Below are 288,358 nucleotides of genomic sequence, written 5' to 3' on the forward strand. Positions count from 1 at the left end.
CAAAACAGCCAGCTTTCCTTTAGGATAAAAATCACTTTCAGGGCGCCTGGGTGGCTCAGTCATTAAGCGTCTGCCTTCGGCTCAGGTCATGATCTCAGGGTCCTGGGATCGAGCCCCACATTGTGCTCCCTGCTCCGCGGGAGGCCTGCTTCTCTCTCCCCCACTCCCCCTGCTTGTGTTCCCTCTCTTGCTGTGTCTCTGTCAAGTAAATAAATAAAAGCTTTGAATTAAAAAAAAAAAAATCACTTCATTTTCCTCAACAAAATACATGTCCGTTCCTCATACCTTCTTTTACCAAAATCCCACATCCTTTCTTTGCACACTTTTCATTTATAGTTGTTTTCTTTCATGCTTATTGTTTCTAACAGTTGTATTCTTACATGTATTTAGAATTCTTAATCCTTAGAATCCTTAATTCCCAGCAAAAACTAAAATGTAAGCAACTGTGGACTGGCAAATTTATGAGCACATTTTATTATTTCTAGAGAAATATAATTATGAGAAAATTTTATCATTTCTAGAACCATGTGCTTTTCTCATAGAACATTTTATCAGCATGGCATGAAGTGTGTTCACTAATAGACCCAAGTACCTTTAGTTTCTCTGTAATAAGAAGCCAAAACTGGATAAATCTATGTTCAGTAATGTTTTAGGATTTTATCTTGTTTAAAAAATTATCCAGATATTCAATGAAATTCCATCATTTAATTTAACTCAGCAAAACTCTCAAGTTTGGAGTTACCAAAAAAGATCTGGGGAAGCTATTTTTAACCACACATGCCATAAAAACATAATTACTGCACTTAAAAACTCTTATCCCATTTTTGTTTATCTAGTCATCTTGTTCCCACCAATTATGTTTAGATCACTCACAAAAACTTCATGAGACATTAGACAATGCCAGCCATCATCTTAAGCAAATTTTCTTGCTGACGGATTTTGCAATAGAAACAGCATAAACTTTGACTAATAAACCCAGGTAGAATCAAAGTTGTATGTTTGCATTATAGTCAAATGTTGATAATTCTAAGACATGTCTGTTTTAATTAAACCAACAAACTAGCTTTTATTGATTATCCCAGAACATGTGAACCCAAAAAACATCTGGGTTAGTTTACTTAATTTATATGTGTACTTATTTTTCTTTAAGCCAATTAAACAGAGCTCTTTACAAATTAATTTTGGCAATACTACCTGTAAGTAGAAAAATACAGACATACGTAGACATACATAAACAAACACAGAGCTCTTAAGAGCTTTTGTTAAAACAAAACAAAACAAAACAAAACAACAGGGTACCTGGGTGGCTCAGTTGGTTGGGTGTCTGTCTTTGGCTCCGGTCATGATCCCAGAATCCCGGGATCAAGCCCCACATCAGGCTCCCTGCTCAGCGGGGAGTCTGCTTCTCCCTCTCCTGCTCCCCCTGCTTATGCTCTGTCAAATAAATAAAATCTTAAAAATAAAACTTAAAAAATAAAACAAAAACAAAAAACTTTAGCCATGTTTCAAGTACAAAACTCAAAAGAGTAACTGGATCCAAACTATGTTTCTGGAAGACAGATTAAGTTAAGGTTACCTGATGGCCAATGTTTGTTTTGTTTTTTAAGGAAAGATTTTTACTTGCATGCAGTTAAGGATCCTTTTTAGAGCTATTTTTAAATCATTTTGTCCTTTAGAAACTTCTGCCTACCAAAGAATGCACTCCATTGTCTCTGAGAGTGTTGGGATCCTCTCTTTTTAAGGGCGTCCCTTAAGGTGGATTTATTTAAATCAAAGTTTCCCCAGAATGGCCATTACAATTCCTAATTTCCCCAGAATGGCCATTACAATTCCAAATTATCCGTAAGTTTGCCTATTTTCTCACAAAGGCCAAGAAACTGGTCCAAGGACTAGGGCGAACCCATCTTGCCTTTAGATTCCCTAAAGTGTCTTAACTACAAGGGACCCTATTTTCTAACAGCTGTTCTGAAACACCGGGAATCATGTGTTTCCCCCTTTTTGAACAGGATAGGTCACTTACCAGGAAGGTGCAGCAAACAGAAACAGGACAAACAAAAACCAAAGAGTGCTTATCACTTCATAAAAACAAAAACAGACATCAAATAAAGTCAGAGAACTCAACCAAGGGAGGGAGCTCGAATCGGAGAGATTTACCAAATTAAAAAGAAACGGAAGAAAAAAAGACAAGTGAGGGAAGTGCAGAGCACAGGGCTCAAGTGGGTACTGCACATGGTTCTGAGGGTTGTTAGGTCCTCAGGGGTTCATCTCCTTCAGATCCCACTTCTGATCACCAAGTAATTAAACTTTAAAAATAAAACAGCAAGTTATTTTACCAGCAAAATGAGTTTATTCAGGAATAGCAGAGGAATGGCAATTCAGAACATGAAAGCTATAGCAAACCATAGGCAAAGTCTGCAGAACAAGGGAGAGGAATGTTCCTTTATAGAGAGAAAGGAGGAAGTTGGGAGGGGCTGCTTTGAACAAAGGTCTATTGGAGAAAAACAAGAATTTAGGGTGGTGATGGTTACTTACTGGCTGAACTGTGGCAGTTTCTCATTGGCTAGGCTGTTGCTGAGCTAGAAAATCTTCCTCCTGCTGGAGCAATAAAGTGAACTTTTTCTGGCATAGGAATGAAGTAAGCTGTGATGGAAAATTCATGTGTGGGAGCGCTCCCCCCTACAGGGCTTCCCAACTCTATTCTAAATAAAATTTCCCTTTATTAATTTTCACACATCCAACAGGAACAGAATACACATTCTTCTCAAGCATACACAGAACGTTCTCCAGGATATGTTAGGCCACAAAACAAGTCAAGAAATTTAAGAAGACTGAAATCATATCAACCACAATGGTATAAAACTAGAAATCAATTTTAAGAATAAAGCTGGAAAATACACAAATACATAGAAATTAAACATGTTCTTTTTTTTTAATGATTTTATTTATTTATCTGACAGAGAGACACAGTGAGAGAGGGAACACAAGCTGGGGGAGTGGGAGAGGGAGAAGCAGGTTTCCCGCGGAGCAAAGAACCCGATGCGGGGCTCGATCCCAGGACCCGGGATCATGACCTGAGCTGAAGGCAGAGGATTAACAACTGAGCCACCCAGGTGCCCCTAAACAACATGTTCTTGACCAACAAATGGGTCAAAGGGAAATAGAAAAACATCTTGAGACAAACGAAAAAGGAAACATACCAACACTTTCGGGATGCAGCAAACGCTCTTCTAAGAGGGAAGTTTATAGCGGTAAATGTCTACATTAAGAAACAAGAAAGAGCTCAAATACAAAACCTACCTTTACATCTCAAGGAACTACAAAAAGAAAAACTAAGCCCAAAACTAGCAGAAGGAAGGAAATACAAAGATTAGAGCAGAAATAAATGAACTAGAGACTAAAAAGACAATAGAAAGATCAATGCAACTAAGAGCTGGGTTTTCTGAAAAGATAAGCAAAACCCTTGGCTAGATTAACCAAGAAAAAAAAAAGACTCAAATAAAAGTATAAATAAAAGAAGAGACACACAACTGATACCACACAAGTATTATTATGAGCAATTATACCCCAACAAACTGGACGACCTAGAAGAAATGGATAAATTCCTACAAACCTACAACCTACCAAAATTGAACCATGAATAGAAAAATCTGAAGAGACTGGGGCGCCTGGGTGGTTCAGTCTGTTAAGCGTCTGCCTTCAGCTCAGGTCATGATCCTGGGGTCCTGGGATCGAGTCCCACATCTGGCTCCCTACTCAGTGAGAAGTCTACTTCTCCCTCTTTCCACACCCCCCCACCCCGCCTCGAGCTAGTGTGTGCTCTCTCTCTCTCAGACGAATAAAAGCTTAAAAAAAAAAAAAAAAGAAGAAGAAAAGAAAACCTGAAGAGGCCAATTACTAGTAAGGAGATGAAATCAGTAATCAAAACTTTCTCCACAAAAAAAAGGCCAGGACCAGATGGCTTCACTGGTGAATTCTACTGAACATTTCTTTTTTTTTTTTTTTTTTTAAAGATTTTATCTATTTGAGAAAGAGAGACAGCTAGAGAGGGAACACAAGCAGGGGGAGTGGGAGAGGGAGAAGCAGGCTCCCGGCTGAGCAAGGATCCCAATGCGGGGCTTGATCCCAGGACCCTGGGATCATGACCTGAGCTGAAGGCAGACGCCCAACGACTGAGCCACCCAGGCGCCCCTCTACTAAACATTTCCTAAAGAATTAATTCCAATTCTTCTCAAACTCTTCAAAAAAAAAAAAAAAAAGTGGGAACACTTCCAAACTCATTTTACAAAGGCAGCATTAACCTGATACAAAATTAGGTAAGGACTTTAAAAGAAAATAAAATTACAGGTCAACATCCCTAATGAACATAGATGCAAAAAATCCTCAACCAAATATTAGCAAACTGAATTCAACAGTACATTAGAAGGATTACACACCATGATCAAGTGGAATTTATTCTAAGGATTCAAGGATCTGGAAGTCAACCCATGTTCTACAACACATTAACATAATGAAGGATAAAAATCATATAATCATTCCATTAGATGCAGAAAAAGCATTTCACAAATTCAACATCCTTTCATGATAAAAACTCTCAACAAACTGAGTATAGAGGGAACATGCCTCAACACAATAAAGGCCATATACAACAAGCCCACAGCTAATATACTCAACAATGGAAAGCTGAAAGTTTCTCCTTTAAGATCAGGAACAAGACAAGAATGCTTACTCTTTTTTTTTTTTTTAAAGATTTTATTTATTTGACAGAGAGACACACAGAGAGAGCAGGAACACAAGCATGGGGAGTGGGAGAGGGAGAAACAGGCTTCCTGCGGAGTGGGAACCTGACATGGGTCTCTATCCCAGGACCCTGGGATCATGACCTGAGCCGAAGGCAGACGCTTAATGACTGAGCCACCCAGGCGCCCCAAGAATGCTTACTCTTGACACTTGACACGCCTGCTTCTCCCTCTCCTGCTCCCCCTGCTTGTGTTCCCTCTCTTGCTGTGTCTCTGTCAAATAAATAAAATCTTTAAAAAAAAAAAAAATGAAAAGGCAACCTGTCCAAGTGGAAGAAAGTATTTGCAAACCATGTATCTGATAAAGGGTTAATATCCAAAATATATAAAGAACTCATATGACTGAATAGCAAAAAACAATCCAATTTGAAAAATGGGCAGAGGAACTGAACTTTTTTTTTTTAAGATTTTACTTATTTAAGTAATCTCTAACACCCAATCTGGGGCTCGAACTTAAAACTCTGAGATCAAGAGTCACATGCTCCACCGACTGAGCTAGCCAGGCACCCCTGAACAGACATTTTTCCAAAGACAACATACAGGTACATGAAAAGGTGCTCAACCTCACTAATCATCAGGGAAATGCAAATCAAAACCACAATGAGACATGTCACACCAGTTAGGATGGTAACCATCAAAAAGAAAAGAGATAACAAGTGTTGGTGAGGTTGTGCACTGTTGGTGGGAATATAAATTGGTGCAGCCACTGTGGTTAATAGTATGGAGGTTCCTCAAAAAATTAAAAAACAGAAGTACCCTATGATCCAGAAATCCCACTTCTGGGTACTTATCCAAAGGAAATGAAAACAGGTTCTTGAAGAATTATCTGGACTGCCATGTTCACTGCAGTATTATTCACAATAGTCAAGCTCTGGAAACTTAAGTGACCATCAAGGAGGGATGGATTAGTAAAGATGATGTGGTGTATACAGTATATATACATGTATATACATACACACCATCTACACGATGGAATATTATTGAGCCATGAGAAAGAAGGCATCCTGCTCTTTGCAACAATACTTTGAGGGCATAATGCTAAGTGAAATAAGGCAGAGAAATACAAATACTGTATGTTCTCACTTACATGGGGAATCTTAAAAGGGTGAACTCCTAGAAACAGACTAAACTGGTGGTTACCAGGAGCTGGGGAGTGGGGAAGAGGTGTTGGTCAAAGAGCACACACTTCCAGTTACAAGAGAAGTAAATTCAGAAAATCTCATGTACAGCATAGTGATTACAGTGAATAATATTGTATCATATACTTGAAAGTTGCTAGGTTCTTACCCATAAATGGTGATTATGTGACATGATGCGGGTGTTTGCTAATGCTGTGGTGGTCATCATTTTGCAACATGTAAGTCCACCACATCAACACGTTCTATACCTTAAATGCACACAATGTTGTATGTCAATTTTATCTGAAAACTGGAAGAAAAAAAAAAGACGTTATGAGGTGGTGTTGAAAGAGAAGACGCCAAGTTCTTGGTGGCAAAAGGACTTGATGTTTGATATGGTGTGATAATGATGATGCCTAGACAATTTATTTCTTCAATGACTTTCAAAGGTATACTTCAATGAGAAACTCCTTAGAAGCCTAAGCAGTAACAAATACAAAAAAATCGCCTTCCCACTTTGTTAGAATTCAGTGACCTAGTATCACTGGCAAAACCAATTCAACCCAGTCTGTATTTGTACGGGGAAATGATCTCTGGGACCTCACTGAACAGACAGACCAGACAAACTCATCCCATGTTAGGAGCTGGGGGACCATGGGTTAGCACTTTCCAGGCATACTGGGTGGGTGGTCACCCTCAGGGCCGTTCTATGTGCACTTTTCGGTGACCATACTGGCAGTGTCATTAAAGAACTTTTCCAAGATGCTCCTACACACAAGACGCTGGACTGTGAGGTACAGGTGTGCAAAGATGAAGAAAGGGGAACAACAGCAAATGGGTTTCTTCCTCCCTTTCTGGAAGTTCTGCGGGTGCTGCACTGGAGTGCAATTATCCTATTTTTTCGCTGTGTGGTTTCTAAAGGTCACTCTGGAAAGGGATATGCAATGGGCGACCCACTGCAAGTTGTGGGATGTCTTCCACAGGAGCAGCTCCAGAACAGCCCAGCTTGGAGGCAGCACTGGTCTCCCGCCAGGGTATGTACATCCTGGCTCTGCAACTTGATGGCTATGAGACCCTGATCAAGTCACCAACCTCTCCGTGCCTCGCACTTCCTCATCTGTAAAATGTGGACAGTCATAGTACACACGCTTCATATGGATGATATAAGAATTAAGTGAGTTCATACACATAAAGGTTTAAAATTGTACCTGGTACACAGAAAGTGCTTAGTAAATGTTACCTTCTCTTTTTATCACCATCTAAGAAGGGGTTCTGTTCATTCTCAAGAAAAAGATGTGAAAAGTAAAGACCAGAGGGGATACTGTATTATTTCTAACACCTGGGATGGAAAGACCTATGTCCTTATTTTCAGGGACAGGTCAGACGGCGAGTGTCGGGGAAGATGGCCTCCTATCTGACAGGGGGTAGCCCAGCTCTGGAGAGGAAAGGACCATAGCTGAAACTTCCAATACGGAGGCCTGGAACTCAACTGACCAAGAAGTTTTCGAATAAATATAACCTCTGACAAAAACGGGGAGGAACAAAACTCATTCTAGTGTCACGCAAAGCCTGAAAAGGAGAAATTCTAAAGAGGTGTTACTTCACTAGATGATTTTTGGTTTATATACTATGATACCAAATAAAATTATGAAAAACAAAATCGCATGGGATTACACATAAAATTTTTATTGAGAATTTTGTCGTTACAGAGAATTCATAGGCCTTCAGTTACATTATATGGGTAAGATGCTGGACAGCAAACATGGTTACCAAAAGTCATCTGTTTCTTCATGAGAAAAGCCCGTGAAACTAAATTAGGGAAAGATAAAAAACAATTTTAATTTATTAAATACTTGTCAAGTTTATTCGGGGATCTTTATGATGTTCACATTCTTTCTCTGTGGGGTTTCTGCCCTTGCTTAAGCAATTTTACAAATTAAAAAATGCAACAGATTCTTTTTTTGAAGTCCCTAATTTTGACTGTTTCACTAATTTCTTACAGGGAGACTCAAATATCTGACCGTTTCCCTTGGCTAACACACCAGCAACTTAATGGTCTGTGTAGGAACACCATATTAAGGAAACCATACCTTTCGTCTTTGTCGCTCGATGGCACTGTGTCCACTTCTGAGGCTTCTCTGCCAACCTTTGAACTCTGATACAAAGAGGGAAAAAGAATCTTGAAATTACATTATGTATCAATTTTATTCAACACTTTGATTTCTCTAAGGACTAATTTGAGATACATATGCAACTTAAGAGTCTAAAAAAGAGGTGACTTTTCAACATGAAATTCAGCAAGCCCATCAAAATAAACTATCTGGTACCCATTCTCAACACCCACAGTGTGTGAGACTGAAGTAAAACGTCGATGTTTCAGACGGTACTAATGCATTCATTATTCATGAACAGACCTTTCGTTACATTTCTTTCTTGTTCTTAAAATGAGAGACATCCTAATTTTTATAAAATTTGACAAATCAAAACCTCTTCAATCTTTCCCCAAGCAAAGCGATGAAATTTTGTCAAGAGTGTCATGTATCAAAAAGACTCAGGGCTCTATCTGAATTGTGGATTTTCTATGCTTCTACCTTTTTGTCTCCAATGAGGAAGGCAGACTTGGGTCCTACAGCCTTCTAACAAACCAAAGCATCCCTCGGCAACCCCCTCCACAAAAGGCCGGTCCACAGCATCAGCACCTTATCTGCCGCCTCCTGGTCTTGATTCTGCTGAATAATTTTCATGTATTTCTCTAAAGGATTTTCACCACAAACAGATTTGTCTTTCATTTCTTCAACACTCATTTCTAATTCTTTTTCCATTTCAATCTTCAATGATTCTTCAATCATCCTCTGTGGAATAGACAGGTGCCAAAATAGGAAACATACAGATACATTAAAACAACTTGTAAGTGTTTAAAAAAGCATAGTAACATAATCCTGGTCCTTTAAGTACAACCTGCATGCCAAAGAACTGTTTCATTAATTGAAGTCATTGCTACCAAAGGGAGACAAACAGGTCATCTCAATGAAGGAAGGAATTAATTTGCCCCAAGGGGCCTGTGCTTTAAACCAAATTAACCAGGAGTCCAAGGAACATCCATATGGAAGATGAATTTCGGTAAGACTCAGCGGGTCCGTGAAGTGGCCAGAGTAACCCATGAGCCTAGGACCAGAATCAGGACCTAGAAGGCCAAAAGAGAACCAGAGGAAGGAGGGCAGGGGAGGCCCTGGAAGCCACTGCTGACCAGCAGTCACTTCCCCAGGGTTACTCTAGTCCCTGCTAGCTGACCTTGGAAGTCTTCTTTAAAGCCCATTTAAAAGGGCGCCTGGGTGGCTCAGTCGTTAAGCGTCTGCCTTCGGCACAGGTCATGATCCCCAGGGTCCTGGGATCGAGCCCCGCAGCGGGCTCCCTGCTCCACGGGAAGCCTGCTTCTCCCTCTCCCACTCCCCTTGTGTTCCCTCTCTGGCTGTGTCTCTGTCAAAAAATAAATAAAATCCTAATAAAAAGAAAAAGAACCCCATTTAAAAAGGGAAGACCTATAGCAAAGCAAAGCCCACCTCCTTTACAGCTTGTTTCCAGGACCAGATGAGAACACAAATGAGCTTGCAAAAGCTCCCCTTTGCTGCTAAACTCCTAAGGTATATGTTCTACATAGCCTTTCTCAGGGCTCTTAAGCAAAGAAGACTGGGATGCCTACAGCAGGTTTTTAATGCTAAACTCAGTAATACTAAAATGTGTATGGGACCTCAAAAGACCCAAAGAGCCAAAACAATCTTGAAAAAGAAGAACAAAGCTGAAGGTATCACAATGCCAGATTTCAAGATATACTACAAAGCTATAATAATCGAAACAGCATGGTACTGGCACAAAAAAAGACACACAGATCAATGGAACAGAATGGAGAGCCCAGAAGTAAACCCATGTTTATATGGTCAATTGATCTACGACAAAGGAGGCAAGAATATACAACAGGGAACAGACAGTCTCTTCAATAAGTGGTGCTGGGGAAACTGGGCCACTTTCTTAAACAAAAACAAGCTCAAAATGGATTCAAGACCTAAATGTGCAACCTGAAACCACAGGAATCCTAGCAGAGAGCACAAGCAGTCACTTCTCTGACATCTGCCTTAGCAACATTTTTCAAGATATGTCTTCTGAGACAAGGGCAACAAAAGCAAAGAACAACAACAAAAAACAAACAAAAAAAACCCAAAACCTATTGGGACTCCATCAAGATAAAAAGCTTCAGCACAGTGAAGGAAACCATCAACAAAACAAAAAAACAACATGTTGAATGGGAGAAGATATTTGCAAATGATATATGCAATGAGGGGTTAATATTCAAACATATAAAGAACTTACACAACACCAAAAAACCCAAACAATCCAATTAAAAATGGGCAGAGGACCTGAATAGAGAGTTCTCCAAAGACATTTAGATGGCTAACTGACACATGAAAAGATGCTCATCATCACTCACCATCGGGGAAATACAAATCAAAACTACAATGAGCTATCACTTCACACCTGTCAGAACGGCTAAAATCAAAAAGATAATCAACAACAAGTGTTGGCGAGGATGTGGAGAAAAAGGAACCCTGTGCACTGCTGGTGGAAATGCAAACTGGTGCAACCATTCTGGAGAACAGCATGGAGGTTCCTCAAAAAATTAAAAATAGAATTACCGTATGATCCAGTAATTCCACTACTGGGTATTTACCCAAAGAACACAAAAACACTAATTTGAAAAGATACACACCCCCCTATGTTTACTGCATTATTTACAATAGCCAAGATAGGAAGCAGCCCAAGTGTCCATCCACAGACGAATGGATAAAGAAGAGGTGGTGTATATACGCAACGGACTATTACGCAGCCATAAGAAGGATGAGATCTTGCCATCTGTGACAACACGATGGACCTAGAGGATATTATGCTAAGTGAAATAAGTCAAAGACAAATACCACATGATTTCACTTACATGTGGAATCTAGAGAACAAAACAAATGAACAAAGAAACAACAAACCCGAAACACCCAGACTCAAATATGGAGAACAAACTGGTGGTTGCCAGGGAGGAGGTGGGTAGGGAGACAGGGGAAGAGATAAAGGGGATTAAAAGGTACAAAGTTCCAGTCATAAAATAAGTAAGTTACAGCAATTTGAAGTACTGCATAGGGAATATAGTCAATAAGACTGTAATAATGTTGTATGGTAAAAAAAACAAAAAACAAAAAACAAAACCAAAGTTATCTGTCACTCCTATGACTTCAGGACACAGTCAGGACTCATGTCCCTGAGAACAAGGTACTTACAGCAGGTGTACCAAGGGGAAAGCAGCATAGGGAATTTGCGTGTACTTAGCATTACCTGCTCCTGATCCAATTTTTCTAGGTCTCTTCGTTCCCTTTCTAAAGCCTCTTGCCGCTCATTCTGCCTTCTTTCTTCTCTCTGCCTGCGTTCTTTCATGTGCTCTTCCCATATTTCTTCTTCTTCCTTCTGTTCTCCCATTTGTTTCTGATCTACGCCTAATGGGACAGAAAAGAAAAGGCACGTAGTTTCCAGCATCGGATTTTTCAAATATATGCATGAGTGCTTTGCAGGGGCCCTTGGCAAGACTCGGGAAGACTGCTTGGTTCTTAGAGGACTCTTGACCTGCTCCATCTTCAAGCCCCCAAACCCACTCCTAGCCCTGCGCCCTTTTACTTTGCTAAGATGAAGACAAGTCACCCTTAATACGATGACTTTAACTGCCTCTCACGACCCCCCAGTCACAGCTTCTTACGCTCTTGGCTCACCTCCGCCCTTCCCAAGGCAAACTCTGCATTTGGTTAGGAGGCTGCCCCTGGCTTTAGGACTCAGACTGAACCGTCAGTCCGTCTTCATTTACACAGCACTCTCCCAGCTCTTCCCCTTGCTCCTGTGCAGGCGCCCCAGTCTCTCCTGCCCCAGAGAGGACGCGCCCCCTGCCCCAGCTCTAGCCAGCTCGCTGCTGCTGCCCACCTCCTCCAGGCTGATCCCCGAGCCTTCCCATACCTCCTTCTCTACGCCCGACCTCTCTCCCTGTTTCCTCACTCCCTGGTTTCTAACAGGCTTCCTGCCATCAACACATGGAGACCCCAGAGCCCTGGCTTCATACCTGAACTCCTCATTCCTGTCCCTTTAATCATGCTCTTTCCATGCTATGTCCACTCGGCCACCAGGGCTTAGAGGTTCTTCTTCCTCCTGCTGCACTGAGGGTCCTTATCACCATTTACCTGGGTGGCTGCAAGCATCTAGTCAGTGTGCTCCAGGACACTCCTCTCTGCCTTCAAGCAACCCACCTTCACCCCCCGTGAGCACCAGTCACTTCCTGGATCTGCTCTGCACACTCTCTGCTCTGGGGGACTCCTAACCCACAGTGGTTTAGGCTGACAATGTGCCTTTTTCTTTCCAGACTGACCTCCTCTATCACCGTAACTTTCACATTCGAAACATTCCGTCTATAGAGCAACCCGCTGTTAGCTGAGCACAGCCGCATCGGCCTTGCGCCACACCCTTGCTTTCACGGCCTCCCTAACCTGACATGCTCCCTTCTTCCCCCACAACTTTACCACCTATGCAAGCCCTCACTTAAAAGCCACCTCCTCTGTGAGGTCCTCCTTATTCCTAAAGTGACAACTGGCCATTCCAGCACCTTCTTCACACAGTGCTTTGTACCTGCCTTGTCACAACCCATAGGCATCTGTCTCCCTACCTGTGTTCCTTCCGGCTAAGGACCATGTTTTAATCGTTTGTTCCCTAAGCTTGCAACACAGGTCCCCACGCCTCACATGCTGAATTCAATCTCAATTCCACAGATGACTGTGCTGACCTTTTTCTCCTCCAGCCCTGGCCTATAACCTCAACTTTCCCCAGCAATGCTAAGAAACAACAAATTCACAGGTTCACCACGGGATTTCAAAGCTCGTTGCCGTGCCCTGTCCTAAGTCACTAGCAAAAAGTTAGCTTTACTGACGGGACAGGAGCAACAGTCTTCTCTTAATCCTGGCCAGAAAATTCTAATACCACAGGAGGCGCTGACCATATCCACAGGCAGCGACGCAGCGTCCTGCCTGCTGGGGCAAGGAGGCTTACTCCTCGGTCTATCAGGCTCTCCCACGGAGGAGCAACCTCACAGTAAGAATGCAGTTTGGGAGCGAATTTAAACACATGAAAAGGGCTGCTTCTTCCCTGGGAGGTGTACTCTGTAGCCGAGTCTAGTGTACTCGGCAGAGGGGCATACCGAAACCGCCTTGGACATTAAGAACAAAGAAAAGAAGTGTTTCCACTGGCACAAAGGCATCAAGCCTGGACTTCTTCATTTCCCTTTGCACCCAGATGCAGAGCTGAAACAACAAATGTAAGAGACCTTCTCAAGGACCAAAAGGTAACCACACTATTTAAGACTCATTTAAAAGGCCATTTACCATAATCTATGTTACGTGTCAGAAACAGAACACCTGTCTGCTCAGTTGCTTTCCCTTATTCTATTACGTCATCACTCAGCGCTCTGCCGAACGGCTGCCCGTCAGATCTGCTCTCGGACACCACGGTCCCTATCGGTATCTATCCCACTGGAGGTCCTTGACGACAGCCTGCCGACTGTCCAATTCTCCTACTAGAAGCTCCATGAAGCAGGGGCCTGGGTTGGTACACTGCTGTATGCCCAGCCACGAGGAAAGTGCCCAGCAGAGAAAAGGCTCTTGATCAGGCCTCAATGAAGGAGTGCTTTCCAGAACGATTTACTTTGGAATCAGCAAAAATCAACCCTCTCAAATTCTCCTGCTTCTTTCAGGGATTGCTCATATTCCCAACTGTGCCTTAAACCAAGAAACTGTTTCTAAGAGGCTTTGCGTAGCTTTTAGGGATGATGTTCTCCCAATGTTTGGAAAGGACTAATAGCTGGTTTTACTTGAAGCATTTCCTTTCAACTTTGAGGCTTCAACACTTAGGTCCAAGAAGAAAAGGACCTGGCTGTTGGCTGAGCCCTGGGGCAAAGCTCCAATGTCCCCGCTACACCTTTCTTCCACCTGGGGGAGGGAAGTGGGTCATCTGGAGGAAGCAAAGGAAAGACAAGGTGAGCCCGCAAGACAAGTGTCATGACCAGTTTTCCTGCAATGTCACCAGCTTTTCTGAAGACTGAAATATATAAAGGTTTTGCTTATCTTACTTTCTTAAGGCATGGAGGAAGCAAATAGAAAACGAAATAAGATTCAATATTACTAATTCGTTAATCTATTTTGTTTACTAAAACACAGGAAAACTTACTCGGGTAGTGATAGGACATAGGTCTGGCGGCCGCAGCAGCATCCACGTGAGGCATGTCGCCAGCAGGATGGAGGCCGTGCGCTTCAAACTGCCTCGCTGCGCTCCCTGCATCTACACGAGGGGCAAAGAAGTGTCCTGTGAGTCCTCAGGAATGCGGGCAAGAGAAGGGAGTGCAGCGCAGTGTCGGGAGAACTCATGGTGAAGCACACGCATTTTGGCCAAAGCAACTGGGCCAGCTCTTTGTCTCGAGGACTCTAGAAGTCTGCATCGGAGCCGCCTGACCACGGTATTCACTTCTCCCAGTGTTCTTCTGCTTTCGAGAATTAGATGCCTTTACAAAATCTCATTGGTTACCCAAAGGGAAAAATCAATCGAGTGAAAGAATTCACCTGGCTTGCTGATAATCACTTGAATTCTATTTGAAATCAATGATTTAACAAACTTAGTCAAAAGGATTTTGAAAGATTTACTAACCCTTATCAGTGAAATGTTCAAAACATGATGCTTTCACACTCGCCATGAAGCTCACGAAGCAAAATGGCAGGTTACGTGCAAATATGAAGACCTCCAAGGTGGAAAGGGCTGCGGGGATGACCCTCGCTACAGCTCTATCTTGTACTTAAGCAGTGGGCTCTAGGCAGGGCCACAGCTGGACACCAGTCCTAGACTCACAAGCTTCTACTTTTTTACCTCCATTTTTTAACTTAAAAAATGGGCTTTCTAAATCTTAGGCAGTCAACGGAATCAGTATACTTCAAATAAAAATAAATGCATACTCCTGTTCCGTAAAAGGGAAAAGAGAATTTTTAAAAATCACTTATTTTAAATCTGAGGCAATCCCAAACTTGGTAAACTGAGTTAAGGATTCACTTATAGGCTCAGCTCCAAGTTTGAAATTGTGAGCTATCCTCAAATGCTTAATAAATGGAACTCAGAACACACCCCTGAAAATCTTCGTGATATAAAAATGAGGCAATGTATCTGTATTTGTGCTTCTATCACAAAATAAAAATGTCCTGGGGCCCCTGGGTGTCTCAGTCGTTAAGCATCTACCTTCGGCTCAGGTCATGGTCCCAGGGTCCTGGGATCAAGCCCCGCATCGGGCTCCCTGCTCGGCGGGAAGCCTGCTTCTCCCTCTCCCACTCCCCCTGCTTGTGTTCCCTCTCTCACTGTGTCTCTGTCAAATAAATAAAATCTTTTAAAAACAACAACAAAAGAAACAAAATAAAAATGTCCTAATCTGTAACTTCTTTGCTTTTCATGACAATATGTTTCACCAAAACTAAGCTTTCTACATTTTGAGCTTATAAAAACCAGTATTCATATTTGAACTTACATTCAAAAGATGATTCAAATTCCTCATTGTCCTTAAAAGGTAGCTTGCCTGGATTTGCAAATTCACTTTTTTCCTGAAGCTCCATTTGTCTTTGATAAAGACTGGATTGGAAGAATAAAATTCAAGAATGTCAAGTTGTAGGAATGTAAAACCCAAGAGCACAGGGCGATGAAAATCTTTTGGGACTCAAGAAAATGCTTTCGAAAAGCAGTTTCTCTTGGGCTCACGAAGAATAAGAGCTACACTGTAGGGGGCACTTTCCATGCACCAGGCATCCCTCTAAGCTGTTGGGGGGGGGTGACTCCTCATACCACCACATGCTGTGAGATAGCTACTACCATCATTCCCACATTGTTCCTAGGAGGAGCTGACTTTTTCAAGAACCAGAAAACATTTTTGAAAAAACCGAATTCTGGGGGCGCCTGGGTGGCTCAGTCATTAAGCGTCTGCCTTTGGCTCAGGTCACGATCCCAGGGTCCTGGGATTGAGCCCTGCATCGGGCTCCCTGCTCCGTGGGAAGCCTGCTTCTCCCTCTCCCACTCCCCTTGCTTGTGTTCCCTCTCTCGCTGTGTCTCTGTCAAATAAATAAATAAAATCTTTAAAAAAAAAAAAGAAAAGAAAAAAACGAATTCTGCACACCCCTCAGCACACTGTCAGCAGGAGAGGTTATACTACAAGCCCCATGTGCATCAAAGGGCCCTAACTCAGCACATGTGTCTTATCTTTCTTCCTGGCTTTATTACAACAAAGAATGATATAAAAAAACCATTACAGTCTTTAGGATCGTAACAGGCACATGTGGCAGTTTTCAACTCTGTATAGCATAATGGAATCAACATGCAGAACTAAGGGGTCAGAGTCTCCAGCCATGGGGACCAGGTACAAACAGTGGTCCCACATGTGACTCAAATCCCAGACTGGGCAACCCACTGAGCTCCTCAACACATCCACTCCCTCCTGCTTTAGCAATCATATCCCAGGACCCACTACCAATTTAGAATTTATTTCAATGATCTACAAATTGGAACCTTATAAGATCGGGAACAAGACAAGGATGTCCACTCTTGCCACTTTTATTCAACATAGTACTGGAAGTCTTAGCCACAGCAATCAGACAAGAAATAAAAGGCATCCATATTGGAAAAGAAGAAGTAAACTCTCCCTATCTGCAGATGACATGATCCTATACATAAAAAATCCTAGAGACTCCACCAAAAAACTACTAGAATAAATGGATTCAGGGAAGTCGCAGGATAGAAAATTCATACCCAGAAATCAGTTGCGTTTCTACACACTAATAATGAAGTAGCAGAAAGAGAAATTAAGAAAACAATTCCATTTACAGTTGCACCAAAAATGATACCTAGAAATAAATTTAACTAAGGAGCTACAAGACCTGTACTCTGAGAACTACAAAAACACTGATGAAAGAAACTGAAGATGACACAAATGGCAAGATATTCCATGCTCATGGATTGGAAGAAATAATATAATATTAATATGTCCCTGCTACCCAAAGCAGTTGACAGATTCAATGCAATCCCCATCAAAATACCAACAGCATTTTTCACAGAACAAGTAATACTTAAAATGTGTGTGGAACCACAAAAGACCCCCAAATAGCCAAAGCAATCTTGAGGAAGAAGAACAAAGCTGAAGTAGCACAATTCCAGATTTCAAGATATACGGCAAGGCTATAGAAATCAAAACGGTATGGTATTGGCACAATGGTACTGGCACAAAACCAGACATAAAGATCAGTGGAACAGAACTGAGAGCCAGAAAGAAACCCACACTGATATGGTCAATTAATCTACAACAAAGGAGGCAAGAATATACCCTGGGGAAAGGACAGTCTCTTCAACAAATGGTCTTGGGAAAACTGGACAGCTACATACAAAACAATGAAACTAGACCACTTCCTTACACCATACACAAGAATAAACTCAAAAGGGTTAAAGACCTAAATGTGAGACCTGAACGCACAGAAATCCTAGAAGAGAGCACAGGCAGTAATTTCTCTTACATCAGCCTTGGCAACATTTTCCTAGATAGGTCTCCTGATGCAAGAGAAACAAAACAAAATTAAACTATTGGGACTACATCAAAATAAAAAGCTTTTGCACAGCAAAAAGAAACCATCACAAAATGAAAAGGCAACCTACTGAATGGGAGAAGATATTTGTAAATGATATATCCCGTAAGAGGTTAAAATCTAAAATATGCAAAGAATTTATACAACTCAACACCAATAATATAAATAATCTGATTAAAATGGCCAGAGGGGGGTGCCTGGGTGGCTCAGTCGGTTAAGCGTCTGCCTTCAGCTCAGGTCATGATCCCAGGGTCCTGGGATCGAGCCCCACGTCGGGCTCCCTGCTTCCATGGGAAGCCTGCTTCTCCCTCTCCCTCTGCTGCTCCCCCTGCTTGTGCTCTCTCTCTTACTATCTCTCTCTGTCAAATAAATACAATCTTTAAAAAAATTAATAAAATGGCCAGAGAACCTGAATAGACATTTTTCCAAAGACCTACAGATGACCAAAAGACACATGAAAAGAGGCTCAACATCACTCATAAGGGAAATGCAAATTAAAGCCACAATGAGGTATCACCTGACACCTGTCAGAATGGCTATAACCAAAAAGACAAGAAGCAACAAGCGTTGGCGAGGATGTGGAGAAGGAACCTTCGTGCACTACTGGTGGGAATGCAAACTGGTGCAGCCAGTGTGGACAGTATGGCGGTTCCTCAAAAAATTAAAAACAGAAATACCGTATGATCCAGTAATTTCACTACTGGGAATTTATGCAAAGAAAATGAAAACAGGGCGCCTGGGTGGCTCAGTTGGTTAAGCGACTGCCTTCGGCTCAGGTCATGATCCTGGAGTCCCGGGATCGAGTCCCACATTGGGCTCCCTGCTGAGCAGGGAGTCTGCTTCTCCCTCTGAACCTCTTCCCTCTCATGCTCTCTCTCATTCTCTCTCTCTCAAATAAATAAAATCTTTAAAAAAAAAAAAAGAAAACACTAATTTAAAAAAAGATACATGCACCCTTATGTTTACAGCAACATTATTTAAAATAGCCTAGATATGGAAGCAACCCAAATGCCCATCAATTGGTAAATGGATAAAGAAAATGTGGCGCATATACATCTATACATAACGGGATATTACTCAGCCATAAAAAAGGATGAGATTTTTGCCACTTGCAACAACAGGGAGGGACCTAGAGAGTATTATGCTAAATGAAATAAATCAGACTGAGAAAGACAAATACCATGTAATTTCATTCACATGTGGAGTCTAAAAAACAAATGAACAAACAGAGGCCCCTGGATGGCTCAGTCAGTTAAGCATCCAACTCTTGATTTCGGCTCAGGCCATGATCTCACAGTTGTGAGATGGAGGCCTGCGTCGGGCTCCGCACTCAGCGCAGAGTCTGCTTGGGATTCTCTCGCCCTCTGCCCCTCCCCCACTCGTGTGCACTGTCTCTGAAATAAAATCTTAAAAAAAAAACAACAAATGAATAAACGAAGAAAAAGCAGAATCAGACCTATCAATACAAAAAGAACAAAGTGATGGTGGCCAGAGGGAAGGGGGCCGAGGGATGAGCAAAATGGGTAAAGGGGAGGGGGAGGTATAGGTTTCCACTTAGCCATGGGAATAAAAGGTACAGCATAGGGACTACAGTCAATGGCTGTACGACAGGGTTGTACGGTGACAGATGGGGGCTACAGTTGTGGGGAGCACAGCATGACGTATGGAGTCAAATCACTACGCTGTGTACATGAAACTAATCTAACATCATGTATCAACTATACTCAAGTACAAAAAAAAAGCTGGAACCTGTTTGTTTATATTTAAATGCCAAAATATTTTTATATGACTTTTCAGTGATGTGTGAAATTGTCTTAAGCTCAAACTGAATTTGTTTTCCCAGATTTTGGACAATTTGTTTTACCTTCGTTAACCGAGTCTATTTTTGAAGTACGAAGATGTTTACTGATAGCACAGTGTAGATTCTACACACCAAGTTTAGCAAAGAAGTAGAAACTACTTTGCTAAAAGGAATGTTCCTCTCCACCCCCGCTCCAGGTAATTTAGATGATTCTCAAAGATCACACATCATCTTACCATCTGATTACCAACTCTATACTGCCACAGAAACCCCAAACGAGTCCGGGCTGAGACCCCATGCAGCTCAGCGGACTGGGCTGAGGCCGAGCGGAAGGCGGTGTTACCTGGCCTGCTCTGGAGAGCTGGGCAGCGGGTGGACGGAAGGGCTGTGCCTGGACTCAGCGGGTGAAGGCCGGGGTGTTCTGTCGGGACAAGGACTGGGGCCAGCAGCGTGGGATCGGTCCAGACCTAAGGGGCAGAAGGCCTGACTATTAAAAATGGCAAGGAGAAGACAGCAACATGGTTTCTAAACAGTTCTATTACTCTGACAATGAATTCTATTATCCTTGTAAACAGCTGAGTATGATGCATAAATGATCTACAAAACGATTCAAGCCCCTCAATGAAACTGCAGTGGTAACAATCAAACATATACAACTGACCAGCAGTAAAGGGAAAACCACTGTCACTCTGCACCTGTCTGCGTGCCTAGGAAGTTGCTAGAACAGGACACTACCCCACCCCCTCAACATGGGGGAGACGCCACGGTTAACCGGGAAGGGCAGATCGAGAGAGAGGACCCAAGTGCCTGGGCTCAGGCGTTTCCGGGCTCAGTTCCCGCTCCTTCCTGCCGTCCAGGGCTGCACTCTTACTCGGGGAAGAGGCCCTCCCAGGACCAGACCCTTCCAAATCCAGAGCGTCCTGCAACCCTCTCGGCAGGAGCTCACCTTCCAGATACATTTCATGGTTGAAGCTCCTTTTTGCTTTGGGAACAGGAGTGGAGGAGAGGCGTCTGGAGGTGGTGCTCCTGCGTGGCCGCGAGGCGCTGCTCTTGTCCTCTTCGGGGGTGCCCACCAGAGGCTCAGAGACAACTCTGTCCTCGGCACAAGTGCGTCTTTGGGGCGAACTCGAAGTGATGCTTTTGAGCGTCCCTAGCAAGTGCAGGGGTGGCTGGCTGTTGGCTGCTAAGGGGCGTTTAGCGGGGAGCTGACTAACTCTTTGATGGTAATTTCGGAAAGCTTTCTCCAAACGTTCGGCCTCTTGCTCTAGCTCTCTCACCCTTGCTTTGGTATTGGCTACAAACTCAAGGTCAGAATCGGGGGAACTACTCTCCGTGCTTGCATTTGGATAATTTATGATCCTTGGTATAACCGCCATCAGCCTTTCCTGGTCGAGAGGATTTTTCAAGAAATCCCCGCTTATATCCCCATTATGAGGCACCACCGTCTTGCCATTCAGCAGTCCACTGATGGAACAATCGATCCCAGACTGCTTCAGGTTGCGGTACACTTCATTCTCGAGCGCTGCAGGTTACAAGAAGACCACATGAGAAATGACGGAAAAGGTGGAGAAGAGAGTTAAAATAGATCGAGATCACAATTTTTCAAAAATAAAAGGAAATATTAAGGCCAAACTTGCACATTAGTTTTTGAAGCTGCAGTCATGACGGTAATTATTAACATTTATCAAGAGGTTATATGTACCTTTCATAACGCATATTATTTCACAATCCATTATGCACAGTTGTACAATCTAAAAAGCTCTGAAAACCGAAAATATATTCCTAATTTATTTGGTGGCAAAGCCCAACCAGACCTCAACTCACTTGGTTGAAAAGTTTGACCCGAACCAATGGAAACCCATTTACAATCTTTACTTATTCCACCTAGCATGAATATTCATCCATTTGATTACAAAAAAATTAATTTGTTTCACTGCAGGATGCTGCCCAGAACCTCCAGGGCTGTGGCAAAATCCACAAACCACAGCACAGGGCCTGAGTTTCCGATAAGGGAAGAAGACACGCAGTCACAACACTGTGGGCTAAGAACGCGCACTGCTCCCATTTTACAGATGGGGGGGCTGAGATTACTGAGGCTGGCTCACGCAGTGAGCACGATGGGAGAGCCACTGGCATGTCCTAGGGCAAAGCCAGTACCTGGGACCACTACCTCACCTGATGGCGCTGCCAGACAGAGGCTCGCCGTGTGCAAAGCAGGGGTTCAAAAGGTTCCACCTTCTTGAACTACTGTTCATGATATGAGGTCACCAGAATTTCAGCTGTGGGCAGTCTGGCAAACAGATTTATTTAGAGAAAGTGAAGAGCAAACAAGAGTAGAAATGAGTAAAGGGAAAACTCGTGTGGGGAGATGCGAACAAGGGCCTGACCAGGGCAGAGTATAACTGGGCCTGAGGAGGGTTCAGAACCAAGAAGTGAGAAAGCATGTCAACTGCTAACACGGAGGAACTTGCTTTGCGCCTACAAGCAGCTAAAGAAGGTATGGAACCTTCAGCGTCCTTGTTATGAAGTAGGAAGGGGCAGACGTCGGCTTGGCAATGAAAACAGAGTACAAAAACGACAGCAGAAACCACCTCCTCGTGTTGTGTGTGTCCCAGGCACCGTACCGCTATCTGTCTTGCTTCATCTTCATCCATGTGGCCCAGCACCACTCCTAGCCCTATTACAGTGCGGACCCTGAGGCCCAAGGAAGTTCAACGGAGCGTGCCCAAGGCAAACAACGAACTTCACAACTGGGACCCGAAACAAAGAGTGTTTCCAGACTCCGCTAGCAGCAGGGCTCATTTTGCTGGCCGCCCTGCTTCTCGCACACATGTACACGTCTGTCCAGGGACATGTAAAACCACTGAACAGTCAACCGGTCTTAGCGGCGGGATAACAAACAAAAAAGCAAAGCCTAGGTTCCGGATGAATTTGGGGACTTCTGTGTCACTACCACACCTCTCCTGAGCCATGGGTCATCTGTGAAAGCAAGTCACTTTAGAGGATGACCTGGTGGGTAGTCCTGAAATAGAAGTTATACTTCTCAGGTGACACATATTTCTATAGCTCCTCCCCTACTATGAGAATTACTAAAACTCACTGAGTAATCATTACATTTTCACAATCTCACACACACACACACACACACAAACACACACATTAAAAACGTCTCCGACCTGTCTGGGTTTGTTTCAGTTGCAATTTCAAATCGGCAACCTGTAGAGTTAACCTCTTTATAGAGTTATCGTAATCAAGTATCTGGGCCTTCAGCTGTGCAGAATGTTCAATCTGAAAAGATTTAGGGAAGGAAAAGAAATGAAAGTAAAACAAATCAGTTTATTTCAAAAGAACAATTCTCTCACCTGGCTTATTCTCTTTCTCTTTTTTGCCAATTCTGAGCAGCTTTATACCTATGAAACAACAGAACACACTAACAAGTTCTCCAGCTCCTTCTTTACTCCTTTCATACAGCAGCTACTCCAGGACGGGAGGTTCACATGAGAAAGAGAGCATCAATACCGTTAAGTTGCGGGGTGAGAATCAAGAGATACTTTTAACAGTGGGCACCATCAAGACTTGGAAAACTGGGTGTTTAAGAGAGTTTACTTTCCTCTTGATTTTCTTACTATCATGAATATAATGTCACAATCACTCGAGAATTTTCTCAGATGAGAAAGAATACTGGGAAAGTAATTAGCATATGGGGGAATTTCTGATGTTAAAATAGATCTGATTTATGCTGGTATGACACATGCCAATTTTACACACCCACAAAGTGCACTGCCCTAACACTTGGATGAGCCAAGAGCAATACTCACTTCACTTTGCAGCTGTTTTTGCAGAGCCTGCCTGTGGCTTTCGAACTCCTTATGCTCAAATGCGATGGCATGTTCGGCTTTCTTTAGTTCTTTCTGAAAAACCACCAGCTCAGGAGATGGCTGAGCTATATCTATGAAGGTAAAAAAGCCTGGTCATTACCAACCTCAAGTTTTCTCATTTTACTTAACAAAAACAGTTTCTAAAGAGGCTTTAGATGGTTCTTCCCTTTCTTTGTATGCACGCAATTAATATCAGTTTTATTGAATGGACTAAGAGCAGTCCTGAATCACCAATTTCAGAACAAAAGAATTTAATGCACATAATTGCAAACTTTACCACTCTTCAGAGTTCTACTCCCAGTAGAATTCTTTCAAATCCTCAAATTAACGTGAATGCCCGCCTCTCCTCTACTACGCACAGAGGCACAGAAAGAATGCTCTGTCAAAGCCTGCCAGGGACTGCCCCTAGGTCCAATCCGACCTGTGAATCTGTCAGCGGCACGCAGGGTCCAGAAAGCAAGCAGATGGTGTCCCCATTTTGGGTCATCAGAAGACCCTTTAATAAAGAGAGACTTACACAGGGTACCGCAAAGGACGGTATAGTTCCCTGGGCTAGTACTGGGGCCAAGCTGTTACCAGTCCTCACGCCTGGAGGGTCAGGAAGGGAGGCATTCCCAGAGTTGGGGAGAGCGAGCAGGCACAGGGCGCTGATGAGGCGCCAGCCCCCAGGTACTGGGATCTTGCTTTCCTGAGGCCCAGGGCCAGCCCAGGGCTAGCCCAGGGCTACTCCGCAAGGAGGAGATGGAGAAGGGATCACAGTCACCTCGACCTCACTCTTCCCTCCCTCCAAGCGCTTGAGCAGGTCCCCACGGGCCAAGCACCACCAGGCCAGAGGAGTCAGAGGGCAAGGGGAGCCAGGTACCATCCAGAGGGACAGATTTATCCAGTTAATAAAGTTTTCTCCTTAGTGACACAATTACGCAGCAGGAAGCAAAAACAAAGTACCTTTGATTCAAGAATCTTAATTTTATAAAATCTTCCCGATTGAAGCTTCCCTTATAGGACAAAGCAGTTTCAGAGTACTAAGCTAATAGCAGTTACAAAGCCATGCCAATCAGAAAAAAACACCTACGGTTTAGGAGACGCAAGTTTTCATTTCTAGTCTCTTCCAGTTGTTGGTTAAGTAATTTATTTTGTGCCTGAAGCTCCAGTTTCCCTTCTTTCAGTAGCGAATAGTCACTCATCTCTTTCACCTTTTCATTCAGCAGATGGTTTTGCTTTGTTATTGCCAAAGACTGGGCTCTGACAGATTCTAACTCAAGCTGCAATTGAAACAGAAAAACTTGTATTTGAACAGTGACTTTACAGGACTGCTTAAGTGAAAGCTGTCAGGCTTTCACGCCCCGAGCTGGACATCATGACTGAATTAAGGCCCCATGACAGAAGTCTGGTTCTCTGCAACGAGACCCTAACTCCCGCAGTACAAGTCATCTTTTGCCCTTGATTTGGGGCAGGGGCAAGTTCATCCAACTGCTACTGTGTACAACCCTGTCCTGCAAAGCTAGTGCTTCTGACAATCACCCCATTTTCTGGATGCAACTAAGGGCCCAACAATGTAACCACAGATGGTGGCAATATATAAATACATATATATAGATAGATCTACACACACTTTTTTTTTTTTTTTTTGTAATAAAAAGGTAAGATATCCTAACATGCTGTGGGGTGATTTCTTTTTCTTAGTATAACAGAGCTCAAGTTTGCAGCCTGCAAAGCTCTCAAGTCCTTACAGCTACAAAAATATGTTCTGTGTATAAAATTTATTTTAAGTACCTAAAGTTCCAGTTCTGTCCTTCAGATAGCAAACACACAAAGTAATAGAAATAAAGTTAACAGTGGCACACGAAAAATGCATCTCATTTTGTTTTAAGCTGTAAGATCCCGACATCATGACAGGAATTTTTACCTGCTGCTGATGGGAAGGGAGAGGAGGCTGAGGTAGAAGCTAGTCTGTGTCAGCTGCGTGCTACGCACATCAATCCGCTCACTGAATTCCCTGCACAATCATGAAATGTAGGCAACATCCCAAAGTCTACAGGTAAGGAATCTGAGGTCAGAAAACTTGCCCAAAGGCACATAAGCAGAAAGGGAGAAAGACAGGATTCAGGCAGGACTCTGGGCCCCAAAAGACATCCTTTTATGCTTCCCTAGGAGACTAAGATTGAAGTGAAGAACTAGCGAATGAACAAAGTGCAGCCATCACCTTCTTAGTCATGGAATAAACAAACACATCAAGAGGATAACTGAAGATAAATTATGTATGACTAAAACGAAGTTTCATATATCGTCTTAACGTCTGTTTCAAAACAACAGGCTTAACAATTACCTCAAGCTCTTTGACACGATTTACTGAATGATTAAATTCTTCCTTTTTTGAATTAATAGCTGTGAGCTCCTCTTGCAAATGTATAGCTTTTTCTGAAAGAAAGAGCCAACCAATTATCATCATCATGTTTTCCTAGTGGATACAAAATCATTTAATAATTTATGGGCGCAGATCAGCCCTAATGACTATTATTTCATTATCTAAACAGCAGATGTCAGAGTCAAAAAAAATCAGCAGGCAAGTACAAAATGAGCCCTGTTACACAACAGGTGACGGACGGGACGTTAGTTTTAAGGGTTAAATATGTGGCGAACTTCCTCCTGCTACACACATCTTTACCACTTACACCATCTGCTCAGAGCACAGGGCCCTCATGCCAACAGGTCTGAATTTCCTCGAATGCAGAGATTTAGTTGTCTGTTGTGATTCTGTAGTTATTATTTTATCATTTTTACTTCATCTAACACAAGTCTATATAGATACCTCACCATATATACCTCATCGTGGATACTTTGCTGAATCCACGATGGTACGGATACCTATATAAGCATTCGCCTTCACAAGACAGTTGCGAAGGAGCAGGCCCACGATGGGCGACCTGGCTGGGCGGTATCAAGTACCTAGCCCTGGTGTCCTCCTAAGAGTCCATTTAAAATGGCCACTAAAAGTTTAACTTCTTGTCATCGACAAGTTCCTAGACATATATTAAAATGTAAAATATCTCAAAGAATGAAAAATTATCCAACTTTCCTAGTTTCTGGCTAATGTATACAAGAATTTAAGAGGTTATAGGTCAAGGGGAAATAGCATGAAGCATAAAAATACATTAGAAGTAAAAGAAATAAGAAACTAGATCACAGGGACGGAGAAGTTAAAATTTTCATTAGGAAAAAATGAAGTCTCTCACAGTTAAGAGTGATATTTACGGGATGGCAATAAGTTGCTGCCACCTTCTTGACAATCACATTTATCAAAATACATTGAAATAAAGTTGGATAAAAATCCTGCTGATAAATCACTAACCCTTGTGAATATACAAAAGGTTAAACACTAAGGTTCACAAAAATGTAGTAAGACAGTATTTTTTTATTTTGTAAAATTAAAATAACAAAAAACATGTAATTTTCGTAGTAACAAGGATGTGTATGCTATGTCTTTTTTAGAACACAGAACAGGCCCAACTAGGAAGCTAACAGCCTACATCAGTGCTGAAAAACACAGCTTGCCCCCAGAGTCACCTTTATTCTTCCTTTCATCTTCAATCAGCCTGTTCGTTCTGGTGATATAGTCATCCTTTAGTTCAAGTTGATACCTGCCAATCAGAAGAACCAAAAATGAGCTCCTTGTCGCTTTCCTGGACAGATTACCATCAATACATGAGCTTATCTGTGGCGCTGGGGCACCTAAGGGCACTGAAAGTGACAACATGTAAGCCTCAAGCTCTCTCAAGACAAAAGCCAGGGATATGAATTCTGAACATAAAAGGTCCATAACACCCTACTGTGATCCTGTCAATTTGGTCCCAAAACTCAGTCACACAAGATCAAGGGTCCTGTTGTTGTTGTGAGGTTAGAGAGAACAATTATTTCTCAGTTGGTCTCGACTGACACAAGGTAGTAAATTAAGGCCAACTTACAGTGTGCGTGACAGACTCTAAATCCCAAATGATAACCAAGTCAGTCACTTGCAATTCACCTATCCGTCTCCCCTCCCCAAGATAAGAACTTTTGCCCTTAAAGGCTGAGCACGGCATTGAGAGCCAACTGCCACCAGCATTAGACCTGAATTAGCAATACCCAAAGGCACATCTCTCGGGGCTTCAGCCATCTCCACCAGCTGCTACCAGCTGACTTTCTGGTTCAGAGGCCAGAAAAAGGAAGGAGAAGCAATCCTGTGATATCCTCCCAACTTCAACACTTGGCTAAAGACACAGAAGGACACCCAAAGCCGGACAAATGATACCAAACAGTTCACTATATCCATGGCTAGGTGAAGTTAACAAACTGTGAGGAATAAAGGAAGAAAAACGTGTTTAACAACTAGGGTTACTTCAGTGTTCACTAGTATGGTAGAGGAGCAGACATAAAATAGGTAGATCAAATCCATCATTTCAAAACTGATACAATGAAAAGATGCTACCTTTTTTGACAGAATTCTTTTAAAGAATAACTTCCAGAAACCTCAGTGCGTACTATGTAATGGAATACCAATGACAAATTATGAGCAAGGCAATAAAAATGAGGCCAATGACTAAGACCTGCCCAGAGGAGCTGAGCGGAGTCATCGCTTCACTACACATGCACTTAGTCAGTATTAACTGAGCACTTGCTATGTGCCAGATGGCGTGCCACGCATGGGAGGGAGTTACCATATGGGCTTAATGTCTTTGCACGAAGAGATTATTCACCAAGATACAAAACTCAGGCTATAGGAAAGCCCCAGGGACCACACTTATCCATATTCTCCTCTCCTATGCTGTGTTTTGCTTCCTATAGCTAATCCTTTTTCTGGATTCGGGCTTGGCAGAACCTTGAAGGAATACCAGGGCACACGTTCAGTGACGAACCCTGTCACCGATAAGACCACCACTGGAGAAACTGTGGCCTATCCCCATCTTCATGCCAGTATGAGGAGAGAAGGGAGGAAAGTGGTTGTACTTCTGACTTTTCAGCTGCTCAGCTGTGCAAACTGAGCAAGTCCTAAGGTGCCCTAAAAACTGAAGCAAACCATAAGCTCTCAGTGTCAGAGAAGCTATGAGTAAGAATGAGCAGAGGATGCTATTCTCTGCATCTTTTTAAACCCATCGTAAATATTCATGGGAAAGCCTTGACTACCAATGAAAACCTGTATTTTTTTTAAACACCAAATTTTGCCATAAATTGTCCATCTTATCCCCCCCCCCCCAAAAAAAACTGTCCGTCTTATCTATTTCATCAGTGTTGCTGTGCTTCTAGCAACTTAATGAAACACGGGATTCCTTTAGCAATGCCATGCAATTACTTGAGAAGTTCATTCTTGAGCTTCTGGTCATAGCTCTCCTCAATGCTCTTTATATTCAATTCCCGCTTCCTCAGTGTGTCAGTCAGGCTTTTATTTTTTTCCTCTTGCAGCCTCTGAGTCCTGAAATTAGCAAAAAGAGAGAAAGCAAATAAGAAAACCACAACATCTGAAGTAACAAATGTAGGGGGTAAAAAATAGCCCGTGTTTTAGTTCCTCCATCTATTTTATGAGCTGACTTAGTTCATCAACTAGCAGATGGAATTATCCGGTGGCACCTAAGGGGAGTGTGAATGTACCAAGACCAAAGTGGTCTCTTACAGAAGAGGATCCACACTCAAAAAAGGGTTACAGGGGATCAATGGCTATCATCAATTTAGGGATGAAAAAGTGATGTTTTTAGTTACAAAGCTACAAACCAAACTCTAGTGCACTTAAATGCTTGTTTCTTCTAGAGTATTACTTCTAATTGTGAGACTTAACTGATGAGCCCATAAGAATTATAGGTAGAAGATTCATTTTTGGCATTTAATAATCCATTGAATGCATGTTGAAAAGAGTGACGAGAGAGAGCAAACGATAGATGGGTCCTTCAGAACCTCCAAATCCGGAGAATGGAGTGCTTTTCATGGAGAGACACCCCCCCCCCAATCACCCACAAAACCAATTCTGGAGCCGGGAGTCAGGTTCACAAGTACTTAGACCAAACCGCAGTGAGGAGTGCTATGAACATGGTCTGTTACAAGCAAAGGATAAACGCTTTGTGTTAGAGCTCCCTCTGCTGGCTAATCTGTAAAGCAAAGGAGCATTAAATCCATTTATTTTAGTTTAATATAGTTAGACGGGAGGAGTCCGGGACGTGGAGGTAAGGAAGTGATTATATAATCATGATTATGTAACCGAGAATCTGCCCAAATTTTGCCCCTTTACTTTTCTCTATCAATGTGCCACTTCAGTATCACCAAAAGGAGAGTAAAGTAGGCAGAGAGAAGAAATCAAATGAATAGAGCCTACGAAAATGAAAAAACATTAATGAAGATGGAGACAAACTCTTAAATAAAATCGGATTCCTGGAGTATCTATGAATGTCAAGATCCCAAATGGGAAAGAAAGCTTATTCCACCAACTACAGACTGGTGAGCTTGGTATTAATCCCAGGTAAGATGTGAAGGTTGATACATCTGTGAGCACTTAGAAAAAGTAACACACACACCAAGAGAAATAGTTTCACCCAGTACAAGTCAAGTCAGAGCCACCATATTTCTTTTTTTTTTTTTTTTTTTTTTTACAGTAGAGCAAGTAAACATGGAAGGTCTGGGTATCTGGAGTTCAGTTGCTATGTGCATGTGAAACTATTAGATCTGAACGGAACGTAAATGAGAAACACAGGATTTGTCAAAGCATTATTAGCTTCTTCAAATCATCTATCTGGTCTTACTATAGCCCAATGATGGTGTCTCATTCTGCTTTTCACCCTAATGTCTAGTATTTCATAAATGAAACCCTAGTCTTTGTTTCTCTTAATCTGTGCCTTTTAAAACCAGGTGTTGTCACTTTAACAACTAAAAACTCTACTTGGCAATTAGCATCAGACTATTAAGACACCTATTTAGTTCTTTTAAATCTCATTCATTCTGAATATCTGAAACGAATACACATTACTCACAATTCAAAAGCTTCGATCCGTTGCTTCAGCTCGGCTTCTCTGCCTCTTAGCAAATCTATATCTTTTAGTAGAAGCTGCCTCTGAGCATAAATTTCTTTGGTTTCCATCTGTGTATGAAAGCTTTAATTTTTAGTAAGCAAGCTAAAGAAAATAAAATGGATCTGAACATACTGCTTCCTAAATTCCGGAAAACAAACTCCAGACACTTAGGGTTACAATTTCCCTTTCTCTTAAGAGGTTTCAATTCGAGGTATGCTTTTTTGCCTAATTCCTTACCCAAACACATGTTCCCTCCTTCAATGACTGTGAAGGAGTATTCCTAACATCCCTGGTCTATCTATTCTACGTAACATCTCTCAGACGCTTAAAATTTGGATGAGTGCTTCAGCAAGAAAAAAATGACAAAATGGGTGTTTAGCAATAAAACGTCAAAAGAATAGAATTCCCCTGCTGCTGTTGCTGCCGGCAAGTTTCAGTTCCCGTTCTGGCTCAGCAGCGGCAAGCTGAATGGGCCACACCTCCATTTGTGTGTCTGCCGAGCAAGGCTTCATGGAATGCCTAGCCTATGTCAAACAGCACACTCGGAGCTGGACAGAGAAGGATGCAGATACAGGTCTCACCTTTACAAAATTTGCAGTTCAGTCAGGGAGAGAGAAATAATCAGACTACGATGTGAGGATTTTATAACCAAAATACAGAAAGACTCCGTGGCAGGAGCGACAGGCGAATCAGTCTGTCAGTAGGAGCCCAGGGAAGGTATCACAAGGAGGTGACATTCCAGCTGGATTTTGAAGGCCAAGCGAGTTTCATCAGGGACGGAAGGAGAAGGGCATTCCAGGTGGTGGAAGAAAGACACGATGCTTTGCATGAGGAGGGCCCTCTTGTCCAGAGCCTTCAGAGAATCAGTTAACTAAATGAGTATTCTGGGGGCACCTGGGTGGCTCAGTTGGTTAAGCGACTGCCTTCGGCTCAGGTCATGATCCCGGAGTCCTGGGATTGAGTCCCACATCGGGCTCCCCCTGCTCTGTGGGGAGCCTGCTTCTCCCTCTGCCTCTGCCTGCCACTCCCCCTGCTTGTGCTCACTCTGTCTCTCTATGTCAAATAAATAAATAAAATCTTTAAAATAAATGAATGAATGAATGAATGAATGAATGAGTATTCTGGTCTGGTAACTGATTGGTCTGAATTAGTCACCGATCTTGAGGATGCAGTTGTTCATCTAAACATAATCCAATCATCTCAAAGACAGTGCTTCCCACATTTATTTTTACAGGAGCCCAATCACCAGAAATGGTAAACAAAACCGTACAGGGGACGCAACCAGCATGAAACGACTGGGTCTGACCGAGAAGTCCCGAGCAAGAGCTCCCGACGGCAGCAGCTCTGGCCGGACACGGGGAACAGTGGTCCCAATCCAGGCCGGTCAAAGATAGCCCCTTGGGAAAGGAACTGGATTCTCCTACAAGAGTGGACCCCACGCCTCCTGCCACGCCTCAACCTTTCCACCTCCCGTCCAGTCACCCTCCGTGAGAGAAGATCAGATGGCCACCTGACTGACTTCTGCAGGCCTGGACTCCGCTCCTCCGGGTACCTTGAACTTGACACAATGGCAGCACACTGCGTTTTGTTGCCGGTCTTCACGTGACACCTCCGCCTGCAACCCTATCCCGTTGGCCCATGCTTACCCTTCCACCTGTCGGTAGCCCCAGACCTAGTCCTCGAGGCCTCGGACTCTGCCACAGGGCCTTCCCTTCTCCCCTGGGCTAGTAGCCACCCGTCTTGCCCTCTGGCTTCCTTCACCACCCCACCGAGCCCCAGTGTCTTCAATTAAACAGGCTGCTTTTCTCAAGCCAAGTCAGCTCTAGAAAGCTCCGCTCCCCAGGTGCCTCCTTCTGCCCTGGCTAACCTTACAAAGCTTCCCAAGAACTGGAACAGAACAATCGCCTCCAAGCACCTGGTCTGGTCTACACCCGTCACAAGCTGCCCGTCTCAGCTGGGCCCTCGACACAGTGCCATCAGTCCTGTCTGTCTCAGAGCGTTCACTGCTCTGCCTCTCCCCCCACGCAACCGTTCCCCAACTGCTGATCCTCTTCTAGAAGCTGCCCCCCTGAACCTCAAATCTGCCCAAGAGGATGGAGCTTATTCAGCGTGAGTTTCTCACAATCCCCACACGGACGTTCGCACTCACAGCTCTTTCCTTCCAGCCGTTTCGGAGGAACGAAGCCTGCATATCCTTTTCAAGGCCGATGCTTCCATTTGCGCTCTTGACCCCAGTCCCTAGCGCTCCTGCAGCGCTCTGTCGTGTCTAGCCAACTGTCCCAACCCAGTCTCAGACCTTGAGCCAATCTACTAAGAGCTGCAGGAAACAGACACCCGGTAAATAACTGTAAAATGTTACCTCTTGGTGCTTTTGAATTCTCTCAAGAGCCATCTTTTCCCGAGAAATGAGGGCTTCAGATTTTGCTTGACGAGCTCGCTCCAATTCGTTCCGGAACTCAGCTAACTCCCTCTCAGCCTTTCTCTTCTCTTCCATTTTAACTTTTGCTATTTCGGTATCTTTAAAATACTTCAACTGCCAATTGAGTACAAATAACTATAAATACCAATAACTATACTAAAGAAATAACTTCTCTCTTGATGGCTAGGTTTAACACTAATGCTCTACTTAAATATATTTAGTTTAACTCATCTTTAGTTTCATCTCATTCACTGTACCTGTAGCATTCATTCAAAAGGCACAAAAAATGACATCAATTAGAAAGAAAAATCACATGTGCAATAGTTTATCACATTCATTAATAAAGTGTCTCCATTTTTTCCCCTTATACCTAACATTAAGGCATCAAAAGATAAGCACCAATATCACTCTTGCTAACAGCAACAAGATACAACTTACCTTTTGACACATTTCTGCCCGAAGCTGCTGTTCTATTTCTCTCTTATATTCATTTAACTTTATTTCTAAAGATTCTAACTTGGGACGCTGAGGGTAAGCATCCGCAAACTGATCATCAATGAGCTGAAGCTTTTCTGCTGTTAAAAAAAAAAAAAAAAAACAACAACACAGGAAGTTAGAACAGAGAAATGCGGTCAGGTGAGCAAGAGGCTAGAGGTCTGTTCAAAAGCAAAGAGTATACTTAGGGGAAAGTGTAGGGATCTCTGCAATTGACTTTGAAACATCAAAAAATTAAGATGGATTAATGGATGGGACAGACAAGTGCTTGAGCAAGTATCACACAAATTTGCTGGGAGTATCTAGGTATACAAGTGTTCAGTGTACAACTGTTTCAACCTTTTTGTATGTTAGAAAATTTTCATCCTCAAATGTCAGGGGCAAAGAAAGCAAAGCGTACAATAGAAGTCAGAAAACACTGGCATCTCTTTCTAGTCCCTAGATGCCAAGGCAGAACGAAGTGGCCTTTGGTTACCGGTGACTCACACGTTCAAAACACTGACTTTAAACTAAACCAAAGATCATGTATTTCAACTCCTCTGCTTTACAGGGAAGGAAAGTGGCCCCTACAGTTTGAGTCCTCGAGGGCTAAGCAACTATGTAATGGTGTAACTGGGACTGAGACCAGGTCCACTGACTATCTTGCATTCTAGTGCTGTCTCCAGTAGACCCACAGCCCTCAAACCAACTGTGGATCAGAATCAACCATGCAGCAACATGCAAATGTGTACCTAGAGGACAATCTCAGCCACGGAGAACACCAACACCCACCAAAAAGAATGCACATGAAAAAAGGCTGGCAGAAGTACTGGCAGTGTTCATCTCTTTAGAAAATTTTAGACATATTTTCCATTCACTTTTCTGTATTTTCCAAATGCTCTGTAATTGTGCTGTTCAATACAGGACTCTCTAGCCGCATGCGGCCACTGAGTAGATGAAATGTGATCATCTGAATTGAATGTGCTCTAAGTGTAAAAGACACACCAGATTTCAAGGACTGAACACAGAAATTTTATCTAAAATAATCTCATTCATGTTTTTTATACAGATTACATGTTGGAATATTTTGGTCATATTGGGTTAAATAAAATATATTAAAACAAATTCACCTGTGGGTTTTTTGTTGTTTTTTTACTATGGCCACTAGGCAGTTAAAAATTACGTATGTGGTGCATATTATTGGACAGCACTGTTCTAGAATAAGCATGTACCATGTTCCCAATGGAATAAAACCTATGCCAAAATAAATTAAAGGCCTAGTTATACAGTGTAGCTTTTACCAATTATAGGCTCATCTTAAAGGTTAAAAGCACCATTACTCCTAAAGACTTGGGAAGGGCCACAAAACCGATTAATCACATAATTTTAGAAAACTTGGACTCTACTATCAGTTCTGCCCCAGAATGTTTCCAAGTTGCTCTTCCTCTGGGGACCCCCAATTCCTCAACTATAAACTGAAATGATACACCACTGACTTGTCTAGTTCTCTGCAGTGCAACTCATCTAGGATTTTCTCACTTAGTGGCTGTAAAATAAAGTTAGATGAGACATAGGGAAGAACTTGCCGGTTAAGAGAGGTTGAATGCAACACACAAGGAAGAACGTGGGCCTTTGGATTCCCCCAAGATTTGGAAAGTGCAGCCTTAGCCGTCACGAGGGGAGGGAGCAGTACTGGAGAGCAGTTCTGGTCCCTTCCCACAGTGATTCCAGAGGAAATGAGCACCTCCGCCACCTGCAGGCTGCATCCCTCCCAGTCAAGAACAAGCATGTAATATAGTAAATCAGGTCATTTCTGTCATTTGAAAACAACAATTAAAATTCTGAAAAAAGGCTACAGTTACCAAGAGAGTCTTTGCTAGGAAACGCTGAACTTGTCTGAGTTTCCATATCACAGCTCATTTTGGACTGATGATATTCTGCCAATTCTCTTAAAAACTGCATGAGAAAACCTAAAAGACACAAAGTGTATAATACAGTTTCACTGCACAAATTTCTTTCATTTAACCATCGCTCAGTCACTGTTCATATAATCTTGGTTTTAAAACATTATCTTTTTTTACATTCTAGATCTTTTAAGAATAATATCTAAGGAAAGGCCTTTGCAAACATGACACAAAACCTAGAAGCAATAAGGATAAATATTTATCACTCTAACAATATAAAAATCAGAAACCTATATGGCATGAAATGAAGTCAAAAGACAAGTGATACACTGGAAAAAAAATATCTGCAGTAATATGGAAACAGAGGACTAATTTTGATAATATCAAAGAACTCTTACAATTCAGTAAGAAAAAAATGGAAAAATGGAACAAGACACGGACAAAATTTACACAAAAAAAGTTTAACTGTCAAACGTGAACAAAAGTATAAACAAATGCAAAATAATACAACAGAGAGACTGTATTTTTCCAGTAAGATTGCTAAGATTAAAAACACAGGCATATGGGACTTCTGGGAAGATGGCAGAATAGGAAGATTCTAAACTTACCTCCTCCCACGGACATACCTAGGTAACAGCCACAGCAGAGCAACTAACCCAGAAAACAAACCCAAAGACTGGCGGAACAGACATCCCACAGTTAATCGCAGAGGGGAGGCCACACTGAAAAGGGTAGGAGGGGCAGAGACACAGTTGAGAACCAAACTAACCACCAATTGGAGGGACACCACAAGCACAGAGAAGGGAGAAGAGCAGAACCCAGCCACACCAGGCACCCCAGACAGGGGTGACCTGCACTGAAAAGACGAGTCCCCATATCATTTGGCTTTAAAAACCGGGGGGGCTTAACTTTGTGAGTTTTTACAGTCAGCAGGGCTTCCCTCCAGGTACCTTAATAATCATTGCGCTTAGCTCTGGGAGAGCTGGAGGGCAAAAGGAAACGGAGTGTCCACTCTTAAAGAGCCAGCATAACAACCCCACACAGAAACAGCAAAGAAGCAGCAATTTGAAAAGCTCTTGGGGTATACCTGGAAGGAGATTTATTTACTAATCTTCGAACCTGTGCTGGAGGGGCAGAGATCTTCAGGAGACATCTCCAAAAACAAAAGAGCTGTCAGGAGCCATTTCTCCCCACACCCCCAAGTCTAGATAGCCAGACACTTCTGGGAACAGCATGAACACCACCCCCCACCACCACCTACCTTACTACCACCACCCAGCTCCCATGTTCTCCTGCAGATCTGGCCCATCCAATGCCCAAGTGGCAGGAGTCCCTCCAAAGCAGCTCCTGCCACGATACACCCCATAAGCCACCACTACAGAGTGACTCCTGCCCTGGAGATAGGACAGGATAACCACACACACCCGCTCAACTACAGCCCCAGCAAATGGACTCAGGGCAGACATCTGATCTGCCAGCCCCACCCGCCAACCACCTCTCAGCCCCAGGAAACAGGCTAAGAGCAGGGATCTGGTCTGACTGCTGACAACACCCAACTACAATCCCATGGCAACTCCAGACTGGCCCTTTAAACAGCTAAATGAAATGGAGAAAAGCAATATGCCTGATAAAGAATTCAAAGTAATGGGGACACCTGCGTGGCTCAGTTGGTTAAGTGTCTGACTCCTGATCTCAGGTCAGGTCTTGATCTCAGCGTCGTGAGTTGAGGCCCTGCGTTGGGGTCCATGCTAGGCATGGAGCCTACTTAAAAAAAAAAAAAAAAAAAAAAAGAATTCAAAGTAATGGTAATAAAGATACTTGATGGACTTGAGAAGAGTGCAGGATCTCAGTGAGACCATCATCAAAGAGAGAGAAAATATAAAAAAGAACCAATCACAGATGAAAGACTCAACAACTGAAATTAAAAATACACTAGAGGGAAATCAATAGCAGATTAGAGGAGACAGAAGAACGGATCGGTGAGCTGGAAGCCAGAGTAATGGAAAGTTCCCAAGATGAACACCAAAAAGAAAAAAGAATAATAAATAATGAGAATAGGTTAAGGGAACTCAGCAACACCATCAAGCATAATAACATTTGCATCATAGGGATCCCAGAAGGAGAAGAGAGAAAAAAGGGGACAAAAAATTTATTTGAAGACATAATAGCTGAAAACATCCTCCACCTGGGGAGGGAAACAGAAATCCAGATGCAGGAGGCACAGAGAGACCGCAACAAAATCAACCTAAGGAGGTCCACACCAAAACACATAATTAACATGGCAAAAAGTGGTGATAGAGAATTTTAAAAGCAGCAAACAGTTATATACAAAGGAAACCCCAAAAGGCTAGAAGCTGATTTTTCAGAAATTCTGCAGGCCACAAGGGCATGGCGACATACATTCAAAGTGCTGAAAGGAAAAAAAAAATCTGCAACCAAGCATACTCTACCCAGCAAGGCTATCATTCAGAATAGGAGAAGTGAAGAGTTTCCCAGACAAAAGTTAAAGGAGTTCATTACCACTAAACCAGCCCTACAAGAAATGTTAATGGGAGTTCTCTGAATTTTAAGAAAAGGCCATAATCAGGAATAAGAAAGTTAGGATAGGAAAAAATTTCACAGTTATATACAAACATAATAAAAGTAGATTAATCACTTATAAAACCAGCACGGAGATTAAAGTAAAGCAGTAAAATCAATTATATCTGTAAAAATCAGTCAGGAGATTCACAAAATAAAAGGATGTAAAGTATGACATCATAATACATAAAATGAATGGGGGAGATGAGTAAAAATTTAGTGCTTTTAGAATGGGTTCAAATTTAAGCAACCATCAACATATGCATACACAGATGTATGCATAAGATGTTAATATAAGCCTAAATATAACAAATCAAAACCACTGATACACCAAAAATAAGGAGAAAGAAATCTAAGTACATCACTAAAGAAAGCCAGCAAACTGTGATCATAGAGAGCAAGAAAGGAACAGAGAACATACAACATGTAACAAAATGGCAATAAGTACACACCTATCAATAATTACTTTCAATGTAAATGGACTAAATGCTCCACTCAAAAAACGTAGGGTGACTGAATGGACAAAAAAATAAGATCCATCTATGGGGCACCTGAGTGGCTCAGCTGGTTAAGTGTCTGACTCTTGGTTTTGGCTCAGGTCATGATTTCACGCATTATGGGATCGGGCCCCTCACCAGGCTCCTTGCTCAACAGGGAGTCTGCTTGAAGATGGCTCATTCTGCCCTTCCCTCCATTCGTATGTGGCTCTCTCTTGCTCTCTAAATAAATAAATCTTAATAAAAAAAAAAGCAAGACCCATCTATATGCTGCCTAAAGGAGAATCACTTCAGACCTAAACATACATGTAGACTGAAAGTGAAGGGATGAAAAAACATTTATCTGGCAAATGGTGGAGCATGCAACTCTTGATCCCTGGGTTGTGAGTTCAAGCTCCACGCTGGGTGTAGAGATTACTTAAAAATAAAATCTTAAAATAAAAAAAAAAAAAGAACAATGTAAATACTTATGCACCCAACACAATAGCACCCAAATATATAAAACAGCTAATAATAAACGCAAAGGAAGTAATTGATATAATATAATAGTAAGGGAGTATAACACTCTGCTTACATCAATGGACAGATCAGACAGACAGAAAATCAATAAGGAAATAGTGGCTTTGAAGGACATGCTGGACCAGATGGGGCTAACAGATATATTCAGAAGGTTCCATCTTAAAACAGCAGAATACACATTCTTTTCAAGTGCACATTAAACATTCTCCAAAACAGATCACGTTAGGCCAACAAGTCTCAAATTCAACAAGACTGAAGTCATATCATGTATCTTTTCCAACCACAACAGTATGCAACTAGAAATCAACCGTAAGAAAAAAATCTGGAAAGTACAAATACATGGAGAAACAAAGGAAAAAGAGACAGACTCTTAAAATCCATAGAATTGATAGTTGCCAGAGGGGAGGTAGGTGGGGCTATGAGTGAAATAGAGGATTAAGAGTATACTTGTTACGATTAGTACTGAGAAATATATAGAATTGTTGAATCATTATACTGTACACCTGAAACTAATATAACACTATATTATACTTGAGTAAAAAATAACCATATACTCACACAATGGAATACATAGCAATTAATATGAACAAACCAATGCTAAAATAGTATCAATCAATGTCATAATGCTGAGAGAAAGAAGCCACACTCAAGATATATTGTAGGGGGGCGCCTGGGTGGCTCAGTCATTAAGCGTCTGCCTTCGGCTCAGGTCATGGTCCCAGGGTCCTGGGATCGAGCCCCGCATCGGGTTCCCTGCTCGGCGGGGAGTCTGCTTTTCCCTCTGCCCCTCACCCCACTATGCTCTCTCTCTGTCCCTCTCTCAAATAAATAAAGTTTAAAAAAAAGATATATTGTAGGACTACATGCATATAAAGTGTAAAAACAGGCATTAATAATCTATGGTGCTAGATATCAGAATAGCAGTTAAGACTGGGTAATAGGGAAAGCATAGTGATTGGGAAGGATACAAGGGAGGCTTCTGGGATGCTGGCATTGTTCTATTTCTTGTGGTGGGAGGTATTTCCTGGGTACATTTATTTTTTGATGGTTTCACCAAGCTATATTTATAATTTCTGCATTTTGTATTATACAAATATTTTGATTGAAAATAGGTATACATACATATATATATATATATATATATAAAATGTTCATGACTGCATTGTCCATAATGCTACTGGATTCATCAGTTATGGCATTAAGTTAATCGGGACACATCCATTAAAAAAAAATACAGAAATACCTTAGTGATCCTGCAATTTCAGTTCCAGACCAGTGCAATACAGTATCACAATAAATCAAGTCTAATAAATGTTTCCCAGTACATATAAAAGTCATGTTTCCACTATACTCGAGCCTAAGTGTGCAATAACATTCACTATGTCTAAAACAGCAATGTACATATCTTAATTTAAAAATATTGCTAAAAATTGGGGCGCCTGGGTGGCTCAGTCATTAAGCATCTGCCTTCAGGCTCAGGTCATGGTCCCAGGGTCCTGGGATCGAGCCCCGCATCGAGCTCCCTGCTCTGCAGGAAGCCTGCTTCTCCCTCTCCCACTTCCCCTGCTTATGTTCCTCCTCTTGCTGTACCGCTGTCAATAAAATCTTTAAAAAATAATAAAAAATAAAAATAAAAATGCTAGCCATCATTTGGGCTTTCAACCAGTCATACTCTTGCTGGGGGAGGGTCTTGCCTTGGTGTTGATGGCTGATAACTGATCAGGGTGGTGGTTGGTGGAGGTGGGGTGGCTGTGGCCAACAGCAGGACAACAATGAAGTCAGCCACTCACCCTTCCTTTCACAAGTTCTCTGTAGCACATGATTTACTCAAAATAGAACCTCTTTCAAAATTGAAGTCACTCCGGGGCGCCTGAGTAGCTCAGTCAGTTAAGCATCTGCCTTCGGCTCAGGGCATGATCCCAGGGTCCTGGGATCGAGCCCCGCATCGGGCTCCCTGCTCGGCAAGAAGCCTGCTTCTCCCTCTCCCACTCCCCCTGCTTGTGTTCCCGCTCTCGCTGTGTCTCTGTCAAATAAATAAAAATCTTAAAAACAAACAAACAAAAAAAACAGTTGGAAGGATTTAGCTTCTGCACCAGCCAAGTTAAAGGCCTGTTTCTTTTTTCCGTTTTCTGAATATTTTAAAATCTACTGTTTCTCACTTCCTCTAACGTGACCTACACTCTGTTCTTTCATATCCATGGCTTGCAGTTCCTCTTTGGCTCATCCACTGATCTTCTCTTGACCTTCTCTCCCCCCAGGGTTCCTGTTCTCTCTCTCTCTCCCCTGTTATGCTCAGGTGTGTCTGCTTTGCCTTTACAGAAAAGGTAGACCTACTGCAGAAATTTTCTTCAAGATGCTGCAGTAGATAATCTTTCGAGATGTGCTCTTCCCCTCACTCATTCTAGGTGAATGGTCACCTTTTCCCAGTTCTGTAGTACTATTCACAGGCCCCTCATTAGTTCACTACTCCCTTCTCCCCTCCCCATATATACACCCCTCTAAGAAGGGATTCTCTAGTCTCATTTATTCAAGAATTTCTTTACACTGGTACGAACTCATGGGTATTTTATACATTCTATTTCAATTCCTATGTGATTATGTAATATTTTATATAATCCAATATTTTATTTTGTTGCTCCATGTGTTCTAGCTTTGGCCTTTGGAAGCTCTTTCACAGTGGATTTTTTTTTTTTTTTTAATTAAGGATTTCCTTTCATCTGGCACTGTAAAAGACTCCAGGCTCATCTTGTACATTCTCTGCCCCAGTCCTGGAATCAGCCATTGCTCCAGGCAGCCTTGGTTCCTATTATTATGGAATGGTACTGGAAACCAAATCTTAAGTGTTCCAAAGTGGGCACTAGGTGTGCTCATGGCTATTGGGGGGTCACTGCTTCTAGGCTCTCTCAGCCTGCAGAACAAGGAAATTTGAATATTCCACTAACCTGTGTAGAGACATATCTATAAATACTTCCATACATCCTCTGCATCTGTATTAAGCAACACTTGAGCTTATACTGAGGGCTCCAACAAATCCATTACCACATGGATCATTCTAGCCTCATCATCTTACTGATCTGTGAAATTGCACTCTAACAGTGAGAAACCCAGCTTTCACCCTCTACTATCCATTTAGTTAACTGTTCAGTTCCATCATACATGTACAATGGTTTCCAAATTGTTAACCAATACCTCCATGAGAAGTAACTGTCACTCCGAATATGGTGCCTATATACAGTTTCATTTGCTTTTAGCCTCACAGTATTCATTTCCAAAGTTGGTCAAGCTCAGTTATCTTTTTTCCCCATCCCCTCCAGTAAGGTTATTAGATGGTTTTGTCACATACTGCAGTCCATCCTGGGATCACCTGACCTCCTAAATTTGCTTACATTAAGGTTCACCCTTTGTACTATAAAGTTCTACAGGCTTTGACCAATATCTAGTGCTATATATCCTACCATTACAGTATCGTACAAAATACCTTCATGACCCTGAAGAATTCCTTATGCTTCACCTATTCAACCTCCTACACCCCTTCCCTCCAAATCCCTGGCAACCACCAATCCACTTACCAGCTCTATAGTTTTGCCTTTTTCTTTTTTTTGCAATTTTTTTTTTTAAGACTTTCATAGAGAGAGAGCACAGAGGAGAGGAGCAGAGGGAGAGGGAGAAACAGACTCCCTGCTGAGCAGGGAGCCTGATGCAGGGCTTGATCCCACAACCCTGACATCATGACCTGAGCCAAAACCAAGAGTTGGACGCTTAACCAACTGCACCACCCAGGCGCCCCAGATTTTATTTTTGCATGGATTCACAATTCATTACTTTCAGCCTAATAGTATTCCACTGTCTGGCTGTACCACAGCTTGTTTATCCATTCACCTACTCCAGGACATTTTGGTTGCTCCCAATTTCTGGCAATTGTGATAGAGTTGCTATATGTGGATGAAAGTTTTCTAATCAGCTGGGTAAATAGGAGCATCACTGTCAGATGGTATGGTAAGACTATGTTTAGCTTTGTGAGAAGCCAGCCATCTCCCCAAGTGGCTATACCATTTTGCATTCACACTATCAGTGAATGGGAGTTCCTGTTGCTCCACATCCTCACCAACATTTGGGGTTGTAAGTAGTCTGGATTTCTACCATTTTAACAGGGGTATGGGGAGATCTTTGTTGTTTTATTCGCCTTGCCCTAATAACAACTGCCATTGAACATCTTTTTGTAGCTTATTTGCCATCTCTGTATCTTCTTTGGTGACATGTCTGTTCAGATCCTTTACCCATTTTTTAACTGGGTTGTCTCTTTAAGAGTTCTTTGTGTATTTTTGATACAAGTCTTTTAGGAGATGTGCCTTTGCAAATATTTTCTCCCAGTCTGGGGCTCGTCTTTTCATTCTCAATGTCTTTCAGAGCAGATGTTTTTGATTTTAATGAAGTCTAACTGGTCAATTTTTTTCTTTCATATATATGCTTTTAGTGTTTTAGCTCCTCACCAAACCGAAGGTCACATACATGTTTTAATGTTTTCTTACATAAGTTTTATAGTTTCATATTTAAAATTAGATCTACAGTTTATTTTAATTCTTATGTAAGGTATAAGGTCTGTGGCTAGGTTCATTTTGGTGTATGAGTATCCAATTGTTCCAGTACCACATGTGGAAAAGACCATCCTTCCTCCCTTGAACTACCTTCACCCTTTATCAAAAATCAGTTGACTACACAGTTGACCCTTGAACAACAGGGCCTTTATATGGGGGATTTTTTTCAATCCATATAGGGCAGTACTGTTAACGTATTTTCTCTTTGTTTTGATTCTTAACAACACACTCTTCTCTAGCTTACTTTGAGAGTACAGTATATAATACACTTAACACACAAAATATGTGTTGACAGTTTATGTTATCAGTAAGGCTTCCAGTCAGCAGCTGGCTGTTAGTTTTGGGGCAGTCAACAATTCTATGTGGACTGGGACTGTGCAGCGGCCCCGGTGGGGAGGGTCAGAGCCCCTAGCCCCCGTGGTGTCCAAGGGTCAACTGTATTTGTGTAGACTGATTTCTGGGCTTGCTGTTCTATCCCACTGGTATATGTAGCTATTCTTTTACCCATCACAGGTAAGGATTTTAAGCTCCAGAAAACAAAGAGCCAATGTCCAAACTTTCTGCCCTCATCCAAATGCTCTGCACAGCTTTTTTTTCTCGGCATTATTATCTCTGAAAAGTTAGGGGCGGAAAGGATGGGTAAGTGTAATCTAGGAGAAAAGTACTATGGCCATTCAACAACCCAGAACCCTCAAATACAGAAAGAGTAAGATAAAACTATAGGTCTCTGTTAGGGCATAAACGGGCACAAAATATCTTCCTACATGTTTTCTGATGTTCTCAATTGGAAGACACGAATTTTTTCAAATTATTTCATTTTAACAATAGCTGTTTTAGTGTCAGCCAAGAGTTCTACCCAAATTTTGTCATGAGGATGCCTGACATGTCTGCTATGCATAGTTTTTCTGAATTTCAGAACTTACACTAGGATGCTGGGTGAAGCTGGTAAGAGCTGTTAACCACATGTCTTTCTGAACCAGAAGCATTTAAACAGTGTGTAAAGGTGAAAAACTATTTTTAAAGATAATGTGAAATACCTCTAATAAGTGGATTATTTCTTAATATCCCTTTAGGCCCCAAGTTTCCTTCTGAAAGAATAGTTAAGCTACAGATATCCACTATATACCTTAGATCTGTGCCCTGTCCAATGTCATAACCACTATTCACGTATGGCTATTTAAATTTAAGAGTCAGTTCAGTTACACTAGCCACATTTCAAATGTTTAATAGCCACACATGGCTAGTAGATACCATACCCGATAGCACAGACACAGACATCCCCATCATTACGGGAAATTTACATTAGACAGTACCGTCTTGGAATACTGAATATAGGATCACTTACCATACTGAAGTTCAGTATGGATGACCTACTTTACAGGCACTCCAGAATGTCTTGTGATCTGATTTACTCATCCTCTGCTAATATTACTCTCAAGAAACTAGGCAATTAAGCCACAGACTAATGGTTGGCAGAAACTAAGTACTCAAATATTTGCTGAATGCTAAGTTCTAAATGAATGCCCTACTGGGGATGGCAGCAATACTGGCAACAAACAAAATCCAGGAGCACACCAACACAAAAGGGCCACTACATAATGTTACAGATTACTTAAAATAGACCCAAAGAATATGCATTACAGGCAAGTTACCAGCTTAAGTTCATGCTACAAGGTCCATCGTCAAGTCTAGCCCATGGTCTGGCATGTTATGGACTCTATGAAGGTTATTATCAAAGCCAAGACGAAAGCAATTTATCAGGCTCATATAAACACTTAATAAAAAAATACATATGCAGCACTTATTACTGACCAGATACTTCAATTTTTTAAGCAAATATTAATGATCTATAAACTGTACTTGAGGGGGAGAGCTAGGCTACAAAGAAACCTAGCCTTAAAATTGTTAGTTTGTGTGTGCGGAAATGGTCTCAACAGTGGGAACAAAATGTAGCTTTCACATCATTTCTAGGGTTCTATCAACTTCTGTCTATAGCTTTTTGAGTATCTAAGAGCAATTAAGAAAGACTGAAATTTGGGGAAGTGATCTACATTTGTCAAAATGGATGAATTATTCCGTTTATTCAAAGGTAAGGTATTGGGGCGCCTGGCTGGCTCAGTCAGTGGAGCATGTGACTCCTAGATCTTAGGATCACGACTTCAAGCTCCACGTTGGGTGTAGAGATTACTTAAATAAAAGCTTCTTAAAAAATTAGATAAAAAGGTAAGGTACTGTCACAGCATGGAAACTCAAATTCATATTAAATTCCCTACTCATACCCCTCAGTATTATTACTTTCATAGTTTTACAGGAAAAAGTACATGACAAAAATGTTGCTATTTTCTACAAAGATGAAGGCTCCTACCTTTGTTTTCTTTATCAAATCCTGAAATCTGTTAAAAGAAAATATTTATCTTTATTCAACTGTTCAGTTACAATTAACAGACCAAAGCAGGTTATAAAAACTAAACAATCCTACCAGTGATTTGTAGAGACTGGATTCAGGGTTGATTTTAATGAGTTGTAATAGATCTTGCATAGTAAATACCTTAAGGAAAAGAAAAGTTAAAAAAAAAAAAAGAAAAATTAGACGTATTTTTTACATCAATGTTTAAAGGATAAACTAGGACATTTCTGAAGACTAAGAGTCATGCTTCAGATTAAATTACAAAATAAAACCATGCTAATATAAAATTGAAGCACTTTCTTATACTACTGATTGATAACAAACATATTAAAGTCACAAGGATAAAGTATTTTTCTTGATCACATAATTAACCTCCAAATATTTCACAATGAAGATAATTGGTCTAATAGGTCTAAATGGTTAATGCCTTATAGATTACAAACACTCAAATAGCTGATGAACCAGTGAAGACATGTCTGAATTCCAGAGTCTTTCAACTGCAATAGTTTTTAAAGTACTATTGCTTCAAAATATAAATGAACTGAAGGTTTACTGTCTTTACCACAACGAATAACTAAATCATACCTAAAATAGTCTTAAACATTTTCGGTGGCCTTTTTTTTTTTTTAAGATTTTATTTATTTATTAGAGAGAGCAAGCAGGGAAAGGGGCAGAGGGATAAGCAGACTCCCACTGAGCAGGGAGCCCGAATGGGGTGAGGGGGAATCCTGGGACTCCAGAATCATGACCTGAGCCGAAGGCAGATGCCTAACCAACTGAGCCACCCAGGCACCCCTTGGGCGGCTATTCTTATTTCTACTACAATATTTGTCATTTACTAGACCTACCCTGAGAACGTGGATAGGCTTTCAAGTGGTTTTCCTTTATAGAAAATATTCTGTACAGCATTTTAGAGTAGAAACCTTTAAGTATGTGAACTGTATTAACTACTGCTTTAACCACTATGTTATTGACTGTTACTCATCCAAAAAGTTAAATTATGAAACATGATTGGAAACTTCAGGGTATCTGGCTGGCTCAGTCAGTAGAACATGTGACTCTTGATCTTGAGGTCATGAGTTCAAGCCCACGTTGGGATTAGAGCTTACTTTAAACAAACAAACAACAACAACAACAAAATTTAAAGAGTGACGGACCAAACAAGAACTCCTAATGTTGATAAATAAAATTTGGTTGTTAATAAATACAGCATATTTGAATTTTTCAAATACTAACATTGTTCTTATTTTCTTAAAACATCTGAGTATGAAACTTTTAGTCAATCATAGACAAGATAAAGAATAAAAATAGAGAGGGGCGCCTGGGTGGCTCAGTTGGTTAAGCAACTGCCTTCGGCTCAGGTCATGATCTCAGGGTCCTGGGATCGAGCCCCGCATCAGGCTCCCTGCTCGGCGGGAAGCCTGCTTCTCCCTTTCCCACTCCCCCTGCTTGTGTTCCCTCTCTCACTGTCAAATAAATAAAATCTTTAAAAAAAAAAAAAAAGAATAAAAATAGAGAGACAACACCAAGAGTTAAAACTATGGACTTTAGGGGCACCTGGGTGGCTCAGGTGGTTAAGCAACTGCCTTCAGCTCAGGTCATGGTCCTGGGGGCCTGGGATCGAGCCCCATTTCGGGCTCTCTGCTGAGCAGGGAGTCTGCTTCTCCCCCTGCCCCTTTCCCTGTTCCTGCTCTCTCTCGCTCTCAAATAAATCTTTTAAAAAATAAATAAAAATAAACCACGGACTTCAGGTGATAAGATGGGACAATGTAGATTCTATGGCAAAAATGTATATAATAGGGGCACCTGGGTGGCTCAGTCAGTTAAGTGTCTGACTCTTGATTTTGGCTCCCAGGGCCGTGATATCAAGTCCTACTGTGGGCTCCACAATGGGCACGGAGCCTGCTAAAGATTCTCTCTTTTCCTCTTTCTGCCCCTCCCCGCCTCCCTCTTTCAAAAAAAAAAAAAAAAAAAAAAAGTCACGTACGTAACAAAAAATGTTGCTAGGAGGGGAGGCTGTGCATGTGTGGGAGCAGGGAGCATATGGGATATCCTCCTTTCTGCTCAATTTTGATCTGAACCTCAACTGCTCTAAAAAATTAAGTCTATTAAAAAAAATAGGCAAAGTCTGCTGTATCAGTCTTTAAAATAATCAAGTGTGACTAGATTTCTCCAACATTACTGTTAAACATAAATTAGAAAATTGGTAAAAACAGGTTTTAGTATTTGAGAATGTCATAGACTTTTAAAAACTATTGTATCCCTCACTTCTCTTGTGTAATCCTAAAGAATAGAAATCTCTGAAGAGACTTTAACATGGTAAGAACATATTTTAGAGATCTAGATTTACCGCCCTGCACTGATATTTACAAATCATGTGACCTTGAGCAAAGTACTTCACCTCTCCAGAGACTGGTTCCTCATCATCTGCAGTGTGCCTAATACAGTGACAATCTTACAATAGACATTCAACATAAAAGGCAACTGTGAGTCTTAGCAGACTACACAGAATGGGAGGATAATTCTAGCTCCAAAACAGTGATTCTACACATCACAATTTTACCAAAAACTAATCGAGAGTCCAAGGAATTGATAACAATAAACAATCAACTTCAGTACTTCCCCTTCGTTACGTGATAGAACATATGATGTGAATTCAAAGATGAATGAGAAACGGACCTCGCTAGCCAAGGAATACTCCACTATTATGCAGCACTTACTGTTATCTCAGAAAAAAGCTATTAATAGAAAATTCAAAAAGAGAAAAGGAAAGACTTTACCTTTTCTTTGGCCAAACCACTTTCTGGAAAGAAAACAGAGAGTGAATACTCGTAGCCACATCTTTGTAAGTGATCTGCCACTAGAGAGTTAGAAGCGCCTATTAAGAGGGCACTCCCTTCCACTGAAATGGACCGGGGCTGCAGTTCTCCACTCAACACAGGGTGCATCAATTCGTGAATCAGCTGGTTTCGGAGCTGTGTCTAGCTCAAAAACACAAACAAAAATAACCAAGAAAGAAAAAAAATTTCAGCAGGATTGTTTCACTGGAGATATACAGATTTGTCACATGAATTAGCATCCTTATTTCCAGAATGGTTCTGGATCCGTGACCAAAAGTTAGGAACCATTCCCTAGATAACCCTGTGACACAAGTAGCCTACTGAGTTTTGGAAAAAGAAACTCGTTTTCACCAACTTCCAAGTTAACTTGTGGATAGCCAGAATGCATGTATACTTTAACTTCACTTCCCCAGAAGCCCTTCAGCAGCTTTTCACCAGGGTATTGAGTGCAGGAGACAATTCTGCCCCCTGCTCACCTCTCTGTGGACTATTGAAGGATATGAAAATATTGGACATATTGATCAAAACAAAATTGGGTTCCCAAAAGGGAAATCACATATGCAAGAGAGAAATCGGTAAACCCAAAAACATATTAAGATGTACTTTTGCATACAGTATTTACATCTCAAGACATTGAAGTATAATAATTTTCTCACATTTTATAAGTGAGAAATTACAGTTCAAAGTGGGTCATTTTCTCAAGGTTATAACACTAGCATTATTCATCTGGGTCTTAACAAAATTCCCTAAATTACTCAGACTACCGGGTATTTGTTCTAGTCTATTTTGCATATCATCTGGAAACATACAACTGGGCTGAGCTTAAGACTGCACTGCCTAGATTCATGGGGTTCAGCAGTAAATGATATCTAATGAATTCATACTAATAGAATACAAGCAAGAGAAACAAATGGAGTTCTTGTTATACTTCTTTCTTCTATCCTTTAGCTCAACAGTAGAACAGTATAATTACCAGTATAGACCAGGCCTTAGTATATGTCTAAAGTCCCACAGTTAAAAAAAAAAAAAAAAAAAAAAAAAGACATTTACAAACAGAATACGCATGTCCTGCCTCATCTAGTACAGTTCAGTAACTGAAATAAAACAAGAGAAATTACAGCATTCTCCACCAGTAAAATTTAGAGATGATTTAATTAAATTTGTAACTACTAAAGAATATATTTAAATCCAGCTTAATAAAATGCCTTAGGGTATCTTGCAAACAAATACTGAAACAGGATAAGATTTAGAGGAGTGACAGAAGCAGGAAGGAAAATAAAGGTAGAAAAAAAAGCAAAGGACCTTACAGATGAATCCCCAGCTCGACAAACACAAAAAGCAAGCCATCCAGCACTTGCTGGAAGGAATGCCACAACTGGCTGGGGGCTCTGCAGCAGCCAATGTAAAAAAATAAGGGAAATCCATTCAGAATTAATGTTCCTAAAACAGAAATAAGTACAATTATTGTGGGTGGGGAGGGGAACTGGGAGAGAAGAGACTTGTGCATCCAAAGCACAACTCTCTCAGACATTAAGAGTAGACTCAACATAAGGAAAAAGACTTGATAAACTCCATTTAATAGATACCGGACTTTGTACTTCACCAGAAATTCTTTTCAAACACCCAAATAGAATGTTAATTAGGCCATTAAAAAAGTCAATGAATTTTAAAAATTAAAACTCACTCAGGCCATCGTCACTGAACTGAGAAAACAAAAATTATCTCCGACTTAGTAAGTAAAAATCTGTCTTGCCACTTAAGGCTGGAATAACAGAATTGAAGAGCCAGCCGCAAAAGGAACCAATATTTCTCTAGAAGATACACATTTGTAAAGTGAACAAAGCTAGCATAATCCTGATACCAAACCCAAACAAGGGCAGCTTAAGAAGGATAAGGATACATCAGTATCATTTGTGACTACAAATGAAACACTCTCAAATCTAATTCAGAAGACAGTAAAAGAAAATACGCCATGGCCAGGAATCCAAGGACCATTCCACATTAGAAAGCATATTAATGCATTATACACTACAATTAATTCCAAGCGGGTTAAAGAGTTAACTGTAAAAAAATAAGGCCTTTTTAAAACACAAAAAGTGAATACTTGTTCTCTTAAAGAACTGAGAATAATTAGCAAAAAAAACACCAAGAGATTTGACCCTATTAAAAATGTAGAGCAGTATTTTTAGAACCAAATTAAAACTGAACACCAAGATCAAGTATGGCTGCAAAATTGGAAAAGAAATTAAGTTTCTATTAAAAGAAATCTCATACATTAATAAAACACTGCTGGGTGGGAGGGGGAAATGGGCGAAGAACATAAACTGCCAATCCACAGAAAACATACAAATGGCCAGAAAATATGTACAACCCCATTAATAATCAAAGGAATAGTAAAGGGTTTTCCCATGTTTTAAAAAATGTCATAGTATCATTGGAGAGATAAGTATTATCAAATTGCTGGTGGAATATACACTATTACAATCTTGCTAGAACAAGACCCATATACTGAGAGCCTTGAAGCTTAGGCCTTGGGTGGCTCAGTCAGTTAAGCATCTGACTTCAGCCTGGGTCAGGATCTCAGGTTCCTGGGATGGAGCCCAATAGGGCTCCAAGCTCAGCGGGGAGAGTGCTTCTCCCACCCCCTCTGCCCCTCCCCCTGCTCGTGCTCTCTCTAATAAAATCTTTAAGGAATAAAAGCTCAGGCTTTTGGTTCAGTAATGTCACTTAACCCATCCCAGGCAAAAAGTGAGAGATGCAATTGAAGGAATGTGTAGACCTGGGTATAATCTGAATCTTCAACAGGGGACTGCTACATAAAATTACCCATACATTCAAAGACAAGCCCGGTGCCATTGAAAACGAGGATTTCAAGGAACTTTAAAGGACACAGGAAAATGCTGACCACATAATATCAGATTAAAAAGGAAGGGTGTCTGGCTGGCTCAGTCAGTGGAGTGTGGGACTCCGGGTCTCCAGGTTGTGGGTTCAAGCCCTGCAATGGGTATGGAGATAACTTAAAAAAAAAAAAAAAAAATACACTTATGCCAATTAGTGGCTGTATTAGCGATGTTTCTCCATGTTTTTCTAGATTTTTCAGATTAATCTCAAGGTTTAAGTTACCAAAACAATGGGAGAGGGAGGAAGAGGGAGAAGGAAAGACAGAATCTTAAGTAGGCCCCACCCCCAGCTGGTCAAGGGCTGAGTCCGCAACCCTGATCATGACCTGAGCTGAAACCAATAATTGGAGGCTCAAGGGACTGAGCCACCCAGGTGCCCCCTTAATTTAACATTTTAAATATAAAATAGACTTTTGAAATGTATACAGTAATGAAAACATGTGAGCTAATCCTACTCCTTCATATAATATGTACTAATATTTGCTGCCCAAATATTTATACACTTCAATACGTTTTAAGGAAGAAATTTCGCATTCCCCAAGTTATTCTATGGTAAGTAGTACACCTAATGTTTTCTATATGGTGTCAATTCCTTTCATTCCAAAAGCGCGTACTATTACGAAACCACTTACTAATTCAGGACTTGCAAGCCAGATTTATAAACCAAGTCCAACTTTATTAGAATGTGTTCACTTTATAGAGCTACCCACCACTACCTTAGTATCAGTCCAATAAACCTATTATTTGAATATGCTCTTTTAAGACCAAACTCCAAACCATTTAAGTCTTCCGTATTCCATTACAAAGAGTTACACAGGAACATAAAAATGTAACTTACCAACACAATCTACGTCATACTGTTTTTTAAAAGCCAAGACCTGGGTGTATTTAAATATGGACTGCCCGTTACAGGTTAACTTGTAAAAGTTATGTAAAAGATATGGCTAAAACGGATACCTTGAGCGTGTCCAGTATACCCCGATCCTTAAACGTCTGGTATAGCTTTTTTCGCAGTTCATCTTGACTCAACACGTCAGATTTGGGGGGCATAGTGGACTGGAAGAAAAAATGGTTACGGGTTACCCGGCGGGCACATGGACCATGAATTTCTGAAAACAGACCAGTGGCCTCCAGGGAAACCCGAAGAGGCTGGGCAGGGTTAAAGAAACTATAACGAAAACAAACAAGAGGTTACGTTTCCACGGGTCCCTGAGGAGGGGCCAGTGTATCTACCTGAGCCATCGGCTGTCAGCTTCCCCTGCCGCCGACTTCGCCCAGCCGGTCCTGCCTTGGCCCGAGTTAACACCCAGCCCGAGCTACAGGCTCAGGACAAAGGGGAATCCCGGCCTTCAGAGCCCCGTCTCTGCCTGGGGGCCAGTCGGGAAGAACAAGAGAGCTGAACACTGCTTCTCAACTAGGAACTCTAGCAGACTCGCATTGCCTTTCTCAACGGTTCTGATGGGTAGGCGGGGTCGTGGTCCACACGCGACTTTCCCACGCGGCTGGAGGGCGGGGACCGGTAGTGAGGCAACAAGAGAAAACGAGGTACGACCGGGAATTCGCCGGGCTGAGCGTTGATCCCGCCCTTCCCCGCCCGCCAAACCTAACCGCCCTGCTCGGGAGTACCAGGGCGCACGCGCTTGGCTGCGCAGTCCTCTGGCCGGAAGCTCCTCCCAGCTCTCGCGTGATCTCAACGGCGGATTCTCGCGAGGATTGCTCGGGGAGTTCTGACAGAGGCTGCCAAGCGCGGGTCTGCGGGGGGAAGTGACTGGCTGTTTCCACTGTCGGCCGCTCCCTGCAGGTAGGAGATGGAGTGAGTAGGGGGGCGGGAACTCCAGGGGACGTTCCGGGCCCCGCGTGACGCGGGTTTTGGCCCAGTCTCTCCAGCCGGCCCGGGGGCAGCCGGATCGGACCTGGCCAGTCCCTGTTCGGCTGATCTCATCCCAGGCCACTCGGCCAGTGCCCATCGCGTTTCATCCTGCAGACGTCGGCCAGCTCAGGACCTTTGCTTCATTTTGCCTTTCATAGGCCATTCGGGTAACTCGGGGTTTTTTTAAAGGGCCGTGCTGTTGTCATTTGGAGCTGGGTAATTCTTCGTGGGCCCTGTCCTGTGAGGGGAGGGGATTGGTCCTCTCACAGGCAGCCTGATAGTTTGTAACAAAGTGCTTGGTAACATTGTCTCGAATAAGTTTCCATGTAACCTCAAAGGAGCAGCCCTAAGCTTGTCCTCTGGGCGGCTTGGAATAAGTCTGTCTAGCCCAGAGTTAAATATTTGGGACCCACGTAGGTACTGCCCTTCGATCACAGCCATCTTTCCTGCTACAGATCTTTCTTGTCTCAGCCTTTATCAGCACCAGGTCCTGGCAGTCACTACCGCTGTTTAGAACTGGCTCACCAGCGATAACCCATTTGCCATCCCTAGTCAAATCCCTTTTCCATTAGACAGCATACATTATATTTGAAGGTAAGATCCTGCTGTATCTCACTCCCCACCCCCAGAAAGGTCTTCCCCAGTTTAAACATCCTCCGTTCCTTCAGTAGCTCTTCTTTCCAGAGCATTCCTTACAAACACACAGTTCCGAGTTATTGATCCTTTTAAAATGAGATTCCCAGAAGTATGTTCCCTGGAGATGTAATTAGTTAAAAGGACATGGTCTTAATGCAGCCTAAAATTGGCATTAGCTTTTTGGATTACTATATCAGACTACTGCCCCTAATTGAGCTTGTTGCAATAAATGTAAACTTTTGGGTCCTTGTAGATGAACTGCTCTTAACCTAGGTTTCTCTCCTATTGTACAGTTGTTTGGTTTTTGTTTTAAGTACGGGATTTTTTTTTTTTTTGCACGCTCTTAAATTCTGTCATTTCACTTCAATTCTCTTAACCTGGAGGGGGTTTTTGAATCCTTAGTGTTGCCTTCCAGTTTATTAGCTGCCTGAGCATGTTATCCTTGAATGTGATAAATTGTCCCGCTCTTAAGCATTCAAAATGTTGAGCTGGACTAGGTTAAGGTCACGCTCAGCGGTTCCCTAAAGACCCCATGCTGTCAACTGACTTGTAGAACTTGAAGTTCTTGGGGTATTGACATTCAAGTCAGGTAGGCGTGGTCCCTCACTCAACAAAACGAGTGTTTTAATCTATTCCAAAAGTACCCAGTTACAAAAGATAAGCGTTTGTTTCTGAAAATATTAACACTTACCTATCTCAGATGGTTTGACTCTTGTTCCTGAGATTTCCCATGTCACTGATTAGTATACAATCACATTTGTTAATTGAAGATATAAATTTGCTAAGACTTGAAGGCCTGTATTTATTGAGATGTCTTTTTTTAATATACCTGTCTTGAGGTTCACAGCCCACCTAATTTTGTCACACTTCCTATTAGAAAAATCATGCTGAGAAAACTGAAGTTCAGCAGATCTGCATCCTCTTATGTACCAGGTGACCTTTCTCCTTTTTCTTGGATTGTAGTCTAAGAAGGCTTTTAACTTAATTTCACACATTTCCATTCATTTTGTGCTTTTGCCCTTCTCATGCCAGCCTCACAGAGATGTGGTCTCATTTTTGTGTTCATTACTAGTTAGTGCCCTCTTTCAGTTCAAGGTAGTCCAGAGCTCCTGTATCACCCGTTGATTTCTTTAGTGGTCGCTCGCCTTCTCTCTCAAGCAGCTCAAATCACCTAGCCATCAGGGACAGCAGCTGTTTTCATCCCAGGTGAGAGTCCTGGCTCCCCTCCCTTCAGTCAACAATTCCAGTCTCTTCTTGTGGAGTTTCTTCATAAGCACCTAAACTCCACCTTCTCACAAAGGTGCTGTTAATCGTTTGCTCACAGACTTCATCAGTCAGGCCTCAGAGACCGTGAGGGCCTCAGCACTAGAACCTTCAGAAGGTTCTTTTCTGTGTTGAGGCTAATCCCAGCATGCCTCTCATTCCTGTGTTCCAGCTGCACCCGACCCTGTCCCAGCTATTGCCCCCCGCCCCCCCCCAGTTCCATTCCCCAAGCGTGGAGCACTTATTCTGTACTGGGCCTTAGGGAGGCATGCTGGGAAAGAAAAACGATTACCCGCAGGTAGCGTCCCCCTTCCCCTCCTTCCGGCCTTCTACAGTGCTCTGAAACTTGTCCCGTGCTAAGTGCACTCCTCTTGTCCTCAGTCGGCCTCCAGAACGCACCTACCTTCTGTGAGCACTCTGAGTGTTTCCTTTTTTCTCACTCCTGCAGCTTTTTCAGCTCTGACGTGTGTGTTGTCTGCTGCTCTAACAAAGTTGAGGGGCTTAAACAACACAAACGTATTACCTTACACGTCTGTGGCATAGACATTGTCACGGGTCTCACTGGGCCAGAATCCAGGTACCAGCAGGGCTGTGTTCCCTTCTGGAGGTTGTCAGGAAGAATCAGTTTCTTTGTACTTTCCAGCTTCTAGAGGCCACTCGGCTTCTGGTCCTTTCTTCCCTTTTCAACACTGGCCGTGCTGCATCTCCGTGACGCCCCCACCCCCTTCTGTCGTTGCACTTCCTTCTGACCTTTCTTGGGGGCCTCGCTCTTCCACTTTTAAAGACCTTTGTAATTATATTGGGCCCACCTGGCTAGTCCAGGCTTCTCTCCCTGTCGTAAGGTCAGCTGGTGAGAAACCTCAGTTCCATCTGCAGCTTTAATTCCCCTCAGCCAGGAAATTAACATTCACAGGTTTTCGAGATCAGGACGTGGACAGGGCGGGGCGTGCAATTCTGGCTACCACCGCATGTTCAAAATTGACGTGTTCATTTCATCCCTCTTTTTCCCCTTATTTCCTTTCTTGGTGAATAGACTCATCTTGATATTCTGCTTGATCACCTCAGTCAGGCATTTGGAAGCATCCTTGATTCTTCCCTCTTCCTCAGCTCCCCAGTTTAATCCATTGCCAAGTTCCGTGTAGCCATCTCCTCCACACCTGGAGACCTAGTCTTCTTAGGAGATGCTTGAAGGACCCCTATTTTAGGTAATGGGGAAATTGAGCAGACACACACACATGCTCAAGCTCACACAAACACCACGGTTGCTTCATTTGCATCACAGACCGGAGTACTAAGTAACACTGGCTTTGTGGATACAGGGAAGGTAGAAGAGGTTGCAGAACTTAAAAAGTTTCAAATCATTGTTACAGAGCCAATACAGTAGCCACTGTCCAATACAGTACTCTCCAATACAGTAGCCAGTAAGTACTCTCCAATACAGTAGCCAGTAAGCACATCTGGCTATGTAAATTTAACGAAAATAAAGTTAAAAATTCAGTTCTGCGGGCACAATAGCCACCAGTGGCTACTACATTGGACAGTGCAGATATAGAACGTTTCCCTCCCCACAGAAAGTTGAGTGTATCAGACAGCACAGAATTTTTTTTTTTAAGATTTTATTTATTTATTTGACAGGGAGAGACACAGTGAGAGAGGGAACACAAACAGGGGGAGTGGGGGAGGGAGAAGCAGGCCTCCCGCGAAGCAGGGAGCCCGATGCGGGCCTCGATCCCAGGGCCCTGGGATCACAACCTGAGCCGAAGGCAGATGCTTAATGCCACCCCCCCTTTTTTGAAAGATTTTATTTATTCATTTGACAGAGACACAGCGGGAGAGGAAACACAAGCAGGGGCGTGGGAGAGGGAGAAGCAGGCTTCCCGCTGAGCAGGGAGCCCCATGCAGGGCTCGATCCCAGCACCCTGGGATCATGACCCGAGCGGAAGGCAGACGCTTAACCGACTGAGCCACCCAGGTGCCCCCAGACAGCACAGAATTCTAAAGTGTGTCTCATCTTTGCCTACCACCTTGGCATAATAAACCTCAAATATTAAATGATTGTAGACATTCCCTTCCTGAGACCATGTGGTTGTATTCTCCCAAGATTTCCATTTCTTCCACTTCACCTTCCAGTTTTGCCTGTAGAATCGAATAGTAGAATTACTCCTTCAGCTGCTGTGAAATCAAATTATTGGCAGTTCAAGTTCTGTCCAGCTGTAGCGTCTGTGACCTAACCTTTATGTGGTGTTTCCTTGGTTCCCTTTCTGTTTATCCTCACCCTGTACTGACACTATGCAGGCACCGGAATGAGGGTTATCTTCCTTAGATGTGTATTGTTTTCTGCTGCTTCTTAAATGTTTTGTGCTGAAGAAATTAAACCCTTCCCTTGGCAAACTCCAGCTACAAACTCCTATTCCAATTAATGACGTCATTGTCGACTTTGTTCAAATTTAAAGTTCCCATCCCTCTGCCCCTTGAAAATTTCTTTCAATCTTGAGAATTGTTGCTAATTCTCCTAGTTTTGCAGAGCTTTCATAACATTCCTGCCTGTCTTGTTACCCAGTTTTACTATTTGGGCCTTTTCCCCCATCTTTCCCCTAAGACTTTCCTGTAAAGGATCAGATGGTCTCTGTCGCAGCTGCTCAACTCTGTCATTTTGGTGTCGGGCAAAGGCAGCCTTCAGCAACAATACAAGGATGGACAAGGCCAGATCTGGCCTGCAGGCTGCAGTGTGCCAACACCTGCCCCGAAGAACATTTTAAATTCTATTTACCTCATCATGCCAGAAGAACGTCCTATTTGCCTTTTTTCCAGTCATGGGCCTCCTAGTTCCAGAGTTCAAAATGCCAGCAGTGCCTTGATTTCCTTAACAACGAAGGTTGTATTCATTAGGAAACAATTTCGGATTTTCTGATGTTCAGTGTGATTCAGCAGAAGTCCCAGTGAGGCTTGATGAGCCCTGGGCTCTGACACACCTCACTCTACCTTCCCTGAGATGGTATACTCTCAGTGAACCAGGAGGCTGCCCCATGTGGAGGCCTTAAGAGTCAGCACATCTCCGTGTGCGTATGCTCCTCCATGTTGTTCGAGAGAACATGTGCTGAGCACCTCCTCTGAGCCAGGTACTGTGCCTGGTGCTTCACATGCATTAGGTTGTATAATCCTCAAGGTCCCTATAAGGGATCTATGATGGCTACCTCGATTTCACCGAGGAGGAAACTGACATTGGGAGTTTAAGGACCATGCCTGTGATCAGGTTACTAGTAAGTGGCAGGGCTAGACCTGAGCCTAGCTTTGTCTGATTCCAAAGACCCTGTGCTAAAAGTACATAAATACATACATAAATCCTTCCACCCATCCAGATTCTGTGCTAAAAGCCACAGAATCCCTGATCCCCTGCCCCAAGCCCTCCCACCCCAACACTTTCTCTTCATTTCTTTAGCAAACCTATGAACACCAGTTCTAAGACTTCTTAATGCCTCAAATGTCTTTCTTTTTGGATTATGATTTCTTCCATCTTTTCTAGAATACAAAATTGTGTCTTCCTTATTTTTTAAGATTTTATTTTTTTAAGTAATCTCTATATCCAACATGGGGCTTGAACTCACAATCCCAACATCAAGAGTCACACACGCCACCGACTGAGCCAGCCAGGAGCCCCATGTCTTCCTTATGAATGTTGTTTGAGGAGGCATGTCATAGGCTCTTGCATTTGCAGAGACTGAGATTTATAGCATACATTGTTCAGGTAGGAAGAAGACAAAATCAGCACCCTTTATTAATTTTTCCCAGTGTTAGTGCTAATAATGCTAACTGGCCCAGTCCAAGTTTGGCCCAGCTTACTCTGAATGTTCCAAATTTTCAGGTCATGAGAATGTTGTTTTAATGATTTTGTATTAGAGGTCTTCCAGTTTCCCTATGAAAATAAAGTACTGGATTCTACAGGACATATCACAGACATAATCTGTATAGTCCCAAAGCCGTTTGTCTATGGCAGTGTACTGGAAAACATGACAAGCTTAATGGTCTCCTTCTGCAATGTCAGGTTTAAGTAAAAAAATGAATTCTAGACTTCTTGTTAACCATTTCTCATTTTCAGTATGGTGTGCTAAAAATATGTTATTTTCATTTAATTAGGAGCTATATATTGAAGACAATGTCTGGAAGCTTCTACTTTGTAATTGTGGGCCACCATGATAATCCAGTTTTTGAAATGGAATTTTTGCCAGCTGGGAAAGCAGAATCCAAAGTGCGTATGGAACCTTAAAAAATTCTGTAAGAATTGTTATGCTGTTGTAATGATAATGGTGTGGCATGATTTTACAGCTGGAAGAGATCTGGACAGATGAGGTAACTGGAATCCACTGCAATTAAACGAGGCTTGCTCTGCAGTCCCACAGGTTGATAGAAGCCAGCCAGGGAACATCCTCTGAGTTGTTGACTCATCCTTTGATTCAGCTCACACTTGGCACATACTAGCAGGATGCTCTGGGTCTCTTCTCTGATATGTAGTTCACTGTGTCACCCATTCTGAAAAGCTGCTCCCTGAGTACATAGAAACATAGTCTACCTGTTGTGGGACCGGAAGAACAGTTGTTACTGGCTGGAGATGCCATGAGAGCCCATTCTGTCCAAGGGAATTACATTTTTCATCAGGCCATACATAGTAGGGCCATTTACACCTGGGAGGGTTAAAAGAGACCCTTGCTTCCGTGTCCCACTGCCCCTGAGACTGTAGCAGTTTTCAGTGACCTTCTGCACCACCTATCAGCTGGGCGGTGCCCTCATGCTGTTCTCCCCAGTGACACCACCCAACTTCCTTGTTGCCAGTAATGGTTCCAGAAAAACAAGCTTGGTTCAAGAACATACCACTCAGAGTAAACATATAGTCTTGAGATGAGAATACCTGGGGCCCTTCCATCTTTCTGTACTGGTCCATGTTGCTAATAAAAAGTTATGCTGTGTTTCTCCTAACTCCAAAATAAGCTTTAATGTCCCTTAAGAATTGATTTTTGAAATTAATTGTAGCGCATAATGTCCAGTGTGTGATGCTTTTCAACTATTTAAATCTTGCCACGAAAATAAGATAGAAATGTGGTTAAGGTATTATCTATCAGGTGGTGGTTACTACATTATTTTCCCACATTCCTATGAGCCCGCTGCTCATTAAAACTTTGTACCGAGCCATCTCCGTAGCAGTGGTTGCTTTGTGGTACAGGGCTACTTACATAGTTCCTGTGGACTTGTGGTAGGCAAAGCTGTGCACATAAAAACACTTTGTGGCGTGACTTGACCTTAGTTCTTTCTGCTGCTACCACTCACCTTAAAGCATTTCTACATTTTTCTTCTAATCTCATGATTGATCATCCATGTGAAGTGATGGAAAACACTGCTGTAAGCCAGACACAAAACACATCGATTTCGCTAGGGATTAAATTAGCTTCGTCATGATGATGTGAGTGGAGTAAACATGCTTGAGCTGTGCAAGGCCACTGGCAGCCTTCCTCCAGCCCTGTCACAGGAATAGCCTCCGCAGCAAGGAGGTCATATTAAGTTGCCTTTCCCAGGGCTGTCATAACAGAGCACCACAAACCAGGTGGCTTAGAGTAAAAGCAGCTCATTGTCTCACCGGCCTGGAGGCCAGAAGTCCAAGAACATGTCAGCAGGGCCAGGCCCCCTGTGAAGGTGCTAGGGGAAAATCTGTTCCAGGCCTCTCTCCTAGCTTCTGGTAGTTCCCTGGCTTGTGGCAGCAGAACTCCAGTCTTCATGTGGCATTCTCGCCGTGTGTGTGTCTGTCTCTAAATTCCCCTCTTTTATACATACACCAGTGATACTGGATTAGGGGCCATCCTCCTCTAGCGTGCTAACGACAGCTGCAACGACCCTCTTTCCAAAGAAGGCCACATTTGGAGGTCCTGGGCAGGGTCGGGGGTCGTTAGGACCTCAACACCAAGAATTCAGTTGAACCTGTAACAGAAGTGTTCTTTGAAAAGTTTATTTTGAAATAAAGAATTCTACAGGAGGAAGACTGTTCCAGGTTATGAATTCCCTCTCCACGTTATGGTGGGACAGTCCCACCTCCGGTTAAGCCCACGAAACGGACACTCAGCTCTGACAGGACTGTCTCCTGCTGCTGAGACAGGTGACTACTCACAGCTGGGGCTGAGTATGGCCTGCCACTCCCAGGTCCCCCTGTCACGTAAACTCCATTCACCTGAAAGAGGCCTACGCCAGGCCAGAGTGAGTGCCAGAAGAGTGCCACCTTCTCAGCTGTCTCCACTGCTCACCAAGTGTCACTGTGCCCCACGGCCTTCCCTGCCCTTTTCCCCTGCTGACCCTGAGACCCATGCCAACGTCACTTCTGTGTCGCTCTCCAGCCTACCTGAAGTGCTATCCATTAGCCATAACCACTTATGTATTTTTTCATGTCCTCCTCTAAAAAGATATGAGTGTCTTTAAAGCAGAATCTTTTTTTACCTACTGTTCTTTCTTCACACGCTTAAATGGTTGGTAACTTCCTTCTTGCAAAATTAAATAATCTATATAGTTTCTTGAACACATTTCACTTATTAATTGGCTGCTTCTATTTGTTGTTTTAGATAGCAAATTGAAAATATGATGTGAAAACACTTAAGATCTTTCCTAAGTCCCATGACAGTAATAAATGAAGTAAAAGCAGAAGATGCCCCCCCAACCCCCAAGAACACTACATATAGAATTTCCAGAATGAAATGTTGGTGTTCTTGATGCTGTCCAGAAATGTTAATCTGGTGCTACTCACATTGTCATCTAGGATGATCATCGTCATCTGAACCAGTTCATAGCTCATGCCGCTCTTGACCTCGTAGATGAGAACATGTGGCTGTCCAACAACATGTACTTGAAAACTGTGGACAAGTTCAATGAGTGGTTTGTTTCAGCGTTTGTTACTGCAGGTCATATCCTTATCTTTTAAATAAAGATCTCTAACTAAAAGTTGGGGTAACAGACTAGAACAACATGGGACATACATGCCAGACTGAGTCTGTGGACTTCAATGTGTCAGGTAAAAATTGCCATTTACAAGGCTACTTTCATTTTTTTTTTAGGGGAAAAAATTTTGTTTATTTTGCTTAACAGATAATTTTGTTTAACAGATACTTTTAGAACCAAGTCTCAAATAAAACTAAGTTTAATCTGAACCATTAGGTTGATTTCACTTTATTTTGTAGTAACTTTCTAACTTTAGAATGATTATGTCCTCTTTAAGATAAAAGTTACCTAACTTCAAACCCAGTTTATGTATGCAGCTTTTCCATCACAAAATATAATGCATGTGACTCATTTGAAGGATATCATATCACCTACTTTTCATTTTTCATTTCTATTAAGATTATACCTTAATTCTTTCACATATGAGATTTATTATGCTTCATGACATAAGGCAAGAAGATGGAATAAAGAACTTCTTTACTGATGTCTATGATTTATACATAAAGGTATGGTATGTTCCATAACTTTTTAAATCTGACTGTAAAAAGGGATTCCGACTTTGACAGGAAATTGGCCTGTTGCAGTAACTCCCTTGTACTGCAGTTTTCATCTTAGACCAGGCCCTCCCCAGTCAGACCGATCCCTGGAAACTCCCTCATCAGGCAAGTCTTCACTGCCAGGCTAACATGTATTTAGGACAGAACTCATGGTAGTTGTTTTTAAACTGGTTTCAGTTTCCCCCTTTTGGCGCACATATCGTTGATTTTATTAGGGAACCCTAAAAAGAGAAGGAAGCAGGCTACATAAGGGAAATTGCTTCATAATTTTAATCTAAAATATGCTCCATCTACTTTACGAGTTACAATGCAAACCAGTTTACCAGTGCAATGATTATAGATCATAAACTGTCAGGAAGTTTACCAAATGGTCCCTCAAGGAGAATGGTGCCACTCACATTTCTTGATATTTAGAAAAAATAAACTAGACATAGGATGTCTGTGGTTAAACTGCAGTGCTAACAGTATGTTCTTAATTAATTTTAAATGTTCTGTATTTAGACAAGATTTTTTGTCCATATCAGCACGGTTCATATTCCTGGTCAGAATTAGCAAATAAAAATATTATGTCTTTTTAAGATAGACAACATCAAGTAAATTAAGGTTTAAAAACTGGTTAACTCCTTTTTCTTATTAGTGATTCAATCTGACAGTTTTCTCACATATGTTATGATACACTCATTTTACTATTTAAGAACCTGATCACTCAGCCTGTGTTGTTAAAGGACAGTATTAAAAACCTGACTGTCAAAAAAATTACTACATAAGGGTCATTTAATATAGCAGCAACGGGGTATAACTTTACGAGCATATGGTGGATTTTTAGTTTTAGCCAAAGGGCCTTACAGATTACTCCATACATTTATAATTAACGTGAGTAGATTAGTATTTCACATAAAGGGTGAATCCTGAAAGTTCATTTAGCTTACATAAGCAACACTTATCATACCACCATTCGTTTTGCCACAGGTAGTTCTCAAAACTAAAACACTAAGACAAAAATCTCAAGGGGTCATTACTATTTAACAGTAGAACATTTTTGTTGAAACTTAAAAATGTGGTCTTCAGACTTTAGATGTCTTTGATGATTTTTAGAACTTTAAAATAATTTCCTTCTAGAGATCTATGATTTGTCAGTCTTTGTACTTTGACAAGCTTACTAATACCTTCTTCTTTCCTAGTTTGCAATGAATCCATTTTATGAACCCAATTCTCCTATTCGATCAAGCGCATTTGACAGAAAAGTTCAGTTTCTTGGGAAGAAACACCTTTTAAGTTGAATGTGGAAAAATTTGGAAATAAACAATGTCACTACAATGGGGTATTCTCAGGAATGTGTATGTTGTAAGTAACTTGACTAAATAGCCTGGAAAAGTTTTACTTGTAGTCTAAATTTATCTAAACCTAATGAAATTCCTTATTATTTCAAAACAGTATATTGAGTTTCTTATGATTATCAACAGATCAATATTTGCTTGTGAACAGTGTTATTTATAAACTCTCTAACCTTGGAAATATCTTTCTTCTCAAAATTTAAGAAAGAGCTTTTGACTTTACTCATTCAGATAGCTTGATCTTGTCACAATTCAGAACCAAATGTCATTGTCAAGATTTTGGTAGACAGATTGAAAACTGGAAGTTTCTGCAGTATGGACTGAAGTTGATAGCATGTACATGGGCTTCTGCACATCTAGAGATACTGTTATAAAACCATATAGGCAGTATACACAGCACTCCCCAAGAAGCCGGAGCAAACAGCGTTTGCAGTGCCAAATGCCACAGGCCTGCCTCTGTCAAAGTGATGCCGCTATAAATCCAGAATCCTGGATCCATGTTTGTAAAATGGGAGGCTGGGACCAAAGTGACAGGTTATGTTCTTATATTGCCTTTCCCTCTGACAGTAAACTAAAGTAAGTGAACCTGCTGGTAGTTATACCAGTAAAAAGTTGTAATTCTGGAATTGTAAACAAAGAAAAGTTTATATTACATTAGCATTTGCATTCTTAGCTTTTTTAGGCTGTACACCAAGGGGGTGGGGAGTGGTCTGTAACAAGTGGGATCTTACTGTAAACTAGTAAATGTCTGTTTAAAAACAAGTACTATAACCAGATATTTTCTGTGCTAATTGTGAGCATTTAATTTTGTTCTGTCCTGAATAACTTGAGCAAGTAGTTCTAAGTTTGGTCTCATACCCTTGTGTGAAGTTGCTACCATAATTTTTTAACCCTATCTATTTATTGGATTTCTTAAATAAAGATGTTTGTCCAAGATTGTGGAAGTTTAATCGAATTTTTGAAGTGTTGTGCTCACGCTGCTACCGCTACTGTCTCAGTCCTATTTCCCCTGTAGAGAGTCTACAAACTATTATCTTAACCCATTTTCTAGAACTCAGATCACCTCAAGCTAGGTGCCAGAGCTTTGGGAGCAGAGAGACAGTCCGCTAGACGTCTGGGAGTGGCTTTAGCCATGCTCACTGGAGAGACGCCGGTGTGCACTTGCCGTAGACCGTTTGCTTTGCCCCCAGTAAACACACGGTGCACAGAGGTGTGACACGGGCCGCCAGGGGCAGCAGGCTGTCTGCAGCAGGACGTGGGAGCGTGCCTTGCAAACCATGATCCTTTCCTCTAGGCTCGTGAGGGTGAGACGGCAACAAGCGACACAAGCCCTATGTGTGTTACTGTAGTTCAGGACAAACTGTGTGTGACTGCGTCTCTGAAGGAGCCTGAAGCAAGTCCGCTGACAAGCGTGGGGGTGGATGGGACGTCAGGCGTGAGCTGCACTGCAAGAGCATGTGGGCCACGAAGGTGTGGAGAAGAGCAGCACCAGGCATGTGGCTAGGACAACCAGAGCTGGTGTAAAGGGAAAAACCAGGGGCTGGCAGTTAAGCAAGCTCAAGAGCCGGCAAATCTTAGATCTGGTAGTAGGTGATTGTCATACAAGGTTCAGGAACACAATAGCAACAGGATGACATCATTAGCACCCTGGGCTGAGGCCCCACTGAGTGTACGTGTGTCAGCGCTAGGTCAGTGCTACTCTACGTTAGCACGCCCAAAGGGACCCAAAGAAAATGCACAGTTCTGATACTGTCCTCTTTCGTTCCCCAGATGCTTCACTGGTGCCCACGTTTCCCATGTATGTAGAGAGAGAGTGGATTTCTGCTCTGCCCGCGCTCCACCCGTGTTCTTTCACTTTTCAGTCATGTCAGCCCTTTCTGGTTGCCAGTCCACAGTGGTGGCTTCTCAGAATCCACGGACAGTACACAGGTCCACTTTTCTACTCCACTGCCCCACAAGCCACCGGTGTCCACGGTGTCATGATACTCAAGGGAAAGCTTACACACGTTTTTACAGGAATGTAAAACTCAAGGTTTTCTCTTAAGGGACATCTAGGATGTTTTCACTTCAACTAGGGAATGTTTCACAAGGTGACAAAGACATTACCCCACTGATGGAATTGTACTTTTCCATCTTCCACACTGCACACTATTTGCTACATGGGCTGCAAACGTACATCTGTCCGCTCTCCAAGTTCAGTCGTTTGCCTTGTTCTTACCACTGAGCTGTCTCGACGACCCTGCGCGAGTAGACCACAGAAGCTCACGTTGTCAGAGCTGGCCCGACGCCCTGTGGCGAGCACCAGCACTGGAACCCTGGGGCCTCTCCTCCCCAGACTGGGGGGCATGCACACCGTTCCTCCCTTCTGCCAGCTTCCTGGGGGCTCCGCAGCTACTTCCTTCCACCAACCCCGGCCGCCTCGGGCGCCAACTGCTTTCTTCCCCAACTCTTGTTTCTTCAAGATTTCTCATCTTTGTTTAGGTAACACCAGCCAATCAAAAGGCCTTTTACTCCCTAAAAACAAGTGTCAGACCTGCAGCTACCTTTTGCTGCTTGTTGAAGAGCTTTTCCCATCGGTTTGTTGTAGTCTCTTTGGGGGCCAGAGCTACTGCCAGGTTTTGTTCCTCCTTAGTGGTCACATTTCAGTACTGTGTTTGGTCAGCTAGCCCCTGTTCACTGGATCCCTTTGAGTCAACGGTGTTAAACTGGATTACTCTCCTTTCCCACCAGCCTGTCTTTACACACATGAAGATCTGTTCCCTTGACCATTTTTTGCTTCCCAGCTCTAGACCTCTTGAATATTTAGCTGAAAAAAAGGTTACTGAAAAGCTGCTTATAAGTTTTTTTTTAAAAACCAGCAAAGTATTAGTTAAATCTATACAGGAATCAAAATTACACATTAGGTAAATACCTACACATGTACATATGTATTATGGGCTGAATTGTGTCCCCCCAAAATCCATTATGTTGCAGCCCTAGTCCCCAGTCCCTCAGAATGTGACTGTATTTGGAGACAGGGCCTTTAAAGAGGTGATTAAGTCAAAACGAGCCCACTAGGGTGGGCCCTAATCCAATCTGACTGGTGTCCTTATGAGAGGAAGAAATTTGGACGCAGAGACATGGTGGCATGGTGGGGGGGGTGGTGCTGCACACAGGAAAGGTCATCTGCAAGTCACAGAGAGACCTTAGGAGAAACTAAACCTACCAACACCTTGATCTTGGACATACAGCCCCAGAACTGTGAGAAAAATTCCCACTGTTTAAGCCACCCAGTCTGCATTTTGCTGTGGCAGCCCTAGCAAACTAATATGCTTCCCTTACATACTAAGTATCTAGCTTGATACCCAAGAAACTGACACATGCTGCCTCCACGGACAGGAACTGGGTGGCAAGGGTATAGATATCTGCCTCTTAAGTCTTATGATTTTGAAACGTGACTCATCTATTTAAAAAATGAACAAAAAATTTACTCCTAATACCCACTGTTGAACAAGGTGTGGGAAACTGGCACTTTCAGATATTGCTGCTCGATGTGTCACTAGAGAACGGTTTGAATAAACTGGTAAACATCCGTACAGCTGATAAATGAGGTAGATATACCAAAATGGAAGTATGTCCACATATATGAAGAGGAAACAAGTCACAAAACAATGGGGACACTTTTGAGGAAAAAAAAAAAAGCAAATCCCCTAGAGAAAAAAGGAAGAATATGTAATATACACCAATTTGTTAATGGATTCCTATTTTGTTTTTTTGATGGAGGATTACAGTTTTGGGAGGGAGGACTGATAATAAATAATAAAAACAAAAACTGTCTCTAACCTGAGAATATGAAGAGATTTAATTTCCCCAAATTCAAAGTGTTAAAATGTTCCTCATATAGCCAAATGGTCTGTTCTGTTAGATTCTGTTCTCAAAAGCTTAGCTTACTGAATGATACTGCTATTCTTTTTCAGCGGCTCCCACTGAGCAGGGCATGATAACCCTGCCCCAGCATGTTCTGGTAACCCACAGTGGGTTGGTCTGCCTCTGTAGGATGGGATAGGCACACACGGCAGAGCATATGAACTTTACCCGCAAAAGACTACAATTCGCTTTATCAAATCTCCTTGAGAGCAAATCACTAAACAGTGTTCAATGACAAAGAAGGCATTACACATGTGACCGAACAAAGATGTCGTTTACCCTCACACAAAGTACAATCCTTAGTATTTCCTCCAAGAGTGATAAAGTTGGCTTCTGTTTTGCAGGTGGGGGCACACAGGTGAGTGATTACTAGTGAGAGCAATTCTGATACGGAGAATGAAAATGTGAACACTTAAATAATTTTAAAGAGAATGAAGAAGTAATCAAATAACTGCAATGCAAATGCATTAGGTTTTAATCTTTATTATTTAACATTATTGCTTTAGGGAATTTTTTTCCCCCTCAACCAGGAACTGAATGCTAATTACATAAAAATATACAGATATAAAAAGTAGTTCTCCATTTTCCCAGGAAAAACAAACAATAACTTCCAGAATATTCAAGTGTTTTGTTTTAATTATAATTAAAGTATTGATCATCTCATTTATTAGCTCTGTAACGTACATATTTAAATTAAATGTTATTAGACAACCATTACAATTTATAAATGTAAGGTGCCACTACTGAGTAAATTGATTCTTCCATGAGTGGATGTGTCCCTTCTCCCACCCACTAACAAAGCAGCAATATGGTTAGTTTAATTTTATGAGTAGATGGTCCATTGCTGCAAATGCTAATTCTCTTCTCCACCGTGTTTTGTTTCTGTGAATGTGTGTAAGTTGGTTAGATCGCACAGGCAACCTCTCTGACGATCAACAGCAAGATGAGCTAGGCTTGGGCTTTCGGTGCAGACTGACCGTGTCTGTCTGAATCAGGTGATCTGACCTATCCTCAGTAGCAAGCACTCTTCGAACTGCTTCCTCGAAGGCCGCTGCGACATTTGTGGCATCTTTTGCACTTGTTTCAAAGTAAGGATAGTCGCCGTTGTCCCTGCACCAGGCTTGGGCTTCTTCTGTAGACACCTGACGTTCACTTATGTCAATCTTGTTGCCCAAAATCACGAAAGGAAAACTTTCAGGCTCTTTCACATCTGCGTAATATATGAATTCTTTCTTCCAGTTACTCAAGTTCTGGAAGCTCTGAGAATCATCGACACTAAAAGTGAGCAGGCAACAGTCAGAACCTCTGTAAAATGGCGTCCTCAGGCTTCTGAATCGCTCTTGACCGGCCGTGTCCCAAATCTGCATGGTAACAAAATGTCCATCCACCTCCAAATCTTTATTTAAAAATTCCACACCTATTGTATGGAAGAGCTGGGTATCAAACTTATTGGTCACATATCTGTTCATTAGAGAGCTCTTCCCAACTCCACCATCTCCAAGGAGAATTACTTTAAAAAGTGAAGATTTTCCTGCCATTATTAATCTCACGATTTTGACTTTAGAACCCTGTAAAATAAAGAGGTACCATTACATTGCTTTAGACCTGTACATTTCTCTACATGATTCTATGAATATCAGTACGTAAGGGAAATAAAGCACAGAGTCCCCAGTCCTTTCTGTACAGAAAATGCCTAATGCAAGAGCTGTCACATGCTGAGCGCTCGACCACACAGCAGACACAACCCTACTGGTACTCCGTGACACAGCCAGTCAGGGCTCGCTCTTCCCCCAAGCTGACTGAAGCAGGCACTCAAAGCCAAGTCTCACCCCAAACACCTTGCTCTCAACCATTCCTCTCTACGCACAATAAGCCCTGCCCCCATTTGTTAGACATGCAGTAGGAGACCAAAGTAGGCAGGTTGTTTGTAACAACTTCAAACAACCCTTTGGTGGCACAGTGACAGTTTTACTGATGGCTTTCGTCTTGTGCCAAGGGTTTTCTCAATGACCTCCCCTTTCTCTCTTCCAACGCTATGACCATAGGAGCTGGTAACCAGGAAACCAGAGACAGAAGCTGACTGATTTGGCTGTGAACAAAAATAAGCAATGACTGAGTAAATGGACTCCATTCTCTTCATTAGGAACACGATTTGGACTTGCCTAAAATTAATGTCAGCAGCAATGGAATTTTTTAACAAAATATCATAATCTAGCACATTCTGCCCACAAGACTCATTTGGGCAGTTCTAACTCTTAATAAATGTGAACCTGGGCTGTCAACTTGTGTGTTTTCAGAGGGAATGAGACAAACCTTAAAAATGTGGTACTCTAGGGGCGCCTGGGTGGCTCAGTTGGTTAGGCGTCTGCCTTCAGCTCAGGTCATGACCCCAGGGTCCTGGGACGGAGCCCCACATCGGGCTCCCCACTCAGCAGAGTCTGCTTCTCCCTCTCCTTCTGCCACTACCCCCTGCTTGTGCTCTCTCTCAAATAAATAAATAAAACCTTAAAAAAAAGAATGCGGTACTCTATGTACCCTTTTGGGGAAGCCCCGGGGCAGGATTAAACATTTCCCTACACCCCAGGCACTAGCCTGTGTGGGGCAGAATTTCAGATGCCCATTTACAAATGGCTACTTTTTTTTTCTTTTAAGATTTTATTTATTTATTTACGAGAGAGAGAGAGAGAGAGAGAGAGAGAGAGAGAGAGAGAGAGAGAGAGAGAGCACGAGTACAAGCAGGGGGGCGGCAGGCAGAGGGAGAAGCAGGCTCCTCGCTGAGCAGGGAGCCCGATGCGGGACTCGATCCCAGGACCCTGGGCTCAGAGTCCCCAGATGGCTACTTTTAAGTGCCAACAGGAGCACTGTTCCTATTTAAGGTTTCTGTTTTTATTCTTTACCATGGAAAATTTCAAACATACACAAAATTTCTGAATAATGAGAATAATATAATGAAACCCCCATCCCTAACCTAGCTTCACCAATTATCAACTTATGGCAAATCCTGTTTCTTCCGTAACAACTCCCCATTCTCCCCAGTTATTTTGAATCAAATTATATCATTTAATCTGTAAATATTTCACTATTACATGGCTTTTAAGTACATTAAAATTTGTAAAAGGAGACAATCTTTGGAATAGCACTAACAAAATTTTCTGTAATGATGGAAATGTCCCCCATCTGCACTCTCCAATATGGCAGCCACTTGCCACATGACTACTGAGCATCTGACATGTGGCTGGAGGGAATGAGGAACTGAATTTTAAATTTTATTTAATCATAACTAATTTGAATGGCCACATTTAAAGAGGCAATAGCTGTAGTGGCCAGCACAGTTCTAGAGCAAAAATGGTTATTAACTTTAACATGAAACTGGATATATTGTGAATCCATCAATGGGAAGGTAATGAAGACATGAACAATAATTGTTAATCGACTAGGATGGATTTGGAAATTCACTGCAGTAAACAGTATCTGGCTCTCTCCTGGTTATAAGCAAATGTGACCGAGTATAATGGAATTAAATATTTCCTGTCATGTGTAAGAATTCTGCATTTCCAACTACATGATACACTATTCTGGTAAAACCTGTAGAACTTGTCCGTAACTCTTATTGGCTCTCTTAAGTTACTACTACAATAATTACTACTATAACTGATACAATTTAAAGTGGCCAACAAAACTGTGAGGCAATCAAAGTACTTACCTCTTGGAGACTTTTTTGACTTCAGTGGATTGCTCTGCTCAATGCCCAAACTACATTCATGTCAGAGAGGAAATCGAAACAATCCCAAACCCCTTAATCTCCTGACATAGGTAACAACTTGGTAAATCTGTTCCTTTAACTTTGCAATCTTGCTTAAACTATTTCAATTTATAGAAAAAAGAATAACAAAACCAAAATTGCATACCAGCTATTACGAGATGAGGAAAAAGCACTGGTCTAAGGGCCTATCCTTAACACTCTTCAGTGGTTCTCCAGATTTTCAGATCTAAGTCCAACTTCTAAGACAAGACACCTAGCCCTGCTCCCCATTTCTGGCTTCAGTCATTGACAAATGCACAGTCAGATGGAACTGAAATTCAATTCCACTTGCTCAGCTCCTTTGCTCTCCCTTGCCTGGGCCCTGGCACAGGCTGCTTCCTCTGCTGGTGATCCTACCCCACTTCACCTAACTAACAGCTGAGCCCTTGGAACCACTCAGCATGGTCATCACCAACACCTTCCCCAGCAGCCCCCATTCCAAGACTGTTCCTTTCACAAGATTTTCAAGATACATGAACACAAGAGTTCCCTTCTGTGTTCTAAGGATGTAAGAGATGTGTGTGAGTCTAGTATATCATTTATCTCAGTATTTGAGTAAGTCTCTAATTACCTTACCAGACACAAAGTTTTACTGCACAGCACTGAGTTGTTAGGATCTTCACATCAAATTATAAACCAGATTATGCAATCTAATAACCTCCCCCCAGATGACTGGTTGCATGTATCTACCAAATTCAGTCTTAGACATTCCTTGAGATTTGTCATTTATAATTTTATCAGGACACTTTGACACAGTCCTTTTCTTTTTTCATAATGATGTAGGATTTCCTAGTTGGTGCCATTATTCTGATTAAACAAATCTGGGGTATGCTAGACCCATACACCAGGAAGTGGGGTATGATTTTTTACAATTCCTATCTATAATTTGGGGCCTTGCAGATACCCTCTTTGCAAGGATGCTAGCATTTGCTAAAACAATATATATACAAACATTTCTTTGATTCTTACTGTAGAGTTGTATATAAACATACATGGCGATACAGATAATGATATAAACCATCTTATTTCCCACTGAATCCAACAAAAGCTAGCTTCAGGCAATCTATACATTAACATAACCATAACTGGCTTGGAAACATTAAAAATACTCCCTTTTTCTTTTCTAAAAATAGTAAAACCCTTTGAAACTTCAGCATAAGATGAATGAATAAAGGTATCCTGTTATGTTATTTTCAGAACTTACCTTAAAATATAATGGGAAGTCTTTTTTACTCCACAGTTCAGAACGATTGCCCACAAGCAACCTCACCAAGGTTAAAACATGACTTTAACAATTCAGCTAAATTTGATAAAGAATCCTGAATAAGAAAAGCATATTACATAGGTCATAAATGTTACCTTAATTGTTCAGCTCAAGCAGCATCATTATCTGCAAAGAAAAAATTAGAAAGTTCATCTTAGCAATGTACATTTAATTTGTTTTCATAGTTTTAAGAGTAAAAACAAAAATTAAAATGTGAATAAATATGAGGTCTATGAGCATCTGGATTCTTAATTTAAAAGGAAAACCAGAAAAAATAATAATAAAAATAAATGGAAAACCATACCTGAAAGCTGTCCATGACCTTCCTCAGCCAAAAAGAAATCCTAGAATCAAATACTACACTTTTGTTTTAAAGATTTTTATTTATTTATTTGTCAGAAAGAGAGCGCACACGCGCACATGCAAGTGCACAAGTAGGGGGAGCGGCAGGTAGAGGGAGAAGCAGACTTCCCATGGAGCAGGGAGCCCGATGCAGGACTCGATCCCAGGAACCCGGAATCATGACCTGAGCCGAAGGCAGACGCTTAACCAACTGAGCCAGCCAGGCGCCCCCAAATACTACACTTCAATCACTGCTTTTTCAAGAAGGTTTTTGCCTGCCCACCCTTCTTTTCTAAGTTTCACACTCAAACAAGTGCAAGATATTTTTAGGATAAAAATGTAAACTATGGGGGCGCCTGGGTGGCTGAGTCGGTTAAGCGTCTGCCTTCGGCTCAGGTCATGATCTCAGGTCCTGGGATTGAGCCCTGCGTTGGGTTCCCTGCTCAGCAGGGAGCCTGCTCCCCCCTGCTTGTGCTCTCTTGCCCTCTCTCTCTCGCCCTCTCTCGCTCTCAATATAATTTTTTAAAAACGTAAAATACGTCATTCTTCAAAATTTGCCCAAATTTTGAGTGGCTGAGAATAATCCTATTCCAAAGAATTAAATAAAGCTAACACAAACAAGAAAAAGGAAGAGTCACAAGAGAGGGAGGGGCACCAACGCAACAAAGGAAACGCTGGGCTAAGGCTAAGGCTAAGGCAGCGCTATGTCAGGAAGCTTCTGGGCAGCCAAGGCAGAGATGAAAACTTTCTTGTGACAGAACAGTAGCCCATTATCAGAAAGGAGAAGGGTTCTTGGTGCCAAAGGCCAAGAGCACACACCCCTGGGCGAGCTACCTGACATCCTACCTCCTAGGGCCCCTGGGAAGATTCACTGGGTCACGGACAGCAGGTAAAAGCGTTTCACTACAGTGCCAGGCTCATTATAGGAGTGCAAGAAGCTTCTGTGGGATGAACACGTGAAGAAGTCTTTACTGGCAGTTTTAAGGAAAGGTTTCTTTCATGACCATTTCTTAAGTCAAATTTCAGTAAGAGTCCTGGGCAGAACAGAGAAGAGGATTATGCAGGCAGACATGAGGAAGCCAGAGGATCCGAACCCTAGAGACCGAATTCACTGCGAAGGTTTCTGAGTGACGTATTATGCGGGAAGCTGGACTGAAGCACTAGCGCTCTCTTAGTCTAAACCGAAGGTTTTATCCCCGACACACACCTTTTTTAAGCAAAGGGCATTTCTGTGAAACTTACATACGGCAGCCCTTAACTTATAAATTCAATCAACGAATAAATGAAGACTCTTCAAAATTTTGACATTTGGGGTTAAAGATGAAATAGCAACAGTAACAACAGCTGTTAACAGCGAACACTGACTAAGCCCTATAAGCCCTTTCCTCCGCTTCAATGCATCCACTCCTCTCAACTGTGTCCCTATCCCTCCACTACAGATATGGATCCTGACTCAGAGAGGTCTACTACCTTACTTGAGGTCACACAGCTAGGAAAAGATGGAGAGAGGGAGATCTCAGGGCAGCTGACTGTTCCAAGGCCTGCCACTTACCCTATTAGGCTCAGCTGCCTTTGCATTTATTTCTGAGGGTCTTCCTGTTGACTGCCGAATGAACATAAGCAGCTGCGATGCTCAGTGTCTTTCAACTGCGGGCTTTATTTCAAGAACTGCACAAGAACAAGGTAACCTGACAGAACTAGTAGTGTTCAATCCACTGACATGTACTATAAATAAAGCACATCTAGGGGCACCTGGGTGGCTCAGTCGTTAAGCGTCTGCCTTCGGCTCAGGTCATAATCCCAGGGTCCTGGGATCGAGCCCCACATCGGGCTCCCTGCTCAGCGGGGAGCCTGCTTCTCCCTCTCCTGCTTCCCCTGCTTGTGTTCCATCTCTCACTGTCTCTCTCTGTCAAATAAATAAATAAAATCTTAAAAAAAAAAATAAAGCACACGTAACGGTGATAAGTTTGTTTTTTTTTTTTTTTTTTTTTTAAGATTTATTTGAGACCGGGGTGGGGGGGGGGAGGGGGGAGCAGACTCCCTGCAGAGTGCAGAGCCCAACGCAGGTCTTGATCCCAGGATCCTGGGATCACAACCTGAACCGAAGGCAGTCACTTAACCAACTGAGCCACCCAGGTGCCCCAAGTGCCAAAGTTTTAATAGAATTTCAATAGTTTAAACATTCTTTTTTAAGATTTTATTTATTTTACAGGGAGAGAAAGAGAGGGAGGGAGCGCACGCAAAAGGGAGGAGGAGCAGAGGGAGAGGGATGAGCAGATTCCATGCTGAGCATGGAGCCTGACGTGCGGCTCGATCTCACAACCCTGAGATCATGACCTGAACTGAAATCAAGAGACGCTTACCCAACTGAGCCACCCAGGTGCCCCTAAACATGTTTTAAATGAAATGTGCATCAAATATTGGCAGAACTCTGAAGCATCTCCCCCAGAGGCCTAGTGTTCCACGGAGTAGGTGGCAAAGCAGTTTTTAAACAAGTGCTTAGTGCAGCCTCCTGTGTGCCAGACACTGTGGATGCAGCCACACCCACCCGGTCCCTGCCACATGCAGCTTGTAGTTGGGTTAAGTGACAATCTGCACACAAACCCATGTGCGTTACAACTACGGCAAGACCTACAAATGAGGCACTTGATAGAGAGTGCAAGTATTCATGCTGAACCAGAAACCAAACAACTTAAATAGCGCAGGGGATTCTGCCCAACATCTCCCTCGGTGAGTGAGAGATGCAGTGTGTAAACCTGTGGCTCTCTCAGTCACACCCAGGCCCCACATGTGAGTATTTCATGGAGTCAACTGTGATTCCAGACCTCAGGGGGACTTAATTTTCATACACTACGACCCTGTAACTCAGCCAGCTACTTCACGGGCTGCTCAGTTAAAAAGGTGGTAACTTCCAAGGCCAGAGGGAAACTGGGCTGTGTTCAAGTGTGTTAGTGAAAGACTACACACCAGTTTCCAGTGCGGGCTCTTCCAAAGCAATGCCTCAATGATCATTTTAGTTGCATGCTGTCCATAGAGAGCAGCCTCATTAAGGTCTGATTCCACTGTAGGGGGATTTGACCCAGGGTAAGTGGGTCTGATCACAGGCTAAGCCCAGTAGCAGGAAGCTCAGCAATAGGGGGAGGAGAAAACCCCAAGAAAAGCAGAGGGAGCCGGAGTGAGGAAGTGGCGAAGGAAGAGGCCAAGGCAGAGGAAGAACCCAAGATAGGCCTGAGCACCTGGAGCCCAGAGAGAGAGGAGAGTGCTATACACAGGGGACTGAAACAGGCAGGGCCTGAGACACGTGGGAAGGATTTCCATCTACACCCCTGAAATGATGAGAGCACTTTAAGAGCTTCAGCAGCAGGCAACCTGATCAGATGTGGAATCCAGAAAGGTAACTGGCTGAGGTGAGGGAAAGAGGAGGGCCTCGGGTAGAGCTTCAGTGGATGCCCTTATGATCCCTTTTAACTACCAATGGCATCAGCTGGCTTTGGGATTGAAAATGGTGGGTTTTCTGCCTTGTAGGTGGATCCTGCAGTAAGATGTTCACTCTGTGGCTTTATACCTCACCTCCCTTTCATCTTTTCCTCTTGCCACCCCTTGCTAACTCCTGCTCACCCCTGTAGATGCAGCTAGACCTCATCTCCCACTGAAGTCCCTCCCCCCCCCATTCCTAATGCACCCTGAACATGCCTCTAAGTGCAGACGTAATAATAATGAAATTGGCATACCTACTATGTCTAATAAAAATGAAACATGCCTGGGGCATCTGGCTGGCTCAGTTGGTAGAGGATGCAACAACTCTTGATCTCGGTGTTGGTTCGAGCCCCATTACTTAGAAAAACAAAATAAAATGTTTAAAAAAAAAAAAAAGCTCTCTAAAAAGATTGTTTCATGGAAACACATTATACCATTAAAAAATGCCCACACTTTTCCCCGAGTTACCAATTTTCTAAAGTATAGCAGGGGCGCCTGGGTGGCTCATATGGTTAAGCGTCTGCCTTCGGCTCAGGTCATGATCCCAGGGTTCTGGGATCGAGCCCCACGTCTGGTTCCTGGCTTGGCTGGGAGCCTGCTTCTCCCTCTCCCTCTGCCTCTCCCCTGCTCATGCTCTCTATCTCTCTGTCTCAAATGAATAAATAAAATCTTTAAAAAAATAAATAAAGTATAACAAAAAATACATCCCCATACTATTCTAAAATCATCTCAAAAAGAAAAAAAAAGAAATTTTGCAAAAATGTCAACAGTAGGGCAAATGCAAATGCCCTAAATGCCTAACTGGGGATGTTTTGCACTCCCTCAGGAAACATGGAAAGGTGGGACTGTAGAAATATGCTGTTGCTGAATGATAAAACTACATGCATACCGTGATCACAGCACAGGAAACCTTACAGGTTTATATTAAAGCCTGCAAGAGGGGCACCAGGGTGGCTCAGCAGGGTGAGCGTCAGACTCTTGGTTTCAGCTCAGGTCATGATCTCAGGGTTATGAGATTGAGACCCATGCCAGGCTCCAAGCTCAGTGTGGAGTCTGTTTCAGATTTTCTCTCCCTCTCCCTCTGCCCCTCCCACTTGTGCACTCTGTCTCTCTCAAATAAAGTCTTTAAAAAAAAAGATTTATTTTTTTATTATTTATTTGAGAGAGACAGAGAGCAAGATAGAGAGCACAAGTGGGGGTAGGGGCAGAGGGAGAAGCAGACTCCTTGCTGAGCAGGGAGCCCGACAAAGGGCTCAATCCCAGGACCCTGAGATCATGACCTGAGCCAAAGGCAGACACTTAACTGACTGAGCCACCCAAGTGCCCCTAAATAAATAAATCTTACAAAAAAAAAAAAAAAAACAAGTAACCCAATTTAAAAACGGGCATAAATGGTCAACATCATTAGGGAAATGTAAATCAAAACTACAATGAGATACCACTTCATATCACTAGGATGGCTAGAATCAAAAAAGACAAGACAATAAACAAGTGTTGATGAAGATATGGAGAAACTGGAACTCTCATACACTGCTAGTGGGAATGTAAAATGGTGCAGGGATAGTGGAAAATAGCCTGGTGATTCCCCAAAAAGTTAAACATAAACTTTCCATATGACCCAGCAATTCTTCTCTTAAGAGAAATGAAAACATACTCCATACAAAAATTGTATGTGAATGTTCATAACAGCATTATTCATAATAGCCAAAAAGTGGAAACCACTCAAATGTCCCAACAACTGAATTGTTAATAATATTACATGTGGCCTCCCATTTATATGTAATGTTCAGAATAGGCAAACCCATAGATAGAAAGTAGATTCGTGGTACCAGGAAAACGGGTGGGGAAAGGTAAATGGGGAGTGATTGCTAATGGGTACAGGGATTCTTTGTGTGTGTGTGGGGGGGGGGTGATGAAAATATTCTGGAATTAGATAGTGGGTGATGGCTGCACAACTCTGTGAATATACTAAAAGCCAATGAATTGTATACATTAACGGTGAATCTTATGGTATGTGAGTTATATCTAAAGAATACAGGTGTACATTTATAGATGCACACATTCACACAAATATGTACGCGGCCTAAGAATTGTCAAAGACGACCCTAAAATTAGATTTATGCAAAGCACGAATGATCTCCTTGTCGCTTCATCAGTGTCCTTTTGAATGAACTGTGACACACACAGTAGATAGCTTCGGATTACAATACACGTGCTGGCACCACCACATGCTGTCTACAGCACACACTAATCTGCATGGGAAAATGGATAAGTAGGTCACGGGCAGCAAAGAAAATGAACTACGTTTTCAGCACATACCTCAAAACTGAAGACAAAAAGCACTGCATGTCCACCCTTTACTTTTTACAACACTATTTTTCCAACTTTTCTATTGTATACTTTTATCTTAACTATCAATTGTTTACAGATAGTTTATTAGCAGTACCCTTTTCTCTGGCTTTCCCCAACCCCTTGCTGGTTTCCAAAGCCATTATACTACAGTAAACCAAGAGGGAGTCAGATCCAAGCAGAAAAAATATAAATCTCTAATAGGAATGTTTCTAGGGATTAAAGGCAGACATTTTTTATTTATAGATCCAACTGCCTCCATTCTTAACAGATAACTAACCCCATTTATTTCTTCATTATTTTCATTATATATAAAGGTTTAGAGCACGGCATTCCAAGGGCCATCCAACCTCACAAACCTGTCCCAATTATAACACTACAACTCACCGTCCCCACACCTATCACAGGAATTTACAGCCCAGTCTTTGTTCAGGCCCTTATCTTGGACTGGGATTTCCCTCCCAACACCTAGACAGCTAGGAAAATCCTAGTCATTCAAAGGCCTCACCTCATCCAAGAAGCTTGCCATGGCCACCCCCAGAAACCTAATCGTCCTCTTTTCTTTGCTCTCATCATCATTTCCACCTGATTACAGCTCTCACTCACTCGTGCTCCAACCATTGTCAGTTGTGTACACGTCTCTTCCTAATTACAATGTCAACTCCCGAGGAGGGACACACCACACCTAATTCTATCCATTCATTTGTCCTTTTTTTGGTTCTGCGAGGTATCAAATAAATGCAAAATTAAGAACAAAGAGTAAATAACTTTCTCCTTTATTCTATTCTTATTTTTCTATTGTACTTTCCGTGCTTACAATTCTTTGTTCAATCAGTTCTTCCCCCATTCTATTTTTGAAGTCTATTAAAATGTGTGGGAAGGGACAAAAAAACTGATTCTTTCTTGCAAGTCTAATGAAAACGCCACTTTTAAGTACTACTGGCTCCAACAGAGAGCTGGTGAACATTAAAAACGACAATATTCCTCTAATAAGCTGCTGAAGGGAGAGTAGGCTGGGTTTGTAAACTGCTCTGCTCAAAATTTCAGATTTGAAACACACATTCTGTAACCCCTTGACTAGTCCTTACTTCCAAACACTTAAATTGAATTTATCACTCTTGTTTTAAATTTAGGAACAGATTTTTTTTCTCAAAATCACACATTCCTTTTGCATTTACCCTGAATGTCCTAGTTTAGAGGCATACCACTTATTCTGAGGTTCAAAGAAACTAACCAAGGGACGAAACACGATAATCTCTGAATTATTTCTATTTTCGCTTAGAGCTGGATTCATTCCTTGAATCTTAGTATCAGTGTCTCTCACTTAACAGCCTAATTAGTTCCACTCTGTTTCCAGTCTTCTTGATTGTCTTGCTGAAATGCATGAGCAAGAAGCAAGTCAAGAAGTCACCAAGTCTAATGGGTGCTTTATCTCTACAGCAAGAGGTCAACACACACAACACACAACACACAACACACAACACACACACACACACACACACACACACACACACAAAGACTTAAGCAAAATACCATAGGAAGAGACCAACTTGAAGCCACAACTTTTTTTTTAGAGGCACAACTTACCAGATGAAATAAATCATCTAGTCGACCACTGAACATTACCTCACAGAGATAGCAAGAGAAGGGAAAAACTGTAAATCAAACTACACTATCACAATGCAAGAGCAGAACACCCTATTTGAAGAACTCATTTCAAAACTTTAAGATTTTATTTATTTATTTTAGAGAGAGAGAGCATGAGTTGGGGGGGAGCCTAGGGGGAGGAAGGAGGGGGAAAAAATCTCAAGCAGACGCTGTGCTGAGAGTGAAGCCTGATATGGGGCTCGATCTCACGACCCTGAGACCATGACCTGAGCAAAAACCAATCTTAACTGAATGAGCCACCCAAGGGACCCAATAAGTACTCTTTTTTGAAGATAAGTCACCTAATTAAACTTTTAAGAAATACATACTCACAATTTTGCTTAAAACACAAGGCACCTCTGTAGTTAGGTATACGAACTAATCATTAACAGTGGTGGAGAGAGTGGAAGGAAAAGAGAGGTTAAGGAACTAAGTCTTCCTAAACCATCTTGAAAATATAGAGCACCATGATCAGACAGAACCTTCTGCAATAATGGAAATATTCTACTCCCACACTATCTAGTACGGTGTCATTAAGCACACATGGCTTTGAGCACTTGAAATGTGACTGATCTGAGGAACTGAACTTTTAATTTTATTTAATTTTAATTAGTTTAAATTTAAATTGCTACATGAGTACTGGACAGTTTGGGTAGAGAGTGTGCTTAATTGGGGAGTCCATGAAGGAGCTGCAGGGGGGAAAACACACCTCCTAGAATGACAGGTGAAACAAGGATGAATGTACAGATGCAAGTGTGTGCTTCAGCTTTTCTCCGGAAAGAGTACAAAGGGTTTCATCTGATTCTTAAAAGGATCTGTAATGATCAATACACGTCCACATCATTTGGGTGTGTATGTATACATTTTTTTTAAGGTAAACTCTACCCCCAACATGAGGCTCAAACTCACAACTCCGAGATCGAGTCGCCTGCTCTACCGGACTGAGCCAGCCAGGCGCCCCTACATCATTTGTATATGATGTGTGATCCATTTGTGTTACTCATAATACCCTCCAGACTTTCATCTTTACTTGGCATCACTATTTCCCCATTCTCTCCCTCACCTGTGAGACTTTATTAATATTACATTTTGACCATGAACTGTGACAGGTCAGTGAACAGACTTACTCATGAGAAACTGCTAATCCTGGAAGTGAGGATAACATTTTATTCTGTTTAATGAGGTCCTTAAAAGAACACCCATAAATCTACCTATAAGACATTTACCTGCAAAAGACACTTAAACTGCTTAACAATAAAGACAAGAGGTTTTTTTTAGTTTAAGGTTGTTTAAGATACTTTAAGGTTGCACTGTGAGCGACACAATTCAAAGACAAAGAAATGGATAAAGGTCACAAGATAGGACTATTGGAAATTCCGGCTAGGTTTCAGGAAGAAGACTGCATTGTGAAAGAAATGAATTTAAATATGCATGTTAAAAAATGCATTAAAGCAGCAAAACACAAATTAAATATGATCTAAAATGATCTGCTGTGACTTAAGGGAACATTGATTCTGACTCAAGTCAGATAAGAAACCAGGTGTCTTTAATTTGGAGCAGAAAAGGGTAAGGTCTGGAGAACTTCCATAAAAACCCAGGGAGGAGTTAGTACACAAACACGACCCCTAAGGCATGAAGCCACAGCAAAGTAGAACTTCTTGGCTGTTAAGAAATTAAGTAAGAGGAGTGGGGATTTCCCAAGATGTACTGCAAGAGGACAGCTATTATGTCTAGCATCTAGGACTCAAGTGGATTAGAGGAGCCCATTCTGCAGGGAAGTTGCTACCAGGTCAAAATGAGAAGACACAGAAGAGCACTGCAGCTGGCTTACAGGAAAGTTCACTTCATCCCACTTCTCCATCAACGATGCCCAGTTTGCTCCAACCAAGGTACTGGAGCTGATTTTGCTTACAAAAAGCTTCCCAAGTCACCAGAGAGCTCCTAAAGGCCAATCCAGGGGCTTCTCCTCAGTCCTCATCTAAATGCCCTAAGGGACACAAAGCCCTAAACCAAATAAAGAGAAAAATGCTTCTCTTAGGACTTCCGCTGTGTCTCCTTCCAGAAAACAGCTCCACAGTTGACCACCTGGTACAGTGAATTCTCTCAGATGTAGCCATTTGTCTGGATGTACATGACATAAAAACTCAAAGGGTACTCAAGGCATTTTTCTTAAACAAATAAAGGAATGGAGGCCCAACTGGGAAAGGATCTTATGAAATACTGTATCTCTAGCTGGAGGCATAGGTGGGACCTCTAAGTGTGAGCCGGGACCCAGCCATCATTACTGTCTCTATTAGGTCTAAAGAGCCTGGCAGTGACCTTGAAAATGCTTTCTATTTAATGGTCCTTAAAACTCCCCTTAGCTGGGGCACCTGGGTGGCTCAGTCGGTTAAGCATCTGCCTTCGGCTCAGGTCATGATCCCAGGGTTTGGGGATCGAGCCCCGCATCGGGCTCCCTGCTCAGTGGGAAGCCTGCTTCTCCCTCTCCCACTCCCCCTGCTTGTGTTCCCCCTCTCACTTTGTCTCTGTCTGTCAAATAAATAAAAATCTTTAAAAATATACATATAGGGGCGCCTGGGTGGCTCAGTCGTTAAGCGTCTGCCTTCAGCTCAGGTCAGGATCCCAGGGTCCTGGGATCGAGCCCTGCATCGGACTCCCTGCTCAGCGGGAAGCCCGCTTCTCCCTCTCCTACTCCCCCTGCTTGTGTTCCTGTTCTCGCTCTCTCTCTCTGCCAAATAAAATCTTTAAATATAAAAATATACATATATACACACACACACAAACCCAAAAAGGAGAAGAAGAGGGAACTGTAGATGAGAGACAGCAACGAAACTGAGATGGACAGCAAATGTCCTCGTCATGACAAACGGCAGAGATGAGGACCGCTAACCCGGGGAGAAGCAGCTAACGATGAGAAAGCTGATTCCCAGGGCAGGCCTGAAGAGGCACACTGGCACTTCTTGACACTTCTTGAGACAGGCTGGCCAGGCTGAAAGCACAAGGGTTTCTCCTGAAAGGCCACAGACCCCATGACCATCCCCTCTGCACCTAGAGGCCCCCTTTCGCCACCGGCAAATCTACTCCCTAAAGAAGTGTGTAGAGCAGAAAATGGGGATGAAACCCTACGGAAAACAAGGGAGAGAGGATCAAGGGTCAGTCTGCACAGGCAACAGAGGCAGGGCAGACTCTTCTAAATTTCTGAGGGAGCCACAGAGGTAGCAGACATCTGTAAGACACCAGGCAAGCTGGCGCTCAAGGGAGTTCATGGTTTCAACATGAGACTGTACCACATTCCTTTCCATGACATTGTTATCTTCGCAAAGCTAGGTTTTCCAGGGCTGCTGTGATAAAAATCAAGTACTACACAAATGTTAATGAGGAACAGGATATGAGGTAGCAGCTGTTTGCTCCAAAACAACTATTTATGAAATTTTTTAAGATTAGAGGAACTCAGGGTGCCTGGAGCTCAGCAGTTGTCTGCCTTCGCTCTGGTCATGATCTCGGGATCCTGGGACAGAGCCCCACATCAGGGCTCCCTGCTCCGTGGGGAGTCTGCTTCTCCCTCTTGCCTCTGTGCGCACGCTCTCTCTCAAATAAATAAATAAATAAAATCTGAAAAAAAAAGTACTGGAACTCCTTCAGAGAATGTTCTGCATTCACCAACGTGTGGTCCTCAAGCAGTTCTTCTGTTGTTCTGTTCTGACTTCCAACTAAACCATGTATGTATTTTCAGGTATGTTTATCTAATCACTGCTCTGATTAAATACACAAGCGAGAAACTGCACCAACTAGAGCAGGTGCCTAGCTACACACCATAGCCAAGTGACTTCTAACTTTTGAACCTTGTTAAATCAAAACACTCCTCTGAGGGCACCTGGGTGGCTCAGTCGGGTTTAAGGCTTCTGCCTTTGGCTCAGGTCATGATCCCAGGGTCCCTGGGGGATCGAGTGCCGCGTGGGGCTCCCTGCTCAGCAAGGAGGCTGCGTTCTCCCTCTCCCTCTGCTCCTCCCCGTTCATGCTGCTCGCTCTCTCTCTCTCAAAAAAAAAACAAGAACACCTTAATAAATAAACACTCCTCTAAGTTTCTACATAGCAAGTTCTAGAAAAGAAATCTGTAAGGCTTTTTTCAGGCTTCTCTAACACTGGCAACGCAACCACTCATATGAAAACTACCTTGGCCTCTGTACCCAAAAACCTAGTCCAATTCACAAGAACTGGAATTAAAATAGTTCAGTTTAGGGGCGCCTGGGTGGCTCAGTCATTGTCTGCCTTCGGCTCAGGTCATGATCCCAGGGTCCTGGGATCGAGCCCCGCATCGGGCTCCCTGCCCAGTGGGGAGCCTGCTTCTCCCTCTCCCTCTGCCCCTGCCTGTGTTCCCTCTCTCGCTCTGTTTCTCTGTCAAATGAATAAAATCTTTAAAAAAATAAAATAAAATAAAAAATAAAATAGTTCAGTTTACATTGAACTAACAGTTCAGTTTGTTAGTTTACACTGCTCTGCTAGCCTTCACACTTGGATAATGAATGTGGCCACGGAATGAGTATATCCAGTTGCTCCATACTGTTTCTCCGTCCCCTTATCAAACAATAGCATAGATGTGTAAGGCATCAGACCTTGGACAGAAGTACGTCTGTCTGGACAGTCTGCGTCCAGATTTCCCACCATGAAGTGAGCTGGGTTCAGTGAGGGCAGAATGTAAAGCCTGACTGCCTGCTTCATTTCTGTATTTCTTTCAAAATACATGCCCGTTTTCCCTACCCTGTGCTGATCCAGCGGTCAGCTTACTTTCATTCATTTACTTCTAGCTGTCCTCTCTGTGTTCATGATAAGCAACAGCATTCTAAACCCTGTATCCACCTTCGTCAAAAATTAACAAAAAGTAATGGAAGAATACAGAATGTGGAAATACGCAGAGCTCCACTTTCACAACATGTACAATATCAAGATTCACTCTGGAAAATAGAGATTTCTCCTCCAAGGTATCTAACAAGCCTAGACACCCCAGGCTCCCTGGCAAGCACAGGCCTAGGACTACCTCCAGCCTTACCTCCTCAACACAAGGAGAGGCCAGGCCTCCTCCACCTGCTTATACACCGGGGTCCCCCAGGCCTCCTCCCTCAGGTATCCAGAATGTGCCTCTGCATCACAGCTTTCCCAACTCTGTGAGGCATTTTATGAGTTCATCGCCGCCCCCCCCCCCCCCCGGCCCAATCCTTAATAAATGTTCTCTGTTGATGACCTACTTAGTCACAAGCCCTGTTTTCTGGTCCCTGGCTTTGACCAACAAATTTATTACCTAGCTAGCTTTCAAGTGAGACGCGTTTCTCAAACACACAGGCACACTTCTATCTGACTTATTCCCTCCTGCTGCTTAACCAGCATGTTGCCTGGAGCGTAACTACTTGGAAGCCAATAATATGATGTCTCTACTTGGTGTCATATACTCTCATAGAGATTGTAAGGTACAACCATCTCATTTTACAAAGAAAGAAATGTGGTGACCTAACTTGGCCAGAGCAGCAAGCCAACTATACATCGAGCAAGACTCCTCTGAGGCCAGTGCATGTTCTTCCTGCACCAATTCCTCTTGACCCTTCCCAGAATGAAACCCTTCGAATCAGGAAAGAACATATATATCCCTTTGCTAGATCCCATATGATAGCAGTCATTTCTGGGTGTACAATTTAGCATCCCCTTTACCCCACAGGAGATAACTCCTGATAAGAGACAGAGAAATCTTTAAGTAACAAAGAACATGCTGTCCATCAGCATAAGTCAAAAGCAAAGCTACCCACGAAAGAGCCATCCCAGCTGCATGAATAACACTTTCACAGTGATTCCTAAACAGATAGCCAAACCGTTTTGACTCCTCCTCTCAATCACTGACCCCCAAAGTTCGCCTAATAGTTACATCCACCACCACAATGAAGTAGTACATATACTGAAGGGCCTAGTCTTAGACAGGTATGGGGAAAATGGCTGCAAAACAACAGAAAGAAAAGAAAATGATACAAAAGTCATTTTTAAAAATTTCATCATTTATTTCTTGATTTCCACGGTAAAATGCATGCATAACTACTGCCTACTGAGGCTAAATGTAAGGAAAATTTTATGCTCAACAAGAATGGCTCCTTGTAAATATTGATTCTTGTAAATATTCAGATGTGGTCAACCTAAAAAGCTATCAGAAACACATCAGGGGCGCCTGGGTGGCTCAGTCATGATCTCAGGGTCCTGGGATTGAGCCCTGCATCGGACTCCTTGCTCAGCGGGGAGTCTGCTTCTCCCTCTCCCTGCCTCTCTGCCTACTCGTGATCTCTATCAAATAAATAAATAAAATCTTAAAAAAACAAAATAAAACACATCAACTGTTCCCCATTTCACCTAAGTCCACCCATAGTAAACGCCCTTACAGGTACCTGTGTGTGGGTATAACAGCTATTTTGTTTCTTAATGACACCTAGCCCCTGACCTTGAGTAGCCCAGGCAATAATTTTGTTCCAGGACAGAGTCAGAATCTGATCTTACGATTATGATTAGACAGACTATAAGCTTCGCAGAGTTGGCAACTCCCTATTGCCCTTCATATCACCAGCACTTTCATATCAGTGCCTAACTGACTGCCTAGTGTTTATTGACAACTGGAATAATACAGAAACCAAACCCCTAAGTCTATTTCAACAGCTCTGAATGGCTCTCAAGTTCTTTTTGACACTTTTGCCTTTAAAAAAAAAAAAAAAAGATTCTGGGGGCGCCTGGGTAGCTCAGTCAGTTGAGCATCTGACTCTTGGTTTCAGCTCAGGTCATGATCTCATGGTTGTGGGATCAAGCCCGGCGGCCGGCTCTGTGCTCAGCGCAGTCTGCTTGGGCTTCTCTCTCCCTCTCCCTCTGCCCTTCCCCTGCTTGCATGCTCTCTCTCTAAAATGAAAGAAAAAATCTTAAAAAAAAATAAATAAATAAAAGATTCTGGGGGCACCTGGATGGCTCCAGTCAGTTGAGTGTCCGACTCTTGATTTCAGCTCAGGTCATAATCTCAGGGTCCTGGGATCGAGCCCTGCATGAGGCTCCCCCACTCAGTGGGGAATCTGCTTGAGGATTTTCTCTCCCTCTCCTTCCACCCCTTCCCTTGTTCACGTACATGCACACTCTCTAAAATAAATAATCTTTAAAAAAAAAAAAAGATTCTGTTATCAGAAATTATTTGCTCACTCCTTAGTCTTTCAAATGAATGAATATGCCTCTTGGTCAAGGGAAATCTCTTTAAGTTCTCAAACTTTCCCCACTGTTCTTTCTTAAAATGATTAAGAGGTATCCTAAATAGGAAAATGACATTGCATTTGAAGAACTACAGAAGCGCTGAAACGTGAGCCTCTGAGTTAGACTGCTATAAAGCAGGGTTTCTCAACCCTGGCACTAGTGACATTTTGGGCCAGACAACTCTTTGTTGTGGAGGGCTATGCTGTGCACCGTAGGATGCTGGGCAGCATCCACAGCCTCCACCCACTAGATGCCAGCCAGCAGCCCTCCCTCTCAGGTGAGAACCAAAATCACCTGCAGGCATTGTCAAATGTCCCCACGGTGAGAACTACCGCTCTAAACTTACAAAAGGGGGCACCTGGGTGGCTCCGTTGGTTAAGCGTCTGCCTTCGGCTCAGGTCATAATCTCGGGGCCCTCGGATGGTGACGCGCATCAGGCTCCCTGCTCAGCGGTGAGTCTGCTTCTCCCCCTCCCTCTATGATCGCTCTCACTCTCACTCCATCTCAAATAAATACATTTAAAAATCTTAAAAAGAAAAGAAAAGAAAGCAAAACTCACAAAGGCTTACCCCGAATCCTGCCTCTGCCCTCTTCCCTACTTGTGACCTGGGAAACAGACCTAACCTTCCTATGTCCCCAGCAAATTCCTCACGAGTAAAATGGAGCTAATACCAGAGAACTGTTGTGAGAATCAAATGAAATGATGTACGAACAGGATTTATATGCACATAACATCCAGTGCCAGAGTGACTGCCCAAGAACTGGTAAGAAATGAGGGGAGGCTAAAAATTAACTTCTAGAACCAAAGGAACTTAGCTTCAGGCCTCCAGAGTACTGTAGTCTACACGGAAGGAGTGGTAAGGACAGGAAGAAACGAAAAGACACGAGAGGATGGAAAGGAGGAAGAGCACTAAGGTATTTCCCCAACCTCCAAGACAGTCAACAAGGCCAATGATGTTCTTAGTTTTCGTTGGTCTGCTATATAACCTCACAAACGATAAACCAAAAACATCCCCAAATCAGAAAACTCTCCAAAATAAGTCACCAAACCAGAAACTTTTTAGTATAAGCAAGAGGAATTTAACTACAACGACTACACAAAAATACTGAAAGCACCCGGATCACACCATCGTCTTAGATTTGGGGATCTAAGTAAGATACTGAGAGTTATGGACAAGTAGTGCTTATAATTTCGACATAAGCTCCTGAAAGAGAAACTAAGCACAGCCTTCCTAAAAGGCTGGGGAAAAAAAAAACCGAAGAGTTCTGGGTTTCCTTCATCTCTCTCGTTTTGCTCCACGAACCAGTTTCTGAGATTACAGGCAGTTTAGGGATTTTCCAGTACAGTGGTATCAGAAAGACAAACATGTAAAAATTTTTCTTTAATTTAAAAAAGCAATCAAATTCTACTGGTTTTATCAGGTTGCTGAAATCTTATAAAAAGACTGTGATGACATGACATTTTGGAAACCAGGCAGAAAAGTCATTCCTCAAAAGAACCACGGGTCACGGGATGTATCATCACTTAAAAAGAAAAACAACAACAAAAAGACAACTAACACCGCCACAGCTATTTGGTCAGCACTTTAAACTCTCACCTTGCCTCTTGACAAACTAAGTTGGAAGAAAGGAACACGATTCTGAAACCTTAGCCACAGTCTCACTCAGATAATGCCCCAAACTGCCGCCAGCCCCTAGAATTGGCTCCACACTCCAAACTCCTTAACCGAGTGGTCATTAACACGTTGGCAAACGTTCACCCGGGCAGCCTGACAGAGGTCGCCAAAATCAAACCCTGTGACCGCCTTTGCTTCCTCTCCGTTAATCATTCGGGGGTATGGTTTGGTCCGGGCGGGCTGGGGCGTGTGGATGTGTGTGTGTCCCCGAATGGTTGGGGGTAAAGGGTGTTGTACCTGTGTGTCCCCGACCGACTGCGTGTCTTTGTGTGCGTGTGTTTCCCGCGGGGTTTGTGTCCCCCCCCCCCCACTCCCCGAGAACGCACGTACGTGTCGCTCTCCCCCGGCGCTTGAGTCCGTGTGCGCCCCAGGTGTTTGCGGATCTCTCTTTCCCCGGGTGTTTGCGTGTGTCTTCCAGATGTCTGGCGTCCCTCCATGTGTCCCCGCGTGTCTGGGTGTGTGTCCCTCTCCTCGGGTTACGTGGCTGTGGGAACTCGTCTTTTCTCCTGCGTCAGTCAGCAGGAGTCAGGAGGCAACAAGCCGTCCCCCGTCCCGAGACGGACGATTGCCCCGCGGCCCCGCGCAGCCCCCGCCCCGGCCGCCGCAGGGCCAGGCCGCACTCGGGGCCCACGAGCCCCCCCAGACCCTGACGCTGGCGCGCCCGGCCCCGACCCCCGCCCGGCCCCGAGGGGCGTCCGCGCTCCACTCACCTCGTGGCCACACAGAGGACGCCCGGGAGCTCGCGGCTGGCCGGTCCAGCTCCTCTCCGAGGAGAGTAGGTCGGGGCGCCGCGGGCAGGAGCGCGTAGCGCTGCGGGGGTCCAGCTCCAGCTACTCACGTCCAGCGCCCAGGGAACAACATGGCGGCGGGCCGGGGCGGGGCCCGCGGAGGCGGGGCCTCGAGGCCGCGGCACGGCCCGCCCTCACCTTCTCTCCCGGACGCCTGTCCTCTCGCTAGATCGCCGTTTTTTCCCGGGGTCGGCTACTCCTCGTGTCCTCAGCTGCGTTCCGGCGAGAGGGAGCACGAAATAATAGTTATCTTTAAAAGTTCACCTAAAGTGGAAATAAACAGATCGCATCAGCACAATCACAGGTTTTTGTGATTTCCATAAGAAAACGAATATGCAAATGGTAGATGAAAAATGCAAACAGCTGTGATATTGTGGCATTAACAGGAATTTTTATGAAAGTAAATGGAAACCTTTTCCGTCATCTTGTTAAAATACCGCCTCTGTTATCTCTAAATATAAAGCAGTAGTGGAGAAAGACTACTGGAAAACCTCTTCTTAATTCCTCACTTCAATATATGGAGTTGAGCGCATGGTTCTTACGACACAGGTTCCTGGAGGGACTTTGACTGACCTCTCACTATATTTTGTGGGGTAGATTTAGTTTGTTTGTATTGCAAGAGGAGGACCTCACTTTTATGATTTGCTGGGCTCACAATCATTAAATAACCTCCGGCTCTTTAGGGAGTCATTTTCAGGTAAAGAATCTAATGTAGTCTTTTCATTCAGCACTAGAAAAAGTGTATTTTAGTAGAGTTTCTCACAAGTATTAAAGACAATTTTAGAATACTTATGACAATGAGGCCTGTAATAAAGACTGAGTTCTAGTTTGAGCTTAAATGAATTTTTCTTTATAAAGAAATCTATTTTTTATCCATGTAGGGTATTTCCCCCCAAGGAAATATGAGTAAAGGTTTATAAAATATAAATCTATTGCAAATAGGGAGGGGAAAGATATTATCTTATTTTAAAATACAAAATAATTAAAACCACACAATAAAACATATAAGAACATTAGAATTAATTTTCCCAAAGAAGAACTATATAGTGTCATGTACGGTGAACTAAGCTGCAACAAGCAACCCACAGGATCACTAAGGAAAGGCTGCCTGAAAACTGTATATCATAATCATAGTCAGAGAGTGATGCACTTTATCTTCCGCAACTGCTAATACCAAGCAGCTATTAACAAGAGCTCCTACGGAATTATTGAATATAACATCTGAGTATAGATTATCGTCAGCACCTGAAAAAGAATAAGGAGTTACTTTTTCTGAAATAACTATTACTGAGACACTATACAACTGACACTTAAGAATATTCATATATTCAGGTATACATTCCTTTCTTTGCCTAACTGATTTGACAGTGCAAGAATAGAGTGGGTCAAAAAATTTTCCCTGAAGGGCAAGTTTGGGGGATTTTTGTTGTCGGATGTGTGTGGTTGGCAAGCTGACACAAGTTAGATGGTCTCTTGTCTCTCTTGCTCCATGATCTTGCTTACTGACGACAAACATTTAAAAATTGACCTCATTTGACTCACTTCATCTAATTAAGACTTTTGTCTTTATATTCTGTAAACATCCATTGCATCACTCATGGAGGAAAAAGAGGTCAAGGTTGCTAAGCATTAATGTTTTCTTTCATTAAATGACACCTACTTATTACTGTGAGCCCTGGGAGTTAATACTCCATTTCCAGCTGGAGTCTGAAAGATATCATCTCTGGTATCTCTGATGAAAAATTACAAATAAGTGGGCCCCAGACTCAGGTATCATAAATACTGATCTAGTTAAATTGATTATACTTTTCACCTACAAGGAAAAACATAGAACTCAATGGTAGGCAACTTGACCATTAAATGACATATCTAAATAATCAGAAATTTGATAATTTCCCTAAATCATTGACCAAAATAAGAGATTTGTTCTCAATATTACATAGATGTACTCGCATAGCTGTACTGAGGGAGAAAAGCATAAAAAGTAATTCGAAATCCATTATATTTGGCTTTAAAGTCAGAGTGAAAATATGTAACAACATACAATAAGTGAAAAAGAACGTTATCAATAGTGTATGAAGGCAAAAAATCCCAGTTCGGTGGAGGAAACCTTTTTTTCTAAGATTTTATGTATTTGAGAGAGAGCAGGTGAGAGAGAGAGAGAGAGAGAGAGCGGGATCTGAGGGGGAGGGGCAGAGGAAGAGGGAGAAGCCGATTCCCTGCTGAGCAGGGAGCTTGATGCAGGACTCAATCCCAGGACCCTGGGATCATGACCTGAGCTGAAGGCAGACGCTTAACTGACTGAGCCACCCAGGCGCCCCAGAAACATTTCTTATATAAATAAATACTGAATAATTTTCAATATTGAATAAATAAATATTCAATAAATATAGAAATATTTCAATAAATATTAATATTATCTATATTTATCTATAGTATATATTTATTCATTTATTTAATTCATATATTCCTTTATATATTCATATATTTATATAATATATACATTTTCAGTATTTCAAACAATGTCACACCCTTCCAGTTTGGCTAGAAACTAAATTCAGCATGTTTCCTACACTAGTACTAACTTTTTATCCTGATCCTGAAGTCAGATAAAATTTCAATATGAGAAAATATCAGAAATCTGATTTCTTCACTCCTTAGCTTAAAAAGGAGTAGTGAATCAAAAAATGAATAGGAGCATCATCCTTAATCTATATATCGCCAGTAAGAAAATTTCAGGATTTGCGATCTTCAGGTTGATACAATCAAATGGAAAGTCTGACTTGCCACCATGATAGAACATATATTCTTTCATGGGTCCCATGAGCTCTGTACAGTGGCTGATGTTGAATGGCTACCTGGGAATCAAAAGCCACCGACACGCTTCCTCCACCAGCCTGCCCACTGTCAGAAGAGAGGGGGCATGGGAGTCAGAAGCCACTGCAACTGGCACTTCCCAAGTTTGCGGGTAACCACCACACCAGCCCAAACCCTTCCAATGCCTGTAGTATAGAAACACATCTACCCTCTTCCCTTGGGTGGTTTTAAGATTTTTCAGGAAATGAAAAGTCATTTCATGTTAGTATTTATTCAACAAATATATAGTGAGTGCCCACACTGTGCCAGGTACTGCGAATACAGTGGTAGACAAGATGCAGGAGAAATTCAAGGGGTGTCCCCAAGCACCCTCCCTGAATTTTTGCTCCCATCTACCAACTGTGTTTATATCATATGATCTTACCTTGGTGAATAAAATAGATTCAATCCCTTTCTCAGGACGGCCCAGAAGAGTGAGGGAGACATTCAGTAAGCAACTAAACACACAGTGCAGTTACCAATTGGATTAAGGGCCTTGAAGGAAATAAACAAGGTGCAGTCTGTGGGAGTACAGGGGGATGGTACCACAGTAGGCATGAATCAGGGGACTTATGCTGAGCCCTCAAGATGAGCAAGCAGCAGTGGGAAGAGCTGTGGAAGGGGGGGGGGGGGGGCGGTACCAGTTGAGAAAAGAGCAGTTCACTAAGAACCTAGCACATAGTAGCACTCAAAAAAATTCTAAATAAAGATGCAAACTTTTAGAAAGATTTAGAAAATCTTCATAACTGATGGAAAAACCAAAATTATGATTGTTTCTTCAGCCATAACTAGCTCTAATGTATTCTCTTAAAAATATTAAGGGCATTTTGAAGAGTGATGCTCTTTCCCTACCACACTCTAAACATAGCTTAACTCAGGTAATTACAGATGGCAGAACGGAACAGGCATTACAATTCAGGAATGAAGTGAGGAATCTGATCCCTTTGCTGACTTCCTAATGAATGTGAGTCATAAACTGAACTTCACCTTTAGAGGCAGTAGAAGGAAAATTCCAGGCACACCATGGTTACATTATAGAAAAAGTATATTTGTGTGTGTGTGTGTGTGGGTGGGTGGGTGTTTCTGCATAAGAGTTTTTATTTAAAAAAGAATGGAGGGGCGCCTGGGTGGCTCAGTTGGTTAAGCAACTGCCTTCGGCTCAGGTCATGATCCTGGAGTCCCGGGATCGAGTCCCGCGTCGGGCTCCCTGCTCAGCAGGGAGTCTGCTTCTCCCTCTGACCCTCTTCCCTCTCGTGCTCTCTCTCTCTCATTCTCTCTCTCTCAAATAAATAAATAAAATCCTTAAAAAAATAAAATAAAAAAGAATGGAAAGCAGCAAGGAAAATCAAAATAGTTGAATTGTTAGGGCAGCAGGATTCTGGGGAATTTTTATTTAAAATTTGAATTCCATGTTATAGTATTTTTTTTGAGCAATAAGTAGAAATTTTTTAACAAAGGAATTTTAAGCACCCTACTTTCTATGGCATCCAAATGTCATCTTTGCCTTAGGCTATAGTAGTTAGGGAAGACAAAAATTCAGTTACCTTAGCCACTTTTTCCTTTAAACAGAAGCCCTCCGAAATCCACAGACACATCCAGAACTTCATATTGCTCTTAGAACTCAGGACAGGAATGTTAGTGCCCCTCTTCCCACCCCCCCAATGCCATATGTCTCAGTACCCAATGCCCACCAGCAGCTTTCTTGACCCTTTTGGTTTAAAACCTGAGACCACTATTGCCCTCACATCACCAACTTCTCATTCTCTCATCTCCTCTCCCCATGGCCATCCCAGTAGCCACAATAATCCAAGCTTGTGCGAGCTCCTGGCCATTGCTGTAGCCAGGCTCAGCCTAAACCCAATCTCTGACTGGATTAAAGTGATAGATCTCTCACCCTATCTGCCTAATAGAGGACAGAGGGAACCCTCAGTGGTGGAAGATATCATCTAGAGCATTTATGCTGCATTTACACACAATGTCCGGCATTCAACAAAAAATACTGACATGCAAAGAGGCAGCAAAAAGTGAATAATAATCAAGAGAAAAGAAGACAATATAATTTAATGTCTTGACAATGTGGGTGTATCTCAGGGATGCAAGGATAGTTTAACATTAACAGCTCAGGGGCACCTGGGTGGCTCGGTTAAGGGTCTGACTCTTGACTTCGGTGCAGATCCTGACCTCATGGCTGTGAGACTGAGCCCTGCTTCAGTTCTGTACTGGGTGTGGAGCCTGCTTAAGATTCTCTCTCTCCTCTCCCTCTGCCCCACCCCACCCCTGCTCGTGCATGCGTGTGCGCTCTCTCTCAAAACAAAAATATTAATAGCTTAAAGGGAAAAGAAAACATACAATCAACTCCATAGGTGAAGAAAAGAATGCATTCAACAAAATTCAACACCCATTCGTGATGAATAATTTCAGCAAACCAGGAATAGAAGGGAAATTCCTTAACCTCACAAAGAGTATCTGCTAAAAACCCACACCAAATATCATTCTTAATAGTTAAAATCTGTAAGTATGCCCCCCCCTTTCTTCTAGAGACGGGGAGGGGCAGAGGGAGAGAGAGAGAGAATCCCAAGTGGGCTCCACGCTCAGCCTGGAGCCCGTTGTGGGGCTCAGTCTCACAACCCCAAGATCATGACCTGAGCCAAAATCAAGACTCAGATGCTTAACTGGCTGAGTGACCCAGGTGCCCTATAAAGTGTGCCCTTTAAAACAAGAAAAAGAGAAGTGTGTCTGCAGCAAGCACTCTATTTATCATTGCACTCGAGGTCACAGCACACAGAAATAAAAGAAAGAACAAATATGAGGATTGCAAAGGGAGCAACAAAACTATATTCAGCACAGACAATATGCTTGGAAATTCAAAAGGACTCTATAGAAAACTTATTATTGAAAGAGTTCAACAAGGCAGCTTACTGTAGACTAGATGTTTGTGTCCCCTTAAAATCCAGGGGTTGAAATCCTAACCCCCAATGTAATGGTATCAGGAGGTGGGCCCTTTGGGAGGTGATTAGGTCATGAGGGTGGGGCTTTCACCATGAGATCAGTGCCCTTATAAAAAAACACCCCACAGAGCTGCCTCATCCCTTCCACCATCTGAGGACACTGTGAAAATAGGGCCATTGATGAACCTGAAAGTGGGCTCTCAACAGACACCGAGTCTGCTGGAAGATCTTGGTCTTCCAGCCTCCAGAACTGTGAGAAATATATTTCTGTGGTTGATAAGCCACCCAGTCGATGGTATTTTGTAATAGCAGCCCAAATGGACCAAGATAGTGGCTAGATAAAAAATGTTTAACAAAAATAAATTCCATTTATATAACCGACAAACACGGGAAATATAAATTTAAAAAAGATACCAATTTCAGGAGCAAAATTATAAAACATTTAGAAATAAATATAACAGAAAACGTGAAGAACTTAGTGGAGAAAAGTAGGTGTGGTGCCTAAAGGTACTAGAAATATGCTGTCTAGCCACTAGCTATAGGCGTTACTTACATTGAAATATAAATCAATTAAAATTAAATGGCATTCAATATTCAGTTCCTTAGTCATATTACCTCATTTCCAGGACTCAATAGCCACATGTGGTGAGTGGCCAGCCCACTGGACAGTGTAGATAGAATATTTCCACCAACACAGAAAATTCTACTGAACTGGACTAGAATATGTCCATTCGCCTCATAAATTTTCAGTTACAGTATAGTCATTTATACCGCACTGCTTATGTTATACCCCCATAAAGGGAAGCCTGACTTAGTAAGAAATACACATTAGGAGTTGTAAAGTTTTCTTACCTTCTGAGAGTTTCGGGGGGTTGGGGAGAAGGGGTTTTGCTTAGCACCTGAAGGCCCTTCTGTTAGGGAGCCAACTATTTTGTGAGTCTTTTCATTATAACAGCTCTAAAGGCCAGCTACTTAGATACTTGCTCTTCCAGAACCCCCACAACAAGGATACAGGGCATGAGACCCAAGAATGGCCAATCAGATACCCTCTCTGAAGATCTGAACCTTAGGCAAGGAACACAGAGATGCTGGAATAGTTCAAAGTTCATTCTGGCATGTGTAGTGGTGGCCTCTGGTGTCCAGAGACCACAGACAGTGCCAGTGGTCACGATGCCAGTGGCAGTACCTAGTGCCTAGCAGTGACAGCATCTTAATCAGGCCATTCATGGTGTGGATTCTCATTGTTCCTGTCCACTGTCCAAACTCAATACTCCAGCCTTGCCTCCAAGAACTACTCAACATCTCCCTAAGAAATGCCTTCTCTAAGTTAGAAGGAGTTGATGTCTTTATTTGAAACTACAGTTGATACTTGAACAAAGTGGGGGTTACAGGCACTGACTCTCATACAGTCAAAAATCCGCATGTCGCTTTTGACTCCCCCAAAACTTAACTACTAATAGCCTACTGTTGACCAGAGAGGCCTTACCAATAATATAAACAGTTGATTAACACATATTTTGTATGTTATATGTATTATATACTGTATTCTTACCATAAAGTAAGCTAGAGAAAAGAAAATGTTAAGAAAATCATAAGAGAATATATTTACAATACTGTACTGTATTTATAAAAAAAAAAAAAAAAATCCACGTATAAATGGACCTGAGCAGTTCAAACCTGTGTTGTTCAAGGGTCAACTGTACAAACTCTGGAATGGTACAAAGTTAGAATATATCATATAGATCATCTAGTGCAAACTTATTGTGATTCATAATATAAATTCAGGTAATTGGAATTATACCTCTCTTAACACTTTTTTATCAATCAGTCTAGGCTTAGCCATGCTGTGGTAAAAAAAAAAAAAAGAAAAAAGAAAAAAATGACCCCCGCCCCAAACCCCCGCCAAATCTCAGCAGCTTATAAAAACAAAGATTTGTTTCTCATCTTAATGTCTATCACAGGTCAGCTGTGGTTCCATTCCATGTCACGTTCCCTCTGGGCCCAAGCTGATGAACCTGAGCTAATGGAGAAGCCCGTCTGATATGCTGCAGTTCTCATTGGTTGGTTGGCTCTTAAAGCTTCTACCTGGAAGTGACATGCATCATTTCTACCCATATGTCCTTGGCCAAAGCGAGTTACACATTAGGATGTGCAATCCTTCTAAAGGGAGGGGCAGTGCAAGTCACATGGCAAAGCTGATCTAAGTGGTATGGTATTCTAGAATTGTCTCACTGGGAAGGTCATCAAATACTTGAGCAATAATACAATCTAACACAACCCTTATGACTCAGGGCTCTCTTTCATTAATTTGGTAAGTTTCAAATGCCATAACATGAATGAAATAAACTTATTTTGAATAAATTACTTTTTGGGGGGAGTGGGTTTGAAACATTAACAATCATAATATTTGATCCAGTTTTATTAAAGTTAGATGCAGTGTTTCCAAAGTATGGGGTGGCAGATGTAGAACAGAAACACATATGAACTCATTGAAATTCCACTCTAAGTAAAAACCTATTTTACAAAATTGCATTAAGCATCTACCATGCCCAGAGTTAATCTTGGGGTTTTGAGGGATACAAACATAACTAAGATGTGCACAGGGAACTTAATGGACAATTAAAGGGAAGAAACATGTCCACAAATAACATGAAGCAGTGATAAAATAGAGGAGAGACAGAACGGAGAAAATTCATAGGATGAGCTAAGTGTGAAATCTCTCAGCCTAGAGATAAAATGGAATTATGTGAGGAACTGACTACTTTAAAACAAGCCATATAATTCTTTTTTTTTTTTCCAAGCCATATAATTCAAAGGCACAATAATTTTATACCACACTGTATTGTGTGTTTGGAAGAAGACATGCAGGGGAGGAAAAACCGAGCCAACGTGTTGCTAAGAATTTCTGACTTTGGTCCTTACTAAATAATGGCTACAAGTCTTTACTGAAACAGTGGTTATAGTGATGAAATCTGATTGAACTCTACTTAGCCAACTAAAATAAGTAGGGGGAAATATCCATATTTCCCTTTTCTTAAAGAAAAAAATTTGTGACCTTTATTTTGTAGATGAGTGGGGGTTTTTTGTCTTTCAAAATGTCAAGTTTTAACATGTGATTACTAAAAATTATTGACATAAAAATTTGAAGAAGTGCAATTATGACAGATGTAAATGTTAAATTATTTATGTGAATTCAATTAAAGCTGCACTTTAAATAAAGGCCAGCACAGTCCCTTTGGTTAGTAAAATATGCTTTACTTCTCAAGTTAAAAAAAAAAACAAAACCCATGCGAAAGAAGCGGGACACGAAAGGCCACATATTACATGATTCCATTGATATGAAATGTCCAGGGTAGGCAAATCCCTAGAGACAGAAAACAGGTTAGTGGTTCCCAGGGACTCCAGGGAGGGAAGAATGGGAAGTGACTGCTAATGGTGTTTTGGGGGGGTGGTGATGGAAATGTTCTGGAATTAGATGATGGTGATGGTTGTACAACTTGGTGAATATACTAAAAACCACTTAAAAAAAAAACCTCATAAGTTGCAAATAATGTTTATATATGTGATTTGGGGATGATTATTTTCAAAGAGGCACTTTTAGAATTACTGACATACAGCCAAGCACAATATGTAATACATAGAAAAACTCAACAGCAGCAACATCACCAAACAACTCTTTCAACTATGTTCCTTACCTAAGATTTATAGGGCCTTCTGGAAAGTAAAACAATGAACAGATAGAATTTTATTTATTTATTTATTCTTAAGGATTTTATTTGAGAGAGAGAAAGGGAGAGAGAGCATGAGCGGGGGAGGGCCAGAGGGCGAAGTAGACTCCCTGCTGAGCAGGGAACCCAATGTGGGGCTCGATCCTAGGACCCAGGGATCATGACCTGACCTTTTTTTTTTTTTTTAAGAGAGAGAGGGAGGGGTAGAGGGAAAGAGAGAATCTTAAGTAGGCTCCACGCCCAGCATGAAGCCCTACGCCAGGCTCTCCCTCACAACTCTGAGATCATGACCTGGGCCAAAATCAAGAGTCAGACGCCTAACTGACTGGGCCACCCAGGTGCCCCAATCTTCTGTCCATTTTTAAGTTGGGCTTCTTAATCTTTGAAATAGAGCCAACAGGATTTGTTGATTGATTGGAAGTTTGAAGGAAGGGAAAAAAAGGACTTGATCATACCTCCAAGGTTTTTAGCTTAAGTTATCCAACTATGGAGTTGCTATTAAGTGGAGAAGTAGCGTTGGAGAGAAGATCAGAAGCTTGATTTTACACATACGAAGTTTGACATGCTTGTCAGACATTCAAGTAGAGTTCTCAAGCAGGCTGTTAGATTTCGGGGCCTGGAATTCAGAGGAGAGATGCAAGCCTGAAGATAAAGAGGGGGAGTCATCAGCATATAGATGGTATAGAAAGCCATGGAACTAGATACACCAACAAAGGAGTGAGTGTAGATACAGAAGGTGTCCGAGGACTAAATTCTGGACACTCCAAAGTTAAGAGGTCAGGAAAATAATGAGGAAGCAGCAATAATATTGAGACAGAGTGGCCAGTAAGAGGGAAAACCAGAGAGAGTACAATCGACTGCAAACCACATGAAGAGTGTTCCCAAGGAGGCCAGCGTGTCAAATGCTGCTGACAGGTTTCAGGGCTGAGAACTGTCCCTTGGATTTAGTAGTGTGGAGAGTGGAGGTGGTTGGTGACCAAGACAAGTGGAGAGATCCCTGTTAGCTAGAAACTCAGGCATTTCATCCAAAAGCATAAGAGGGAAGGCAGAGTTCACAGGCCCGGTTGCTGTGGACAAGAGAGCATTCACAAACTGATTGCGTTGTGAGGAATCACTGAGGGCTTTGTGAAAACATACATTCAGATTCAACCGGTCTGAGATGGGGCGGGGCGGGGGGTGCATTTTTGTATTCGCTCCCAGGTCTGGCTCATGCCGCTGATGTCAGGGCCTCATTCTGAGGTAGTGAATTTATCTGCAGTTTCTTTTCAAAGTACAGATCTAACCAGGGATGTAAATGGCAACTGCTCTGGGTTGACTCTAGATTTTCTATGCTCTAGGGGGCTTGATGTCATTCATAGTACAGCTCAAGTCTGTGGCTTGAGAAACGGGTTAGAAACACAAGGAGCGATCATTGTGGGAGGAAGCTTTAGCCCTGTTTGTTTTGTGGACTGAAAGAGGGAGGGGCCTTCTAGGCAGAAATACAAAGGCTGGGGCCCAGCAAACTGCCTGGACAGAGGCCGCGAGGTGCAGATGCAGCCTCTCTCTGGGTCACTGTGAGCTGGCAGGGGAGGCTCCTTGCAAGGCCCCTTTGACAAAGACTGCCATTCTCTCTCCATTACATGTATGAATATACTAAAGGTTCAGAATGATTCGCTGACATAAATACCCAATAGAGTATTTCTATTTCTAATTCCCTCCCTCAGTTCATTTGATTTTTTTAATAACAGCTTTATTTATTGGGATCTAATTTACAGACCACACAATTCCCCCATTCCAAATGTATGATTTGATGGTGTTTAGCACATTCACGGAGTAGGGTCACCATCGCCACAATTGATTTTTGAACGTTTTCATCACCCCCAAAAGGAACCTTCAGCCCCTTTAGCCACCACCTCATTTTCCAATGGCATTGAAATCCACTAAAATGTCTGCAAACTTCCTGCTCAGCAGCTTGTGAGATTTCACAAAGCTGGGGGATATGTGTACATCTGTTGCATGAAAACAAAACTGTAGGGGCGCCTGGGTGGCTCAGTTGGTTAACTGTCTGCCTTCAGCTCGGGTCATGAGCTCTCTGTCAAATAGATAAATGGAATCTGGCTCTGTGTAGCCCCGCATAACTAACTTAATCTCTCTCAGCCTCAGATTCCTCACCTCTAAAATGCTGGCAGGGTAGCTGTGAAGGTTACGTGAGATCCTGTAGATGAAGTGCCAGGAATCTAGCAAATGCAGGGGTGGAATATCCCTCCCCCTTCCTCTGCCTGGCTCACTTCATCTCAACATTCACCCTGAGCGTCACAGACTCCGTGAAGCCCTCCCTGATCCTCCCGGGTACCCTGCACCCCTGCCTCATCAGTCAGTCAGCCGGTGTTTCTCTCATAGCTCTTAAAATGTAAAATGATAGCTGGCCACGTCATTGGTGCGTCCCCTGCATTTTGCGGGTCCGGAGGCCTGGAATGGCTCTCGATCACCTCATTGCCCTGAGCGCCGAGCGCTGGGCAATAGAGCAATGGGCACTTGCCACCGCACGGCACGGCATTTCTGCTAATGCGCGGCAACGTCTCTGCAAACCTCATTTTGAATAGTAATGCAAATGGAATCATATGAAGTCATCATCCTTTCTCCTTTTGGACTGTGGGCTCTTCTGAAAGCAAGAGGACGCCTTCTATAATCTAGGCACTTACAGTAAATACCTCTGAGAGATATAAAAATACTTGTGTAAAATATTTTGCATTTACTGGGAAGTTATAAATAAAGCAATCTGACCAGAAAGCCGAAGACCCCACCCTCGCAAAGGCAGTGGAGCGTGGCCAGCTGCAGGCTCCCTGCCTGGTGCTTAGAAATGGAAATAGGGAATGAAAGGAGCCTCTCAACCCAGGAAGTGCTGGGGAAGAGACAGAGCTGCAATTGTATCCAACTTTTTATCTAAAAAAAGTAACATGGACAAAAGGAGGGTGATGTGGGAAAAGGCATGAAGAGCCCTTCTAGATTGAGGTATAACAGCTGATGCTTATGCCCTATGCAGCTACTCCTCGTAACCAGGGCAACCAAGATCCGGGCCATACTTGTACTGAATTTCTGTGCTGTTAGTTCATTTTTATTATGGGTCACAGGTAGGGAATTTGCGGTTGTTGGATTTGATGAAACACCCATTTGCAAAACTGCCTATATAAGGATGGGAAAAAAAAATATTTTTTCCTCTATCCTATCTAGGTTCTTGGCTGGGGCTCTGTAACAAAAGACAGATTAACAAAAGGAAAGCATTCCCATTTATGTAACATAAATTCTACATGACACAGGAGACTTCATAAGGAAACGAAGCCCCAAAGAGAGTTAAACCGGTGTGCTTTTGTGGAAGGTCAGGGAGGAATGTGATAGGACCGAAGGGTATGAGCCAAGGGGAAAACCTAGAAAGTCCTCTTTGCTCAGATTCCCCTGTGTGCCTGCCTCTGCAGAGATCAGGGATGCTCCTTTCCTCGGGTAGGAGGAGGGCACCTCTCAGTGGAGGGGCTTAGGACCTGCCTCAGGGGAGGAGGGGGAGGCCAAAGAGTCCTCCACCTACAGGCCCTTACTTGGATTCCTTCAGTTTCTTCTGTATGAGAAGGTACCAGATTTTGGAGTAGCATTTCCCGAACCCCATCGCCAAGGACTCTGTCAACTGTAAACATGCAGGGAGACCATCTGGTGTACCCTTGTTTGGAACCAGTCACATGACAACGAGACCATTGCCATGGCCACCTGACTGGATGTCTCTGCATCCATCCTGCCTTCCCTCCCCAACTAATTTAACAAAGCAGCCAGAGGGAACTTTCCTAAAGGCCACTGAAGTTGTCTCACTACCAACTCCCTCCCTTCAATGGCTTCCCATCGGGCTTGGAAAAAACCCAAAGTCCTTATGATGATTGACAAGGGCCCTAATGAACCCAGTGGCTCCTGTGACTTCACCTCAGCTCTGGTCAGCTCCTGTCGTGCCCCGCCCCGCCCCGGACCTTGGGGCCATTGTACTTGCCATTTCTGTAACCGTGATTGTAAATTAAATGAAAGCTCCTTTCCCCCAGAAGCAATTTTAAAGGAAAACACTTTCTTTTTAGTGGGTGAGACACAGAATGTGAAAGGATGATTATACTTAAAAATGTAATGCTGTCTCATTGGCTAAAAGAAAAAAAAAAAAACCCACACTGCTATTTGCCTATCTCTGGTTCCAAAAGTCACTGACCAGTCGAAAGGAAATGAAAAGGACTACCCAGATTTTTACATTTTGGAGAGTGAAGGAATTTCCATTTCAAATGCCTTTATTTGTCTGCAAATGAAGTTTGCACAATTCCAGCATAAAAACTTTTTTAAAGCCCCACCACACACAAAAAACAAACAATGACACGAACACTTGGTTTTCATGTGATGTGCCCTTTTAGAACCACTGAATAGTTTTTAAGATCATCCTAAGTCACATGAAACCAGTTTGTGAAACTTCAAGTTTTAGGTGACTCTGCAAGTTTCTCTTTAAGACTAGCATGTTACATCAAAATAGGCAGCCCCGGGAAGCCACCAGGGGAAAAGATATCAAAATAGAATTCACACTCGAGGGCCTCCGATTACTTCAAACCCATTTGGAACACGCGAACATATTCTAGTTTTAGGCACCATTTGGGGAATTGTGTCAGGAGGCAGGTAAACTGTGTATCTGGTTAGGCCTTCAGAGCTCTGACACAGGAAGTTAGGAACGGTGGGAGAAAAGAACTGGTGAAAATGTGTATAACTCTGAAGTAAGCTTATCAAAACTGTAACCATCAACATTCGACAAGTTCTCAAAAGAGAACAAAATCAGCCATAATCACAGAGGTGTGTTGTGCTTAAATAATCGCACAGGTTGGTTCAACACTGCAAAAGCCTTAAAGAAGGAATTTCCTCTTCAATTCATTCATTAGAGAAATGTTGGTAGATTCAAAGGCTGAGGCAACGGACGACCTCTGACAGATCAAGGCCTGTTTTTACATTAGCACAATTGGAACTTCAGACCTAAAAGGGTGCAGAGTATGGGACCCCCAATATGCCATCTTGGCATGAGGATCATTCTGGGCTGAACGCAAATGACAAAAGGCAGACACGGAAGGAGCTCTCTGCCTGAAAGCAGAATGTAAATTCCCCTCAGGAATTCTGTACCAGGAAGAAGGGAACATCCTCAGGCTGGCAGCGAGGAGAGTCTACACAAACAAACCTTACTAAATGACCATTATGTTCATCAGTCCCCCCATATATTTACCCTCCCAGTTTGCGGGCCCTAAAAGCCTAAAGCCCCTTTCTTCTTGTTATTTCTCTACAAATGTATCATTCTTTGCTAAGATGCTATTGCACAAGCCCAAGTTCCAACCACCCGTTTGAATTCTTCATCACTGAGTTTCTCCCGTATGTTTCATGCCCGGCGTGTTAATGAACGGTTTTTCTCTTGTTAGTCTGTCTTTTGTCCGTCTAATTTGCGGGGTCCCAGCCACAGAGCCTAGGAGAGCTTCTGTCCTCCCCTACGGATCTAAACTCATATGCCCTTGAGAACATGAAGGCTCCCTAACATCAGAAACCAAATTTCATAAACACTTTATATACTCTGGAGGACTTGTGCAGAAAAAACAAAAAAAACCCAAACAAATAAATACGCAACTCCTCTGACTAGGCAAAAGGACTCGAAACAAAATTCTACCTGTGGGATTAGAGGATAATTTTCATGGTTCAAGGGAGAGACAAGTGAGACAAGAGAGGGGAAAGTAACAAAGCCCTAGTTATCCAATGTTGGAGCCTAAAGACACTGTTCATCTTGTCCCACATTGCCAGGAACACCTTTCTCAGAAGTCAAATTTGAAGCGGTCTTGGATGGTGAATTTGGAGGAAGACAGTGTGGGAGCAGTTCCAGCTGGGCTAGCTAAGTCACAGCACCCCTGGGGGCCCGTTTCCTCAGGTGTAAAGTGTACAGTGACATTCTTTTCTTAGAGCTGCGAGACCATCAAGTGAGAGCCTGTGTGGGAGTAGTTCTCAACTCTGTCTCAAAATAACTTCAGGAATTAAAAGAGCCCGGGCTGCATCCCATGCATTCAGATTCAATTGTTCTGGGGAGCCCCCCCTGCCCTGCCCGGGCATCAGTGGGTTGTCAATCTCCCCAGATGATCCTCATACGCAGCCACTGTTACGGACTCCTGGCCTACTGAGAAAGCAGCACTAAACTGCCTTAAACAGGATCACCAGGGGATCCAGGAGCATGAGGCCTGGGACTCTGCATTTCTAACAAGCTCTAGGGCCTGCTGAGCTGCTCTCAACCACACTCTGAGTACAGCAAAGGACTAAGTGGCCACAAAGCACAAAGCACAAAGCAGACAGTCATCCACTCTCTCCCCAAACGGTCAACTTTTAGTGATCGTGGCGTGAACTTCAATGAATGACTGACTTTCCTTCCTCTTAGGATTAAGAATATTGTTGGGGGGGTACCTGGGGGGCTCAGTCGTTAAGCGTCTGCCTTCGGCTCAGGTCATGGTCCCAGGGTCCTGGGATCGAGCCCCGCATCGGGCTCCCTGCTCCGTGGGGAGCCTGCTTCTCCCTCTCCCCACCTTCTGCTTGTGCTCTCTCTCGCTATCTCCCTCTCTCTCCAATAAATAAAATAAGATTTTTATTTTATTTATTGGAGAGAGAGCGAGAGTGACCGAGCATACAAAGGGAAAGGAAGAAGCAGGCTCGCTGCTGAGCAGGGAGCCCCATGCGGGGCTCAATCCCAGGACTCTGGGACCACGGACCTGAGCCGAAGGCAGTCGCCTAACCGAGCCACCCAGGTGCCCCTAAAATAAAATCTTGGGGAAAAAAAAGAATATAGTGCATGTAAGATTTTAAAACCAAGCACAAAAGGGTGGCACCAAAAAAACGGTATCACTCCAGTTCTTGGTTAAGAGAACGTTTATTTACCATCACAGGCAGACCCACTTGCTATGATACCACTGCTCCCCACATTCGTTACAGATCACATAGGTCATCATCTCTTCATCTGGATTTGAATTCCGCACCCAACTTGGCAGGAAAAGTGTTCCTCTGGCGATTACGGTGACCTTGCAATTGAACTTCTCACAGCGTCTGCATTTTATTTTCTTTGTCTGCATGCCCTCAGTGGCGTGGGGAAGGTGATGCTCCTGTATGCAAGATTCTGTGTAGGAGGCTCTCAACTGCTTCAGTTCCTTGCTTGCCATCTCCATCACCGTCATTTCGGCGAATTCTCTCGGAGACGTGGTCCCAGAGAGCAAGTTCTGTTGTAAGTGAGAATTTTTGGGGTTCTTCAGGTTGGCAACTTTGCTTCTAACACAAGTTTTGTACTTTTTGAGGTTCTTCGAATGAAGGGTAAAAATGTGCCCTTCAATTTCTCTTGCAAAGTTTTGCCACAAATCAGTTTTGGGCTGATCTGTGCAAGAACTTGTTAAAGCTTCATAAAGAAGCTCTGTGCATTTAGCTCTCACAGGTACTGTGGGATCCAGCGACTCACTGGATCTCTGGTCAGTGGATTTTGGGTCACCACCCCTGAAATGCTCCTCCCCGGGCTCCATCTGACTCGTGCTATTTTCAGGCACAAGTGTTTCAATAGCTCCTGCAACATCGTGGGGTGATGAATTAGACCTGGAGCCGCCTGATATCTCATCCTGACTTGGGTCATGAGAAAGTCTGGAGTTTCTGCCGGTAGGGAGTGATTTAGGGCTGTCCCTTGGTTTGAAGTGGAGATCCTTATAAAGAGCTTTCCATTCTGACAGCAAATGCTTGGCTTTCTTTTTCAAAGCCACCGTAGGGCAGTTTTTGAGGACTCTGTACACCGCCCTCACCACAACAGTCTCCTGGAGATGCTCTTTAGTCACATGAAGAGTCTCCAGCTCAGTAAGGTGGTTGCCAAGATCCTCAAAATTCCTTTTAGACATCAGTTGCTCAATAAGGGAGGCTTTGGCAGCTACCTGCTTCTGGTCAGACATCTTTACAGCTGCAAAGAAAAGAGAAAAGAGGTTTCTGTTTTTTTAAGCTTGGGCTTACCAGTTGCAGCTTCCTGATAGTAGCAGAGTGCTTTCTGCCAGTTACCTACGCGGCGTTTTCTGAAAGAGTTATGTAACAGAAGTGGGCGTGACCTGTTAGAAAATGGAATCTGCAATGTGGTATGGTTCAGTTGCAAAAGGCTGAGTCTGGGTAGTTGGGGGGGAAGCAGCACTGCAACCAGCTTCCACATTAACGGTTGCTTAAAAGAAGCTTACTAGAAGAGCTCTAAAACTTTTGCCAATCAAATTTTCCAAATCAATGCTCTTTCCAGATCCAGATCGGTCAATTGCTTTGGATGGAATTTGGTGGTCATGTTGGGCATGGAATCATGCCAGTGTCAGCATGAACAGGGTAAGTCTGAGCAAGACTGGATTGTTTACCCCCATATTCAGCTATATAGCTGAACTACTTGCTGATTTTATCATATTTAAGTGGTATTTTTCTGAATAACAGAATGAGAAACAGGGCAATAGGGGGATGCTGTTTAGATGTCCCAAGGAATCTGAAGAAATCATAAGAGTATCGGCTGCAAGGCAGCCGGAACCAGATCCGATGGGCCCCAAGAGTCAACGGGCACTGTGCTGACATCCGAGTCTTCTGAAAAGCAGGGTAAGGGTTCACACGAAGCGATCTGGACCATTTATGACTTTGGACCAGCTAGTCCCTAGGCCACTTTGGTTCCGTTAACTTTTCTGTTTAACTTTGAGGTGCAAAAAGTTGCTTGATGATTATCTCATCCTGGGCAGGTAAATATTTACTTTATCTAACCAGTCTATTTTTCTCTCCACATAATGCACATAACCTTGCTACCTAATACCCCTGGATCTGCATCTGCCCATCTGGTCTAAATATGGACTTATGCATCTTGATAGCAGGGACCTTGTCTTTTCAAAAACTCATGGGCTTCTGTTCCATAGCACTTTATATTAAATGCCCATTACTGGGGCGCCTGGGTGGCTCAGTAGGTTGAGCATCTGATTCTTGGTTTTGGCTCAGGTCATGATCTCGGGGTCGTGGGATCGAGCCCCGTGTCGGGCTCTGCACTCAGCAGGGAGTCTGCTGGAGATTCTCTCCCTCTCCCTCCCCCCTCTGCCCCTCCCCCTGCTCTCACACACTCTAAATAAATAAAAAAATCTTTAAAAAAATGCTCATCACTAAGCACATAGTCTAATAACACTGAAGCGAGCACAGAGAGGATCAATGCCGTCTTCTTAGAAACCATCTGACAAGTTCTGTGAAATGCAATGTCTTTTTCTTTTGGTCAGTGATTCCATTTCTACAAAATTACTTTAGGGAAGCAAGAGACGTGGAAGCTGTCCATGTAAGAATTTTCTTCCAACTCTGAAGAAACTGTAAGGTCCCAAATGGTTAAACTTGCAAACACATGTTCACAGCAGCATTACTCTTAATAGCCAAAAAGTGGAAACAACCCAAATGCCCGTCAACGGGAGAAACAACATGTAGCCTATCCATCCAATGGAATGGTATTTGGCAAAACAAAACAAAACAAAACCATGAAATTCTGATATATACTGCAACATGGACGAGCTTTGAAAACACTATGCTAAGTTAAAAAACACAGAAGACCCCATATTGTATGATTCCATTTATATGAAATGTCCGGAATAGGCAAATCTATTTGGTGGTTGACTAGGGCTGGAGCAGAGGGCTGCAGGGAACCAGTGCGGTGGAATGAAAGGGGGGTGGCTGCCAACGGGTACAGTTTTTCTTGGGGAAAGTGAACAAACTTCTCTAAAGTTGACTGTGGTGATGAACTGCACAACTGTAAATATATTAAAAATCACTGAAGTGTACACTTTGAGGAGATGAACTGTATGGTATATAAATATCTGAATAAAGTTGTTATTTAAAAACAGCATATAGAGTCTGATCCAAATTTTATTTAAGAATCACATGTGAAGAGAAATGGTCAAAAACAAATACACAAAACTTTAGACAGTGACGTTTTCTGAATGGCAAGATTTTAGATGATTTTTTGTTCATTCTTTTATTCCTTCCCATATTTTGTATGATGACTATGTATTATTTTCATAACCGGAAAAGTGACTCGTCCAATATCATTTCATGATAAACTCCACGTATTTACAATGTTTGCCTATTTGAAAATGGCACGGTAAATGGATCGGTCTTCTACCTTCCCTCTAGAATCAGAATATCATGAAGGTGCTAAGCGACGTGTGGCTTTGCCTTCAGATTAGCATTCACAATTTCCTAAGAAGTCTACTGCTGGGTCTAAACCAGTTGCATCTCCTCTCAAGCAGGAAGAGTAAGTACCCTGGGTCACAACTGTGAGGTTCCTACGGGTGTTTCCCTGCTGGGCCAGCTCAAGGATGACAGAGATTGCGAGTCTGGCAGTTTTGCCACCAGAGGGAGCTGGTATGTGGACAACCCGGGCAGTCCCTTGTGAGGCAGCAACTCAGGATCTTAAGAGGCTTTTTTTTTTTTTTTAAGATTTTATTTATTTGAGAGAGAGAGAGAGAAAGTGAGAGAGAGCACGAGAACAGGGTGAGGGGCAGAGGGAGAAGCAGATTCCCTGCCGAGCAGGGAGCCCGATGCGGGGCTCGATCCCAGGACAATGAGATCACGACCTGAGCCGAAGGCAGATGCTGAACGGACTGAGCCGCACAGGCGCCCTTAAGAGGCTATTTTTTATCATTATCAAGAATCAGTACTTCAAGATCATTGTTTTACCTGTTTTACAATTCCAGAGTGAAAACAGTGAAGGAGGTCTTCCTAAGGATCAGAGGCTCAGTAAACAAAGAACAGGCAAGGTAAAAATGCAGAAAAATTAAAAATACATGGCCTCCATTGCTGAACTTTCTCTCAGAATTGTCTGCCTGACATCCTGGCATCTGGAGGAAGTCACGCAGCCAAGTCACCGTGATAAGGTTTCAAGCTGCTTAAGATACTTGAACCCTCCCCAACTTGTTGGGAAGTTTCCTAACAAAGAAGAAATAGTCATCTTGCTTGCATTCCGTATTCATTCTAGAGGCACTGCTACTGAAGAAATCAGGATGGAAGTTTGCCAGATGTTGGCAAGGTGGTTAATAAGAGACAGGTCTAGAGTGCCCACAGGGAGGTTGGGCAATATTTAACTCAGGTCAGAATTTCTCAACGAACGGTCAGAGTCTCAAGGAGAGTCTGAAGGGAACTTTATAGCTTCGGAGCTTCAGAATGATGAGAACAGCAGTCTGTCTTACCAGCAAAACTTTTCTTCACTTCTGTAAATCCACAGACGTTAATGTATTCACACATAAGTACTCTGCTCTTTATTTCATATGTCCTTTTATTTACCTCTCCTCTGTATTTCTTTTTCATTTCTAATTGTGGTAAAATACACACACCGTAAGACTTATCATCTCAAACATTTTTTTCCCATCTTAAACATTTTAAAGCAGTATTCAGTAGTGTTAAGTACATTCACGTTGTTGTGCAACCAACTTCCAGAACGCTTTTCCTCTTGCAAACCAAACTTTGTACCCATTAAACAACAGCTCCCTGTTCCTTTCTCCCCCACAGCCCCTGGCAACCATCATTCTACTTTCTGTCTCGATGAATTTGACTACGTGCTGCACGTTAAGTGCAATCATACAGTATCTGGCCTTTTGTGTCTGTCTCATTTCACTCGGCATAATGTCCTCAAAGTTCACCTGTGTTGTAGCCTGTGTCCTGGACTATTACTATTCCACTGTATGTATAGACCACGTGGTCCTTATCCATTCATCATAAACATTTGCGTTGCTTCCACCTTTTCGCCGTTGTGAATAAACGCTGCTATGAACACGGACATACAAATCTCTCTTCGGGACCCTGCCCTCAATGCTTTTGGGTAAATATCCAGAAGTGGGATTGCTGGGTCACATGGTCATGCTATTTGCAATTTTCCGAGGAACCACCATACTGTTCTCCACCCTCCTCCTCATGTCTAACAGCACTTAAATCCTGCCAAACCTTCTGCTCCCCCTGTGGGACAATGACGTGGATATAAAGCATTTACTGCCCTAGGAGGGTATGCTGTGAAAGCAACGGAGATAGAGACTTTTGAGTACTGCCATAAGAAGACAAGAAAAGCTGTGTATCCAGTTTATAGCTCTACAGAGCTCATTCAATAAATATTTATTACACATCTAAGGACACATTAGCTGCTGAGCCTAAAGAGATCCTCTCTGCCTTGAGGGAGCTGACAGCCCAGTGGAAGGAATACGGACAAGAAACTGGCCACTTTCAACACAGGGTGTCTGCAAAGGATAGACAGGGCTGCTAGAGGACACTCCCAGGAGGAATGCTGGGGCCCAATCTGGGCTTCCCACCATCTGGCAGGTTCTAACTGCTTCTTCACTGCGTCCCTTCTGATTCACGGCACTCTGTCAGAGGGATCATCCTCTACTACAGAGCTCACCAAGATATCCCCTCAACTTCCCACTTAAAGCCCTTCAGAGGTGCCCCTGTGCTCTCAGGATGGAGCCCCAAGGCCCTTGGCCAGGTGATAAAAGGCCCCCCTTCCAGCCTCCTCCGTGATCCTCCTCCATGACCTCGCTTGACACCGACAGGCTCTGCCCATTTCACAGCTCTGTGCCTTTGTGTCACTAGCTCCCTGGGCCCAGCCTAATTCTCACCATGGGTGGCTGTCTGTCCTGACTATAAACCTGAATCGGCTGGAGAAATTGAACAGCAAAAACAAAAACAACGCCAGGGCCTCGTCCCAGGCAGAAGCGATCAGAACCCCTGAGGGTAGGCCTGGGTATCCTCCCAGCTATCCCAGTGACTCTGATTTAAACCAGAGCTGCCACCACTGCCCTGTGCGCACGGGCAAGAGGCCCTCCCGCGGCAGGACCGTCTCAGTTACGCTGCCATCCCCCTGAAGACAGCCCCGGACCTGCTCCTAGACCAAATACATAGAACCTCTCTGCTTTCGGATTCAGCTGGATGAGTCCCACTGGGAAATAGTAAAAACACCTGCCATGTACCGCTCACCTGAGAACATTCTCTACAGTGACAACTGGTGGTTGCAGTGTGTTAAGTGTCACGATGCACCCAATGCCCTGGACTCATTCCCTTCCTTACCTCTTAACAGCAGAAGGCAATGTACATTTATTGAAGTCCATGTGCCACACACATTCATGTCATCTCCATCCTCACAATGAGCCCGAGTCAGGTATATGGCTTATCTCCATCTTACAGATGAGGAAACCTGTTAAAAACAAAAGAAAACAAAACAAAAAACCATCCAATAGTTGCAGTGGTTTTTTTTCATGGTGTGTATCACATTAAAAATTGTTTTATTGTCTGCCTTCCCCACAAGACCGTAAAAGAATGACGTCTGTTTCATTCACTGAGACATGCCTGGCAAACACCTGGCCAGTGCTTACTATCACTCAACAAGTGTTTCTATGTTAAATGAGAAAAGAGCACCCAGAGCGCTCCCTCTCCTCTCTGCTCGTGCGCTTCATTCTTTTCACTACAGACCAGCTTGCTTGTACCCACGGCACCGAAGCCCAGTGCCCCTCAGCTTCTTCCACGGGAGCCGACCTCATCTCAAGTCTAGTTCGAAAAGTCATTTAAAATTAAAAAATAATTTAATAAAGGCAGCAGCATGGGGCCCACTGTGGGCTAATCAAGCAGACTCCAGGAATCAAACGTGTGGGGATAAGGAGGGTCAAGAAGGTATAGTTCACAGAAGTGAGGGGTGTTGAGCGTGTCTGGTAAGTTTCTTGCCCGTTCTGGGCCTCGATTTCCTCATCTACAAAATCGGGGAAATTCCACATCCTAGGATTAATGCGGGAAATAAATGAGATAGTCCTTATAAACTCCTTAGAACCAGGCCTGTCACACAGTAAGCCTGAATGACAATTATACAGGGCTGTAATGAAAAGATTTACATGACATGTATTTACCATACCAGGCGCTGTTCTAGAGCAAGGGGTCGGCAAACTTTTCCTGTAAAAGGGCAGATAGTAAATATTTTCAGCTGTGCAGGCCATCCGATCTCTGTATGGACTACTCAACTCTGCTGCTCTTGTGGCAGACACGGCAGCCATAGACAATCCATGAAAGAATGAGTATGGCTTTCCTCCAATCAATCCTTTTTCAAAGACAGGCAGGCTGGATTTGGCTGCATTTGGCTGCAGGCCCTAGTCTGCTGACCCCTTTCTAAAGCAGTGCTATCCAACAGAAATATAATGCATAACTTAAAATTTTCTAGTAACGTTAAAAAATGAACAGGTGAAATTAATGACATTTTACCTAACCAGTGTATCCAAAATACTGCCATTTCAACACGGAATCGATAAAAACAAATTAGTGATATTTTACATTCTCTTTTTCATTCTAATTCTCCAGAATTCACTGTTTGATATATCTCAGTTAGGACTAGGAACATTTCAAGTGTTCATTAGCCTGTGTAGCTAGTGGCTACCTATTGGACAACACAGTTCTAGAGCATATGCTAAAATGGGTAATGCTTACACACACACCTATAGCCCTAGCTTCTGAATACATATCACAAAGAGTTTACACCGGGCCGGCAAGAGCCGGTCCTATATATCTGTTGACTGAATGCATATAAAAGCTCGTAAATATTAACTAATATGGGCAGGTTGCACACATCTGCCCACATCTGGCTTAAACCCCGGGGAGAAGGGAGATCAAAGAGAAATTCTGTTTCTGGTCATAAGCCACATACACTTCTCCAGCTACACAGGGAGGCCCTTCCTCTATGGAGAGAACTGATGCCACCTGTTGGGGCGCCGCCGTTTCTCAACAGCCCCTCAACACGGCGCTAGGGCCCTTTCATGTTAGGACGATCCCTAGCACAGGTGCAGCGAGTGGAAGGGACCAGCCCAAGGGCCCGCTCAGGCCCGGGTTCGGGTTCCGCAGGGTGGGGCGGGGCGACAAGCGAAGGCTGCTGCAAGCCGTCCCCGTGTGCCAGCCCGCCACCTAGCCCAGAAGCGGCGGCGGTCCCGAGAGATCGGCCCACCCCGGCGACTTCGGGTGGAGAAGAGGAGCGAGGGCACGATCGGGCCTACCCGACCCAGGACGCACCGAGGGCACCCCCCGGGGCAGTGGTGGGCTTTTCGGAGCACCGGTGCGCAGAGACACCGGAGAACCCAGCCCAAGGAGTCGCTCACCGAGAAGCGCAGGAGCCGCGGAATCTCGGGAGACCTCCGCGTCAAGAGACAGTTTCCGGTACGCGGGGCGGGACCACCGAGGCTCAACCAATCCAAGCCCGCAGAGTAGAGAGCGCGAGCCCGGGCCCCAGCGCATGCGTGCTAGGTAAATGGCGTCTGCGCAGAGCGACTAGCGGCGGCGGATCCGCCTCCGCCGCTGGCTGCAGGGCGACCCCTGGCCGGGCTGTCGATCTGGCGGCAGGGCCTGAATTCAAAGAAACTAAAAGCTTTTCAGCTGCAAAGTTTGTTGAACTACTCTACGGCGTACGCTTTCTGCTCTCATTCAAGACGTTGCTCAGCGAAATGTTGACAAAACTTTGGCCAGAAATGCGATATACCGAATGTAGTCATTAACTCGACAAGGTATTTATTGCACCCCTAGCACACAGCAGTTGATGTGAAAGTAGCAAACATTAAGCGGCCATGTGAGTCCTGCACTTCTCACCTGTACACATTGTTTCCCTGCAAGGGTCCAATAAAATCAAAGTGATGGTAAAGCTAGAGACTATTTTCAAAAGGCTATTGCTTTAAGATTGTTTCTATCACAAGAACAAAGTGCGACACCTATAAATCTAATTTATTGAACAGGCTCTTGGGGGCGCCTGGGTGGCCTCAGTCAGTTAAGTGTCTGCTTTGGGCTGGGATCCTGATTTCGGGGTCCTGGGATCAAGCCCCTGGTCAGGCTTCCTGCTCAGCGGGGTGTGTTTCTCTCTCTCCCTCTGCCCCTCCCCACTGCTCATTCTCTCCCTCTCTTAAATAATAAAATCTTTGAAAAAAAAAGTAAATCTCTTGAATTGGTAGGCTGGCTGGGGCAATTACATGTACCCGATGCCAGCTTTTATGTAATGGGGTCCAGGTGGTGGACTTTGGTGGGTTTGGGCCACTCAGCTTTCAGCCCACCTTCTGAACAGCCGATTGGGTGCCGCCATCTGCCCTAGCCAGGGGCCAGCCACAGGAACAAGCTGGGCCCATTGCACACCCCTCCCTAGACTGTGAATTTTGAGCAGAGTAATGTGGAGACTAGTATGGTGAGAGATCATTCCAGCAACGTTGGCATGCTGATCAGCAATGGCTTCTTTCCACTGCTCTGCTTCCAGCCCTGGAGCCCGTTTCCAAGGCTGGATTGCTGGCCTTCCCATGCACCTGAACACTCCTGTTTCCTTACCATAACTTCCCTTTGCCATAAGTTAGCTGAAGTCTGGTTCTATTGCTTGCTACCAGCAAACACTAAGTGACACAGCCCCCATCTTAATGTATCTGTGTGATTTGAGGGCCATCCAAAGAGAATCCCTGATCGTTGATGGTGCTGAAACTGCCTTCTTACTTGTTCCTTCATATTAAAGCACTGGAAGCTGCAAATCTAAAAGAACAAGTATCAGAAAGGTTACACTTGCCGCTCTTTATTCCCTACACCTGAGTTATCTTAGAAGGGTCGCCTCTCTTCACCTGTCAGAGACCAGCAGAATGGGACAGAGGACAAGTAAATGTTGACCCGGGTAAATGGGAAAGAATGAAAGGGCCGCAAGATTGGATTCTTGGAGATCTCTGGAGTCACTGAATTGGAAGGTTCTAGGTATCCAGAAAGAGGCATGAGTTCACAGGACACGGGGGAGGGGAGAAATGGAGCAAAGCAGGAGCGGGAGATGCTGCAGACAGCCCTCTCTGCTGTTTGCCAGGTGGCAGCCACACACGGGCACGTAGGCCGTCACAAGAGGGCACTGCCAGAGCTCTGAGAAGGGTCCAAAAACTGAATGCGAGCACCCAGTGCCTCACCTTCAGGAGGAGAGCTGTGTGACTGCAGCTTGGACCCATGAGGAAAAAGATTTCTAAAGGGACAGTCACAGGGACAAGAAAGGGGGCTGTAGAAATTTTATGGGTGTCCAGGAAGACCAATAGATGTGTGGAAGGAGAGGGTTCAGGCTTTCTGAGCATCAGGCACATTTCCTCAGGCCTCAGCCCCCTCAAAATTCCAATGCCGTTGACCTCCCGCAACCCGCTTGATGTCCAGAGTCCATTGGTATCCTGGAGAGCAAGCCAGGGGACATCCCCAGTGTCAGAGTCATTGGTGGCTGGATTATACATGAGTCTGTGGAACTTCAGTTACAGCCTGCCTGGTATCGAGGGCTGAATTCACTCGAGGGGTCCCAAGTCAACTGGCACAGTCAGATAGGTGAGGCTCAGTTGGGGGGGAGGGGGCGGGCTAATACTTTCACTTTCTAAAGTAAATTTTCATTGAAGTATAACCCATATGTAGAAATGCTGGTGCGTAAATCCTAAGTGTACTGCTCAATGATTTTCACAAAGTGAACATGTCCATCCAAAAAGCATCAAGAAACAGCATGACCAGGCCCCGAGACACCACCCCCTCGTGCTTCCTCCTAGCAACCCCCCCAGAGGGTAACCACAACCCCAACTTCTCCAGCATAGATTAATCCTGCCTCGTCTTGAAACTTACGTAACCGGAGCCACACAGTATGTCCTTTCTGGTTTCTTTTGATCAATGTCATCTTTTAAAATTCATCTGTCTTGCTGTGGGCAGCATTAGTTTCTTCATGCTCACTGATAGTATTTCACTGGATGACTATACCACAGTTTATTTTTCCATCCTACCCACAAGGGACATTATGGATATCTGAGTGGTCCCACTGTGACCATTACAAGTAGTGCTTCTGTGCAGTTCTATTGAGTGTATACCTAGGAGTGGAATTCTGGGTTGGTAATACTGTTTGGGGCCATAAATGACACATGACCTTAAGTTGTTGATACAAAGTCTCTTGCATGATTTTTCTACCTGAAGTCTCTTGAAGTCTGTAAGGGAGGGACAGGAGAGACTTCCCTGGCCACAAGGAGGCTTTTCCCAACCCCTAGAGCAGAGGACTCCAGTGTCATTCAGTACCCCTCCCTGCTTATGACAAAGGCCCAGATGTGTTTTCAAAATCAACTTGGTGCTTTAGTCAGCCACTGACATTCAGCCCCAGAGAGGAGGCAAAAATGGGGGGCAAAAATTGTGCCATTGTTATTTCAATGTGTTAATATAAACCCATGAGGCCGGAAGACGCGGAACGTCCTGTGACTGTTACCTAGTCTATGCCAGCGAATAGGCAAGCACCACTCAGTGGTAATTTGGGCAGCATTCGGGGTCTGTGCAAGGTGGAAGATCATGGTTTTGTTGAAGAATCAATCTGCACAATGTGTCATTTTTTGTAACACTGCTCAGCAGTCTGGTGATGGGATAGAGAAAAGAAAGCAGTGGGGTGATCAAGATTGGGGCTCTGTACGGTGGCCGTGGTGGAAGAACACAAGAGCATGGGTCTTGGGGGGGCAATGGCAAGAGTGTCTTTGAAGGGACGGCGGGCCTTAGAATCTAGGTTATGTTTTATTAGAGAGTCAAGACAGGAAGCCAAGAGATGGGAAGAAAATGAAAATGTCAAGGGAACAGAGCTTTCAAAAAGTCCAAAGGAGAAATGTGAGGAGATTAGGAGAAAGCCAGATAAACTAGACAGTTTGATGTTGGAGTTCAAGTCCAAGGTGGTGGCCATGGTGCAGTGACCAGAGAGATGATGGTAACTGGAATAGAGGTCAAAGAACCGTGGGGCTAGGACATCAGATGGGTCATTTGCATAGATGTCACCACATTGGTCGATGACAATGGCAACGAAGGGCCGAGAGGCCTGTAGAACTGTTTAACTGCACCCTCAAGGAACAGTGGCTTTTACATGGAAATAGAGAAATAGGAGATTGTGAACAAGAGTGGGGCAACCAGGGTGCCACCTTCAACCGGACCCTGCATGTGTGCAGCATGGAAGGATGAGCAGATTTCATTTGCTAAGGCTGCAAGGGGAGAAGTCGCCCAGGAGAGAGCTCAGCTGAGGAAGAGGTCGTTGGCAGAGTTAAGATGGAGGGGAGTTTGTTTACCAGACAATGCAGTGTATGTGATGGGGGAGAGGGCAGAAAGAGTGGAAGTTAGTATCCAGAGGAATGAGCCCATAACAATGTGGGGAGGAGAGTAGGAGAGGGTGGATGACAAGGGGGTTTCATGTTGAGTGGTGGCCAGGGACAACAGATATGCATGCTGGCTAAATTATCTGACTTTAGGTTCCCCAAAGGAACCCAAGTATGACTCGGTGCTAGTGCAGGCTAGAGTTCCATGACACAATAGCCCGTTGACTGGAAATCAAAACAATATGTTGGTATTTAAGGGTCCAAAGAGTTAGTCCCCGAAGACTATGGTCATGTGGTGGAAATGGCAGGGGCAGCCCCCAGGGGTCAGGGAAGAGTGGTCATCACCGGAGTCTGGATTGTGCTTTGTTTGAAATCCTAGGTAGGCCCAGAGAGGGTTCATTTTTCTCTCACTTAATAAAATGTTGAACAGTGACCGGTTTGGGACAGGGATCGTGATGCCACAGTGTCATCAGGGACCCAGGCTTCTTCCAGCCATGCACTCCTCCGTAAGGTACGGTCTTTGACTTCATGATCACAAGGTAGTTCAAAGAGCTCCCGCCTCCACAACCAACCACACTGCAGGAAGGAAGGAGGAGGAAAAGAAACGGCAAGAGAGGCTGCCAACTGACAACTCTCTTTAATGAGCCTTCCCGGAAGCCCCACCAATGACTTCAGTAGGCTCTCCATCTGAAAGAAAGGTCGGGAAGTGCTCTCCTACTCCTTCTAATTCAGCACATTCCCCTCCCCACCCACCAAAAAAAAGAAAAAAAAAAAAAAGAAAGAAAGAAGGAAAAGAAAAAAGAAAACACACAGACATTTATAGGGTTATACTAGTAAGGAAAAAATTCAAGAATGGATATTGGGTAGACAACTAGAAATCTCTGCTACAGATATTAGAGAAAATGAAATACTATTATTCAGTTCAACTTGACTCAGCCCTGTGCAATGATTTTCTACCCATTTTTAACATGATTCCCAGGCTTCCCTATTTCATTTCTGGTTCAACATCTCTTCCTCTAACCTGGATCACTGGGGCACTGATCCTTCATTGCAAGTTCTCCCTTCTATCTTCCTTTATTCTAAGCCATAACTGTGCTCTCGAATCTCCTTGGTCACTGAAGAAATAGAGGGTTCTTCTTCACGTTCTATCACAGTATTAGAAACCACCTGTATCAGTTAGCTCTTGCTGCGTAACAAACCACTTCAAATCTTAGTGTCTTCAAACGACCATTTTATTATCTCTCACAATTTTGCAGGCTGATTTGACTTAGCTAGGCACCTCTTCATCTGGTCTCACTAGAAACACTATTTTTTGGGTTTCTATAACTAGCAGTTATCCTAACAGATACAATTACAGCTGTTGAAGACAAGACTTTGTAGGCCAAAATTACTTCACACTAAAGGAAAACAATGTTTTTCCCCTACAATCTTAAAAGGTTGTATGTGTTCGTTGTATTAAAGGTTGTATGTGTTCCCCTACAATCTTAAAAGGTTGTATGTGTTCGTTGTATTAAAGAGAACACTGTTGAAAAAAAAGGTTACTAAATTAAAAAAAAAAAGGATTACTAAGAGTTTCAGTTTAAAAAAAAAAACTTTGAGTGAGGCTACAAATATTAAAGATTAGTAAGTGGACTACCTTCTCTCTTTCCTTTCTCCTGCAGCTGAAGGCCTTCATTGCTTTAGGGGATAACAGGCAAATATCTGGAGAACCTTCTGTTTATGATCCAGAATCTTAAAACATAATATATGTTCATCCTCAGGGAATATACTCAAGATTCATTACCACACAAAGCTGTTGTTGAATTTGGAAGAAAAGAGAAACAGAGAAAAGAAGACATTGGTCTTTCCTCTGAATCCCGACACTTGTGTGATTTAGTTTTAGGTATTTCTCTTAGGCCTTAAATTCAACAACTTAAGCTAATTTGTATCACACTTATGAGGCCTAATAAAGCAGTCACGTGTGCTCCCATAAAAGGAATTTCATGAATTTTTAAGAATATAGAGTATTTCCAAGGAAAAAGAAGAAAACCCATGTTCCAGTAAAACAAATAATTATACACATAATGAAACAGAGCATTAACAACACATTTTCTTACTTAGAAAAACTTAAACCATGACACAAGGTGATTATTTGAATATTATTACAAAGAATTTAAATATACAAGCTTGGCTATAAAAGATCAGGCTAAGCCACTTAGATAAAAATCTACCTGTGATGTCAGTTTCCAAGAAGTGCCAGAACAGTCAAATAGAGAAACAATTCCCTGTGGGGTTTTTGTTGTTGTTGTTATTTGTTTTTTTATAATTCTAAAAATGTTATATAAAGGCTCATCAACACACGGAGACAAATCAGATACACTGGAGGTGGGGGCGGGGTGGAAAGCTGAGCTTTTCCCACATTTCCACATTTTATAAATTCAGAAATGAATGAGTGGTACTATATTGAAAGCAAATATTGGCACATCTTATACAAGAAAGGCACCTTACAATAATGTTTCTGTTGGTATGTTATGGTTTTTCAGTTTGTATTTCTAAAGTGGGGCAATCTATGATGTAATATCAGAAAATAGGGAACTGACATAAGAAGCCAAATATAAAGGCACAAAAGACCCTAGTAACATTCAGCCATTCGCAGATAAAAGGCCATCTGGACACAAGCCCGAGAGCAGCAAGACGCCGTCCACTGCAATTTCTCCGCTTTTGCCCTTGCCACGTTCTGCTTCAAAAATGATCTAATAATGAAGAAGATAAAAAAAAATATTACTTCAAACTATTCAAGTCAATGACAGAAACAAACTATTTAATAGTGATTAAAGAGGACTGAACTCGGGGCGCCTGGCCGACTCAGTCAGTGGAGCGTGAGACTCTTGATCTTGGGTCATGAGTTCAAGCCCCACTCTGTGCATAAAGATTACTTAAAAAAAAAAAAAAGGACAGAACTCATCAGCCCCTACTGCAAAAACGAACAGACGTTGACATTGCATATATAGTAATGTATTTTCCAGATGCCAGTATCTTGCACTGAGTGGATAATATTCAGAGAAAACAGGGTCACTGCAACTCCTAAAAGTATCTGCACAGCCTGAAAAGCTGACAAAGGTACGGCTGAAGAGGAAATTTTGGAATTCCCATTTAAAGAAAAGAAAAGAAAAAATAAACGATGTGGTTTTCTTTTCAAAAAGCAGGCTAGAAGAAATTTAACACTCCTGGTGAACATCTAACATAAAACTATATGGTTGAAAGGGAATTATTTTGATATATTCAGCTTTTGTCAGTTTGTAGTAATATAGTTATTTTTCTTAAAGTATTGGCTTTAATATTGGAAATTATTGGGAATGTCAGTGGTTTTACGTGTTGAAAAGTGTTACCGAATAGGCTATGATCATTTTTATCCATGATAAAATAGATCAAATAAAATATCTATTCCCTATTAATAATCAAAAGAGCAGCAAACTTCTTTATATTTTAGAAATATCTAATGTATAGAGAACAGAGAGAGGATGAATACTAAATATGTATCTTGAAATTGGACACAAAATGACAGGAATGACTCATTTAACAAAATTAAAGATATACAGTTACTATTTTATATTCATTCATCCAAAAATGTTTACAAGAAATATTAAAATAACAGCTGAATGATGTTTTTCTTTTTCCCATTACTACAACTTTTTAAAAAATTTTAGTTCCAGTATAGTTAACATACAGTGTTATGTTAGCTTCAAATGCACAATACAGTGATTCAACAATTCGGTACTCGGTGCTCATCATGATAAGTGTGCTCTGCCTCCCCTTCACCTATTTCCTGCATCCCCCCCCCCCCACCACCTCCCCTCTGGTAACCATCAGTTTGTTCTCTAGAGTTAGGTGTTTTTGGTTTGTGTGTGTCTCTCTCTTTTTTGGGTGGGGGGTCATTTGTTTTGGTTCTTAAATTCCACATACAAGTGAAATCATATGGTACTTGCCTTTCTCTGACTGACTGATTTCACTTAGCGTTATCTCCTCTAGTTCCATCCATGTTGCTGCAAATGGCAAGATTTCATTCTTTTATATGGCTGAGTAATATTCCATTGTGTCTATATACCACATCTTTTTTACCCATTTGGCTACTGATGAACACTTGGGGCACTTCCATATCTTGGTTATCATAAATACTGCTGCAATAAACATGGGAGTGTACATATCTTTTCAATTTAGTATTTTTGTTTTCTTTGGGTAAATACCCAGTAGTAGAATTACTGGATCATATGGTAATACTGTCTTTAATTTTTTTAAAGGTTTTATTTAATTATTTGACAGAGAGAGAGAGCACAAGCAGGGGGAGCAGCAGAGGGAGAGGGAGAAGCAGGCTCCCTGCCGAGCAGGGAGCCCGATGTGGGGCTCAATCCCAAGACCCTGGGACCATGACCTGAGCTGAAGGCAGACACTTAACTGACTGAGCCACCAAGGCGCCCTGTAACTCTGTCTTTAATCATTTGAGGAACCTCCATACTATTTTCCACAGTGGGTGCACCAGTTTGCATTCCCCTCCAACAGTGCAACAGGGTTCCCCTTTCTCTACATCCTCACCACACCTGTTGTTCCTTGTGTTTTTGATTTTAACCATTCTGACAGGTGTGAGTTGATATCTCATTGTGGTTTTGATTTGCATTTCCCTGATGATGAGTGATGTTGAGCATCTTTTCATGTGTCTGTTGGCCGTCACTGTGTCTTCTTTGGAGAAGTATCTTCTACCCCTTTTTTTCTGTTTGTTTGTTTGTTTGTTTTAGAGAGAGAGCACTCGAACTAGGGAGGAGGGGCAGAGAGAGAATCCCAAGCGGACTCTGTGCTGAGCTTGGAGCCTGACTCGGGACTTGATCTCATGACCCTGAGATCACGACCTGAGCTGAAATCAAGAGTTGGACGCTCAAATGACCGAGCCACCCAGGTGCCCCTATCCATTTTTTTTATTTGGATTATTTGGTTTTTTTGGTGTTGAGTTGCATAAGTTCTTTATTTATTTTGGATACTAACACTTTATCGGATGTCATTTGCAAATATTTTCTCCCATTGAGTAGGCTGTCTTTTAACTTTTTGTTAATTGTTTCCTTTGCTGTGCAGAAAGAAGCTTTTTATTTTGATGTAGCCCCCATAGTTTCCTTTGCCTTAGGAGACATCTAGGAAAATGTTGTGACTGCAGTCAGAGAAATTACTGCTTTGCTCTCTTCTAGGATTTTTATGGTTTCAGGTCTCACATTTAGGTCTTTAATCCATTTTGAGTTTATTTTTGGGTATGGTGTAAGAAAGTGGTCCAGTTTAATTTTTACATGTAGCTGTCCAGTTTGCCCAACACCATTTGTTGAAGAGACTGTCCTTTCCCCATTGTGTAGTTTTGCCTCCTTTGTTGTAGATTAATTGACCATATCTGGGCTCTCTATTCTGTTCCACTGCTCTGTGTGTCTATTTTGGGGCCAGTACCATACTGTTTTGATTACTACAGCTTTGTAGTGTATCTTGAAATCTGGGATTATAATACCTCCAGCTTTGTTCTTTTTTCTCAAGATGGCTTTGGCTATTTGGGGTCTTCTGTGGTTCCATACAAATTGTAAGATTATTCTAGTTCTGTGAAAAATGTTGTTGGTACGTCGGTAGGGATTGCACTAAATCTGTAGATTGCTTTGGGTAGTATGAACATTTTAACAATATCTGTATTCCAAATCCATGAGAATGGAATATCTTTCCATCTGTTTATGTCATCTTCCATTTCTTTCATCGATGTTTTATAGTTTTCAGAGTACAGTTCTTTCACCGCTTTGGTTAAGTTTTTTTCTACGTATTTTATTATTTTGAGTGCAATTATACATAGGTCAGCTTTCTTAATTTCTCTGCTGCTTCGTTATTAGTGTATAGAAATGCAACAGACTTCTGCACATTGATTTTGTATCCTGTGAACTCACTGAGTTCATTTGTCAGTTCTAGTAGTTTTTTGGTGGAGTCTTTAGGGTTTTCTACATGTAGTACCATGTCATCTGCCAATACTGAAAGTTTAACTTCTTCCTTACCAATTTGAATGCCTTTTATTTTTCTTGTCTGATTGCTGTGGCTAGGACTTCCAGTACCGTGTTGAATAAAAGTGGTGAGAGTGGACATCTTTGTCTTGTTCCTGATCTTAGGGGAAAAGCTCTCGGTTTTTCACCATTATGATGTTAGCTGGGTGTTTTTCATGTATGGCCTTTACTATGTTCCAGTATGTTCCCTCTAAACCTACTTTGTTGAGGGTTTTTATCATAAACGGATGTTGTACTTTGTGAAATGCTTTTTCTGCATCTATTGAAATGATTGTATGATTTTTATCCCTTCTTTTATTGATGTGGTGGATCACATTGATTTGTGAATATTGAACCACTCTTGGATCCCAGGCATAAATCCCACTTGATCATGGTAAATGACTTTTTTAAATGTATTGGTTTGGTTTGATTTGATTTGGTTTGCTAATACTTTGTTGAGGATTTTGGCATCTATGTTCATCAGAGATATTGGGCCGTAGTTCTCTTTTTTTTTTTTGTGGTTTCTTTATCTGGTTTTGGTATCAGGGCAATGCTGGCCTCATGGAATGAATTTGGAAGCTTCCCTTCCTCTTCTAGTCTTTGAAATAGTTTGAGAAGAAGAGGTATTAACTCTTCTTTAAATGTTTGGTAGAATTCACCTGTGGAGCTGTCTGATCCTGGATTTGTTTCTTGAGAGATTTTTGATTACTGATTCAATTTCATCACTGGTAATCAGTTTGTTCAAATGGTTGTCTGAGGTTTCTATTGAGGCTAGATTCTTAGCCAACAAGACTCCAGCCTCAGTAAAGATTTGTGTGTCCTGGCCATGCATGGAAGTTGAAGAAATGAGTGAGTGACTTTACATGCAACATGGGTACATAGAATATCCACGGCCCCCATGATGAAGTAAAAATGTGCTGCCCTCTCTTAATACCTGTGCTGCTTTTAGCCCTTCAGAAGCGCAGGCCACCCTAGCGAGGGGCACCCTCCCTCAATCGTGCATGAGCGAATAGCCGAGATTGAATCCCACCCCATCCCCCTGCTACATGAAGGATGCAGCTTTAGATTCAGATATTTGATTCAGAGAAAGCAATGTGCCTTACCTTGTATGCCTGTGTTTATGGAAGAAGAGTTGCATCTGCTACAAATATCCACGGCCAATGCGACCTTGACAAACTTTATGGTATGCATGCTTTAGTCTAGATTACGCAGCATCCTCACACTCCAGTAAGCCCCAGTAAGGGTTCCCCTCATACTGAAAAAGTTCAGGGCATAGGTGCCTGCGTCAGGGCCTGGCTGGGCCTGAGCATCCCTCTTGACAGAGCTGTGTTGTGTTATAGTGCCACTGCTGGCCAGGCTCTTTGGAGGCATATTTGCAAAAATGTGTATTAAAAAAAAATTATTGCTTTGATGGCACATGCTGTTACCCACCCCCAAGCTACCATGTTATATAATGTATTTCTCAGTATATAAATTCAGTCATGGAGGTGATTATGAATGCTGTGCAGAGGCATATTTCAATTCTCCAACAGGATGTCAACTATACATAGCACAGCTCAGTGGTCACGGTCCCCAAACCATGCTACAAACACAACGATGTAAATATGTGGATTGGATTTGTATCGATGCAGATATGCTGCAATCAGCATCAACTAGAATCAATGTGTTCGCCAGCACTAAACAAGCATGGGCAAGAGGGAAAGAATGGTGAGAAAATTCAACTATAGCCCAACGTGTATTTTATCTATAGTCATATCGTAGGATGTATTTTGAATAAGATGCTCTGCTTAAGTGGGACAAGTAAATAAAAAGATATTGAATATAACGTCCGACACCAGACCCCAGGCTTTCTATTACTGCCTATTATCAAAAAACAGGATTTTCCTTACGTTCATGAATCATTATCTTTCACAAGCCAAGTGTAAATGGAATCCCAATTTATGGATCTACTAATTGCTCTTCCTCTTGAAACCATTAGTTGGTACTCAGGTTTTCATGTATCTCCTTCTAGCTTCCACCCTACCTCTTCTCTTCCCACCCCAACCAAGCTTTACACAAGGGTCCATAGTGGCTGCCTCCCAGGCTCTGCTCCCTTCCCTCCTCATCTCTCTCTAGGCTGGCCTTCCCCCTCCCCTCCAGAGAAACAACCCCCGCAAGGGGCACCAGCCACCTCCTGATGGTCAAACTTGATAGACTCTTGGTCATTTTTATCCTATTCATTCTTTCTGAGCATTTCATCTCATTGACCAGCTTCCTCTTAGATGTTGTTCCCTTGTCCTTTATTAAACCCACTATACAGTAAAGGATTGATCCAGGAGGTCTGGGTTGTCCAAACCCTGAACATTCGAAAGAAAGGTTTGGCTCTTGACTGGTTCCTGGGAGATAACCTCTAAGTCCTTGGAATATCTTGCCTCTTAAGAGTGCCTTCGCCCATGCCAGATAATCGATGCTAACAATGTGATTTATAGTGGGGGCCCTGAGCCACAAAGAAACAGTCTGACCTCTGGAGAGTCTGGAGACTGAGTAACTAAGGTCAGCTATGCAGGCAGTCACATGGGCAGACTGAACCCCAACAAAAGCCCAGAACACCAAGGCCTGGGTGAGCTTCGAGGGTGGGTAACATTTGGTGAGTGTTGTCACACGTCATTGCTGAGAGAATGAAGAGCTGTACCTATGATACTACTGGCGGAGGAATACCACAAGCTTGTGCCCACTCTCTCCTGGACTCTGCCTTATGCACCTTTTCCCTCTGCTGACCTTATTCACCACCCTTTCACTGTAATAAACTATATTCATGAATAAAACAGCTTCTCTGAATTCTGTGAGTCCTTCTAAGGAACCACAGAACCTGAATGGTCTTGAGACCCCAGACAACAGCCACAATCTCAGTTTAATTTTAAAAACATTAAAAAAAAAAATGACCTCCTAGGGCGCCTGGGTGGCTCAGTCGGTTAAGCGTCTGCCTTCAGCTCAGGTCATAGTCTTGGGGTCCTGGGATCGAGCCCCGCGTCGGGCTCCCTGCTCAGTGGGGAGTGTGCTTCTGCCTCTCCCTCTGCCTCTGCCTCTATCCCCTACTCCAGCGCTCGTGCTCTCTCTCTCTCAGATAAATAAATAAAATCTTTTTAAAAATTGGCCTTCTAGCTTCCATTCATTGTGGTAAGTACTGGGCACAGAATGAATGAGCAAGACATTCTTGTACATACTAAGGATTTTACAGTCTGGTGTGAGAGGCTGCTGGGGAGGAGCCTGACACGCAGACAGATCATTTCTATAGCATGTGATGCGCACGCACTTGACAACCCCAGTGGTGCTGATCCATCGCCTTGCCTATTTTGCTCCAGAATATAAACTCTCTAACTGTAGGGAGAAAGTCGTAATTACTCATCTTTGTGGCCCCAGTGCCTAGGTCCTTGAGTGTTTTGTTTTATGTGCTGAATCACTGAAAAAGAATGTCAGGATCTCATTTAACACTGGCTATCCACTTACACTTTTGGTAGTGCCGATCCCTTGATGGAACTGAATTTTCCCAGTCTTCCACCTCTCATCCTCACTTCTGGTCTCCTCCCAGGCCTGGGCATTGTTACTGTTTTTCACAAACACTCGAAGCTTCCCTACTTTGTCTCCGGCCAGCCGGTAATCAAAAAGCAAACAGAAATTGCTTTGCGGTTGCAGGTCAGGGAGGAGGAGTTTCAACCGGCCAACGTCCTTCTTACGGCCCACCAGGGCCGGAACTGCCATATAGTAGCCAACAGCTGCAAGAGAAGAAAAACACCCAGTTAATGAAGCCATTGTATAGGGTCTGGCTACAGTGTCTAAAATAGGATAGAAAATGAATGATAACTGGAATTAAAAATTTTTAAAAACCATTAAAAAAAAAAAAAAGAACATGAATGATAGTCTCCTATAGTGAAGGAAATGAAGGCCTCTTCATTTTCAACACAGGAACAAAACTTACATGCTAAAATGGCTTTTAGGGATCACAAAGATGAAATCCTTTATGGTACAGAAAAGGAAACTGAGGGTCAGAGAAACTGAGGAATTTGTCCACATTCACAAAGCGTGGTGGTAGCAGATACGCGTTAAGAATCTAATAAAATAGTCTTTTAGCACTGCAGGTAATTTGCCGCTGTTGGAGAACTTGTGTTCCAGAACTTTCCACCTTGGTTGTTGGAATGCATTTTCCTGCAGAGTCAATGATACGTATGATGGCCAGCTTGTGGCATTTAATCCACAACATACATGAATTTGTCCGAGCAGTTTCACGGAGCTCAACCACCACTTGCAACGTATCACTCTGAGTTCCGATTTAGGATGACAGGGACACAGCTATTTTCTAAGATCCATCTCCTAAGTATCTTTTAACCAGCGGTAGTGGACATTGCTCATCTCCAAACCTCTGGTTGTGGCTTTGATAAACCTGGGCAAAAATTCTCATAGAATGGGGTCTCATAGAGTGGAGTCTGACTGAAAGGAAGCAATTCCTGTGGAAGCCAGGAGGATTACACTGGGGACAGGGAGTGGGGGCTGGAGTCTTCTGCTGGTACCTTCCTGGAGACATCTGCAGGAGCCAGGCTGACATTGCCTTAGTTTTCACTGGACTCGGAGACTGTCTGGTCTTCTTCCCCAGCTGGTAACGTTGCAGATTCAGCAGCTAAAGATACGGGATGCTCAGGAGAGTTTGCATTTCAGATAAGGAGCATGTCTGAGATACACTAAAAAATATTCGCTGCTTATCTGAAATGTAGGCATCCTACATTTATCTAGCCACTCTACCAGTGACACCCTCTCTTCTGTGACCCACTGTGGCCAATTTCTCCTTCTCTCTCAGCTAAAGCCCATTTCGATCTGTCCTTGAGATTTTATCCTTCTAAAAATGCTGATTCATCCTGTGTTTCTTTCTTATATTTAACTCTGTAGGGAAAGACAAGCCCACCTAGAAGTCTGAAGGGGGTTCAGGAGGGAAGAAAGTACGCTTTGGGGGACACAAAGGCTGAGAACCCTGGGGCCGTTTGCGAATCGTGTTTGTAAACAGGGGACTTCCCATTATTGGAAAACCCAACTTAAGACACTGCTGACCATGTGAGCTGTCAAGATCCTGGAATAACTTACAGGCTCCCCATGTGCTATAACTCTGGCAGACATAAACTTGCAGATGCCATGATGCAAGAAAGGAGAAACTCAAGTTAGCTATCGACAAGACAGGCTGTCCGAAGATGTACTGTCTCCAGACTGATTAAACTTGCCCTGTGTTTGCCCTGAGTCTTTGGCGATAGTCCCACTCACGCGATTTGCTGTGCTGCATGTATCCCCGCCCCCCGAATCTCGAGTTTCACGAGGAATTTTTGTTAGGGGCTATCCAGGTTTCCCGGTTGCACGTGAAGGCTCGAAAGGAAAGATCTAAGGGCGGAATTAATCTGGAGGAAGGATGAAGAAGGATCTGGTAACGGAGAGCTAAACTTGTAGGTCCCCAGATTAATAAACGGACTGGTAAGGAACTTGAGTCCCCGAAGTTGTCTCTAACTACACAGTCAGCCTCAGGAGACAGGGATTTGATTTATGCTCCAAATGGGAGCTGCCAGCGAAATGCTCTACCCAAGGGAAAAGACAGGGCCCATCAGTAGTGTTTCAGCAAGAAGTGGAGAGGGCTGGACTGCCACAGCTCAGAGCTGAAGTTGAGAAAAGTCCAAGTTTCAGTGGCCAGAAAGAAATCTGCAAGCAATAGAGGGGAAAGTTCAGGTTGCCGACCTGATGGCTCCTTATGGTGTTGATCCTTTGAGGGGTGACTTTGCTAAACCTTCAGGTGGAGGTAGAGGTCATATTTCCTTTCCAGATTTATTTTTCCCACAAAAGGCAAAACAGAAGCTACAAAGCACCCCATTAGCTGGCCAACTGGGGAAAAGGAACAATTTCTTTCTGCCTTTCCCCCAGTACTCTTAAAATGCACACGAATTCTGGGGCGCCTGGCTGGCTCAGTTGGTAGAGCACGCAACTCTGGGCCTTGGGGTCATGAGTTCGAGCCCTACGCTGGGCATGGAGATTACCTTAAAAAAAGTGTTCCTTTAAAAGTCTTTTAAAAAAAAAATGTACATGAATTCCAACATCTGCCTCTCAGCCGCAGCAGCGACTATGGAAGGGTTCTGCAGGAACACCCCGGGTGTGGGTGGGTGGGGGTAGGAGGGATAAGGCGGAGCATGGATGCGGAACCAACTTAGCCGTTCATCAGGGGAGATTTCAGGAAGGTCTGCAGGTTTCCAAACACGACAAACAACCCTGGCCTAACAAGAGGGAAGAAGAACAACCCCACCTCACTGGAGGGCCTTCTTGCCCTGTGTCACACCACAGAACACAAAAGAGTAAAATCTAAATACCATTGTCTCGGTCCGCGGGATTCCAGTCAAAGTCATCCTCTATATCCTGTTTCCAGTCACAGACCCCATGGTCAAAGCTGCAGTCAACTGAGATATTTAAATCTGCTAAGAAAAAGGGTACATTTCATAATCATTAAGAGTATTAGACACATGTCTAACATTTGGAGCTTTGGAAGGCCACGCCACGTTTTCAGTTGCTGTCGAGCACTGAGCGAAGCTACTCCAAGGTGTCGCTGCCTCGGCCACCATTTTGTTTGGCCAAACAGCCTACAGGAGCCTAAAAGTGACCTTTGTCCCTCATGCGAGGGCCAGCCCTAGATCTAGAGCAGCCCGCCGAGTCACAGGGAAATGTAAGTTCTTGACAGGACTTGCCAACAGCTCTTGTGATCAACAGTCCCCCCTGTCTCCCAGGGCCATCCCTTTAGGGGACCCTAAGGGTGCACTCCTTAGATAAGACTCCCTTGGAGCTCAACAACATCCTGACCTTTCTGGTTTGAGTTGACCGATCCAGCTTCAGCCCGGGGAACCCCAAAGTACTCTGCACACGAACACTAATAAGGGCATGTGCCCCAGGTCCTGTCTCTCTCTCTTTAAGCACCCTGCCTCGACTTCCCCGTGTGGCCCTTGATGTGCGCCATGATCCTCCAGGACCTGTGAGTAATAAACTTCTCCATTTCAATTTCCCTTGTGGTCTCTTGTTGAACCATCTGGCACTGGGGGGCTCCACTTAGCAAATATTAATTTAACAAAGTCAGAACAACTGTGTGGAGTACAGATCACGCCAAAGGGAATGGCCTTAAGGACAGTGTCAAACCAGATACTCTGTTTCAATTTAAATCTGTGAAGTCCTTCTGGACAAATTCTGTTATGATCTTTAAAAAACGACTTCCTGTATCCATGCTCTTCACAATATAACTTTGTAGCACCATCCCAGCGCTTAAGTCTGGCCCGGCCTCGTGACTTTCCTCGGACAACAGAATACAGAAGTGAGCTGAGCCAGTCCTGAGCCTAGACCTCAAAAGGCCTGTGTGCTTCCACTCGATTCCTTGGAACCCTGCCACTGCTTCATGACAACAAGCTTGGCTGGCCTGCTGGAGGATGAGACACCACCTGGAGCGGAGCGGAGTCAGCCCTGTTGTCTCAGTTGAGGCCTCAGGTACGTGAGAGAACACACGTAAGATCAGCCACGTCACGGAGGCGGCCCACGGCTGACTACAGGCACATGGGTAAGCCCCACCCAGACCAGCCCGGTCGGCACTACCCAGCTGGTCCAGACTCATAAGCAAAAATAAATATTTATTGCTGTAGGCCACTGAGGGTGTGCGGTTTTTTATTACGCAGCACTATTGTGGCAATGGGTGATGGACACTGGAACTCGGGTCCGGAATTTAGTACGTGGTAATTTTCATGTTGTGGGCCCTCAGGTGTTGCAGCTGAAGCAACTGTGTCATTTTCTCCCATCTTCAAATAAATACTATCTGCCTCGACCCATCACTCCAGGTGTCAGGCAGGAGTAATGGAGAGAAGACAGCCTTCCTAAATTGTTACCACGGGTGCTAATCACATAAAGGCCTACTGTCATACTGACACTGTGGGTCAAGATGTTCGGATTCTTCCCTTGGGTGTTTAGGAATGAAGCCGTGATTCATAAACAATCATCTCATCGTACGAAGACATTAAAATGATATGGGACATTGTCGAAGAGCATACGCTTGAGAGAAAGTATTACTTACCTTTGTGTTCTAATCTGGATGTTCCAGGTTTTCCGTGGACCAGAACCAGACCCAATTCACCTGCTTCATTCACCTTAGGGGCTAATAAAGAGCACTTGATCAGTTAAGAAAAACCCTGAACCTTCACATGCCAGGAAGGAAATGAATGACTGACTGAACAAAGAGTTTTATCATGTATTCTAATCATAGAATATGTTAGAGCACAGTTTCCTTAACGTTCCCAAACCATTCACGTTGGTTCCACTTTCCTCGTCTAGAGCATTGTTTTCCAAAGATGTCCCAAGCATCTACGCTAGTAACCTGTCCCTTCTCACCAGGCTTTTGAAATATACTTTCTTGAGATTTTCACTCTCTATTAGAGGACACAATGTCATTGATATGGTAGTTCTTGGATCGGTGGGCTTGGGTGTACTTTTCATTTGGTTAGATCTAACAGCCATGGAACCAAGGACAGACAAGGCCAAAAACGGAGGCAGCAACAAATGCCTAGCAAGAAAGAAATACGAAGTCTCAGCGTGGGGATGTGGGGGGATTAATAAGGAAACCGCCCTGGAGGGGCTGAGACTTATGGTGGGGTTCCACAGAGTGACCAGTGAGAAGGGCATATAACCTCCAGTACATGGAGAAAACTTAAGCTCTTCTATAGAATGTTCCTCCCTACAACTGTCATTTGGGCTTTTTAAATTGTAGCCACAGAACTATGAAATCCCCCTTGCAATGAGTGGGCCTGTCAAAAGTGCCTTTAGGAAGTAAATACGCAGCAGCTGGCAGATCCACCTGGATCCGGGGGCTCTCTGGTTTGGGGGTGCACTGCGTGGACAGCCAGGCAGCCAGACAACTATGCTTGTAGGGCAAGCAAGTGTGCTTGGTGGGGAGCAGAAAGAGGGTCTGCATCAAACAGGAACAGCCCCCCGGGGGGAAGGGGAAAGGACTTATCCTCCTTGTTTCCCACAGCAGCAAATCTGATTTGGGATCTGCAGAAGATGTTGATTTCCACACCTTACAGACAGCCCAGCTTCTTAAGGATCAGCACCGAACCTAATTTTGCTTCAGGCACGAAGCTGTCTTCTTTCACTTGCCAGGAGAAGTCACAATTCATTTTTCATAAAATGTGTAAACTAACAAAAGTGTTACTCACAGAACACATCTCCTCGAAGGCTTTGCTCCCGCTCCACGTGGTTTTTCAGGGCTTTCTCATTTTTTTTCTCTTCCTCCAGGCCCTCTTTCTTTCTCTCTTCATTCTGTTTTTTTCCTCCATTAGAGTTCCTAGCTCTGGAAACAGTCTCTTCAGAGTTGAGGGGCCACAAGTTAACCTTAGGGGCAGGAGTTCCAGAAGGTTCTGTGATGACATTTTTAATTTTTACCTTCTTTTTCATGTTTTTGTGAGCCAGCAACTTCTTGATTCTGTCTTTGATGACACCACGTGCTCTGAGGACTTCCTTCACAGAATTTTCAGGGATAACTAAAATAAACAATACAGGTGGGATGTTTCCCATTGGCCGTTAATTAGGTCACTTGTGAAAAATGGAGCATTTAAAGTGCAGTAAACAAATGCTTCCAGAATCAACCCACATGAGGCTCTACCACCCGATATTTTAATTGTTTTTGAAGTAGGCTCCACACCCAACGTGGGGCTTGAACTCACGACCCTGAGATCAAGAGCCGCATGTTTTACCAACTGAGCCAGCCAAACGCCCCACTACCACTTGGTATTTTAGGAAGAACTGTATTTGCATCCATTTAAAGCAGTTCCAATGTTATGGTAGTATCTTAGCTACCTTTCGTTAGAGGACACACTTTTGCTTTGCTTCAGAAATTACTACAATGAAATAAATAGCTGCTCCTCCCAAGGTGGGCTACAGATCCCATAGTGATGGATTTTCCAGGGTCCTCTACTCTTTCTGCATTCATACTGGTGTTCTTCAAAGCTGGTGCTGTCCGGGCAACCTACCGATTTGTCCAAGTTTGACCTTCTAAGATTACAACCATAGCGATAGGTTGAACCATATAAATTGCCAATAATGGGTCACTTAGAACCTACAAAAATGGTGATTTATGGTTCAATCTATACAGACCCAATTTTTCTTCCCTGTTCTCTCTCCCCTTTGAATCTCTTCGCCTCAATCGACTATCTAAAACCAAATGATTTTACTTATTGAATATTTAGAGAGGCTTCTGTATTTACTATCTTATACTCATTTTTTATTTCTCACCGCTAAATTAAATTGCTTTTAGAAATGCAGTTCTAAAAAATATAAAATAGGGCGCCTGGGTGACTCAGTCGGTTAAGCATCTGCCTTCGGCTTAGGTCATGAACCCCGGGTCCTGGGATTGAGCCCCGCGTCGGGCCCTCTGCTCAGTGGGGAGTCGGCTTCTCCCTCTCCCTCGGCCCCTCTCACCTGCTCGTGTTCTCTCACTCTCAAATAAATAAATAAAATCTTCTAATAAAATATATATATATGTGTGTGTGTGTATATATATATATATGTATATATATATATATATATAAAATAAAATAACACACTTCCAGGTTGATTCCTCTTACCCCGCATGGACCAACGTCCCGGGGCAGGGGGCGGGGGGCAGAATATGTTTGTGTGGAAGAACGCAAGAGGTAGAAGAATGGTCCTTTAGCCTAACACCTTTGTTTTGTAGATGAGACAACTGGGTAATGTTGAGTCACTTGCCTAAAGTCACTCAGCGACGAGGGGCAAGGTTAGAATTTGAGGGTAAGAAGATGAACGACTCCTTTTCCAGTCCTATTTCCATGGCAGGTTTATTCCTGCTTTAGGGTTAAGGGTTACTTTTCTACAGACTGGTTCAAATTCCTTGAGATCTAGAGTCCAAAGATACATGCCCTTTTTCCAGGGATCTACTCATGATAATTAAGAATATCCAACTGATATAAAAAAAAAAAAAAAAGTAATTTTTGGGCGCCTGGGTGGCTCAGTTGGTTAAGCGACTGCCTTCGGCTCAGGTCATGATCCTGGAGTCCCGGGATCGAGTCCTGCATCGGGCTCCCTGCTCGGCGGGGAGTCTGCTTCTCCCTCTGACCCTCCCCCCCTCTCATGCTCTATCTCATTCTCTCTCTCAAGTAAATAAATGAATGAAATATTTTTTTAAAAGTAATTTTTATTTTATTTTTTTAAAAGATTTTATTTATTTATTTATTTGACAGAGGGAGAGAGCACAAGCAGGGGGGAGTGGCAGGCAGAGGAAGAAGCAAGCTACCCGCTGAGCAAGGAGCCCCATGTAGGGCTTGATCCCAGACCCTGGGATCATGAACTGAGCTGAAGGCAGACACTTAACCAACAGAGCCACCCAGGTGCCCATAAAAGGTAATTTTCAAAGAATTGAACACACTGATCTTTAAAATCAGATATATTGTCTTTTTATAAAATATCTAGGCATGTGCCAGTCTAAGACTAGGCAAGAAATGGTCTAATAACACCTGAACCAATTCACTCAATTCTACTACTTGGACATAGTTTACAGGAAAATGAAATAAGGGAGTAGACATTAAGTTCAGTGCCTATAAACAATGCTAGAAAAATAAACCGGATTGGGATTTTATTAGAATATTTTTCTTGGCAATCTTCTAATCTCTTCTCCCACTCAGTTCCTTCTCCATCATTTGGCCGATTCAGTCTGTACCAAAGTGGTAGAAAAATAAACGAGAAGAAGTCTCCAATATTTGGGATAATCAAAAGAAGAAGGAACAACGCTTTGAAAATATAAATGCTCTTAATTAACACATTGCTTTTACTTTGAAATCAATCTAAAGCTGTTATGGCAAGAACTGCATTTCCTTTTTCAACAAAATGTTCTAGCTGTTTATCAGTGTGACAGTCTGTAGTTATGGGTTGGAAACCAACTACTAGTAATACAAGTAATGCATCATTACTCATTTTCCTGACCTTCCGATGGCCTGTTTTAGCTTCTTTGCAAGAGGCTGCATGTTAAGTTTTGATTGTAAGGTGCTGATCATATGGACCTTCCTCTGGAGGTCCCACTGTGTAATTTTGTTGACGGTTCCCTGAGTCTTTTCCCAAGACCTCACATGAAAAATTAACAGGAAACACCGATTCTCTGGAAATTTCCTTCATGCAATCAGTAACCTAAAACTAAGGACCTTTACTAAATAATGGGAAGAGAGTTTCAACCCACATCAGGCAAACCTAAACATCTGCTTTCAGTTTCTGCTTTGAAGTTTCCATTTTTTCCAATTGAAAAAAAAAAAAAAAATCAAACCATCACAACCTCTGTGGTGTCAACAATTCCACTGCTTTAGTATGTAAAAAGAGCTGGGGCAAGGGATAAAAGCTAGGCATGTACATGACTGTGAATGGATAGATGTGGCTTTATCTAGATATTGCTGTGTCAAACTTAACGGGTGATTGTTCCTCTTAAACATTTCTTGATTAATGCATCATCTTTGTGAGAATATAAACACGTGGGCGTAGTTACAGTAGGAGGGTCATTGGCACCTTTGGGGATTGCGGACCTAAAAACGGGGAATTCCAGAGTTTTCAGACTCACAGGCCAGTCTCCTGTAAATGAAGTTGACAATTTCTCTTGGGAGAGATTTGAGAGTTCTCCAAATATCCACTTTGTCAAAAACTTCTACCTACCTGAAAATCTTAACTTTAGAGAAGATCACTATGATGTGAGAACATCTTTCCCAAGACGAACAGGACTCTGACATTTCATTCACCTGGGCTTGGTTCATCAGATGATCTCTAATAACCTGGCAGGAGAAACGTTCTTCTCATCCGAACTTTGCACACAGTGCTGGGAGGAGAGGCTTAATCATGGGTGAGGAAGGTACTGTAGCATGGGACCCAGGAAACAGGGCGGGGCTAGGATGGCGAAAGGCTGAGCCACGGCTGTTTGTTGCGAAAGGGCCCACAAGAGGTCTCCATCTCTGAGGAGTAGCCACAGTCATGGACACACCTAGCCTGTGTTTAAGCACACATCCCCGGAGCCCAGTTCCCTTGTTTTGACTCCTAGCTCTTGCCTTCTCTGGGCATTTGTCCTCAAACCAATATTTAACCCCTCTTTGCCTCAGTTTGCCCATTTGTAAAAGTTGGGACAAGAATACGGTTTTTATGAGGTTTAAATGAGCAAATACATGTCAATTACTAAGATTAGTGCCTGACATATATTTGGCCTATTTGCATTTATTTATTTATTTATTTTTAAAGGTATTTTATTTATTGTTTATTTTTAAAAGTATTTTATTTATTTATTTATTGGAGAGAGGGAGGGAGGGAGAGGGAGAGAGAATCTGAGGCAGACTCCGTGCTGAGCACAGAACCCAATGAGGGACTCGATCCCACAGCCCTGAGTTCATGACCTGAACCGAAACCAAGAGTCAGACGTTTAACCAACTGAGCCACCCAGGCGCCCCTGTTTGCTATTATTTTTAAAATTCACCACCAGAACGTTTAAAATCTTTTACTGAGTTAAAAAGATATTTTTTCCAGGCCATACCTCCAAGCTTCTAACATTTATACTATAATCGAAGAAGCAAGTTGGAATGGCCCATTGTAGCAACACCTGTGATCTTGAATATGTGGTCTATAAATGGAATTAAATCAGAAGCACATTTCTAATGACCGAGGAAACTGCTTTTAATGGGAACAATTGTTGAATTCTGGTAAAGAAGCCATTGCCACTACCACTCCTAGTACTAGTGCACGATTATCGAGCATTTAATATAATCTTGGCTGGAACTAAACCCTTTATGTGGACATTTATTTATTTTGTTGGGATCATTTCATGTAAATATCAAAAGAATATTAAGGGCCAGATACCATTATCTTTATTTTGCAGATGTGAAAACTGAAGCACTAAAGGTTAAATCGAGTTTGTTTACAGCCCACGGGTAGCAGGCCAGGGAGCCAATAGTCAAGCCAAGGTAATGTGATTCCAGAAGCCATGTTCCTGGTAACAAAATGACATCGTTTCCATTCCTAAATTGACTTACTGCCCAAGTTGGGTAATACTGAAGTTTTGATTTGCTTAGAATGAGTAGAGCTACTGTCAAATTAAGACCAAATTATCTAACAGTGTATTACCAATACTCACATATATTAGACCAGGAAAAAAACATACATGTCTACATTTAGGGTACTCCTTCCTCTGGGTACATATGAGCATAAGGATAATCTACTAACTCCTCTTTTTTTTTCCTTGGGGACGGGGGAGGAAGAGAGGGAGAGAGAGAATCTGAGGAGAATCTGAGATCATGAAATCAAGAATCAGACGCTTAACAGACTGAGCCATTCAGGCGTCCCCTAACTCCTCTTCTGTATTGCAACAGAGAGTCTGGACTTTTGCAAAAACAATGAACTCATAATAAAAGTTGCTATATCAGTGCTGTATATTATGTAACAGCAATTCATGTGCATACAAATGTATTTTACAATATAACATTTTAAAATGCTGCATGCTAATTGGATGGGATTCTCAATTTTGTTTGCATGACTTTCCTATGCACTTAAGAATGAATTTGGGGCCGTCCTTTAAGCAGTGTGGTTAAGAACCTGTTAAGATCAATTTTCAACAGAGACATGGCTATCTATTTTACAAAGGATCAAAGCAGAATGGAAAGGGCTGGACAAATAATACAGTGAACGACCCAAAGACAGTTTTCTCTTTTAAATAAACACCCTGGTGAGAGATGAAAGAAAAAAATTCAGCTGCAGAATGGGTAGTAACAAAATGAATGGTTTCAAGGTATCAAACAGAACATTGGGAGGAATTTGAGGTTTCAAAGAATAAAGAAAAATTTGTTTTACCCAAGAATATGCCTAAAGCTGGAGGGTCAAAGAAAAACAGAAGTCTTCTTGACATAAGAATGGGTAGTAACAAAATGAATGGTTTCAAGGTATCAAAGAGAACATTGTGAGGAATTTGAGGTTTCAAAGAATAAGGAAAAATTTGTTTTACCCAAGAATATGCCTAAAGCTGGAGGGTCAAAGAAAAACAGAAGTCTTCTTGACATAAGAAATGTTTGTGTTGAGGTGAGATTTATAATTTCAAAATGCTGCGGGACAATATAGAAAATGTGGGCTGCGAAGAGCTATCGTGCTGCATGCTTAGGGACGTTGCCTTCATTTGGACATGAATAACACATTGTGGGGGTGCCTGGGTGGCTCAGTCAGTTAAGCCTCTGACTCTTGATTTTGGCTCAGGTCATGAGCTCAGCGTCAGGAGACTGAGCCCCACGTTGGGCTCCACGCTTAGCGGGGGAGTCTGCTTGAGAGTCTCTCTCTCTCTCCCTCTCCCTCAGCCAGCTCACATGCTCTCTAAAATAAATAAATAAATAAATAAAATCTTAAAAAAAAAAAACACATTGTGGTTTCAAGGAGGTTCAATGATCAGGAAGGAAGATGATTCCAGGTTTACTCTGGGCAGTTCTTGCTTTGATTCTTAGGCCTGGGGCCAGGGGTGGGTATGCAGAGGTGAGTTGCTCACTTTCTGAGACAAATGTTTTCCTGAGGCATCTCTTTTGTACGCACAGCATTTGTGCATCTACCTTCACAGAATTTCAGATTAAAGAGTAGCTGGCCCTTAGCACACAGCTCTTTGAAATGGCTCGAATATCAATAACCATAACTAACTTTATTGATCATCTACTATGCGCTCAGGTGAACTAAGGTCTCTAACTATATTATCTCAATTCGAATCTCGCAATGCACTTGCGAGGTACCTGTCCTAATGAGTGTTCCCCCAAGGAGAACCTGAACCAAGGGCTTGGGTGCAGGGGGTTTATTTGGGAGGTTATCCCAGGAAGCAGGCGTGGGGGAAGCAGGAGAGCAAGACAGGGAGGGGGAAAAAGCTAAAGATGGTGCCTCACTGGGCAGGAAGTCACCGTCGGTGAGGGGCTCAGTCCTGCTGGGGACATCTGGGGGCCAATGTAGAACACAGCTCAGAACCGTCCCATCCTGCGACCATCTGGGGTATTTATCCAGACCCCTGGTGCCCACTGGTTGAAGGCTGCCCTTGCAAAGGGGCTGAGCAGTACTCTAGAGAAAGCGCAGGGCCACGGGCAGGGAGCCCGCGGCACTGGGGCTAAGGATCCGCATGGAACTGTCCACTCTGCCTTGCTGAAACTAGGGAGCGTCCAGAGACTGGGGCCTGGCTCGTCACAAGCTGCACAGGAGGAAATTGAGTTTGGAGAGGTTAAGACAACTTACTAAAGGTCACAGCCAGGAGAGGGCAGAGTTCAGATTTAAATTCAGGCTTTCCTAGGTCCTGAGCCTCAGCTGTTGACCATTACCCCAAACGGCCCAAGACAAGTGAGGCTGGAATATACATGTTCACATTTGGTGGCATGAAGGAGCCCTTGACCATCATCCAACAGAGAACGATGATTTACTCAGTTTCCTCTCTGGGGGCCTCTCCACGTTACGCATCCCTCCTCCCGATCCACCCATGCACAGCCCTGCACAGTCAGCCAATCTCTCTCTGTCTTTGAATAAAGTTCCAGAAGGAGATCATGAGCACACTGTGCACAGAGGGATAGACACCACAGCATCGAGTTGCTGGAGGCTGAGCGGCTCTGTAATCCCACCTCTAGCCCAAGGCAGGAATCCTGCCAAGGGCCAAGAGCAAAGAGCCGGGCCTGGAAGGCTGTGTGGTGGAACGTGCCCCTTGGCAGGGCTCCAGGGTCCACTCTCAGATACCTGGCCGTCATTCGTAAGAGAGAATGTAGCCTCCACCTTGCTCCTCGTCTCCACATTGCTCCTAGTCCACTTTGGGAAGTCGTTTTTTTTTTTTTTTTTAAGATTTTATTAATTTATTTGACAGAGAGAGACACAGCGAGAGAGGGAACACAAGCAGGGGGAGCAGGAGAGGGAGAAGCAGGCTTCCCGCGGAGCAGGGAGCCCAAGGCGGGGCTCGATCCCAGGACCCTGGGACCATGACCTGAGCCGAAGGCAGGCTTAACCGACTGAGCCACCGAGGCACCCCTGGGAAGTCACTTTTATTTCACAGTCCTTCAAAGATCTACAGGCACCATTTATACTTTTCCACACTGTTTCTTCCAGACGAAATGCTGCCCAGTTCTTCTAGCATTCCTCAGACAATGTGATCTCCTGATTCCTCTTCCTTCCCTACACACTCTCGTCCAGTGGCACTCAACCACAGCCCACGGGGTACTGTGAACCTTTACGCCTCTGCTGCTCAATGTCTGTCATGGTGCAGACACCCTGTTTTTGCTCTGCTGTGTCATCAGGAGCACTGGCTGCCTGAGGGCACAGGACAGGTCAAGGCACAACCTGCAGCCATACGTGTTGGAAGACGTGGGGACTCTGCTAAGGGGTCCACAGGAGAGTGGAGTCGGGGCAGTGAACAAATCCAGGCACACGATGAGCCAGTGCTAAAAGGGACAAGAGCAGGGGCGCCTGGGTGGCTCAGTCGTTAAGCATCTGCCTTCAGCTCGGATCACGATCCCGGGGTCCTGGGATCGAGCCCCGCATCGGGCTCCCTGCTCGGCGGGAAGCCTGCTTCTCCCTCTCCCACTCCCCCTGCTTGTGTTCCCTCTCTCGCTGTGTCTCTGTCAAATAAATAAATAAAATCTTAAAAAATAAATAAATAAAAGGGACAAGAGCAGCCAGATAAACCTGCTCGGGTCATGATCCCGGGGTCCTGGGGTGGAGCCCCGCGTCAGGCTCCTCGCTTAGCGGGAAGCCGGCTTCTCCCTCTGCCTCTGCCCCTCCCCCTGCTCGTGCTCTCTCTCTCAAATAAATAAATAAAATCTTTAAAAAAATGTGAATCTAGGTTTGAGGATGACAGATAAAGTGACGTTAGCTTCATCACACTTTCCTCCGGTTGTGTATTCTGGAGGAAGTTTGGATTCATGTGGTTAAAAAGTTTGTGGTTCTAAGGCACTGACGCTTTAGGATTGCTTGTCACTGCCACCATAACCTACCCCATCCTGACAGATAACATCTGCAGAGCGCCATTTGTCCTTAAAGCTTATTTTCAGTATTTGAAAGTAAGTTGTGACCAGAGAAATATCCAGAACCTTTGCTGGTCTTTAAGCTTAGTGCCCACAACTTCAGTGAGTAATGAAGATGTGGTCCGATTAGCAGAGAAGACAAGACTGAGGCAGAGTGAAACTTTCGAACACTGCATGCACACACTATCACCCGTGCATGCAGACAGACAGACAGACACAGGGAGAGAAATGAGGGAGGAAGGAAGGAGATATGTAGAGAGCGCTTTAGCGAGAATAGCTAAGACGCCATGAGCAAACGCCACTTACCGGAACACTGAAGTCCATTGCCTTTATATCCCTGCTTGCATTTACACTCGAAGGATCCTTGGGTATTGAGGCAATTGGCGTAGAGGCTGCACGTATGGGTATTCACGGCACATTCGTTTATATCTAAAAATGTGAACGTTCCCGTGAACAACTTTGTGGCAGCAGGGCTTGCTAAAAGACTATCCCTTACTTACCGTAAGACTACCACTTGAGCAAATCCAGGGCCAACCACTCAACACTGCCAAACCAACCGAGTGGGGCCTGAGAAGTGAGAGGTGTTCAAAACGCCCGACGCCTTGGCCCAGAGCCCGGCCTTTGCTTGACACCAGCACATGCAGAGCTGGGGGGCTCCCTGCAGCCCGCCGCCCCCACGGCATCTCGACTACTCATCAACACTACCGAAATCTGTAAGACGTTCGGGTTTTTTAATTTTTTCATCCGTCTAATTCAGAATTAAATAACAGTACCAGAAAATAAATTCTACACGTGGAAGGGCTTGGGACTCCTAACCAACAAAAGATAAGGGGGCGCCTGGGTGGCTCAGTGGGTGAAGCGTCTGCCTTTGGCTCGGGTCATGGTCTCAGGGTCCTGGGATTGAGCCCGACGTCGGGCTTTCTGCTCAGTGGGGACTCTGCTTCTCCCTCTCCTCTGCCTGTCTCCCCAGCTTGTGCTCTTTCTCTCTGAAATAAATAAAAATCTTAAAAAAAAAAAAGGATAAGGTGGGCTATGAACCGTTGACATCATCTGAATTCATCAGCATTTTGTTCAAAGGCTGCCAGGAGCAGGGTCAGGCTGGTCTGAGCTCGTCTGCTGGATGGAGACCAGGAAAGTTTGCCGAATCCTACCCGAGTGAGAAGTTCATTAGCCAGAAGCTCTTCTCCGTCTCACCCGCTCTCCACGCTTTGGGAGACATACGCACACAAAATAGTCCATTGTTTTTAATTTAGCCACCAAAGGAGCTCAGATGCTGATCTTAATCACTTAGAATCACCAGATGTGTTTCTCTTGGAAGCTCTCCATGTGCATCCCTCCCTGTCCAGTGGAACATCCTAGGTATCAGCGAACAGGCTTCTTCTCCCGGATGGGTCTGCAGCAGGGCCTGGGGGCCGAGCCCACAAGAAACATGGATTTTATGAGCCTGTGTAGGCCAGCCTTTGCGTTTAAAAAGATCTGAGTGAAGAGCTGTGGAGGCTTCACGAGATGGTTCAAAACCCTGGAACCAACCGTTGCCACAACATGGTTTCGCAGGACATGTCCTGGGATACTCTGGATGGAGGGTTGAGAGAAATCCTACTTTCCCCCCAGCCCATTAGCGTTCCCCGTCGTACACACGTTTGCTCCACATTTTACATGAAGAGGCATCTACAGGGAGCCTGCATCTCCCTTCACGGTAGGGCAGGCCCCGTCCTGCGTTACATCAAGGGCAATGTGAGTGCGTCCCAGGGCTCCCAAACACCCCCCTTCACTTGCTCATTCAGTCTTGGAATCCCTTCACTGAAGACCAAAATATTTTATTTCACACTGAGGCACAGAATCTTATCAGAGTAGCTTCGGTGACCCGGAAAGGGCATATTTTAGGGGATTTGGACCTTGAACCATGACAGGGCCGAACGAGGAAAGAGCACGCACCTTCATCTCCCTCACACATTTTTCTAAAGCCTGCCCCGAAGGACACTGTTATGAACAGATCACTGAGATCAAGATCAAACAGACCTTTTTATTCTTCCTTTTGTGCTTTATTGTTCCCATTTTTAGATATGTATCCGGGGAATCAAACATTAAAAAGAAAACCAACCGAATTTTCAACAAATCCACAAAAATCATCTCTAGATATTTGAGGTATTTCCACAAAGCAGAACTGTATCTCCGACAGCCCCTTACTTTAGACTTTTACTGACCCGGCTTCACCTAATTCCTCTCACCAGAGTTCCCTAAAAGCCAGAAACAAACAAACAAACAAACAAAAAAGTGACCTCTTCTGTATTGTCCAAGTGGTCAGTACAGTAGACTGTTCAACTACTAGACTGAATTGACATCCAAATACCTGTAGACAAAGCCTACAGGTTTGGCAGGGAGAGGGCAAAAGGAAAATGTGCCACCGACTCTTACCTACGCAGTCATATCGGCCCCTGACATATTTCAGTTCGAAACCAACATGACATTTGCAGTAGTAGCTGCCGAACGTGTTCACACATCTTCGATTATAAGGGCAGACAGCTTTACCGGAGGCACATTCATCGATGTCTGGGAGGTAGAACCAGAAGGTGTCAGTGATAGCAAGAGAAGCGCTCTCCCTCCAAAACACACACACATGCACATGCGCACACCCACATACACAGTTTCTCTGGTGGAAAACTCTGATTATTCTGCTGCCTACATCACGCCCCCTGGGGAAGTGTTCTAGATGCCCTCAGCACACTCACAGCTCCTCCTTTATGTGTTTCCGTCACGTTGTACATATCATTTTCGAGACATCAACTCACTGTCTTGTCGCTACTCACATCCCCATCTCTCCTGGGGCAGGAAGTGGATGTCTGGCACTTGGCACAAAGACATGACATGCTGTTGTTGATGGAATTAATATTTCTCTGGCTATGTGTGTTGTATGGCGTATACAACTTTTGAAAACCGAGTCAGGTAACTACATGTTAAGCAAACCGGATACACACTTTCGATGTTGTCTTCTACAGAAGAATTATTTCATCGGTCAGCTCCCCCACGGCTCCCACGATACTGACCCAAATACCAGAGACATGGTTTCCTACAACTGCACTTAAACACAGATTGTGGGTCAAGTGTAATGATGCTGTGATGCAACTTGGGCAGACAAGAGGCTTCCCTGCTTTCCTTGAGAGTCAGGTTACTGAGGGGCTGGCAAATACCCAGACTCGGGCTTTGCTTTTACTTTAAAATGATAAATCGAATACATGTTTTATGTTGTTAATTTGGACCTGTGGTTAAACATGCAAGTTGGTGCTGTTCTTATTGTTCTCTTTGCATTCTTAAAATACTAAATACGTGTTGGGTTGACCAAAATAATTTTTCAGGGACCACTTTCATGTAGATCATCTTTCCCTTCAATAAAAATGACACCCTTCAAATCAGAGCTGGGTAAAAATTGACTTCAGTTTGGTCAAGAACGAGCCTTGTCATATAAATCTAATTTCACCGAGGAATGCTAAACCCTGTGAATCTAATTAAATCTGATTACTCTCAAAGAGCAGGGCCAAAATTTTAATTGTACAGGGATTTTTTTTTAAAAGTATTTCACTGATTTAGGACCTATTTGGCTGAACTTTCTAAATGCAGCTTATCAAGGTATGAACATTTGGGATAAATAAGCGTCCAGCGCTGAGAAATGTTTCTACTTCAGTAAACGGGTAAGAATATTAAATTGCACAGATATTTGCTTAAATAAAAAAGATCAACAACTCGTTCAACATTCTGATTTGGTTTGATATCCCTTATTAATGCTATGTGCTCACTTGCATGTAAGTACAGAAGGATGAGTATATACAGTTTGGTTACTGAACATAATTCCAATCCACAAGGGAACTAAAGCCGAAAGTGTTGCATCAGTCACTGAGGGCGCCCTGTGGGGTGCCCCACCCATCGCCCTTGGCATTCAGTGTGTCCGTACCTGCCTAAGGCTGCACCCTGTGGCATCCTGCAGTGACCCTCATCCAGGCTGGGCTGGCTGTGCCGGGGAGTCAAGGTTCCAGAGCAGTGTCCCTCCCCCAGTCAGTAAAGAACAGGAGTTGGTGCTTAAATCCCCAGCACCCTTGACCCAGGAGGAAAACTTGGAAGCAGCTTCCCCTGTCTCCTAGAGGGGCACAGATGCTTAACCTGCTCCTTGAACTCAGCCTGCGCTGGGGCCTTCCCTCACCTCCTCCTCAACCAGCATTCCCTGGGATCACCTCCCAAATCAACTACTTGCTCAGGGTTAGCTTCTGCGGGGCCCAAAACTAAGACACAAAATAAGACAGGGGAGAGCAAGAGGCAAAGCTCTAATCCATTGATTTGATTAAATTCAAAGCTATAAATGAGGGCTCTATCTCAAACTGAAATGTTTTGGAATACTTTAGAGCAACCTTTAAAGACAATGGGAAGCTGGTTACTTGCTAACTTAAACAACGTCAAAAGGATATATTATTCTCAATAGTCTTAGATCTAAAAACGAAAAATACATAAATACATTTTTGTAGGAAAATATTAGCTGGAACCCAAAATGGAGCCCAATGGCCCTTGGGGTTTCATTCACTGAATGACAGTAAGTAGCAGGTTTCTATGGTAATTGAAGTGAAACATGCAGGGTAAATATACTAAAATAAAATTACCTTTATCCTTTTTCCACTAGGGCATTAGACAATCCCAAAGTAACAGAGAAGTGTTCTTTCTAGCATCCCAAAGTGTGTCTAGAGTCTATGTGGCCAGTCGGCTCAGAAATGGGCAGAAATCTCTACTTTCAGTCTAGTCAACAAGCAGATTGTGCTGAATGACAGAGAAGGAAATCAGTAGAGGGGGAAGGAGGAATGGAGGCGAGCCGGGCTGCCCTACCTATACAGACTCTCCCATTGGGGGCCAGGCGCAAGCCCGAGGACGGACACAGACAGCGCGGCCCCTCCTCCGTGTCTTCGCAGGCGTACTGGCAGCTCGTCACGGCACACGTCCTGGAGTCTGAAAACGTACGCAAGCGTTAGCCTTCTCCTCCCGAGCCGATAAAAAGCCCTCAGTGAGAAAGGATCTCTGCATTCTAGGACATTCGGTGTCATATATGGGATGTATTACAGGATGAGCATCACTGTCTGAGGCCCAAATGGGTCTGGGCAAGGGTGGTGTCTTGGTGGCGCCACGGTCTCTTCTGTGGGCCAGTGTGTTAAATTTGCCTGTCTTTAGGTCGGGCAGGCACCCCTTGGTTACCAAAGGCTGCATCCTCTCTCCTCTTGTACATTCTCTCATCACGCCTTTATGTCACCCGGCTGGCCTCTCTAGGCGGAAATGCAACCTCTGATGGAGATCATCAATCTGAGTCGTCAGGGGGACAAAATCCATTCTACAGATCTCTCCATACATACCCAGCCTCAACGAGAGCCACTCAAGTCGCGAGACCTGGTCATTTCCATGCCTGTATTAAAACGTGGCAAATATGACTGACTGGCTACCCCAAAGCCATCCTGGACCCCTTTTCCTCTCGCCACTCCCATCACTGAGGCTGGAAAGCCAGTTACTTGTCTTCATCCCAGCTTCCCTTGCAGCAACGATGGGTGGCCATAGGACCCAGCTGTGGCCAAAGAGATATAAAGATAAGTCTGCTGGAGGGAGCGGGGCTTCTGGAAAAGATGCTGCTGCATGATGAAAGGGACAAGAGTGAAAGAGTCATTCATTCACTGGCATCACTCCTCTCCCCTTTGTCAGGCCTCCCTTAAATGTATGTGTGATGTCTGGAGCTGGGGCAGCCATCTTGTGACTACGAGGTCACAAGCATGAGCATAAAATCAGTACCCTGAAAATGGCAGAGAGTGAGTCCTTACTGAGCTGTTCTGGAACTGCCTGCCTCCAGCTTTTTAGGTAAATGAGATAATTTAGGTGGATTTTTCTGTCACTTGTTGCTAAACACAACTTATCTCACAAAAATGCATTTCCTTAGCAGGAGTCTACAATATATGGATCACAGGTGTCTCCAACAGGGAAGTGCAGTGAATACGCTCTCCCTTTATCCAGTGCCATCCATAATATGCCGATCACCCAGCGGGACAAAAGAAACTGCCAGGAACCAAGTGAAATAAAATCAGGAGAGGGGTCCGGGGCTCCCCGGATGCTTTGAGCTCTAAACAGGGAGGCCCGAGCAACCCTTTCATATACGGAAATAGACAAAGAAGGTACACACATCAAGGTAATATAACAAACACCTACCAATGATAACATTTCCCCTTTATTCTCTCTTCTCTTTAGTTGCCTTCTTTTAAAATTAGTCTTCAACATTTACCTAATCCTGTCCTTCCATTTGGGAAAACATACCTTTTTTGGCACTGATTGGGCTTTCATGGAATGTTTCAAAACATCCATTAGCATAGATCTTTTAAAAAATGTTAAGCGATCACTATAAAAGCCTAGATAGTGGTTCCCGTGATGGGGTATGGAGGGGCGGGTTCTGGTAAAATTCCCCTTGGTAGTGGTTACATGGGTGCTCGCCTTATAAGAATTCATTCAACTACATATTATGTTATATATAACATCATATATATTATATACATATTTGTCTCTTATTTATAACAATCAGGATTTTTAAAAAGATTTCGAGTGTCTGCTTTATCTCTTAAGCCTTCTTGCCAACAGAGGATCTAGGTGACTGGTGGTGTTGGGGCCCTTTGCCAAGGACGGAAAACACAAGGACAAGCCAGGGGAGCAGCAAACCATGCACTAGCCAAGACTGTGTAACTGTCGCAAAGTCCCAGATGGGCTAGGGAGTCCATAACTCTGTAACCCTAGGAAGCTAGCAGCAGCCATAAGCTTCCAGGTTTGGTGGGGGCTACGGTACAAAGGAAAGAGAGATGGGAGGGGGGAAGAGGGGAGGAAGGGAGACAGGCAGGGAGGGTGGGTTTGCCTTTCAGCTGCAATATTAAACCTGATTTGCTCTGGATAAATGAGTGGGTATACTCTTACCTCCCACGGGACATAGGTTTCTCTTTATCACAGAACGGCTTTTCTTTTTCGGGAACGTGAATCGGAATGTTATTTCCAACGAGAGTCACTAATCTTTGAGCATGGGGCAAGGGGCGTGAGAAAGGCAGCTGGTGGGAAGAACTGATGTCCCAAGATGGAATTTAAACGTTATCACCTCCCTAAAACAACATGCTTATTTTCATGAAGAAACCCCATACGCGCTGCATATATAGAGAGATAGAATTTATTTTTCTCCCCAATTAGCCTCTTTCTTTAAAAAGCAGCTATCCAGAATAGGCAAATCCAGAGAGACAGAAAGCAGATTAGTGGGTGAGGTGGGGGGGGGGGGCTGGCGAGGAAGAATGGGGAGTGATTGGTAATGGGCACAGGGTTTTCTTTTGGGGTGATGACGATGTTCTAGAATTAGACAGTCGTGACAGTTGTACAGCATTGTAAGTGTACTAAATGCCACTGAATTGTACGGTTGAAAATGGTGAATTTCATGTTATATTTATTTTACCATGATTTAAAAAAAAAAAATCTAGTCTATGACAAACATCTAGTCTACGGCAAACATCTAGTCTCAAAGGATGAGCGTGAGCAGCCTGGCCATTGGAACTTACTCGCACATGTGGCATCTGGCATGAGCATGTGGCCGCCGAGGCAAAAGCACTTGTAGCTCCCGTGCGTATTCACACACCGGTGTTGGCACGGCCGGGGTTTTACTCCACACTCGTTTACATCTGCAGGGGGCAGGCAGAACATGAAGAGAGGCTAACTGGATCAGGAAACATCAAGATGGAGAGTTGCATTGGCTTCCCTGGATCCCACCGGTGGGGGTGGGTACACAGGGCAATGACTCACCTCTTCTCCAATCATCAGTAAAACCCCATTCTGAAGGACTAATGACGATGTGGGGGCAAACAGGACAATCATGCACCGGCAGAGGGGAGGCAAATGGGCACAACCACTTTGGAAAACTCTTTGGCAGAATCTACTGTAGCTAGAGACACGGATACCCATGACCTAGCGATTCCACTCCTGACTAGATCCCCAACGGCAACGTGGATGTGCGCCCACCAAGAAAACACGTACTAAAATGATCACAGTAGCAGTATTCTTAATAGCCCCAAGCTGGAAAGAACCCAAACATCTCCCAACAGAGGGCAGGAGGGATGACTTGTATACTCGTGCGAAGGAATACTACACAGCAATGAGGCTGAACACACTATAGCTCCAAGGCACAACGGATGAAGCTCACAACCACGAGAGTGAGCGGAAGAAGCTGGAGACAAAGGAGTACGTTAAAAATCAGGCAAGGGGCGCCTGGCTGGCTCAGTCAGTGGAGCATGCAACTCTCGATCTCGGGGTTGTGAGTTTGAGCCCCACATTGGGTGTACGGATTACTTAAAAATAAAATCTTAAAAAAAAAAAAAAAAAAAGCCAGGCACAGGGGCACCTGGGCGGTTCGGTCAGTTAAGTGTCTGCCTTCCGCTCAGGTCATGATCCCAGGGTCCTGGGATGGAGCCCCATGTCGGGGAGTCTGCTTCTCCCTCTGCCCCTCTCCCCATTCATGCTCTCTCAAATAAATAAATTAAATCTTAAAAAAAAAGTCAGGCACAACTAATTTGTGGTGTAAAAGGTCAAGATAGAGCTCCTTGGGGGTGGGGGGCAAGTCACTGGAGGGGAGCAGGAGGGGTCTCCAGGAAGGCTACTGAGTTTCTGTTTCTTGGTTATGTGTGGATGGATTTGAAAATTCATTGAGCAGTACACTGTTGATATGTGCACAATTCTGTGTGTATAATACTAGAATAAAAGGCTAGAAATACAATTTAGATACCTTAGCCTTTAGTACTGTCCCAGGCTGCCTATGACAGGTGCCCACAGCGATGCCTCCTTTCAGTTGTTCCTGTTTTGGGCAGCCCCACACCGACTAACTTGTGTTGGCTCACACCCTTCCAGAGGGAGCCCTGACAGGCAGCTATCGGTGGTGAGGCTGTAGGACACCATTTAAGCCTGGGAGGCTACGCTCTCAATGCCAATAATGGTTATCTCCAGGGGCTAAGACTGAGGGTGACTTTCTTCTCTGTGTGTCTCAGTGTTTCCTAAAAAGAATTTAAATACTAAGAATGAATGACTTTTTGGGGCACCTGCATGGCTCAGTCAGTTGGGCGTCTGCCTTCGGTTCAGGTCATGATCTCAGGGTTCTGGGATCAAGCCCCACATGGGGCTCCCGCTCAGGCTGAGTCGGCTTCTCCCTCTGCCCCTGCCCACCCACTCATGTGCTTTCTATCTCTCTCAAATAAATAAAAATATATTTTTTTAAATTTAATTTTCTTCATTTATTTGACAGAGGGAGAGCGCATACAAACGGGGGAGGGACAGAGGCAGAGGGAGAAGCAGGCTCCCTGCTGAGACAGGGGAGCCCAACAAGGGACTCAATCCCAGGACCCCGGGATCTTGATCTGAGCCGAAGGCAGACGCCCAACTGACTGAGCCACCCAGGTGCCCAAATAAATAAAATCTTTAAAAAAAAAAGCGATCCTGGGTAGAGGAGCTTATCTTTGGAAATGTGGTCAGTGTGGGTACCTCATGGCTTAACTCCTTCGAGGAAGATACAGAAAGGAGAAAAGAGTCAAATTCTGTGTAAGACCAAAATTCAGCAGGGAAACAGGCCAAGCGTACCCTTGAAAATAGAGGAGTGGCTGCTTTCGCCTCTGACAAGAACCTTGTACAGGAATTTTCTGACGTCTTAGTGGGACATTTGAAAGCTCTTCGTCCATTGCTTATCCCCTCCACTCTACCTTCTCCCGCATGGGTTCTAACCCCTTCAAAAGGGGGAACTGGAAAAAGCGAATTGGACATTAATGGCAAATCCAGGAATACCCCATCCCTTGGCCCTAACTCAGAGGTGACTCATTCGTCATGTGGAAGAAGGATTTGGGGGGAAAGACAGCACAGGGGAGGGCTGAGGCCTGTCACCATTAATGGATAAGGACTTTGCTCATGCCACCCAGGGGCCAGGAAAGCTGCGGGAGGGAACAGAAAGTCCCGAAACTGAGCCAACTAGACCACTCCCTCGACACTAATATTTTACCGGGAATTGAAAACCAGCATGAAAAATATCTTCTCTCTTCCAAACCTCTGCAGAAGATATGTTGGTACAGAATCCAGGACGATACAGAGAAACAGGTTTTCTGGTGTGAATCCCCTCTGGTAAGGGACGTGCTGGGTCATTACTTACGAGAGCACAATCCTTGATGCGCCTCAGTCAAGCAGGTGGGTGAGGTTCTCAGAAGCACCCTAGGGTGCTGGCCTCTTCTGGTGGTGGGACAGCAGAGACTCAGAGAGTCCCCTCTGAGCTGCAGGGCTGGTAGCTATTTCAGTGTATGCGGCCAACCTCGGGGCTTGGCAGTGAGGCCTGGGGGTGGCACAGTGGAGTGGCTGCCTGCCCATCTCTGGGACTCCATCCTTCCCTCCAGAAGCCCGGCAGCCCCAAGGACAGCTGAACTTGATGGGCTGCTCTCAGCTCAACTGCATTATCGGACTGTGGACACTTAATTACAGCAGGCTTCTTCATGCCCAGGTCTCTTGGCCTCAGCCAAGAGTCAGACCATTCTCTGCGGTGGGGGCCGCCCTGCGCACTGTAGGAGGCTGAGCAGCCTCCCTGGGCTCCAACCACCGGATGCCAGGAGCACCCCCAAACGTCTTCAGACCTTGCCAGATGTCCCCTGGGGTAAGGTTCCCAGATTGAGCAAACAGAAATACGGGATGCCCAGTTAAATTTGAATTTTAGATAATTAACTGATACTTTTTTAGTAGACGTGTGTCTCGTGCAATATTTAAGACCTACGCACTCTATAAAATTATCTGCTGTTTCTCTGCAATTTAAATCAGAACTTGAGATCTATATTTTATCTGGCAACTCTTTCTGGGGAATAAAATTGCCCAAGTTGAGAACCACTGTGCTCAACAGTATAAATACACTCTTCAATATCTTCGGATAAACAGCTTATGATAAGTCCTAAAGTACGTTTTAAAATATGTCAATTATAATAAAAACATGCATGTCATTCAACCCAACAATTCTATTTTCAGACGTTTATCCTATAAAAATACTCAAAGGTGCAAGGATATGTGTAGAATGATGTCTGACTTAGCACAGCTTGTAATGGCGAGAAATTGGAGACAAGGTAGGCGAGAGTGGTTAAACGAAGTATTTTTTACACAAACGATAAAAGCGTTTGCATCGGGGCTGAGGATACAGCCTTAAGAAGCACGAGCTAACTCTGTATGTGCTGACCCACACATGCAGTAAGAACGGACCGACCCAGAGAAGGGCCCTTCAGGGATTGAGGACAAACTGTTCACACTAGTTCAAGGAGGGACCGGGGGGGGGGGGGGAGGGGGGGCGGAAACTCCCACTTTTTAATTTATATCCTTTTGCATCTTTGGGGGCTTTTTTCAGTAAAAACTATGCATTACTTTGGTAGTGGAAAAACACGATGAAAATCATTTTAGAAAAAAAAAGTTATTTGACAGGAGAAAAAAAAGGCCTTTGATCTGGCATCTTAACAACAATATTGGAATGACTTTTATATTTTTCTAGAAGAGACTGATTGAGAGACCTAGGTCTGAAACCCTTTCATTTGAAGATTCGACTTACAACCTACAAAATGGCGGGCACGGGAGTGTTTGTCATCACAAACGCTGCTGCAATGATTGCATAGCTTCTGAGAGCTCTGGGGTACGTTTGTATTTGGACCCCAGCGTGTAGTACTGACCTTGACTGCAGGTTTTCCCGGTGTATCCTGGAAAGCATCTACATTTGTTTGGTCCCACACACGCACCAAACTTGCATCCAGGTTCACACGTAGCTGTGGAAGGGAAAGGTGTTTTGACGGTAAAAGAACAGGAGTACGAGCTTATCCAAGTTTATCATAACTTTGCTTAGCACTGCCATGCCTCCAAGTGACATTCAAAGGAAAACAAAGCCTCCCAGACCACAGTCAGCTAGTTTTGCATATAAACACAAAAACATTTAATAAAAGAAGTGCAATGTGGGAGCTGGAAGGGACTCCAGAGCCATCCTGGGTCAAGTGCCAAGGTCCTCCTTCTTTCTGTCACTGGCCTCTTTTTTGTCTTCCATATTTTCTCTCCTAGTTCGCTTTTGAATGATCAAACTCTATTTTTAAAGCTGTGTGTGATCAGTCAAAATGATGGAGCCACAGAGGGCAGGCAGGGAGGTGCAACTTCCAGCCCTAAGGATGGGAACTAGAAGCATCATGAGGAGGCAGAGGATGGCGGCATGAGGTGTTTCTTCTGGGCTGTTGTGGTTTTTTTTCACTTCTGTATCCAGACGCCTGACACAAATCGGGCACTCCATAAATATCTGTTGGGTGAAAGAAGGGATGGGAGAGACACCGAGAATAGCAAGTTTGAGGGGGTTGGGGGCAAGAAGAAAGAGTCAAAGGTGATGGGATGTTTGAGTCTGGCCCAAAGGGGGGAGGTAGGGCGAAGAGACGGTGGATAGGACGAAAGGAATAGGGGAAAAGCCAAAGAGAAGGAGGGGAGCAGACAAAAGAAAAATGAATGAGAGAGGAGTCTAGAGGGAGTCAGGAGCCCTGAGCAGCTTCTGGATCTAGTAGGAGCTCAGGAACTGGCCAGCGCCTGAAAAGATGACTCAGCAATGACTCAGCCAGCAATGCCGTCTACTTCCCTTCCTGTTGAGTCCCTGGCTCAACCCCAGCATCTCCCCCTTGACCCCAAACCCTATTCTTTGTTAATGTTCACATTTATCTCCCAGTCACCTGGACTCAAAATCCCATTCATCTCTATCTTCTCTTGTCCCCAAACTCATCAGTGACAACATCCTATCCCTGCTTCTACCACCCAAGTCATTCATTGAACAGACACTCATCTAGCTAATGGGAATCATGCTGCCCACAGATACCTGGGATATTACACTGCACCTGCCCCCCCCCCCGCACCCCGCCCCCTCCCTGCCCCTGCTTCTCCCCACCACAGCCTGTGACCTGGTGTTTAACTGATATGGGGTCTAACAGCCTAGCCCCCGCTTTCGGGGCAGGACAAAGTCTGTGGTGTAGAACTCCCTGTGGGATCAGGCTGAAGCTAGACCTCTCTTGAAACCACGTCTTTGCCTGGCTCCTTCCCCTATTCCCTCACTCCCTTACAGATTTCTCTGCAGAGCACCCTGCAACAGATGTTTGATACAAGAATCCCCTTTACAGGCTCTGCTCCTAGGAAATCTGATGTCAGATACGACATTAAACTGATATTCCAAGAGCGCGACTCCAGTCATGCCATGCCTTGCACAGAAGTCGCCAAATAATCTTTATTGCCCTTGGAATATCGTACAGGTATCATCACCATGACCCAGCTTCCATGTTAGTTTGTACCTTTGGCCTACTCTGCTCCCTACATGTAGGCAACACTGTGGTCAAACTAGATTGTCTGCTGTTCTCCAAACTGGACACTTTCTGCCCCTTCCTGTCTTGTTAGCCCCGCCTTGGGGCACCCCATCCCCACCCTCCAGTGCTTAATATCCTCCTGATCCTTCAACAGCTACCTTGCATGAGCCCGTCTTCCAGAAGCCTGCAGTGATTTCTCTGGCCATATTAGAATTCCACTCAACTTTGAGATTTCCACAAAACTGGGGCAGGCCTCGCCCATGAAATTGATCAGGCTCCATCTTACGAAATAATCAGACATATATTTGGCTTCTATCCTTCACTTCTATCTACTACCTGGTTCCCATCCCCTTCAGAACGGGGACTTAAACATTCATCTTTGTTTCTCCTGCTGCATTTAATAGTGCTGTGGATATGTTAGACACTCAAATAGTTTCAAACAGTAAATAAAGTAATCCGTATAGACCTTTCAACAGGGAAACATTTTATGGCTCTGAATAAACCATAAGTGAGAAGGTAAGGAATAAATGCTTCTCGGCAAAATTCTTTCCCTCCTGGAGACAAAAAAGAATTTTGCTTTCCAGTGTCTATTTTGTTATGGATATGCTCTTGGAGATGCAGCTTTAGGTTTAGATGTTAGAAAAATAACTTTTTTTACTTTTTTAAGCCTTGAATACCTCTGATTGCTCCCTGGAAAGTTATTTCCAATGTGGGCCAGATAGGAAAGCCAGGATCAACGCCAAATAGAACATAAGAGAAATGGCGAATAATACCCTTGCTGCTATAAGGTCAAAGCTCCAGCAAGATGTTTTCAATTTCCAGCGACCTTGGATCTGTGACTTGAACAGCCAGTCTACAGCACAGGGAAATTTAGTTTATGTCTAAAATGGCCTGAGATTTACGTGTACTTTAGCTAGAGTTCTTGTTCAGTCCTCCCTCTAACTCCTCCATCTGCAGCTGTTCATTGAGATTTGTTCAGGGACGACTCTTACCACATCTTGCTAAGTGACATACATTTGAAGGTTAATGATACAGAGCTGAGCCATCCCGCCCTGGGAGTAGATTTAGGCAGGACAGGAGCCAAGATCTAGAAAGCTCCAGCATGGAGTCAGGGCCTCTGGAGGAACGAAGGGTGAACAGATGGATGGAAGTGGAGTCCGGGAGGACTGGGGTCTCCCAGGCTGGGGTGCAACTCTGCCTGTTCGGGCAAGTGGGCATGGGTTCTCGTCTCATTACCACACAGCCCACGCTCTGGCTTAGGAATCCGAGATCTGGCAATCAGGGGCTCATCTCCCCGTTACTTGGTGCTTCAAGGAGCAGATGACTTTACCGTCAAGAAGGACCATACAAATTGGATATAATACAACAACAGATTTTAGATACAAACATCATTGCAATTTAATACCTGAACATTTCACCAGGGCGGCGGGGGTGCTGATGAGCTCTTGGGCTTGCCAAACGTGCCTACTGAGCATTGTGCTTGAACCCTCGGCACGTGCTCTTTTAAACAGCTCGCTTTAAATTCTTTCCCGCCTATGGTATTACATTGTCCACAAAAACATCAAGAATGTACCGGCTGTCTGCGGCGTGGCCAAATTGCTTTGATTTAGTTACAGAGTAGACCTTACAAAAAGCCAAAGCTCACCCTCATTTATTCACCAGAGACATGTAAGTTTTATGGCAGGAGGTGTTGAGGCTCGTGTAACTCTAAGACTCCAAATCATGCGGTCCACGTGGTTTTTGCCCCTTTCCACCTGACTGCCTTCCCATAAAAATGTGCTGTGCCTAGAAAAAGAATACAGCAACATGTAATGCCTGCACCACATGTGCTTTGAAGGGACAGGAGAGTCACTGGTCCTTTCTGAGTCAAGGGTGATTTAGGAGATATTTTCTATGCATGCCAGGTAATGAGCATACCCTTTAATGCTTACACTCCTTCCCCTCTGAACTAGGGATTAATCTCTCCATGTTGCTGACAAAGTGGAGCCTCAGCCGGCTTACATACCACACCCAAGGTCACCCACATCATTCTGACATCCCCAAGACAATGCCCTTGATCATGACACTATAGACCCAGTCAGTGTGAGGACCCACCCTCTTTTTGAATTGACAAAGCCCCAGGGGGGTGTTCTAACTTTCTTTATCTGGGGAGGCAATAATGCTCTTCAAATATTTTTTCTAGTATCTTGATACTCGTGTCATCTTGTCACCAGGTAACTGCTGGTGGAAGATTTTGCATGATACTGAGCCCGTAGGAGCCTTATCAGTGCTTTTCAATGGTTTAGAGATTCTGGATATTATCGAGTTCTGTCTTCACCTGTGGTCTATCCAGATATTTTTGAACCAGCTAGAGAGGAGGAGTTTGGGGCAGAGACAGAAAGAAGGTAGTACTGTTATTCTTACCAAAACAAGCTAACATTTCTGTGCTTTATCGAGTATAATCCAGCATGATCCACAGTAGCACCTAAAGTGTATGGGACATGTGGTTGTGCGTTTATCCTATTTAACAGATTAAGGGATTTGGTGACAATGGGTGGACAATTTGGTGACAGCTTATGGTGTCCCGGATAAAAACCCAAGGACACTGGCCTACGACTCCATCCCAGAGTGGTCTAAGTTTTCACACAATTACCTTCACAGACTCCCTTGCTGTTCCTTCTCCAGCCATAGCAGCAGGCCAGCTTAGTCCCATAGCGACAGACCCCGAGCTGCAGCGCGGACGTGGACAGCCCATGATCCTTTGGGCTGTGGGTAAAGAGTCGCATGTTAATATGGAGAACACAAAAAGGGTGACAGAGACTCTTTCCTGCCAGTAAATGAACAGGAGAGATGACAATTACCTGGTGAAATTCAATAAACCTGACCTAAGGGCTCAATTAGATCCTGAAAGCCTGAATTTGGGGTTGCCAGCCTTCTCCAATCTTTAGTGTTGTCCATTTCTCTCTTCCCCGGGGTTAAAAGAATCCGGTTACATAATCTATAAAACCAGGGCGCATGAAAGTGGCCAAGAGCTTGTCTCCAAACCCTGTCCAGTGCCAATTTTCCAGTCTGCTCTGAACAGACACAGGGGCGGTCCAGGTCTGTGTCTGCTCCAGCGCTGAGTGTGGTAATGTGACGCTCTGGCCCCGTGGTTCTGGCCCCGACAAGAGTGCTGTGCGTTTACCTCATCGGTCACCTGGGAACCACCATACAGACCGGACTCTCCACACACCCCAGACAGTTCAGAGCTGGAAGGGCTCCAGAGAGCCTCCAGCAAAGCCCTCTCGTGCCCAGATGAGGAAGCGCCAGCCCAGTGGGGTACAGCCACGTCCCCAGCAGAGCCACATGTCAGGGACTCCAGCCCAGGGTGGCTTCTCATTCCTCACTGCCTCCTAGGAACACCATTTGCTAAACTCTTTAACCGTAGAGCAGGGGTTGGCAAATGCTTTTCAGAAAGGGTCAGATGGTAAATACTGTAGGCTTTGCCATCAGGAGGGTCGAGCGGTCTCTGTCCATGCCCAAGAGCAGCTAGACAGGCAACAGTGGCCAACAGCAAACAGATGGGCATAACTGGGTTCAATAAAACTTTTATTTATGGACACCGAAATTTGAATTTAATATACTTTCCACGGGTCATGTAATATCATTCTTCCTTTGGTTTAGCTTTAACCAGTTGAAAAGGTAAAACCAGGGGTGCCTGGGTGGCTCAGTCAGTTAAGCATCTGCCTTCGGCTCGGGTCATGATCCCGGGGTCCCGGGATCGAGCCCCACATCGGGCTCCCTGCTCAGCGGGGAGCCTGCTTCTCCCTCTCCCTCTGCCTGCCGCTCCCCCTGCTTGTGCTCTCTCTCTGTCAAATAAATGGATAGAATCTTAAAAAAAAAAAAAAAAAAAAAAGGGTAAAACCAGGCTTAGCTCACAGGTCATGTAGAAACAGAGGGCCACCAGCCTTGACCTGCAGGCCTTAGCTTGCTGACCCCTGATCCAGAGACCCGAAGGAGTGAGCCTGGCCACCAAGTGCCCCTCAGCATTCTGGGCCACGACTGGACCTCACTGCACAGTTACGTACCTACTGACCTAGTTAGTAGTGGGCAGGGCTGCCACCAGCTTCCAGAAGAAAAGACTTGAGTTGTGTATTTTGTGGAGGGCTGGGATTGTTTCCTTGGGCAGATTAAATTCAATGTAAAATGGTTCCTGGGCTCTTTAACAGACAAGGAGTGCACATTTGACCATGTGCTTTCTGCTGCAGGACTGAATTCTCTGCAAGTTAATAATCCTTGGTCAACGTTGGGAAGTGCCACAGCCTTGCAGGTCCCCCCTGCGCTCTGCCTCTCCCACCCACGTGGTTCTTCAGTTAAGAGCCACAAAGATATGGTCTGGGACATTTCATTAACTGCGAACACCAAATGCAAGGATGATTTTATGATTTAATTTTCCTTAAAGGGACCTTTTTTTTTTTTCCATCTTCTGATGAAACTAATTTGGGGGATTTGTAAGTCATTTGCTCAACCATTTATTTTTTTTTAAATTTTATTTATTTATTTGAGAGAGAGAGCACAAGCAAAGGGAGTGGCAGAGGGAGAAGGAGGCTCCCTGCTGAGCAGGGAGCCCGATGTGGGGCTCGATCCCAGGACCCCGGGATCATGACCTGAGCCGAAGGCAGACGCTTCGCCGACTGAGCCACCCAGGCGCCCGGCTCAACAATTTAGAACAGGGTTTTTCAACCTCTATACAACTGACATTTGGGCCAGAGAAATCTTTGCTGTTGGGGGCTGTCCTGTGCATCTCAGCCAGGGTTGATGTACCAGCATCCCTGGCCTCTACCTACAGATGGCAGAAGCACCCACTCTCCAGCTGTGGCAGGCAAAAATGTCTCTAGGCACTGCCAACTGTCCCTTGTTAAGTTCTACTGCAAGTGAAACATTTATTCAGTACTTGCGATATTCCAAGTACTGTCTTAGGCCCGTAAAGTGATGATAAAGACCCAATCTTTACTCTCTTAAATTCCCAAACCATTATAAACAGATACACTGCAGTAGAGGACAGCATGGTAAGTATTATAATAATACAGTCACCTTACATAATCGAATCTGGACATTACTAACAATTCTGCAGGGGATACCGCAATCTTGACCCCATCTGCACATAACTAACAATTCCCAAACAAGAAACTGCAGACTACTGAACATAAAGTGTGTCGAGTAAATAAGTGCTAGTCCACACAAAATGATGTACTTAAGAATCTTTGTGTAGCATTTTTAAAATGGATATAACTCACATAATAAAATGCAGTAATTTTTAGTACATTCACTATGTTATGCAACCATCACCACTATCTAATTCCAGAACATTTCCCTCCCTCCAAAAAGAAACACCATCCCCATTAGCAGTTAGTCCCAATTCCCCGCCCCCCAATCCTCCAACCCCTGGTCACCACAAATCTACTCTTTGTCTCTGGATTTGCCTTTTCTGGACATTTCACAGAAATGTAATCGTACACTATGTGACCTTTTATGTCCAGCTTCTTTCACTTAATATGCTTTCAAGGTTCGTCCATGCTGTGGCATGTAATAGTACTCCATTCCTTTCTATGGCTGAATAACCTTCCATTGTATGGATGGACCACATTTGTTTATCCAGTCATCAGTTGATGGACATTTGGGTGGTTTCCATGTTTTGGCTCTAACGAATAATGCTGCTACGAACACTGGTGTACAAGTTTTTGTACGGACATATGTTTTCATTTCTCTCTGGTATATACCTAGGAGTGGAATTGCTAGGTCATATGGTAACCATGTTTAACTTTTTGAGGAACTGCCAGACTCTTTTCCAAGATGGCTACTCCATTTTCCATTCCCATGAGCAGTGTATAAGGGTTCCAATTTCTCCATCCTTACCAGCACTTGTTATTGTCCTTTTTTTTTTTTTATTACAGCCATTCTAGTTGGTGGGAAGTGGTATCTTACTGCAGTTTTTTTTAAGACTTTATTTACGGGGGCGCCTGGGTGGCTCAGTCGGTGAAGCATCTGCCTTCGGCTCAGGTCATGATCTCCAGGGTCCTGGGATGGGGCCTGCATCGGGCTCGCTGCTCAGCAGGGAGTCTGCTTCTCTCTTTCTCTCCCTCTGCCCCTCCCCACCGCTTGTTCTCTCTCTCCAATAAATAAATAAAATCTTATTTACTGGAGAGAGAGAGAGCCAGTGAACGTGAGTCGGGGGGAGGGGCAGAGGGGGAGAGAGAGAGAGAAGCAGACTCCCTGCTGAGCAGGGAGCCCGATGCAGGCCCCATCCCAGGACCCTGGAGATCATGACCTGAGCCGAAGGCAGATGCTTCACCGACTGAGCCATGCAGGTGCCCCCTTAATTCTATATTTTTATAAGGAATGGGGGATTCATTTAATTAGATTTCAATCTATCAATACTTTGGAGATGACCTGCCAACTTCTTGACTATAGGTTTGCAAGGGAGGACCTTACTTATTTTCCTGATGCCCCAAGCCCCAGCTTATTCAATAGAACATGAATATGTATTGAGCACTGGGATAGGTACCGGAAATACAGAGATAAACATGGTGGATAGGGTCCCTGACTGCAAGCTTTTAGACAAGAGGGTGAGGGTAACAGAGGCACTAAACATATTCGGTCAGCTACAGAAGCTTAAAGCAAAGAAACACACTCTGGTTGAATGGATCCAAGATGTTCTCTCTGAGGGTGCACCTTTAAGTGAAATGGAAGATAAAGAGAAGTCAACCACATAAGATGAGGGAAAGCATATTACAAGCAGAAGTCACAGAATGAGTGCAGGGTAAGAGACACGATGCTTGTGCTCGAGGAACTGATAGAAGACCACAGGAGTGGAGCAAAGGGAGGGAGATGAGCGGGTTACAGCACAGAGCGTCATGTTAGTCAAGCTCGGGCTATGAAGCCTGATAGTTGAATGGCAATAGGGCAGCACAGAGGGATTTTGAGTAGGGAGTTTATCTGATAACATTTTCCCTTAGGGAAAAATATTATCATGGCAGCAGTCTGGAAAATGGATGAGATGGAGACAGATGGAAGCAGGGATACCAGTTGGCTTGGAAGATTCTGGTCTTTTGGACTAGAGCAGTAGCAGAGACAGCGAGGAAAAATGGATAGATTCAAGGTGGAACCAAAAGACTTGGTAATGGATTAGAGCATGCATTCATTATTTACTGAAAACCTACAACATATCAGGCATTGGGTTCATCTCCAGAGGGTCAGCAGCAACCACGAGGAACGTAAGATCTCTGCCCTCATGGAGGTCATATTCCGGTCAATTGGATCTGGAGTGTGAGATGGATGTAAAATCAGGTAGACAGCAGTGCTGTTATTTCTGGAATGGGGAATATGGATGGAGGACCATGTTGAGGAACAGGATAAATGAGGAGTTCTCTTAGGGACATGCTAATTTTGAGGGCTCATTAGACAGACAACCAAGAGATGTTGAATAGGAAGTTGGCTATTTGGGCCAAAAGTCCAGGAAGCAGGACAGAGTGGGGCGTCATCTGCAGGCAGTTGGTTACTGAATCTACGGGAATGTATGTAGTGCAAGAAGAAAAGGCGGCTTAGGGCACAGCCCCAAGGAAACTAGCATGTAAGAGGTGGGCCGTGGAGGAGAAACGTCCAGAGACTCAAGCAATGCTCAGAAAGGTAAAAGGAACACCAGGTTAAGCCAAACACAGAGTGTTTCTAGAAAAAGCAGGATCAGCTCTGATGTTGAGCAGGCCGCAAAATACGATGGTCAGGCCGACGGTCTCCTTCTTGAGTTTGAATCATGGCTCTACTGTACATGAACCTGTGACTTTCAGCAAGTTACTTTGCCTTTCTATGCCTCAACTATCTCATTTGTGAAATGGGGATAAAAAGGGGATTTACTTTAAGGGATTTTGTGACAATGGAATGACGCAATATATATAAAGGGCTTGGAGCAGTGAGTAACACAGGAAATGTTCCCTAACTCACCACTCTTAGCAGTACTAGCAGTACGATTAAGATTGCTACTAGATGTGTTGAATAAGGTATAAAGTTTAAAACTGCCATGGACTCATAATCAATGAAATGAATCGCAGTTTGAACTAGGTTTCTGCTTTAGTTTGAGTCCTCTGAGAAGCAGAAGCCATGAGGGGAATAAACGTGCAAGGATGTTATTACAGGAAACACCTGTGAGAGAACATGGCGCGAGAGCTGGGGAAGGCTGGGAGGGCCATCGGACCGCCATGCGAGGCTGACCCCGAGCAAAGCAAAGACGGAACAAAGGTCGGATGCAGGCATCCAAGGCTGCTGGGTAAGTCTAAGGAGGGTTTGGCAAAACTGAGGGGGAGTCTGGGAGCCAAAACTGACCTTCAGAGGAGAGTGGTATTTCCCACAAACGGTCCTGCCGTGGTATCCCTGCCATGCTCCTTCTGGAAGGTGGCCTGGCAGGAGCAGCCCGTGGGAGGCATGGCGTTGCTCAACCGTGGTGATGGCTTTCCAAGAGCAGAGTAGTGCGGGCCCTGGGTCAATCGCACTCTCAGCAGCTGGCAGTCTGCAAGGCACATTCTCACGGCTGCCACAGTTTCCATGTGACTTTACTTTTTAATGTATATAGGAGTCAGTTTTCACTGCAAGGGGAGCTCACTGTAGAATTTCACCTTAAAGAAAGTGACCTCAGACATCAGCCAGTTCTAACCTATCATTTTACACATGAAGAAACCAGGGTCACAAAAAAGACCAGGTGACTTTACATTCGTATTAGAAGTCAGGCAGGAATACAGCTGACCAAAGTATGGAAGGGGAACAGGATTTGCCACCCCAAAACATGCTTCTTTGGCATAAGGATTATTTTGGGCTGATTATTTTTAAGAAACAGCAGACACAGGAGAAGCTCTGAAAACCTGAGTAGAAGTTACTCTTGCGGGGCGCCTGGGTGGCTTAGTCAGTTAGGCATCTGCCTTTGGCTCAGGTCATGATCTCAGGGTCCTGGGACTGAGCCCCAAGTCAGGTCCCTGCTAAGCGGGGGTCTGCCTCTCCCTTTCCCTCTGTTGTCACGCACGTGTGTGCACACTCTCTCTCAAGTAAGTAAATAAAATCTTTTTTAAAAAAAGAAGTTACCCTTATGTAAGAGATATTTATATTTACAAGGGAAATCTTCATATATGAGGCTGTCTCCATCTCTAAATCTCAAGAAGCTGTTATCAGGGGTGCCTGGGTGGCTCAGTCGGTTAAGCATCTGCTCTTGGCTCAGCTCATGATCCCAGGGTCCTGGGATCGAGCCCCACATCGGGCTCCCTGCTCAGCAGGCAGCCTGCTTCTCACTCAGCCCCTCCCCACTACTTGTGCTTTCTCTCTCTCTCAAATAAAATCTTTAAAAAAAAAAGAAGAAGAAAGAAGAAAGAAGAAAGAAGAAGGAAGAAGAAGGAAGAAGGAAGAAGAAGGAAGAAGGAAGAAGAAGAAGAAGAAGAAGAAGAAGCTGTTATCAATGGAGAAGGCCAGGACTTAAATCTGTGTAACAACCTTATCCTTACTTACTGTGCTTTGCCTGGTCACCTCCCATAACCTGCTCCCCCAAACTCCAACAACAACTTTTATCTTTAGCTGGGTATTAAGGTGGTGGCTTGTGCCATTTTGAGTTACTCAGTTTTCCTGGGTATCCCCCAGGTGTACAGCAGGTATATAAGTTATTTACTTCTGTCTGGTTTTCTCCTATTAATCTGTCTTTTATTACAGGGGGATCTCAGCCAAGAACCTAGAAGGGTAGAGGGAAAATTATCTTTCCTCCCCTGCACTATTCATTCATCCATCTATCCATTTTTTTTCACCTAAAATGTATTAGGTAACTACATATGTCAGGCACTGAGGCTCTAGACATATATGAGAACAGCCCCTGCCCACAAAGAACTTACAGTCCAAGGATGCAGCTGGGCAAGTGAACAGATTATTATACTATGATTTGACAAATCTCACAAAAGGAGTAAGTTCTCGGAGCTAGGGCAAGATGTAGGAGTCGTTAGGTTAGGGGTGGGTGGGTGAGGGGTTTTCTGGGGGAAATGGGGCCTGATATGAATCCTGGAGACTGGCGGACTTACCTGGGTAAAACGGAAGGAGGCTGTTGGGTAGGGAAGGTGTTCCAGGCAGAGAAAACAGCCTGTGTCAAGGAGGGAGCCACCAAAAACCTGAGGAGTTGGTGGCCTGTAAACTAGGGTCTAGAAAGTGGTGTGTGTTTAGAGCAGGGGAGTGGGGAGGGGAGTGGGGAGGGGAGTGGGGAGGGGAGTGGGGAGGGGAGCAGAGAGAATAGAGGGGAGGAGAAGGTAGCAGGGAGAGAAGCAGGGGCCGCAAAGAAAAGGCCTGTGACCATGCAAAACACTTGTCCACTCTGAAGGCTCTGGGGAGGTATAGAAGGATTTCAAGCAGTTGGAAATATCAGGGATTTTGCAAAACAAAGCAGCCTCCATAAGAGTAGAGGGAACTCAATAAGCAACAATATTACTGAAACTTGACACCAAAAGCAAAAGCAAAAATTGACAAGTGGAATATCAAACTAAAAAAACGTCTGTACAGCAAAGGAAACTCAACAGAATGGAAAGGTAAACTACTGAATGGGAGAAAATATTTGCTAGCCATATATCCGGCAAGAGGTTAATACCCCAAATATAGAAAGAACTCATACAACTCAATAACAAAAAGACCAATCTGATTAAAAAACAGGAAGAGGATCTGAATAAACATTTCCCCAAAGACATCCAGATGGCCAACAGACACATGAGAAGACGCTCAACATCACTCAACATCAGGGAAATGCAAATCAAAGCCACAATGAGATATCACTTCACATTGGGCAGAATGGCTATTATCAAAAAGACAAGAAATAACAAGTGTTGGTGAGGATGTGGAGAAAAGGGAACCTCGTGCACTGCTGATGGGAATGTAAATTGGTGCAGCCTCTGTGGAAAACAGTATGGAGGTTCCTCACAAAATTACATTTTGCCAGCAATCTCACTTCTGGGTATTTATCCAAAGAAAATGAAGCCACTAACTTGAAAAAATACATGCATGTCCCATGTTCACTGCAACATTATATAGAATAGCCACGATCTGGAAACAACCTAAGGGTCCAATGACGGACGAATGGATAAAGAAAATGCGGTATACATACACAATGAAATACTATTCAGTCATTAAAAAAAAAGAGTGAAAACCTGCTATTTGGGAAAACACTGATGGACTTTGAGGGCATTATACTAAGTGAAATAAGTCAGAGAAAGACAAATACCACATGAGCTCACTTATATGTGGAATCTAAAAAACAAAGAACAGGGGCGCCTGGGTGGCTCAGTCGTTAAGCGTCTGCCTTCAGCTCAGGTCGAGATCCCAGGGTCCTGGGATCGAGCCCCACATCGGGCTCCCTGCTCGGCGGGGAGCCTGCTCCTCCCTCTCCCACTCCCCCTGCTTGTGTTCCCTCTGTCGCTGTGTCTCTCTGTGTCAAATAAATAAAATCTTTAAAATAAATAAATAAATAAATAAAAAACAAGCTCATACATACAAAGAACAGACTAGTGGTTGCCAGAGCAGGGAGGTGAGGGGTGGGGCGAAATGGGTAAAGGGGGTCAAAAGGTATAAACTTCCAGTTATAAAATAAGTCATAGGGATGTAATGTACAGATGGTGACTATAGTTAACAGTCCTATTTGCATATTTGAAAGTTGCTAAGAGAATAAATCTCAAAAGTTCTCATTACAAGAAAAAAATTTATAACTATGTATGGTGACAGACAGTAAGTTGACCTATTGTGATCATTTTGCAATATATACAAATATTGAATCATTATATTGTATACCTGTAACTAATATAATGTTACATGTCAGTTACACCTCAAAAAAAAGATTATTGAAGCTGTTAGATGTGAAATCAGAACAAAAAAAATTGAATCTGGTTGAAATATATTTTTTTAAAAGCCTAATTAAAAACTTTAGTGAAAGAGTCCAGGGTCCTCTGTACAGGTGGGCAAACCATTTCATATGTATTGGTCAAAGTGATTTACTTTTGATTGTAAAGAACACTGGCTGGGGTTAACTAAAAGGAGAAAGTTACCAGAAGATGAAATTCATATACTGTTTGCACATTACCACAACTCTCCAGAGAAATCCTCTTTCTCGAATTTTATTGCTTTCACATGCTTGTCTTTAGGTGAAAAGGTGAAGCTGAGAAATCTGAGGTGTATCAATTTCTCCCAAGTCATCATTTTTGACATTGTACAAACTATCACTTGTAAAGCTCTCCAAAATGTTAATGACTAACACTTGGGCCACCAAAAACTTGTTAATCAAGTAAGGTTTCTTATCCACTGGAAAAAATTCCTTCTTCAGTCACAAATGCATTTTAGGATTACAGCTTTGTTAGAAGATAACAAATTTGTTATTGAATCTAGCCTTATTTTCACTTGTTTTTTTTTGTTGGTTTTTTTTTTTTAAAGAAACAATCATTAAGAATCAACTCATGACTGAGAACTATAAAGTAGATTCTGATGTTTGGGCAATTACACAAACCAGAAAACAACAGTTCGGCCCACAGCTGCTCTGTAGATGCAGCGACACGTTCTGTGCGTATTTCCTAGAGAAGACCAAGTAGCTTGCAACAACATCGTAGGAAAAACCATCAGAGAACCACGCAAGTCCATAAATGAGCAACATACTTTTTAATTGATGGACGTGCCATCCCTGTATTTACCCAGTTTTGAGAGATACCTCAAAGGGAAAGCCACAAATGGGATTTTAGTGGTTTAATCATCAAATTCTACATCTGGTCATGAAAATGGAAAAACAGTTTAAAGGGGGGGGAAATCTCTGGTGGATAAAATGGCTAATAATCACTTGCTGATTTGTAGGTGCCAAAGGAAATTGATTTATTACACCAAGCATCCAGCTCTGCATTCTAAGCCTGCCACGTTTTTTTTTTTTTAAATGCACATACGCAGTCATTTAAAATTATGGATAAAAAAGAAAAGTAAATACTAAAATATTTCTGTTTAAGCTGAGACAATATTATTGGGGGGAAGAAAGGAATCCAGCACATGCAAGCATGACATTGACAATAATAGGGCACTCTATCTCATAAACCTTTTTAAAAACTTCTCAAAAAGCTTTAATCTATAGTTGCATACAGAGTTCTTGCATGGCCTTAAGTTAATATTAACAAATTATTCAGATTACTTCCCCAGCATCCTCTCCTTCTACCTGTGCTTTGCTCTAATTCCTGCCCAATCACTAACTCTCCCATCATCAATTCAATTATTCTTTTATTTTAATATCTGGTTGTGAGTATTCTGGATAAGGGACATAAACGATTAGGTTAAACTACATGAAACTTCTATAAGTTAAAAATGGCCAAATATCTGTAATTTCATGTTACAATTTAATGATCATGGAAGAGAAGTTTCAGGGCTCAGCAAACCTATTTCTCTCTCTCGGGCACAAAGCTACACTATGCTCCCCAGCCAGCCCGCGGGTTAGGTGGGGCCACATGACTGGTTTAGGCCAACGGAACGTGGGCAGACCACCTCCAAGCCTGTTCACAAAGCCTCCCACGGGATCCTGGACATGCTCCTTTTCTATCAGCCTGCTGAATAAAAAGGACTCTGCTGGCCTGGAGGAAATGGCCCTTCAAGATGGATGGAGCCTGGTCTTATGTAAAAGCACACAAGCAGAGTCTCTCCAACATGTCGGGGACTTCAAGGCAGACAAAGAAATAAACTTTACTGTGTTCAGCCACTGCCATTTTGAGACCGTTTTGATGTAGAAATGAGCCTACCCTGATCAACAGAGTAGTATTTCAAGAATCATTTCTTTTCCTAAAGTCTAGGGCACATCTTTTTCCTCATATGTGAATCTAGTCATACAAAAAAAAAATCTTACAAGGGGCACTTGGGTGGCTCAGTCAGTTAGGCGTCCGACTCTTGATTTTGGCTCAGGTCATGATCGTGGGGTTGTGAGATCAAGCCCCGCATCGGGCATGGAGCCTGCTCAGGATTCTGTCTCTCCCCCTCCCCACTCCCCCTTCTCTACCTCTCTTAAAAAAAAAAATCTTACAAAACGATCCATATGAGTTGCATTTAGTTCCATATCTAGTGAAGCACATATATTTTTTTTAAATGTATAAAATTGGAGCAGCGCATTCCAAGCTACCAAGGAGGCACGGTTCTGGCAGGGTACCAATCACTGGAATGTAATACATGTCTGAGTATAATGAGCTGGTATGCATTTGGCTGGATTGACCCAACCTCACGGGACCCGATAAACATGGGGTAATCAATCAAAAGGAATTTAGGAACCTAGAAAGAGAACTCCTGATCTTGGATCGAAATGACCCCAGCAACATCCTCTGCCATCTCAGGAGGTCTGGCCGGGCCGGCCAGCAGCGCTCTCTCTCCCTCAGATCTCTCTTGCTGAACCCCAGTTGGCATACGGAAGGCCCAGGGAGCCTGGTCCCAAGGCAGGGAAGTGTCCGTGCAGATGAGCGAGTCTCTGTGGAGAGGAGGCCCTGAGCTGTGGGAGTCTGAACTGAATGCTCAATTGTCCCAGTTCCTTTAATGCATTACACAGCCTGCTGTCTACACTGATCAAATTAATCACGAACGCTGTCTCCACAGCTGAGGTTAATTTAAAAACATTCCAGGGATTGTGTAAGTAGTGTAGTGTTTCTTCCTGGGATTCCTTATTTTCTGTGAAAATATACCGTGCCAGAATTCTTAGTGTGCTTGTTTATGGTCAGGTTCCAGGAAATCTTATGATAGTCTTTCTCCAAGACAAATTGAGAAGGTAAAACTTCTTTTTGCTGATGTTTAAATGTGGCCCAACGAATGAAATAAATTTTTTTCTTTTCTTTTTTTTTTTTAAAGATTTTATTTATTTATTTGACAGAGAGAGACAGTGAGAGCAGGAACACAAGCAGGGGGAGTGGGAGAGGGAGAAGCAGGCTTCCCGCCGAGCAGGGAGCCCGATGCGGCACTCGATCCCAGGACCCTGGGATCATGACCTGAGCCAAAGGCAGACGCTTAACGACTGAGCCACCCAGGCGCCCGAAATAAATTTTTTTCTAAATAGGGACCATAAGGTCCAGCCATGAGGGGGTTCTTTGTTTTGTTTCCTTTTGTTTTCATCAGCGTTCCCAGTACAGCAAGTCCATTGTACCGTACAGGTTAAGATTAATTCTGGCTTCCACCCATCTTCAACATACAGAGTCCAGGTCCACCAGGCCCAGGGATACCCCAAAGCGTCTCAGCCGCCTGGAGGTGTGGGCGTCAAGGAGACTCGTCAACAAACGGCTGGCTATCAAGTGCGTACCGGCATGTGTTCTCCATCTTCAAATTTCCCATGTCATCGACAGTAGATCAAAACTCAGCACCTTCCCTCGCTTCCTCTATTTCTCTCATTTAACCTTCCACGCTCGGGACTTGGGTGGGAATCGGGCATGGGGAGTGTCTTAGCGTGGGCTCCCCCAGAAGCCGACTGATACAAGGATGTGAGCGCAAGTGCTTTGTCTACGAGGTAAAGGCACGGGGGTAGGGGAGTGGGGAAGTGAGACGAGGAAGAGAAGGTAGTCAATAAAGCAAGTGTCATCAGGCAGCTCCTTTAGTTTCCATCCAGAGAGCACGGTGGGGAATGACAGAAAATGGGGAGTTAGAGAAACGGGCAAGACCCACAGGGCCTTTTATGCCATCTTAAATAGAACAGATCTTATTCTGAATCCAATGCAAAGTCACTGAAAGGCTTTAAGGAGATGGCTAACATGATGTGATTTAAGTTTTAAGAGGAACCCTCTGGAATGTGAACTAGAGGGGGCAAAAGCAGCAGCAAAGGGCAGCTATTGTTGGGGTTCAGGTGAGAAATGACAGTGCGTGGCTGGGTGGTGGTGGGCAGGAGAGAGAGAAGCAGATGGGCTTGAGGCTCCGTCTGTGATAGGATTTAGCACCAGAGTGAATACAAGTGGGGAGAAGAGTTGTCAGAAACGATGCCCAGGTTTTTGGTTGGACCAGTTTGGATACTGTTTGTCCTGGAATAGGGACAATGGGTGAGATGGGGGACAGTGAGCTCTGGAGAGCTGACCCAGAGCTCAGTTTGGGATGTCCGAAGCTCCACGGGACATCCCAATGGCTAGGTGAAGAATGCAGCAGAGAGAGGCTGGGGCTTGAGATTCACATTTCGAAGTCATCTACATCTATATAGGAAGCAGAGCTCTGTGGAAACCAAGGCTGGTAAAAGAGGCTGAGAAGGAAAACCAGAAGGTGTGATGTGGTTTTAAAATATGCCCACAAATTCTCTGATAGTCCACCTTCCAGGAGGTGAAGCCTAATCCCCCGCCCCCCTTATGTAGGACTGGACTTAGTGCCTGGCTTCACTCGAAGAGGTCGCGGTGGGAGTGGATGGAGGGTAACTTCCAAGGTCAGGGCACACAAGGCAGAGCTACTTTCGCCTTCTCTCTCTGAGTCCCTGCCATGTGGAAGTCGGCTGCTGGGCCAATGAGGACACTCAAGCAGCCCCAGAGGGAGCTCCACCAGGCGAGGAACTGAGGCTTCCTGGCCGCAGCCAGTGAATCACCGAGGTGCCCTGTCCGAGGTGGTGAGCGCACCACCTTGCAGGCAGGCCCCCCGCTGGAGTCAGGCCTTCTGAGGACTACAGCCTCGGCCAACAACTTGGCTGCAACCTCGTGAAAAACCCCAAGCCCCATCCAGCTAAAGTGCTCCTGAATTCCTGGCTCACAGAAATGGTGAGGGGTAATAAATAAATGTTGTTTTAAATCTCTGAGCTTTGGAGTATTTTGTTGAATAGCAACAGATAACTCCTACACGTCGTGCCCAGAAACAGAGCAATACTTGAAGAGCAAACGTGATCTTTGTAAAGATGGTTGCTGCTTTGGTATGTTGAGTTTTAATTTTGCATTTGTGTTCATCCAATCTGAGCTACCACGGATTATAAACACACTGATAGCATGTACATTTGGAAAGGAAAAAGGCTGCCAATTTCACTAAACTACAGTGCATTACCTTGAAGATAATTCTGTGCGACTGTGGGATCGTTCTGAGCGTGAATTGGTCACGATGGGGTATCTTTACAGAACACAGCCTGCAATGCCCTGCTTTGCTCTCTGCTCTCACAACAAAGCCCAAGCTCCTTGGCTCAAAATACAGGGCTCTTCGTGGCCTGTTTCCAGCTTGCCTTCTTGGCTGTCACCAGGCTCGTGCCCCCAGATGCTGGCCAGTGCACTTCCTATCTGGGGCCAAAGCCTTCCTTTTATATGCTTTTTGCAGCTATGTATCGATCCAGCCAGCCATTTATTTATTCCTATGCAATACCTACTGGGAAGTAAGTACTGCAGACTTGCCTTCTCCCCTGTTTTAGACCAGGTGGGCTCACGTTCATTCCACAAGGACAGTTTCAATGTCATCCTCTGTCCTCCACTTTCCCTGACTGACTCGTGGACTCAATTTCTCTTATCTGATTTCTATGGAATGGTTCATATGTTCTATATGTTCTCTCTATACACACACACACACACACACATAATTTTACATGCATACATATTCACGTAAACATACACAGTTGATCGGTGAACATGGGAGTTAGGGGTGCTGACCCCTGGCACAAAGATCCTTGTATAACTTTTGAGTCCCCCCAAATGTAACTACCAAAAGCTTACTGTGGACTGGAAGCCTTACCAATAACAGAAAACAGTTGATTCACACATATTTGGTATATGTATTATATATGGTATTCTTCCAATAAAGTAAGCTAGAGAAAAGAAAATGTTATTAAGGAAATCATAAGGAAGAGAAAATACATTCACAGCACTGTACTGGAAAAAATCCACGAATAAGTGGACCCATGTAGTTCAAACCTGTGTTACAGGTCAAGTGTAATATGTAAAAACATAAATATACATATTCATTCTTTTGAATGCTTATATATAGAAGTATAAACACACGTTATTTATATGTAACACTATTTGCCTCTCCACCAGAGTCCTGTGGTCATTAACGCATCAATTTTTTTATTCAACACCTACTATGTGCCAGGAACTGGGCTAGGAGCTAGAGGTAACAACCCTCACCCTGCACCCCACTCACCAAAAAAGACAGATATGTTGCCTGCCCTCCCAAGTTGTTCAGGGGGAGGGGGGCGGCAGATAGATATGTATCTCTGACATTCAGGAGGATGTTTTGAGTATGTCATTTGTTCAATTCATGTTGAACCTGAAGTGAATTAATTTTAGCTACTTTTAGAGTATTGGTCTTTTGCCTTTTGTTTGTTTTCATAAGCATGACCTTCAGACTTAAAACAGGTTATTGGAATAACCACTACGTTGAAACCCAGCAAGTTAACTGATGAAACCAGAAGTACTGCTGATTACTCTGGACAAAGCACCCCGTGGAAAATGATCTAATTATCCTTGGGAGATAGCCATGGCTTTCAATCTGCCACCTGTTCACTGTGATATTTTAGGCAAATCACTTAACGGCTTAATCTTTAGAAACTCAGTTTATTCATCTGTAAATGGGATATGATCCCTAATTTACACATGGCTGACATTGCAAATGGTACCTCAATATCTGTTCTCCCCTTTTAAATGGCCCCTCCTCAGAAGCCCTCAACCCATGACTGTTGGGAGTATAAATACCCCAGCTCCCTTGCCTTCAGGGGCGTTAGCTCTGAGGCTTGTGTCCTACTGTCTTCTAGAATTCCCCAGCAGGATTGAATCACAGTGGTAACTTATTTCCATAACATTTCTTTCCCTACTAGAACTTTCTGGGGTCACCTCACAAATGAACCACGTACACTCAAATCCTGATCTCAGAGTCTGCTTCTGAGAGAATGTAAACTTAGAGGAAGGAAGTGTACTGGAGAGGGTGGAGACTCAGAAATCCCTCACTTATTCTACACACATCCCTGGGTCATACTGGGCAGGAGTCAAGCTAAACAAGATCATTGGCGAGAACGTATTTTGCAAAAATGTCAGCTTTTATGTATCCAATATTTTTGGAGAAATAAATGTGGAACATTGGAATGGCACTGCTCTTAAAGCAGAAAATCATATCAAAAAAAGTTCTTGGAAATTCATCGAATTTCTTCAAGTTTCTCCATCCCAATGTCTGTCAAATAGGCACAATTATCTATTTCCTAGGGTTGATGAGAGAAATGATTGAAATCACACTGAAAAGTGTTGACACAGAGTAGAGTCTCACCAGTATTTGTTGAATGCCAATCGGATTTATGAAGACTAGATAACAGACTTATTTTCATTTTAATGTTTACGCAACCTTGGCTTATGCACATAAGTCACATATAAATAGGACTGTAATATCTTCTAAACCAATGAAACTATTGAAATAGGTTGCTCAGAAGTGATTTCTATGTTGTAATCAAACATTTCATGGTCACTATTTCCTAGAAAAACTCAGTTTTTTTTTTTTTTTTAAGATTTTATTTATTTGACAAAGAGAGACACAGCGAGAGAGGAAACACAGGCAGGGGGAGTGGGAGAGGGAGAAGCAGGCTTCCTGCCGAGCAGGGAGCCCGATGCGGGGCTCGATCCCAGGACCCTGGGCTCGTGACCCGAGCTGAAGGCAGACGCTTAACAACTGAGCCGCCCAGGCACCCCAAAAAAACTCGGCTCTTGAGTTTTGGGGATATTCCCACAAATTCTAGTTTTAAGAATAAGAGATGAATGATACCTCAACCACTCACAAATCACTAAAATCATGTTTCAAAATGAGAAACCAAGAACAACCGACTCGCAGTTCACACTTCCTCTGCAAGGCTGAATAATGGCCTCCCCAAAGATGTCCACGTCCTACCTAATCCTTAGAACCTGTAAATGTTATCTTATATGGCAAAAGGGAGTTTGCGGATGTGATCAAATTAAGGATCTTATGATAAAGAGACCGTCCTGGATTATCTGGGTGGGCCTGGTATAATCACAGGTAAGGGATAAGGGAGGAAGGAGGCTAAGAGAAAAAAAAGCAAGGTGACGAAGAAGAGATTGAAGTGATGTGGCCACAAGCCTAGGAATGTTGGAAGCCTCTAGAAGCTATGAGACAAGGAACAGAGTCTCCCCTGGAGCCTCCAGAGGGAACAGCCCTGCCAACACCTTAATTTTAGCCCCTTAAGACCCACTTTAGATTTGTGATCTCCAGAACTCTAAGAGAATAAATCTGTGTTTTTTTTAAGCCACAAAGTTTGCGGAAAGTTATTACAATGGCACTTCCTTAGCGGGGCTCTGAGAGGAATCAGTTCTCAACGTAGGTGTGATTTACAGAAAGCAGGCATCTCTCCCCGAGTGTAGACCCTCAGCATGAACCCAGTCATTCCTTCATCTCACGTTATTTTTATTTGAATTCAAGAGAGAAAAAAAATGTGTAACAGAAATACACTATAAATAGGGAGTTGCTCCAAACATGAAAAGAATAGCAAAATTAATATTCATCTTATGTGCTCAAGGCCAAAAGATGCCAGTGTTAGGTCCTAGAACCCTGTGGAGAGGGAATTCAGTTCAATAAATGTGCTAGACTGGCAAATGGTCCCCATGCCCAAAGGGCATTTAAAAAATCTAGGGTTCGACTGAATCTCAGCTGGTTCACCCGACACCCCCTGAGCGCCAACCCTAGTCCCCCTCGCAGTCACATTTCTGCTCCAACAAGACGAAAGAAACTATCACAGACCAGGAGAAACTCGCCAAACTGCAAGCACAAGGGCGCACTGGTGGGAAAGAAACCGCTCACAGAAAGAAGGTGGTTCAGAGAAGGGCTACAGTCCATGATAAAAATAAACTTCAGTTCTGGGGCAGCTGGGTGGCTCAGTCAGTGAAGCGTCTGCCTTCAGCTCAGCTCATGATCACAGGGTCCTGGGATCGAGCCCCGCGGCAGGCAGCGGACAGGAACACTATGCTACCTGGCATCTGACACCAACTTGGTGCAGACCGTCTGACTCATTTAAGACTAGCTGAAGCTCTGCCCGCACGATCTGTGGGTGGAAAAGCACCACTTGCTACCGGAGACCAGGATGATGGCGAAGTTCCAGATCTTGGGGAGAATTTTGATGAAGCTTCCAAGAATGAAGCAAATGGAATTGAGTTACCTTCTGAAGAAGACGAAACTTGAAGAAGTTACTGGGAGCTGCTATTTTATATTATGACTGTGTTTTAAAATTTTGTTTGTGGATCTGATAAAATCTAGATCTCTAGTATTTTTAAGCCCAAGCCCCTTGGATACTATAGCTCCTTTCAGCTTTTGCTTAGACACAATTCATTCTTTGCAGCTAATTAAGCTGAAAAAGCCTAGGAATAAAGTTTGAAACAAGGTTAATAAAGTCCCTTGCCTAGTAAAAAAATAAAATAAAATAAACAGAAATAAAAACAAAAAGTATAGGGCTCAAGCCAAATTCTGATGCTTATGACCAGGAAAATGCATGCTGATGATGATTTATTCATTTGATGAGTGTTAACTGTCTACTATGCACTAAGCATCACTTAGGTGGCATGCAATTTTCTAGATCACTAAAATTATGGTGCAGTATTTCTATTTAAAAAAAAAAAAACAAAACCCACGGGACGCCTCAGTCGGTTAAGTGTCTGCCTTCAGCTCAGGTCATGATCCCAGGGTCCTGGGATCGAGTCCCACATCAGGCTCCATGGTCAGCGGGGAACCTGCCTCTCCCTCTGCCTGCCGCTCCCCCCTGCTCGTGTGCTCGCTTGCTCTCGTTCTCACAAATAAATTTTTAAAAATCTTAAAAAATTTTTAAATAAAAAAATAAAAACCCAGTGCTTATATTAGAAATTTCTACAGAGCAGTCACAGTTTTTACTGTAAGCTGTGAAGCCCCAGGAAGCAAGGAGTGGGTGCCTTGCCTTTTCTGTAAAGGTATCACCCCTCATGTGGAGGCTGGAGTTGATGGAACACGGTGTATGGGCAGCTCCCGAAGAGCTGACCACTTTACATTTCGAAGCCTGTTGAGCAGATAATAAACACACCAGCTTGGGAACCTGATACTGTGTAAAGAAAGCACATTTCACAAACTGAAAACCACAGAATTGCAGAATCCGAACATGGATTCTTCATTTTAATATTCCTTGGTTTATTGGGGGGCTTCTCAGCCTTTCATTTAATTTGGTGGCGCTTTGAAAGTGAAGCTCTTGGAGGTCCCGTTTGCAGGCTGCTAAGGAACTGCTAATCTCATCTCCCAAAAGCAGTTGGTCTTTCTTAAGTGGGCTTTCTAACAATACAAGAACCTCCAACGTTCAAGGAGAATGTGATTATGAGCAAATTGCATCTGCTTACATTTTTATTGTGGAAAGGAAATTGAAACTTACAATCCTACATTCTGAGAACCTGGTTTGAGGTTTGTTCTGTTTGAACTTCAAAATCCCTTAATACTGCGGCTGACTGATGAAAGATTTTTTTTCCTGTAAGTCAAACAAAGATAGTCAGGCTCACCTTTCAGAAGCCTGTTCCAAACCAAGGCTCTCAGCCTGCTCTCCCCAGGAATTGTTTGACTAAAAAAATCTCCGCAAGGCAGTGATTCTGCAAGCCACTGCCCCCCATCTCCACCTTGGGCAGACTGGAGACATTTTTGGTGGAGAGGGTGCTACTGGCATCTAGTGGGTGGAGGCCACGGATACTGGTCAAAATCCTACAATGCACAGGACAGCTTTCGGACCATCCCTAACCGAGAACTATCCGGCGCAACGCAAAAGGTCAACAGTGCCCCAGAGGAGAAACGCTGCTTTAGTGCTCTGAGGAGAAACCTCAGAAGGCAAGATATCACAGCCAGAGAACCAGGAAAGCTTTTTCAGCGAGTGATTCCTAAAAGGCTGCCCCAGTGCCCTAGAGAAGAGCAGGCACCCGAGCCAGACCACCTGGGTTTGAATGCCCACTCCATCACTTATTACTGGCTGAGCCTCCTTGGGCAAGTTATTCAACTTCTCCATGCCTCATTTTTCTTCTCTGCCACACGGGCTCTCAAATGGGTTAATAGTCCTAGAGTGTTCAGAACAGTGCCAAGCCAACAGCACCATGTACGCGGGCACTTACTAAGTGGCTTTGCTGATCTCAGGAAAAATAAGTTTCAGGGCTTCGACAAGTTTACCAACAGTAGAGAAACGGCTTCAGATTCTAAATTGCCAGAGCAAGAAAAAGGAGTTGATTTCATCTGACAACCACATCCTTTCTTTCCAGTTCATTAACCTTAATCAGAGGAGTAGAGGAGCCCCCTTCCCAGCGGGCTCAGCCCAAGCACAGCAAACGCTTACTCTGTTGTCCTGTTTCTGCAAAACCAGCGACTGACAAATCAGTTGGTGCCCTTCAGATAGAACGGCAAACACAAAACTACACAGGCCCAGAATCCACCCGCCCACCGCCACTCGCACCGCCGCGGGCACAGTAGATGCGCGCCGACCACCAAGCCAGAACGCACCCACCCGGCTGCGCGCAGAGCCTCCCTCCTCCGTGGAGCCCGCTGGGTGCAGAGAGTCTGGGAACAAGTCTCGCCAAAGGGGCGCGGGGAGGAAAGCCGGTGCGCGCCCCGGGCCTGGCACCTGGGGAAAGCCCGTCTCAGCGCGCACAACCACACGCGCGCACACCCTCGCGGGGTGCCTGGGGGGACCAAGGATAGAAGCGGCCGCGAGGAGGAGCTCAGGCCGGGCGAGGAGCAGACACTCACCTGGCCGCGTTCCCTAATCCACCTGCCACCCAGGGGAACAGCAGCGGGAGCGCCAGGGCCCAGCGCGGCCGCATCTTCGCGCGGGGCCTCCCTCCGCCGCTTCCCGCTGCTCCTCCTGAGCCCCCTGTCGGGAGGGCGCGGGCCCCGGGGCGCTGCGGGCCGGCCGCCTCCGCTCTCCTCGGCTGCTCGGGGCCTCCGCTCCTCCCGGGCGCTGTCCCAGCGGGCGGCGGGGGCGCCCTGGCGAGGCGCGCGGCGGCTCCTCTCCCGGTGCGGCGGGGCCCGGCGCGCGAGGGGAGGGCGGGGCGGACGGCGCACATCTGGCTGGGACCCGCCTCCGGCACGACCCGCGCATCCTCCTCCGCGCTCTCGGCTCACCAGAGAAACTTCCCCCAGACTCAGTGCACTTCACTCTGGTCAGAGTCACCACGTCGCGCCATCTGTTTCAGACTGCTGTTTTGCGACAAGTTTCGGTGATACCTGCGCTCGGATTTCAGAATCTGGTTAAGTCAAAGCAGGAACCAAGAATGCTGGTTCAAAACACTTCTATACCACTTTTGTTTAGGTTCTCATCATACTCTGCTAGGTGTTCTTCCACAAACTGCAAATCACGGGCTGCTAGAGCAGGAAGGTCACCAAGTCCTGGGCAACCTTGTAGATGCTGACTGTTGAAGTCCCACTAGAATGGGAAGGCCCAAGGGAGTTTGGGCAGGGCACCACGTTGGTGGCTACCTCATGTCTAGAAACGGAATTAAATCAGCAGGTAGGAGTTTTTCCTCCCTAAACATGCTGATCCAAATGACTCCCTCCTCCAGATAAACCATTACTCCAAAAAGTCCTAATAAAACATGAGTAGCCTAACACGTGGGGGCCATCCTGCCTTCTTAGCCCTGAGTTATCAAGTCGATGAGGTTTCTGTTTTTTGCTTTTATCAGAGCGGACTTCTCTTCTGTAGGCTTAACGGAGGGGATGAGCGTTACAACAGGAAACTTCCAGAGTGGTCAAATTCTCCTCGGCCTAACCACTTAATATCTCCTGAGGGGAGCTGTGGACAAAGGTGCCGTCAGGTCGCATGGGGAACAGAGGAGGAGCCTGGAAGTGATGTGTGGCCAGGTGAGAAGACACTGGATCCAAACGGCCATGCAGAGGCAGGTGTTTTTAATAATCACACTGGTGTTGCTGACTTTGAAGAGCAGGGCTCTTTAGGGGGCCTCACTGCATTCTACAAAGGAAAAAGCAATCTTTGATCAGAATCTCATAAAATCATCCACACCTTTCATGGCGCTACTTTTGTTTTCAATCTATTTTCACAGAGCCCCCCCCTCCCCCCGCCCCCGCGTGGTACAGGTGTGACGGGATATTTTTGTGCCTTCGGAATATATACCCGTAACACACGTATAGAACTTTCAGTACTTACATTGTGCCTGGCTCTGAGATCCAAAATTATATTGAAATAGCAGCACCAGAAGCAAAGCATCATTAGATGAAAGAGCTGGCTGCAAGAGTGGCTAAGCCAGACTTTTCAGACTTTAAGGTCAGCACAAATTAGCTGGACATCTTGTTAAAATGCAGATTCTGATTGTGGAGCTCTGGAGTAAGGCCTGAGTCCTGATTACGAACAAGATCCCAGGTGATGCCTATGCTGCTTGTCTGAGAACCTCTTAGGGTAGTGAGAGACTCGAGATCACCTGGACGAGTAGTTCTCAAGTTCAGCTGCACATTGAGATCATCTGGGAAGTTTTGAAACTACTGGTGCCCCAAGCCCACCTCCAGAGTTTCCAATGTATGAACAATGGCTTGAGCATGAGGACACGTAGAAACTTCCCTGGTGGTTCTAATGGCAAACCAAGATTGAGAACCATTGATTGGGACCGACTCCAACATTTTACAAATGGAAAAACAGCTCCAGTGTGTGAAGTGCCTTGCCCAAGGCCACACACAGGATGAGTTCATGTCTGTTTCCATCACATGGCCCTCCCCTCAAACTTCACATTTTCTTTTTTTTTTTTTTTGAAGATTTATCTTAGAGAGCAGGAGCATGCATGAATGGGGGGAGGGGCAGACCTCAAGCAGACTCCCCACTGAGTGCAGAGGCCACCCCACCACAGGGCTCGATCCCAGAACCCTGAGATCATGACCTGAGCAGAAATCAAGAGTTGGCCACTTAACTGACTGTGCCACCCAGGTGCCCCAAACTTCATGTTTTCTTGATCACCATTCCTACTGAAGAGGAAGATGGCACTTCTTAATTCATCTTCTAATTGTAGCAACGTGTTCTAGAAGTGAATGGGTTTTCCCAGTCTGTTTTTCTTTCCATTTCTTATTCCATGAAAGAAGTCAACGAAGACGTGTAAGATTCTCAATGCAGACACGGCTACATTCTGTATGGGAAGGTGTGTCTTTGGGTATACACTGCTTTTCTTCATCCTGTGCCTGTTGAGGACCCTGTCCTTGGAGCTCGATGGTAGAAGAAAAATCCCAACCACTTTCAGTCTTCCTTCCCTTCCTTTGCCCCACCTCTCCTTCCTTCCTTCTTTGGCCTGTCCCTCCATTTTTGCTCAAATGTTTATCTGGAACCTACGAAGTGCCAGGCCCTGTGCGGCCCACATGGTAGAAACGTGTCCACGGGAAAGTCGCAAGCTTTTTCCTCCCTGGAGACCTGGGCTGGCCAGCTAACACGTGGTTCTTAGAACGTCTGACCTTCAACATAATGGACCACACCTCTTGAGGAGAAAAAAGTGAAGGTGAGATTAAAAGAGAAAAAAAATAACAGATTCATTTTCCCTCAAATTTTGCCAGCTCGTAGGACCTCCGACTTGATAAGTGAAGAGAAATTGCTATTTGTGGAGTGATTATTATATAAGAGGAATTACTGACTCTCGACAACAAGGTAGATCTTATCGTGCCATTTTACAGATGAGGCATGTGAAGTTTAGAGCAGTTACGCCTCATCTATGGTCATCTATCCATGGAATGGAAAGAACATGGATTTGGGAGTCAGAATTCATTGGTGGTTAATTTGGCTGCCAGACTTCACTCTTCATAGCAGGGATTCCTGGCCTGGTGGGGGTGGGGTAAGGTCAGTTCACCACCAGAAACAATGAATATTTTAAATATGTCGGTGAGGATGAGCATGGCTTTCGTCTGATTTTTAAGTGACTGAATCTGTGATCTGTAACCCTTTAAATGTCACTACTACGGGACGCCTGGGTGGCCCAGTCGGTTAAGCGTCTGCCTTCGGCTCAGGTCATGATCCCAGGGTCCTGGGATCGAGCCCCGCATCGGGCTCCCTGCTCAGCGGGGAACTTGCTTCTGCCTCTACCTGCCGCTTCCCCTGCTTGTGTGCTCGCGCTCTCTCTCTGATAAATAAATAAAAATCTTTAAAAAAAAATAATAAATGTCACTACTACATAGAAAAATATCCTTGCCTGGGAATGAAATTTCACTGTGTGAATGTTAGCGCCCTTGACTTTGACTAAATACATGTTTGCAACTTAAGGCACTCAGTCATCGAGGGCTTTTCTTTTTGTCTTTCTTGGGGGTAGATACAGCTGGAGTCCACCCTGTATACTTCCTTCCTGTTCCATGTGTAAATATCCTTTGCTATTTTCCTGTTCACAATTGAATGTAATAACTTGACATACCCCTGCAAGGCTTGTCTATTTGTTTTGTCCTAAAGAAATGGCACACAGGGGCGCCTGGGTGGCTCAGTCGTTAAGCGCCTGCCTTCGGCTCAGGTCGTGATCCCAAGGTCCTGGAATCGAGCCCCACATCGGGCTCCCTGCTCGGCGGGAAGCCTGCTTCTCCCTCTCCCACTCCCCCTGCTTGTGTTCCCTCTCTTGCTGTGTCTCTCTCTGTCAAAAAAAAAAAAAAAAAAAAAAAAGTTTAAAAAAAAAGAAAGAAATGCTATACAGTGACTTCTGAGAGCGAAAGTCAGACACCTCCATTTACGTGGGCCTTAAAAGAACAGACGCTTACTCAAAGTCACTCCAACTTGACTTGGGAAAGCTTGGTTGAGAAATGTGCTGTGGACTGTAAAACTGGAACTATATTTGTGATTGTTTTTTTTTTTTTGAGAATAAAAGTAGCAAAATTTCCTAAAACAAATACTGCTTTTCTTTCTCTTCCTCTTTTCTCTCGCCCTATTTGCAAAAAGTTCTCATATCGTTTACACACTTATTCCCTTAACAAACATTGATTGTCCTCTTGCCAATCATGGGCTGGACACGGTGTCCAGTTGGGATGTAAAGACGAACAAGAGATAATCCCTTGCCCTGGGTGACAGACATGTAAATATATTAGAATTAATGGTTTAAGTCTTAACAGAAGTATTTTGGGGTGCTGTGGAAACAAGGAAGAAGATTAAATTCTTTGGGTTCTATACATATAAATGCTGCTCCTGGATTATCCCCTACTTTCATGAACTGTTTTCCTTTTTTTTTTTTAAGATTCTATTTATTTATTTGGAAGAGAGAGACACAGTGAGAGAGGGAACACAAGCAGGGGGAGTGGGAGAGGGAGAAGCAGGCTTCCCGCGGAGCAGGGAGCCCGATGTGGGGCTCGATCCCAAGACCCTGGGATCATGACCTGAGCCGAAGGCAGACGCTTAATGACTGAGCCACCCAGGCGCCCCCATGAACTGTTTTCTAAAACAATTTTGAGATGGCAAGATTTTTACAAAAGAGGAAATGTTGAAAATTGTCTTTGCCTGGAGCACGGAGTAAAGTATAGGATTGGTCAATCACTATATTGTACACCTGAAACTAATATCACACTGTGTGTGATACCACTTTCTTTGACTCATTGGCCGTCCAAGCGTCCTCATGCTAAGTACAGAACTACGCCACTAGCACTCCTTAGGAGTAATAAGTAGGCATATTTTAGGGTGCTTGGACATCTTATGATTCCCTCCCCAACTTTTATTTTTTAAAAGATTTTATTCTTTTTATTTTAGAGACAGCGAGCCAGCAGGGGGAGGGGCAGAGGGAGAGAATCTCAAGCAGACTCCGTGCTGAGTGTGGAGCCCAACGTGGAGCTCCATCTCACGACCCTGAGATCATGACCTGAGCCAAAATCAAGAGTCACACGCTTAACTGACTGAGCCACCCAGGCGCCCCACCCTCCCCAAATTTTAAAACTAGATGCTACAATCCGACTAACGTGGTAGGCTTAGTAGTCAAGTTTGTGCCCTGTGACTCACCAGTACTTGGCCATAGCTGATTGGACCAGGGTGGATATCAAAGCCATGCTTTTCCTCCCCAGGACTGTGGAACTGGGACACTAAGGTCGTTAGTCAGCAGTAGAGGCTGGAGAGTGGCAGTGGGACAAGCCGTGTCCAAGCTGAAGTTAGGGCAGGGGACTGGCGGGGAAGCAGGAGAAGGAGCAACAAGACTACTGAGTGCAAAGGGAGCAGAAGCTCAGGGACCAGCTGGTCCCCTATCAATCTTTATCGGCATCTTATATGTGTACCCATATCCACATACCCACATCTGTATCAATACACAATCTATATCGCAGCTAGACAGCTACACATCTATGACCCTATATCCCAGTACATCTCTACAACTGTAACTATATCCATGCCTGCCTATGTCTCTCCATCTCTAGGTATATGCCTATCACTCTCCATCTGTGTAGGGTTAGTTATTTCTCTCCATATTTCCACAACTATCTAATACTGTATCTACGTGTCTGGAACTCTATTACTATACCTCTATCACTATATGTATAATTAGATCTCTGTATCTATAGTTATCTATGTCCCTAGATCTATCACAATATCTCTATATATTTACATCTCTATTGCTATAACTACAACTATATCATCTATATGTCTGTTTCTTTATCCCTGTCTGTATCACATCAATATCCCTCTATAACTCTAGTTTGAAGATTCTTCTGTTCCTTTAAGACCTGGATCTACCTGCTGCTCCCCATCTCTAGGAGTCCCTGGATCCTTCTAATATACTTTCTTGGAACTTGAGATAGTTTTTATCTCTTGTATGCAGAGAAGTCCTGACTAAAACAGTATTACATTCCACCTCCTACCTTTTGCTCAGTCTGGCCAGCCCGCACTGACCCTTTCAAGCAAAGAAAAGAAGAGGTCCATTTGCACCAGACATAGAACCTTAAGATAGAAGAAGTGCTCGAGATCATGTGGTCCAGGCCTCCCGCTTTACAGACAAGAAAACACGGACAGGGAGTTCCAGCCTGGAGTCGGCTACCCCAGTTGATTTTCATCGGGAAAAGGAAATGCACCAAGAACGGAAAGACACAATTTCATCAGTTGAACTTTCAAAATCTATTGTAACAGATGCTACCAGGAAGTCACCCCTAGCTTTCTGGCCCTCTCCACTGATCGCCAAAGGCTGCTTACCTTGAACACCTGCCACTCTTCATCGGAGAGCTTTTCAGTCACTGAGGACCGCTCAACTAGTGATGGACAGGGATTTGGTGGCTCAACACCCCAGCTACCTCATCTCTTGCTAGGGAGAACTCTACACGGTCTCCCCGTGCTCCCCAGGGGGATGGAGCTCCACATGCCTAGCATGGAAACTGGCTTGATTATTTACTCTTTACTGGCTTCCTTCTCCTCCCCATCTCACTTCCCCATTCCCTTGCTAATATTTCCTGGGATCACCTTCCAAATAACCTACATGCATTCACCGCCTTGCCTCTGGGGAAACCCCCAACACGACACCTATGTACGTTCTAGTAGAAACAATTTCCATCTGAACTTTGGGGATCTCCTTTTAAGTCCATTTAACATAAATTCTATAGTATATATATGAGCTCTGAGGTTCTCCATGGCCAATTTCAAAACAGTGAGGTACTTTGGTGTTCTTTAGATGGTAAGTGGCCATTTTGGTACAATTCTTTTTATCCTCATCTGACTATAACCAAGGGGATAAAACCCATAAATCTAACCCTAAATTCATTGTGTGGCCCCATTCCCTTCATTTTACTGAACTTACAAACATGTGGTGTTTTTGGTGTGGTATAATATTTGTATGGTGTGAAAATAAAGAAAATGCATCTTTTAAAATTTGTTCTCACTATAACAAAGTGCACTATAAATTCCCTAAATGACAGATTTATGATGTATATAAATCCTAGTATTCCTTCTTTTGTCAAATTCCTGATACTGCTTGGATGCCAGAGACATATATAACTGTGCTTATGTTAGAAATGCAGTATGATAATTACGATATATTTCATAGATACCTTTGCTAAACAGAAAAATATGTATTAAAATTTTATTGATGTTAAATAATCTTCATATTATGAAAGATACCCCATGGTTGCTACCAGGCTCTATTAAGCTAATTACTAAAACATTGTAGATGATTGTATATATTCAGGAATTAAAAGTACAACATGGGTCTGATGGAAATGTTTGTGCTTGAAGCTTACTTTTTAAAAAGTTGATTTTCTTTGCTCTTTCATTCAAAAGGTTTCCCCAGCACCTATCTATAGAACAGAGCAGAGATGGGATGCCTGGGTGGCTCAGTCGGTTAAGTGTCTGCCTTCAGCTCAGGTCATGATCCCAGGGTCCTGGGATCGAGCCCCTCGTTGGGCTCCTTGCTCAGCAGGGACTCTGCTTCTCCCTCTTCCTCTGCCTGCAGCTTCGCTTCCCCTGCTTGTGTGCACGCTCTCTGACAAGTAAATAAATAAAATCTTAAAAAAAAAAAAAAAAGAGTGAGAACAAGAGAAAATTCCTGCTCTCAGAACTTCCTTATGAGGGAAAATAAATAATGAACAAGTAAGTAGATGTAACTTTTGCTTTTTGTTGTAGTTTTTTCTTTTTAAGTTGAACATCCTGTTACATACATAGGCCCTTTTTCTAATTTGGCTTTATAATCACAGAAAAGCAAAAATGGAGATTTTAGTGAAGTCCATGGTCCATGTTTAGCTCCACATAGCATTTATTTAAACTGCACCTACTTCTTTTTTTTAAGATTTTGTTTATTTATTTGAGAGAGCACGAGCGGGAGAGGGAGAAGCAGGCTTCGTACTGAGCAGGGAGCCCGATGCGGGGCTCGATCCCAGGACCCTGGGATCATGACCTGAGCTGAAGGCAACTGCTTAAGGACTGAGCCACCCAGGCGCCCCTGCAAAATCATTTATATCTATAGATGTGTACATCCTGTGCCCCGGAGGGTCAAGAGACTCCCCTCCCCCATGGTGGAAGAGGCCAGTTTGCCTCCATCTACAAGTTCATTTCAACCTTCCTGAGCTATGTATGTCTGTTCTTTGGTTTCTCCTTCGAACTAACTGTAGTATCTTACTAGTTCCCACAGGGATGAGTTAAATCAAATCTTTAATCATGTAGTCATGTGTTCATCTTACATTTTTATCAGAGTTGTGGTTTTACCTTTTTTGAAAATTTTCCTTCAATTAATCTTAATCTCAAATCAGAGTTAAATGATAATAGAGCTTAAATATTTGAAAACTAATATGAACATATATAGAAAAAATACGTTTAAAATATTGGTTCTCGGGCACCTGGGTGGCTCAGTTGGTTGAGCAACTGCCTTCGGCTCAGGTCATGATCCTGGAGTCCCGGGATCGAGTCCCGCATCGGGCTCCCTGCTCAGCAGGGAGTCTGCTTCTCTCTCGGACCCTCCCCCCTCTCATGCTCTCTCTCTCTATCTCATTCTCTCTCTCAAATAAATAAATAAAATCTTAAAATAAATAAAATAAATAAAATAAAATATTGGTTCTCTTTATTTGTGGGGCACTGGTTTGATAACTAGAACATTCCCAGTTGCTGTTGCTCTAGTCTTCATTACTTTCATCAACTGGGATTTCCAAACCAGTTTGTTTTTTGGTTTTTTTTTTAATTATTTTTTTTAAAGATTTTATTTATTTATTTGAGAGAGAGAGAATGAGAGATAGAAAGCACGAGAGGGAAGAGGGTCAGAGGGAGAAGCAGACTCCCCCCTGAGCAGGGAGCCCGATGCGGGACTCGATCCCGGGACTCCGGGATCATGACCTGAGCCGAAGGCAGTCGCTTAACCGACTGAGCCACCCAGGCGCCCATGTTTTTTGTTTTTTTTTTAAATCACAATTTATTTCCGTTTATCTCCAAAGGAGTTCTTAAATTTGAACAAAACAAAGTATCTCCCCCACCCAAATTCACTCAAATAGAAATAAATTTAAGGAGCACCTGGCTGGCCCAGTCTGTGAAGCATAGGACTCTTGATCTCAGCATTGTGAGTTTGCGCCCTACGTTGGGTATAGAGTTTACTTAAAAATAAAATCTTTAAAAAAATAAATTTTAGGGGCACCTGTGTGGCTCAGTCATTAGGCATCTGCCTTTGGCTCAGGTCATCATCCCAGGGTCCTGGGATCGAGCCCCACATCGGGCTCCCGGCTCCGTGGGAAGCCTGCGTCTCCCTCCCCAACTCCCCCTGCTTGTGTTCCCTCTCTCTCTGTCAAATAAATAAAATCTTTTAAAAAAATAAATTTTAATTAAAAAATGAATATATTGGGACCATCTATGTTGAATGGGAAGGGCTATTAAAAAATTAAATGGCAAGACAGGAGAAGACTGATTTCTCACCAGAGAAGCTAAAAATGACTAACAACATAGGGCTAGCTGTTATTCTAACTACATCCCATGTGTTTTTTTCCAATATGGCCAAACCCTTCACTCAGTTCTCCAAGGACACTGACCAAAGTGTCCCACAAATTCCATTCGACTCTGACACTATCTACCCAGAGATAACATCCGGTTACACAGGTTAAGGGCTCAGTCTTACAAGACCCCCACCAACGTCAGGCCCCAGTCCCAAGTCCAGGTTATCACCTGTGCTTCTGACCAACAAGCTATAGATTGGAGGTTTCGATGATCCCTTCCCTTGGGTTTAACTTGCTAGAGCCGCCCACAGAGCTCAGAAATAGTTTCCTTACTAGATCACCACTGCATGAGAAAAGGATATAACCATGGACCAGCCAGATGGAAGAGATGCACAGGACAAGGCATGGGGAAAGGGTATGGAGCTTCTATGCTGAGTGTGTCACTCATGCAACCAGATGTGCTCACCAACCCAGAAGCTCTCCAACCCCTGTGCTCTTGGGTTTTTATGGAGGCTCTGCTACATAGTCTCAATTGATGAAATCATTGACCATTGCTGACTGAACTCAATCTCCGGCCTCTCTCCCCTCCCCAGAGATCAGGGGGTGGGACTGAAAGTTCCAATCCTCTCCTCACTTGCTTGGTTCCCCTGGCAACCAGCCCCCATCCTTAAAAGTTTTCCCAAAGTCACTTCATTAACATAACAAAAGACACTTTTTATTGCTCTCATCACAAAGGAAATTCTAAAGGTCTTCGGAGCTCTGTGCCAGGAACTGGGATGGAAGACCAAATGTATATTTCTTATTGTGAATCACAATAACCCACTACCATTTTATCTTTGTGGACAAAGTCAAGGCATTTTGTAGGTGATTTAGACCAAGGTTACTTTCTTTGGAGGTGTGTGGGGAAGGCTTGGGTTTGATTATATGGAGTGACCAATTTGTCTGTTTGCCTGGGACTTCTTGGTTTAGCGCTGAAAATCCCCCGTCCTAGGAAAACCCTCAGTTCAGGGCAAACTGGGATGGTCGGTCCCCCTTAGGTTTGAGTTACCAAAAAAAGCTAACTATATTGAATTATATTAATCTTTTAAAAGATTTTACTTGCTTATTTGAGAAAGAGTGTGTAAGAGAGAGAGCACAAGTGGAGGGGAGGGGCAGAGGGAGAGGGAGAAGCAGGCTCTCCACGGAGCAGGGAGCCTGACACGGGGCTAGATCCCAGGACCCCGGGATCATGACCTGAGCCAAAGGCAGGTGCTCAGCAGACTGAGCTACCCAGGTGCCCCCATCATATTAAGTTTTCCATCATCTTCATATTATAGTGGAAAAAGTATGGGCTTTGAAATCTAACTTGGGCTCAAATTTTGGCCATGCATCTTACCAGCTGTGTAGCCTTGGGCAAATCACTCAACCTCTCTGGTGCCCAGGTTAATGAGGATAACATTACATGAACTTAAGGCATGGACTCCAATGACTTTCATGCACAGCAAGCTGGCCATGTGCGGGGCTCACAGATAGGGCTGGTGGTGCTGAGGCGGGACGTGCAGGGCACCGTGACAGGGTTAATGGCATCACATTAACAGCACAACAAACAGCAACAGCAGCTCCCATTTGCGGAGTCCTATGGGCCAGGGACACGTCTAAACCTTTTCCCTGAATTAGCGAATGTAATCTTCATTCCTCACAGCAACCCTAAGAAGTAAGCCCTGCTGTTAGCTCCATTTTACAGGTAGAGAATCTGAGGCAGAGAGAGGATACGTGATCAATAAATGGCAGAACCAAGGTTCCGATCATGAGACGGGCCGGGTTAAATGTGGAGGGACCGTTAGGGCATCTAACGGGTGGCTAGAGGTGCAAGTCACAGGCTTACAAGAGAGGTCAGAACTAGGGCTCGCGATGCCAGAGTGTCTTTCCCAGAACAGCCACATCTAGGAGGGCAGCAGAGGAAGGGGAGTACTGAAGAAGGTGGAACAGGAAAGACCAGGGAAGGAAAGAACATCAAAATGAAAGGGAAACTTTCAAGAAAGCATTCCGTTATGTCGACAAATTCGAGATCAAGGATGATGGGAAAAAGGCCATGGGGCTGGGCAGGCAGGCCCCTGAAGGCTTTCCAGTGCATTTCCAGGGGGCTCAGGGAGAGGAATCCAGCTTATAGTTACAGCAGGTGCCTGCCCATTAGAACCGTCTGGCAAACTCCACCAAAAGTAGGAGTTAGGCCCTAGGACTTATCTCTAGAGATTCTGATTAAGTTGGCTGGAGGTGGATCGCTGGCTTCCTGGTATTGGTGTTTCTTGAAAAGCCCCCGGGGTGATTCACTGTATTAACGTACCACTTGGTTAAATAAGGGCAATGGCTTCAGAAGGAGTGAGGGTAAGATGGCAAGTAAGTCTGGAAATGGGTTTAAAGGAAGGAGAAAGACAATTGAGGAATAACAACAGCAACCATATGAGCTCCCACCATGGGCCAGACTCTCTCTAAGCCCTTGGCGTACACTTGTGCGTTGTGACCATCAGAAGGGCCGGTGACATAAGGACTCTTATCCTCACTGTCCTCATCAGGAAACCGAGGTCTGAAGAGATCCAGAACCTTGCACAAATCACCTTGTGGTTAAGCAAAGAAATCAGGATCAACTCCTGGCAGCCTGGTAAATACAAATAAAGTTATTTTCAGGTTATCGGGGGGGGGGCATATTAATGGTCAGGAGGGGAGACTTTTCTACCACCAGTTTACTTTCCAGCGTAACTCGTATTAATTTCCTCTTTACAGATTAATTTATTTTTAATCCTATCGATTATACTTCCATGTCCAACAGCCATATTTTCCTCTGCACCTTCTTCCTCCCACCCCCAAACAGTATCCGTGAGCAAGTGTGATGGTCTTCAGAGTGGAAACCACTCTTCTGGAAACTCAATGCCAGTTCTGGAGACATGGCCGGCACAGATCTTTCACGACTCCCAAACTCCAACGCACTGGGAAGGGATCTGGGAAGACAGGACGCTATCATTCGAGGAGGCGGAGGGCTTTGGTCACTTGGAAAGTGTTCTCTCTGAAAGCTGGAGAATCTAGACGCATCTGGGCTAGAGAAATAGATTCTGCACATCCTCCTGTCTCACCGCCCACTCCATATTCCACAGTATTGCCCAACACCACAAAGCTGAAGAGGTCTGCTGCACAGCCTTCAGCTCATGTGGGCTTTCCATGACAGGGTGGCTAAACCCACCCTGATGATATAGATTGGTCCAGAGAGGTTCTGTTTATCATCACCCATGGGCTCAGCTAGGCTGATTGTGCTCCACAAAGATGAACAGCATCACAAATCTCCAAACCTCTACCTCCCTTGACTGCCCCACCCCACCCCAATCCCTCATCCCGGCAAGTGTCTGGAGAGAAATGGGGTACTCTAAGCCTCTCAGGCAAATATCTGTGCTCTGTCTCCTCACCACTGGCTAGTACTACTCCTACTCTGGCCTAAGATATATATAATCCCCAGGAACTCTTTTTTGCTCAAGATCTAGGCTACTGCAGGCCTATACAACTTAACCTCCAAGAGGGCCGTGCATCTTCTACCTTCTGAGAGGGAGACAACACAGGGCCCTGGCCACAGAAGTCCAAAGACAGAGAAGAGTAATGGAAAGATGATCCTGTGGAGTAGGGGTTGGCAAACTTGTGGCAAAGGACCAAAGAATAAATAATTTAGGCTTTGCAGTTCACATGGTCTTTGTCGTAACTACTCAACTCTGCAGTTGTAGAACAAAAGCAACCCTAGGGGACACATAAGTGAATGAATGAATGTGGCCCTATGCCAATAAAACTTTATTTATGGACCTTGAAATTTCAGTTTTATGTAATTTTTAGGTATTGAGAAATATTCTTTTGTTTTTCAACCATTCAAAAATGTGAAAACCAGGGCACCTGGGTGACTCAGTTGGTTGAGCATCTGCCTTCGGCTCAGGTCATGATCCCGGAGTCCCAGGATTGAGCCCCACATCGGGCTCCCTTCTCAGCGGGGAGTCTGCTTCTCCTTCTTCCCCTCACCCTGCTCATGCTCTCTCAAATAAAATAATCTTAAAAAAAATGTAAAAACCATTCTTAGTTCCCAGAATGTACAAAAACAGACTGTGGGCAGGATGTGGACCATGGACCGTAGTTTTCTGATCCCTGCTGTCGAAGGAAGATCACCCGGTGACCCCACCCAGTCATATTTATACATGCTTTTATTTCTGCCATCACACGTCCATGTCTTTCCAATTTTAGTATATGTGCTGCCAAAGCAAGCACACATTGGACATCCAATAGACATCCAATAGACATCCATGTCTTAGCAGACCAACGTTGATGTGCAATCAGAAAACTATTTTGTCCACAGCTATGACAAGTCTCTCTCTCTTGAAATAAGAGTTGGGAGAGACCTAAGTCCCCTGCAAAGCGAAGTTATGGGGCCAAATTCGTCACTGTTTGGTGAAATTTGAAACTTTTAAATATTAAACTGCAAACTGGAAGGGCTTTCCAAAGATTTAAGGAAGCCATTCTAAATACACATACATGTTTTTCTCAACTTGAAACAGAACACAAAAATATTCCGGGAACTGAAGCTTAACTGAATAAGCATGGCATTTGGTCTGAGTTTTGGGGGAATTAAGTTATGGGAAACACCAAAACCACTTATCTGTGGAAAGTCCTCAAACCCAGAACACAGTAGCTGATCCAAAGTGAAAGTTCCAAACTTGTAACTGGGTGATAAACATTTTGGGTGTGAGGGCCTCCTCAGGGATCACAACGTTTTATTTTCTGTCAAAATGCATTTCCCACTGTTCAGCTAGAATAGAGGATGGTCATTTTTAGTAAACACTCTGTCCTTAATATAGAAGAAAAAGGAAAGTCCTATTAAAATGACTCAAGTGTTCTGGTCAGTTGTATAGGAAACAAAGAATATAAAGGTTTTTCAAATATGGGCCTCTGAGCATTATACATGTTGACATTCAAAACTCAATCAGTTAAGCGGCCCTCAGCAGCTAATAGGAGCCTTTGGCATTTAAATTTCCAGAAAGAAGCTTTATTTGGAGGGAAACCTAGCGGCAGGAAGGTTATAGTGCTAGACTTTAGGGAGTTTAAAGGTTTTTTTTGTTTTTTGGTTTTGTTTTTTCTTTAAATTTTTATTGTTATGTTAATCACCATACATTACATCACTAGTTTTTGATGTAGTGTTCCACGATTCATTGTTTGTGCATAACACCCAGTGCTCCACGCAGAACGTGCCCTCTCTAATACCCATCACCAGGCTAACCCATCCCCCACCCCCCTCCCCTCCAGAATCCCCAGTTTGTTTTGTGTTTTGTTTTGTTTTGTTTTGTTTTTGCCGGGTGGAGATTGGAGCTGATGGAGGTTGGACTGGTGTTTGAAATAAAGTATGGGTTTTGACAGCAACCCACACTTTCTGTGTTGTAAAGATGTCATCCTGAGTTTAGACCTGTTGAATTTTTTCTGCATTTTTTATGAAAGTTTTTATTTATTTATAATCTCTACACCCCATGTGGGGCTTGAAATCACAACCCCAAGATCAAGAGTCACATCCTCTGCTGACTGAGCCAGGCCCCTTGGCTGCATTTTACTTCTGGAGAAACACAAAACACTTTTCACGCTGAAGTCTAAGAGGCAACGATCATTCTAAGGTTTTCATTTGGGAACCTTCCACAGAAAATCAAGCAGTTAAAAAAAAAAGGCATCACATCTATAAGAGAAATACAGAGTCTAGTCTTAAATAGTATCAGCTGTAAGTCAGAGAAACATTCAATGGGTGATGTCCTGTGTACATCTGGAAGCATAGAACTGGGGTTCAGATAGTAAGTTGGGGCTGATCCAAATTAAAAGGTAGTTATCCACAATTTTAGGGCATTCTTTGAATGGTAACATGAGTCAAAATTAATTTTCTTTTTAGGAGTTTGAGAAAAGACTCAAATTATCATTAAAAAACAAACAAAAAATATACAATTTATTGACTAGCAATAGTAGACCCCCTGAAGTTGTTATACTATTGAAACTATTAAACAGATCGCTTCTCGGCCTTTTGGCTAAGATCAAGTGAAACTATTAAACAGAATAACCTCTGGCAATACATAATTTATAGCATTTATATCAATGAGTGAGGCAGCCCTGGCCCTTGATACAGACATGATATAGACACATGGTGCCTCTGAGGACAGAAGGTGGGCCCTGATGAACAAGGAACCCGGAACCATAAGCAGGGGGGTGTGGGGGCAGTGGGGCCTGGCTGTGTCTTAGGAAATTGCTTCATCCATTCAGGCTACACTCTGCAGGCCCCGCTGGTCTTCCTGTTCATTCCGATCGCAGAAAGATTTCCTCTGCTGTTCCCACCGTCAGGACCACTCTTTGTCCTGAACTTTACAAGGCTGGGTCCCTCTCACCATTCAGGTCTCAGCTCAAACGTCACCTCCTCGGAGAGGTCTTTCCTGACAACCACATCTGAGGCTGTCTCCAAAGCTCTCAATTTGTACTGTGCACACAGATCTGTTACAAAGCAGACTTGGACTCAGTGGGTTCAGGAAGGGAGCGGGGGACAGTGGTGTGAGGCTGAGATTATTATTTTTTTTTTTAAGATTTTATTTGTCAGAGAGAGGGGGAGAGAGAGAAAGAGAGCAAGTGCACACAAGCAGGGGGCGTGGCAGGCAGAGGGAGAAGCAGGTTCCCCGCCGAGCAAGGAGCCCGATGCGGGGCTCGATCCCAGGACCCTGGGATCATGACCTGAGTGGAAGGCAGACGCTTAACCGACTGAGCCACCCAGGCATCCCTGAGATTCTGCATTTCTAACAAACTCCCAAGAGATGCAAACCTGCCTCTCCCCACACCACACCCCGAGAGGCGGCCCTACCCCTCAATCTCTGTCACAGCACCTATTTCTCTTTCTTCATGGGGTGTCTCACACTTTGAAATTATGTTTGTGTACTGGATCGTTCATTGGTTGTTTGATTTACTAGAAGGTAAATTCCACAAGAGGAGGGACTTATTTTTTTGCACTATTAGTCTTTTACTTCTTTTTAATCTTCATTAGCAGAGTTCCCTGGTGATCAGATCAAATAATTATTACAAAAACAAAAACAAAAAACAAAAAACAAAAAACAAAAAAAGGCAAAAAACACCACAGTCATATCCCCCTGTGATAATCGGCTCGTAGTTGAGCACACTGATCGAGATACAAAGCTGCCTAGATTCGGGCCTACAGCAGGGACAGGCTCCCTGATTGCAGATTAACTTGGCTGAAACAGGACTCTGGTAGAGAGTTACACCACAGTAAAGTGAAGCGAGAATGTGTCAGGTAATCTTGTCAGGAGATTCAGCCTCAGTAACCTGCATTAAAGGGATAATCCTCCAAATGAGACACACAATCCACAGTCCAGGCCCTCCAGTTCCTGTTGAAGCTAACTAAGTATGGTCACCAACGCCTCATCATTAATCCATTTAAAGTCAAAGGCCTCAAAGTTCTCAACATTGCATATCAGTGACAAACCTGAGGATCGCAACTCTAGTCCTCTGGATATGGAATTGGATCAGACCCTGGGCTGTGGGTTTTTTGTACTTCATACCTATCACCTGAATTTTGGGATCCTCCAGAGGTGAAGATCCTCTGGCTTGGTCCAAAGTCTTTCGGGCAGAGCCCAGAAGGCTTTAAGTTGTGACAGCGATGCCCTTGAAATGGGTGTCCTGGATCCATTTTTTCCTGTGAGGCAAGGCGGACACTCGATCTGGTCAGTCACTTGTTTGCATTTCAGCCTAGGTTTGTTCAAGAGGTTTTTGATCTGGAAGTGGTGGAAGACTGCCAAGGCTCTCACCAGCCCCTCACCCACCAGCTCCTCCGTGGCCTCCCAGGCACCCAAGAATGTTAGTTTACTGGTGAGGTCATTGCCTTTATGATCTTCGGGGGGGGAATTCCTTCGCAGGTTGTAATCCCTGTGACCAGTGAATAAGATAGATGTCCACATAGTCCTGTTTCAGATTCTTGGCAGTCTTCGGATCGGCTTCCTTCACTAAGATTCTCTCAAAGGTGGGTCCTAACTTGCTAACGATGAAGAGGTCCTCCTGCTTCACGACCTTCTCTTGGATGGCTTTTCCCACCTCATTCTTATCCTTGATAGACATAGGCACAATGTGATGATATCCTGCCTCAATGGCCACCTTCACAGGCTCCTTGACTTTGCCTAGAGGAGACTTCCAGGTGCCCAGGCCCACAATAGACATCTCAGCTTTGGTATCGGGCTCCACCAGGGTGGCCGTGGCTGTTGCGGAAACATTTCTGAGCAAGCCGGTAGACATACCGGGCCGTGGTTAAGGGCACTGGCCCTCAAGCAGGGACTTTGTCCAGGGTTTTCACTTTTCTATTCCCAACACTTAACACAGGACCTGGCATGTTACAGATGCTCTGGCAGTACTGTTAAATGAATGGTGTTTTCCAAAATTCATTCATTCCTGTAACTCTTCAGTACCTGCTTACTGACTCAGCAACTGCTTCTTTATACAACAGGGTCTAGATTGTAAGTGAAGGGCAGAGGCACTCAACTGCCACGCCAAAGTGGGATAAGAAGCTTGTACTAGAATGTAAATCTGATGTGACTCAGCAGTATTTAGTTAGTATGAACTTCTTTTTCATAGCAACTTTCTTGATGAAGAAAATTGCTTTCCCTTTTGGCACAGGCTCCTTTTCTCATCACAGAACAGTGTGAGCTGGCAACTGTGTGTAGGCGGCATTGTTCCTAGCACTGATACAGAGGCAAGTAGCTTAGTAAGATATATACTCCAACTTCAGGAGCACCTGGGTGGCTCAGTCAGTTAAGCATCTGACTCCCAATTCTGGCTCAAGTCAAGATCTCAGGGTCATGGGATGGCACCCAATGTCGGGCTCTAGGCTCAGCAGCGTGTCTGGTGGGGGGCATTATGGGAGGCGAGGGGAGCTGTGTGTAAAAGAAATGTAAAAGTGGTAAATTATCAGAAAGAAAATAAAATTGGGCACCTGGGTGGCTCAGTTGGTTAAGCAACTCGCTTCGGCTCAGGTCATGATCCTGGAGTCCCTGGATCGAGTCCCACGTTGGGCTCCCTGCTCGGCAGGGAGTCTGCTTCTCCCTCTGACCCTCCCCCCTCTCATGGGCTCTCTCTCTCTCTCTCTCATTCTCTCTGTCTCAAATAAATAAAATCTTAAAAAAAAAAGAAAGAAAGAAAAGAAAATTGACAGACCATGGAGAATTGTGAGGGAGATGACAATTATAATACCAAAAATTGTGGAAGAGAATAGAGAATTATAGGAGATGCATATAGTTACAGGAGGCTTGTGGGAGCTGTGGAATATGAAAGAATTGCTAAAGAGAATATAAAATTATTTTAGCATAAATTGTCAGCAGGTATAATAATGAGGCAGATGGAAATTAGAATGTTGAAAATTGTGGGAGTGGCAGGGAGACCTGTGGGAAGAACTGAGAGAATAGAAACTTAGTGAAAAAATTCCTGGGGGAATAAAAATTGGGGTAGTTGATGAGAATTGGGGGAGAAAATGAGAACAGAATTGTAAAGGAAAACAAACTGTAGGAGAGCCTGGGAATCACGGGAGAGCAAGGCATTGTGGGAGAGGATGAATTGTGAGAAGAGAATCTGAGACGGAGAATTGTGGGAAAGAATGAGTTGTGAGAGACAGGGCAGTGCGGAAGCTGAAATACAAGAGCAGCACTGTAAAACAGTGAGGAATGGCAGGTTTGCAAAGGGGACTCATTTTACCAGGACCGAGTGTAATTCAGCTTGCAACTCGGACAGCTGCTGTTTTTAACTCTGCTGAAGCCTTGTGTCTGACAGCAGCAGTTCCTATCACATTACCATGGACTGGCAACCTCCTCGGCCCTGCTTCCATTGTTCCAAGGGCTAGGTTAGTGTTCCAGACCAGCTCCATGCCAACCTCACAGGACTTGCTCTGCGCCTCAGTTCTGAAAGTTCAACAGTAATTTAGTGCTTCTAGGCTTTGCCTTATCTCAGCCCCTCCTTTTGGGGGCCCTGAGAGGTCTAACTTAAACAGTCACAAGACACTCATTTCTCATGTCATTTTCAGTTGTCCAGAAAGAAAAGGAATATAGATGCCTTGCTAAGTGACATTTTCCCCCTTTTGTACTGATTTTTCCAATGAATGGTAGGAAATCTGCTCATTCATCAGGAAATGGCCCATTTATCATTTTCATGAATAAATGTAATGAGAATGCTAGTTTCGGCTTGGAAGTGTTATAAATATAAATCACTGGCTTCAGAATTTTAAAAAAATCTTTGCTCGCTTCTGGCCAAGAGCTGAGGGCTTCATCTTACTGCATTTATACATCAGAGATTTCCTAAGTGTTTGTAATTACAACCAGGGAGATCTTCTGGATGTAATTCAGGACTCTTTCACTTCTTGGTCTATAATATTTTCCATATGTTGATTTGGAAATGTTGTACCTCTGTTAGCAGCTCCCCCCCCCCGCCCCCGCCGCCCAGCCTTAAAAAGCCATCAGCTTTAAAAAGGCAAAATATTCCTCATGTTTTTAAGTAGGAAGAACACTGTAATGTTAGAGTTACTTTCTCTTTGAGGTACTTCTGTGCCTATACATACATAGGAACGCTTTAAAGACTATCTTTGGGGCGTCTGCGTGGCTCAGTGTGTTAAAAGTTCGACTCCTGATTTTGGCTCAGGTCATGGTCTCAGGTTCCTGGGATCGAGCCCTGCGTTGGGCTGCCGAGTCCGCTTGTCCCTCTCCCACTGCCCCTGCTGTTTCTCTCAAATAGATCTTAAAAAAAAAAAAAAAAAAAACTGAAAGCTGACCATCATTGGTAACCAAGCGGGGGCGGGTGTCCAAGTAATCCCTCCTCCCAGGAGCAAATGAGCCAGTGAAGGCAAAATGAGAATCAGACTCTACGTTACAAAAAGAATGTCATTGGAGGAGACGAGCCGTCCGGACCATCACCATCCGGCTTTGATGGCAGCAGGCCAACCAGAGTGTTACCTCGTTGATTAAATGCTAAGTATCTATGCAGTCCAAGGAGTACCGTTTTCGTGGTTTAGTGGGTTTCTCGGAGTTCATTGTTTGTTGTTTTAAAACTTAGAAACAGTGTATTACTTCCTCAGTACCAAGTAATTGAAAACATTCATGAACATTAAGTGAGAACTCAGCCTCCCCGTGGCCCCCGGCCTCCAGTCCCTCAATAACCCTCCCTGGAGATAATACTGTTACCATTTCCTAGATAGAGAGGATTCATTTTCCCAAAATAAACACCAGTGTTGAGCTCAAAGTGTTTTCCACTAATATTATTCAATATTTGATGTGGCAAAATTCCATTCCAACAGAACAATCTGCCATGAACTGAAATGATAGGACCCGTGATTGTGTAGCCCCACAAGGAGTGCTAAGAGATTTAGTAAGAGTCTGTGGGTATATTTGAATGAAAGACACCTGAATTATCATGGAGTCAGTGACTTCTGTGCCTGGGGAAACTTTTTGGGTCATTTTTAATCTAGAAGTTGCTCTCCTGTACCAACAGCCCTGGGGGGCTTTAACCCTCAACTTCAGTGCAACTTAGAGGGACAAAGGCCAGAATGTCCCTAAATTCTGCAGTTCAGAGACAAAAGACATGCCCAGGTCCACCAGGGATTCCAGACTAGCAAAGGAGAAATGCAATTTGCTGGAATTTCTTAAATGTGTGTTGTCACAATTAGGGACGTCCGAATCTGAATCTTGAAGACACAGTCATCAAAGGCTGTGTACTCCACAGACAGACATCACAGGAGTAAGTAAGACTTACTATAATCGGGAACGAGAGATCACCTGAATAGGACAAAGTAACCTTCCTAATAAGGCTGGCAGGAAATGTCCAGCAGGGTCCCGGGCCATGAGACAAGGAGGCCCAAGGTCAACAATCAAGCTAGCCAACAGAAGAAGCAGGAATCTGGAGAGAACCATGGGTTAGTGTAGGTCCTCCACAGGCCATCTACCAAGAGGAGGTCAGATGTGCAAGGATCTGACCAAGGGAAATCCTACAGGAGAAATAGGGTTGATGCTAGGGGAAGGCTGTAGCATCAGCCCTTGCTGCATGTCTGACCCCAGCAAAGGAGAGCAGGAAGGCATGATGGCAGAAGGATCCTAGCTACTGTGCAGACTAAAGAAGTTTTGGCCAAGGTGCTGGGAAGTGTTGGAGCCTAAGTCCACCAGTAGAGGAAAGTTGTGTCTCCCAGCCACAGGCGGCCTCGGTTTCCCCCCTGAACTTGGGTAATTGGCAGGTGCTACCACAAAGGAGGGATGGCCTCAGCACCAGCGCAGTGATGGATTTCAGAGGACACATGCTAGGCCCCAGGTCCCCGGGGCGGTGGCAGTGGGGGGGGGGGTGTCTCCACCGTACAGCTGAAGGCCTGAAGGGGATATGCAGATGGCTGGCCTAAGCCAAGGCTGGGGTTTCTCTCAGGCCTTTCTGTTCAAGAATCCACCATGTCCATCTGAGGTAGAGTCGGGAGTGGAGGTCACCAGCAGTCCCCTCCAGCCCCGTCCTGATCAACCCCCATTTACTGCAGTGAACTATTTAGGAGGCTACATATAGTTCATTTCCTGAGAGGATTTCACGTTGCCTAACTTTTCTGTGGTCAGTTTCTCTTCAATAAAAGAACCCTGTTAGCTAGGAAGAGAATTGAACGGGTGAACGTGGCAACGGCCCTCAGGTTGCTGGCACTCAGAAGAGGCAGGTCAAGCTAATGTGCACTCCGTGCGACAGGAGTCCTGCTCGGGCCTGCACTTCGGGATGCGGGACCACCGCCTGAGGCCCGAGGACAGCCAAGGCCTCAGCCGGAGTAAGACGGAGCAGAAGGTCCTGGCTGAAGCCGAAAAGGTCTACTAGACAAAGAGCAGGCCCCGGTGGTGGAGAAAATCCCCCAACTCCGCCACCTCATCCTGTCAGCCCTTCACAAGGGCTCCGTGTGACAGAGGCCACAGCGCCTCACAAAATCCCTTGAGAATATGAATGCCACTCCCCGCCCCGCCCCATTTTCACATATACTTGGGCTACAGTCCATCTTCCATTTCATGATCTGTTCGAGTTTGTCGAAGCGGGGGGGTGGGGGGGGTTCAGGAGCAGCATATCTGTGGGAACGGAACATGAGGTCTGCCTGGGCACTGAAAGCCAGAGAGGTAGAGGCGGGTTCTGCAGGGTGGTTGGCCGGACCCACACGGTTCCCTGCCTGTCTGCACGAGCGAAACTCGGAACCCAGTCATCAAAACCCTGGCGACATTGCTGGCCTCACGGCACTTCCACCCAAGCTTCTGCAAACACAGCCCAAGACCTCCTTCTACATCCGGAACCATTTTGGAAGAACTCTGAAAAGGGGTTTCTGGAATTCATGGTCTTCTATTTGAAGATTTTTAAATTTTACATGAAGATTTTTAAAGAGAGAGAAAGAGAGGGCACACAAATGGGAGGGGGAGAGGGAGAGAGGGAATCTCAAGCAGACTCCCTGCTGAGCGTGGAGCCCGATGTGGGGCTAGATCTTACCACCCTGAGATCAGGACCTGAGCAGAAACCAAGGGTCCAACGCTTAGCCGACTGAGCCACCCAGGCGCCCCTAAAAACTTTCTATTTATTTTGGGGTATAATTCAAAAGTACAAAAGGATTTGCCAGGAAAAAATATATCCTGCCCCTTCTCTCCAACAACAGTACTGAACTCTACCTGAGCCCCCTGCTCCTGGAAGACAGCAGAAAGAAATCTCCCCAGGCTCTTGTGTTTCAGGAAGCCGCTTATTGCTAAGAACCACCTTTCTCCATAGGACTTCGAGAAGAGCTGTGGAGAAACCCTGTGTTTACCTCAAAGCCAGACGCAGACCCTCCTAACTGCCATTTTTTGCCTTAAAAGTGATTAGCTCAATTGTTCTGCCCCCACCAATCCATTGGAACAAAATGCTGGTTAACAGAAGTTTCACTAAGTACCTTGCCTTCCTCCAGATCTGGAACTTTGGTTCACCCTCAGCCCGAGCCCGAGCCCGAGCCCGAAGAATGCCCTCCTTGGGACAGGCTGGCCTCCGGAGAAACCCTTCTTGCAAGAATCCTTTTTAATAAGGTCTTTATCAAATCTGGGTTTTTTGTTTGACCTCCAACCCCCACTTCTCCCCCGAAGGCAGCCCCTGTCCCTGGCTTCTTACACATCCTTCCCTAGATATTTCTGTGAATACACAGACTAGGTTTGTAAACATTCTCATCATTTCTACCATCTTATTTCCATAGAACAGTGTACGTTACAGATTATTCCCTGTTAGCATACGTGGATGGCCTCATTGTGTCTTCAGCTAGAGTCTTCTAAGGCCTTTTGTGGACACCCTTTTATCTACACAGTCCCCCATTGATGGAAATTTAGGCTGTCGCACAAACTCTAATGTGAGGAATTTTGCATATGTTTGTCATCTTGCACCTAGGTGCCCATGTCCCTAAAGAGAATACCTAGTTGGGGAATTCTGGGTCACAGTACACAGGTATTTTTCATTTTGGTTGATAGTGCTGGATTGTTCTAAGATGCTGTACCGATTCACACTCCCACTGGCCAATGTTTCTTTAAAAAAATGCAGAATCTTGGGAGCATCTGGGTGACTCAGTCAGTTAAGCATCTGCCTTTGGCTCAGGTCGTGAACCCAGGGTCCTGGGACCGAGCCCCGCATGGCATCGGGCTCCCTGCTCAGTGGGGAGCCTGCTTCTCTCCCCCCGACTCGTGCTCGTGCTCACTCTCTCAAATAAAGATCTTTTTAAAAATGCAGAATCTTGGACCCCAACCCAGATTTACTAAGTCAGCTTGTCTTTCACCGAAGCCCCAGGTGATGTGCAAGCACATTCAGGTTTGAGAAGCTGCCCGAGAGCAGCGGCGCTCACCCCAGGCCACTTATTAGAATCCCCTGGGGAAGAGTTCAAGCATTCTGATGCCCACACCACACCAGCCTAACGAAATGAGAATGGGGGGATTTTTTTAAAGCTCCCCAGGTGATTACAAGGTACAAAGCAATTACCTTAGAAATTAGAAGTTACAAATGACCTGTTTTATCATTATCTGCCTCTTTGAAAGTGAAAAAGTAGAATGGAGCACAACAGTGATAATTTAAGGGTTCTTATTTAACTTCTGACTTTAACACCCTCAAACTGGAGCAAATAAAGCAGGGGCCATTTAATGTTGGGGACCAACAGGGAGTTCCTTTACCCTACTGAATCTTTCGTTTTAACCCCATCTGTGTCCATTTAATGCATCCCATTTCTTAATAGCCACCTTGAGACTGCCACCCTGCTGGGGGGGGCGGGGGGGGGCGACCCCGAGACTCTCCTCTGTTTCCCTATCATATTTCTCTTCCGATCTCTTAGTAAGTTTCAAAGTTTCTACCTTATAGGCAAGAGTCCCGAGACTCCCCTCAGCCTGTTCCTATTCTCATTAGTTAACCTAACGTTCTTATTAGCATTTGTAAGACAGGAGGGGAAGCAGAGACAGCCAATTTGCTGCTATTAGGTTAAATGGGGTGCCCCTGTGAAGGGAGCCCCCTTAACCGCAGCAGTTACCACGACCTGGGTAACAAGCATACTTGGTGAGTGACTATCTTGGTCATCATAAAGCTGGTCCCACATGGCTTAGCAGAGAAACTTCTGAGCTTGCTTTATCTGGAGCATTCCACTTGGTATTCATAAAGCGAGGTGAGCAGTCCCCCTTCTCAGGGTTAACAGATCTTCTAGTGGCTTTTATCCAGTCCACTCGGCTCGCTGTTCCTTCAGGAAGGACCTCCTATGTGTCTGGATCACACAAAGCCATCTCTGATCGTTCCATGGGGAGCTGTGCGTTCTGTACCAACTCGAAACCTGCTCTTCCACTCTGCAGCATGCAAAACCAAAGACACTCCTAATTAGTTGCTTTCATAATCCATGTCAGCAAAGGCTGCTTAGGAAACTGATCCACAAAGCGATGATACCAGTTCACAAACTACGAACAACTTCATACTATACCCCCTGGTTTCAACAGTTTCTTAGCTTTGCCCTTCTATCACGGTGACTACCTTCTTGGTGACCACGGATCTTAGACTTCGTGTTGTCCCTGCAGATCCTTCCCCTTCCTAGGTGGCTTAGAGGCTAGTAGCCAAAGCTCAGACTCACTGAAATTTAAGTTTGGTCTAGCATTGAAGCCTGACCCAACACTCTTTTAATTTCATTTTACCTATTACAGATAATAACCCAAGGTTCAAAAAATTTGCCTTTTTCTTAGTAGCCTGTATTTCCTTATGCATCCAGTGAACCAACTCCCCAGCATTTGGATCCGTCTCTAGATTCCAACGGCAAACTTTCACCTTCCATAACTCAGGAATGGGCCCGATGGGAGAGACACACGGGGTTAGGGCGCGTTGCTTCCAAGTCCTCGCCGGGCACGCACCCAGCTCCTCTGCACCTCCACGCATTCGCCACCGGGTGACCCCCATCCTTCTGGGTTTTTATGGAGACTTCATTACCTAAGCATGATTGAGTAAATCATTGGCCATTGGTGAATCATTGGCAACCAGCCCCCATCCTTAGGTGCTTTCCAAAAGTACCCCATTAACGTAACAAAATGCACCTTTGCTGCTCTCCTCAGCCAATTCCAAGGGTCTTAGGAGCTCTGTGCCAGGAAATGAGGCCCTAGACCAAATATATATTTCTTATTATAAATCACAATATCACAGTCAGGCAGAATTTTTCTGAAAATACAGCCTAAATCCTGTTACTACTATCCTGGAAACTTGAAATGGTTTTCCATCCTCTTCTGCCAAGTTGAGTTTTTTGTAAATAGATTCCTGGACCCACTGCCCTGAGCTAGGGAAGAAGAATCTCTGGGATAAAGTCAGGAGTGGCCAGCAGAGCATCTGACATCTTCTAAGATCTCCATATATATGTGTTGAAAGAATGAATGGATCACACATTTATATGCTTAAGCTGGAATGCATATTGGAACCACCGGGTGGCGACCGTTAACAATACTGGTGCTTGGAGGCTCCCACTGGGCCAATTAAATCAAAATACCTGGTGGTGGGGGCAGGCCACCTCAAGTGATCAACTGTTTCAGAGTTGAGCACGACTGTCTTCAAGCCTTCTAACCCTCCAACTCAAACTCACCTGCGCAAGTTCTTTGGGACGAACTGATTTGTCTTTAATTTTTATTTGGCCACCCTTGTGGATTTGTTCATCTGTCTCTCTCTCCATCTGTGCTGCACGATATGGTAGCTACTAGCCCCACATGGCAATTAAAACTTAAATTAAAATAAAAAAATTCAGTTACACTAGCTGTTTCAAGTGCTCAAAGGCAAATGGTTATTTAAAATTAAAATAACATTCCTTAGTCTCACATTTCTGGTGTTTAATTGGCATGTGTAGTTAGTGATCACCATATTAAACAAAGCAGACCCAATGAGGGCTAACAGGATGGAGGAGAGTATATAGTAGGTAGTTCAACTATTCTTTACTGGGGAAATTAAAAGAACGGGGGAGGCATTTATCATCTTTCAAGTATTTCAATTATCATTGGTGGTAGTGAGGCCAGACACTTTAGTTCCTGGACCTATTTTTTAATTAGGGTTGTTTTGTTCCCCACTTACTTAGGTTTTAGGCACCTCTCTTTTTCTTTGTTTTTGGTTTTTGTTTTAGGCACCTCTTAACCTCATGCTTGGCCAGTCATGAACTTTGCCTTTTTGACTCCTCCTCCTTTCCCCACTGAATGTAGACACCTAACGGGACCTGACGACCTGACCGTAACACTTGCCTTGAGGTATCTGATCCGGATCAGGCCCCAAATAGCACCTCATTGTCCGGAAGAATGCTTACCTCCGGATTGTTTCAAGGCCCCCTTCCCTCAAGGTTTTGTAACTGAACCAACATGAGTTCACTCCTTGGTGAGTCTGAAACTGCACCAGGTGGAATTGTTGCACCAAGAAAACTTTTATTTGCAACAAATAAGGAGATCATGGGGAATGGCTTGCAAAGCCATGACTTCTCAAGAGAGGGGAATGGTTCCTTTTGTTTAGGGTTAGGATTTTTTTTTTTTTAAGATTTTATTTATTTATTTGAGAGACAGTGAGAGAGGGGACACGAGCAGGGGGAGCGGGAGAGGGAGCCTTACAGGGGCTCGACAGGGACTCAACATGGGCTCGATCCCAGGTCCCTGGGATCAGGACCCGAGCCGAAGGCAGATGCTGAACAACTGAGCCACCCAGTGCCCCAGGATGAATATTTAGACAGGGAAGCCGTGGGGTCGGCCGGATGGGGCATCATGTCACACATGCACCTTAAGGAAACATGCTTTCCTGTACCTTGTATGTTATGTAAATGAGGCTGAGGCTCCTCCCTGGGTGGAGATTTTAGTATTATTATGAGGTAAAGGTGACTGTAGGTCATTCCAGAGGTCACTCCAGGGTCCATCTGCACAGGTGTAAGCCGGGGGTTTAGCTGAAAAGGTCTGGGTGGGTCTGGGCCCTGCTGCAGGTCTTGTCAGGGTAGACATCACCTCTGGGGTGGTTTCAGGTTTCATCTGTCTGAGTCCAGAGGTAGACCGGCAAGAAGAGCTTAAAGAAAAATATAAGACAAAGGTGGGTGAGTACAAGCAGGTGGGCACTAAAGGTCAGGTCTCGGGATCCAGCTGGTGACGCTCCCTCTCGCTTTACCCGCGACCTCACTGTGTGGCCCTTGGGCATGCCGTGCACCCTCTAGGTCTTGTGATGTAGCTTGTTCTTCAAAGTCCCCCGAGGTTTTTGCTAAACTGTGTCCTGCAATCGTAGTAAGAACCACACGGACTCGTCCCACCACAACATTGGCTCTGGTCATGGAAGTGCCCGTGGTGGCTCACGGGTAATGTGGGCCCAGGTGAGTGCCCTGGGCATCCCTAGCCAAGAGCACCACTGTCAGTAGGCTGAGAAGACACAATAGAGCCTGAAACATCTTATAACACCAGATAGTAAGGACACTTTCAAAGGCAATTAGGATCATGTCAAAAGACTCAGGAACCAACTTGATGAGGCTCCCACTAGCCCAATATGGTACAACTTGAGCTTTAATCATGATAATTAATAACTGCAATGGATTGAAATCCTCAAATGTTCAAATATATGAATTTAAAATAATATTTAGAGTGATGATGATGTCACCTCTATAGGACAGGAAACCAATGTGCTGTCTTGAAAATTAATAAATAAAGGAGGCAAATCAAAGATTTATCCCACCCTCCTCTACGAACTATAACACTTCAACAAGTAGTAAATGAGTGGAAGTCCCTAGAAATGGTAAAATTAGAAAAGAACCCTTTTGCAACCCCTGATAAAGATATATAGATATGTATTAAGCATCAGTGGGTGGTAACATCATCAAAACAGAGACAACCAGACATTATGAGCTTCCATCACCATCCTGTGGTCTTGCCAGAGAGATCTGACCTGAGTCTGACAAGTCTCAGGATCCCATTGCTGAATTGCAGGAAATATGGAGGACAAAGAAACACAGCGAACTGCGTCAAGAGTGTTGTGTTAGTTATCTACTGCTGCATAACAAGTTACCCCAAAACTTAGCGGCTTTAGGCAATAATTCACACTTATCATCCTCATAGTCTCTGGAATTCAAGAATGGTTTAACAGGGTGGTTCTGGCAACAGCTCACACGTGAAGTCACAGACAAGATGTTCTCTGGGGCTGAAGTTATGTGAAGACTTGAATGGGGCTAGAGCACCTATTTCCAAGGTGGCCTCCCCACGGGGCTGTCAAGTGCATGCTGGCCATCGGTGGGAAGCCTCAGTTCCCCCTCACAAGGGCCTCTCTCAGGTTGCTTCAATATCCTTGTGAGGTAGTGGCTGGCTTTCCTGCTGAGTAATCCAAGAGAGCAAACCAGAAGCAGCACATCTTTTATGATAAAGCCTCAGAAAGCACATGCTATCACTTTGCCTGTATTCTGTTGGTCACACAGACCAACTCTGATACCAGGTTGTAGGTGAGGGGAGCTAAAGTGTGTGGAGTGAGGCTCACCGGCACCCATCCTGAAAGCTGGAGCCACAAGTATGCAGTGAACTCCACGCTGTGAAAACATGACTCTTTAAATAGTCTAGGTTCTTTTTTTTCTTTCAAGATTTTATTTATTTCAGAGAGAGCGAGAGAGAGAGAGTGCAAGTTGGGGGTGGGCAGAGGGAGAGGGATAAGCAGGTTCCCTGATGAGCAGGGAACCCGACACAAGACTCAATCAATCCCAGGACCCTGGGATCGTGACCTGAGCCAAAGGCAGACGCTTAACCGACGGACCCACCCAGGCGCCCCAGTCTAGGTTCTTCATTAGATAGATTGTAAGCAAAAGAACGGAATGGGCAAGGAGCCTACAGTTTGAAAGAGACTTAAAAGACATATCAAATTTTAAAATATGGGCAAGACTATATGTCCTATCCAGGTACCGTGCCTGGGTAATAATATTAAAACCTGCAAGGAAGTGATTACCAGAAAAGCCGAAGTGGATGGTTACCTATGTACGGGGAAAGGGAGGGAAGGGACTGGAAATGGGTACGTAGAAGGGGCTTGGGGTGGCTAGCAACATTCTTTCTTGACCTGGTGATGGTTACGAGGGTGCTTAACTTCGAATCCTTCACTAAGGCATGTGTTCACTTTATGAGATTTCCTGTATCTATTTCTTTTTACAATGAAAATACTTAAGAAAAAATTAGAAATCTTAGCTGTGAGGTACAATGTTAAATCCTCCTGAGGATATTGGTTGGACTTTTGTGCAGAAGTCACAGTTCCTTTGAACACTATAAATTAGGAGGCCAGAACATAGGTCTTTTTAAAGACCTTTTTCAAAAGTACAAAATGAAATGAAATGCAAGAATGCCAACATGTTTACAACATTCCTACTGTTTTTTTCTCCCACTCCTCTTCAAGGTAGTAAAAATAAGGAATTTCAAATGACGTCTCATGCACTGTAGAGACACAAATACTCTCTCTTTCCTCAAGTCCAGGTTATTGTCTTTGGAATGGAAATAGGAAATTGAATGTGATGGAATGTCCTTCCACCCACCTTTCATGAAAGGAATTTTTATTGCAAGTAGCACCAGTGTCCCAGGAGTGCCTTTTGAATGAAAGAATGAAGGCCACTTCTTCTTACCTCCTCTGTCAATAAGCTTAAGTTATCCCAAATATTAACAGAGATAACCTCCCAGCAAAAGATATAGTTCTCATGTTTCCTCACAAAGCCCTAGAAGAAAAAAGAAAACACACCACCCTAATCCCAAGCAATTTCTTAGCTATGCAGCTAAAACAGAAAAGCAAAGCAAATCAAAAAATCATCTTTTTTCTTAAGTGAAAACTGTTTTGCACTAGAAATCAGGGTTATTTTTACTGGTAGGTGGCTGAGTGAATAGGTCCCATGGGTATCTTTGAATTTTCTAAAAGCTGTTACAAGTTGGGGGCCACTCATTTTTGGTGGAGAGAAACCAGTTCCTGATCTTCCCTTCAACCAATCCCCTAAATTCAGGTGAATTCTCTTGTGTGCTTATTTTTCTGTTATGCCTCACTCTCATTTCCAGGAATAATCTTTTACTTTTTATTTTTATTTATTTTTTTAGATTTTATTTATTTATTTGACAGAGAGGGAGACACAGCGAGAGAGGGAACACAAGCCGGGGGAGCGGGAGAGGGAGAAGCACACTTCCAGCGGAGCAGGGAGTCCGATGCAAGGCTCAATCCCAGGACCCTGGGACCATGACCCGAGCCGAAGGCAGATGCTTAACGACTGAGCCACCCAGGTGCTCCAATCTTTTACTTTTTAAATTAAATTTATTTTGAGAGAGAGCAAGCGTGGGCAGAGCGGTGAGGGGCAGAGGGAGAGGGAGAGAGACTCTCAAGCAGACTCTGCACTGAGCATTGAGCCCAGTGCAGGGCTCGATCTCATGACCCTGAGCTCATGAGCTGAGCCAAAATCAAGAGTCAGACACTTAACCGACTGAGCCACCCAGGTGCCCCAGGAATAATCTTTTACAAAGGTAGGCAACAAGAGAAGAAGAACCCCAATGAAAGTGTCTTTGGAATACTTGCAGGCTAGGCCAGAGTTTAAAGTAGAGGAAATTTCTTTCCTGACATGCGTCTGTCAGGAGTAGTCCAAGCCTGTGTATTGCCTTCACAACAACCTAGGGCTCCGCCTTTTTTTTTTTCCTTTCCTTTTCTTCCTCTTCTCATTTTCTTTTTTTTGTATTTTAGAAATTAAATTTTATGATTTCAGGTTGGTTCAGGAATCTTGAGGCATGCCAAATTAACCTGGGCCAGGTGGGTAGTTTCTCTGTCTATATTGTTTAATGAGAGGAAGTGTCATTCATATCACCATCATTATTATATATGAACTTAATTCAAATCAATTCGGTAAACACTGAGAATATGCGGTGTTAGAAATTTTTAAGCATCAAATATATCACACCAATATGATATTTTTCTATCAGTGGCCTTTAGAGCAGGGCTTAGATGTACAAAAGCAGATTCTCAAACCACAGGGCACCTCATAAGGCCAAGGATTTAAGGAAACAAAGTTTGGACTCTGACCAATAGAGTATGCTATCTGTGTCCAGAGACATACAAGTAGGCACAGGAGGGAGACCGTCTCCTTGTCAGTTTCCCCCGCTCTCATCAGCAGTCGCCTGTGCCGTGGCGGGGTGAGATTAACTGGTAAATTCATCATAGGACTGATCAACTAGAACGACAGAGGAGTGGTGCTCCAGTTGTGTTCACTGGGGAATAGACTTTGGAATTCACCCCTTTTGAAAAATTTTCTTTAAAAATATTTAGGAAAACTCACCCAAACGGTACGTGTTCCGTCCATCAATCTAGTTAGCACTTCTCAAAGGAGTTTTGCACCAGAAGCATGTGGTAAGGGAGTTAAGAATACACACACATGGCTCCAGCCAAGACTCCTTGATTCTTAGGTCTAGGGAGGTCTAGGCAGATCATGGTGAAAGCTCCCTAGGTCGTCTTTATGCCTACACCTGCTTACCCTCTCACCACAGCCTCCTTTCTCCACCTGCTTCCCACCCTAACACACATGAGGGAGTCCCTGCAGGCTCACTCTTAATACATTTGGGGACAAACATTCTAAAGTCCCATCAAATCCTGAGGGAGGATGGCAACAGAGGAACGTTAGATGTCAGATGTCAGTTTGAAAAATCTCCCCAGTTGATTCAAATAGGACTCTTCATTTTCCCACTTACACCAAGAATCACAGCTCTACAGTTTATCCGTGGATGAAACAATATATCTGAAGGCAGTTTAACTGGGCAAATACATTTTGATCCCAAGCCCTTGTTTAAGAATTGCTTTTGGAAACTCTCAGAGTTGCACATTTCCATTGGCCTTACTAGAAGAACATATATATCAAACTTGTCTATTTGTCACAGGGTCACTGATGAGGTCCTTGCTCAATTTTATACTGTTCCTTTTGCTAGGACTGAGGGAGAATGGAACCTCTTCCTAAGAATTAGTTTATGCTGTATGGACGCTGGATCATGTAATTGTCTGTTTCTCTCTTTGGCTTGGCTGTTTGAAAGCTCAGAACCAAATTTGTGGCCACAGCATGGACGCTGAGCAGTTCACTCTGTTTTCTTTTGCCTAATTTCTTCGCTTATTTTTAAAATTAACCTCATCTCTGTTTAAACGTGTTCCAGTTGATACATTTGAAATATAATCAGTACATTTGACACAATGTATAAGTATACATGTAGCAGTTGAAATACTTGTAAATGACTGATAAATTTGTAACAACTGATGAGTTTAATTATTTTTTAAAGATTTCATTTATTTATTTCACAGCGGGAGAGATAGCACAAGCAGGGGGAGCAGCAGGCGGAGGGAGAAGGAGAAGCAGACTCCCCACCGAACAGGGAGCCCGATGCGGGGCTCGATCCCAGGACTCTGGGATCATGACCTGAGCCAAAGGCAGACGCCCAACCGATTGAGCCACCCAGGCACAACTGATGAGTTTAAAAAGTATGCAACATTTTATATTTGTGTCAAATCCATTCTTGGAAGATAGCCTGGTATTAAAAAAAAAACAGATAAAAAACAACGGATATACACTTGCTTTGTAGAGGTACTGATGAAATGCCTGGTGATTTAGAAACAATGTAGTGGACTACTGTGGGGGATGGGGTCCAGTGAGTGTTCATTTTAGTCAGTGGCTTTTCTAAATGGTTCTCATATAGGGCCTTCCAAAAGAGGATCACTTGGGGAAGCTGAGGCATCTTAATGACTTTTAGGTCTGGAGTAAATCGTGTCTGTCTGATGACCTGCATCCAAACTGATGATCCTTCCTAGATTCTTGTTCTCGCTGATGTCTAATTCATCAGTGTCCCTAGTATCTTCTTGGTATTAACAGGGAACCCAGAAAAAAAACTTTCCATTTTGGCATACACATGAGTGCGCGCGCACACACACACACACACACGCACAATGTAGAAACTGTATTTTCAGAAAAAAAGACATTTAAAAAGAAGCCATTCCTCTTTATCAATTCTTCTATTCCTTCTTACTCCTATTTCCTGACTATGGTGGGATGTACTTTATACGGTGTTTGCATTTTCTTTAAAAATAAGAGAATTGCATTCCATGAATATCTGCTTTGAATCTGGACTTATTTTCTTCCCCATGCTGGTGAGATCCTTTATAATATGCTATAAAATGAGGCTCCAATTTCCTCAGCCTATAAAATCTCCAGAGGTATTCAAAGGCACCTTCAAAATGCTGGAAACCACACCATGTGAGACTGGTCCCAGCAGAATGGTCTAGGCCTCACATCTGTGGAGGAAGCCATTAAAATCCCATCCCAGAGTGTTCAGTTTTCCTTCACTCTGGAAATCTGCTTTCATTTGTGTGCAATGTGTCCTGGTGGAAACAGCACGTGTGGGGCTGGTTGGGGGCTGCTTAGACCCTGTGAGTGGGTGCCAAAGGGCAGAGGGGGGTCGGCTGGAAATCATGGAACTTGAAAGTGATGAACTTGTACTTGGCAGGGTTTGCTTGCCTAGTGGTTCCTGGTTCCCCTGCAGCTCATTCAGAGATCTGGCCTTAATAAAGGCAAGGTGCCCTCAGAAGTTTTGGTAAAGGGCAAGAAAGGAGGCTCTAGGGCACATCTTGTGAAGAGAAAAGCACACGGCTTTGTGGCACCCTTAGACGCACGCTGGACAAGAGAACTCAGCAAGGATGCAAATGGTTTTTATCTGTGCTGTCCCACAGGGTCGCCACTAGCCACGGGTAGCTGCTGAGCACTGGAGGTGTGGCTAGTGCAACCCGGGAACGGAGTATTTTATTTCATTTCATTGTAATTACTTTAAACTTAAATCACTACCTGTGGGTAGTGGCTACTGCATTGGCCGGCAAAGCCTTGGACAATTTCATGAGGATAATTTGGCTTGCAGACATGCTCAATGCGAGGCCCGCTCCGTAAGTTATTTCTTAGCTTCCTTCTACATTTCTAAGGCTGTGGTCCCTGAGGATTTGCATCACTCAAAATAAGCATGTCTGCGCCCCAGCTTGTCCGTCTCTGTCATCTTTTCAATGGGTTCCTCCTTTGCAAATAAATGTGCTTTCTTTCTTCCTAACCTGCTTCTTGCACAGAGAGCCAGAGGACAGGGCTGCCTGCCAGCGCTCTACCCCGTGCCTTAACTCAAGAGGATGAGAGCTAGTCCCTCGGGGAGGATTTGCTGAGACAGATCTCTCCAGCAGAGGGCTGGGGCCTTCTGCCTTGACATGACGCCGCTCCCTTCTTTAAACAAAATGCCAGGTGAATTTAAATTGATGAGGAATGTAGGTCAAGGACAAGGCAAGAGCCTGAACAAACTGTGAGCTTGACAACAGCTACTTCTAGTTTAACTTGAGCAGGGGCTGCCTGGGGGCTGAAAATCAATACAGGGCCCTGAATTGGGGTTTGCTCACCAAGTCACATGCTCATCTCCCACAAGCGGTAAGTCCGGGGGTCTTAAGCCCAATCAGGAACGTCGCCCAGAATACAAGCTGTAGTCAAGCATCCTGACCACATTGTACAGTCTTCATCGGGATCACTGCGGGGGCCCCCAAGCCCCCAAATCCCCAAATCTGATGATAGCAACTAAAAACTGGCCCCAAAACACATGAAAGACAGTAGTGTATCTATCAGTACAACAACTAATTTTAAAAACGTGGGTTAGTGGGGCGCCTGCGTAGCTCAGTTGTTAAGCGTCTGCCTTTGGCTCAGGTCATGATCCCAGGGTCCTGGGATTGAGCCCCGCACCGGGCTCCCTGCTCAGCGGGGAGCCTGCTTCTCCCTCTCCCACTCCCTCTGCCTGTGTTCCCTCTCTCGCTGTGTCTCTCTGTCACATAAATAAATAAAATCTTAAAAAACAAAACAAAACATGGGTTAGTGATTAGTAAATGCTGGGCCTCAAACTGGGAGCTGGAAAGACAGAAGAGAAGGAAACCAACTCTCTACCTTCTAGTTGCTCACCGGCGAGCGGCAGGAATAGCAGGAAAGACCCAGACACTGTGATAGGCTGTGGTAAGGACTCTCATAAAAGAGTGGATGGGAGACTGTGATCGTACATCGAAGAGCCCAGATTCAGCCGAGGACTTCACCAAGGGGGCTTCCTGGAGAAGGTGGCATGGGAACCGGACCTGAAAGCACAGTAGGAACTTGCCAAGTGTGCCAGAACACTGTGGACAGAGGCATCTGTCCCAAGGCCCAGAAGGAGGAGAAGCTTGGTGTTTTTGGAGGAGGGGAGATGCTATATTCTGCCCCTCAGTATGTAAACAATACATATTATAATGATTCAGACCACACAGAACTGGCAAAAGTAGAAAGTCAAATGAACCCCCTGCCATGAACTTTGTGATGTATCTGTATCAACTGTACACAGAGCTTTGAAAAATAGTGCTTTGCACATAGTAACTACTCAATAAAGTTAGTTCAATAAATGCCAACCCTGTGTGCACGTGTGAACGGCCACAAGATCCAGAGGCAGGCTCCCTCATTCTCCCCCAGACATAAATCTGTCCACGTCCTTCTCGATGTCTCCTTCCATTTCCATACCTGGAAATCATCAGAGCAAGCTCTGACGGCAAGTTTGAGGGCTTTCTTGTTGGTACGCAGTCTTGGGCATAGAGCTTTGAGGCCCCCGAGGGTCATGCTTTTGCTGGAAGGTTGTTTTTAGAACCTCTCACATAAGAATTTCATCTCGTTGAAGGCTATTCCCCATTTGAACCCCGGAGGGACTTCCCCTAGGAGCACTGCCTTGGAAGCCAGAAGATGCCATCTTAAATCTGTGGTGCTCCTATGTCTGGTCTCCTGCTACTCCAAGTGGGATGCGTGGGACAGCTTTTAGAAATGTGAGGGGTGCCTGGGAGCTTGTTAGAAATGCAGAAGCTCAGGTCCTGCTGGATCAGAATCTGCACTGAAGACCCCAACCCAACTCAGGGGCACAGGGCAGTTTGAGAAGCTCCAGCCCCGTCAACACAATCCGGATCCCCGGGAGAAACCCAAGTGCTAGCCCATGAGCTCAGCCCCGCCTCCCCACTCCCCTCCCGCTGCTCACAGGCCCTGGCTTTTGAAATCTCCGCAGACAGAAATCGGCCCGTTTCTGCACTGTGCGTTGTGCCATTTTCTTCTGGCTCTAGCTAGGGGCCCTTTATCCTCTTCCCGACCCCCTCCACATCATCCCCAGTAATCCTCAAAATTGCCACTCTGAGCCCTGGCCCTCTGCGGGTCCTTCTTGGTGGCTTCTGTCCCTCTGGCCTTAACCTCACCCCTTCAGCTATGCAGAAACAGCACAGCAGTCTTGGAGCATATGACCTATGTCGCTGCCACTGTGGGGTTCAAATCCCAAGCAGTTGTATGACCTTGGGCAAGTTATGTCACCTCTCTGTGCCTCTTGGTGGCTCCCGAATTCATTCGCAGACACATGTCCACACTGGGGTGTAAATCGTACCTCCTGTCATCATTGCAAGCTGGCCATCTCTACCCTCTCTAAGCGAACCTGCGCCAACAGGAAGCTCAGAGAACTATTCCTGAGACAGTAAAAGGACTTACTGTTTTCCTGATTGTGATTTACATAGACTGGCTGGCGGGTGGCCCTACCCGCGGGGTAACACATGGGTAACCAATTCCTTTTCTTGGTACTACTTAGACTGAAGTAGGTTCTAAGTAGGTTCTTGGGTAGTTTCCCTCTCAGACAGTCAAGGGCTTCAATAGAGCCAGGCTGATGCACACTTTCTCAACATTCTGTTTATTTAAGTAGTGAGAAGCTGCAAAAAAGCTGGATCTGGATACACTAAGAATTACCCAGATCCGCCACTTAGCTGGTGTATAAAATGTATAGCTATTTAAGAAGGATTTTAATTTTAAAGGAAAGTTTTATTAAAAGATTTTATTTATTTATTTGACAGAGAGAGACACAGCGAGAGCAGGAACACAAGCAGGGGGAGTGGTAGAGGGAGAAGCAGACCTCCCGCGGAGCGGGGAGCCCGATGCGGGGCTCAATTCCAGGACCCTGGGATCATGACCTGAGCCGAAGGCAGATGCTTAACCGACTGAGCCACCCAGGCGCCCCTTAAAGGAAAGTTCTTTAAAAAATAAAATAAACTAGGGGCACCTGGGTGGCTCACTCGGTTAAGCATCTGCCTTTGGCTCAGGTCATGATCCCAGAGTCCTGGGATCAAGCCCTGAGTCAGGCTTCTCCCTCTCCCTCTGCCTGCCGCTCCCCCTTCCGGCTTGTGCTCACTCACTCTCTGTCAAATAAATAAAATCCTTAAAAAAAAAAAAAAGAACCCTATTGATTACATATAAAATTCCCTGCAGCAAAATGTTGCATTGCCATGGGTGAACCTTAAAATCATTATGCTCAAAGAAGCCAGATACAAAGACCACATACTGCACAATTCCATTTATGTGAACTGTCCAGAAAAGGCCAATCTAGAGAGACGGCAAGTAGATCAGTGGTTTCCAGGGCCGGGGGCAGGTGTTGGGGGGTGACTGAATATGGGTAGTAGGGATCTTTTGGAAATGACAGAAACGTTCTTCAACTGGATTGTGGGGATGGTGGCACAACTCAGTAGAGTTACTGAAAAGCATTGCACTATACATTTCAAGTGGGATCATTTTATGATACAAAATTGTATGTCAACAAAGCTGCTAAAAGTTCACATTGCCACACTCAACCATCAGCAGCATCACGGTGACTTTTGTTCTTTGATCACCACCTTTAGTTTGTGAAATGGACAGAGTAAATGCAAAGCGACCCGGGGTATTCTGGGGAACGAGTGGGGGTGGGAGCCACGTCTCTGATGCCGCTTTAATGTTTGTGAATCTCCAGTACCTTGGTACTACCATAATTGTTGTTATCAGCTTACTGGAGCAATAAGATGAAGACTGGAAAATCAAAGTCATTCTGGCAGTTGCAAGCTGATCTGGGTTCTCTTTGAGTCTTACATTAAGAGTTGGACAGATAACTGCCCACTTACTCGACCCTTCTCCCTGTGGGGCTGGAGAGTTGTTTTTTTTTTTTTTTTTCACATTTTTCAGAGAGATTTTAGGTTCATAGCAAAACCGAGAGGAGGGTAGAGAGGTTTCCCATAGACCCCCCGCCCCCCCCCCCCCACACGCGGCCTCTCCCACTGGCCACGTCCCCAGCGGAGGGCACATTTGTTACTGTAACATCACCACCACCAGAGTCCACAGGTTACAGCAGGGTTCGCTCTTGGTGTGCTACATTCTATGGGTTTGGACAAGTGTATCATGGTGTGTATCCATCATTACTGGGGCTGGATTTGAGAGTTTAAAACTGCAGGGAAACGCTGGGCATTCCTGGAGAGATAACACGGTATACCTACACAGAGCCGTGACGGATCTGATATGCACAGTTGTCTTAATCCTCCTTTTCCCTTTTGGAGGTTTGCTAGGTAGGTACAACTGAACCTACTAGGAGTTAATTAATTAATAATCTATTAAAAGATTTACTTGAGAGAGAGAGCATGTGAGCAAGGGGAAGGGCAGAGGGCGCGAGAGACAGAGACAGAGAGAGACACAGAGAGAGAATCCTCAAGCAGGCTGAGCACGGAGCCTGACTGCAGGGCTGGGGCTCGACCCCAGGACCCTGACTGAGATCATGACCTGAGCCGAAGCCAAGAGTCGGACACTCAACCGACTGAACCACCCAGGTGCCCACCCCACCCCCCCGCCTCCGCCTTTGTTACAAATTTAGAAAGACCTGGGGGAAATTCTGACGGCCAAATCCTGCTATATTGTTCCAATGTTGTTAAAAACTGTTGCTTGGAGACTAAATCCGATCTATAGAAACAATTTTGTTCTTCTTTACCTTGATGTGATTTATCAAGGGGCTGGGCTGCCAAACCGATTTCCTATTATTCTGTATAATTGTACAGCACATAAAAATAAAGAGATGTCTTAAAAAGTTAGCACGGCTTGCTGCTAGTACAGAATGCTGCCAGAACCCCTCTCGTGGCAAATGAAAGTGTTAGATAAGAGAAGTAGTTTTAAGCCTTCTGTGGGACTTAATTCAATCCAGCATGGCAAATGAAAGTGTTAGATAAGAGAAGTAGTTTTAAGCCTTCTGTGGGACTTAATTCAATCCAGCAGACGTTCAGATGATGCTTAAAGCTTATCCTTCCTTAGTGATCTGAAATATTTAGCAATAGCCGGAAGAATTCTTTGACTTAGCCGTTCCTGTTTCAAAACATTCTTGATGTTAATCTCATCAAGAGGGCAATCTTGAGCCCTTACTGCAATTATGGTTTTGTAGGTGCTCCTGATAACCAAAGGCCTCCTCCTTCTGTCTTGAAGACCCAGCCAATTGTCAAAAGTGGCTGAGACGAATGGACTGAGATGTACCCTATTTAACAGCCACCAACTTGGCCTGCCACAATTCCCTGCAGAATACAGACAGAATACAGAGACTCCCAGGACAGAGCCAAGCACAGCAGGCAGCACAAGCCCCCAAGTCGGGCTTGTCTGATGTGCAGGGGGGCCCCGCATGCACGCTGTGCATGCTGAGGCTCTGTGTCAAAGCTGACGGGCGCCAAGATTTGGAACCCCCTAATGGGCCAAGGGGGCAGCAAGCAAACCTGCCCACCTTTGCCCTGGAGGGACCCATTATCTTCATCATCCTGGTCAGGAAGTAAAACTGCCCTTTGCCTCAGAGGGAGACACTGTCTCTGGATTCCAAGGCTGGGTCCTATACAAACATCCTGGGAAGAAAGATAATCCAGAACAAAGGCTTTTGTCCATGCCTTTGCTCAAAAGATGGGCAGAAATGCAAGAGAACTGCCTCTTGACAGCACCATCTCCAAGCAGGTGTCTGCCTAGATGTCCCCTCTCTAAAACAGCCCCCCTATGTCACTTGCTCCCCCTGCATCTGCTTTACGTTTTTGCATAGCGCCCATCACAGTCTGGTATTTTCCATAGTTACTTGTCTGTTGTAAGTTTCTTCCACTAGAAGGCAAACCCCACGAGGGCAGGATGTCATCTGTCTGTCAGTGCTGTACCATCAGGGTTGAACACAGTGCTTGGCTATTCAAGAAACACTTAACTAAATTCGTGAATGAATCAACAGGCAGTCACTGAGTATCTCCTGTATCCTAGGCGGTCTGTGTTGAATGAGAGCACTATGTTTACCTGTACTTATTAATTCTTCCCAAACGAATTACTCCAGACACTCTGCTCAATAATGGGGTGCCTTGCAAAGTGCCCAGGATTCTTTAATCACCCCGTACTCTGAAAGATCTGGCCAAGTTTAGGAGCCAAGCTCGTGATTCAAAGCAGAAGCCTCATTTCAGCCTTCAACACAGAAAGGAAAGGGATAGATGAGGACTTGTGTCTTTGGGGAAAGGCCTCACTAACGGTATGGCCAGTGCTCGTAAGCTATTAGAGAGCTGAGGCTGGGCTCAAAAGGCCTCAGGAACCAATCCATGGTGGTATGGCAGACAGACCACAGGCTCAAGAATTTCAACCAAGACAATGGCATTTATAAGAACTTTTTTCCAAAGGAAGAGGAGAATGCTCACCGGCCAGGGACTGGGAAATCCCACGCCCCAGTTCCTTGACACATGGAAAGTAGGAGTGGTCTTTTAGAGCGGCGCATAGCCGAAATATGCATCACAGCTCCCAACCCCCTGTGTGAAAAAGACTTCGGATTCATAAACAAGCTTCAAAAGACTAAGCTGATACTCTACACCCAGAACAAGGGCAATCAGAGACATCTAGCTGAGAAGAACAAAGGCAAGTGTGCTGATTAGGAAGCTGTTGTCTCTACACCCCGAACTCACAAACTCACACCTCCACATTTCCGCTTTGCCAGTTCCCCCCTGCTGGGCTCTTCCGTGAGGGGGACACGGGAGGGACACCGGAGGAGGGAGAAGGCTGTGCTCCTTGTTTACTGTGGTTTCTGTGAGCGTCTCCCCCAGGAACGGTCCCTCCCCTTGGGCCTAGCAGCTGGCTCTAGTTCCAGCTTTTTCCCTACATCAGAAGACCAGCCTTACCACAACCTGCTCAGCCACATCGGAGCCCTGAGATTGGATCGGCACCCCACTTAGCAAGCTGGGTGGCAGTCCCACGGGGACCCTCCTACAATCTTGCATGTTCAGATAACCTCAATCTCTTCCCAGCAAGCCCTGGGGGAGGCGCTGCTTCCAGCAGGCACTATCTCCAGGATGTGGGACGGAAGCACAGAATCCTATGTTCTAGTTACAGTAGTTCCGATGCCTACGTCTCAACTTACAATAGCCAGACATTTGTCATCATATCATGAGGAAGTGTGATCTGTGCCAGATGTCACCACGCTCTATTTTCAGGTTTTCTGAATGACAGGCATTTCCACATTACATGTACTACTGGTGAGAAGGGGAATTATTCACAGAAATGTAAGGGAAGGAGACATTTAGTACAATCCCAGGCCCTGCTTCTGACCCTCTGCTCCACAGAGCCTTCCTTGGCAAAGTTCTCCGGGTTTCCTCTGGGCAGGATTACTGAAGCACAGCTGGCCTCCTTGGGGGCTGGGGGATGGCTGTCTAAGTCAGTGTCTCACACCTGACGACAGACAGCATACATTTTTCTTATAAAAATAACTCAAGGGACAATGAGATGAAACATGCCTCCTGAGGAAAGAATACAACACTGCCTGTGGACTTGCCAAAGACATTGAACTTGAGTCCATTCAGTCCTCTGGATCCAGATGAGAGTGGAAGGAAATAAAGAAGACAGAGAGGTCAGGGTCAAACTGCCCCAAAATAGAAAATAGCAGAATCCTGACAGTGGGAAATGTTATAGGTCGAATGGTCTTAATGCTTCAATAGATAAATCATAAGAAAAGAAAGGGACAGAGAGGAAACCTATGGATTCAAAAAGATTCAAAAGATATATCAAGTTTTTGGGGCCCCCGGCTGGCTCAGTTGGTAGAGCATGTGACTCTTGATCTTGGGGTCATGAGTTTAAGCCCCATGTTGGGCATGGAGCCTACTTTAAAAAAAAATTTTTTTTTTAAAGATTCAAAAGATATATCAGGTTTTTTTAAAATGAGTAAGACCAACCTACAATGCCTAGAGACAGACACTGCATGACAGAATGATTAAGATACACCGGGAGGTGACTGCTGTGAAAATCAGGTGGCTCCTTTTGGGGCTGTGACTGAGACCAGGGCTTAATGAATTTTTATGAGGGAAATACCTTTGTAACCACCATGCTGGTCAACAGCTCCATCTTATCAAGCCCTGCTTCTGTTGTGTGTAGGCATTTGTATTTGCCCTCTATTTCACACACGATAAAGATCGGGAAAAAGCAAAGTAGCCCCTGAGAGCCTGACGCTGTCAGCGAGGCTTTGATGTTGCCAGTACTTAGCCTGGTACTCACAGCTGGGTCTTGACACGGTCCTGTTCAACACAAATATGTTACGGAGCACCAACGTCACACGAGTCCACTCTGTGACCACGATGGAGCCAAACGAAAATAAGACCGCCCCACAGTCAATGTGTGAATACAAAAGGCAAAACATGACCCTTGTAAGGTCCCCAAAATGACCACACATGTCCCTCTCCCAGCAAATATGAGTGACTGCTGCTTCTACCAAGTATAGCTTTGGCTTCAATTTAGTCCTGCTTTATAAATAAGATCGGATCTAAGATACCTAATCATAAAATTGCCCCCACTTCTTCATAGCATCTATTCTAAAGCAAGACCCCACTTTTTGAAACTCTCCACCAAGTCGCTTAACACAAGCCCAAATCCTCAAGTAAGTCCTTCCTGAAGACCTCTTCATGAGATGCCCAGTGGCTCCCCAGGGTGTGCACTCTCTCTTGTGGTAAAGCGCAATAACCCCAACATGTCCAACCAAGTTCACGTCAACCACAGGTGTCCCTCCTGGTCTTTGCCAGGAAGTCTTTGGACAAGGCAAAGAAACAAAGAAAGGGGGAAAAAAATGCTCAGAGGTAACACTCCTGGTCTGTCTGGAAAAGAATGTTCCAAGCATCCAGAAACCTCTTCAAGTTGAGGTTCACGTTTGCTGTGGCTAAGTATACAGTGCTATACGTGGAAACATTTCTAGTTCCTGGTTCATTTGGGAAATGGAGAAATACCACTGTAGTGAAGTGTAAATTGGAAGGCATGATGAACACATCTGGATGTAAATTCCAGAACTATCTGGCTTCTCTGCTGGCTTCCTCCGGAGGGAGGAAGCCATCCTGTTTTGGTGTAATCGGCAAGTCACCGAGACCAGTGGGCAATGACCAAATTGAGGAATCTGAATTAGTCTGAAACCCAACACAGAAATATTCACATTCACCTCAAGTTGGAAAAGATGTGTGCACATTTCACAGCTGCTCTCCCTTATATTTGTGAACTTGCATACATCTTGAAAAAAGCTTTCCTATACCTTGCATTATTTTACCCTCAAAGCAACCCTGAGAACAACTGAAAACACACTTTCATCCCTCTTTTACAGATGGGGAAAACAGGAGGGTGAGTTGACAGTCTCAAGCACACCTAGCATGCCTCACTAGCCGGGGCAAAAGCCATGCCTCCAAGCCCCCTTAACTTCTCACTATCGAAAATGCTTCTCTCTTTTGTGGCAAATGTTGATCGTTTTGGGGTTGATTTGATTCTTTGAAAGAGTCGCGTTTTGTTTCAACAAAGTCTGGCAAAGAAGATGAGTAAAACTTTTTGTGTTTCAAGAAATGTAAAAGGTCTTATCCTTAAGAATAAGCCTGATGTTTTCTGCCTCTTTGGCCAATTCTCCTTCCAAAATATCCTATTGTCTCCGGGGGGACCATTTAAACTTTGTGCTGTGGGGTTGTGTCCCGGCACTTCAAGGGCAAGGAGGGTTCACAAGAAACACGTCTGATATCATCACTCCATTGCCCTTCAGAGATTGGTGAATGTGAACCAAAAGGGTAACTTCTTTGGAAACAATATTCTGGTACAATTTCTGCTTCCAGAACTTTCTGTTCACTCCCTCCAGGAGTGCAGTTTGAGGAGGCCACACTAGAAGGCCTTTTGCACGCTGTGGTGACTGCGAGGACCCTGGCGGAGTCTCTGTTCCCTCATCGGTACAGTGGGAGGTGGGGTTAAATGAGTCAAGGTGGCTTCTAGCTCTGCTCTGCAATCCCGCGACCTCAGCAGGGTCCCACAGCCCACATCCCCTCTCCTTTCTTCTGGCCATCACCCTCCGGTTATGCTGAGGTGCACTGCTGCACAGTGGCTCGCCCCCTGATTGGACCCGTAGCCTCTTAGGACACATGGTTTACAGCCCCCACTTTCCTATCCTTCAGTGAAACTCATAGACAATGTAATCTGCCTCCCCAAACCTTTTTCTTCCCTTCAACAAATGGCATGCTGCTCTAGTAGTAACACACAAAGCAATGAGAGTAATTCATAATGAAATGTATTTCAACATGTAAACAGCCAAGCACGACGATGCTGGAAGCATCGCTGCTCTCTCCTTATCAGAAATCCTTGTAAAAAAGCCTCCATGATCAAATAAATTTGGAAAGTTCTGGATTAAATAAAGTATAGCATCTCCCAGGACTTCTCAAGAGACTTGAACATACTACCGTCTATTGCCCAGTTACAAGGGAGAAGCCGGTATGTAGCATTTTCCCAAATCATGAGACCACGCAAGCCATTCTTTAGGAGTGTTTCACACAACTAGTGATCTTCTGGACATGCTTTGAAAGACATTTTCCTACATTAGTCATGGATTACGTCCGATCCTGAGTGACATCACAGCCCTGTAAACTGTTCATTCTCAAGGCCAAGTGTTATGGGGTCTAGGGATGCAGAATTAGAGCAGAAGCTCATTTAGCAGCATCCTGGCCTCTACCTGCTCGATTTCAGTAGCAACCCCCTCCGAACTTCTGACAGCAAAAAATGTTTCCAGACATGGCCAAACGTCCTGTGGGGAGTGAAAGCATTTCGAGTTGAGAACCACTAACTCTTTTTTTAAATACACGTGTAACATAAGACGTGACTTTAGAATGTTGTCCTGTTCACATTTTACAGAAGATATTTTCGTCAGATTCTCCACATGCATCTTCCAACAGTGAGGTCTTCGTCATTCTGGGAGGCGCTTTTTGAGTTGGCTAAAGGAATCTTTCAGATTTCTATTCACTTTCTACCTTACTTGTTTTGAGATATAGCCACTTATATCTTGGGGCCACTGAACATTTTATTCTCAGCCCTGGTTTTTTCATTCATTGTGTAGGTATTTGTGATCTTCAAACCTAATGATACATTCCATCGCTTTTATTTTTTATTTATTTAAGATTTTCTCTGAGAGAGAGCACAAGCAGGGGGAGAGGCAGAGGGAGAGGGAGAAGAAGGCTCCCCACCAAGCAGGGAGCCTGAGGTGGGGATTGATTCCAGGACCCTGGGATCATGACCTGAGCCAAAGGCAGATGCTTAACCAACTGAGCCACCTAGGTGCCCCTTTATTTTTTTTTTTTAAGATTTTATTTATTGATTTGAGAGAGAGAGCACAAGCTGGGGGAGGGAGAGGGAGAAGCAGACTCCCCACTGAGCGCGGAGCCCGACATGGGGCTGGATCCCAAGACCCCGAGATCACGACCTGAGCCGAAATCAAGATTCGGACGCTTAACCGACTGAGCCGCCTAGGCACCCCTCCATCGCTTTTAAAGAGCTGCTGCAAAGGCTCGTTCACACTCACATGCGCTGACCGTGGCTGCAAGAGGCTGCTGGTGCAGGGGCTGGAGCACAGGCCTCACAGCCAGCCCGCCTGTGGCCCTTCCCTGGCTCTCCGGCTCCAGTGTCTATGACCTAGGGCAAGGTCCTTAGCTTTTCTGGGCCTCAGTTTTCTCCTCTGCAAAATGGGGGTATTAGTACTGACCTCAGAAGTGTTTTGGGAGGATTAATGAGCGGATATGAGTAAAAGGCCTAGCCAATGCTTGGTAGTCAAAACATGTTAGATATTATCATATGCACAGGAATCATGGCCCATCTGTATTAACAGGTGTTTTACTCCTTTCCACTAGGGACTTCTTTCAGTGACTTTTATAGGTCTCCAAGATTAATACCGAGTGAACTCATTTTGAGTAAGGAGAGGGTTAAGGTTTGGGCAGGGAGTGACAGGGGGCCATTGACCAGGCTCTGAAAAAGTGAACAAGAGATAAGGGAGTAGACCAGACCACCTGGCCCCAGATGTGAGAGAGTATTTTTCTTTGGCGGCTACAGTGTAATCACAGAAATTGACCAAACCTCAAAGAAGTCAGTCATTAAGGGTGTTATCAATAGTCCCTGCTCAGACCAAGATGGCCCAAGAATCTCAAGGCCACAAGCTCCCTGGGTCAAGTTTTCAATAAAAGACCGGCCTAAAACCCCTCAGTGGCAATCCATTCAGGACCCCTCTCATTCTAGAGAGCTTTCTCTTTCCTTTCTGCTCTCATCTTCACTTAATAAACTTTCACTTCACCCCTTTGTGTCTGAGAGGTCATTCCTGGACTCTGTGAGACAAGAACCCTGCGATCCTGCAACAGTATCAGGCTAATTTGCCTTTCACTCAAAATACTTCATTGTTAAAATAATTCAGGGAGGACCTTGTGATATGAAAGACTTCATATAAACTCAAATATAAGATGACTCCTTTCTTTTTCCCCCAGGGATGCTTTTGAGAATTACTTTCCTTAAACTCAGGAAGCTATGGTAAATTAATTCTCAATTTAGACAAGAATGACCAGAGCGAAGTAAATTGCTTGGTTGGGGAGTTTACAATGTTTACTGAGAGCTGACTATGCATAAGCGGATTTCTGGGCCTGAGCTAAGTGCAAGCACCAGCTCATGCACTTGAACATGAGCTCTCACGTAGGCACGCCCGAGATGGCCGGCCCCTCCCTGACTCTTAGAGGCCCATACGTAACCACATGTGCTAGTATCTCCTCTGCTCAGCACTCCCTCGCACGTCGAAATCTATATAATCTAGCTCTTCCATGATGGAAATGAAGGGTAAGTTCAAAATAATCAGGCCCTGCAGGTCCATGTGCCCTTGACCCTGCTTCCTCCCTCTCCTCTTCTTCCACCGCCTTTTTGCTCCCGTGTCTAGGACCCACCACCCTCAGTGTCCCTTTCTTCCTTCTGCACGGCCTATTCTTTCCTCTCCTTCTGCTGTTCCTTGCCATGGCTCGTTCATCCTCAGAACTGACTTCATGGCCTTGCTGGAGAGAACACAGTCCACTTTGCTCTCAGTCTGCCCCAGTTTGTCTTCTCCAGGAAATCAGGGACAGGCACACCTCAGAGATACTGCAGGCTCAATTCCAGACCACCACAATAAGGCGAATATCATAATAAAGCCAATCAAGTGAGTATTTTGGTCTCCCAGGGCATAGAAAGTTCTGCTTGCACCATACTGTAGTTGATGAAGCGTGCCATAGCATTATGCTTAAAAAAGCTAATATACATACCTTAGGGCGCCTGGGTGGCTCAGTTGGTTAAGTGACTGCCTTCGGCTCAGGTCATGATCCTGGAGTCCCGGGATCGAGTCCCGCATCGGGCTCCCTGCTCGGCGGGGAGTCTGCTTCTCCCTCTGACCCTCTTCCCTCTCGTGCTCTCTATCTCTCATTCTCTCTCTCTCAAATAAATAAATAAAATCTTTTTTTTAAAAAGCTAATATACATACCTTAATCAAAAAATACTTTCTGGCTAAAAAAAATGCTAACCATCATCTGAGCTTCCAGTGAGTCATAATCACGTGACAGATCACCACAACAAATAGAATAATACAGAAAAAGTGTGAAATACTGTGAGAATCACCAAAATGTGACAGAGGCACGAAGCGAGCAGATGCTGTTGGGAAAAGGGCGCCGATAGAATTGCTCTATGCAGGGTTGCCACAGACCTTCACTTTGTCAAAACAAAACCTCAGTGTCTGTGAAGCGCAGTATAGCAAAGCACAATAGAATAAGGTATGCCTGTATTTCTAGATTTCTGCTGGGAATCCTAGCCCCTGAATAAAATGTCAAGTAATAGAATCTAACCTCCTTTGGGTCCTTTCTCCTAGAGGATGGAAAATCAGTCTGCTATCTCGGGCTATCACTGGGGCTCTTTTTCCTGCTGCCGACCCATTGGCCTTACTCTCCTCCGCTCTTTGGTCCCTGGGCATTCCTGTCACCATTCTGTCTCCCTATGTTTCCAACTTTAAGACTTCTGGAGGTTTAGGGCGCCTGGGTGGCTCAGTCATTTAAGCGTCTGCCTTCGGCTCAGGTCATGATCCCAGGGTCCTGGGATCGAGTCCCACATTGGGCTCCTGGCTCAGCAGAGAGTCTGCTTCTCCCTCTACCCTTCCCCCCTGCGCATGATCGCTCTCACTCCTTGTCTCAAACAAATAAATAAAATCTTAAAAAAAAAAAAAAAAAGGCTTCTTGAGGTTCACTGGCTAATATCCCTCCCTGGCATGGGGGAACATTCTGTGATTCTCGGCCATCTCAGGGCTCTGAGAAACCCTCGGAGGCTGCCTTACCCTTCCTATAGACACCACAAATGGATGTCTCTTCCGCTTCCTCAGCAAGCTGAAACAGGGAACCCTGGAGCCTTCCTGCCCACTGCATTTTTAACCATGGACAGGGCACAGGTACCCTTTGCACTCTGATCTCCAAACCAGGCTGGTCTTATGTGATTCCCTCCCATTTGCCCTGACTCAGCCTGCTCAACGGCACAGACCTCCTAAGTGACTCACTGGCAACAAAACAATTCTCAATTGCCTTCTGGCTCTCTTCCTGCCTGGCATCCCAGGTCATTTTCTCCAGGCTTGAGCATGGAGCAACGGGGCCCTTCTCTGCCGTGCATTCTGAGCTTCGCGTCATGCCCAGGCCTTGGCTTTGGGAAGCCACAACTTTTAACTACTTGGTTAGTTGCTTTTGCCTATGTCATCAGTTCCCCTGAGGGAACCGAGGCTGCCTGCCTCAAGGAGAGTAAGGGTAGGGCCACTGAGAAAGCAGAAAAAGTAGCAGAGGCTCATCATATCATGCCATTACATGGTTAGAAGTGTTCCCAATCATGGTTTGAGACAGACAACAAAGGACGTATGTATTTCAGCTTGCTGGCTGCCCTTACAGAACACAAACTGATTAGGAGATGGGGAGGAAGTTGGACTGGTTTAACAGCTGTGATTCACTATCACATGCTCATATTATTTTAGCAATATTTAATGAGCATTCCAAATTCTGCGACAGTACCAATAAGAGTCACCATTTCTGCCCCCAAATGAAGCCGCAGGTGACGGCATAATAGATAAATATCACTGAAAACGGACTAATAATTTTCTGAAGTGATAGGTTGAGTTTTTGCTCATGCACTATTTACTTGGCAGTGGAGGGGGTGGAGGATGGGGACTGCATTTTTGGGCCAGAATGTAATGACATTTAAAAAAAAAAAAAGATTTTATTTATTCGAGAGAGCGAGAGATAGCGAGAGAGAGAGCATGAGCAGGGGGCAGAGGCAGAAGCAGGCTCCCCACGGAGAAGGGAGCCTGATGGAGGCTCAATCTCAGGCCCCCGGGGGATCATGATCTGAGCTGAAGGCAGATGCTTAATGAACCAAGCCCCCCAGGCTCCCCTGTAATGGCATTTTTTGGGCTACAGTTGTGACTAGGCATATCAGTGGTACCATTGACCTGGGAAGGCCCTCTTTCATGTCTCTGGCCCTGGGGCGGGACATAAAGATTTATGGGGTCTCTTTTGCTTATGATGCAAGCATATTTCCAGTTTCTCTCCCCAAGTTTGCAGCTTCTAGAACAGGAGCTCAGTCAGTAGTAGTTCTATGAATGTGATTCAGTATAGATCATCATCATCAAAAAAAATTCAAGTGAGTCACTCTGTCTTGCTGTGAAAGTTTTGAAGGGCAAGTATGGCCATCAGTTTCTTTTCCTAATCTGGAAGGTTCTCTGAGTAAACAAATCATCCAGGGGTCCTAAACTGGCGGTGATCCTGAACCTGGGTCCAGGATCAGGGTCAGGACATGGAAGGCATGGGAATGCGTGCTTTGTTTCCAGGGCCTATAATGGTGAGAAGCAACTGAGTTGAACTCAATCAGCCCAGCTCCCTAAATGTCCACCTGATTGAAAGAGGGGACACTGGTTACCTGTCCTGAGGATGGCATCACCTGAACCAGGCCAGGACAGTGGCTGCTCCTGACAGCTTAGAGAAACAATTTTCAGATCACGTATCATGTTAACTTCATAAAACCAAGAAAAAAAAAATGAATGCAAACATCCTCTGAAGAATTATAATCCTCTATCTGAAAAGCTGGACCCCAGCGGTTCTCATGTATGTGCTGGTCTCCATGTGAGCAGCTAGCAATCAAAGCTTTGATTCTTTAACACATGTGAGATTATTTTGAACCATGAGGGATTTGAACTCTCTGCATTTCCCACAGGAAGCAGCATGCTGGTGAGAGTCAAGAACACACCAGGGCCCCCAGACTCAGATCTGAGGCTCATTAATCAGACACTACAATTAATACATATCTGTAAGAAGAGAGAGAAATTTCTCTTGAGGTTTGCCTTTCTTTTAATTGCCTAATTTCCTGAGATAGATGCAGAATTATTCTAATTCGTACAGATCTGGATTTGACCTTCATGTGGCCAACAGATGTGTCAATGGGTTACAAAAATCTATTTTTCTAAAATGAAACTATGCAATGGTAAAAGAAATGAAGAACTACATCCCTACTGTAGCACCCCAATTCCCACTCCTATCAAAGCATTCCCCAGGCAATATGCGTCAGGCCTCAATCAAATATTAGGTAGGCCCCGCATGAATCGAATATAGACACTGGCAAGGATTTAGAAATTTAAACATTCTTCTAGTGACTTAAGTAAATCGTTCTCATGGGACTGCTGCCAGCCCTCCTTGGGGGCAATGCTTTGAGAACTTGGAAAAATCTGGACTTTGAGTCTTTAAACTCATAGAAATGGGGTTTTGATAAGCTGAGGCTCTAGAGGTTGACTGGCCCTATGTTTGCTAAGTAATAGACCAGTGTTGGTATGAAAACCACATGATGAAAGAACACAACTGGCTTCTTTCTCTTGTCAGGGCCCACCCAGGCAAGTTGCAGTAGGTAGCTTGTGCTCTAAATTCTAGAAGCTCAGACAGTGTCAGGAAAACTGTTTTCTTTCAGGACACAGACTTTTTTTTAAATTTAAATTCAGTTAACATAGGGTGTATTATTAGTTTCAGAGGTAGAGTTCAGGGACTCATCGGTTGCACAGAACACCCACTGCTCCTTACATCACATGCCCTCCTCAATGCCTATCACCCAGTTACCCCGTTCCCCCCACCAGACTCGATTATTGAGAATTGTGTGAGGAAGGCTGTTTCTCTGTTTTGATGCATAGCCAAATTTCTTAATAAATATAATTTTTATCTTTTTTGTCCTTTTTGTGGTCATTCTCCATCTTTCTCACTGGCCTGTCTTCAGGTTCTTTGCTTTCAATCTAGGCGACCTCATTGGACAAAATAAATGGGATTTCTTCTTTCACTTAAAATCCATCAATATTTTATCAACGTGCATACAGTAAAATCCGAGGCCCATAAAATTGATAAAGTCATGTGAAATTGGTAAATTGAAAGTCATATATTATAGAATACTAAGACATATATAGCATACATAAAATGTAATACATGTTTAGAATAGTGTCAAGGAGGAAAATCTTCTGCCCTATGGCCCTTCTAGCTGGACTTAGAATCAAATTGACAGGAGACAGATTAACAGGAGAAAATCAAATTTAATAGATGTACATACGAGGAATCCACACAGACATGGAATTCCAAAGACAGTGACTCACCAAGAAGCTTATATGAGCTAAAGAAAAGTAGGGGCTTGCTGACACAAAGGGGAGAAAACTCATTAGCAAGAGGTGAAAGGAGATGTTTGGAAAAACAAGATTGTTCTATAATGCAGATGAGTTCCTTCCGTTTTAAAAAGGGCCTCTGCATACTTCCCCTCCTGTTGCAGGCTCTCCTTTCCAATGTAAATGTAGGCAGTCATGGGGGAGGCAGAGCACCTTTCCTGCTTATTACTTTTAATTCAAAAAGATCTTTATGTCAAAGTGGCACATTTTGGGGTGCCTCATCCTGCACCCCTTTAATAGCAAAAGATTTAAAACAATCTAAATGTTGATTAGTGATTAGTTAACTAGTGATTAATAAAGTATTGTATATTCACACAATGGAATGCTATGCATCTGTGAACAAGAATGAGGAAGCTCTTTATATATGGATATGGTAAGAACGCGAGGCCAGAACCCCCACTTCACATCCTCAAAACCAAAGCCCTCATTCATTCCCCCTGCTACTGGAAATGTTGACAAATGACACTTCATAGCTGAGTTCCCCTCTGGAGATTGTCCAGATTGTCTCCACTTGCCTGCCCCTCCCTTTACTTCCTTTCCTTTTTTTTTTTTTTTTTTAAACTAGGTTCCACACCCAGCATGGAGCCCAACTTGGGGCTGGAACTCACGACCTTGAGATTGCAACCTGAGCTGAAATCAAGAGTCAGACACGTAACCAAGTGAGTCACCCAGGCGCCCCTGCCCCTGCCCCTCCCTTTACTTCTAAGCCCACCACAGTCTGGTCACTATGCCCGCTGCCCTGTTAAAATTCCCCTCATGTCACCATATTAGGGCAACTAACATTAGCGGCAGTAACCTGCAGAACCTCCAGTTCTCAGAGCCTTAACAGAATATTTATTTCTTGCCCTGCCGTAGTCCAATGCACGCTGAGTGGCTCTTGCAGAGGCTGCTCTTGGGCAACAGGCTTGAGCCCTAGAAACCTGAGCAAGGCAAAAGGGCCACAGTGACCACTGAGCTGAAGCGAATAGGCTCATTAAGCCATAAGCCCCAACTGACAAATGGGCTACTTACAACCAGGAAGAGTTCCTAAGACTACTAAAAAAGGGGAAAAGCCCATACGTTCCCATACTCCCTCACTCTGCCCTATAACTGTGGCCCCTCCCCACCGCCTCCTGGCAGACAGTCTCTCCTCTGTGGTCCTGCCTGCCGCTCCCTTGTGGTGTAGCCAATAAACTTCTATCTCTTTTGTTCTGCCTCGGATGAATTCTTTCACTGCCCACACCACTGGCCCCCATGCTATCCGGAGGCCCCACAGCTCTCTTGGGGAGCTGTCCTCTCTGTGGTGATTCAGAATCTCAGGTTCCTTCTAGCCTGTGGCCCCACTTTCCCTTGGGGCTCTCTTTAAGTTGCACACTGGATCCTTTGCATTCCGCCTGCCAAAAAACCTGAGAAGTAGTAAAGGATCGTGTAGAAAGTTTCCTGACTAGGCATACCTCACTTCCTCCACATCCCAGCGGTCAGCAATCAGTCACATGGCCTCAAGGGAACTGCAAGGAAGTCTGGGAATGCAGACCCCTTGTGTGCCCTGGAAATGGGACCACTGAGCATCTGGATGGATGGAACCTTCCACATCAACAGTGGTGACCTCCTCGCTGCCACCCAGGGGCTACTTTTAAGCTCTCCTTTGCCCTGGCCTCCCTGCGGCATCGCTCATCCTTGATGACTGCTTCCTTGACTCATCTGCTTTCTGGAGCTCCCCACCTGCCTCCAGCCGCTCATCTGCCCTTCCGCGCCTTGCTCTCATGTCCTTCATAGGATCATCTTCTCTGCTGCTTTCATTATGGCTACATCTCTCTTCTGCCCAAAACGCTGAGGATAGGGGGCCTTTCCCTACTCTTTCTGTATCCCCATTCTTTTTTTTTTTTCCCTTTGCATTCCAATTCCTAACAAGGTGACTGCCCCTTAGTAAGTGCCCCATGAATGTTTGTGAATTAGATTGGTGAATGATTCTTCGTTGTCAACACACTCGTAGTCCATACACACAATTAATCCCAGAGGGAATATGAGCCAAGTGTAAACATTAGGGGTCTCCAGGTGCTGTGCAAGGCCACGGGAGAACAAAGTCTCTTCTTGCTGAAAGGAGATAAGGAAATCCGCACAGATGAGGCAAGAGTAGAATGGGGAGGTCAGACTCTCTTGTGCCAAGACGGCCATGGAAGTATTTGGAGTGATAGCTACTAGGGCAGAGATAGTGTGCAGGTGAATTTGGCTGAAAGGGAGGGTATGTACAGGAAGGAAACAAGAGGCAAGAGATAGGTTTGAAGAAAGAGAAGGCTTGTTGGTAAGGATCCTGAGAATTATGTACCCTTGACTTTATTCTATCAGCCCTGGAAAGCACGGAAGATTTTTTTATCAGAGTGATTATTAAACATTTCCTAAGCACTTTACTACGTGCTGGACACTTTTCTAGGTACTTGGGTCCATCAGTGGTTAGAACACAGAAAGAGCCCTGCTTTCAAGTGAGTTATATTATAGGAGAGGGAAACGACAAATAAGAATACATATGTAAATTACATATCATTTCGGAAGGTGGTAAGTACTATGGGAAAAAGAAAACTAGAGCAGGGTAAAAAGGAATCATGGTTCTGGGGGCAGGGCAAGAGAGTGGGGACAGATTACAATATTGAATAGAATGCTGAGGGTAGGGGCACCTGGGTGGTTCAGTCAGTTAAGCGTCTGCCTTCAGCTCAGGTCATGATCCCAGGGTCCTGGGATTGAGCTCACATCAGACTCTCTGCTCAGCAGTGGGGTCTGCCTCTCCTTCTTTCTCTGCCCCTCCACCTGCTTGTGCTCTAGAAAGAAAGAAAGAAAGAGAGAGAGAGAAAAAGAAAGAAAAGAGAAAAAAAGGAAGAAAGGAAGGAAGGAAGAAAGAAAATCTAAAAAAAAAAAAAAAGAATGCTGAGGGTAGACATCATTGGATAAGTGAGATTTGAGAAAGGATTTGAAGGAGGTGAAGGCATTAACCAAGTCAGCATCTGGAGGGGGGGAAGGGTTGTATTATGTACTGCTGGAAAACAAATCACCCCAGCACTTAGAAGTTTTAAACAATAATAAGGATCTATTATCTCATAATTCCTGTGGGCCAGGAATTCAGAAGCAACTTAATTGACTCAGAATGTCTCCCAAGACTGTAGTCAAGATGTTGACTGGGGCTGCAGTCATATGAAGACGTGACTAGAGAAGGAGGATCTACTTCTGAGGGGGCTCACCCACATGGCCGGCAGGCTAATGTGTCTGTTAGTGGGTGGTCTTCATTCCTCACCACACAGGCCTCTCCACAGGGCTGCGTGAGTATCCTCATGACAGGGTGGGTGGCTTTCCCCCAGAGCCAGTGATCCAAGAAAGAGCAAGACAGAAGTCATAATGTTTTTTATGACCTAGCCTCAGAAGTCACAAGCCACCATTGCTGTAGCATCCTACTGGTTACACTGGTTGGCTCTATTCAGCATGAAAGGGGACTATACAAGGGCATGAATACCAGAAGGTTAGATTCACTGGGGGCCATCTTGGAGGATGGTTACCACGGGAGTATTCCAAGTAACAAGAGGAAACAACTAAAACAAAGGTTCTATGGTGGGAATGTATGTGGAACAGCAAAGTTGGTGTGCTGGAGAAGATTGAGCTGGGGGAGCGGCACTGTAGACGAGGCGCTCAGAGAGGTAATGTAGAGCTTTGTAGGCTGTCATGAAGACTTTGACTAAAAGTGAAGGGATGGAAAATATTCCATGTAAATGAAAAACAAAAGAAAGCTGGGGTGGCTGAATTTCTATCAGACAAAATAGACTTTAAGACTATAACAAGAGACAAAGAAGGTCATTACATAATGATAAAGGGGTCAATACAAGAGGATATAACATTTGTAAATATTTATGCACTCAGCATAGAAGCACCTAAATATATAAAGCAAAATTTAATAGACCGAAGAGGAGAAATAGACAGCAATAATGATAAAGGCTTTTTAATACCCACTTACGTCAGTGGAGAGATCATCCAGACAGATCGATTAAGGAAACACTGGCCTTAAATGACACATTAGACCAGTTGAACTTAACAGGCATATTTAGCCATAAGAGACTCTTAATCATAGGAAACAAACTAAGGGTTGCTGGAAAGGGGGGGGGTGGTGGTATGGGGAATGAGGTAACTGGGTGATGGATATAAAGGAAGGCACGTGATGTAATGAGCACTGGGTATTGTAGAAGACTGATGAATCACTGAACTCTACCTCTGAAACTAATAATACGTTATATGCTAATTAATTCAATTTAAATTTTAAAATTGTTAAAAAAAAAAAAGACCCTGGGTGGGGGGAAACAGGCATATTTAGAACAGTCCAACCAAAAGTAACAGAATACACATTCTTCTCAAGTGCACATGGATCATTCTCCAGTACCAATTTAGGAAGACTGAAATCATACCAAGTACCTTTTCTGACCACAGTGGTCTAAAATCAATTACAAAAAGAAGCCTGGAAAATTCACAGATATGTGGAGATTTAACAACATATTCTCGAACAATCAATGGATCAAAGAAGAAATCAAAAGAGAAATAAAAAAATACCTTAAGTGAAAATGGAAATGCAGCATACCAATACTTATTGGCTGCAGCAAAAGCAGTTCTAAGGGGAAAGTTCATAGCAATAAATGCCCACCTCAGGAAATAAGAAAGGGGCGCCTGGCTGGTTCAGTCGGTAAAGCATGCGACTCTTGATCTTGGGGTTGTGAGTTTGAGCCCCATGTTGGGCACAGAATTTACTTAAAGAATAAACTGTTTAAAAAAAAAAGAAGAAGAAAGATCTTAAACAACTTAACTTTACGTGTTAAGGAACTAGAAAATGAACAAATGAAACCCAAAGTTAGTAAAAGGAAGGAAATGACAAAGATCAGAGTGAAAATAAATGAAATAGAGACTAAAAAGGCAACAGAAAAGATCAAACTAAGAAGCTGGTTTTTTTAAACTAAGAGCTGGCTTTTTGAAAAGATAAAACCGATAAATGTTTAGCTGGGCTCAGCAAGAGGGGAAAAAAAAGAAAAAAAGAGGACCCAAATAAATAAAATTAAAAAATGAAAGACAAGATGTTACAACTGATACCACAGAAATACATAATCATATGAGACTACTATGAACAATTATACGCCAACAAATTGGACAACCTAGAAGAAATGAACAAATTCCTAGAAACATATAGCCTACCAAGATTGAATCATGCAGAAATAGAAAATCTGAACAGACCAATTACTAGTCAGAGGATTGAATCAATAATCAAAACCTCCCAATAAACAAAAGTCCAGGACAGGTGGCTTCATTGGTGAATTCTACCAAACATTTAAAAGAAGAATTAACATCAATCCTTCTCAAACTTTTCCAAAAAAAAGAAGAGGGAATACTTCCAAACTCATTTTATGAGACTGGAATTACCCTGACATCAAAACCAGACAAGGACATCACAAGAAAATTACAGGCCAATATCCCTGATGAACACAGATGCAAAAATCCTCAACAAAATATTAGCAAACCAAATTCAACAATTCATTAAAAGGATTAACACTGTGATCAAATGGGATTTATTCCAGGGATGAAAGTATGGTTCAACATATGCAAATCAATCACTAACAAAATGAAGGATAAAAGTCAGATGATCATCTCAATATAGGCAGAAAAAACATTTGACAAAAGTCAACATCCATTAATGATAACTCTCAACAAAGTGGGTATAGAGGGAATGTAACTCAACATAATAAAGGTCATATATGACAAATCCACAGCTAACATCATAGTCAATGGTAAAAAGCTGAAAGTTTTTCCTCTAAGATCAGGAACAAGACAAAGATGCCCACTCTCACCACTTGTATTCAATATTGTTTTAGAAGTTCCAGCCAGGACAATTAGGCAAGAAAAAGAATAAAAGACATTCGAGTTGGAAAGGAAGCAATAAAACTGTCACTATTTGAAGATGACATTATATAGAGAGAACCCTAAAGATTCCACCAAACAAAACCAAAAAAACCCCACAACCTGTTAGAACTAATAAACACATTTGGTAAAGCTGAAGGCCACAAAATCTACATACAAAAATCTGTTGCATTACTATACATTAATAACAAGCTACCAGAAAGAGAAATTAAGAAAACAATCCCATTCACAATTGCTTCAAAGAGAATAACATACCTAGTAATAAATTTAACCAAGGATGTGAAAGACTTGTACACTGAAAACTGTAAGACATTGAACAAAGAAATTGAAGAAGACACAAATAAATGGAAAGATATTCCATGCTTGTGGATCAGAATTAATAGTTAAAATGTTCATACTACCTAATGCAATGTATAGATTCAATGCAATTCCTATCAAAATTCCAATGGCATTTCTTACAGAAATACAACAATCTTAAAATTTGTATGGAACCACAAAAGATCCCAAATGGCCAAAACAATCTTGAGAAAGAAGAACAGAGCTGGCAGCATTATACTTTCTGATTTTAAACTATATTACAAAGCTATAGGAATTAAGACAGTATGGTATTGGCATAAAAACAGACACATAGATCAACAGAGCAGAATAAGAGAGCCCAGAAATAAACCCATACAAATGTGGTCAATTAATTTATAATCACATAAATGTTTGGAGCCAAGAATATATAATGGGAATTTATAACATTGCTAGAAAAATTGCACAGCCTCATGCAAGAGAATGAAACTGGACCACTATTTTAACCACACACAAAAATTAACTCAAGATGGATTAAAGACTTGAGCGTAAGACCTGAAACAACAGAACTCTTAGAAAAAAATTTAGGTGGTAAACTCCTTGATATCAGCCTTGACAACATTTTTTTTTTTTAATCTGACACCAAAAGGAAAGGCAACAAAACTAAAACTAAATAAATGGGACTGCATCAAACTAAAAAGCTTTCACACAGCAAAAAGGAAACCCTCAACAAAATGAAAAGGCAACTTACTGAATGGGAGAAAATAATTGCAAATCATCTAGCTGATAAGGGGTTAATACCCAAAATACATTAAAAAAAAAAACCTCATACAGCTCAATAGCAAATGAATAGACATTTTTTCAAAAAAGACATTCAGATGGCCGACAGGTATATGGAAAGATGCTTAACATCACTCATCGTCAGGGAAATGCAAATCAAAACCACACTGAGCTATATCACCTTACACCTGTCAAAAGGCCAGTACCAAAAAAAAAAAAAAAAGAAACAACAGGTGTTTGTAAGAATGTGGAGAAAAAGAGAACCCCGTGCAGTCCCTAATGGGAATGTAAATTGGTGCCCCTAAGAAGGAAAACAGGATGAAGGTGCCTCAAAAAATTAAAAATAGAAATACCATATGACCCAGCAACCCCACTTCTGTGTATTTATCCAAAGGAAATGAAAACACTGACTTGAAAACACGTACACACCCCCACGTTCACCGCAGCATCATTTCCAATAGCCAAGACATGGCAGCAACCTAAGCGTCCAATGGTGGATGAATGGATGAATAAGATGTGGTATATACAGCTGACCCTCTTAAAAAAAAAAAAAAAGATTTTATTTATTTTTGACAGAAAGAGAGAGAGCACAAGCAGAGGGAGCAGCAGAGGAAGAGAGAGAAGCAGGCTCCCTATGGACAGGGAGCCCGATGCGGGGCTTGATGCCAGGACCCTGGAATCACGACCCGAGCTCAACGCAGACACTTAATGGACTTAGCCACCCAGGTGCCCCTCCAGTTGACCCTTGAACAACATGGGTTTGAACTCCGTGGGTCCACTTATTGTGGATTTTTTTCGATAAACAGTACTATAAATGTATTTTCCTTATGATTTTCTCAACATTTTCTTTTACTTATTACAAGAACACAGTATATATTATATATAATATACAAAACGCATGTTAATTGTGTTATTGGTAAGGCTTCTAGTCAACAGTGGGCTATTAGTAGTTAAATTTGGGGGAAGTAAAAAATTATATGTGGATTTTTGCCTGCGCAGGGGGGTCAGCACCCTTAACCTTGGCATCATTCAAGGGTCAGCTGTATAGATGCAATGCAATATTATTCAGCCATAATAAAGAAGGAAATCTTGGGGCGCCTGGGTGGCTCAGTCGGTTAAGCGTCTGCCTTCAGCTCAGGTCATGATCTCAGGGTCCTGGGATTGAGCCCCACGTCTCATTGGGCTCCCTGCTCAGCGGGGAGTCTGCTTCTCCCTCTCTCTCTGCCCCCCCCTCCGCTGTCTCTTGCACCCTCTCTCAAATAAATAAATCTTTAAAAAACAAAAAGAAGGAAATCTTGCTGTTTGTGACATGGATGGACCTTGAGGGCTATATGAAAGACACATGTTGTGTGATCTCATTTATATGTGGAATCTTAAAAAACCCCAAAACCAAAACCTGAACTCAGATATAGAGAACAGATTGCTGGTTGCCAAAGGCAAGGGGGGGGGGCAAATGGGCAAAGGGGGTCAAAAGGTACAAACTTCCATATAATGTACAGATGGTGACTATAGTTAATAATAATGTTTGGCATATTTGAAAGGTGCGAAGAGAATAAATCTTAAAAGTTCTTGTCACAAGAAAAAAACTGTAACTGCGTGCTGACAGATGTTAACAGACTTGTGCTAATCATTTCCCAATATATACAAATGTTGAATCGTTATGTTGCGCACCTGAAAGTAATAGTGTTATATGTCAATTACATCTCAATTAAAAAACTGCATATAAAAGAGACTTTTATACTGTGAATCAAATGGGGAGTCACTGGAAGGTTTTGAGCAGAGGAATGAGGGGAACTGACTTATGTTTTAATTAGCAATAATCGCGCCTTGGATAAACCTCATTGGCTACGATTCTGCCACTGCGCAAAGGTGACTTAGGTTTTAGAGTCTCGCTCCTGCTGCTGTGCTGTCATTATCAGCTTTTTTTTTTTAAAGATTTTATTTATTTATTTATTTGAGAGAGAGAATGAGAGAGAGCACATGAGAGGAGGGAGGGTCAGAGGGAGAAGCAGACTCCCCGCCGAGCAGGGAGGACTTGATCCCGGGACTCTAGGATCATGACCTGAGCCGAAGGCAGTCGCTTAACCGACTGAGCCACCCAGGCGCCCATTATCAGCATTTCTGAAGATTAATAATGACCCTGCCCTTGAGGAAGTGCTCAAACTACGCTAAGGGAATCCATTAGGATGCTAGAGTAAGAATCTAGATAATAAGCCTGGGTCTTCTTCATGTTAACAAGGACCTGCCCCCGGCAGAGGCAACAAAAAGGGAAGGGGAAATATGATTTAGAAAGGTGCTATAAAGGACAAATGCCCCCGTTAATGACGGATGTGATACGTGAAGTGAGACAGTGACCAAAAAGATAAAAAAAATACCTAAAGTCTTGGAGCCTTTGAGACCCGAAGAGCCTATCTAGAAGCAAAATGTGACGTCAGTGGAGAGCGCCCTCCTTAAAAATCAACGACTCCATTCCTCTGAATGGAGATGAGCCGGAGCTGCTGGGGCAGCCCTGGTAGAAAATTCCAGTCTACAGTAGTGCAGGAGAGCACAGCTAGTGGGATTAAAGGAAGGGCTGTCAAATCCACCTTCCGTCTCACTTTCACACTCGAATTTCACCCGAATTCTAGAGCAAGGGACTATGGGAAAGAAGCAGTATTTATGGCCACACGCTGGACCATCCACGTGAAAACAATCGCCTTGATTGGCAGCCGCCCCCACCCTCCCCTGACCTTGCTCACGCTCGTCTCCTCGTGGCTCTTCGCTTGCACGTGCGCACACGTGCAGGTCCCCACGCCTGCCTGCGGCCCGTGCAAGTCGAGCAAGAGGGCTGGGCATTTGTCTTTTTCTGGCTTGCTCTGTTCTTCGAGTACGCAATTCCCAGGCATATTTGGTGACAGGTTGCAGAACAGCAGAAAGAATCCCTCTCCAAATCTGTTAAGAGGCCGCAAGGTTTCCGGCGGCACCCGAAGCATGCGCTGATGGGTCTGGGGGCAGCCTGAATGGGAGGAAGGCTGTGGGCAGAAGAGTGGTCTCTGGCTTTGGAGGCCGGGAAGGAGGGAGGGAGAGGGGCGATCTGTGCGCAGGAAAGCTCCGCGGCCTTGCGGAAGGACAAGGCCAAGGGTGCAGGCTAGCACGGTCCCCTTTTCTCTGTGCGCCCCCCCCACCCCCCGCATAGCCCGCGGCCCTTGGGCCCACACATCATCCCAGACGGAGGCTCTCCGCGCAGTTCGCAGCGGCCAGGCCCTATGTGGTCCGGAGAAAAGCTCAAGCGCTGTTCCCTGGTCCTTGTGCCTTCCGATGGATGGTGCAGGCCTCTTGGGCTCACGCGCTCAAAATGACCTGCAGGAATCCAGGAGCACCCTGGTCTGTGGATAAGAAATCAAACCAGTACACGAACTAGAATGAGTGATGATGTACTGTTTTCAGTTCGATATAAAACAACGGGTCCGATTCTCCTGAGTTCCCTCCTCACGGTGCCTTTCCCGGTGTCAGACTGTGGGTTTTCCAGAGGCAAGGGTGTGAGGGCAAGCCCGGGAGGTGGTCCCAGGAGAGCTCGCAGGAGGGGAGGGAGACAATAAAGGCTGGCCGTGGGCTCAGCCACCGCCGTGGGCAGCGGGGGCTCCATCCGGAGGGGGGCACTCTGGCAAGTTCGCCTCGCCAGGATGGCAAGGGAGCTGCCGTTCCTGTCCACCCATTTGTCATCTGGCTGCCTGCTGCTTCCAGAACGTTGCCTTTCCAACACTCGGGCTTGTCTGCACAGCAAACATCCTCCTGCCACCAGGAAAACAGCGCTGGGCGGAGAAACGCAGGGTTCACGGGAAACAGCCTTCGGCGCGCGCAGAGGAGGGCCGAGAGCATGCGCAGCAGCTGCCTCTGGCGCCGCTCAGCCACAAACCAGCCGCGAGGCCCGCTGAGCGCGCCTGTTCCCCGGGCCCGCTCACTAGCAGGTGCTGTCTTCATCGCTCTGGAAAAGGATCAGCTAGAGCCCGTGGCCTACCTCCGCCTGCACGCCAACATACTGGAAATACAAACATGTTCTCTCGACTCACACAGATCCAGGCCCCAAGCCTAGCTCTGCGGCTCGGAAGCGGAATGACTCCAGGAAATTGTTGAACTTCTTGGATCTGTCAAAAACAGAGAAAATAATAGCTAGCTTGCAAGCTGACGCAAACTTCTATGGCCACATTATTACTGTTTTTGTTAGTGGTCCCCTCCTCGATCTTGACTCTGATTTCGTTAGACTCGTCAAATTCTGGGTTGTCAGGGTTTGGAATAGATTTAGCCATCGTGTAGCCCAGACCTCTCCTTCGACCCCCGAGGAGCAAAGGCCCACAAAGCGGAAGGACTAATGGGTGGACACGAACCTAGTTCTCACAGTCTCTTTCTTTCTGATTAGAAGAATAATGCAGACCCGCTGGAGAAAAATTAGAAAACTCAGAAAAACGTGTTAGGCAAATATAAAAAGGAATTATTTTAGCAGATCCTTGGCTTTACTTGGCTCATATTGGAGTTTTTGTACATCTAAGACTACATTCAGGCTCTGTTAAAAGTTGATGATTTACCGACTCACTTGTTCGGAACGTGTCTAGGATCTGTTGGAGTGAAGGTGATGCCAACAGGCAGGAGAAGAGCTTAATAAAGTTCAGCCACCAAGGCAATCTCATGGTTCATGGGGCAGTTCGTGGCAGTGTGGACAGATTAAAATACTTTCTTGAGAAACCTACTTTTCTGGAAGCCCCCAGCAGATCTGTCTTCAGACCTCATTGCACCGAATTCAGTTTGAGGCTCACGTTGACCAAGCAGTGGGGCTAGCACAAGGTCATCAGATTAGAGAGAATGATTGCTCAGACTCCTTGACTTTTGCTTAGTTTTCCATAGTTCCAGCAAACAAGCAAGATGAGGCTTATTCACAGGGCCAGGGGGCTGAGCAGAAGCAACTTCTCCGTGCTTGCCTCACGGGGATGCGCCTGAAGTTGGGGGTCCCAGCAAGAGACCACCAGGGCAGAGGAGCTCAGAAATGTACATTTTCTCCTTCTCATATCAGGTGAGGCTGGAGGTCAGGGCAGCACCCCTATTTCTGTGAAAAGAAATTTTTGCTGCCGGACGTTAATATAACTTAGCTACTTATACACTCTCTTCGTGTTTTTGGCACAGGGCCCTGGCTCTGGCCTGCCACCACGCCCATCCCAGAACCAACCTCTTTAGCCATGGGACATCCATGCTCAACTTGGCTGAGGTTGAATCCCAAGGGAGGTGATCCTGATGAGGTTAAAACAATTCAGGGCGCCTGGGTGGCTCAGATGTTAAGCGTCTGCCTTCGGCTCAGGTCATGATCCCGAGGTCCTGGGATCGAGTCCCGCATCGGGTTCCCTGCTCAGCGGGGAGCCTGCTTCTCCCTCTGCCTCTGCCTCTCTCTCTCTCTCCCCCTGTCTGTCATGAATAAATAAATAAAATCTTTAAAAAAAAAAACAATTCAGGCTGGGAGCAATGAGGAATAAGTGCTTAATGCATATGGGGTCTCCTTAGGGGGTGATGAAAATGTTTTGGAACTAAATAGAGGTGATGATTGCACAACATCGTGAAGGTACTCAATGCTGCCGAATTGTACACTTTAAAATAGTTAATTGCATGCTATGTGAATTTCGCCTCAATACAAACAAATAACAATTACAGCCACACTCGGGATTGTGAGAGGAGTCAACCCCGCCCCGCAACTGCATGGCTGATACAGAATGCAGAATGGAAGGGTTGGGTGTTGGGTAGGTAACCTGGTGTCCACCACAAAACTCCTATTGAGAGAACAGCCAGTGGTGGAGGGCAAGAGGACGGGGTTTGAGGTCACAGCAGTCTTGGGATCTAATACTGGCTTAGCTTTTATCCCCTATTTGCTATGTGACTTTGAGAAAATTATTCCACTGCTTTGAGCCTTGCCTGTTAAATGGGGAGAATGCCGTATGGTGTATGGGTGTCCTGGGGATTAGCTGGGGCAACCCATAAAAACCACTGGCACACATAATACATACTAAGCAGGAAACTAAGGAAACGAAGTCTACGGGTTGTGTCACCTGACAATGAGAAGAAAGTCAGGGATGACTCTCGAATGTCCAGCTTAGGGATTGCTGGATGATGTAATGACAGAGACTGGAAAGAGTGGTTCTAGTGGGAAGTTGAGGAGACTGGTTTGGGCCATGTTAAGCTTGAGCTGGCCAAAGAAAATTCACATGGAACTTTCCAAGCACACAGTGGGATGTGTTTATCTGAAAGAATAGTTAAGGCTGGAGACACATCATTTGTAGGCTACAGTGAAAGTCATAAGAGTAGATAAAAATATGCCACAACTGTATGTAGTGAGCAGAGCAGTGGGCCACGGATGACACTGATGAACACCGAGATGTAGAGTAGATTGTAGGAGGCCATAAAGGAAACAGAGCATTGGATAGAAGGGAAAGTAGGTGCGAGTAATATCATGGGGATGACGTGAGTCTAGAGTGCCAAGAAGGAGCAACTGGCCAACAGTTGTTTAATACGGCAGAGAGGTCTGATGAGATATGGACTAAAAAGTGTTCGCTGGCTCTCACAGCGTGGTGGTGATTGGTGATTTGGGGCCATTCCCAGACCAGATTTGGTGGAGTGATTGGGACAGAATCCAGACTGCTTGTGGGGAGAAGGGGAGATGAGGAGGTAGTTAACAGCAGGTGGGCATGCCCCTTGTAAAGTGACCTAAGAGCAGGTGGAGGGGGGGCAGTGAAGGGAGAAAAGAGAAGAGATCCGTAGGCCTAAAGCAAACAGTGCAGAGGGAGAGGATGAAGACAGAGAAAAGTGAATGGGTGACGGATGACGTTTCCAGAGAAGAAAGAGGTTAGAGTCAGAATCAGAGACTGAGGGGTTGGCCTTGAGAAGAGATGCCTCGTCCTTGGGGAACTGATGGCAAGCGGTAAGAACAGGATCCGATGCTAATTAGTTCATAGGTTGGACGGGAGCAGATAAGAAATACCTGATGACCTTTATTGTTCTGGAACAAGAGTCAGTAAAAAGTTTTCCAGTAAAGGACCAGATAGTAAATATTTAAGGCTTTACAGGCCACATCATCTCTGTCACAACTACTCAGCCTTACCACCGTAGTGCAAAACCAACCATAGACAATATGTAAGGAAATGGGTGTGGCTGTGTCTCAATAAAACTTTATTTATAAAAAACGTGGTAAAGTGGGTTTGGCCTGTGGTGTTTGGAGCTTGCCAACCTGTTCCTAGAGACATAGGAAAAGTGAGCCATCTGCTGAAAGTGGCAGGGTGTGGAGACCGAGAAGCATATTAAACATCTTGTAGTCATGAGGAAGGTTTCCGTCAGCGCTGAGCGATAAGCCGTGGCCGGAGTCTAGAATTTTGTGACTGCACCAACCTGTCCCACTGTGGATAGTGGACTCACCTATAGTAGGGGTAAAATGCAAAGGCAGATTGAGCATGCCGATTTGGAGTTTTGCCCGCTGCCCGGGGTGGTAGGACAGGGGTACGAGGAAGTTGGGTGTGCCGATGAGAGCTCGTTCAATCCCAGCTATGGGCTCTACCTTTGGCAGAGAAATCAGGCCGGGAGTGGACTGCTGGACTGGGAGAAAATGGGATGGCCAGAAGCAGGAAGAGAAGGGATGCTCGAGATGAGGCAAGGATAGGAGACTGTGGCTGCAGGTATACTGAGATTTAAGGCACTGGGCGGAGCAATGACAGGTTGCACAAGATCCGGAGTGGGGCTGTGGAACGGGGCCGCTGATGGAGAGTAGAGGTGAGGGTCATCAACGGGCATTCTTGGGAGAGGCTCAGCTCCACCAGTCCACTCTGCGATTGTACAACCTGGTGCCTGCAATCCACTTTACTAAAGGCTGTTCTTCCTTTCATTAGCCCTCTATCTCTTATTGATGTAATATAGCTGTGTATCGAGCATTGCCTTCTAAGCATAATTGACGTGGGAAACAAAGACAAAAGAAAAATTAAATTTCCTGACTACCTATAGTCCACTGATAAGTCCTTGAAACCGGCAGAGTGACATGCCTCTGGAAACCCAGCTGCCTTGATGTTAATACTTTGCTAATGGCAAAAGGCAACGTTAGCCCGACCCCCAGGACCCTGTAAGTCTACTTTAACATATAAAAATTCCTTTGGAGATGTCCTTTATCTCTACCCCCCCCCCCCCCCCCCGCCCAAGATACATGTTGGCAATCAGCCCCCAAGTATACATCCCACTGGTGTACATCCGAAGGGTCTCAGTGAGTAAGGGACAGGCGGGGCTAGGTAGGGAGAGATAGGTAGGGGGTTACGTGATCAGGCTCACAGAAATCCCAGAAATGCTGAGGCATAATGAAACCAGAGATAAGGGAACAAACCAGACCACCCTGCCCTGGGCGTCAGAGGTGGGTCTTTTTATGGCCATCACATTGTGACTAACAAAGAATAACCAAACCCCAAAGAAGTGAGCCATTAAAGATGTTATCACCAGCCCTTACTCAAACCAAGACGTCACAAGAACATCAAGGCCACAAGCTCCCTGGTCAGCTCTAAATAAAAGACTGTCAGTGGAGGCCCTCGTTGGCAACCCTATTGGGACCCCTCTCACTCCTGAGAGCTTTTTCTGTATCCTTGCTTAATAAAATTCTATCGCTTTGTTCACTCTCCTTTGTCCGTGAGATTCATTCTTTGACTCCGTGAGACAAGAATCTCCTTCTCCTGCTTCATCATTAGCTTGTTTCACTTTGCCAAAACAACATATGATGAATTACATATTCATTGCATGCATATCTCGGTCCAGGCCCAGAAACTTGGGAGGGTGAGCTTCCCAGGTTGCTGGCTTAGGGATTGTTGGATCCTGATGGACTAACCAAGACCATTTTCTTTAATGAAACCCAGGGATTCTTTTCATTTTGTTTGTGTGCTACCATTTGCGGGTGTATTTGCTTTATGTACCACACTTTTGCAGATCTTGCAGTGTTGCACACACTAATGAATTCCAGTGAAAGTTGAAAAAATGCTTTCTAATCTTTCACCACATAAAATAACTCATTAGAGAGACTGTGAGAGCTATATGAATGTCTTTCTATGATGAATTGTTACCTTAGTGTTAGTGACATTTTAATATTGGGCAGACTGATCCCATTACGTAAGAATGGAGCGTGATCTTAACCACTGACAGGTTTTCTAGCAACTGAATCCTTACACTCACTCCATCACTCTTTATTTACATGGGATGACGTACCTCGAGAACAGGGAATAAATGTTTAGCTGGAACGTTCCAGCAAATTAGGAAACACATCCAAGATTTGTTCTGCCATTTTTGCTGTGAGCCTTGGAATGCAAGGCATTGATTCTTTGCTGGACTTTAGCCTTTGACACTTTTTTGCGGCAACAAATCCAGCCCTTCAAGGTGACGGGGAACGCATTAGGAAAATGGCTTTACTACGCTCTTTTGTTATTCCGAGACCCCCAGTTTCATTGTGGGGAGGGGGGTTCCCCATGCATTCAACAAGCAATTCTTCAGACACCAGCTGAAAGTCCAGGTTGTTAGCTTTGGACTGACCAGTTGACCACCTACAGATCAGAGGTTCCAAAGACCCCCCTCCTTGGGCTCAATTAATTTGCTAGATCGGCTCACAAAACTCAGAGAAACATTTTACTCTGTAGATCACTGGTTGATTATAAAAGGATATAACCCAGGAACAGCCAGCTGGAAGGGAGGCAGAGGGCACGGTATGGGGGAAGGGCAAGGAGCCCCCCCATGGTGTCCGGTGCGCTTGTCTTCCCGGCCCCTCCACAGGTTCACCTGCCAGGACCTTTCAGATATTTATGGAGGCTTCATTACACGGACACTACTGATTAAATCATCGGCCTTGGGTGATGGATTCAAACTCCAGCTCCTCTCCCCGCCCCAGAGTTTGGGGAAGGAGGGAGTGGGACCAAAAGTCCCAATCCTCTAATCACAAGGTCGGTTCGGTTCTGTTGGCAACCAGCCCCCACCTTTAGGTGCTTTCCAAAAGCCATCTCATTAACATAACAAAAGACAACTTGATCACTCTCGGCACTTAGGAAATTCCAAGGGTTTTAGGGGCTCCATGCTAGAAATGGGGATGTAGACCAAATATATATTTCTTTTTTTTATTATGTTATGTTAATCACCATACATTACATCATTAGTTTTTGATGTAGTGTTCCATGATTCATTGTTTGCAAATATATCTTATTGTAAACCCTAGTATCACGTATGCCGTGTTCACCATCAGTTTGAAAGGACAAGATAGTGTTGAAAATACTACCTCAACCTCTCTGAAGTAGTTGCCTTTGGTTACATTATTTTTTATTTAACTGAGTTAAATACTTTGTTATGATCTTTGCAATTCTTCCATTTAGATTTGGTGGATGGTACATTTCCTGTCTTTGTGGTGGTATCCTCATCAGAAAAGAGCAAGATGTAACAATAAAAGTTCTTAGATCAAGCTCCTTTGAGGCCTTGCCTCCCTAAAGGCTCAAAAATCTTTGATCATGAGCCGGCCTGTTCAAAAAAATCCCCTTTTGCCATGTACCAAGAGCGACATCTGCTGGCCAGTCTGAGACATCTTTGTTTTGGAAATTGCCAGAGATGTCTCCCTTCTTAAAAATTAAGTCATCTTTGTTGCTGTTATTTGTTATTTACTTTAAAAAATCAGTTCTCATGCTCATACAGAGTCCTTCACAGATAGTAAGGCTTGGGCAGGGGGCTTAGGTTAGAATCAGGTTTCTACAAAGGATGAAGGCCACACTGGCTACATCATTTGTGGGGTTCGGTGTAAAACGAAAGTGGGGGGCCCTCTGCTCACAAATTAAGAACTTCAGGACGGCAACCACTGAGCATGAAGCTGAGCGTGGGGCCCCTCTGAGCGTGGGCCATGTGGGACTGCACTGGTCACATGCCCTTGAAGTGGGTCTTAGGTGAAGGGGGCCATGAGAATGAACCCAGCTCTCGGCTTCAGCAGGTAGAGCATTTGGGGACCCCAATGACCTTGGAACCTATGAATGACTCCCACACGGTGTTTCAGCCCCACTGAAGAGGTCAAGTAGTTTAAATTCAAGTCAGAGGGGGCTGGGTTAGACATTTGGACTTCACACAGACCACACATTCCCATCCTCCTCTTCCCTGGCAGAGGTTTGGGGAGGTAGAGGAGTTGGGTGGGGGTCCAGGAAAGGGGGGGGCTACCTGGTTCCTTTATATTTAGCTCCATGAAGGGAGGGGCTGGATGGGCAACACATTTCTGATGTCTCTGCAATTTTTAAGACTCCTTGGACCTTCAGATCTTCCCCAATTGTTGAATGATGAAGGAGAAGGCAGAGGTCTGAGGAGAAGCCATCTCTCTTTTTGAAATGTCCTTGGAGTATCTTGATGTGAGTATCTTAAGTAATCATAGCCGCTAACATTCATTGCACAGCTATTCTACCCTCACATAAAGCCAAAAGCAGCATCGCTAACACAGACTGGGGGCCATGCGCCAGCCACTGGTTTAAGAGCTTAGTACAAGGTGCTCAGTGCATGTACCAACTCACTGAACTCAGCCAGCAATCCTATGAGGTAGGTTCTATTGTTATACCCATTCTGCAGCAAAGGAAACTGAAGGCCAGAGGTCTTGAATAACTCACCCAAGGTCATAAAGCTAGTTAACAACGGAGTCAAAATGAAGACCCAGGCTGTTGGGACTTCAAGAGCTGACACTAGTAACCCCATATGTATGGAGCATGTTGCCTGCTATACTCTTAGCTAACGTGTGTGTGTGTGTGTGTGTGTGTGTGTGTGTTGGGGGGGCAGAGGGGGAGGAGTTTGAAAACTGAGAATTAATACATTTCAGGATTTCTTTCCATAATGATCAAAAGCCTTGTAATTTATTTTTCCCAACACTCTAGATAAGAGGTCAGCAAACTCTCTATAAGGGACTAGATAGTAAATATTTTAGGCTTTGAAGGCCATTCAGTCACTATCTTAACTACTCAGCTCTGCCACTGTGGCTTGGAAGCAGCCATAGGCAATCTGTAAAGAAATGGGTATGGCTGTGTGCCAATAAAACTTTACTGACAAAAAACAGGCCTCGGGCCTGTACTTCTAGATCAGTGGTTCTTAAACTCTCATATGCATCAGCATCACTTGGAGGGCTTGTTTAAACACAGATGGCTGAGAACCACCCCCAGAGTTCCCGAGGATGCCAGAGGTCTGGAGTGAGAGTTTGCATTTCTGACAAGCTTCTAGGTGATGCTGATGCTGCTGGTCTACAGATCACACTTGGAGAACCACTATTCTACAGCAAAATGTCTCTAGTTTCCCAATGGGAGGAGTTTTTAAGTCTTTTTCCTGGATGGGGTCACAGATCAGTCCTCCGCAATTCAACAATTGAAAAATCAAGGCTGTTTACACTGCTCCACTTCTGGGTGCTTGCACATTAATCTTGCAGAAGGACTTTGGGGGGAAATGTAGAGTTGTATCATTCTCTCTTAATTTCTTAGGCAAGAATAAAGTTCTTGGGAGGCCTTAATCAAAGCATAATCATGAATAAAGAGAGCCCAAGGGGTCCTGAAACACTGCAGAAATCTGCCGCCATTCAAGGCATCAGCCCACTGGGAAACGCAGGTGGAGAAGTGATTGCTTTCCTCATTGTCTTGTCATGCTTCTTCCCTTTGTGGATATGACTGGTTTTGAGCGGGGTTTCTCAACCTTAGCACTAGTGACACTTGGGGCTGAAGGGCTCTTTGTGGTGGGGGCTGTCCTGTACATTGTAGGATGTTTAGCAGCGTCCCCGGGCTCTACCCACTAGAGGCCTGTAGCCCATGTCCTCCCCACCCCAGCAAGTATGACAGCCCAAAATGTATCTAGACATTACCAAATGTTTTGGGGGGGGGCAAAATCTCCCCCACCCTACTCCTGGTTGAGAACAATTGGTTTTACATAATCAGCAGGGGTGGGTATTTTTGAAATTTTTGAAATATCAATGAGTCTCACTCTCTCCTGGGTGCATCCTGAGGACTAGGTACAGCCAAGCCCACCTCAGCCCCCAGTTATTTCCTTTCCCGGAATGCTCACTAAAAGAATAATATCTGTAGAGATCTACAAGCAAATAGAAAAGATAAATGGTAAAAAGTCCTCCTGAACGATCATACTACAGCAAGATGGAAAACCTCTAGCATACCTTTATCTACGGGACAGATGTAATGTTTTTGAACTTCCTCTTGGTTTAGGTTCATTTATTGGTAAGCCAGTTTTATTCTCAATGTCTTACCCGTTACTGTGACCCTAGGAAGGGGGCAGGGAAAATATTAGCTCAGGAAAGCAGAGGAGGTGACAAAGTGGAGGGGTCCTTAAGAGAGGGAGACAGGACTAGACAGTCCTTCCCTCTCGCAAGGTTGATTTGGGGAAGGAGGTGGGACTGAGGTATGGCTGAGAGGGAGGTTGCATGGCTCCTTGGGTGAACCTGGGGAGGGGGAGCATGTCCCGCGGAAGCATGTGTGAGTACGGGGGACCCCAGGACCCAATGGTGGGGCCAGTGGAATCACTTCCCGCATAGGCTGAGGGAAATGCGAGTGTCAAGAGAAGATCCACAGGTGGCCATGTCTCCCAGTCTCAGGATGCTGGTATGCCAGCCCTAGGAAGTCCCCAGATGGCTGAGCCTAAGGTGGCCTGCGTCCCTGAGTATGCCAGTCAGGGTCAAGGGGAGCAGAGAGCTCTGAAGACGTGAAGCCACTGCAGAAGAACCACGACAACAGACGTGACCATATTCTGTCCACCAGAGTAGAACCCAGGCCTGACCGACTGCTCCTGCCCAGAGGGCAACCAGCATCCAGAGGACACCCATGGATCTGAGGTCCCCTTTCCCCCATTGCCACGGGTCGTGCAAGCAGGCCACCAGGTACGCAGCCACCATTTGAGAAAGAGGCACGATGAGAGAAGACATCTGAAAGAGCACTTAGCGGAAAGACAACAAGCCATGCGGGAGACGAAACCGAAGAGGCTGAGCCGCCATCAACCAGCAAGATTAAAGGATGTGTCCTTCTCTCCCCTCCCAAGCTCGCCAGGGTGATTTTCAAAATATGTGGCAACTGGCAGTCAGGGTACCAGCCCGTCAGAATAGATGAAAGCCACAGCACTGGACTGGGGGGCCTGGAGTTCCCCCGGGGGCCAGGAGTTAGCTCTGTAGTTCAGGGCTCACCTATGGCCAGTGGGCCAGATCCAGCCCTCTGCCTGAGTTTGGAGATGAAGTTTTGTGGGAGCTCAGCCTCACCGATTCATTTATGAATCATCTCTGGCTGCTTTCATGATACAACAGCAGAGCTGAGTATTTGTGATGGAGGCTGCGTGGCGGGTGAAGTCTAGATGTGAGGGGCCAGTCGTAGGACCCCGTCACTGGGCAGTAAACTGTTCTTTGCTAGACGTGGAGTTACTCTAGAAGGTGTTAAGGTGGACATGCATATTGGGCAGTTTCTATAGCCTTTCACCTCAGATGTGAAATCTCTAAATTCCTAAGTTCTACACAAAGCTGAGCCATTTTTTGGTACAGCTTAGTGGGAAACACAAAACTGTACAATAATGCGGCAATCACACAACCAGGGCATAGTTTCAGAACACGTGGCAGGGAAATCACCTCTCAAAACCTTTCAGGCAGCGGGTGCCACTAAAGATAAATTGGAATACTTTGCAAAATCTGCATGGGAGAGTCAAGAAAGGACAATTCTAGAACTGCCAATACATGTTCAATGAAACTTAGCTATAGGCCCTATTTCTTTCACCCACCAGAGGGCAAGCTCAGATTGCACGGAATTCTACAGCTATGGGAGCCTCAGAGGTCATCCCGCTCAGACCTCCAATTATACACATGAGAAACCAGGGATGGGTTTGCATAAAGTGATCCCACGCCATTCAGAGAGTCAGTGGCAGAGATGAGAACGCAGGTCTCCTGCTCCTGCATTCTAGTCATATTATAAACCCGTTCCAGAGCAGATTTTAAAGGATCCGTCCCTTTCTTATCTTTAAATGCTTTTATAAGGTTAAATAGGTTTTGCTTTGATTACTTCCAGTTCGGTGTGAAGCAGAATAGAAGGCTTGGTCATCCTCAAGTCACTTACAAAACAAAATGAAATAAAAAGCAGTCTTTTCATGTTTTTTTTTTCCCCCACTTCTCTCTCTTCCTTCCTATTTCTTTCTTCTTTAAACCGAGAGCCATCCACTACTGTGACTTGGTTTGGGTGCAGCTACTTTCTCCCTTTATGTGGCGATAACCTGCCAGCTACCATTTCCTGCCCATTTTTCATCACATTTATTGGAGATGTCTTATGGAGTCTTGGAGAAGCATCATAAAAGAAGAAAATGATCTTGAGTCTGCTGTGACCCACTGGACCCCTCCTGAGCCACATCAGTTCCCATTGCCCTGTGGGTCCAAAGAAAGCCTAGGGCAGTCAGCGGTCGTCAACAAAGCCCGATCTGGCCCCAAACACCAGCAGCACCAGCGTGAGAACCCCTGGGCTAAGTCATGGTGGAGCTCTCCTGCTCCGGCTCTGTAATCCCCAAGTGCCACCCCGATAAACCACCTTCTTCCCCCCCAACCCCAACTTGCTTATTCGATGCTTCAAATCTGCTCACAAAATTGCTGGTGCTCTCCTCAACTGGAAATAAGGTAATGCTTGATCGGTTGATTCTGGTGAGGCGGGAAGAGAACTAGGTCCCAGCTCTGAATTTATGAGCCGTGTGACCTTGGGCAAGTGACCTGATTTCCCTGAGCTGTGTTTTCTCATTTGGAAGACGGAAATGGTTGCTCCTGCCATCGTTACTCGAGTGTTATGGGCAGTAGCCAGAGGATGCAGTGTGGTGGTTACTTAAGCTTTGCAGGTCGCTGTGGTACCTATTCCTGGAGAGTTAAGATTCTTCTTCTTGTAGAGATTGCAGTAAGATAGAATCATTAATGATGATGATAGGAATAATAGCTCTTGTTTATTGAGCATCTATTATATATAAACAGAAACTGTATGAGACATTTTACTTTTATTACTGTATTTAAATTTTACAACACCCCTATAAAAATGATCACCCTCTTTTTATTTATTTTAGTTAAGTAAACTCTGCACCCAGTGTGGGGCTCAAACTCACAACCTGGAGATGGAGAGTCGCATGCTCAACTGACTAAGCCAGCGAGGCACCCCTGATTATCCTTTTTCTAGCTGAGGATGCTGAAGCTCAGAGAATGTAATCATTTGCCAGAGTTTTCTGAGCCAGGAGGAGATGGAGCAGGATTCCAAGCCAGCTCTTCTTACTCCAAAGCCTGGGCTTTTCCTACTGCCTTCGGCTCTGGCCAGCCACTGCTGCTCACAAAAGGCTGGGACCTGATGTATCAGTGGTACACTGAGTCAGACAGGAAGCTTTCTTCTCCTAATGAGGAGCTTCTGCTGATATCAGGAAGCAGTCTGGCAGTAGGGGGTGGGTGAGAATGTGCCAGAACGGGGAATGTGTGCTCCTAAGGGCTGTGAGGACCCGAGGTCCCAGGCAAGCCGGCTCCGTTGGGAAAAAGTAGGCTGAAGGAAGAACTTAACCCTGAATTTGCCTTCCTCCCTGGCTCTGTCTGCCTTGTTTCTATAGGTAAACTGCCCCCTCTCTGTTTCTAAGCTTCTAAAGAATTGCAGAAGAGAGTGAATTAGAACTGAAGGTTTAGGCGTATTTTAAAAACAAATTGAAAATCAGAGGGTTTGTTATTATTTCCTGAGGACACATGAACTCTTTTTTTTTTTTTTTTTAAGACTTATCCATTTACCTTAAAGACAGGGAGAGAGTGTAGGGGAGAGGGACAGTGGGAGAGGAAGAGAGAGTCTTAACCACACTCGACGCTGAGCGCAGAGCCCGAAGTGGGGCTCAGGCTAGATCTCACGATGCTGAGATCACCATCTGAGCGGAGGAAACCAAGAGTCAGATGATTAACTGACACTGCCAGCCAGGCGCCCCACTGAGGACACACGAACTCTTGAAGAAGAGAGTATAGATGTCATTTTGTGATCTATGATATGGAAAGTAAGAGGGATCACTTTAAGGCCCAGGACGTGACTCTCTTAAAAATCACCAGCATCTACTTAGAAAGAAGTTATCAATAGGAACAGTATCTCATTTGGCCATAAACTAGACTCATTCTTCAGCAGTGAAGCACTGCAAGGGGTCATAGAAATTAACACGTCCTGACCTTTGCTGGGCCAATTCACTTATTCATTCGAACACATTTTACTGGCTGCCGACTTTGTGGCCAGCACTGATTGGATCTAGGGATGTAGTGTACGCAGGATTGTGGTTCTCCAGGAGCTTAAAGTGGAGCAGGGGAGACTGACGTAAACTAACACTCATGACAACGCGCACACAGCGCAGTGATGGCGGAACTTGAGGGTACGCTAAGAGCCCCCCTGGAAGAGCCGTGTAACCCACGACTGGGTGAGTCAGGGCTTCTCAGTGGACAGGAGGACCCAAGTCAGATCGAAAGTCAGAGGGATGAGCAGAACTTGGCCAGCAAGGAGTGACTACTGATGGTTTTCGTTTTCTCTGAGAAGTAGGAGGAGAGTCATCCTGCAGGGGGCCATCATGGGTGGCAGGTTTGAGGAGAGGGGACAACGTTCTACTCATCTGCTAGTTTGTTTTAATTTTTTTTAATTGTATCTTGCTGAATATTTAACACAGACACCTGGCTCAGTCATTTACATGCACACTGAGAAGTCTTACTTCTACTCCTGGCCCCATCGACCTCTTCTCCCCTGCCCCACGGAGGTAATCATGTTTATAACCTTGCTGTATGAAGCATTTTCAAGGCCAATACAAGCACATTTTAATAAATATCCTATTCCATCTTCTTTCTTACTTAACTGTAACTGTGGCAGAGACAATGTCAGGTGGTCACCAAATTCCCCTTTCTTTCCTTTTCTGAGGAACTCGGGAAGACTATATCCCAGCCTCCCTTGCTGATAGGTTGAGGCCATGTGACTAGGTTCTGGCCAATAGAAGATGGGGAGGAGTGATTACATCACCTCTGGGCCTGCCTATGCAACTTCCTGAGCCTTGCTCATGCACTCTCTCTTTTGGGTTATGGCTTTGCAGGCCGCATGTTTAAGATGCAGATGTTTAAGATGGTCATGTTTAAGATCTAGATCCCTGAGTCACCCTACTCCCATTGAGTTGTGCCATGAGCACGAAATAAATATGTATTCTGTTATTATGTTAAGCTACTGAGGTGTCATAGTTTATTTGTTAGTGCATATAATGGACCCATTGGGACAAAGGAAATGACAAATACTACACTGAATTTTGACTTTATTTTACTTAAAACAATATATCCTGAAGATTTTCCCCATTTTATTGCTAGGTATATAGTGTTCTGTTTTGTAGTGTATCATAGTTTATTTAATTAGTCCCTTTACAATACACATGGCTTATTTCCAATTTCTTATTGTTATATGCATATGTCATTATGTAAATATGCAGATGAGAGAATGTCCTAAGTGGCTGATTTGGAAAATGAGAGAAAGACCTGACAAGATAAAAATGATAGAATTGCAGCAACAGGGGCCCCTGGGTGGCTTGGTCGTTAAGCGTCTGCCTTCGGCTCAGGTCATGATCCCAGGGTCCTGGGATCGAGCCCCACATCGGGCTCCCTGCTGAGCAGGGAGCCCGCTTCTCCCTCTCCCACCCCCCCTGCTTGTGTTCCCTCTCTCACTGTCTCTCTCTCTTAAATACATAAATAAAATCTTTTAAAAAAGAGAGTTGCAGCAACATTGACGACCCAATTGATTTTGGATGCCATAAATGTATTGCAGTGCAAATCTCGGAAATTCTCTGCTTTTCTCTAATGTTACCAGCAGTTCAGGTACAGCTGGTGAAAGGCAGATGGTTGGACCCACTGAGGATGGGGTTTTGGCAGGCTGAATTGAGAGCTGATTAACAAGCAAGAGGAATGAAGACCTTGGCAGGAGAGTGGTTGAAATGTTGCTACAAGTTATCAGAGCGGGATAGGGAAGGGAGCGAATAAAGGAAGGGGGTGATTGGTAGGGAGAACGTTTAGGGGCTGATAGGTTGCAGTCTCGAGGAGGCAGAAGAAGCAATATTGGGATTAAGTGGGTGAGAGAGAGTTGGAAGGAAGGAGTTTGGAGTCAGAGTATCAGATATTTGAGTTCGTGATTTCAGAGGTCACAGCAAGCGCTCTTCCAAAGACCAGCTCTAGGAAGAGATCATGCAGCCAATATGGAATAGAAGAGAAGGTCATTGTTGGTGTAGAGAATAAGGAAATTAGAGGCAAGATTTTCTAGGCAACATTCACTTGAATGTTAGAGACTTCCAGGAATATGATAAGACTCAGCATGAAGAGAAAGATTATGACCCAGAAACCAAAATATTTAAAACCTTCTGGGTTTTCTTAACTTGGGAGTCCATAAATCCTTAAATGGTCTATAAATAGGCTTCAGGGAGCCATAAAAAACCCAAAGTTATATACAAAAGAACACATGTATATGTGTTTGCACATTTTATTAAGACAGGGTCCATAACTTTTGTTAGTTTCTCAGAGTTTATGACCCTCTCTGCCAGCCCACAAACTTAAGAACTGCAACTCTAGTTCTCAAACTCATAGAACTTTCTATGATGATGACAAATGTTCTGTGTCTGTGCTGCCACTATGCCAATATGGTAGCCACAAGGCACATGTGGCTATTGAACATTATGATGTGGCTATAGTGACTGAGGAAGCACGCTTCAAATTTAACTAATTTAAATCTAAATTCAAGTAGCCACAGCTATTGAACAGTGCAAGTCTACATACACGGTTTACAGAAAAGTACATATTTTGTGTGAATTCCGCAATTCAGCAAAGGTCAATTTTGTCCATAGTACTTTTACAAATGACGTCTCTGTTTTCATACTCTTCTATTTCGATGTGCTTTCTTCACTTATATAGGACTTAGCCTCTGTATTTTATGGACTCCCACATGGCTGGTTAATTTTCCCTACTTATGTGCTATTTGTCCATTTGATGGTATCTACTTATATATGATACATTTACCTGTCTCTTGTTTCTCTGCCAGTTCTTTTTTTTTTTTTTTTTCAATTTTATCCATTTATTTGACAGAAGAGAGCACAAGCAGGGGGAGCAGGAGAGGGAGAAGCAGGCTCCCTGCTGAGCAGGGAGCCCGATGCGGGGCTCGATCCCAGGACCCCAGGATCACGACCCGAGCCGAAGGCAGAAGCCTAACTGACTGAGCCACCCAGGCGCCCCTCTACCAGTTCGTTAGAGGTAAATAGGGCTTCAGGTTACTTTGTAAACCTCCTTAAGCCTACTGTGGTCATAGGTCCTCAGGAATTAGTCATTGGCAAATCTGTGGTGGCCTGATTCTCTGAATTTTTATGTTATTCTCTCTACAGTGCTGTGTGTCTACTCTGAGCAGCCCTTTCCACTGACATTACCAGAATCCATCAAGAGGGACAGGGTAAAAGAGCCCTGTAGGAGATAGAAACCCACATTCCATTCTCTTCAAAAGTCTTCAGTGCACTATCTTCCCAAGTTCCTTCAAATGCTTCAGCCTCACCCCCCAGGGTCCTTCACACCGAGGCAGTTTCTGTTATTCTCTCTTACAACTTAGCAATGGGCCATATCAGAGTCTGCTTTGTTCCTCCAACATGGTCCACATTTTCTCACTGCTTCTCATGAGTCTCCTTGCCTCCCTTCTACCTCTCTGGATCATACCAATCTGGTGGTAAAAACATGATTAAAGAAGACAATTTAAAGACAACAACAGCAAAAATAAACAAGTGGGACTTGTTTCTGCACAGCAAAGGAAACTGTCAACAAAATGAAAAAGCAACCTATCGAAATGGAGAAAATATTGGCAAATCATATACCCACTAAGGGGTTAAAATCCAAAAAATATAAAGAACTCATACAACTCAACAAAAACAAACAAGCAATGTGATTAAAAAATGGGCAGATGATCTGAGGAGACATTTTTCCAAAGAAGATGTTCAGACGGCTAATAGGCACATGAAAAGATGCTCAACATCACTCGTCATCAGGGAAACGCAAATCAAAAGTACAAGGAGATATGACCTCACAGCTATTAGAGTGGCTATTACCAAAAGGACAAGAAATAACAAGTGTTGGTGAGGATGTGAAACAAAAGGAACCCTCATGCACTGCTGGTGGGAGTGCAAATTGGTGCAGCCACCATGGAAAACAGTATGGAGGTTCCTCAAAAAATTAAAAATAGAGGGGTGCCTGGGTGGCTCAGTCGCTTAAGTGTCTGACTTCAGCTCAGGTCATGATCTTGGGGTCCTGGAGTCTCCTTCTCCTTCTCCCTCTGCACCTCTCCCCAGCTCATTCTCTCTCTCAAATAAATAAATAAAATCTTAAAAAAAATAGAATTACCATAGGATTCAGTAATTCCACTGGATATGTACCTGAAGAAAATGCAAACACTAATTTGAAAAGATATATGCACCCCTATATCCACTGCAGTATTATTTACAATAGCTACAAAATGAAAACCTAAGCATCCATGAATGGATGAATGGATGAAGATGTGGTACATATACATATACAATGGAATAGTACTCAGCCCCATAAAAAGGAATGAAATCTTGCCATTTGTGAAAACATGGATAGACCTTGAGGGCATTATGCTAAGTAATGGGGACACAGAAAGACAAATACCATACGATCTCATATGTGGAACCTAAAAAACAAAACAAATGAACAAACAAAACAAAACTCATAGATATAGGGGTGACTGGGTGGCTCAGTCAGTCAAGCATCTGCCTTCGACTCAGATCATGACCCCAGGGTCCTGGGATCGAGCCCCACATCGGGCTCCCTGCTCAGCAGGGAGTCTGCCTCTCCCTCTCCCTGTGCCTTTCTTCCTGGCTTGTGCTCTCTCTCTCTCAAATAAGTAAAAATCTTAAAAAACAAAACAAAAACAAAAACCTGATAGATACAGAGAACAGATTGGTGGTTGCTGGGGGGAGGGGTTGGAGTTGGGCAAAATGGGTGAAGGGGATCAAGAGGTATAAACTTCCAGTTATAAAATAAATAATTCATGGGGATGTAGTGTACAATGTGGGGAATATAGTCAATAATATTGTATTGCATATTCGAATATTGCCAAGAGAATAAATCTTAAAAGTCTTCATCACAAGAAAAAAGATTTCTTTGGCTCAGTTGGTTGGGTGACTGCCTTCGGCTCAGGTCATGATCCTGGAGTCCCAGGATCGAGTCCCGCATAGGGCTTCCTGCTCAGCAGGGAGTCTGCTTCTCCCTCTGACCCTCCCCCCTCTCATGTGCTCTCTCTCTCTCTCTCTCTCACTCTCTCTAATAAATAAAATCTTTAAAAAAAATTTTTTTTTGTAATTCCATGTGGTGACAGATGGAAACTACACTTATTGTGGTGATCATTTGTCAGTGTATACAAATATCTAATCATTATGTTCTACATTTGAAACTAATATAATTTTTTTAAAGATTTTATTATTCATTATTCATTTGAGAGAGAGAGCACAAACAGGGGGAGAGGCAGAGGGAAAGAGAAAAGCAGAGCAAGGAGCCCAGTGTGGGACTCGATCCCAGGACTTGGAGATCATGCCCCGAGCTGAAGGCAGACGTCCAACTGACTGAGCCACCCAGGCGCCCCAAAACTAATATAATGTTATATGTCAATTACACCTCAAATAAAAAAGAAGACAATTTAGGTGATACAAACAAACCTGACTTAACACTTCATGAAGTGGACTGTCTTCATTCCGAGAACTGCAAAATGGGGCAGAAGACAGGAAGCTTTTATAGGATAAAGAATAAAAGAACAAGGAAGAGACAAATAGGAAATGTCTGTGTGGCTGGGGCCATGTAGTCAGCCTTGCTTGGGGTGAGAAGGCCCAGAGTGGGCTTGACGTTTGGGGATTGGCTGACTGTACATAATGCATTCCTGGACAAGGAACATTTACAGGGACATGAAAGTCATCTAAATTTCAGTTTGCTGCTGTGGCATCCCGGGCAGGAGTGGCTCCATCTTGGGCCTAGAAATGTCTTTCACCACTGGTGAGAGTCCATCTCAAACACCGTATCATCTAGGAACTGTTTTCTGATTTCTATCTAAATATGCACCCTCTTTCCTTTGGCCTTACTGTGTTGCACCTCTTTCATGAGGTTTGAATATTTCCGAATATTACAGTTCACTTAACTAGGTTAAGAGCCCCTGAAGGTAGGTATTCTATCTTATCCTTTTTCTTTTGTTTTGTTTTGGTATTGCGCCTCATTTGAAAAAGAATTAGAGGTGGCTTTCAAAGACATAATAGTGTATTCAATAGAAACACTAACCATGACAAGACAAATAAGCTATCTTTTGTCTCTAGGACTTAAATTGATGTGAAAAGAGCCAGTCTCCTGACCTGTCAATGCCCAGTCAATTACAATGTCCACTTGGGATGATAATAAGCCTGATATAATTAAATGCATTCAATTTAATCATTAAAATGGAGCCAGCTGGGATGCCTGGCTGGCTCAGTGTGTGGAGCATGCGACCCCTGATCTCGGGATCGTGAGTTCGAGTCCCACATTGGGTGTAGAGATAACTTAAAAATAAAATCTTAAAAAAAGCAGTGGGGGGGCATCCAGTCCCCTTGATGGGAATGTATGGAAAACAAGCTGCTCTCAGATCCCTGTAGAGACATAGACCTTGACTCATCAGTGGCTGGAAGAAGAGCCCCCTCAGAAGTCAGCCATCCGAAGGAGAAGACAGGAGCAAAGTCTCTTCTCTCGACAGATGTACACTTCTGTTTGCCATCCTCAGTTACACGCTTACACGTGTGTTTACTTGGCAGTCTCATCAGCAAATGTGGATAGGAAGCATATGTCTGTTTTACACCTGCTGGCAATGTTTATTTTGAAGAAAGATCTGCTGTTGCTAGTGCAGAAGGCTTTCACAATGCAACACAAAGCTCAGTTACAAATATGCAGCCGAGTACTTGGAAACAGATACCTCTCTTAATGAAGGAAGAAATTTTAGTGAAAAAAAGAAAAGCAGGATGCCGAAGGAGAAGAATCAACAAACAAAAACATGTACAATACGATGAACGAAAGACTCCGAAGACAAGGCCTCAGGTACCATCCACAAAATAAAGTCAGTTATTCGCGTAGTATCGCCAGGAGTCTACACTATACATGTGGAATGTATTCAAATATTTTGTATTTCACAACAGAGTCTTTTTAATTTTGTTATTAAAAAAAAGATAGGCTGTTGTCTTCTTTCTTGACAACTTCGAGTGTGTATGTGTGTGTTTTGCTTTGCCTATACTCAAGCATTGAACAAATAGGTACATCTTTTTCCTTCTTTTACTGTTGGTTCTAAATACCATGTTCGTTTGTTCCCCTGAAATCTGGTGGCATCAAGCATTTCAGAAGCTAGAAATGATTGGTTGTACTGAAAAGGTAGTTATGTGCCATTGTATTCTGTTGGCATCAGATGCCACTACTTGGCTGCTCAGATGAGGCTTTTAAAATACCCATTTTCGGGGCACCTGGGTGGCTCAGTCATTAAGCGTCTGCCTTCGGCTCAGGTCATGATCCCAGGGTCCTGGGATCGAGCCCCGCATCGGGCTCCCTGCTCAGCGGGAGGCCTGCTTCTCCCTCTCCCACTCCCCCTGCTTGTGTTCCCTCTCTGTGTTTCTCTGTCAAATAAATAAATCTTTAAAAAAAAAGTTAATTAAATAAAATACCCATTTTCAGTGTTCCCACCTGCCCAGTCCCTCCCCTATCCCCGCCCCCCCCCCCCCCCCCCCCCCCCCCCCGTGATCTCAGCTTTAGCAAGGCTGATGATCTTCTCTGACTTACATCATGCAGACTCTGTCTTTCTTGGAGGCCAAGAGAGTCAAGTGCAGGGAGAGGAGCTGAAGACTTAGAACTACCAGGTGAGGAGTTTGGACATGTCTGAAATTTTCAGCCTGGGCAGAACAGCCAGAATAATAAGCCTTAGGAGATTCACTGTCCTAATTCATGAATAATAAGAAGAAAGTGTTCCATTTGCATGTACAAGGTAAGGTTTGTATTATGCAAAACCATGATCACCAAAATCTCTCCTGAGATTCTAGCTCCAGATTCATAGGTATTTTCAATTGTTTTATCCATATCACCAAACTTAATATATTGCAGAACATTTCTATTAAGAAGAAGAAGGAAAAGTATGACCTACGAAAGTAGTGATGACCAGGAAAAGGCAGGTTTCCCCATTCACCACTTCTGGGGTAGGTGCTTTATCAGCTGGAGGAATCTAATCTCAATAAATCCAGAGTCCACCTGAAGAAAAAAAAAAAATCACATTTTCTTATGGATTCAAATGAGACAAGGACCTAGCCACAAAAAAATTCTGGAAGGATGCTATTTGACTAGATTATCATTACATGTCAAACAAGTTATAAAGGTGAATATCAGTTAATGACATTAGGATAAAAGGTGCCATTAAAACAAAAGAGGATCAGGAAAAGCACACCAACATCTTGAGAGTGATGATCATTGGGTTATGGAATTATAGATTAAATATTTTATACTTTTCTGTATTTTTCAAATTTTCTACAGCAAGCATGGACATAATCAGACAAAACCAAGAAATGTCACAAATGTTATTCATATCCATGATTTTAAAATAAAGCCAATGTTATCTAAAAAACAAAAACAAATTTGATGACATTTTTGGTCTCAAACTGCTTGCTTCTGCTCTGTTCACTGAGCAACTTTTGCTCCAACATGACTCCCAGTTCTCCAGACCAATCTTATGTGCAGGCAGGAACTGTCTCAGTGACCCCTACGGTGGTGTTAGAGGTGAAGGCCCACCTATGTGCGCAGGTGCCTATGCGCATGTGCGTGTGTACAGGTGCCTGGGGGGGAGGGTGTTGGGGGAGAAGGGGCAGTTGCTTTTTGTTATGGAGTCAGTCTTCCTATTTCTCAGACCCAAGGTGCCCTGTCACACTGCTCATCTGGGCTAATCAACGCTCTCCCTGTCACCACCTCCCCCACATGGCATTTCCACTCTGCTAATGACGATCCATCACTCATTTTCTAAACCGAGCCCAAGGCTCCCATCTGCCCTGCTTCATTTGTACATTAGTCCTTTTCTCAAATCCTCCTTCAGCTGGCTTGCAAATCATCCAGGTTCCCTCCTCTCCCTGGGGTCCTGACTCACGCTCGCAAGGTGCCCCTCTCCAGGATCTAGCCCTGACCCCAAACCTCGGCTTGCTGGCTGGGACTGCCTTACCTAGTGCCTGACTTCCCGGAAACAGCCTAATCTTACAGTAAGAGTCTCCACTGCCCCAGATTCCCAGCCACTCTGTCCCCGCACCTGGCAGGACAAAGTGTCTTTTGCAGGGCCATTAGTACCGACTGTCAACTTGAATTGTGACTGTGGCTTGCCTCCCCCAACCCTGGCTGAACCTTTGATGTTAACTGGCTTGCTCCCCAGCGTGGATCTGTTCTAGGAGCTCGGTTCTGTGCCAAGCCTCCCTCCTTCTTAGCCGCCCTATTGCTATGCCAAAGTTGAATTGGGTCTAGACATTCCAAACTGGATTGACAATATAAGGGCAGATGCAAAGTGGGGGAGCAAAAACACAAAACCAAAAGGGGGTAAAAAAAAATCCACTGGGCCTAACGGCCATAAGAGAGGTAATCCTAGGGCAGGATCTCTCTACTTTGACACTATAGGCATTTGGGGCTGGATCATTCTTTGTTGTTGGGAGCTGTGTGGTGCATTATAGGATGTTTGGCAGCATCCCTGGCCTCCACCAGACATTGCCAAATGTCCCTTGAGGGCAAAGTCACCCTTCCCCCAGTTGAGAACCACTGATCTATATTATTAAAGGCCCCCCAAAACGGGTCTTTTCTTTGGACTTTGTGGATATGGTTGCTGTTAATCAAGGTTTCTCAGCCTCAGCACTATTGCTATTTTGGTCCCAATAATTATTGTGGGAACCGTTCTGTGCATTGTAGGATGTTTGGCAGCATTCCTGGCCTCAGCCACCAGATACCAGTTGCACCCCACTCTTCCCCAGTACTGACAAACAAAAATGTCTCCAAACGGTGCCAAATGTCCCCTAGGGAGCAATATTGCCCTTGACTGAGAATCACTGTCCCAGAGCAATGCTCATTTTTTTTACTGCTGGTGTGCATGGGCCTGGTGGGAACATAAAAGACTAGAGGAAGACAGTTGAAGACTTTTGGAAGGAAGGCTTTCTCAAATTATTACTCAAACTGAGTAATTTCAAAACAACAGGGCTATTTGTGTTTTGTTTTTTTAGTTGGCAAATTAAGAGTGAGTTTATACCAGTGGTTCTCAACCAGGAGCAATTTTGACCTGACAGGTTATATTTGGCAATTTCTGGAGACATTTTTGATTGTCACAACCAGTGCATGGGGGTGCCACTGGCATGTAGTGGCAGAGGCTAGGGATGCTGCTGACCATCCTACAGTGCACAGAATAGCTCCACCACAAAGACTGATCCACCTCCAAATGTCATAGTGTCAACATGAAGAAAACTTGGTCTACATGAATACTGTTCCACTGGACTTGATAGAAAGTTTTGGTGTAACCCACCATGTCTGGGCTCCAGTTACAAAACAGTCTTCACGAATGGTGGTGGAATACTCATTCCAACTTGGGGTGACTGCCCATTCTGCTTATATTTGCAAAGAACCAGCTAACTTGGCACTGACAGGGCCAGGAGGGGCTCCAAATTACCTACTTGATCAGATATTCAAGTCTTTAAATTGGTGATAAGCTGCATCCCAACTTTCTACAAAGTTGTTCAAGGGCATAACTGAGGAAAGAGCATGATTCAGAAATATCTTGGCCTTTGGCCCTCCCTGTGAGATGAACTCTAGTGCAGGAACCCTGTGATCACTATTTTGGCTGCCCAGAGGTCATTTGCAGCCCAGCTCACAATTTTAACTATGCCTGCGTAGGTGTATTTTTCTTCACCCATTTTAAGATTTTCTTTATTTATTTTAGAGAGAGAGAGCATGTGAGCGCAAGCAGGGGGAAAGGCAGAGGGAGAGGGAGAGAGAATCTCAAGCAGACTCCACATTGAGCGTGGAGCCCAACGCGGGACTCAATCTCATGACCCTGAGATCATGACCTGAGCCAAAATCAAGAGTTGGAGGCTTAAGTGACTGAGCCACCCAGGTGCCCCTCTTCACACATTTTAAATGAACTGACTTTCAATTTCATATGAGTCAATTTCATCAGAAGTATGGTCAAGTCTCCAAAATTAGTCAATTAAAAGCAATGTAGAAAGAAATCAATGGTTCTCAGCTCTCCTGTACATGAGAATCACCCTGGGAGCTTTTGAACAGTTCCAAAGCCTAAGACCCCAGCCACTGGACCAATTAAATCAGGATCTCTGATTTAAATCTTCCCAGCAGGGTCAAGAACCTGCTGAGTAAATGAATGCAATTTGAAAAAGACCATAGTGGAAGATCAGAGAGAGAAAATGGCAATGGCAAAATCATGTGACCCTCAGGCTGTGTTCTATCACTCCCACCCCCAGCTCCAATCCACGTTACTTCTGAAGTCCTTTGATTTTTTTATTTTCTTTTTCTTTTTTTTTTTTAAAGATTTTATTTATTTATTTGACAGAGAGAGAGAGAGAGAGCACAAACAGAGGGAGAAACAGGCAGAGGGAGAGGGAGAAGCAGGCTTCCCGCTGAGCAGGGAGCCCAATGTGGGGCTCAATCCCAGGACCCCGGGATCACAACCTGAGCCGAAGGCAGACGCTTAACTGACTGAGCCACCCAGGCGCTCCTATTTTCTTATTTTTTTTTAACATTTATGTTTTCCAACCTCAGTGTCCCTTCTTCTTACTATGCTCACTCTGAGCCACCATATAAGTTAAATATACAAATTACATCATAGAGGGGAAAAGGTAAAAAAATAAAAGCTGAAATCTGGGGCTTTATGGAAAAGTATGAAGAAATGGGAACAGCTGGTGTGCCATGGTTAACAGCTAGCTCTTGAGAATTGCTTAAGCAACATTTAATTTTATTTCTTGTGGAGGCACCAGCCTTCATTCTTGAGTCTCTCAATTGCCATCACCAGGGACCATTTCTGAGAAATGATTTGATATGACTTGAGGGCAAGGTTATGTGAGGTTTGGCATCCATCATGTACTTAATGGGTCTTCTATACAATCAGGAGTTTCATGTAGGTCATCCACTTAATAAAAAGAAATCAGATCATCATAATTTAAAAAGTATAAATATTTTAATATTTAAAAATGATAGGTTCATATTAGTGGATTAAAATGTGAAAGGGAAGACATTATTCATAATCTATCACCAAGGTGACAGAGACTGGCTAGTTGTCCACCAAACCATTTCCTTTGCCCTCCTGGGCACACAGCTAGACTACATCTCCCAGCTTCCTTTGCAGTTAGGTTTGGCCATGTGACTGAGTGCTGACCAATGGAAATGAGAAGTGTGGTCTCTATCACTGTGCTACCTCCTCTTTGAAGTTCTGTACCTCACCTAATGAGCTTCTGGCTCTATCGCAATGACCCAGAAATGAATGAGGGATTTCCTTAAACTAATACTCAATTTATTAAAATATCACAATGGGGTATGGGGTACCAGCTATACTATGCGGAAAGTCCCAACATTTGGGTTGGGATAGGTGTCATCTACCCATCTTCAGATCTTCTTCCTCTTTTTCCCAAACCTGAGGTCTGAGCAGAGGGCCTCTGAACCAAATGCTGATGAAAAAAAAAGTAACTCCATCTTTTTCTTATAGTTTATCAAGAAGGGGATACTGACTCTTGAGGAATAAAAGCTTTTGGTCTGAAAAAGTAGAAGTTTGGAGTTGCCTTTTACCGAAGTGGGGGAAGACCAGAAAAAATAGGTTGTCTTTTATACATGAGTACGAACAAGACGCCCCTTCTCAAGCCCTCCAGGAACTGCTTTGGGATCCACAGGGAAGAGAAGGTCTTGTACTCTTAAGTATGCAAATCTGAAGATGTTATGTGTTTTGGGCCAGAATATTATGTAGCCGATGCTGTGTCCTTCTCAGAGTAAAACATCTGGAGGCATATGATGTCCATCTGTTCTTTACTGGTGATTTTAATTTATCTGCATAGTATTCCATTGTGTGGATGTACCATAGATTATTCAGCCAGTCTCCTCTGCTCAGACAGATAAGGTTGCAATGCATAACCTTTTGCATATGTATTTTCACATTGCTGGAGGTGTATTTCAGGGTAAATTCCTTCAAGTAGCATTGGTGGGTTAAAGGCTAAGTGCATATGTAGTTTTGTTAGGTGTTGCCAAATTCCCCTTCATAGAGGTCGTACAATTTTGCATTCCCTCCAGCAATGAGAGTGCCCCACAATTTACTAACAGAATGTGTTGTCAAGCTTTTTGAATTGTTGCCACTCTGATGAGTGAGAATGGTATCTCTGTGTAGTTTCAGCGTGCATTTTTAAATTATGAGTGAAGCTGAGCATCTTTTCATAAGTTTAAGAGCCACTTTTACATTTCTTTTTGTGAATTGTCTGTTCATGTCTTTTGCACATTTTTTTCCCAATAGGATTATTGCCCTCTCTAAACTCAATTACCAAAAAGTTCTTTGCAAATTAGGGATGTTAGCTCCTTATCTGTGAAATATGTTGCAAATAGTTTTTCCCAGCTTGCCATTTGTCCTTTGACTTCGCTTACCTTTTTTTGCTGTGAGGAAAAAATTGTTTTTATGTCCTCAAATTTATCAATCTTTTCTCTTACTGCATCTACATTTTGAGTCGTGGTTAGAAAGCCTTTAATTACATTCTCTAAATCATTTTTACTTGGCACCTACTATGACCAAGGAATTAGACAAGATGTTAAAAAGAAAACAAAGCTGAACAAAATTCAAGAAAGAATGGATCATAGTTTACTTGTCCTTGATTCAAAAAAAGAATTTTTCTATTCATAATTTGAGTGTAAATAGATTGCATGTCATCTTGACCAGAACTCCAGGGGCTAATTTTTCTGAAACAGAAACCAACACATATCATCTGACAAACAGAAGAAATATAGAATAGTGGTTACTACTTTGGGCTCTGGGATCAAAATGCTCTGGGTTTAGTTCTACAACTTACTAGCTGTGCAAATTTGGACAAGTCGCTAAATCTGGCCAAATCTCAATTCCGGAATCTAATAATAACACCTGCGTCATAGGGTTTTTGTGGCAATTAAAGAAAATTATGTGTGAAAAATGAAAACGCTTGGCACAGTGCCTGATACGCAAGAAAAGCTCAATTAAAGAAAGCTCCACCACCCCCACCTTCTTCAGAAGATTGTAGCAGACATCTATTACATCTACCACCTTGTCTACCCAGTCTCACTCCCTTCCTATTGTCCGTCTTAAAACCCCACCCACCCGAGCCACATATATGAACTCATGACCCAGGGAAGGGCAATCCGAAATTTTCCTTGGGACTTTCCAAATAGGGCTTAATAGAAGGCATCCTCTTTTCCTTGGAGTGTGGAGCTGGGGAAATGTGAACCAGAGAATGGCCAGTAACAACGCTTTCTGTCTCATGGAAAAAGTCAATCTCAAGTAAAAAGAGAATGAACTTAATATCGGTGAAAGGTGGAGAAAACTTTGATGCAATTCAGATTCTTGGTTCCTGCCCTCTCTGAGATCTAGCCCCACCTCTGGCCTTAATGTTAATTTTCATGAGCCAATAAAGTCTCCTTTTGCCAGCTGGATTCCATTTCTTGGGTCCCAAAGTGTTCAAGTGATACATATGTTTGAAATCAGAGACATTCAGAAATCTCTAGCTATGTAGACACTCCAACTGTGACCCTTTGGTAGGGGGATAAACGCAGCTAACAAAGAGGCTATGTAGCAAGGCACCTTATAAAGTACGCAGTGTGACATTTGTGAAGATGCTATGGAAGATGGTGGTGAAACACTGGTCTCCACCCTCCCCCCTGCCACTCCTTTCCCCCCTTTCTCCCTCCTATTAGAAGACCATCTATGGAACCTCAAGTAATTGTATTTTCTCTAACAAGTAAAAGAAATGTGTACAGTGATATACAATTTTTTGAAGCCTTCTAAAATAAAGACACACCACCGTCCCCACCCCAAACTTCGAAAGTAAAAACCAGGAAAAGAGCAAATATCAAAGCATTACCATTAACGGTGTTTATGGCCTTTGATTTGCAGTCATTTCCAAATGCAAAATATTAATCATAACCATGATGAAGTTTCTCTGGGAGATTGCATTTGGATTAACTCTAAGGTGAATGTCTGAGGCAACCATTTTATATTTCAGTTAATATTCCTAGGAAAACACATTGAGTTATACAATGGATCTTTCATCAGAGTTGGGTATTTTAGATTCTTACCTTCATGTAATATTTGTGGGCAAAGCCATTGAGTTTCATCTCCTTGTGAGAGAACTGGATGTTATTTTTTTTCTTTTGTAGAGAAATAAATGGGCGAAACTAAAAAAAAAAAAAAAAAGCGCAAACTGGTTTTTCTGGGAAAGGACAGGAAAACAAATGGTTCAGAGTGTGCTGCCACCCAAGAAGGGCCCTGCTCCCGAGAAATGCTTTCATTTGTGGACAAAATGTCCTGGATCTGTAAAGCCCCCGGGCCTCCACCCTCCCCGCCCCGTGCTCCACAAGCCAGGATGGAATTTTCCCGGCTGTCTGTGCAGCCTCAAGCGCTTCAAGTCTCTCTCCCCCGACACAGAACACAGCGTGGTCCCAACAGCTGAGATCCCAAGTTGGTTTCCCTATTTCATACGTAGGATGTTTCTTAAATGTGTTTTACATGGAGCTTGAAATTGGACATGAACAACAAATCGCAGGTAACAGCAGAGGGCGCCCTTGCTCTGCTATGCGACTGACACACTCAGAGCGGGAGAACACATTCTGGACTCGTGTTTGTTCTTCTCGGGTTACTCGGGGTTGACAGTGGGCACACATTCCAGTCGGAGTTGACACACCCATTGCTGTTTCACTGCCTCCCCCCTCTTTCCCCACTGTCCTTTTTTTCTCTCAGCCGGGTGATCTCACACTTGGAGGAACACCGAATAAAGAAGGAGTGGTCGCTGGCAGCAGCCTTGATCCAGAAATACCTGAACAGAGCAATACCTGCTTTCTATACAGCTTCTAGGGCTCCAGAGTGAGCTGGCGGTCCCGCTTCGCTACGGAGGCCTATGTGTCCCGTTGAGATCTGTGTTGGGACTCCTCCCCCCCCCCCCCCCCCCCGTTATATCACCCTACAGGAAAGCAGACCGAAAGCTCTAACATCCAGAGCCTTTGTCCCCTTGGCCTCCACCCCTCGTTCTCTAATCTCCTTGTGGGAGGCGGACACCATTCTTTCTGTCTGCGTGCCACCATGAATGTCGCGCAGCAGGCGTTGGGGTCAGAATGAGGGATACTTGAGAAGCATCTGTTTGGAGAACTGCGGGTGAATGTCACTCATATCGTGTCCCCCAAGAGAATAGCTGTCCCTGCAACAGCTGGGAAATGCAGAGAGTCAGCATCTGGCTAGAAGGAAAATGGGAGAAATCATTATGGAAAATGGAAGATTCGAAGTATTTTCCTAGGAGACCTTTACAAAGAAATGGGTTTGGAAATATTTATTCTTTGGATCAAACAGTTTTCTATATTTATTCTAGGGGAAATGCTCACTTCCTTTATCTGATTCTCTTTATTTTGGGGAGCTACTGCCATTTTGATCTGGACTTCTCCGTCTGTGTCACTCCCCCTACCAAAAGGGTGACAGGATTCCCAAATAAGGCAACAGTTTCCTGCCTGTTGCCACATGTGATCATGGCTGGGCTATGTGTCAGGGAATCAAGGAAACAGAAAAACCACAACCTTTTTTGGAAAGTCTCCTGCCTTTTTGCATGGTGAAATGTGAGAATTGCTTTAGTGACTCATACCCTCAAGGTTGAGGGGTGCGTGAATTTTGGTTTGCATGCCTTTCAACTTAGAGGTTTTATGGTGAAAGTTGGCAATCAGAGCAGGGTGTGTACTTACCACCATTCACTTAGAACACTTTCTTTCATTTGAAGAGATAACACGTGAGGAGTATCTTCTGTCAGCATTCTTTCCTGCCTGCCGTTCTCTTTCTTACAGTGACATTATCTGCTAACCAAAGATGCACGCCCCAGAATGGTGGTGATGTCCTAAGTGGGGGTCATCATCCATTCAATCTCTCACTTAAAAATATTTGCCTAAAAATGCTAGTCCTTCCTAAAAACACTAGGCCTTCCTAAAAACTCTTGCCCTAAACTTGTTCAGATGTTGGATGGCAATTGACAAGTCGATTGGGGTCTTGGTAGGAATTGTGGGGCAGCACAGACTATCTAGAAGGCACGTGTGTACTGTAGAGCCTATAAAGTACAAGCAGACAGAAGTGCTATGCAAAGGACAATCTTGTAACATAGTAGGTCTTTTTCGGAAACCAGAGACAAAAGGAATTCTGGGCTCTGGTCAGATTGTTAATGCGTGCTAGGCTTGCACCAAACTTCTTCAACTCCTTCTAAAACCATATTTTAAACTTTGCTACCAAGGACCAATTACTCATTAGGTGATACAAAGTGGTGACCAAGGCACCACTTTTTCTTCCTCTGAGCCTCTCCGGCATTTTTGCTTCTGGCTAGATCATAATCTGTTTCAAGGAAAGACCAGATTTATATTTCTCTGATTTTTATTCAATGTCCAGCACCTACAGATGATAGGTGCCCAATTAACAAGAGCTGAAAGAATATAATTAGAAGAACTACCCCTCACTCTTTGGGTAAAGGGAAAATAAATCTCTACTTTTTCCTTTTCTTTACGGAAATGAGAAGGGGTGGGACCCCAGCCTAATGATTTGTTCTCGTCCAAGATAAACGAAACTATCCAATTATATGTCAACTATACTTCAGTTAAAAAAATTTTGTTCTAATTTTTATTTATTTATTTAATTGACAGAGAGAGAGAGACAGCGAGAGAGGGAACACAAGGAGGGGGCGTGGGGGAGGGAGAAGCAGGCTTCCCACCGAGCAGGGAGCCTGATGTGGGGCTCGATCCCAGGACCCTGGGACCATGACCTGAGCCAAAGGCAGTTGCTTAACCAACTGAGCCACCCAAGCGCCCCTCAATTAAAAAATTTTTTAAGAAAAAGGAAGAACATCCAGTTCAAGTCTTGAGTCAAATCTATTTATAGCTAAACATAAAAATTAAGGGTAAATGGCTCTGCTGTTTGAAGTGGTACTATTATAGATTCTGTTTCCTAGGTACTAAGATGTCCTTAGTAATGGTCTAGAAGCAGGAAGATGAGAAAAGAGAAGTGGCCTTCTGTACAAAAATAATATAAGTTGCCATTTTTATTGTGGATGGGAGAAGCAAGGCAGATTCACTGTCCCTTAGTGGATTAAGACTCTCCAGTCCCTGATATTACTGCTTATCCTTTGGAAGGGTGTGTACGCATGCATGTCTACCAAGGGGAGGCTACTCAGAAGAAACTAGAAGTCTGCAGGAAAAATGAGGGAGTCTCTTTACTCAGTGGCAGGGACCTCAAAGAGTTTTCAGAGTGGTCCAGACTGTGGCTTCTCCATTCTGAATTTTTCTGGAAATTACTATGTCCTGAGGGTTGCCATGATGGAGAAAGGACCTGGGTGAGCATAACTATTGTCAGTAGGAAAGAGCATTCCCTAAACAGAATGGAAAGGTTAAGAATGGGCTCTGTCTTGAAGAGAAAGAAGCGAGGTTGAAATGTTGGCTTGTGGTAACAACAACCCCTAACCTTTATTAAGGGCTTACCCTGTGCCAAGCTCTGTGTTAAGTACTCTATACTTATTTCTGTCTGCCACTACTATGAGGAAGGTACTATTATTACCCTGGATTTACAGATGGGGAAACTGAGGCACTGAGAGTGTAAGTGATTTGCCCAAGGTCATATAGGAATGGGAGAGCCTTGATTCAGATTAGGCCATTCCAGCGGTACCAGAACACACACATATAACTGCTATGCTGCTTGCCTCTCGCATACTCAGGGGTATGTGGGGTAAAAGTGTGACTGTATTCCTTATAGCATTATTAAACTCTGGGAACCGTGTGATATAGACTCCCAGCTTAAGCTATTTCTACATTGTCATTTTTCTAGTGTCCAGTGAGGGCTGACAGTACACACACAGCCTTGTGTTAATGTTGTGAGAGACTATGGATAGTGCAGGGCGGGAGAGCTTGGCTCTTTCCCTGATGCCCTTGTAATGACAGAAAATGCTCTTTGATTCTTGGTGGTAAAACTAAGTGATGGCAGAGCTAGGAGTGGGGTGGGAAAATGGCTGTGATGTGGATGGACACAGGAGTTGGGGTGCTTTCCACCAGAGGGAGGGGACGTGGGAAAGGGGGAGGCGCATACAAATATTCATCACGGTGGCAGCTACCAAACCCCTAACACCTGAGCAAGGACCATGGGAGGAAACTGGACTTCTTGTTGAAGAACAATATGGTTTCCTCATCTGAAACATGGATAGACAGACAGACAGTATTCTGTCTGAAAGCAAAAAGTGGCATTAAACCTCCCTAACTGGCTCAATAGTCTAAGATGGTGGAGTAGGAGACCTTAGTTTCGTCTGGTCCCAGGAATTCAGCTACATAGCTATCAAATCATTCTGAACACCTGTGAACTCAACAGGAGATCTAAGAAAAGAGCTGCAACCCTACAAAGAGAAAAGCGACCACTTTCTGCAAGGTAGGAGGTGCAGAGAAGTGAATCCCAGATGATATATGGGAAGATACACCATGGGGGGAGGGAGCCCCCATCAGCCGGCACCGGAAAGTGATAGAGCAGCCGAGCACAAAATCAGAACTTTTAGAAGTCAGCTCTGGTGAGGGACGTCCCTGCCTGAAAGGCGCTCAGGTGGCCAAGCACGGTGGAATCCTAGGTGGGGCAGTGTGGTCCCAGGATCCTTGGGGTCACAGAAAGACCAGGGCTGCCTGAGTGCGGCTGAGTTCCCATGCATTGGAACGGGGAAGCCGGCTGTAATCAGCAAGCCCAGGCGTGGGCTCTCAGCTCGGGGTGGCCATAAACTGCAAACCACGGCTCAGTCAGGTGACTGTGCTCTGAGCAGGGGCCCAGCAAGCAGCAGAATCAGGGAGACCCCACTTCCTCCCCCTGGATGAGCATCATGAGTGTGCACCACAGGAGTCTGCAGGGTTTGGAGCCTCGAAACGGGTCTCCTACCTGAGATACAAATGCTGGGTCACAGGCCGGGTGAGCACGGAGTGCAGATGGAGACCAGGGAGACAGGAGTGTTTGACTGCTTTTCTCTGAGGCCGCACTGAGGAGTGAGGCCCCAAGCCTTCAGCTCCAGGGCGGGAGATTGGGAGGCTGCCATGTTCTTTCTCATCCTCTAAAGCTGTGCCTTCAGGAAACAAAAGCCACATAGAACAATCCAGAGCTCTTACTTAGCCTGGCCTCCTGGCAAGAGCGGTGCAATTCCACCTGGGGCAAATACACTTGAGAATCAATGCAACAGGCCCCTCCCCCAGAAGATCAGCAAGAACACCCAGCCAAGACCAAGTTTACCAGTCACTGAGAAATAACCAAACTCCAGCACTAGGGGAATACAGCAGATAGAATCCATGGCTTTTTTCCCATGTTTCTTTAGTCTTTCAATTTTAATTTTTTTCTCTTCCCTTTTTCAACCAATCTCTTATCAACTTTTTTTTTAATCTTTTTTAATTTTCATTTTTACAGTAACAGTCTGTCCTTTCATTGTATTTAATTTTATTTTTGTGTAAAGTTTTTCTTTCTTTACAATTTTAGGATGCAGTTTCTTCTAACAAACCAAAATATACCCAGAGACCTGGCAGGCCAGAAAGGACTGGCATGATATATTCAGGGTGCTAAGTGAGAAAAATATGCAGCCAAGAATACTTTATTCCAGCTAGGATGTCATTCAAATGAGAAGGAGAGATAAAAAGTGTCCAGGAGAAACATTATTCCTCCCTTTTACCTTGCGAATGTCCAAAAGAAAGTGGGGGGAAAAAGGCACGAACAATTCCATTATTTAAAAAGGGAAAGGAGGAAAATATTTCTGGCATTTAAAAGATGCTGCTGTTGGGGTGCCTGGGTGGCTCAGTCAGTTAAGCGTCTGCCTTCGGCTCAGGTCATGATCTCAGGTCCTGGGATCGAGCCCCGCATCGGGCTCTCCACTTAGCAGCGAGTCTGCTCTCCTTCTCCCTCTGTGATCTCTCTTGCTTTCACTCTCTCAAATAAATAAAATCTTTTTTTAAAAAAAAATGATGCTGCTGTTAAGTCATGAACAGACATTTCTGCAGAGAAGACATCCAAACGGCCAACAGACACATGAAAGAGTGCTCAACATCACTCAGCATCAGGGAAATACAAATCAAAACCACAATCAGATACCACCTCACACAGGTCACAATGGCTAAAATGAACAAGTCAGGAAACGACAGATGTTGGCGGGGATGTGGAGAAAGGGGACCCCTCCTACACTGTTGGTGGGAATGCAAGCTGGTGCAGCCACTCTGGAAAACAGTAAGGAGGTTCCTCAAAAAGTTGAAAATAGAGCTACCGCACGACCCAGCAACTGCACTACTGGGTATTTACCCCAAAGATACAAATGTAGTGATCCGAAGGGGCACCTGCTCCCCAGTGTTTGTAGCAGCTATGTCCACAATAGCCAAACTATGGAAAGAGCCCAGATGTCCATCAACAGATGAATGGATAAAGAAGATGTGGTATATACAAAATGGAATATTACTCAGCCATCAGAAAAAAAAAAAAATGAAATCTTGCCATTTGCAACGACATGAATAGAACTAGAGGGTATTATGCTAAGTGAAATAAGTCAACCAGAGAAAGACAATTATCATATGATCTCACTCATGTGTGGAATTTAAGAAACAAAACAGAGGATCATAGGGGAAGAGAGGAAAAAATAAAACAAGACAAAATCAGAGAGGGAGACAAACCATAAGAGACTCAATCATAGGAAACAAACAGGGTTGCTGGAGGGGAGGGAGGTGGGGGGATGGGGTAACTGGGGGATGGGCATTAAGGAGGGCAAGTGATGTAATGAGCACTGGGTATTAGATAAGACTGATGAATCACTGACCTCTATCTCTGAAACTAATAATACATTATATGTTAATTAATTGAATTTAAATTTAAAAAACCTTCCCTAACCAAGTAAAAGTGACTCGGCAGCTCCAGTTAACTTTTTCTACTCAATGTGCAATTTCACTGTGTTGTGTAATTGCCAGAAAAGCAACAGACACGGGCCCTGTGTAGTCCCCTACCTTATTCACAACATCTAGCCAAGCATGTTTTTTAAATGTCTTCCTGCTTTAGGTATTGTAGTTTAGTGCTCTACCATGTGGCTGTCTTAGTCTGACTGGGCTGCTGTAACAAAAACCCCATGGACTGGGTAGCTCCAACAGCAAATGTATTTCTCACAGTTCTAGAGCCTGGGAAGTCCAAGATCAAGGCACTGGCAGATTCGGGGTCTGGTGAGGGCCCGCTTCCTGGTTCATAGACAGCCACCTTATTGTTGTGTCCTCATGTGGTAGAAGGAACGAAGGAGCTCTCTGGGGTGTCTTTATAAGGAACTAATCCCAGCAGGAAGGCTCCACCCTCATGACCGAAGCACCTCCCGAAGGCCCCATGTCCTAATCCCATGACCCTGCAGGGTAGGATTTCCGCATACGAATTTGGAGGGGACACACACATTCACTGTAGGGCCCGGGCACCAAACGGTGGGAGGGCACCAGCCGAGGGAGGTTGGCATGTGGGCTTACATGTGAAAAGTAGACACCAGGGGATGAGAGAAGCGTGGGGCATCTGTCCACACCCCTTGGGACCTGTACTTTCACAGTCCTCCGCATCTTGGTTTGGGTCTCCTCAGCAACAGACCCTGAGGCATGGATCTGAGCACAGGTCATTTATTTGGTAAGCGGCCCCAGGAAGCCCTAGGTTAAGAGTGGAGAAGTGAGATGGTAAGGGAAGGAAGTCAGCAGAAGGAACTCTACCGAGCAGGATTCACAGTGGGTGAGCTCTGTCTCACTGGGGCATCCGGGGTGCCAACACAGAATATGGGCCTCAGACTTCTCCCTCCTAGAGGCTGAGAGAGGCTGGTGATTGCTGAGGGTACTTCTGGAGTGGGGGTAATTTTCTGGCACCTCTAGCCTGCAGTGGGCCACCAAAGCAAGCCATCAGGTAAAGCTGAGATGCGGGTAACTGGAAGTCAGGCCAGAGTGTACTAGAGGTATAGCTTAGAGCCCAGCTTCGCCTTCCTTACCCCCCTCAGCCCCGTGACCAGTCACCCTCATACCCTCACGTCCATCCTGGCCTTCTCACCCAGGACTGAGGCTGTGGCTGGGAAGAGCCTGCTGCCCTCTGATCCCTCATTCAAACGATGGCAGTCATTTGCTTCCCAGGCTAGCCAAGAAAAGCTGTTTCCTAAAGTTTCCGAAACACTGAGCAAATAAGTATTTTATTTTAGCTTAAGTAATTTAGCTCGGGACTAGAAGTAATAGACTTTGGAGACAGGCTGAGAGTCTGCCGCCCACTAAATCATTGTTCCAATGTAAGCATGCTTTCGGAGATCTTTAAACATTAGCACAAAGTTTTGGAGCAGAATCTCTTTGTGAGTTGGGTGTGGTCTTGGTTCTGCCTGCGCTCTGGGGTGAGTGTGTCTAGGATGTCCTCTTTATTATTACAGTGGCCCTTTGGTTGTCTGTATTTGGATACGTGGGGTAGACCACACGATAAAGTGCTTTGGAATTTGAAGCATCTGTTTCAAGATTTTCTGGGGCAGGAGGGCACCTGCTCTTTGCCATCTATTCAGAGGAGCCAGCTTGCCATCCCAACATGTTCAACATTCTTGGAGTCTTCTGGAATGGGCCAAGCTTCTCATTAATTTGGGTCATGCTACGGCTGAGCAACAGTGATTTACTGTGGATGTGTGTATTCTCGCCTCGACAGAAGGACAGGTACAACCGAGCTGTTGGGTTGATTTACTTGGCTCTTTCTTGGTATTATCCAGAGGGCAGACCCCTTAGAGAACATCCATATATCCTCAACCAGCAGACTGAAGGTGAACAGTGTGCAAAAAGCACCAAAAAATTATGCAGTGGATGCTACAAAGTCAAATAAATAGGAAAAATATAGGAAATGGGGCCAGAGCAAATGCATGAGATCTCAGCCCCCTTCTCATTTTCCTTCCAGGTCCTGGAAGTTCGGATACCTGAACAAAGCCAAAGAGGACCCAAGCCACAGTCAGATCTCATTGCAGAACCTCAGACCGAATGAGAGAGTGCACCCGCCTAGGAAGTCTGTTTCCCTCCTCGCTCCTGTTCATTTAAATGTAATTCTTAGTCACTCTTGTGAGATAATTTTAAAAATAGAAGCTCTGCAATGCATTGGCAGGGTACTTGTTGACAAGCTAAAACTGTTAGACGCTTGATTGTTCCAATGAGGATGAGAAAACCAACAGAGGTTTCTAGCCTGCGTGGGGAAGGCAATCTTCTTCACATATTCCTCTTCCTGTAATTACTCTTGCTCACTGATTCCAAGATTTGATGGGGGGGATTCATGTTTAGAGCATGAGGGAGCATTCTGGTGTGCTCCAGAATGTTCTATAACAGGGGTCGGCAAACTTTTTCTATAAAGGGCCAGACAGTAAATATTTTGGGTTTTACAGGCCAGACTGTCTGTGTGTCAACTATTCGATTCTGCCGTCCTGCTGGAAAAGTAGACAAAAGACAATGCATCAACAAACCGGCACAGCTGGGATACACTAAGACTTTATTTGCAAAAACAGGTGGTGGGTCGGATTTAGTTTGCCTGAAGTTTGCCCGAAGTTTGCCCGCCCCTCCTTTCTGTCTTGAACTGAACGACAGTTTCCTAAGTCCACGTATATGGAACATTTCATCAAGCTATGTTACACTTAAGATTTTGCACATTCATATGAATGTTATGCCTCTATTTTTAAAAATCAGATTAAATTTTCCTTTTTAGTAGGCATCCTGCCACAGATTCTCTGGTGAATTCTTTTAAAGCGGCATCTGCAGTGGATAGGATACTGATTCAGCAACTTGTAACAGGAATGTCCAGCAGTTGCAGGCCGGGCTTTACTCCTCTCTCAGTATGGGTGCGCTGCACCCCAGGGGATCCAGCCTCCTTCTCCCGGGGGGCTCTGCTCCCTCAGTTGGTTACGTGTGCCCGCATGGAAGAGGGAAAGCGTGGGGCGCGGCCTTTCTCTTTGAAGGCACATCCTTTCTTCTCTCGTTCCACTGGCCAGAATTTAGCCACTTGGCCATATCTAGCTCTAAAGAAATCTGAGTTCTTAGCCTTTATTCCAGGTGGCCACGATTCAGACAGAGTAGGCATTCTGTCATTGTGGAAGAAAGGAAGACCAGATACTGGAAGTCAACTAGCAATCTGACCTTTTCCATCGGCCAGGGAAGAGGATGCCTATTTTCCTCATGGCTTTTAGAAGGCAATTAGTTGGGTATCCATTGTACATACCAATGACAAATCGGGGTTATACAAAAATGGCCGCTTTCCAGATTCTAAATCAGAGACACTAGAAAAGATGAATAGTGCTCTGCCTATATTTATTCTTCCACTTGTAATTATATTTACACGTGAAGTACAATATTATTAATATGTGACGTTCTTCAAAATGAAACAGCTTGTTCTATTGGGGGCTTCTAAACAGGTTGGAGAAGTTTTCGTGTGTGGGTGGCCACCCACTATACTGAATCTTGAAGCCACGTTAGTGATGAGAGCAATCCCCAGGCAAGCACTGGCCTCCTTATGATCGTGGTGAGCTAGCCACTCTGTGGAAAGGCGGAGGGAGGCCTGGGAAGTGCAGGTGGCGAGGTGTTCGAGCAGGAACTTCCCTTCTCTGCAGTGTGGAGGCTGGGCTTGGTGGAAGCCCCCCAGGATCCCTGGGCCTGGGAAGTGCAGGTGGCGAGGTGTTCGAGCAGGAACTTCCCTTCTCTGCAGTGTGGAGGCTGGGCTTGGTGGAAGCCCCCCAGGATCCCTGGGCCTGGGAAGTGCAGGTGGCGAGGTGTTCGAGCAGGAACTTCCCTTCTCTGCAGTGTGGAGGCTGGGCTTGGTGGAAGCCCCCCAGGATCCCTGGGCTCCAGGCCTCAATTTGCTCATAACTACAGTATGATTGCCATCTAACCGCTTTACTGCTTTGAGTCTCGGGTTCTCATCTACAACACACTGATTATTTCTACATTCTTCTCAAAAGCCTTGATTGGGTGCATCCGGAACATAACATTCATAGCTGAAGTTATTTTTGGACCTCTTCCCTTGGGTGTCTTGTAGGCTGGTCTAACCCCACTTTTCAAAGCAGAACTTACTATGCACCTTGCAAATCGGCTCCGGTCTAGTGCCCATTCCAACTCATTATTCTGAAATGCATGAAGTTATACTGTTTGAAATGTCTCTGTGCCTTGCTTTTGCTGTTGCCTCTGCTGGGATACCCTTTTCTTCTTTCTTTTTGGGATTCTCTCTTCCAAATAGGAATCACCTCCTCCATGAAGTCTTCCCTGATACCCTTTCTTCCTGTCATCAGGCTAAGACCCCCTCCTCTCTGCACTGGTAGTCTCCTGGACATGCTGCATTTGCCTCGAGGTGTTGACACTGACTGCGCATCTGTCTCTGTCACTCAGGGAGCAACTTGAACGATCACTTTCTTAGTTTGCTTTGTACCTTTAGTGCTGCGCACCGTGCCTGGTATGTGGTACGTGGTTATGAACGTTGGGTGCTCCTGAGTAATCTGTTGATATGAGGAAACTTGATGACTTGCCAGGGTCCCTTCCAATTGTGAAATATTTGGACTTGCAACATCCAGTGTCAAATGTCTAAACTACTATTGGAAGCCTGGTGGTGCGAGAGGCTGGGATATGTGCTCTATAGTTGTTGTTCCTATCTTTAGCTCTCCCAATACCTAACACGGGGCCTAGTCCATAGCTGGGATTTGAGTAAATGTGGGGGTATTTGCTTCCTGCCCGGTGCCCTAAGGAGGTTACACAGTAGCCCTTCTCTTCTTCTAGCACTTTCTCCTTTCCCCGGTCCCATCACAGCCTGCTGGCTCTCCCCAGCAAAAACCCCAAGGAGCAGACTTGTTGTGGGGAAACTAGGTGAATCAGAACAGATTCTTGATCGCGTGGCTCCGGACCATCACGAATCTGCCCCAGACATGTTACCTGCCAGCGCCACCTTCCCTCTTGTCCCTGAAAGCACCGTTTCAGTAACCCTCCTCCGTCTGGAAAGCCGCATGAGGCTGTTCTCTGCTCAAAGATGGGCCTAGGACCAGCCAGAGCCCTAGTGTGAGCCAGTTAGTTTCTACCTCTCCGGAGTTTGAACCAGACTCTGCCAGTTTCAGGTACAGAAAGACAGGCAAGGTGATCTGCAGAGACAAGCTGCATGGGGTTAATGGTGGAGAACTTGGATGAGGGTCCTGGGGCTGGGAGAGCAGCCTGGGTTCTAGAATCCTCCTCTGCCTGCAGGCTCCAAGACAGTCAGAGAAGTGTCTCAGCATCTGTGGCCCTCTCTCTCCCTTCCCTAGGCCGGGTGCATCCCAATATCAAACCTCTCTTATTTTAGCAGGCTGAGGGAGCATCTGTTTCTTGCATCCAAAAGACTCCTTCCTTTATTCGAGGCTGTGGGATCAATGATCTCTTTTCCTGAGTGGTAGAGTGCCTTTGATTTATGGTCCTTGTCCACGGAAGACTGGTAAGTAGACTCTCCCTCCATTAAAATGGCAGGGGGTGGGGGGACTTGTGGTCTCGGAGGCTTCAGGGTCCAATTAGGTTTGGATCTCCACTTTACTACTCATTGGCTGGGCATGTTATGTATCCTTTGTGTACCTCCGTATATTCACCTGTCAACTGGTGATAAAACAGATCTTCTACTCAAGTTTGTTGTGAAAAGTAAGTGAGAATTATTTTCAAAGTAAAGTGCTTGATAAATCGTGGGTAATTTCATAAGGATGTTTAAGATCCGGGAGATCACATAAGGAAGAATGCAGTTTCATAGTAGAGTCATTAAACAGTCTTGCACTGGGCCAGGACAGGTCCTGCAGTCTTTATGAACATAAACAGTGTTGAAATGAGATTTGTTTATGGGGTTAACCTGACATTGCTCCTTTGGGATAAATAGGTAGTATGATTATATAGTTGGTAAAGAAGGAAAAGCACAGAACCATTACCGCTTTATTGGAAAGACCTTGCCAGCAGTAGGTCTGGCATTAAAATGTTAAGAACTGGGTGTGCTTCCTGACTTTGTTCCACTGGACCCCGGCTGATGTGGCAGCAGTGTTTTGCTCAGTTTTGTTTCTGAAACACTGACTTGTCTCTGAATGTTCTGGATGTGCAGGTATCGAAGTGGAGTCGCTCAAAGGTGGCCCATGACCTCTGGAAGGCCTGACCCTAATCAAGAGGATCATCCTAAGGGAGACAGGACAGTGGTCACAAGCACAGCCATCCAGTCTTTGACCACCCTCCTGCCTCCAGCCCGGAAGTAGCCGAGAAGGCTGCCTGAGGTCCCCGAGCAGTTATCCATAACAAGTTGGATGGAGAGCACCTCCGATGGGGTTCCCAACAACTGGGAATGAATCCAGCTGCCAACTCAGCTGGGAAGGCTGCTGGATGTGTAAAGGGCCAGTCATCCTTCTCATCTTGCGGTCCAGCTTCAAGATCTATCACTGCAAGCAGCCTGGCACTTCTGTGAGGTGTCCACTCAGGTGATTCCCTGCTGCCCCAATGTGATCTCTGCTCTCCAGCCCCAAACTCCCCTAAGCTGACTCTGCCCCAAAGGCAAAGTGTGTCCTGTATGGGAACAAATGCAAGGCCTTTCTCTGGGATTGATTTCATTAGAAGGAAGAAGAAATGAGGGAGGAAGAGGAAGCAGAAAATCCCGCATACTGGCATATTCTACGTTGTTCTTTGTTTGTTTGTTTTTAACAGAGAGAGAGAGAGAGAGAGAGAGAGAGAGAGAGAGCACAAGCAGGGGGAGCAGCAGAGGGAGAGGGAGAAGCAGGCTCCCTGCCAAGCAAGGAGCCCGATGCCGGGTGCGATCCCCGGACCCTGGGATCATGACCTGAGCCAAAGGCAGACGCTTAACGACTGAGCCACCCAGGCGCCCCTTCTACATTGTTCTTAAAAGAAGAGGAGGGGCACTTGGGTGGCTCAGTCGGTGGAGTGGCCAACTTGATTTCAGCTCAGGTCATGATCTCAGGGTCCTGGGATCGAGTCCTGCTTCGGGCTCTGTTAGCATGGAATCTGCTTGTCCCTCTCCCTCTGCTCCTCCTCCCACTTGTGAGTGCACACTCTCTCATAAATAAATAAATAAATAAATAAATAAATAAATAAATAAATAAATACCTTAAAAAAAAAAAAGAGGAGAGTATGTGTGCATTTTTGGCTTCCTTCTGATCTGCCTTATCAAATCAATTACCGTTGAAACTTTACATCGCTAAATTCCCTGATTCTTTTCCGAGCCCACTCAAGTGACAGTGACAGGATTCAATTCCTCCCAAGTTGGTGGAATGAGGGCCTCAGTTCCCCATGGGCTCTCAGCTGGGGCCTCTGTCAGTGCCTTGCTGTGCAGGCCTAACCCTAGGGCAGCTCACAACATGGCAGCTGGCTTGCATTAGTGAGCAAGTAAGAAAGCAAGATGGAAGCCAGAGTCCTTGTAACCTAATCCTGGAAGTGACATCTCATCATTTCTGCTGTGTCTGCAGAAGTCACTTAGTTAGAAGTCATTCGGTCCAGCTCACCCTTAAGGGGAGGAGAGTATGCAAGGATGTGAACACCAGAAGGCACTCCTGATGGGAGTATTGTTGTTGTTGAAGACTTTACTTATTTTTTAAGAGCATTTTCAGGTCCACAGCAAAATTAAGAGGAAGACACAGATTTCCCATATACCCTCTGACCCCGATTTTTTTCCCTACATGAATTATTTTCAGCGAGGGCTCTGCAGCCCAGGTAACCCTGTTTCCTGACCTCCTTGAGGGCCTCCTCCCGAAAGCTAAATTTAGGAAGGCCAACAGTTTGCTGTGATAAATTGTTCAATTATCCCTCAACTGGCTTTGAACCATTTAACCTCCAGGTAACTGTGTCTCTACTACCCCACCCAAATATCCACGAAAATAATCAACTATCAGGAGAGACAGACAATGGCTTCTATTGCCCAAGTGTTGAAGAGAGGGAAAACACCCTCAAATGACTAAAATCAGAAAACCCAAGGGTGGAAAGGGGTTATTAGAATGTTGTTATTTAAAGAAACGGAACAGGAGAGAGGTTAAGTAGAGCGAGAGCACCCTCTCTTGCAATCCCCCAAGCGGTCTTTTTGTAAAGTTATTGCATATAGAATTTACTGTAAATTTTGGCCTGAAGTCCTAGGCATGGTTACCAAGTGGCAGCTTACCAGTCTGATCCCTTCGAGGTTGATGTTTCCCACTTGCAGTGGAGGACCCTAAGTCGGAGGGGACCTGTCATCTGGGTACTACTGGTGCCTGAATCCCACCTGTCTGGGCTGATTTGTTTAAGATTTTATTTATTCATTTGAGACAGAGAGACACAGAGAGAGAGCATGAACAGGGGGAGAGGGAGAAGCAGACTCCCCACTGAGTTGGGAGTCCGACATGGGGCTCGATCCCAGGACCTGGAGATTGTGACTTGAGCCAAAGGCAGACGCCTAACCATCTGAGCCACTCAGGCACCCCTGGGCTGATTATGATCATGGTCCTTTCAGTCTATCCTTGAACCCACACTCAGCTTTGCACCACCTGTAGATTTTATAAATAAATATAACATGGCGATCCTGGT

The 288,358-nt window shown here is 44.2% G+C and overlaps 5 protein-coding genes and 2 pseudogenes across 16 annotated transcripts; 1 reads left to right on the plus strand and 6 right to left on the minus strand.

Annotated features, from left to right (window-relative positions):
* Positions 1–7,579: 7,579 nt before the first annotated feature.
* On the minus strand, positions 7,580–53,086 carry OFD1 (OFD1 centriole and centriolar satellite protein). 4 transcript variants are annotated; one of them, XM_035725473.1, is made up of 23 exons: positions 52,713–53,086; positions 52,437–52,535; positions 48,520–48,720; positions 45,812–45,880; positions 45,698–45,725; positions 35,100–35,207; positions 33,202–33,335; positions 32,704–32,877; positions 30,306–30,412; positions 28,643–28,762; positions 26,881–26,954; positions 25,643–25,734; positions 24,389–24,578; positions 23,257–23,387; positions 22,615–22,726; positions 20,385–20,960; positions 19,782–19,905; positions 15,543–15,643; positions 14,207–14,317; positions 11,288–11,445; positions 8,614–8,766; positions 8,005–8,069; positions 7,580–7,723 (listed from the first exon to the last, which is right to left on the minus strand). In XM_035725473.1, the coding sequence occupies exons 1-23, from the start codon at positions 52,719–52,721 to the stop codon at positions 7,681–7,683; spliced, it is 2,979 nt and encodes a 992-aa protein (XP_035581366.1). In that variant the 5' UTR covers positions 52,722–53,086; the 3' UTR covers positions 7,580–7,680. The 4 variants fall into 4 exon arrangements, with proteins under 4 accessions (XP_035581366.1, XP_035581365.1, XP_035581367.1 ...); XM_035725472.1 differs by having other exon boundaries at positions 33,202–33,338; XM_035725474.1 differs by lacking the exon at positions 48,520–48,720 and having other exon boundaries at positions 33,202–33,338.
* Positions 53,087–53,188: 102 nt separating this feature from the next.
* TRAPPC2 (trafficking protein particle complex 2) lies at positions 53,189–65,041 on the plus strand. Of its 2 annotated transcripts, none has more exons than XM_027609449.2 (5): positions 53,189–53,280; positions 59,383–59,494; positions 62,039–62,183; positions 62,638–62,723; positions 63,956–65,041. In XM_027609449.2, the coding sequence occupies exons 2-5, from the start codon at positions 59,402–59,404 to the stop codon at positions 64,052–64,054; spliced, it is 423 nt and encodes a 140-aa protein (XP_027465250.1). In that variant the 5' UTR covers positions 53,189–53,280; positions 59,383–59,401; the 3' UTR covers positions 64,055–65,041. The 2 variants fall into 2 exon arrangements, with proteins under 2 accessions (XP_027465250.1, XP_027465254.1); XM_027609453.2 differs by lacking the exon at positions 53,189–53,280 and adding an exon at positions 53,304–53,516.
* Positions 62,039–90,791, minus strand: RAB9A (RAB9A, member RAS oncogene family). Of its 6 annotated transcripts, none has more exons than XR_004819805.1 (3): positions 90,539–90,791; positions 73,176–73,206; positions 62,039–62,132 (listed from the first exon to the last, which is right to left on the minus strand). XR_004819805.1 is itself a non-coding variant. In XM_027609442.2 (3 exons), exon 3 carries the CDS (start codon positions 69,550–69,552, stop codon positions 68,947–68,949), a length of 606 nt encoding a protein of 201 aa, XP_027465243.1. In that variant the 5' UTR covers positions 69,553–69,582; positions 73,176–73,206; positions 90,539–90,791; the 3' UTR covers positions 68,482–68,946. The 6 variants fall into 6 exon arrangements, 4 of the variants coding, with proteins under 4 accessions (XP_027465243.1, XP_035581372.1, XP_027465248.1 ...); XM_027609442.2 differs by lacking the exon at positions 62,039–62,132 and adding an exon at positions 68,482–69,582; XM_035725479.1 differs by lacking the exons at positions 62,039–62,132; positions 90,539–90,791 and adding exons at positions 68,482–69,582; positions 90,159–90,493.
* A 16,266-nt stretch (positions 90,792–107,057) lies between these two features.
* TCEANC (transcription elongation factor A N-terminal and central domain containing) lies at positions 107,058–115,405 on the minus strand. Of its 2 annotated transcripts, none has more exons than XM_027609432.1 (3): positions 115,334–115,405; positions 113,271–113,397; positions 107,058–108,135 (listed from the first exon to the last, which is right to left on the minus strand). In XM_027609432.1, exons 2-3 carry the CDS (start codon positions 113,326–113,328, stop codon positions 107,087–107,089), a joined length of 1,107 nt encoding a protein of 368 aa, XP_027465233.1. In that variant the 5' UTR covers positions 113,329–113,397; positions 115,334–115,405; the 3' UTR covers positions 107,058–107,086. The 2 variants fall into 2 exon arrangements, with proteins under 2 accessions (XP_027465233.1, XP_027465234.1); XM_027609433.2 differs by having other exon boundaries at positions 115,248–115,362.
* A 5,442-nt stretch (positions 115,406–120,847) lies between these two features.
* On the minus strand, positions 120,848–180,612 carry EGFL6 (EGF like domain multiple 6). 2 transcript variants are annotated; one of them, XM_027608562.2, is made up of 12 exons: positions 180,485–180,612; positions 159,444–159,556; positions 155,165–155,257; positions 151,004–151,123; positions 148,275–148,394; positions 145,827–145,961; positions 143,718–143,840; positions 134,580–134,903; positions 133,442–133,522; positions 131,709–131,810; positions 128,827–129,092; positions 120,848–122,046 (listed from the first exon to the last, which is right to left on the minus strand). In XM_027608562.2, exons 1-12 carry the CDS (start codon positions 180,556–180,558, stop codon positions 121,936–121,938), a joined length of 1,662 nt encoding a protein of 553 aa, XP_027464363.1. In that variant the 5' UTR covers positions 180,559–180,612; the 3' UTR covers positions 120,848–121,935. The 2 variants fall into 2 exon arrangements, with proteins under 2 accessions (XP_027464363.1, XP_027464361.1); XM_027608560.2 differs by having other exon boundaries at positions 131,709–131,813.
* A 16,799-nt stretch (positions 180,613–197,411) lies between these two features.
* LOC113931229 lies at positions 197,412–198,382 on the minus strand (annotated as a pseudogene).
* Positions 198,383–242,165: 43,783 nt separating this feature from the next.
* Positions 242,166–242,342, minus strand: LOC113931580 (annotated as a pseudogene).
* Between the last annotated feature and the right edge of the window lie 46,016 nt (positions 242,343–288,358).

This window comes from Zalophus californianus, chromosome X (genome assembly GCF_009762305.2).
Source record: "Zalophus californianus isolate mZalCal1 chromosome X, mZalCal1.pri.v2, whole genome shotgun sequence".
Taxonomy (NCBI): domain Eukaryota; kingdom Metazoa; phylum Chordata; class Mammalia; order Carnivora; family Otariidae; genus Zalophus; species Zalophus californianus.

Coding starts and splice junctions, on each gene's coding strand:
- EGFL6 (XM_027608560.2), bottom strand. CDS start 180,558: ATGCGGCCGCGCTGGGCCCTGGCGCTCCCGCTGCTGTTCCCCTGGGTG. Junction 145,962..148,274: donor CAATGGGAGAGTCTGTATAG/GTAGGGCAGCCC, acceptor TCTACCTCCCAG/ACATCGATGAATGTGCCTCC. Junction 129,093..131,708: donor TCCCGCGGACCGAGACAATG/GTATTTAGATTT, acceptor CTTCTCTTGCAG/CTGTTGGCTACTATATGGCA.
- RAB9A (XM_027609442.2), bottom strand. CDS start 69,552: ATGGCAGGAAAATCTTCACTTTTTAAAGTAATTCTCCTTGGAGATGGT.
- TRAPPC2 (XM_027609449.2), top strand. CDS start 59,402: ATGTCTGGAAGCTTCTACTTTGTAATTGTGGGCCACCATGATAATCCA. Junction 59,495..62,038: donor CTGGGAAAGCAGAATCCAAA/GTGCGTATGGAA, acceptor ATTGTCATCTAG/GATGATCATCGTCATCTGAA. Junction 62,184..62,637: donor AGCGTTTGTTACTGCAGGTC/ATATCCTTATCT, acceptor TAATTCTTTCAC/ATATGAGATTTATTATGCTT.
- TCEANC (XM_027609432.1), bottom strand. CDS start 113,328: ATGAATGTGTGTGGCACATGGACTTCAATAAATGTACATTGCCTTCTG. Junction 108,136..113,270: donor TTGCCTTCTGCTGTTAAGAG/GTAAGGAAGGGA, acceptor TTTTCTTTGCAG/CTGTAAAGATGTCTGACCAG.
- OFD1 (XM_035725472.1), bottom strand. Junction 8,070..8,613: donor ACCAGGAGGCGGCAGATAAG/GTGCTGATGCTG, acceptor TCTTTGTATCAG/AGTTCAAAGGTTGGCAGAGA. Junction 7,724..8,004: donor TCGAGCGACAAAGACGAAAG/GTATGGTTTCCT, acceptor TCCCTAATTTAG/TTTCACGGGCTTTTCTCATG.